Genomic DNA, 285,521 nt, shown 5'->3' on the forward strand with positions numbered 1-285,521 from the left:
TCCCCGGCGGCCAGTGGGTGTGCAGTGGCACCAACTCTGCCCAAGACACCCTCCTGGGAGCACCGTGACGCGGGGAAGGCCTTCGACGCCCTCACACCTGGGTCCCAGCCGCCGGAGCGCTGATTTTTTCCGCAAGGCTTAGGAGGCGGAAGCCTCCCCGGCAATTGGCTCGGAGATGGACCGGGAGGCCTCCGTGAAGCTTCTAATTGGCTGCCTAATTCTCTTCAGGTGCGATCTCCATGAACCACACCTGCCTCTCCGGGATCCTATTGGCTGACGGGGTGGGCCGGCTTTGGAGTACATCCGGGTAATTGGACATCAGCGGGCCGCCGCACGTCGCTCACGGCAGGCGGCGGAAGGATTGGTTGCAGCGGGGACGATGAGGCAGAGAGCGGGGCGCTGATTGGTGCAGGCGGGCTGCGGGGGTGGGAAGTCGTGACTGAAGCCCCGCCAGCCGGGCTCTAGCCGCGGTGCGTGTGGGAGGAGGCGGTGGCCAGGGTGAGGCGCGAGGCTGAGCGTTCGAGAGCCGACTTGGAGGAGCGGTAAAGGCGGGGCTCGAGAGCGGGAGTGTTGGGAGACGCCGGGCTGTGAACAGCTCTGGCAACTGGAAGGCAGGAATGTGGGGTCGAGGGAAGGGGGGTGTCCCCGCGTCCCGGGCAAGAGGGGGTGTGAGGCCCCGGGGCGAGTGTCAGCCCCGGGCTGTGGGGCGCTGCTTGGCGGCAGCTCTACCTCGGGGACCTCGGATCGGCTCCAGGAGACCTCTCGGGTCCCGCGGACTCGGGCGAGGGTGTGCATTGTCGAGCCGGGTCTCGGTGGGACTGGAAGTGCCGTCGGCGGAGGAGCTGCTTTGGTTCCCCCACCTGTTTCCGAAGTTCTCTCTAATGAGATAACCACTCTTAATTGACACAGTAATGCGCCGGGCTTTTGGTGGGTTTCCCCAATATTCCTCTTTGTTTCTTAACGGAGAATCCTTGTGGGTGTGGCTGACTCGGCTTCATTAACACATCCCTGGAGACAGGAGCTGACAGCACAGTGAACACATTCATTTGTAATCTCCGAAGAGGGGTTGGTGAGATTTAGCTTTTGGTTCAAATAGAAGTCCACCGACAAGTTTATCGTTGTCGTGGATATTCATTTTCTTGTGACACAGACTCCGCCACCGAATCAATAGTCTCTATTTCCAACACGATCAAATGGCAGGTGTGCCATCCAAAACCTGATGGCCAGCTCCTTGGCTCTCCCCTCTGCCTTTCCATAAATCAGTGGCTAGGTCTCGAGTGTTCTACTTACTAAAACTATCTCTGCTGATGAAAGCGATGCATGCCTGTAAGCCCAGCAACTTGGGAGTCTCAGGTAGGAGGACTACAAGTTCCAGGCCAGCCTGGGCAACTTAGGAAGACTTGTCTCAAAATTTTAAAAGGTCGGGGGAAGCAGTTCAGTAGTAGAGCATTTGACAAGCATGCATGAAACTTTAGGTTCAATTCCAGTATCACAAAAAAATTATCCACTACTATCTCTTCTCTCTCCATCATTGACACCTGGAGTAGTCTGGTCTCCCTGAACCTACTTTTGCTGCTTTCAGTTCATTCTTACAACAGACGTAGCCATTAATCAAAAATTACAAGCAAGGTGTATGTTATGAAGGGATGTTTGGGATTCTGTGAAAGTTCCCATCAATGAAGCCCAACCTCGAATAGGTGGTCATGATTGAGGGAGTTTGGCTACTGAGCCAGCCAAATATCAGATATCCTTGGTCTTGATTTTGGTAGTTTCAGAACTGAAAAACTATAGTGCTTCTGGCTTCCATACAGAGGTAGGATTATAATTAGCCTTCAAAACAGAATTATTTCCCTCAACCTTGTATTGTATAGAAATGACTAATCAGCCTTGTAACCTCAGTGAAATCCTTTTATATCCCTGAGCCTCAGTTGCCCCAGTTGTAACATCGTTAATGAAGAAAATAGTCTCTGCGGTCCCCCAGTTCTGAAATTCTGATTTCTGTGCCCCATAAGCATGAATTATGGCCAGAAAGGTGGTGTTAAAGGCCGAGAGCATTCAAGAGCACAGGGGTAGGTTTATTTTTGGTTTTCCAAAACCTTTTAACACCTTCATACTCCTGTCAAGACCTCTGCCAGACGAGAAGCTCCATGGAAGCAGCTCTTGACTGTTGTATCTCCCAAGCCAAACTCATATTGGATACTCGGTTTTCGTTGGTTTGAATAAATTGGCAGATGATAAATGACTTCTATTTTAAATGATTTTCAACTGTGTCCCGTCTAAGACAAACCTTTTAGCTCCTCCCTGCTGTTGCATTGGCCAATAATTTATTTTTTTGCACTGTCTAGTAGATGTTTATCTCCTACTAAAGTGTGACTATCTCAGAGCAGGAATTCTTATTCATCCTCTATCCCTAGCATGTTCAACTAGCAGTATAAAACCAACGCACATTAATAACGAAGACAAGCTTTGCACTTTGGAGACCATATGAATAAATATATGAAGTAACTAGGAGAGGGAAAAAAAAGTAAAATCGTTCCTAGAGATAAAGAATAGATTATTTCTGATTTGTGGATGCCAACCCACAACAAGGGAAGGTGGGGAGAGGGAGACTAGAAGTCCATTGGGTTAGACAAAGGGGAATAGGAAAGACAGTAGAATTAATTGGTCAAAACTTTCCTATCCTTGTATTTGTATACACAACCAGGGTAACTCCACATCATGTATGACCACAAGAGTGGGAACCTAAATAGAATAGTTATACTCTGTGTGTGTATATTCTGCTAAAATACATCCTACTATCATGTATAACTAAAAATTTAAAAAAGAATAGATTATTTATTAGTATAGGAAAATATACTTTGAAAGTTATGTATTCAAAAATTAAGCAGAAAAAGATGGGCGTGGTAGCACACACCTGTAATCCCAGCGGTTTGGGAGATTGAGGCAGGAGGATCATAAGTTCAAAGCCAGCCTCAGCAACTTAGTGAGACCCTTTCTCAAAATAAAAAATGGGCTGGGCTGGGGATATGGCTCAGTGGTTGAACCCCTGGGGTTCAATCCCTGCTACCCAAAACAAAACCTTATGAAACCAAATTTGTTTCCTTTCCTCTGGTGTATACAGAGGTGTTTACTTGGTATCATGCAACCTTTCAGGCTGTTTAATAAAAGAGGGAGAAACTGATTTTTATTCAGTGATTTGGGGAAAGTACCTCATAAATGAAAACAGCCCACTTTAAACTCAACCCTTCTATCCTTTCCCTAAAAAAGCAGAGTGAAAGGATCAGTATTCCCTCAGGTTGATGCTCCAGTCTCTAAAAGTGATTTGCTAAACCTATAGAGCAACTGATTGTCCCAAAGAGACAAGATACTTGATAAAATTTTTTCACCAAGACAATAAAAGAAGGTTTTGATTTTTTTTTCTTCAGGCTATGAGTCTAGGCATGAGGGTAGATTAAATTAAAACTACTGCCTAGAAAATTAATGGCAAACTTCTGATACCTCTGAAGAATTTTATTCTGTTCTAGTTGGTAAAGCAGCCTGACTTAGATGCAGATGGGGTGGGGCAAGTTCTGGGGCTTGAGCTCTGAGCTTTGTGCATGCTAACAGGAGCTCTACCGTTGAGCTACATCCCCAACACACCAGATGCAAATTCTGGTGGTCTGTTTGAGTGGTAATGAGAAAACCACCTCAAATCTCCTTACCTGGATTTGTTCCTAGAAGTGATCTTTTCATGCTGGGTCTCCTTCCCTCTTGGCTCCTCCTCACAGGCTTTCAGGGAATGCACTTTTAGAACTAGTTTTATTCCAGAGTCCTGAATTAGAGTATTTTTAGGACTAGATATCAAAAGGAGATGTTATTAATAGGCAGTTGGATATACAAACCCTGGATCATAGGAGAAAGGTCCTAAACTAGATCATGAATTTGGGAATTGGCAGCATATAGATGGGATTTAAAGCCAGACCATGAATGAGACTTGATGAGACCACTCAGGAAGTGAAACAGAACAGAGAACAAAGGACAGACCCATGGGATATCTAGTGTTTGGAAGTTACAAGGAATGAGAAGGAACCAGCAACTGAAACAAATCAGTCAAAAAAGGAAGAGAGGCTGGGGTGTGGTGGTACATGCCTGTAATCCCATTGATTTGGGAGACTGAGGCAGGAGGATCAAAAGTTCAAAATAGCCTCAGCAATTTAGTGAAGTCCTAAGCAATTTAGCAAGACCCTGTCTCAAAATAAAAAATAAAAAGGACTGGGAATGTGACTCAGTGGTTGATACCCTTGGGTTCAATCCCTGGTATAAAATAAAGGAAGAGGGAAATAAAGGCAGGAAGATGTGCTGCTGGGGAGGCCAGGCAAAGGTATTTTAGAGAAGAGGATATCACAGGCTATGCCAGATACTGTGGCAAAGTCATGTAAATTGAGAACTAAGAATTGATCTTTAGATTTAGAAATGCAAAATCAATGGTGACCTTGACAAGTAGGTAGAATAGATGAAGAAAATTTGAGGACTGTGTATTTGGCATTCTAGAGTCTTCATGTGAAAGTAAGCAGGGAAATGGGATGTAGTTGGAGAAATAAGCAGAATAAAGATAGATTTTCTTTAAGAAGAGAGGATGTTTGTCTGATGGAAAAATCCAATAGAGGGAAGGACATTAACAACAAAGGAAGAAGACCTGGTGGAGCAACACGAATATGACAGAATTTAGCTATAGGAATAAGACAGTTCATTCATGGTCACAGGTGAAAAGGTCAAGTATTCAGGCACAAGTGAAGGTGGAGGGCTAGGGACGTAGCTCAGTTGGTAGAGTGCTTGCCTTGCATGCACAAGGCCCTGGGTTCAATCCCCCACACCTCACGCACACACACACACACACACACACCCACACACACACAAAAGCAAGCGAAGGTGGAGACAGGTAAATGTGGGGAAGCTTGTGGATATTTTCTCTGAAGGCTCTGCCTTCTCAGATAGGGAGCAAGAACATCATTTGAAAGAATGGAGGAGATGCTAGAGGTTTGAGAAGAGAAGGTGCAAAATCATTGGGAGAACCTAAATGTATGTAACAATACGGAATTATAGCAAGGGAAATGTTAAGATTTGCTTGACAGCAAAACGAATAAACAGTGTCAGATTAATAGCAACAAGGCCAGTGAGTCTCAATGAGATTTGATGTGCTTCTGAATCAGGCCAGTGCTATGTTGCTGGAAACATTAGCATACAGGTAGTAATGGAAGCTGCAGGTGTGGGTGAAATTGCCCAAAGAGCAGAGTGCCATTAGCAATGGATAGAAGGCACAGGAAGAGAAGTCCCCAGACTCTGAAGGATCTGACAGGGAAAACAGGAGGAGAAACCAAGAGAAAGAGGACACAGAAACCAAAGAAAGATTTTTGTCGGGGGGAATGGCTGCTTTCCTCCTGCTGCAGTAGGGTAAGACAAGGCTGCATACATGTTCTCTAGGTTGATGACCTGGGAAGTTAGGTCTGGTGAAGGAGTAGAGCAGAACTCCCTTTCACTGTTTTTTGAGGATTAAATAGAAACCGGAAGCAGAGATGGTAAACCAAGTCTATATTTACAAGATTGTACTAAGTCTGGAATGGCACTCCTTGTAGAGATAACATCTTCTGTAAAAGGTCCAGGACATAGATAAGGAGTTTTAAATAGTTTGATATGAAATTTAAGTATTTTTTAAAAATATTTTATTTGATCATTTGGCTTCTAAAACTAATTAATATAATTTTCTCCTTGGGGGAAAAAAGTGAAACAGTTATATATATCCCCCTTTGCTAACTTTTTTAAAAATATTTTTTAGTTATCAATGGCCCTTTATTTTATTTATTTATATGTGGTGCTGAGAATCACACATGCTAGGCAAGCGCTCTACCGCTGAATCACAACCCTGGCCCCTCTTCACTAACTTTTTTAATACCCTGAGATCTTTTTCATGAAATAGATTTTGAGATTTCTGAAGCTCTTGAAATGGGAAATTAGTAAAATTGTTTTCAATAACAGTGTGTTCTCATGTCCCTATGCCAGCCATCCTAGCAAACTGATGAAAGCTTTTTCCTTGGTTTGCTTATTTCAGGATGTAAGTCAGAGTATAGCAGAAAATGTCCACTGAACGGACTTCTTGGACAAGCATGTCCACTATTCAGAAAATAGCCCTGGGCCTTGGGATTCCAGCCAGTGCAACAGTTGCCTATATCCTATACCGCAGATACAGGGAAAGCAGAGGTATGTGAACCCTACAATTGTGCCTGTGAAAATACTCCAACCATGTTCCTGCCTTGTTAAGTTGAAATGAAACTATCTCCTTGCCATACCATGTATTGTTTGGTGAGATATAATTGACTTTCTGTGAGGAGTTTGAAAATATTTGATTTCTTCTGTTCTATGTTCTTAATGTGAAGCTAGTCTGTGAAATAACTTATAACTCCATTGATCCTTTCACAAAATCAATGTGACATGGGGGTTTTTAAAAATATTTCTATGTTCCTTTTAATTAGTTATTAGAAGAAGGTAGATTTGTCACAGGCTAGACCTAGAGAAATAACTAATGTACAAATAAGTCGGGAGAAGTTTTGAGTCTTAGATGGCTTAGACAACTTCTGGCCTTCATTGTTCTCCAGGAGTCTTGTCCTAGAAGTAGTTTGCCCAAAACCTAGAACACCTTTTCATAGTCTGCTTTTCCCATGTTGGCATCCCCATATTAGCATTTCCTGGTGTTAGCCTGGTATCCAAGAGAAAGGGCCATGTGGGGTGGGGTTGCTGGGGGTTGAACTCAGCCTCACGAATACTAAGCATGTACTCTACCACTGAACAACACCCTAAGCCCCATCTCTGTTCTTTTAGGAACTTCTAATTCTCACTCAAATGCTGCTTTTGTTTGTCATTATGGTTGACATTCACAGTTTTACCTCTTGATCAATGTCTCTGACAACCAGATTGAGAAGGGATGGTGGTAGTTTCTTGTGTATTTAAGTCTGATCTAATGAGCCATGATCTGTGCAGAAGAGCGGCTGACATTTGTTGGGGAGGACGACATCGAGATAGAGATGCGAGTTCCCCAAGAGGCTGTGAAGCTCATCATTGGTCGGCAAGGAGCCAATATTAAACAGGCAAGTGTTTGAGCAGGCAAACAGCTTTCCCAGATATTGTGTCTATTTATTGACTTCTCATTCCTTCCTCTCACCCTATATCACAAATCGCACACTTACTTTCTGTAAGAAAGTAAAGCTCTGGATAAATTACAGAAAAATTTTAACTATGCTGTTTTCCTTCCTAGAGAATAGATGATTTAGCTTGAAATAGAAGTTTTTAATTGGATGATTCTCAGCTTGGTATAGGTTGAACCAGTCTTTTCTGTTATGGAATTAATGAACTTGCTCATTAATTGGCAGTAAATATAGAATTGCCTGGTTTTTCTTATCATCCTCCATTGTTCAGTTAAAATGTCAAGAAAACAAAATCTTTAATTCTCTAATCAAGATAAAACTGGTGAGGGATGGATTATAAACATAGAAATGGTTTTGAATTAACTGCTATTTGTAATTACCTTGGTCATTAATCTCCTTCCTTAAGCAGAAGTAAATGAAGACTGATTATAGCATTTCTGAATAACTGATGGTTTTATCAACTCTATCTACCTCCAGGGTTTGTTTAGAGTATCATTAGCTGGGCCCCACTGGGGGCTCTTCCAGAATACACTGCCATGTCTCCTTTCCTTTGCAGCTGCGGAAACAGACAGGTGCACGGATTGATGTGGACACAGAGGATGTAGGCGATGAGCGAGTGCTGCTTATCAGTGGTTTTCCTGTTCAGGTGTGCAAGGCCAAAGCAGCAATCCACCAGATCCTGACAGAGAATACCCCAGTGTCTGAACAGCTCTCAGTCCCCCAGAGATCTGTGGGCAGAATCATAGGTACCACTAGACAGCTTCCTGTGCTGTTTCCTTTATTCTTTACTTTTGCCTTTCTTTTACATCTTCCCAAGGATTCTCCTGGCCTACTCCCCCTTCACCTTACTGTGGGGGTGGGGGGGAATGGAAATTGAATCCAGAGCTTTACTTTCTTACAGAAACAAAACCCATTACTTTAAGAAGTGATATGATCAGAATATGTCTATAGGTTCCAGAACATTCTGGTAAATGCAGTCATCTCATGATAAAACCTTTAGTTATCACATTATCCCAAGTCATTCCGAACCGTGCTGTATCTGGCACCTTTTATGCTTCCCCTGGATCATTCCTTAATGCTGCTGTTTGAGAAAGAAGTTCTTGCCCTCATTTCAGGGTTCTTATACCATGTAGTGTGTATCTTAGGAGATGGGAATGTAAAGTTTGTATAGCCTTGCTGAGTAGCCAAAAAATGAAAATGACATGAAGTTAGCCTACCCAAAGTATGGAGTTTAAGTAAAATGGGTAAATCAGAGTCCTGTATACTCTTTCCTACAGTAATGTCTTGAATAGCTCATGATTGCTGTGCAACGCCTTGCATTCTGTTCAGTTTGGAAATGAGAATTGACTCCCTTCTGATAGTATGTATAAAATGTTGATTTCTCTAATAGTTAAGGTCAGACACATTTTTGTGTATTGTTCAATGTAGGGAGAGGCGGCGAGACAATTCGTTCTATCTGTAAGGCATCTGGAGCCAAAATTACCTGTGACAAAGAATCAGAGGGCACATTACTATTATCAAGACTTATAAAAATCTCAGGAACACAGAAGGAAGTGGCAGCAGCCAAGGCAAGTAGTTGACAGACTTGGATCATTCCTAAGAGTGTGAAGAACCCATTATAAATTCCTTTCTGGATCAACATCTGGCTGCATAGATACTATCCCTTCTTTTATTTTCCACAGCATTTGATACTGGAAAAAGTTTCAGAAGATGAAGAACTTCGGAAGAGAATTGCCAATTCTGCAGAAACCAGAGTCCCACGCAAGCAGCCAATCAGTGTGAGAAGAGAGGAAGTGACAGAGCCAGGTGGAGCTGGAGAACCAACTTTATGGAAAAACAGCGGTTCTAGCATGGGGCAAGCTGCACCCCTGGCAGCTTCTCCCCGCAAAGGAAGTGGTGACATGGCTATTATAGGCCCAAAAAATGGTTCCAAGGAGAAACCTAATGGTGACAGCTTTCAGAAGTCTGGAGACCAGACCAGTCCTGAGATGTCCATGTTTGAAAGTATGTAACAAAGAGGGAACATATGAAGGATGGGAATACTGGCTTAACTGACCCAAAATAGGAAGCAATTAAAAAAAACTATTTTTGTGACTGTATTTATAAGTCTGTCATCATAGATTAATGTACTATTTTACTTAATACTAAACATTAATAATATTTTTTCTGAATATGAGCCAGCTGGTGAAGGCAAATGAGATAGGAATATGCTAACACAGCAAACTAGTCTGTGAACAGTACATCAAATAATTGAATTTACATTATAGTCTTTCACCAGACATACTTTTTAAATGAGTATAAGTCCTCAACCTGATTTTTCTTTTTATTGCATGTCTCATTGATGGTTCTAAAAACCATCACTCTTCAAGAAGAAAAAGGCTATGAGCTTTCTCTTCTATGCAAAGGTGCTGACATGGGCAAGAAAGACGAGGACCCTCAAGAGGCTCCTTGGAGGGCTTGGGGATGTGGCTCAAGCAGTAGCGCGCTCTCCTGGCATGCGTGTGGCCCGATCCTCAGCACCACATACAAAGAAAGATGTTGTGTCCGCCGAAAACTAAAAAATAAAAATATATATAAAAAAATTCTCTTTCTCTCCCTCCCTCCCTCCCTCCATCTCTCTCTCTCTTAAAAAAAAAAAAAAAAAAAAAAGAGGCTCCTTGGAGCTGGGTGTGGTGGCGCACACCTGTAATCCCAGTGACTCAGGAGGCTGAGGCAGGAGGATTGCAAGTCCAAAGCCAGCCTCAGCAATTTAGCAAGGCCCTAAGCAACTCAGCGAGATCCCATCTCTAAATAACATACAAAAAAGGGCTAGGAATGTGACTTGGTGGTTAAGCACCCCTGAGTTCAATCCCCAGTACCCCCCCCCCCCCAAAAAAAGAGGCTCCTTGGCTTGTCCAAGGCCACAATGATAATCCAGAATGGGATCTGGAACTAGCAGAATAGCTGTCCATGTACCTGATCCTCCTGCAGCTAGCAGATAGAAGAGTTACCTCTATTATAATTGGTGACTGATTTGAATGTGTGACAAAGAATGTAAACTTATTTACTTACATAAAAAGTTACAGAAAACAGCTAAGTACTTAAGACATTCTCGGTTGAGTCATCCATCGTTCCTCCAACCATTTTTAAAATGGTTAACAGCCTTTTGGAATTGGTATATCTCATTCTCCTGATACATTCCCCTCTTTGAACCAGAGATGATTCTGATATATTCACAGTCCTTATCACTGTGTTTAGTCCCCAGTCCCGACTTCAGTTTTCATGCTGATGAGTACCTGGAAGTCTACGTCTCTGCTTCCGAACATCCTAACCACTTCTGGATCCAAATTATTGGCTCCCGCAGCCTGCAACTAGATAAGCTTGTGAGTGAGATGACCCAGCACTATGAGAATAGTCTGGTAAGTTTCCATAGGAACAGGACAGTACTGGGGTATGACTTTTTCATTGTCTCATATTCTCTTTCTCTGGGGCAACATTGTTCTTTCTGGTATTCCGTTTATTATCTACCACTTTTTAACTCTCCCTCCTGCTAACTCTTCATCCCCATATGTAGCCTGAAGACTTGACTGTGCATGTAGGAGATATTGTAGCAGCACCTTTATCTACAAATGGTTCCTGGTATCGAGCCAGGATCCTTGGCACCTTGGAGAATGGGAACTTGGACCTCTACTTTGTTGACTTTGGAGATAATGGAGATTGCCCATTGAAGGACCTCAGGGCTCTCAGGTCAGTGTGGAGGCCAGGGTGGAGTCAGCTATGGTCATCGAGTGGTGAGTTGTTGGCACTCATCACCAGGGCAGTTCAGAAGGGAACCTGTTTATAGAGAACAAGTGAGTAACTTCTGGCTCTAGATTAGTTGGTTTTGTGTAAAAAGCAAGGAATATGAGGTGTCCTTTCTAGCCTTTGCATTCTAAGTTGGATTTCTTTCATTTTAGGAGTGACTTCCTAAGCCTTCCATTTCAAGCAATAGAATGTAGTCTGGCACGGATTGCCCCCTCAGGTAAATCAGTCACGCCACCTATTGACCTTGCCTTCAAGTTGAATAACATTCATATAGAACACAGGAGGTGCCTTTTCCCTACTAACTCAAGAAAACAACAGCCAGAAACTTGCTCAGCTATCAGACCTGAACTCCCCAGAGAACATAAATGCCTTCCTGGATAGAGAGGGGTGGTTTCAACTTCCCTCCAGGGTATAATCCCCACCCTGACAGCACTGACCCCTCCCAAGGCACCCCTATTTAAAATTTCCTACCAGGTGAAGAGTGGGAAGAGGAAGCTTTGGATGAGTTTGACAGACTGACTCACTGTGCTGATTGGAAACCCCTGGTGGCCAAAATCTCTAGCTATGTCCAGACTGGGATCTCAACTTGGCCAAAGATCTATTTATATGACACAAGCAATGGGAAGGTAAGACTGGAATTCATGTAATATTTACATTTTCTTGTGGGTTTTCATAACGTCATTTATTCTTTCTTTCCCAGAAACCCTTACCTGATATTACTCCTACTTTGTTAGATCTTATTCACCATCCCATCAAAAGAAGATCTAAAGTATCAATCCCAGCTCTTCTGTCCTGTTTCCTCAGATTTGCCCTTTCTTACAGAAAGGTCATTATTCTTTTTCACTTTTTCTCTTAGAAACTTGATATCGGGCTAGAATTAGTTCGTAAAGGATATGCAGTTGAGCTTCCTGAAGATGTGGAAGAAAACAGAGCTGTCCCTGACATGTTAAAGGATGGGGTAAGTAAGCCATTGTAGTCATTTAGGGTGCTCTTCTGGAAAAACATTCTAGTTATGACATTTTGTAAACTTTCAGTGAACTGAAGCTTGTGCTGCCCCTGGGAACCTTTAGATTACTTCATTTTCCAAACTACTTGGAAAATGTTGATCAAAGGAGGCATTGTATTCCTCTTGGAAGCCAAACTCAACTGTCTTAACCAGATTTTATGAACAAAATGATAAGATAGTCTCTCCTTTCCCACCCACCAAGATGTTCTTCCTTCTCTTGTTTTCATGTCCTCAGGCCACAGAAACAGATGCCTCTCTTGCCAGCATGCTCACTGAATCCAAAAAAAGCCCTGGAGAGATGGCACATACCCTGTCCTGCCTCAGCTTATCAGGTACAAACAGCATTGCCCACCTGGAGCACCTTTGGCTCTCCAGACTAGTGAGGTTAAATTAAAGCTAGGTTCTTAGGTCATTGAGCACCAAGAACCCATTTTTCTCCTGGGCCTGGAGTGCCTATTAGAGTAGCGCAAGGTCTAACTTTCTCATTTCTGCTCATTAGAAGCTGCCTCTATGTCTGGTGATGATAACCTTGAAGATGACTACTTACTCTGAAGTCTGGGCTTCCAGTGGCTCAGCCATCTGCTTTGCTGTGTGAGTGGAGCTATCATCTATCTATAGCAACAGGGAAGTAATGAGGTGACAGTAGGGGCCTTGCTTTATTCCCGCTTCCTTATGCCCTACCTTTATATATTTCTCCTCAGTTGCTTTCCTGCAGCTCAATTTGCTCTCAGGTTGAGCCCTTTCAAGCTTTTTGTCTGTGTGTTTGTGTCTTTGGCAGGATTAGGCACATGATTTGGTGCCTGGAGAGAAGAGTCTAAGAGATCCATACAGTCCTTTATTACACAGTGTGGCTTGCTGTGGACCAGATCCATTTTCTCCTTCCATTGAATTACCAGAAAGAGTGTGGAGGAGAGGAAGACATCACCCACCTCACCTCCTTCTCCATCCCTCCCCTATCTTTCAGTGTTTGGATGTTGTGTCCTCTGCCAGTCGTAATGCACATCACTGCTAGACTGTGTTCTTTTTCAGCTGGGAAACAGCCAGAGTTTGGTCATTAGAAATGATTCTGGAGACTTATGACTCGCCTCAAAAGGTGACTGGTTAAGGGAAGTGTTTGAACAGGGAACTCGAAGACTGTAGTTGAAATCAGAAGGCAAAGGCAAAAATCAGCCTAAATGTATTAAAAAAATCTTCAGGAGGTGGGAAGAGAATGCCACCTCTCAGACTCAATTGCTGAGTGTTGTTGGAGACAGGTTTTGGGAACAAGCTCCAGCTATTTCTTTGTGAACTTTAGTTAAAATACAAGTAGAAAAGGAGAAATGTGACTCAGGAAATACTCTAAATTGCTAGTATAGTACTTGTATGTGTATATACACACCTTGAGAGAAAACACACATGTATAGTTCTGTTTAAATCATTTGGAGGGAGTCTTTGCTTAATAAAGTTCTCAAAAAAATTATCCAGAAGCCAAATGCTCATTAAATCACAAAGTGGAAGCAGACCTGTAGGTAAAATATCTTCTGAGTCTAAATCTGGTGAGAATTTTCAACCACTTCACATCAAGGGGACCATCTATGGAAAAAAGTGCTCCTTTTTTCTGCGACTGTGTTATTTTTCAGCCTGGGAAACACCCTCCCATATATAATTCATATTCTTTCCCTAATGTTACTTCAGAACTAACCAATCATTCATTAAAAACCAGACCAATTTAGGTTTAGGCTATGTAAGTAAGAACCCCTCCTAAACTATTGGAACTAGAATCCTGGATTCCAAGAATAGGTCTCCATTATAAACTTTAGACTTTAGGTATCCTTTTTCCTCATTAGCACATATCCGTTTCTGACGGTACTGTGAGGTTTCAGTGAGAACCGTGAAGATACTTAAAAATGTAAATGTAGCCGAGTGTGATGGCACATGTCTGTAATCCCAGTGATTTGGAAGGCTAAGGCAAGAGGATTGCAGGTTCAGCCTCAGCAACTTAGACCCTGAGCAACTTGCTTCAAACAAGGCTTGGGATGTAGCTCAGTAGTAAAGCACCCCAGGGATGTAGCTCAGTGGTAAAGCACCCCAGGGTTTAACCCCCAGTACCAAATTTGTGTGGGGGTGAGTGTGGAGAGTGTGTGTGTGTAATCTGGGTAACAAAATAATGGGCAATGAAATGAACCTGTTTTCTTTGAGGACAAGGCAAACTGGAAAAAAAAAAAATGGTATATAAGAATGCCTTAGGCAGGCCCTTTTTAAAATATAGGAATGTTAGATTTGTCTGCATGCTGCTTGGCAACTATATTCTCACAACCATAATTTTCAATTTTTTTTTTTTTAGAAAACTCAGTAGCAATTAGCAGAAAGGCTCCAGTAAAGGAACAGCTTTGAATAGATCTTAGTCTTGGAGGAATCCAGGAAGGTTTCTGTTGATTGGATATTTCAGCGCTGATTGCAGTGAACTCTGAAGTGTGCTCAGCTCTAGAATTGGAGCTACCTTTTTGTTGGGGGTGGGGGGCAGAGGGGCAGGGGGGGTAGCAGAGATTGAACTCGGGAGCCCTAAACCACTAAGCCATATCCCCAGACCTATTTTCTATTTAGAAACAGGGTCTCACTGTAGAGCCTCACTGTTGCTGAGGCTGGCTTTTAACTCCCAGCCTCCTTCCTCCTGCCTCAGCCTTCTGAGCTGCTAGGATTACAGGCGTGTGCCACCGTGCCCTTGCTGGAGCTACCTTTTAAGGGGATCATGAGGCCAGTGAGTCCAGTTTCCTCACTTCCTGAGGGTCTTTCATGAATAGAGGTCCCTAACAAATTATTCATAAGACTTTCTGCTTTGGGAAATCAGTAGTCTCCAAATCAGTAGTCTTTTTATCTGCAGTTCATTACTGTGTATAAAAATCTGTTCCTTTAATGAGGCCTTTATGTCTTGTTAGTTTACATCCCCCTTCCTCTGGGTTCCTTATCACCCCTGCAGTATAACCCAGTATGTGCTGTCTGGAGGGCCCTCTTCTCTGCTGCCTCTTACCTTATTATCCATCTTCCCCTGGGACAAAGCCATTCTGGGTTAACCCTTTGATCTTCAGTTTTGAAAATCTTAGAATCTCCTTCACAGAATTTAAAATTAATAAAGTGGGCCAAAGCCAGGAGGGTCCATGTACCTTTTCAATTTCCCCCACAATTGGTTTCTCTAATTTGAACTGAAATTTGTGGATGAAAGCATCCTAACAATCCCTTTGTCGATTGGTCCTTGTCCTTTCCATTTGTTCAGTAAATAGAATAAATGAGAAAGTGTTTTTGGGTTAGGGGAAGATAAAAGGAACCTAAAATTTTTGAGTCCCTTCTCGCTTGGGTCCCTCGGTCCAGCCACCCAAATAGTGAATTCAACTCTGTCAGGCTCATGTTCTACTCCAGCCATCCCTACACCCAAGAAAAAGCAAACACACACTTGATGATTGCACTACCCTTTATTCCTAGAATGGAGGTGCCCTGAATCACCTGGGCTCAAGTCCCATGGTTAAGGCTTCCAGCCCCTCAGAGTTGGAAAAGCATGTTTAGGGAGGCTCACTGGGCAGATGGCCAAGGTCCCTTTCAAGGGGGTACACCATAAAGATGACATTGCCCCAGGGAGGGAGGGCAGGATGATCTGGTCTGACCACTTCAAAGCCCATGTAGCTGAAGGCCCGCAGCAGAGCACCTGTGAATGACAAAACAAATGGTTAGAACACTGAAGCTCAAGCCACAGGTTGCCCCGGAGATTTGGTTTCTTCAGCTAAGAAGTGGCCTCTGGCTGGGAGGCTATGTAGTGCAGAAATTAGGGTGTTTGGACTGAAACAGACCTAAGCTCCAGCCCTGGATTTAACACTTGCTTGTAACATTCTGGGTTAACCCTTTGATTCTTTCAGTTTTCTCATTTGTGAAGTGAGAATCCCAGAACCTCCTTCATGGAATTTAAATGTGCTTAAGTGTTTAGCACAGTAAACTCTGAAATTGTATCTGTTTTTGAAGAATGGCCCTGAATAGTTGTGTAATTTCACCAATGCTTCCTTAGTCTGGCCTCTGACACACCTGCAGGGGCTTCCTAATAGTCCAGTTTTAACTTGACTACAGAATGTTTAGTGCCTTCGTTTGTTGGAGGGAAAAAAAAAATCCCTGTAATGCCACAGGATTTTTTTTTTTTTAAGAGTGGGGGGAAGAGGGACTCCTACAAAGGAAAAGGAGTTCTCAGGCTGCCTGAATATAAAGGATGAAGGACAGCAGCTCCCCACCTCTGTCCTTCCGATCATTTTGGAAGTTCACAAACACGGAGTCCACATTGGTTTTCTCCTCCACATACTCCAGTGTTGCTGTCAAACTAGAGGCCAGAGAAAAACAGTTAATGACATGCTCAGCCAAGCTCAATCTAGAAAGACACCCTAGTTGAAGCAGAAGAAATATTGGTCAGTTTCTTCTCTCCAGCCACCCAACACTAGATTTAGTAGCTTTTTCCTCTGAAGCCAAGGGATTGCACACAAGCCATAAAGCAGGTCTAGGAAGAAGGGACTAGCTCAAAAGTACTTCCTGTTCAATGATTTCTGGATCCCCACTAAGTCCAGCAGTTTCCCATGAATTGTTACCCTCGTTCCCCAGATCCTGGCTCAACTCAAAGACTCATCTCCATGCCTCTTGAGTGTTTTGTATCCAGGCCCACTTACTGATTGTGACATGATAGAAGGGTGACATTCTCCACCCCTTCCTCCCCAACTCATCTGAATTTAGTCACCTTTCCCGGTTGCCCTGATCCAAGGCCCGAAATGGGATATCCAGGAAGAGCTGGTGGTCACTAAGAAGGCCGTGCCAGTGGGTGGAGGTCTTGGGGGTGAGGCGGAAGTGGAAGTCTAATTGTACTGGATTCTGGTGGAGCAGGGAGTCAGTAGTGAGCACTGTCAGGTTCCCAGCCTGGAAGAGGAATAAAAATGAGTGTAATAGTCCCCTGCTTCTGTGTTCATAGTCCTCAAATCAATTATCAGATTTGGGTACATCTATGAAACCAAGGAGGGGGAAGATAGAGGAGCCTCTGAGAAGTGGAGCCAATGTTTTAAGGATTCAAAACTATCCTTTAATCCTAGGAACTAAAACCACCCCGTTACTGAACTCTAAACAATCTGGCTAAGTTCAAACTGAGCTTCATTATCTAGATCCTTTCCCACTCACTATTCTTCCCCTTTTGTCATTATGGAGATTCTCTCAATTCCCCCCTTTTCTCATTTAAAATGCAGAGGTTATGAGTAGGCATATTACTGCCATACAATACCAGAGCAAGGGCAGGAGTTCTGGATTGTAGACCAGCTTAGCATCTAAATAGCTTTATGTTCCAGAAATCCTAATATAGTCCAGTGTACTTTGGTTCCCACTTTTTTCCTCATCTCTCTTCACTACCAATTGTATGACCTTAAGATCTCTGGGCCGGAACCCTTCTCTATAAATTAAATAGCTTTTACACATGAGGTCTGAGGTCCCATCTGCTAAATTTGCTGACTCATTTTCCAAATTGTTAACGCCCCTCTGAGAGGTATTACAGGGGCTGCCCTGCCACAGCACTAGCTCACAGTCCACTTACCGAGTACAGTTCTTTAAGCTGGTCGTGGTCTTTTCCCTGCTCAGCACTTCTGCCCACCCGGAGGCCTACTGGGGACTCAGGAGCACTGGAGGCAGCAGCGGGGCCTAAGGGTCAAATCCTCGCGTTCCTTGTAAGTGTAACTGGTTGGGAGGGAGAGACGAATTAGTTCACATTGAAATCTGAGATGAGAGTCATACCTGGTACCCAGGGCCAGGCAGTCTTCTGTACTGTCCACATTACCAGTCTGTTTTCATTTTCCCAGGTCAGCCACATGGAAAAGTTAGTTTCCATGCCATCTTTCTATTCCCATTTTGCTATTATTTCCTGCCACTTGGGGAAATTCTTTGAAATTTTCATTTTCCCTTACAGTTTATAGAAATAACCACAAATAAAAATGAAAAGTTACCTTTTATAAGGATAACACCAAGGCAGCATCTTCTCCTGGAGGCTCATCCGGTATTTGTAGGAGTAAAGATAGTAGGCGTATGGTGACCAGGTGGGATAGCAGGGATAGCAGCAGTTCCGTGATCTTCCCCTCCTGAGACAACAGAGGGAGTAAAGGGAGGGGCGGGACCTGTTACAAGGCAGTTTCTCTGTTCAGTGCCTCCCTGCGGCAAAGTGAGCTCCACAGCTCCAGTCCCCTTTTTCAAGCATCCTGTTCATTGTGACCTGGCAGGCATTATGACATAGATGAGGGGTCAGCCCATATGTCATTTCAGGGCCCCACCCTATCACCAAGGTTCATATTTAAATACTATGTGCTTCATGGCAAACTTCTGTACTGGTTGGCAAATAGTTCTGTCTGAACACTAGTGCCCACCCTCCCAGGCCCTTCCTCTGAGATGCCTCCTCCCCCTAAAATCCACCAACTAAAGAGTTGGTGTCTGATACTTCCAAGGCCCCCATCCTGCATTGTCATCATTAGTTCTCAGTTCAGTTTTTTATTATCTCTTCCCTTAACCCAGGGGTACTACAAATTGTTGAACTTTCTCCATTGCCTTATAGGGTAGGAATACAAACTACATGCTTCCAGGGACCCAGACAGCTAGTGGAGCTGCAGGGTAGGGCTGTTAAAAAAAAAAAATGGGGGGGGGGGGCTGGGGATGTGGCTCAAGTGGTAGCACCCTCATCTGATATGCGTGAGGCACTGTGTTCGATTCTTGGCACCACATAAAAATGAAGATATTGGGTCCACCTAAAACTAAAAAATAAATATTTTAAAAAAATGGGATGCTTATACCCCATCTCAAAGAAGTCCACACAACTCAGCTGCATCTGGTTGTCATGTGGAAAATGCAGAATTGTGGTGCCAGATCTTATAATTTTTTTTTTAACAAAAACTAGAAAGACAGGATTTGTGGTAGACTTCAGTATTTAAAAATATACTGGCTACTGATGATAAAAAATTAACACTGTGCTGGGTACACTGTAATCCCAGTGACTTGGGTGGCTGAGGCAGTAGGATCACAAGTTCAAGGCCAGCCTCAATAATTTATCAAGATCCTCAGCAACTTAGACCCTGTCTCAAAATAAAAAGGACTGGGGATGTAGCTCAGTGATAAAGCACCCCTAGGTTCAATTTCCAGGACCAATTTTTTTTTTTAATTAACACTTTGAGCAAAGTTTGGTTAGGGGGCCACTAGTCGAAGACCTCTCTGCATATTCATTTAACCATCCATTCAACAAATATTTGAGAGCCTACTATGAGCCAGGTACTATTCTAAGTGCTTGGGGCATATCACTGACCAATACAAAGATCCTTCTCTCCTAAAATGAGAAAACAAACCTAGAAAATAAACAATGTTAGAAAATAACTGCTATGGAGCAGAGGACAGGATAAAGGGAAATTAAGAGTGTGAAAGGGATAGAGGAGGGTCATAGTAACCAATTATTCAAATGGACCCCACTGGAAAGGTAACATTTAATAAAAAATTTGGGGAGTTATGGTTGTTAACCAAGCAGTGTCTGAGGATAAATCGAGCATTACATTCAGAAGCAACAGCCAAGGCTGCAGGAAATGTGCCTAGGGTTTTCAAGAAACTGCAAAGTGGCCACTGTGAGTGGGACAGTATGAGCTGTAGAGCTAATGAGACCAGATTATATAGTACTTTCTAGATCACTGTATGGATTCCCCCCTCTAGGTAAAGGGTAAGTCATTACAAAGTATTGGGTGGAGGAGTGCACGATCTGAATTAAGTTTTTAGAGACAGTCTTCTGAAGGCTATAGTACAAATAAGCTGTGGAGATCTGTTGGGAGAGTATTACAATAATCCAAGAGAAAGATAGTGTCTTATTCCAGAGCAGAGCACTGGAGGTGATGGCAGTTGGATTCTTGAAATAGTTTAAAGGTAGAACCTACAGAATTTCCTGATGAACTATGAGAGGAGTTAAGGTGAGTCCAATATCTGAGTTTCCTTCAACTGAAATGGGAAAGGCTTTAGGTGGGGCAGTTTGGGGGAAGAACAAAAATCACTTTGGGGACATGTTAGCTTTGAGATGTCTGAGTCATATAAGAAGATGATGAGGAGCTGGGGTTGTGGCTCAGTGGTAGAGCACTTGCCTGGCATGTGTGAGGCACTGGGTTCCATCCTCAGCACCGTGTATAAATAAATGAACAAAATAAAGGCCCACTTTTTATTTATTTATTTTTTAAAATAAAGGAATGTCTTCAAAAAAAAAAAAAAAGAGCTTGGCGCCATGGCGTGCGCCTGTACTTGCAGCAGCTCCGGAGGCTGAGACAGGAGGATCGGGAGTTCAAAGCCAGCCTCAGCTGGCTCTAAATACAATTCAAAACAGGGCTGGGGATGTGGCTCCGTGGTCGTCCTCGGAAAGGGGGAGAAGAGAGCCGGCCAAGGGCGGTGTGCGGAGGGCTGGTGTCCAGGAAGCCTGAGTGCCGAGGAGGGGCGGCTGCGGCCTGCGGAAAGGCCCCGCGGGAGGAAGCACCGAGCGCCCTTCCACGGCCTCCGCCAGACAGGCCCTCCGCTGTCGGGGCTGAGCCCGGCCGCCGGGGCCCCTGGCCTCCCCGGCCCGGCCCGGCCCTCGTCCCTCGGGGTTCGGAAGCCTCCAGTACTAGCAGCCATGAGGGGCAGCTCCTGGGGGGCAGCTTTCCGGAGGATTCCGGCCCGTTGCCGTCTTCAGAGCGCTCTGAAGGAAAAGTGAGAGTGGCCTCTTCTCCAGGGTCCGGCCGTCACTCAAGGTCGGGTGACTCCAGAGAGTGGGCCCAACCGAAGCCGCCTGGCACCGCACGCCTCGGTTGGCACGCGCCGCGGAGGGGAGCCCAGCGCCGCCGCAGCGCCCGCCCGAGCCCGGCGAGGGAGGCTGTCTTCACGGAGCGCCTCCACGCCGGCCCCGAACTGAAAACGCCGAGAGGAAGCGGGGCCGCCGGCCAGCGCCCGCCCCCCGCCGGCTCAGGCGCGCCGCGGGCAGCCCGCGGGGCCTCCCTGCGCCTGCGCCGGCGTCGGGCCTTCGGGTGCCGCGAGCCGGGCCATGGCGGCCGCCGCGCTCGCCGCTCCCCGCGGCTCTCCGCTGCTAGCGGCTGGTGCGCGGCTACTGCTAGGACGAGGACGGCAGCCGCTCTGGCCGCGACCTGCCGGCGCCCCCCCGGCCCTGGAGCGCGACCTCAGCCTCTCCCACCGTCGCGTGAGCGGGGCGCGGGGCGCGGGGCGCGGGGCGCGGGGCGCGGGGCGCGGGGCGCGGGGCGCGGGGCGCGGGGCGCGGGGCGCGGGCGGCTCGCTCACTGCGTCTGCTCGGCCGCCAGGGCACGGTGGTCGTGGAGCGCTGGTGGAAGGTGCCGCTGGCCGGGGAGGGCCGCAAGCCGCGTCTGCACCGGCGACACCGCGTCTACAAGCTGGTGGAGGACACGAAACACCGGCCAAAGGAGAACCTGGAGCTCATCCTCACGCAGTCTGTGGAGAGTAAGGCCCGGGCTCCCCCCGGCTCCCCCGTGCTGGGCACGGCCTCCAGGACGGGCCAGCGCTCCTGTGGGGGCCAGACCGTTGTCACCGACGGCCTCTGTTTCCCATGGCAGAACTTGGAGTCCGCGGTGACCTGGTTTCTGTCAGCAAGTCTTTGGGTCGCAATCGGCTCCTTCCCCAAGGACTCGCCGTGTACGCATCCCCTGAAAACCGAAAGCTGTACGAAGAAGAGAAATTGGTGAGCTCAAAGGAAAGACAGAGGGACAGTGAGGATTAAATTTTAAGGTTTCCTCTGGCAAGTGCCTTCCTTTTACTGCTTAATTTGAAAATGAAGTCGGAACGGAGATGCAGAAGCCCGGCCTGTGTCCAGCATAGTAAGAGTCTGGCGTTGTTTAACGTGGGCTCATTTTTCTTTTACTTATTTTCACTTTTAACTTGCTTTTCTAGCTGAGACAAGAAGGAAAATTAGAGAGGATCCAGACCAAGGCAGGCGAGGCGGTGAGTAGAAACATAGGAAGCCTTTATTGGCCATTTACAGGAGTCACCAACCTCTTTCTAAGAGTTTCCCTGATTCTCTTGACGTTTTCTGATCACCCCACATAACTGGTATGGAGACATCTTGGTAGTCCTGACCTGTTGGGAGAAGTGCCCTAATTATTGAGGGAGTTCCCAATCTGGAAACTAGGAGATCTATAGAAAAATGTGAGCTGAGGACAGACAAGTTGGGAAGAACTAGACACATCAGAAGGTAATGGGTAAACTCAAGGTGGTAAATTATAAGAGTCATATAGACCATAATGAGTTCCAGAGTAATTGAGGAGGGCTTTTTTTTTTTTTTTTCCTCCCAGTTGGGACTAAACTAGACCTTTTGGGATTAGTTAGCTTTGAATAGGCCAGGAAGATGGGGAAAGTGTTTTTAAGGGAGAAAAAAAGTAGAAAATTAAGGCATGTTTTAACCTAGAGTAGACCAGTTTAACTAAAGTAGAGGATTTGTATAGTGTAATATTAAGAAACATGACTGAAAAGGGGATTGGGACAAGATATACAAAACATCTTGAGTCTTCAATTAATGAATTTATACTTTATTCTGTAATCAGGAAAGAGCCATTAATGGGATATGGGTGGATTTCAAGGGTCAGAAATTTGGGGTTAAAATTAAGTCTCTGAAGGTTACTCCATCCTGAGATATACTGGGGGCCTCCATTGGCGTTTGTGACTTTAACATGTCTGTTTCTCCTTGCTTAAGAATAGCAAGGTATAGGTAACACACACACTCCACCCACCCACAAAGTATTGCTAAAATATCTATCACAGCAGCCTTAAGACAGTAAGAATGTTTTGTCATTCTTACTCCTTTCTCACCTGTCTTGGCTGTGAGGTAGAAATAATGACCTTTACCTGAAACTCTCAATCATTGTAACTCCTTCTAACATGTTTCCTCTTCTTGGACTACAGTTCAGACCCCATCCTATTTATAATTCCTTTCAGACAGTGAAATTTCTGAGAAACTGTCACTTGGAGGTAGGAATGAAGAACAATGTCAAATGGGAGCTGAATTCTGAAATAGTTGCCCGCCACTTCCTTAAGAATGTGAGTGTTTGCAAATATCACCATACTCCTGAGGGGGGAAGCTACTTCTGGGAAGGAGGCCCAGCCTTGAACCCTTTGTCAGGAAAGGATCTGATCATCTAACTGGAGAAGGAAGGTTTCTCAGATTTTTGAAGGGTGTGGGAAGGAAATGGCTAAGAACTAAAGATAGGCAGAGACTTTAAAGATTTGATAGGAAAAGGTTATGGTTTCCATTTATTTTCTCTCTAGCTAGGGAGAACCTGGGGATTTATGATTCACTAGAGAATTGTTACTTTGTAGATGAAGTAATTTTGGTCTCAAGCCCTGTTTTCTTTTGTGAATTTACCTCAGTTTCTCTGCTACTTTCTGGGGAGTCTGTGCCTTCCCAGGGGATCAGCTCTAGTGAGCTCCCCAGTTTTAGTCATCCCTCTATAGGAAGTTGTAGAACCTGCTTTATGAGGTTGCCTAGAGTGGAAGCCATGAGTTCATTTGGCTGATTTTTTTTTTGCAGCTTGGTGTCGTGGTTGCCCCTCATGCATTGAAACTACCAGAGGAGCCTATCACACGGTGGGGCGAGTACTGGTGTGAGGTGACGGTGAGTGTTTCATGTAATTTTTCCTTTTTCTTACTGGGTGAGAAATCAGTATGAAGAGCTGGGATTGTGTGGTGTTAGTCATTACCTGCCTGACTGATCCTTAAGGATTCCTCTTGTTATGTGTTCAGGTCAATGGGCTTGACACCGTGAGAGTTCCTATGTCTGTGGTAAACTTTGAAAAGCCCAGGACCAAAAGATATAAGTTCTGGTTGGCCCAACAAGCTGCCAAGGGCCTGACCTCCACCAGTTCCCAGACTCTCTGAACCTACTCTCCCTGCAAGACTGAAAAGCAGAATCAGTAGCAGTGGAACAAAAAGGGGCCAGTACCCTGATCGCACTCCCATACCTGACCAAATATGGAATTTTAGAGAACATTTGGACTCATCGGACTGAACGGTATATACATGTTGAATTCTCCATGTTCGCCATCTTCATCATATCCAGCTCTATCAGAGCACTTTTGCCAAAGAAGTACTAGGCTGTTGATTTGATAAACTGGATACCAGTGGATTGAAACAGTTTAGATTCTATTTAGTCTTTTCTTTTCTTGGAGTTGATTGAAACAAATGGAAGAGTTAGCCATTGTCTTTAATTTCATCATCCAAACTGAATATTTGTATCTCAAACAGAAATAAAATGTGCATTCTTGATAGGTATAATGGCACACACCTGTAATCCCAATGATTTGGGAGACTGAGGCAAGAGGATCAGAAGTTCAAGACCAGCTTGTGCATCCTTGTTTCAAAAAATAAAAAGATCTGAGGTTGTAGCTCAATGGGAGAGTGCCGCTGGGTTCAATTCCCAATATCACACACTTGAATAAAAGAGGTGTGCTTTTTTTGTTTGTTTGTTTGTTTTAACTGAACTTGAGTACACTGGGGTTAAGACATCCAAGTGGAATATGTTCTTGAGCACTGAGGTTTGCTGCCCCCTGCCCCAAAAGGAGAGAATATATCAGCTTGCGATATTCTATAGTTGCTCTGAGCAAATTACTCTGAATAAGCTGATATGTCTTTAGTCTTAAAGCTTACTGTCATTAAATATAGTGATATAGTCATTAATAAGAATAACGTGATTCTGCTTCTCTAAGGAGATCTGAATAAGGCCTAGAGGTAATTGATGGAAAATGAAGCTGGGATGAAAGAAGCTTTAAAAAGGAATGTATATGTGTATATTATTTCTTGAATGAGCTTCTGGAATTCTGAAAATTGTTTTTTGAACTACCTCCTGAAATTCTTGAGCACAATGAAGATAAGGAACTCACTAAGTTGTACGGATAGATGTCTTGATGGGAGATGAAGTAAATAGTTCTGCATAAGTTTATATTGACAGGTAGATTGTGCCAGGTTCACTCATATATAATTGAGTTCATGCAATTGAGGGGAGGTAAAGATAAGACTCCTGTCAAACCCACCAGAAGCCCAGAGATCTGTTTCTGTCATCCTATTTGAGCTGACTTGTCACTCTGAGCCAGTTAAGCATTTTCATCCCAAATAAGGTCTATCAATACTTGCACTGATAACTACACCCACCCTCACACGTGCCAGAACGCTCTAAATCAGATGGAGGACTAGTACTGTTTGAAATTTGCCGTTCCTACTTTTCTTGAAATGGAAGACTTATATAATAGCATCTTTCAATTGATCACCATTCTGATGTTCTCTGAAATTGAGCAACAGGCACATTTCACACAGCTTATTTCAAAAAATGTTAAATACTTCTAGGTTAATTTCCTGGCAAGAACAGTTGGAGATTTGTATGGAGAAAGTTTATTGGGAGGGAGTCCTCTGAATCAATGCTTGTTGGGGAGAAACAGAAACAGGGTTGGGTAGAGGAAAAAGTTGAGCTGATGCCATCTTACAAAAGGACTCTGGATTGTACTAGAAGCTCAAACTAGGATGCTCCAATAAGCAGGTGGGTTAAGCCTACATATCTTTCTATCTGGCCCAGAAAAGGGCATGACCTGGGTGAGGTAGAGAGCTTCAGCCAAAGGTTGTTCCCAAAGGGGGCTCGGGTAAGAACTACCAGCTGTCAGCTTTTTCAGCAATTTGGGGACTGAATGCTTCAGTCCTATAGTAGTCAGTCCACTTTTTGAACTGCTCAGAACCATTTGCTTTATAAATTCTGGAATAGATCCTTCTAGTGCATCTCTTTTCATGGTAAATTTTTTAAAAATCTGGGGCAGACTAGTCCCTTCCTGCTTTAGCTTGATTTGAATGTACAACTGATATTCATCTTCCTCCTGCTCAACCCATTCTAGATTTTTTAGCTGACCTACCCCCTTAGACTTAGACTTCTGCTGGTCCAAGTGGGTTACCTGATTAGGTGCCTAACCATCATATTCTTCTTAGGCCATGATTGTACTTGTCCTTTATCTTCAAAATAGGGCAAGAGAAAGAAAGATACTCATGAATGGCCTGAGTGCCTATACATTGTTTCTTGTCCCCATTGTGTAACAGCAGCCCCATCTGCTGATGATCAAGGTCAGTTACTCCTGTTAGATAGTGTCTCTTTGCCTTACCTTCTTGTCTCTTGGCATTGATCTGAAGCTTAGAGTGTGAGCTATGTGTTCGTCTACTGATAGAAATATTTTTTTTTGGGTGCGGGGGACCGGGGGACCAGGACTTCTAAACCCTCAGAGCCCAGAGTTAGAAGTTCAACGATGGCAAGTGACAGTCTGGTCACTGCTATATGCAGCTTGCCTTTGCTTTCTCTCCTTGCCTGTGCCAAATTCTGTACCTATCACTTCCATCTTATGAAGGATTGCTGCTGGGCCACCCCTCCCCCACGATATGAGTTGTGGGTCTGACAAAACCCAGAGTATAATAATTATTTCTGGCAACATGGCCACTTGATGTCCCATGGGCATCAACTAGAACTCAGTAGCAGGCCAGGAGCAAACTTTTGAAAGTTTGAATAATTCTCATTTTCCAAAGGCATGGCCTTGCTCCAGAGCTGTGAGATCTGTGTGCCTCTTCCTACTAGGGCTTGCGATAAACATTGTGTGGTCTTTTCCTACCACTGACACCTCTAATATAACATGGTGTTTTTTAGATGAAGCAGTAGGACCATTGGGGCCACAGTCCAGACCTGCTGCACAGCTTTTTCCTGCTCTGCATCCCACCCACACTGGGCAGTTTTTATTGTCACCTGATATTTGTGTCAAAGCAGTAGTCCTGTTGTAGGGACAAACGAGGCAAGACACCGAAGACAGCAGGAAACAGTTTTATTTGGCTGCAGCCAGGTTCAGAGGGTACAGCTTTTGCTGTAATCAATCAATCCCCTGAACCCCGAGTTCAGGGAGTTTCAGAGTTTTATACCCAGCGTGTAAGGGGAGGGGCTCAGAAGTTCACATAAAAGCAGCTTTTTCTCTCACTGTTCTGGGCAAGTTAACTCTTCAAGGACCACACCTGAGAAGGGGAGAGCTTCTTCTCCCCTTTCTTTCCTCCCCTGCCAGCTGTTACCATGGAGCCCAGTTGTAACTTATCTTAAAAATGCAGACATCTCTGTGAAGCCCAGCTCAAGGCCAGAGGCCTTGTTTGCACATTACTTCAAAGTACTATACTGGATACGTTTATGAAAAACTAGTAAGGGGTGTCCAGCACCTGGAGTGCTGTATCCTCTCAGCCGGTGGCCAAGTAAACAGGGCGACATGAAAATAGGAAGTTTACCTACATTGGACTCTTTTGCTGACAGTCCTAAAATCAGCCATGGTGAAGAGGGCTTTTCTGTGGAGAAAGGGGGTGCCACTTCAGTCCCGCGGGTGGAATATACTATCTGTAAACCTCAGCACTGAGCTCCCTTCTGAATAGAAGTGTAAAATGCAGATCTCCTTCACTTACGAGGGAATACCCTTTTGTGCTCCAGGTCACTGGACTTCCAGGAACTTTGCTGACGGGCAGGATTCTGGAAACCTGCTTGTACTCAGTTTGTGTACCACCATTTGAAGGACTTTTATTCTGCCAAGGCCCCATTTCTTGCCATTTCTTGCTCATCCTGTACAATTACCAATAAAGTACTAGGGTGTATGGAATGTCCAGATGGGCCACATTCCTTCATACTATGTTTTAACAGAGGGTTGGGCATGGTCCAGGGACGAGCTATAACTGTGTATTATTATTTCTCAATAGTGAAAGCAAGTACCAGGGATTGAACCCAGGGGCGCTTAACCACTGAGCCACATCCCCAGCACTTGTGTAGGGCATGATGTAATGTGGGGCATGTTGCATCAGAAAAGAGGAAACTTAACTTGCTGGCTGCTACCCGCTTCCCAGTCCTGGGGCCACTTGTGGCTAAGACAGCACCTGGCGATTAGCCAGAAGGCATTGCTGTGGGTTGTGATGAAGAATCGGACCACCTCTAGGATAGGCTCAGAACCCTTCTGCCCTCACGGACAGCTCGTGTCTCCCATTACTGCCTGTAGGATGGTTGTAGATGTAAATTCTCTCCACCCTGCTGACCTTTACCCTGTTTGGCTCCTGTACATTATATTAGCTGTGTGTGTTTTCTCAATAAAGGAGATCCTGCTTTGACTCTTCTCCCTGGAGCCTCTGATTGTCCTCAGACTGTCCTGATTGTCCTGAGAGCCAGACCTGAACCTGAATTTTATCATTCTGCACTGCCACTGTAATAGAGGTCCACAATGGTAGGATATCCGATCCTGGGATGCGAATGTCAAATAAAACTGTATCCAACAGTTCTCAAAAGATTTAGGTATTCCTCTTTCTCTGATTTGTATTATGTACATAAAAGGTCACAAGTCTTTGTGGGATAGGACTGGGGTAATTATTATACACTTGTCTTGGTGTTTCAGAGTCCTTTCTCTTAGGAGTGTAGCTTCCAGTCGTTTCTAGCTGAAAAACTGGCTCAAGATGACTCCTACTTCCACTCATGAAGGAATCACAGCTACAAATTGCCTTCCCACTATAAATTACAAAAACAGAAACAAAGTATTTTAAAATGTTTACAGATACAGGATAGCAGGTGGTGTAGAACTTTTTGAGAAAAGGGAAATAAAGGCCCTATGATTGTCTCAGCTTACTGCCTAGAAGTGCTTTCCTGAACTACGTGGGTAAGGATCACTGCTTAGAAGGGAGCACAATAGAGCCCTCAGGCTTGAGTATAGAAGGAAGAGATTGGAATTTTTGGAGGAGTTGGCCAGAAATGGAAAGGCAGAACACTGGAGATGAGGAAATGACAGAGGAGTTTGGATATCTATAGAATGTCCCCCTCAGTGTTGGGCTGGCACCTGGGAGGTAGCTCAGTGACGGGGTGTGTGCTTAGCGTGTGAGAATCTGGGATCAAGACACAGTACCACCCAAAGAAGGAAAAAATCTGAATGCTGACATGTACACGCAAAGGTAAAATTCTACTAAGCTGGGAGTTAAAACATACAAGCGTGCACAATCAATTGGTAGGCCAATCAGTTCCCAGAGCTCACACAGAATTGGAGAATATTTCATTTGTGTTTCTGTCTGCCAGAATGAATAGATCTTATAATACATGGGGCATGAGATACCAATTTAAAAGGACTCACTAGGGCCTGGGGCTGAGGCTCAGTGGTAGAGCACCTGCCTTGCATGTGTGAGGCACTGGGTTTGATGCTCAACACCACATAAAAAGTAAATAAATAAATAGATTGTGTCCATCTAGAACTAAAAAATCTTTTTAAAAGGGATTCACTGGGGGCTGGAGATGTGGTTCAAGCCGAAGCGCGCTCGCCTGGCATGTGTGCGGCCTGGGTACGATCCTCAGCACCACATATAAACAAAGATGTTGTGTCCGCCAAAAACTAAAAATAAATAAATATTTTTTTTAAAAAAAAAGTACTCACTGGGCGGCTGGGACTGTGGCTCAGCCGTAGAGTGCTTGCCTAGTGTAGGTGGGACCCGGGTTCGATGCTCAGCACCACATAAAAAATAAAGGCATTGTATTGTGTCCATCTACACTTAAAAAATAAATATTAAAAAAATTAAAAAAGAGCCCTATTATTGCCAGCCAAAGGAAAGGGACAATTTAGCCAGACAGAAAACTTTCACCATTATTCTGGGTGTGTCTATGAAGTGTCTCCACAGGAGACTGCATTTGAACCAGTTTACACAGTAACTTACTGTCCCAAGTGTGGGCCAGCGTCCTCCAAATGTTGAGAGACTGTTGAATAGAACAAAAATGTGAGGGAAGGAGAAATGTTTTTCCTTGGCCTCCTGCCTTCCGCTTGCTCTGGGACGTCTGTCTTGTTGCCCTTGGCTCCCTGATGTCCAACTCAGACTAGATTTCACCACTGACTTTCCTGGGTCTCCAGCTTGCAGATGGCAGGTTATGAGACTGCACAGCCTCCATAATCACGCAAGCCAGTTCCTGTAGAGTTGGCCCTTCGTATCTGCATTCCTGGACCCAACCAACTATAGATCAAAAACATTTGGAAATTTTTTTTCCAGAAAATTTCCAAAAAGCAAAATTTGAATTTACCATGCACCAATACTATACTGAATCTACATGAATGAAGTGAAGTGTAGGCACCCTGCTGTGGTCTCCCACTGCTTGACAGATCCTCACTCTTCTCAAGCACTCATGGCTTGGGCATTATTTGCCTTGTATCTCTTCCGTGTACTTGTAGTTAGTCCTATTATGATGGTTGATCTGTACTAAACATGGACACTTTTTTACTGTTATTATTCCTATACAACACAGTCTAATATTTATATAGCATTTACATTGTATTAGGTGTTATAAGAATCAATCTTGAAAATGACACCTTCCCTAAAAGGGAAAAAAAAAAAGCCAGTGACAGTGGATTTCTCATCAGAAACCATGGAGAACAGAAAGAAATAGTGCAGTCTTTTTCAAGTGCTGAAAGCAAAGAACTATCAATGTAAAATTCTGTACCCAGAAAAGATTTCCTCCAGGAAGGAAGAGAAAATTAAGATATTATTGGAGGGGCTGGAGATGTGGCTCAAGCGGTAGCGCGCTCGCCTGGCCTGCGTGCGGCCCGGGTTCGATCCTCAGCACCACATACAAACAAAGATGTCGTGTCCGCCGAAAACTAAAAAATAAATATTAAAAAATTCTCTCTCTCTCTCTCTCTGTCTCTAAAAAAAAAAAAAAAAAAGATATTATTGGACAAAGAAAAACTACAAGAAGTTGTCACCCATAAACCTATTCTAAAAGAAGAATGAGAAGTTTTCTAAAGAGAAATGAACAATAGCTTCAGAAGTCTGAGAACACCAGGAAGGAAGGAAAAGCAGTGAGAAACGAATACGGCTAAGGCAGTAGGCTTTCCTTCGCTCGAGTTTTCTAAATTGACAATTGAAACAAAAATTATGATGCTATCGATTTGTTTCTAAAAATATGTAAAGGAAATGTATTTTTTTTAATTAGACGACAAGTGGGAGATGAGACAAGAAATTAAAAGAGGGATAGGTTTCCTGGGCTGGGGCTTGCCTAACATGTGTGAGGCCCTGGGTTCAATTCTCAGCACCACATGTAAGTAAATTAAAAAAAGGTCAATCGACAACTAAAATAATTTAAAAACAAAAAGAGGGATAGGTTTCCATACTACATGTTTCCAAACTGGTAAAATAATGACAATGGTAGGTTATAATAGGATATAGGTATGTCTGTTACATTATGTATTGTTTTTACATTGTATATTTTATTGGTTGTTCTATAATATAATGCCTAGAACAACCAATTAGAAAGCTACACAAAGAGATATTCATAAACATGACAGATGGGGCAGGGGAGGTGGTAGTTCAGTGGTAGTTCAGTGGTAGAACACTTGCCTAGCATATGTGAGGCTCTGGGTTCAATCCCCAGTATAACAAAAACACAACAAAACTACAGATAAGTCACAAAAGAGCTATTAAAAAAAAGTTCACGGGCTGGGTTTGTGGCCAAGTGGTAGAGCACTCGCCTAGCAATGTGAGGCAGTGAGTTCAATCCTCAGTACCACCTGAAAATAAATAAATAAAGCTATTAAAAAAAGAGTTTTGTTTTTTTTTAAAGTTCACATAATTCTCAGGAAGGTAAGAAAAAGAAAAATTTTAAAAAACAATAAACAATAAAATCAGAAAATAAAATGGTTGACTTGAGGTCTAATATACCAGTAAGAACTAAGATGGGCAATGTGTGGGCTGAGGATATAGCTCAGTTGGTAGAGTGTTTGCCCTGCATGCATAAGGCCCTGGGTTCAATCCCCAGCACCACCTTGGCAATGTGAACTGGAAAACATGACCCAACTGTCCCTTCTCTACAGGAAACTCCAAAAGGATAGGGAAAGTTATACCATGCAAACAATGATTAAATAAAGTCAGAAAGGGCTATATTAATATCAGATAAAGTAGACTCTGAATCAAAGAAAATTACAGAGACAGGGAAAGTCTATGTAATGATAGAAAGGTCAGTCCACCAAGAAGAGATAGCAGTTCTGCTGGGCACCATGGCACACACCTGTAACCCCAGAAACTCTGTAAAGCAGAAAGGGCGTGCAGGATCAGGAACCACAGAACAAGAATGAGGCACCAAAAGAAGATTTACTGGGGGGCCCTCCCGGGCGGGCAAGGTTCACCATCTGCAAAAGGGCGAGGGCCGGGGAAGGAAGGCCTAGGCCATCTAAATTGCAGCTACTGACAGCAGGTTGGCCAAGCCGAGTTTAGGGGCATAGTGTCTGTCACTGGCTGGTCAAGGACTAGGTGAGTTGACAGGGCTGTTGCTTCAGCTGGCGGAAGCGTGTTGGTTGGGGTCCATTGCCATGACAGCTTCTGATTGGCCATTTAGGGTCTCCTCAGCTAGGTGGAAAGTCCCCGCCCACATCCACCATGAAAGGGGATGGGGAAGGGAAGCCTGCCAACCCAACACTCAGGAAGCTGAGACTGGAGGCTCTCAAGTTCAAGGTCTCAAAAATTTAAAAACAGAGCTGGGCAACATCATTCTAAATGGAGAAAAATTGAAAGCATTCCCTCTAAAAACCGCAGCAAGACAGGGATGCTCTCTTTCACCACTTGTATTTTACATAGTCCTTGAAACCCTAGCCAGAGCAATTGGACAATAGAAAGAAATTAAAGGGATACAAATAGAAGAGCTCAAACTATTCATATTTGCTGATGACTTGATTCCATATTTAGAAGACCCAAAAAACTCCACCAGAAAACGTCTAGAACTCATAAATGAATTCAGCAAAGTAGCAGGATATAAAATTAACATCCATAAGTCAGTTGCATTCCTATACACCAATGACAAATCAGCTGAGAGAGAAATCAGGAAAACTCTCCCATTCACAATAGCCTCTAAAAAATAAAATATTTGGGAATCAATCTAACAAAAGAGGTGAAAGATCTCCACAAGGAAAACTTTAGAACACGAAAGAAAGAAATTGAAGAAGACTTAGAAGATGGAAAGATCCCCCACGTTCTTGGATAGGCAGAATAGTGTCAAAATGTCCATACTACCAAAAGCACTATACAGATTTAATGCAATTCCTATTAAAATGCCAATGACATTCTTCATAGAAATAGAAAAGGCAGTCATGAAATTCATTTGGAAAAATAAGAGGCCCAGAATAACCAAAGTAATCCTTAGTGAGAAGACTGAAGTAGGAGGCATCACAATGCAGATCGTAACTTATACTACAGAGCTATAGGAACAAAAACAGCCTGGTATTGGTGCCAAAGCAGACATGAAGACCAATAGTACACACAGACCCACATCAAAGGCACCATAAACATACAATGGGATAAAGAGAGCCTCTTCAACAAATGGTGCTAGGGAAAATGGAAATCTGTATGTCATAGAATGAAATCAAATCCCTGTCTCTTACCCTGCATGAAACTCACAGTGGATCAAGGACTAGACATTAGACCAAAAACCCTGTGCCTAATATAAGAAAAAGTAGGCCAAACACTTTACCATGTTGGCATAGGAACCAACTTCCTCAATAAGACTCCTGAAATGCAAGAAGTAAAATCAAGAATCAATAAATGGGATAGCATCAAACTAAGAAGCTTCTTCACATCAAAGGAAACAATCAAGAACATGAACAGAGAGCCTATAAAATGGGAGAAAATCTTTACCATCTGCACCTCAGAGAATTAATCTCCAGGATATACAAAGAACTCAAAATTAACTTAACACCAAAACAAACAAACAAATAACCACTGTAAACAAATTACAGTGGTGCACGCCCGTAATCCCAGCACCTTAGGAGGCTGAGACAAGAGGATTGTGAGTTCAAAGCAGCCTCAGTAAAAGTAAGGTGCTAAGCAACTCAGTGAGTCCCTGTCTCTAAATAAAATACAAACAAGGGTTGGGGATGTGGCTCAATGGTTGAGTGCCCCTCAGGTTAATCCCTGGTACCAAAAAATAATAATAACCCAATCAGTTAATGGGCTAAGGAACTGAAGAGGCATTTCACAGAAGAAGAAATAAAAATGATCAAATATATATGAAAAAATGTTCAACATCTCTAACAATTAGAGAAATGCAAATTAAAACTACACTGAGATTTCATCTCACTCCGGTCAGAATGGTAATTATCAAGAATACAAGCAATAGCAAATGTTGGTGAGGATGTGGGGGGAAATGTTCACTCATACATTGTTGGTGGGACTGCAAATTGGTGCAACCACTCTGGAAAGCAGTATGGAGATTCCTCAGAAAACTTGGAATGGAACCACTATCTGATCCTGTTATCCCATTCCTCGGTATATACCTAAAGGACTTTAAATCAGCATTCTGTAGTGACTCTGCCACATCAATGTTTATAGCAGCTCAGTTCACAATAGCCAAGCTATGGAACCAACCTAGGTGCCCACCAACACATGAATGGATAAAGAAAATGTGATATATATATATATATATATATATATATATATATATATATACATACACACACACACACACACACACATATACATACAATGGAATATTACTCAGCCATAGAGAAGAATGAAATGATGGCATTTGCTGGTAATGGAGGGAACTGGAGAGAACCATGTTGAATGAAATAAGCCAGTCCCAAAAGACTAAAGGCCAAATATTTTCTCTTATATGTAGATGCTAACCCACAACAAGGGAGGGCAGGGAAGAGAAGAATAAAAGTTCATTGGGTTAGACAAAGGGAGTGAAGGGAAGGGAGGAACCATGGGAATAGGAAAGACCATAGAATGAATCAGACATAACTTTCCTATATTTGTATGTGAACACACGACCAGTGTACCGCCACATCATGTGCAACCACAAGAAGGGGTCTAATTAAATAAGGTAGACTCCATGTATGTATAATATTTCAAAACACACTCTACTTTCATGGATATCTAAAAAGAACAAGTAAAACCTAAAAAAGAAAAAGGGTTAGGGATGTGGCTCAGTGGTAAAGCACCCTTGGGTTAGACCCCCCTGTCGGGTTTCTCACGACTAGAACACTCAGGGTCACTCCAGGTGAACTGGGCTGCACAAAATAACCGCACAAGAGACAGTGGGTCCTGTGACGGCTCCTCTGACCTTAGGGTCTGCAGAAAGAGAGAGCGAGAGCACGTGCTGAGGAGAAGCCATTCAAATGAGGCAGGGGTCAGGTTTCAGGGGGCTGATGTCTGCTGTCAGCAGGAGGACTAGGAAGGCCACACCCAAAGGCAGAGCAAGAGAAGGGGACACACAAAGGGCATTTCCATGAAACATTCTACCCCAAACAGGGCAAAAGGGTAGGATTACAAAGGAACAGATGAGTGACACGCCTTCACCTGAAGACATGCCCCCAACTTCCTGAACAGGGACAACACCCAAGTCACTATGAAAAAACGTGATCAGTCAGAGCCTCTCCCTTCAGGATAGAAGGCGTGGGTCATTCACAGTGGCTCCCCACAACCCCCAGTACCAAAAATAATAATAATAAATAAAAGATGTACAGTGCTAAATGCATAAGCACCAAACAAAAGAGTTGAAAACACATGAAGCAAAGAAGCAAAACTAATAGAAATCTACAAATCCTCAGGTACATTTGGAAATGTCAGCACCCCTCTCAATAATTGATAGAATAACTAGTCAGAAAATCAGCAAGGATACAGAAGAACTCAACACTGCCATCAACCACAGGACTTGATTTACATTTGTAGAACATGACCCAACCACAGAGTACACTGTGTGTGTGTGTGTGTGCGCGTGTGCGCACGCTCACTGTCGTAGAACACATACCTACATAAACTATAAAACCCGTCTCAACAGACAAAAAAGAACTGAGGGCTGGGGATGCAGCTCAGTGGGTAGAGGGCTTGCCTCGCGTGCACACGGCCTGGGTTCAGTCCCAGCACACACACAAGAAAGGGCTGAATCATAGAGTGCATTCTCTGACCACCATGGAATCAAACTAAAAATTAATAATGGAAAGATAGGAGGAATATCTCCAAATACTTAGAAACCAAACAACACTGAATGATACATAGGTCAAAGAAAAACTCTAAAAATACTTGGAAATTAATAAAAATGAAACAACATATTCAACTTCCTATCACATAACTAAAGCAGAGCTGAGGGAAAATTGTAGCACTAAATGTGCACACCAGGGGGGAAAAAATCTAAAATCAATAATCTAGGGCTGGGGCTATAGCTCAGTTGGTACAGTGCTTGCCTCGCAATCCCCAGCACCACCCACCCACCCACACACACACACACACACACATACAAAAAAAAAACCAACCACCAAAAATAAATAAATAAAATCAATAATCTAAATTTTCACCTCATGAACCTAGAAAAAAAGAAGACAAAAATAAGCCAAAAAAAAAATGAAGCAATGAAACTTATACAAAGAAAAAGAATAGGTGAAAATCAAAGAAACAGAGCTTGTTCTTTGGGGGAAAAAAATCAATAAAATTGACAAACCACTAGCAAAACTGACAAAGGTGGAAAAAAGACACAAATCATCATATCAGGAATGAAACATGCCATACCATTGATGTTTACTTTGTAAACATCAAAAGGAAAGAGAATACTATGAACTCTGTACCCACAAATTGACGACTTATGGGCCAAGTCCATAAAAGGCACAAACACCATATATAACCCAATATGAGATAGATCATTTGAATAGTAACTGTCATTTATGCCGCAGTCTGGCTGGGCACAATCAGGAGCCACTTGTCAAAAGAAACTAACTTTATTTTTAGAACCACACAGGCCAAACAAAACAGCCTCTCAGGAAAAACCCTCAGAGCCTCAACTGCCACCACCGGCTTTCCACAAGCCTCTCTCTCCCACACAAGCTTCTCTCCACCTCCCACAATCCTCCTGCTCTTGAGGCCGATTGGCTGGGTCATGTGGGCGGAGCCAAAAAAGTCCCCCAATGAGCAGCTCCGTGGTCTGAAAGGGCAGGGAAACAGCCCAATGAGTATCACCACAGAGGAGCCAATCAGCTAGATGTTGCTGGGGCCGCTGTGAGCCAATCATCAGCCGGCAGCTGGAAGTTTGCTGGGGCCCCTTCGGCTGTGGCTCTCAACAATTTAAATACTAACTTTTAAGAAAATTGAATGTATAATTTAAAACTCCTGGGCTGGGCCCAGTGGCACATGACTGTAATCCCAGCGGCTTGGGAGGCAGAAGCAGGAAGATAGCACGTTCAAAGCCAGCCCCAGCAATTTAGCGAGGCGCCAAGCAACTCAGTGAGACCCTGAGGATGTGGCTCAGTGGTCGAGTGCCCCTGAGTTCAATCCCTGGTACCAGGAAAAAAAAAAAAAAAAACAACCCTCCCTCCAATCTGCCCAAACAGGAAATTTCCAGGTCTACATGATTTTGCTAGATAGTTTAACCCAATTTTTTTTTAAAAAATAGCTACATTATCTCTTCCACAAAATAAAAAAGGAAAAAAATTATTTTTATGAAACTGGTTGCTCTAAAGAAAACAAAATAGACAAATAGTGCAAAAATGTATAGATCAATATTTTTCATAAATAGAGATGCAAAAATTATTTTTAAAGTATTACTAAATCAGGCATGGTAGTACAAATCTGGGTAATCCCAGCAGCTTGGGAGGTGGAGGCAGGAGGATTCTAAGTACAAGGCTAGCCTTAAGAACTTAGTGAGAACCTCAGCAACTTAGCCAGACTCTGTCTTATAATAAAAAATAGAAAAGACTGGGGATGTATCTCAGTGGTAAATTGCCCCAGGTACAATCACCAGTACCAATAATAAAAAGAGGAAGAAGTATCAGTAAATAGGTAAATGCAAGGTATTTAAAACAATACACACTATGCACTAGTGGGATTTATTCCAGGGATGCAAGGCTGGTTTGATTTTAAAAAATAAATCAGTGTAAAACACCATATTAGTACTCTACAGAAAAAAAAAATCCCAATATCATATCAATTGATATAAAAGAATCATGTGACAAAAGTTCCATAGTAGTTCATGATTTAAAAAACAAAACTCTGAAACATGAGTACAGGAAAACTTCCTCAGTTTGACAAAGAACATCTACAGAGGCCTTTAGTTAGCACACTTAATGGTGAAAGTCTGAATTATTTTCCTCTAAGATCAGGAAAAAGGCAAGTATGTCTGCTCTCACCCTCACATTCAACAGAATGCTGGCAGTTCTAGCAGTGCATAAGGCAAGGAAGTGAAATAGAAGGTAGGAATCAGAAAACAAGAAATAGAACTGTCTCCATTTGCAAATAACAGGATTATCTATGTAGAAAATATCAAGAACGCTACCAAAAAAAACCTAGAAATACACACACACACGTACACACCATTCAAACACCAAAATTTAAAAGATGATACTGTTTATAATTGTTCGTTTAAAATATCTAGATTCTGTATGATGAAAACTATATGCAACGTGGATGAAAGAAATCAGTTTAGATAAATGGAGAGAAATACTGTGCTCAGGGAACATTCAACAATAGTGAAGATGTCAATTTGCACAGTGTGAATACCTCTGACGTTGCTGACTTCAAACAACCAGTGTGACATCACTGAACACAGTGCTGATAAGTTGGCCGCAGCGCACCACGGGCACAAAGACCTGGGGGGATGATAGATAGTTCCGTATCCTGTGGTGATGGACACTGTGCAATAGTGTCCATCATGGATACTGACATGTATGTATAGAGCTCATTTGCAAAACTCATCAAAATCTTTAAATTGGTTAATTTAATTTGATTTAATTTTTTAAATATTTATTATTTTTTTTTAGTTGTAGGTGAACACAATATCTTTACTTCATTTTTATGTGGTGCTGAGGATCAAACCCAGGGCCTCAGGCAAGCATTCTACCACTGAGCCACAATCCCAGCTCTAAATTGGTTAATTTTAATGCAGGTAAATCATATCTCAATAAAGATGAATTTTTTAAGCTGGCTCACGGGCAAAAAGCAAAGCATTGAAAATTTTTATCAGAGAAGCTGCCCTGAGCCATCCTTGATTTTGTTTCATTGTACAGATTAAACAATATCCTTGTTGAATGCCATCCATCGTGTCCCCAAGAAAGCTCTCTGCTGGTCAGACCCTGGCTACCTCTCCAACCTTTGTGCTTGGGACAGTAATTCTACCACTTGGATTCCAGTAACTGAGCACCCCCCACCCGGTTCAGTACCCTCCTCCCCACTGTGTCCGTGAGCCAGTCCTCCACAGTTCCCTCTGCCTGTCCACGCCTATGGAGTGTGGCCGTTCTTAAGCTGCTCAGTGAAGGTGGCACCCGTCCTGCCAGGACACTCTTTATCACATCTGTGGATGGGGTGGGCTTTGGCTCTAATGGACCCTGATCATTCAGTGAGTTTTCTGACTTTACATAGCATTCACCCAGCATGACCCCTTTTTTTGAGCCTTTTATCCCTTCTTCTACTATATGCCACAACAGTCCTGGCATTCAACTTCATTTAATATGGCCATGGCATTCTCTAAGCTTCCCAGAGCCATCCTACTAGAACGTTAACATCACCAAGAGCCCTTGTCAGAGTATTAAATCCTGTATATAGAAAAGTGCTGCCTCTCTCTCTCTCTCTCTCTCTTTTTTTTTTTTTTTTTTTTTTGGTACCAGGGATTGAACTGAGGGGGCACTTGACCACTGAGCCACATCCCAGCCCTTTTTTTGTATTTTATTTAGAGACAGGATCCCACTGAGTTGCTTAGCATCTTGTTTTTGCTGAGGCTGGCTTTGAACTTGAGATCCTCCTGCCTCAGCCTCCTGAGTTGCTGGGATCACAGGCGTGTGCCACCAGGCCGGCTCTCTTTTTATTTTGATACAGGATCTCACTAAGTTGCTTAGAGCCTCAGGCTGGCTTTGAACTTGTGATCCATCTGCCACAACCTCCCAGGTCACTGGGATTACAGGTGTGTGCTACTGCACCCAAGTGTCTCCTCACTTTTGATTTGCTCATTTTCTTTTCAACTTTTTTTTGGGGTACCAGGGATTGAATCTAGAGCCACTAAACCACATCCCCAGCCTTTTTTTATTTTGAGACAGAGTCTTGCTAAGTTGCTTAGGGCCTCACTAAGTTGCTAAGGCTGGCCTTGAACTCACCATCTTCCAGCCTCAGTCTCAAGAGCCACTGGAATCACAGGCATGTGCCACCACAACCAGCTCAACTTCTTATTTAAATGTTTGATTCGTTTTCAGAGGTCTCGGTCCATGGTCAGCTGCCTTTATCACCCTGGGCTTGAGGTGAGGCAGACATCACAGCAGGAGGTCGTGGCGGAGGAAAGCTGCTGGGCTCATGGCCTCCACTATGGAACCTTTAAACGTGACAGTGGGACACATTTGGTTTTTCATACTTCTCCCCAGGACAGCTCTAGCCAGCTCCCCACTCCCTAGTTGGTATGGTGTGTGGTGGCTCACCATGTTACTTCAACAGGTCACCAGTTGAAGGGGGAAATCAGAGAGTGGTATACTCCAAAGCCAAACCGACATTTGCCTTTTTTTTTAATATTTATTTTATAGTTGGACACAAAACCTTTATTTCACTCATTTATTTTTTACGTGGTGTTGATGATCAAACCCAGGGTCCGGCGCGGGCGAGACGCGCGCTCTACTGCTGAGCCACAACCCCAGCTCCTGTGTTTGCCTTTAATTATGGACTAGGGCAGTTGTAGTCCCAGCAACTCAAGGGGCTGAAGCAGGAGGATCCCTAGTTCAAAGTCAGCTGCAGGAACTTAGCCAGACACTAGGCGACTTAGAGAGACCCTGTCTCAAAATAAAACAAGAAAAGGGCTGGGGATGTGGCTCAGTGGTAAGGAACCCTGAGTTCAATCCCCAGTGCCCAAAAGAACCATCTGAGGTGCTCACTGAAGCGGCACTGCCCAGATCTGAGGCCCTGGGTTCTGTAACTGCTGAAGGGACTTTCTACTCCAGGAACCTACAAGCATGTGCACTTCTCACTCTCTGCCGGTTCCTCTTTGCTCCACTCTCTGGCTCTCCCAGGTCCTAGGGCAGACTTTCTCTGGGTGGTGTGCAGTGTCCACGAGAGGGCAGTAGAGGCCAGCCCAGCCAGACGCAGTGCCCTGCTTCCTAGCTGCCACGGGCCTTCTCACCCTGAGAACCAGGTGATCCACCCTCCAAGCCCACGAGAGAGCTCCTGCCCCTATTTGGGGGCAAGTGTTAGACCAGGACGCAAGAAAAGACCACTGACTCCAATTAAAATCAAATTAAAGCAAGCTTATTATTTTGACCGGCCGGGCTGCCTCTCCCAACAAAAACTGCGAGAGCCAAAGACAGCCCCGAAGCTTTCTTGTAGCCCAGCTAAGCGCAGGAAGTTACACAAAGGGGGGTTACAGGTAACAGAACTCTGCCGAGCATCACACTAATGCTAGTGTTACATTTTTGTAGTTTACATTTTTGCTGGCCCCGACATCTGAATTTATAAAGGTCATTAAAGCCTCAGAGAGGGTCGTTATCTGACAGGGAAGGCCAAGATTGATGAGGCCTCACTAAAGTTTGAGAGAGGGCTGCTATCTGGTCAGAGAGCCAGGCATGGGTGAGTTCCAGGCACGGGCAGGCATTCCAAGCAGGTTCAGAATTTGCAGTAATTTATAGTAAAGCCGAAATTAGCTTTTCATGGCTTTGTGGCGAGATGGCTCCCAATTTTAAGAAAAGATCAGGTTGGGTCTATCACAAGGCCCTGACATAGCTTGGTGGAAAAAGCTGGGCCTACCTGGAGCCCCCAATAATCTCTCAGAGCTCTGGGTTTCAGATCCCATCTGAGCAACAACTCCAAGAAAATCCTAACTTTTAAAACCTAAAAGTAAAATAGATCAGATGATGACATCAGATCACTGGAGACTCCAGCATCTCCCCTTACAAGAGCCCACCCTTGACCTGCTTCCCCTCAGCGACTGCTGCCCCTCCATCTTGCCCTCACAGCCGTGCTCCCATAAAGCTGTCCGCATGGCAACGCGTCCACTTCCACATCCTCCTGTTACAATTGCTACTGAGCCCACCGCGTCCTCCGCCTTCCTGCCAGAGCCATGAGTATTAACATCACCCGTGGGCAGCTGCACACGCAGTGGAGACCCTTTGGTCTGAATTCATTCCCTCATTTCCCATGTTCCTACCTCCTTCCCTTCTGTATTAATGAATGGTCCCATCATCACTTGCCCAAACAAGAAACCTCTCGGAAGTCATTCTAGAATCTCTACCTTCCTTATTCAAATCACAGGTTCCCTCAGTTCCTCCTAACCATGTCTAGAGTATGCATCCTGTTTCCACACCACTGCATAGATCAAGAAGTCAGTCTTCCAACTGCCTGTTCGCCCACCCATCTAGCCACGTAGTTATTCAGCAAACACAAGCTGACAGCTGCAGATGCCAGAGGCTTGTAGGTACCAGCCCACAACAGGACTGATGAGGCCTGCTCACCGGGGTCCACATGCTTGGCGCCCACACAGTGAAAATAAAATAAACGAGATAATGGAAAATGGCTGGGGGGAACAAATCTTTTAATTAAAAATTTAAAATTGTCTGGGAGAGGGCTGTGGAATTGGCTCAGTGGTAGAGAGCTTGCTTAGCATGCTCGATGCCCTGGATTTGATCCCCAGCACCACAAATTAAATCACGATAATGTTGGGGAGGCTGCTTCAGTCAGGCCCTAGGAGAGGACTCTCAGACGGTGATGGGCAGCCATGTGGAGCCCTGAGGCTGCCTGAATACTCAGTTTCTCAGCCTTGTTTTCAGAGGGGCAGGTACATAGTTCTGGCCAAAGAGATGTCGACTGGGATGAGAGTCGACTGGGATGCCGTGTGTGCCGGGGAAGCTGTCACTTCCTGAGAGGGAGGACACATCATCAAGTAGCCCCTTCCTGGTCCCACTGGTCCTTCTCTGGGGAAAGAGGAGATTCGGGAGATGCAGGCCCTGGACCAGCATCTGCAGCTGCCACCTCCAGACGCACCGTGGAAAAAGCCAGCCCTGGGTGATTCAGCCACTCTCGCAGAATATGGCCACTTGGGTCACTAGCCGTGTGAAGGTCTGGGAAAGGGAAACGAGACAAGAGTTCAAAGCCTCTGAAGTGGGAACTTGACCAGCTTGAGGAAGAGGCAAGACCCGCGTGGTTGGAGCACTGTGAGAATGGAGGAGAGCAGGATGGAGGGAGTTGCAAAGCTTTATGGCTGTGGAGAGCTAACAGGGTTTCATCTTTTATTTTTATTTTGGAGGTGCTGGGAATTGAACACAGGGCCTTGTGCATGCAAGACAAGCTCTCTACCAACTGAGCTGCGTCCCAGCCTGAGAGCTAACTGGTTTTTAAGTTCATGGGAGGCCAGTGAAGGGTTGGAGGAAAGTGACATAGCCTGACTTAGGTTTCTTAAAAGACCCTAAAGACACTAGTCCCAAGTTCATTGGATTAGACAAAGGGGAACGCAGGGAAGGGAGGGAGGATGAGAATAGGAAAGACAGTAGAAAGATCTGGACCTAACTTTTCTATGTGTTTATATATGAATACACCACTAGTGAAACTCCATATCATGTACAACCACAAAAATGGTATGCTGGGCTGGGGCTGTAGCTCAGTGGCAAAGCGCTTGCCTAGCATGCATGAGGCACTGGGTTTGATCCCCAGCACCACATTAAAAAAATACTAAACAAAGATGTTGTGTCCATTTACTACTAAAAAAAAAAAAGTTAAGACAAAAAGAATGGTATCCTAATTATAATAAGTTATACTACATGTATGTATAATATGTCAAAATACACACTATTGTCATGTATATCTAAAAAGAACAACAAAAAAATCAAAATAAATAAGAACACTAGCACCCAGGAGTAGTGAGTGGCACACACCTATAATCGCAGCAGCTCAGGAGGCTGAGGCAGGAGGATTGCAAATTCAAAGCCAACCTCAGCAACTTAGTGAGGCTCTAAGCAACTTGGCAAGACTCTGTCTCAAAATAAAAAAGACTATAGAGATGTGTCCCTGTGGTTAAGCACCCCTGAGTTTAATCGCTGGTACTCCCCCTACCCTCCCCCCCCACCCCCCAAAAGAAAACAAAAAAAAAAACCCTCTAGCTATAACAGAATGAGTTGGGGAGTGCAGTGGGGCACATCCTGCTTTGGGGCTGACCACTCCTGACCCCCTTTTTCTCTCTTCCCTGGTCTCTGTTGAACTCAGAGTGAGCCACTTAACTCTGGTCTGACCCAAGAGACACTGTGGGGAGGACTTTCAAGAAAGTTGGTCTGGCTCTGTTCCCTTCTCCTGTCTGCAATGTGGAAGTGACTCCTGGGAATGCAGAGGCCTTACTGCAACCAAAAGGTGGAAGCGATGACTGGCAGAGTCAAAGAGAACAGGCCTACTCTTGGTGACACTTCTAAACTTTGACCCTGCCTGCTGCCAGATTTCTCATTAGGTGAGCAAAATAAGTCCCTATTTGCTTAAGGCACAATGAACTGGTTTTCTGTTACTTGCAGCTTAATACATTCTCAACTGCTGTAGCGGACAGGAGAGTCGGGAGGGGGTAAGAAGTGCTGAAGGGGTATGGGTGAGACAACAGTGACAGATTGTTGAGACTGTCTCCCCATCGGCTTTCCGTTTCTGTCTTCACTCCCTCTAATTTGTCTTCCACGTGAGCACACTTCCTAAATGCACGTCCCCTCATGAGTTCCTCGGGACTTAGAATTCTTGGCTGGGTTAACGGTCGTGTGTTTTCTCTCCTATGTGGGAGCTAGAGAGGAAAAAGGAAAAGAAAGGTGGGGACAGAGATCTCACGAAAACCAAAGGGAGATCAGTAGAGTCTGGGGACTGGGGTGGCAAGTAGCGAGTGACACTGGCCAAATTACTACGTCATGTGTAGAGAGGGATGTGTAACAGATTCCATTATTAAATACAACTATGATGCACCAATAAAAAATGTGGGGAAAGTTATTGGCTGGCTCTCCATTTCCTACAAGATAAAAATGTAACCTCCTTAGCTTAGCACACAGTACCCTCTGTGACTCACTCACCTCATCTGCCATCTCCTCTCACTACTCCCACCCTTGCAATTTACACACCTCCCACAAGGCTGGCCCACCAGTGAACACCTCCCACGTGACAGGCAATGTATCCATTCATGTCTAATCCAAGCAACCTCAGAGGTGGGTATTGCAAGTCTTGTTTATAGATGAGAACCTCAAGTGTTGGCCAAGGCCACACCTCTAGCAGGTGGGGGTCAGGATGTAAACTCTGGTCTGATTTCAAAACAGAATTAAAATTCACCATTCTTACCAAGAAGTCTGAAGGTAGGGATCGCTCTGCTGTTCAGGTACTCAAAGGTACCACCAGGACCCCAGGATTCTCTAATCTTTCAGATGTTTTAGAGGACTGGATTTCTTTCTTTTTTTTGGGGGGGGGGGTGGTGTAGATGGACACAACACAATGCCTTTATTTTTATGTGGTGCTGAGGATCGAACCCTGGTCCCGCCCGTGCTAGGTCACTTCCTGGTCTTAAGATGGCTGCTCAGTTCTAGACATCACATTCAGGTCCAGATCAAAAAGGAGAGCTACACCAGCTCAATCAGTTGTACTCACTCCCCCTTTTTTAAGAAAGCTAAGGCTTTCCTAAAACCTCCCCCACCCCCAGTGCCCTTCTACCTGTATTCATGGGCACAGGGGAGCCGCTAGCTGCAAGGGAGGCTGGGAAATCAGAAAGTCAAGAGTTACGGTTGGCCCAGATCAAATATGACCCACCACTTGAGGTTGAGCCCTGCTGCCCTTGACAAATCTGGAGTTCTGTTAGCAAGGAAGAATAGGGCAGTGAGGGTAACCAGGCCACAAACAGGGTCTGTTCCCACCTCCTACTTAGAAGGATGAGAGGCGCTGTGGTGCTCTGATCATCCCCTTCCTCCTTAGGTCTGCCGGGAAAACCTTTCTTGCACATCACATATCGGTGTCTACAAGACTCCCTCACTCCCCCACCCAAACCTGACGCTCACTCCTTTGCTTTCTTCTGTATTATTACCGGCTTCTCTCTATAGAACTGCATTACAGCAGTTAGTGCACTGTAAGGTGACCGCTCATTCCTTATGCAGTATTCGTTCTCTCCATAAATGCTGAGCACTTGCTCTTTGCCAGAACCTACTAGGAACCAGGAATTCAGCAGAGAACCAGTTAAATCTTTAGGTTTGGTTCTTGCCCTCATAAAGCTTTTAGTCTGATAAAGTCATGGGAGGAAGAAACTCCTCTCCTCGGACCATAAACAACTATATGGCAGGACAGTCATGTCTCACCCCCAGGACCTAGCAAGAGCATCTGACACCAAGTAGAAGCACTACGTCCATGTGTTAAATTCATTCTTCCCTCAGGAAGGCTTTGAATCCATCCATCCATCCATCCTTCCATCCATCCTTCCTTCCTTCCTTCCTCCCTCCCTTCCTTCCTTTTAAACCAGGGGCACTGTACCACATATTCTTGATATGATCTTGCTAAATTGACCAGACTGTCCTTGAACTTGTGATCCTCCTACCTTAGCCTCCCAAGTAGTTGGATTACGGGCCTGTCCCACCATGCCTGGCTGAAATGTATTTTATGTTTTTTAAATATTTATTTTTTAGTTGTAGTTGGACACAATACATATTTTTATGTGGTGTTGAGGATTGAGCCCAGGCCCTCACACATGCCAGGAGAGTCACAACCCTAGCCCAGAAATGGATTTTAAATGTAAACATTTTAAGAAATGTAGTCCTTGTTTCTAACAGGAAACCCCCAAAGAATGAGCCATCTACCCCAGTGTCCCACTGTGACTCAGGCACCTTCCCACCACTGCAGGCCTCTTCTCCCAGGAAAGGGTCCAAGAGCATTCACGTGACCCTTCACACCAGAGGCCCTTGGTGGGAGTATGCTTTTGCTGAAGGCTTTGTTGGGTTTTCTAAACAAGGATATCTCATTGTCAGTGCGACAGCTGCTTGGGTGTGCTCCTTAGCTCCGCAGGCCCCCATCCCACAGCTTATTGTGTGAAGTTTTAATAGTCCCCTAAACACCCTGTTTTGCCCCTTCTCTTCCTCAGGTGATGGCCGTTGGGAACAAGGCAGGCAGAGGCAAGGGAAATAACAACCACTGCTTTGGTCTGTGCTTCTGTTGCCATAGTGACGTTGACAGGTGACACACAGGTGAGCGGTTCTTCCTACAATGGAGCCAATGGACAGTGGAGGCCAGAGAGGGATGACATAAACGTAAAAGACCCCATGCCTCCTAGCTTCGTGAGCCTCTGGGACTTCATGAGACCATCTGGTCCATTCCCTGCCTCTTAGCCAAAAATCAAATGGATGGACATTATTCCTAAAGACCCTCAAGAACAAAGTCCACCACATCCTAAGGCACCTGTTAGGCTCATATTTCACAAGATTCATGACCTTGAGTGGGTTTTAATGTCTGATATCGTTTTCTCTCCATGTCCTTCCAGCCCAATTCCTCCTCCACCGAAGACACTCAAATCTGGACTCACTTGTTCCTGTCCCACCGCAGCCAGCTGTGGTCCTCTCAGGGTCCCCAGCCCTGTTCTCTGCTCTGGAGTGGGAATGTGCCCTGCCATAGCAAGAAGCCCCTGACCACCAGAAACAGACACAGACACAGACCTGCTGCCTAACAGCTCAGAGTGGGGCAGGGCAGCCCTCCCAAGCAGGAGGTTGTCCTCCTTCCCAGTGAAACCAAGCAGAGAGAAAAGGAAGGTCTGGTTTTAATGAGGATCTTTAAAAGCCTTTGCAATAGCAGAGAGAGCCCAAGGCAGCTTGGAGACCCGCACTGATGGCAACAGGGCTCTTGTAATTCCAGCGGACCCTGCAAAACAGAAGTGGCTCTGCTAGGTTAGGAGTGTGGCCTTCCTCCCCCGCCCCCCATTAAAACAAAGAAACAAACCAAAAAGCAGCTTTTAAAATTGGCTCAGGAATTATCTTGCTTAAAAACTGTGTTGGCCTTGTGGGTGGGGCTAGGGGAGAATGGAGGACTATGGATTAGACCAGGGGAGTAGGGGGGGGGACGGGTGGGAATGACAGTAGAGCCAATCGGACATTCCTAGCCAGTGTGATGGACGTTCCGAGGCCCGTGTAACCTACAACCAGAAGATTAGAAGTTACACTCCACTTAGGTCTGGTGCGTCAAAGGCAAGCGCTCTCGGTAAGACTAATTAGAACAACAACAAACACCACGTTGGCCTTAGTGGCCCAGCCCGGGTTAGAGAGGTAGAAAGCAGCTGATCCCAGGAGCACCTGCCGGGGAACTGCTTCTGTTCACTGCAGGAGCACGACTGGGTGCTACATCCCACCCCATCTCCACCTCTCTCCACCTCTCCCTGCTCCATTCTCTTGATCCACTTCACTCAGTAGGAAGAGCCCTGTCACTGACAGGTTGGACCAGTCTAGCCCTCTCTTCACTGTCCCTAATTCCCCAGAACACTGTCAGGATTTGAGACACTGGCACTGGACTTCTCTGGTTTCTCCACTTGATCTCTTCCACCCTGGACCAATAAGCCACTGCTTCTTTTCCAAGACTGAGGCCGCCTTGAGGGTGAGGCTGACACGCACCCCAAGGCTGACTCCATCTGGTGTCTCCCAACAGCTGAGCATCGTGTGATTTTGCTAATTAAGCCGCTTTCTTGTCTTCAATTAGCTGCATGTGAATCTTGTTGGGAAGTCTTGGATCCGTGAAATAGTCTGGGATAAAAATCAAAAAGAAGAAATCCTCTCGACTCAGGGAAAAAGACTGGGAGACAGCTTCCTCTGCTAAAAAGCTAGGATGGCAGGGTCCTAGCCACTGCTGGTGGCCCACTTTCCAACATAATGGGTGGTCATAGCAAATCCCCATGGTCACTGCCCTCACCAGAGCAGCTAAGTGTGCAGGCTCAAATGGCCCTAAGGGGTTGGGGATTTAGCTCAGTGGCAGAGCACACGTCTAGCACGTGCAAGGCCCTGGGTTCGGTCCTCAGCCCAGGATTTAAAAAAAAAAAAAAGGATCAAATGGCCCTGGGTAGGGCTGACACAGGGTGGCTCCTGCTCCTGCCACACCATGCTGTTTGTCCTTTGCTGACGCACAAGGATCCATCATCAAAGGGCTCAGGGATTCTCTGGGTTTTCTGCTCCCAGCCCATCTTGGGGCCCAAATAAATGCCAAGAAGTATTCTTGTCTCCACTCAGCTAGCCAGCTCCCATCTCTGAAACGTACGCCTTCTCTGAGAATACCCTCCCAGAGGAAAGCCAGGCTCTGCTGTCTGACGACAGAAGAGGGTTTTATACACCCGCAGAATGTGAGTCAGGCAGCATCTGCCGCGGCAGCAAAGCGTACTTAGATTCCCTTAGACACAGTTGGAGGACACAGCCAACTCCCAGGGTTAACTGCACCCAAAAACAGCCCTCTAGATACCGCTGACCTTAAGCCATCTCGCAGCCAAGGGCATGACAAGCACCTGGGGAGCCTTTGAAACTCTGGACGCTGGGCCTACCCCAGGCTAGCTAATTAAATAAAACTCTCCAGGGGTGGGGCCTGAGCATCCGTGTTCTTTTAAAAAGCTCCCCAGGTGATTGTAATGCACAGCCAGGGTCAGAACTGCTTTCAGAGTCTCACGGCAAGGGCTGCCCATAAGTTCCTTTGGGAATCTGGGAATTCTGAACAATCCCCACCAAGAGGAAGTTCTGCCTCATTTCTCATCTGGCCTCATTTTGAGGAGATGACAGTAGAGCTAGCTAGAAGCCTTCTGAAAACAGCTCCCTTGAGGGACATCAGGTGAAGGAGGACCCCAGACTCTGCAGAGAGAATCCTGGGCCGTCGGGAGTCTAAACTCCCAGGCATATTCCTTGCACAGGCTTTAGGACAACGACCCACCCCGCCCCGGGGCAAACTGACCTGCCCTACTCACCTGCCGCAAACTCTAGGATGTTGTCTGGTCTTTTCAGAAACATTTCTCTGGAAAACATTAAGGGACAGGGAAGGAGATAGCACAGGTTTAAGAAGGCTGTGGCCACTGCTTCCACCCCAGGCTCTCTCATAGCAGATTGTCACACCCATTCCAGAAGTCAGTAAGCCAGGGGACCAAAGACAAGGACCTTTCCATTTGTGATTTTTCTTCAACTTGGATCTAGGCAAGGAGTAAAACATCCTAAGTGGGAACACGGGCTACTGCTCAGTTCACAGAAGAGCTGTACTGCTATATACATCTGGTCATCCATTCAACAAACATTTTCACAAAACCAGGACCAAGCCAGGGACAGAGAGCAAATTTGAGAGTGTGCTGCAGGTTCCTCAAGGGACACCAGTGTGATGGGACAGACATGCAGACCCACAGTGTCCCAAGGAAGTCTAACTATGAATTTCCATGGGGGAGCAGGAAGGTATACAGCAAGTCCAGCTGTATACGTATATTCCCAGTGGGAGCACTGGAATATAGAGGCTCTGGGTTTGATTTCCAGCATCACAACAAGCGAAACAAGGAGAATAGGTAAATAGCATATGGTACAGTCATACAATCAGAAGAATGGAAGATCTACTAGATACTGAGCAAAGAAGGCAGGCACAAAGGAACACATATTACAGAATTCCATTTATGTAAGATTCCAAAAAGACAAAACAAATTGGGGCTCTTAGAAGTCAGCCAGCGGCCTGGGAGGCTGAGGCAGGAGGATTGAGAGTTCAAAGCCAGCCTCAGCAACTTAGTGAGGCCCTAAGCAACTGAGCAAGACCCTGTCTCAAAATAAAAAATATAAAAAGGGGCTGGGGATGTGGCTCAGTGGTTAAGTGTCCCTGGGTTCAATCCCTCATACCAAAAAAAAAAAAAAAAAAAAAGAATACTGGTTATCATTTGAGGGGAGTTGTGGGAGACCAACTTTACACGTGACTGAGTCACATCCCCCGGCTGGGTGCTGAGGCGCTCAGTGGCAGAAACGTGGCAGAGCTTTCCCCACCCTTCTTGGGTGCGAGGGTGGAGGGTCGGTGTCTCGTGCATGGGTGTGTCTTGCGACAGTCCCATGGGTGAAGCTATGCTCACCTGTTCCTGTGTAATCTAACCCCTTGCCCTGTTTAGGATAGAATCTTCCATGGAAGTGCCTTGTGTGTGTCCCCTCCTCTTACTGTGCCCTTGGGTGTGGCCTACCCAGGTGTCAGCCAACCTGCTGACAGTGGACATCATGAAGATACTCTGCCCCCTGAAACCTGACCCCTTGCCTCATTTGAATAGCTTCTCCTCAATAAAAGGGGTCAGCGCTTGCTCTCGCTCTCCGTTCCTGCGGACCCTTAAGGTCAGAGGAGCCGTCACAGCAACCCCAAAGAAAAAGGTATTTGTGTCTCTTGTGGGGTTATTGTGCACAGCCCAGTCAGCCCAGTTCAACTGGAGTGACCCCTGAGCCAGCAGGGAGTGTCTAGAAGGGGCCACAAAAGGTCTTAGGTGCTGCTAACATTTAATCTATTCACCTGGACACTAGTAGCATGTGTGAGGACAAGTTCATCCAGCTTAGAATATGTCATTTCTCTATATATTTTGATAAAATGTTTGGAAACAAAAAAGATAAGGTAGAGTCACTGAAGATTTTTCCAACCAAGGAGTAATATGACCAGTACTACAATTTGGAAGTTTCATCTGCCTAGGTTTTTACCAAAACATCTAATAAAGCTTTCTACAGTTTCACATATGACTATCATATCTCTGGCCCCAAACCTTTAGTTTCTGGGTGCCTAAAATAAATTTGACCTCTACTCTTTTCATTATTCAGGTCCAAAATTGGAAGAATTAAGGTAAGGATTCTGTACAGCATATTTCTGTTATAGACTGGAGAGGTGTGGCTGAATGACCATCAATCACTAGATTCCAGAAAATTCAAGGGGCAAGTTCACAAAAATGGTTCTGAGCTTCTCTTGGCTTGGGGCAAGTAGAGAGCAGAGACCTGCAAGATGGGCAGAGACAGGCAAGCTGACCTCTCCACACCCTTCCTCTTCTCACAGGAAGGACCCTGTGAAATATCAGGTACAAAGACGGGGCTGATTCTGGCTCACCCTGCTATCACTCAAAGGAAATCATAGTAACCCCCACACAAAGCAAACCCTGCAGCTTGTAACATTGCCCTCTTCCACCCTAGAAAAAGGCCTAAAAAGGGCCAGGAGGAGTTCATGAAGGGGAGCTTCAGGAACAGCAAAAGGAAGAGCCTGGTGGCCAACCTGGTCTTGGGAAGGGGGGTGATGGTAAGGAAGGAATGGGAGGGCGCCTGGGGCTGTCCCTGCAGCAGCCAGGCCCAGACACCAGGCCTCCTCCTGGAAACTCTTCTGTACAGAGAAGCAGGGCATCCCCAACATGTGACTGAAACAACAGCCCCCTCTTCACTCACCACCCCCAAGTGTTCTAACCCTGTTGTTTGTGAACAATGAAATGGTGATTTAATTCAGGCTTTTACCGTTTATACCCAATCTCCCTGCTGGAACCATTCCTAACTTGGATTGCACACTCCCTAGCATAAGAAACCATGTCCCTCTTTGTTCCCTTAAGAGGAAAAGATGCAAAAGGGGGTGGCCTGATCCCAGGTCTGGTACTGACAGATGACTCCTGTGCCTTTATCCCTGACCCCAGGAGCCCACTTTCACCAGGAACTGAACAGGTTTCAGCTTTCCCTGCTGCTTCCCTGCCGTGTGAGGCTGCTGCTGGGAGAAATGGCTAAAATATGAAGGATAGCGAGACCCAAGAAAACAAAAAGGGGCCTCCAGGTCTGCGTGCCTGTGTGTGTGTGTGTGTGTGTGTGTGAGTGTGTGTGTGTGTGAGAGAGAGAGACTCAGAGCCTCACTAGCCACTGAGCTCCACTCCAGCCCTGAGGCCCACTGAGCAGCCCCTTGGCTGTAAGCTGGCTCTCCTGTGGACCTGTGCTTACAGCACAATACAGTGGAAGAACCAAGGGTTCGAATCCTAGGTCAGCAACTTGAGGAAGGTACTTTATACTTCTCTGAGCTTGACTGTCTCACCTGTAAAACAGAAATGATAATAAGCTATTTTTTGTAGTGTGGCTGGGGGGATCAGCAAAATGGAACCAAAATGCCAAACACTGTGTAGGGGTCAACACTGGAAACACACACACACACACACGGCTCCTCCAGCTTGGAGCTCTGGACCAGAAACAGAAGATTGGCAACGCAATTACAACAGAGTGTGATGACTGCCCAAGTAGTGAAACAACACAGTGCCTGGAAATGGAAGCCATTATTATTTAAACCTTGCCGCTCTGTCTGTAGCCAAACAGTATCTGAGATTCTCTTGTCTGTTGTTTTCATCCTGATTGCTGCTCCGTAAAATTTTTTTTTCTTGCCTCAGTTTTTGCCTTTCCATTCAAGCAATGCCAGGCAGAAGGGGAAGGATACACTGGAAGATGGTCTTCTTTGGCCCAAGGAATTAGTGGCTTCTGACTCTTGCGGTTTTTCTACAACAATGTTCTCAGGTAGAGAAGGGCAGACATTTGACTTTTTTTTTTTTTTTTGAGTTCTACTGTTCATCTTGTTCAGTCCTTCTGATTAAGAATAGTGTTTACCCCAGTGGATGCCTGCTGGATTTCTCAATGCCAGATTCCCTCTTGATTCTAGTGTATACGGCATACATTTACCTTTACAGCTGAATGAAACTTAATATTTTTAAGAATGTAGAGATAACTGGAGGAAATCTCTAAGAAATACCTGAAGAAAACCCTTGGTGTGACAAATTCCAGAGTTAGAAAAACAAAATTAAATCTTGGGATATTTTCCGACTTTGAAGAAATTAGAAGAGGGGGAATGACTACAGAGGTCATCCGTACTCCTCTGTCCCGTAGACCTGTGGGCTTTCCACGGTGCTGGGCCATCTGGAGAAGCGCCTACCTGAAGAAGCCACTGAGGAGCAGCTCCACCTCTTTGTGAGTCCTCAGGTACCTTTCGTTGGCGATCCGGGTCTGGATCTGAGGGCAAGAGCAGAGGTCACGTCCCATCCGCAGATCAGGCTCCGCCCGCGGGGGTGAAGGCGGGGAGCCGCGGAAGCTCACGGGCTCCTCTCGGGGTGCGCCAAGGTCCAGGCCGCCCACCTTCGCACGGGCCTGACCTCGGCGCTGCCTCCTGCTCGGGCGAGCGGCCGCCGCGAGCCCCCGAGTCAGGCTCCGCCTGCCGCCACGTCCGCACCCTAACCCGAGGCTGGACCTCGGACCCACTGCTCGGCGCCACCCCCGCTGTGGCTCTCGCACTTGCAGACCTGGGCGGACTCGGTCCGGGGACCCAGCAGCCCGGAGAGCCGCCGTCCCCTGAGCCCTGCGCCCTCCTCTGGGGCAGCCCCGCTCTCCTCTCAGGGACCCTCCTCCCGGCCGGGGCGCCTGTCTCGCCAGCTACGACTCGATGGGCGTGGGCGCGGGGGCGCGCCGCTCGCACCTTGAAGTTTCGCAGCTGCTCCAGCTGCGCGGGGCTCAGCGCGCCGGGGTCCGGCCCCAGCAGCCCGCCCTGCAGCGTCGCCATCTTGGGGCGGTCGTCCAGGCGACGGGTCGCGGCCGCGAGGCCCCGCCCCGCCCTGCCCTCGCCCCGCCCCTACGGGGGCGGGGCTGAGGGAAGCGCAGTGGGGTCCCCTCTGCCGCCGAGGAGCGAGCGTGGGAGGTGCCCCGGCTCTGGGGCCGGTTCTTGAACTTAGTTTCTGTGAAATGAGCCTTCCTCTGGCCCCACCCAAGCGCCGTGCTTAGTTCTAGAGCAAAACAGGAATAAAGGTCCCTAGGGCAGGGTCCCCCGGAATCCGGTCCTGGCGGAGGCAGAAGCCGCAGGACGCCTGGTCACGGGGCGGGGAATCCACCACCCCGAGGCCGACCTGCTGTCCGTCCCCAGACGCGGACGTTGAATCTCGCGTCTCCCCGCCCTCGTCCCTGCCCCCGTCCCTGCCCCTTGACACTGGCTTTCGAACCCGGGGCCTCTCGGCGTGGGTCACTCTACCACTCAAGTACCTCCCCAGCACCCAGACTTGCTCAGACTTGTGATCCTCCTGCCTCAGCCTCCCGAGCAGGGCGAATCACGGGCACCGCCTCCACGCTCTCTGCAGCCTTGGACTCCTAAAACAGGGGAGCGCCCCGGAGCTGGAGTGAGGGGCTCTGCAAAGGAAGGGGCCTTCCCAGAGAAGGTGCTGGAAAGGACCGAGAGGGCACCCTGGCAGAATTTCCCCTCTTATATGTAGATTAATATTCTCTTCACCCTGGGTTCCCCCAAAATTCCGAATTATTTCTCTCACTCCCTAGGGGATAAGGGAGGAGAAGGGGAATGGGCCTTCTAGTATCTGATTAAGGAGGGTTAGGGAGCTGAGAGTGGCCGCCTGGAAAGGGCAGGAGCCTGTCAACACGCACACGCTGAGCTTCCACACCCACGGGGTCTCGCGCAGCAGCAGCCTTCAGAGGCTGAGAGAAGCCGACAGGGATTGTGAACCACTGCCCCAAGGAACAGGGAAACAGCACGGGAAACCAGCTCAGCATTAGATGGGCCCTCAGTGGTCTGCAAAGACTCGGAGAGGCCGTTCCCAGCCAGGGAAAGAGGTACGCTAGCTACTGGGCTGCAGACCTCTTCCCGGAGCCTCCTGTGGGTTAGTGATCATTTTGGTTGTTTGCTTTTTAGGAGAGAAGGTTAAGAGAGTGAGAGGGAGATAAGCTGCCATCTGTCAGAACAGTTAGTTTTCCTGCGGGAGCAGAGGTTAAGCAGACTCGATGGGTCCTGTTGGCTAAGATCTATTTCTCCACCTCACACTGCCCAGAAAAGCTAACGGTGACCCCTGCAGATCTGCACTAGCCAGTGTGGTCTCTTAGAACCACCCATGGCTCTGACACTTGAAATGTGGCTGTAGGTGTTAGATGTGCTGGAAATGTAAAAGACACTCTGGATCTTGAAGACTTAGTGTGAAAATAATGTAAAGTATTTTGCTAATAACTTTTTTTTGATTACCTGTTGAAATAGAATTTGGATATAGCAGGTTAAATATATATATATATATATATATATATATATATATATATATATATACATATACTATTGGGCCAGAGTTGTGGCTCAGTGGTAGAGCGCTTGCTAGCATGCATGAGGCACTGGGTTCGATCCTCAGCACCACATAAATAAATAAATAAATAAAATCTATTTAAGAATTAAAAAATAAAGACAGGGTCTCGCTGAGTTGCTGAGGCTAACTTTGTACTAGTGATCCTCCTGTCTCAGCCTCCAGAGACACAGGGATTAAAGGTGTGCACCACCACACCCAGCATTCCTAGCCCTGTTTATGTATTTATTAAATATTTTTGAGTTGTAGATGGACACAGTTGCTTTATTTTATTTATTTATATTTGTGTGGTGCTGAGGATCAAACCCAGTGCCTCACGGGTGCTAGGCAAGCGCTCTACCACTGAGCCACATCCCCAGCCCCTCTTTTTATGTTTTATTTTGATACAGGATCTCACTAAATTGCCAAGGCACCACCATGCCTGGCACTTTATCCTTTCTTGACTGATCACTCCCTATTGTCCAGATGCCCGTATGTGAGAGAGGCTACTTTGGCTTTCTTAACAGCATCTCCGTTCTCACTATTACAGATTGTGTTTTTCTGTCTCACTTCCCCACTTGGGGTACAAGCCACTTGAAGGCAGGAAGGTTCCATAATCTGTCCTTTGTACTTTCATAATTCTGCTGCAGACGTTTTCGTTGGGTTCAGTGAAGCAGTAAGTACTGGATGATCAGCTGCTCTGCCCACATAGGCCATCACATTTTACCTTTTCTAAAAAATATCCCAGTTATCTGGCATTTCTCACTTCCTCAGAATCTAAAACCAGGAACAGGACTCTTCCTTTATAAAGTCAATGATCTTTTTACATAGGGCAGGTAGCTTTGACTGCAACGGAATGAGAAAGAGGGATGGTAGGCAGAGAAAGTATCTTGGAAGAATCAGGGCGTGAGGCCTCATTTCCTCCTCGAGAAAAATTCCCCAGAATACTACCCTGAGTCATAGGGTTCCACCCCCCAATCCTTACCTCACAGGGCTTCCATCCCCCTGTCCTGAAAGAACATGAGAGATGTGCCAGGAGGGTCTGATGAGAGCTCCCCCCCCTAAATCCAGCTTCTTTTCTCAGACTGACACCTCCCATCTGGGGCCACAAATAAAGTGAAGGCTCAGAGGCGTTTTGTTGGCTGCCGCTGTCTCCCCAATTACTGACTGGGAGGAGGACTGAGAGAAGTTCATTGAAATTCATTTTTGTGAATGTTTAATATTTCAATTAATATGATTAGGTCCAAGCCTGAGTGAGCCTCAGGGCGGCAGATCTGCTGAGAAGACACAGAGTAATGAGATCAGTGGGCTGTGGGGTCTTCCCTTCTGCATCCTCAGAGGGCGTGATCTATTTAGCATCTCCATAAATACCAAGATCAGATTAGAAGGCAGGAAAGCAGCATCGGGGGTGGGCAACTACTACCTGACTCAAAGCCACTTTGGAGATAGGATCTGAGGGAACCTGGCCCCTGAGTTCCTACTACTACTACTACTGCCCTCACCCCATCTCCATCTCAGGGTCCCCTACTGAGGGCCTGGGCATCCACAGGATGAAGTGTACACAAATCTTCACACACACACACACACACACACACACACACACACACTTCCACTCAAATATACGCACCTGTCAGAATGTAGCTTCAGGACACAAAAACCCAGGTTAAGGAAGGATGGCAGGTGGTCAGTATGGAATCAAGCAGTAGAAAGAAGGACTGTCTCACCCAGGGCTTAAATGAAGACAGAAGAGGAAGAAAGGTCAGGGTTAACCACTGGCCCCACTCCCAAGAGGAATGTTTGATGTGGGAGTTAAGTGCGAAGACTCGGGCCAGACTGCCCAGGCTCCAATCTCAGCAAGACCTCTTTCTAGCTGCATGGCCTGAGGCAAGTTATTTAATCGCTCTGTACCTTGGATTCTTCATCTCTGTTTGGAGATAATGATAGAATCCACCTCGCAGGGCGCAGGGCGGTGGTGAGGTTTTAATGAGTTAGAAAGTAAAACACACTTGGAACAATGCCTGGGACAATGTAAGTGCCATATAAGTGCTGTTACTATTATTTCGCTTCCAGAAGAGGAGACTGTCAGTCTCTGGGATTGGGCTGGGACACATTTCAAAGACACCAGCACCACTGTGAAGACATCAGCCCCACCCTGGGGTGAGGAAGGGAATGACAGGGAGGGCGGGTGTGAGTCAAAAGCTGTGAGTCCTGGTAGGAGAGCCTCTGACAGCCACCACTGTCGCTGAGTGGGCCCAGTGAACGCAGGAGCAGGTTCCCTCAGATCCTGGAGCATGCCAATCATGCATACAGGTATAATTGTTTTCAGGGAATAATGGCTCCCAGAGGTGCTTCCGGACTCCTTTTGCTACCTGACTCAATCAGAGCGAGTCCCATCCAAGGAACTCACTTGAAGGAAGAAGCAAAGGAAGGAGTAATTTGGCTTTGCTTCCCTGACGGGGACTTGGCAGCTGTGTTTCTTCCCACCGAGAGAATCAGGAGTCCACTCTTGTCACGAAGTGTTTGTTAAGCACCTACTACGCTTGAAAAAGACACGGTGCTAGACACCGGGAACAGTAGAACCCTGGATTGAACGCTGTCTTGGTCTTGAAGGCGCTTCCAAGTGCGACCTCCCGCTGCGCCTCCCTGCCCACACACTTACACACCCGAACCCCGAGAGAGACAAGGGGGTGTCGGCAAAGGCCAGCAAGTGACCTCCCGCTGCGCCTCCCTGCCCACACACTTACACACCCGAACCCCGAGAGAGACAAGGGGGTGTCGGCAAAGGCCAGCAAGCGACAGTGCTTCTTGGTTCCTTTTCTGGAAAACACACAGTTCTCCTTCTGCCCTCATCCCTCAACCTGCTCTTCCTCTTCCCACCTCCCTTTCCTTTTTCCTCCCCGGGTCCCTTCTGCTCGGTCCCCAGACTCTGCGACCTGTGTCCCTCCCTGTCCATGCCTCCCTCTCTCTCAACCCGCCCAACTGTTGTATCCGTGATTTCCTTCCCGTGGTTTCTTTCCTTGGATCTCCACTCTCAGGCTCCCCCCATGCCGACTCCCTCTCCTCCCCGCCCCCAGCTCCCATCTCCTGGGTCTTCTTTCCAGCACCGGGGACAGCTCCAGCCCCCGGAACAATGGACCCCACCTTAGGGCTCCTCTATAAATTCTCCATCTTAGTGCCTGGCCCAACTCCTGGCTGGGGCTAAGATGGGGGAAGGGTTGTCATCAACAGGACCAGCTGCTCTTCTGGGGGCGGGAAGGGAGTCCGGGAGGACCGAGACGGAAAGAGGGCGTGGCTCTCGCCTGGGTTGTGCGTCCCTCTCCAGGGTAGAGAATTTGCATTCTGCCCCTGAGACTGACATCACCGCTGCCGGGGGAGAGGGGGTGGGAGTGGGGAGGGGGTGTGGAGGGGGAGGTTTTTGTTGAGGAGAGCGCGGCCGGAGAGCAGAGCTCCGGGACCCAGGTGACCGGGAGAGCAGGCGGCCCGCGGCGGGAGCAGCCGGCAGCAGCCCAGGCCCGGGGCCGGGGTGGGGTGGGGGGGCGAGGGAGGACCTGAGGGGGCGGCAGGGCCACAGGGACCCCCGGAGCCCTGCCGCCGTCCGAGACCCAGCGTCTGGCCTCTTTCGGACCCCGCAGAAGGACCGGCCACAGGGAGGTGTCCTCCCTGGGGAAGCCAGCGAGAGATCCACCTGCCCCACATCAGGAGGGCCCCCTCTGACGCCTGGCAGCCCTGTCAGTCTCCGCCCAGCGCCCGGGCCAGGCCCGGTCCCCCACCTCCAGCTCCCTCGCCGCGGCCCCAGCCCTCCAAGTCCAGCGCCCCGGCTGCGCCCCAGCCCTCGGGTCTTGGCCACACTGACCCCCATCCTGGGATCTCTGCCAGGTCTCCGGGAGGGAGACCGTGTGTGGGGCTATGCCCCCTGGTGGCGCGACAGTGTCTGCCTAGACCCCTGACCCCTCGGCCCGGCTCCCTGGGCCTCCTTTGTGTGAAGAGCTGCTCCTCGGCTCAGAGTGTTTGGGGGCCAAAGGGAAAGCCAGCCCAGGCGGGGCCCCCGGCCCCCACCACTTGCCTCCTGGTTGGGCAGCTCCCCTGGCTTTGGGGCCTCTCCCTGCTCCCCTCGGCCCCTCCTCGTGGGCCGCCCCAATGAAGGAGCCGGATGCCATCAAGCTGTTTGTGGGGCAGATCCCGAGGCATCTGGAGGAAAAGGACCTGAAACCCATCTTCGAGCAGTTTGGTCGGATCTTCGAGCTGACTGTCATCAAGGACAAGTACACCGGGCTGCACAAGGGTGAGGGGTCAGGCTAGGCTGGAGGGGTGGCCGTGGGTGGACTGGGAGGTTGGGACGAAGGGAGAGGCCAGGCTGGAGAAATGGAGTGACTGGGAAGGGCTGATCTGGGGGAGAAGTGCTCAGGCTCAGGGGACTCCGGACGGATGGAGGAGGTGGACGAGAACTCAGGTAGAGTGACCAGGGGACTGAGGATGGAGGACTTAGGGGTGCGCTTTGGGGTGAAGAGTTTTCAAGAGGCTGCAAAAATGTGGATCCCAGAGATGAAAGGAGGTGTTGATGCTGTGGGTGGACTCCAGGAAGAATGAAGAGACAGGAGAGCTGGTCTGGAAGACAGGGAGCTGGAGGGGTGTGTGTGTGTGTGTGTGTGTGTGTGTGTGTGTGTGTGTCTTGGGCAGAACTGAGGCTCTGAGTAGCCTCAGATAGTGTTGGGACATGGGTCAGGGCACAGAGTCAGGTGCCCAGCCTGTGGAAATGACCTGGGCACGGCAGCCCCAAGACTGAAGAGGGGGACCTGAGAAGTAGGGCATGAAGGATAGATTGGTGAGGGTCTGAAGTTAAAAGGGAGGATGCCCCTGAGGTCTCTCCAAGGACTGTGTGGCTAAGCAGGGTTGACCCAGGGTCAGGGCTTGAAGAGCTCCAATCGCTGGGGAAAGGAGGGCCACACTCCCCCCCTCCCACCACTGGGCTCCGAGAAAAAGCACTTCCGGCTAACTGCTCTCTCCTCTCCTTCTCCGATCCACTCTCCAGCCTGTACCTGCCTCCCCTGTCATCAGGGAGACATGAGAAAGCAGGCAAAACTGGAGAGCAGAGGGGTGGCCAAGATGGAGGGGAAGGAAAGGCAAGGGAGGAAGAGGAAGGAGAGCGGATGAGGAAGAGAGAACCAGGCCATGAGCTCTCACCTGGGCCATCTCCTAAGAGCCCAGCACCCTCCCTGGTCCACCTCACCAGCAGGCCCACTTCTGAGACGGAGCGTCCACCCCTCAGAGCTCCCCAGCCCAGCAGGCAGGAGATGGCAAGATGGGAAAAGCCCCCCCAGTCCTCCGTCTCCTGGGGGAGCCCGTCAGGGAGGGAGGCCAGGACTCACCCCCACCCTGTCTCTCTGCCCCTGCCCTCCTCAGGATGTGCCTTCCTGACATACTGTGCCCGCGATTCAGCCCTGAAGGCCCAGAGTGCCCTGCACGAACAGAAGACGCTTCCAGGGGTGAGTGCCGTCCTGTTCAGGGCCAGGAGGCCAGAAGGTCTTAGAGGTGGCAGGGGACTCCCCCCCTGTCATCACCAGGAAGTCCCTCTCTTCTCAGCATCCACCTTTCTTCCTGCAGATGCATGCATTTTCCTCTTCTTACCTGGAGAGGAGGAACAAGAACCTTTAGTGGCGTAAACTGACCTTTCCTTTCTGAGGCGCAGATGCAGCCCCTCCCCCACTTCCCCACCTGCCCTCAGGACCGCGCTGGAGGGATGACTTAGTGGGGAGTGTGGGGAGAAGACCCTGGACCAGGAGCCACGGGTCGGGGTTGACAGAGGCACCCAAGCACTCTTTTGTGGCTCTGGAGAAGCAGCCTGGGGGGCTGTGAGATGGGGGAGGGGTGCTGCCACCCTGGGACTAGGCAGCTGGGCCTGCTGGTTGGCATCCTAGTGCTGGTTTCTGAACTCAGCCATGCTCCCCTCGGGTCTCCAAGGAAGAGCCCTGGGAACAGAGGCACAGGCCTAGGGCTGGAGCGAGGCCTGGACATGATTACGAGGTAGCCAGGACAGGGCTTGCAACACTGTGGAGAAGCAGGCCTGCCCCTGCCCCTGCCCAGTGCGCCCAGGGAGGCTGGGATGGCCCTGATGTGGTCCCCCCCCCCCCCGCAGTAAGGTCACATCTCTTTGTTTCTTTTCTCAGTTGGCCTTGCAAGACTTGGGCTGACAACTGAGGTTAGGAATAAAGAATCTCAGACTGCCCCCCACCCAACTCATGGAACTGAAGGGAGAGGAGACCCCATTCCCTTTTGCTCTGTCTGCTTCTGTTTTCCCCAGACTGTGAATCCCAGGAAGTACTTCCTGAGATCTAACTCCACCCCTGCTCTCAGCAAACATTTGCTCAGCACAGTCTGGGTGCTGGAGACACATCTGGCCTCTATTCCTTCCCCACGTGGGAAGCAGAGAATGGTGCTGATCATCCATCTCTTCCTGGGAGGGAAACAGACAGAACAGATGGGGGCGGGGAGGACAGGATCCAAGAAAATCAGAACTGTTCGAACCTCTCCCAACCTCAAACCCTTCCAGGTCCTCCCTGGCCTCTGCCCTCAGCTGGGAAGGTAACCCCGCTGCCCCTCCCCATCACCTTGTCCCACTCAGTAGCTAGAACAGCGTCCCTGCACAGCGGAGGACCGTGCCTGTGTGCGAGAGGCTCTGGGATCCAGGGCGAGCATGTGTTCATGCACGCACGCACGCATGTGAGCACCCAGCAGGCCAGATGTGGGGGGGGCACACATGAGCCTGGTCCCCACTGAGTCCCATCTTTCTTTCCCTCCCTTCTCTCTCTGGAGGTCCCTAACAAATCAAAGAGTTTTCACATCCATTGCCATTAGTCTTTCCCTGTTGTCTCCCTATTTCAGAGTCTCTGCAGAAACCAGAGGGGATCAGGGGAAAAGAGAGAGAGAGAAGGGAGACCAAAGTGGGGACTTGGAGACAGGCAGGGGTGGGTGTGAGTCCCAAGTGTGGGTCCTGCCACTGGGGGTATCTACCCTGTGTCCAGGACACAGAGACACTGCCTACCCTTCTTAAGGCCCCAGGGAGGGGGAGGGAGAAGGGAGCCCAGGTTAATGATTGTCTAGCCCTTCTCCAAAGCTTCCAGGTGACACAGAGTTCCCACGTTGGCCCTTGCCCCAGGGGACAGAATCTAGAGAGATCTGACAGCTTCCAATAAGAAATGAGGGGTCCCACTCTCCCACGGGGTGCCTCTGGCCGGGGGCTTGGGGAGCAGACCCAAGGAGTTCAAGGCAAGCAGGTGTCTGCAAGCAAGTCCTCCCTGGCCCTTTTTACCCTCCCGGTTCTTTGCCACTTGCCTTTTCCCTTAGATAGTGTGTGTGTGTGTGTTGTGTGTGTGTGTGTGTGTGTGTGTACAGTGTGTCAGCTGCTGCATGATTCTGTTGGGAAGTTCTTCCTACTCTGTAATCTCCAAGCCCTCCTACTGCAGGTCCCCTTCTGCCCACTACGGTGGATTGACCCAGGGGTGCTCAACCACTAAGCTACAACCTCAGCCCTTTTTATTTTTTATTTGGAGACAGGGTCTCACTAAGATGCTGAGGCTGGCCTCAAACTTGCCATCCTCCTACCTCAACCTTCCAAGTATCTGGTATTATAAGTACGCACCACCATGCCTGGTGCAGGTTCTTTTTTAAATAAGGGCATTTAACCCTCTTTCCTTGCTCCCCATCTTTTTTATGCCCAAATCTAGAAGGTGCTACCATATTAGAGTAGTGTTTGGGGCTGCATAAAGAAAGAATGGGGGTTGCATCTATGCCCATTAAGCCCCACTTCCTCTTCTCTCCACTAATAGCTCCCAGGGGCTGCTTTGCTACAGGTTCCTGAGGGGTCCTGTGAGCCAGGTGGGGTCTCCTGGAGGATGCATCTGTTTGTCCTCGTCTTTTTCCTTTACTCTGTGAAATCCCACTCTGTGGACAGGGAGAGGTGGGCTCTGGCCCCACCTGTGAGTGGTCCCGGGCACAGAGAAGAGTTGTGGAGTCAGGAGTGGAAGACCTGCACCCTGGAGACAATCAGACTTTGTGGGAACAATGAGCTCTTCTCGAAAAGGGGGCTTTGCTCTTGGTGGGAAGAATGGGGACTTAAAAGTGATCCTGTCCGAGGCAGCTCAGCGATTCTTGGTTGGGGTATAAGTTGCCCCTTCCTCTTTGGGAGGCCCTGGGGAGGGCTTATCACCTGGCGGGTGGTAGCTAGGGAAGAGGCGCCTGCCGGGTTGCCAGGTAAACAGGCACAGCTGGACTCAGGGGAGGGGGCAGGTGTGCCAGAGCTGAGCTAACAAAGCCTCAGCTTCTCACAGGAAGTGCTGGGCCAGGAGGAAGGAGGCTGGCAGTGGGCACCGGGGGCCTGGAGGGAGTGGCGGTCTCCCTCGCCATGGTGCCCGTTGTGGCTAGGCACAGGAGTCTCTGAGAATCCACCTCAGCCGTGCTGTTTACTGTGAGCTATTTTCGTACCTGCAAGTCTGTGCAGGGAGGGAACCACATCCTTTCTCTCTGGGTCCCAGGTTCCCGTCTCCAACCAGAACAGCAAATCCCCAAGAGCCTGTTGGGAAGGGGTTGGTGCCACGCATAAGAGTCCCCTGTGCTGAGCCCCTGGTGGGGCGAGCTGGTTCTGCCAAGGTGTCTGTGAGGAAATCTCCTGATTGTTTTGGCTGCGGTACAGGAGAGGAGGTGAAGGACCATGAAGCCCCTGGCTTCTGACCCCAGACCTACACACACACACACACACACACACACACACTCCTAAGGAGATTGAGCCCCAGATGGGATAATCCCAGATTGGTGGGAGATAAAGCTGGGGGCTGTTGGCTGGAGGATTTGTGGACTGTGACCTCGCTCCCCCACCAGCTGCTCTCAGATCCAGAGATCTGGGGGTGGGGCCTGGCCTGGCGCAGGAGTGTCCTTTGAGGTGGGTTAGGGTTGGTCCGAGGCTGTGAATGCCTTGCAGAGTGCCAGGCATGACTTGGCACATGGGTCCAGCATAAGGAGGTGCAGGGGCAGCTGTCATTTCTGCATTTTGTGTTGAGTGATGCCACACAGAGTCTCCAAACGCTGGGACACCAGCGTGGAAGGGAACCTGACTGGAGACCACCTGGTCCGCCCCCTTGGTTTTCAGATGAGGAAGTTGAAGGGCAGAGCAGAGATTGACTAACCCAAGGTCACACAACTAGTGGAAGGCTGGGCTGGTTGGTCCCATGCCCAGGTCTCCTAACTCACAGCCCCACCCCCAGAAGGCAAAGGAACAGTTTGTCTACTTTTTAAAAAAACATTTTAGTTGTAGATGAGCACACAGCATCTTTATTTATTTTCATGAGGTGCTGAGGATCGAACCCGGAGCCTCACACGCGCAAAGCGGGCGCTTTACCACTGAGCCCAGCCCTGGCCCCGACTCTTACTCTTATTTATTCACAGGCACTGGAATAGGACTGCCCCACCATCAGGTGAATGAGGGGGACAGGTGTGGTCCCAGTGGTCAAAGTCCTCAGACATTGCAGCTGAGTCCTTCTCCATTTCCGGTTCCTACCAAGCTCCCCACCCTGCTAAGGAAACCAACCTGTGGGAGTCATTTCCAAGTCCTCTCACCAAACAAGACATGGAGAGTGGAACTAGCGATTCCCCATCCCCACTGAAGACTGAGCAAAGGGGGACACTGCAGGGGTCAGGGAGAGGGGGGAGCTCTGGGGGACTTGTGAGCCAGGGAGAATTGCGAAGGAGCTGGGGACATCCTCTGTTCCTTCAGCGCTGTCTCTGCAGACAGCGGGATGTGCTCTGGAGGAGGGAGGCAGAGAAGGGGCAGTGTGGCCCCCACGGGCTGGCTCTGCACACCTCCCTCCAGGACCAGGACGTTTTCCTGGCCCCTCCCCCACCTCCCAGCCCCCACCCAATCCTCCACCCCAGCAAACCCTGTTCCCACCCCCCTCCCCACTCCTGCTCCGGGTGTGTGGAGCAGCCGAAGTGATGACGTCACCACGGTCGCCAGGGCGACGGGGACGGATAAATCAGGCTGAGTGGGCGGTTGCCATGGTGCGCATTCTCCCGTTGCCACGGAGACTGGGCATCTGCTCCCTTTGTGCTGCCCGAGTGCCTTCCCCCTGGGGTCAAGGGGTGTAGGGGGGCAGAAAGAGAAGCAGACACACCTCCAGGGGTCAGAAGGAACTCTGGGCCTCTGTGGGATCTCCCTCAGTCTAGAGTCCTTGGGGGCTTCTCCATGGGGTGGCCTGTGTTGCTCCGACTTTGTAGAAGGAAGGCAGTTCTTGAATAGTCCCTTGGCTGGGTTTTGTCTCAGGACCTGGGTCCTATGGGCAGGACCCCTTCTTCCCTAGGAAGAGTAGCACTCGTCCCTGGCCCAGGCACTGGGGCCAAGCTGAGCCCATGTGCCCATGAGCATCTTCCTCACATCCTCTCTCTCCTGCCTCTGATCCCCTCGGGTCCTAATCCTAGGCCCTTGCTGCCCATCGGGAAACTTAGTGGCTAGGGAAACTGCCTGGGCCTGGGGCTTGCTCTCCCAGCCTCTGCAGGCCAGCGGGGAGGCTCCTGGGAGTTCTGGGAGGCCCTAGATCTGCCTTCTCTTCTCTCCTTCAGATGAACAGGCCGATCCAGGTCAAGCCCGCCGACAGCGAGAGCCGAGGAGGTAGGTCCGCACCCGAGACTCCATGCCTCTCTTCCCACCCCAGGCCCAGGGCTTGGGGAGGTGAGGGGCAGTCTTCCTCCAGGAAGAAATTCTGATCATTCTGAAGAGTTCCCAGGCCAGATGGAGCCGCCAGCACCCTACTCCCAGTCGGCACCCACTTCACACCCTGGCGTTGGTCCCCAGGGCGGGAAGTAGTGGCAGACTCCAGGGAAGAGAGGCGGGGAAGAGGCTGGGACAGTAGCTGGAGGCCTGAGCATGTCCTTCCTCCTGTGCCCTACCCCCCAGAAGACCGGAAGCTCTTTGTGGGGATGCTAGGGAAGCAGCAGACAGATGAGGACGTCCGGAAGATGTTCGAGCCCTTCGGGACCATAGATGAGTGCACTGTGCTCCGGGGGCCAGATGGCACCAGCAAAGGTAGTTACCCGCCCCTCTCCCGGCTGGCCTTCCTGTCCCTCCCTGCTGGCCCCTTATCAGTAGGTCTCCCGTGGCCTTGAGGTGGGGCTCACCCCTCTCTTTATCCCCACCTCTCTAGGCTGCGCCTTCGTGAAGTTCCAGACCCATGCTGAGGCCCAGGCCGCCATCAACACCCTCCACAGCAGCCGGACCCTGCCTGTGAGCCCAGCCCCCTCCCCAGCCTCCCCTCCCCAGGCCCTGGCGCAGAGGGGCAGTCCACTCAGGATAGGATTCTTCACTCATTGGTGGTGCTGGGGATGGAACCCAGGGCCTCGTGACGCGAGGCAGGCACTCTACCAACTGAGCCAGTTCCCAGCCCTCTTCAATTATTTGAAAGGAATGTCTTGGCAGAAAAACAGCCCTCTAGGGCCATATGTCAAAGAGCATCTCCCCACCTCTCTTCTCCTGTACCCACCTCACCCTCAGGCCCAGTCCCTCACCTCCTCTTCCGCCTCCTTTCCTCAGCCCTTCCAACCTCCTACATGGCTTTCAGACCTGCCATATCCCCACCCCACTTGCTGGGGTGCCAGACTCTTGCTTAGAAGCCCCATGCATGTTGACATTGGTGTTGGTCACCTGAGTGCCTCTGGGAACTCCCAGCAGAGCAAACCTCTGAACGACTCCCGAGCTCTGAGGGGCGGCAGTTGTCTTCAGCAGAGCTGGGCAGCCTTGAGCGGGGCGCGGAGGGGAGGAGACAGCATGGGGTGGAGAACCCTGTTAGGTGACCCCAGGCCCCTGCCACTCTAGAGCCTAAGATTCTATGACAGTCCTTGAAAATGTCCCAGTGTGTGTTTAACTCAGCTCAGGCTGGTGTTAGAGCCTGAGGCTGCATCCACTGAGCACACCATGAGGACCAGGCTGTGGGGCAGGAGCCCTATAGGGAGGTGGGGGCAGCTCTGGGGCAGGAGTAGACTTCTGCTGTGGCTCTTCCACCAAGGGGAGGACTTCCAGGTGTGGATCCTCTGGAGGAGCGGTGACGCCCTTTCACGGTCCCCGACTCTTTCTAGCCTTTTGCACATCCTGGCACAGGGAGCGGGTAGAGCAGAATCTCCCCATGTGGCGTGGACCAAACGGTGGCTTCTGATCCAAAGACACCAGTGCAGGAGGCTGGACGAGGCCAGGGGCTGGCCCCTGGGGAGGAGAGGTGCTGACTGTCTCTCTCTCTGACCTGCATGTGGGGCCCGTGCCCAGGGTGCCTCATCCAGCCTGGTGGTGAAGTTCGCTGACACCGAGAAGGAGCGAGGTCTGCGACGCATGCAGCAGGTGGCCACCCAGCTGGGCATGTTCAGCCCCATCGCCCTCCAGTTTGGAGCCTACAGCGCCTACACCCAGGCCGTAAGCACTCGCCCTGGCTGAGCCTGGCCCGTCCCTGTCTCTCCTGGCCGCTGTGTCCTGCCCCATCTTCCTGACACATTGGGCCTAGCCCACCTTGTGTCCCTCTTTCCAGCTGATGCAGCAGCAGGCGGCCCTGGTAGCGGCCCACAGTGCCTACCTCAGCCCCATGGCCACCATGGCTGCCGTGCAGATGCAGCACATGGCCGCCATCAATGCCAATGGCCTCATCGCCACCCCCATCACCCCCTCCTCAGGTGAGGCCTGTGCAGGGCAGGGCGGGGCTGGGCATCACGGGGGGCCAGGGCACTACGGCCTGGTGGGGCCCAGGGGGGCTCGTCGCTCCGCTGCCCTCAGACTCGCTGACTGGGCCTCCGCCTCTGTGTCCCCTTCTCCGCTGTCTCTGTGGCTCTCTCCTCCCAGGAACCAGCACCCCTCCTGCCATCGCTGCCACGCCCGTCTCTGCCATCCCTGCTGCCCTGGGCGTCAACGGCTACAGCCCGGTGCCCACCCAGCCCACTGGGCAGCCTGCCCCCGACGCTCTGTATCCCAACGGGGTTCACCCCTACCCAGGTGGGCCCTCCGCCTGTCACCCTGCCTGGTCCTCCTCCAAGCCACCTGGCCCGTCCTGGCAGTCACGCCACACTGCCCCATCTAGCCCCAGGGTTCCAGTGAGGCTCCTCCATCCTGGGCAGGGGTACTCTCTATTTCTGACCAGGGAAGCTGGGGCTCAGAGCTGGGACCACACCTCCAGGGTAGCACGACAGCCAGACCCCAGTCCTTCCTGCCTTATGGCCCCGCACCCCGTGCCCAGCGGAGGCTCTCCTCCCCTGCCCGTCTCTGCTTGGAGCTGGTGGCTCCTGCTGGGTGCCAGCCACTCAGGGTCCCTGCTCTCCTCAGCCCAGAGCCCCGCGGCCCCCGTGGACCCCCTGCAGCAGGCCTACGCAGGGATGCAGCACTATACAGGTGAGGCTCCTCGCACAGGCCCTGCCCAAGTGGGGGGACCACAAGAGGAAGGAGGCCAGGCGTGGATCTGGGCTTCTCGGCTCTGCCAGTGCCTCCTTGCACTTTCCGGACAAGCCTTATCCACAGGATGGGTCTGGGGGGCTGAGGGGCTTTTCCTGACAGACCCTTAGCTCTGGGGATCCCACTGGCCTGGGTGAGGGGAGGGAGATCTGTCCGTTAGCGTTCTCTGTCCCCACCAGCAGCCTGCCCTCGGCTCTCTGTCCCCCCAGCAGCCTACCCTTAGCGCTCTCTGTCCCCCCCAGCAGCCTACCCTCGGCTCTCTCTGTCCCCCCAGCAGCCTACCCGGCAGCCTACAGCCTGGTTGCGCCCGCGTTCCCGCAGCCTCCCGCCCTAGTGGCCCAGCAGCCTCCACCTCCGCCTCAACAGCAGCAGCAGCAACAGCAGCAGCAGCAGCAGCAGCAGCGAGAAGGTGCCAGGCCTGGGCAGGGTCCTCATAGCCACAAGCCTTCAGGGATAGGAAGGTCCTCCTTGTGGTCTCAGGGACTTCCGATTGCCCTGTGCCAAACCTAGCTCCTGCCCGTGTGTGGGGATGAAAACAAATGGGGACTGGGTGGCCGGAGCCCTGGCCGCAGGCTGGGCTAGGAGTGGAGGGTCCTGCGGGGTCTGCTTCCTGGCACCCTGTTGCTCACGACCTCGGTCTCTGCCGCCACCCAGGCCCTGATGGCTGTAACATCTTCATCTACCACCTGCCCCAGGAGTTCACGGACTCAGAGATCCTCCAGATGTTTGTCCCCTTTGGCCATGTCATCTCAGCCAAAGTCTTTGTTGACCGGGCCACCAATCAGAGCAAATGTTTTGGTAAGAATACGATGATCCAAAAGACCAAGTGTAGACATGTTGTTGTTGTTGTTGTTGCCAAACTCCACGTTAGAACACGGTCTGATACCACTGAAAGCGCTGTGGTCACGATGGGCCCTGTACCTGAGATCCTGAGTGTCCGAGGGCAGGACAGGACCATCTCTGACACACCCTGCATCCCATACTTGTTGCACCTGAGCTCTTCTCTTCCTGTAGAAAACCACAGCTTCGTCCTTGTTAGGACCAACGTTGGCCAGAACATGGCTGGCTGGTAGAGCGGGTGCTTAGCTCGCCTGAGGCCCTGGGTTCGATTCTGGGCGTGTACATCCACAAAAGTTTGCCCGCCAAATCCATGCTTGATGGAGTCAAGTAGGCTCAGTCTGGGGAGTTTGGTTTTCCAAAGGGGGTAGGTCTTAGTCGCTTCACATCTTTGAAAGGCTGCTCCAGGGACTCCAGGGACTTTGTTTCAAAGCCATGTAAGGTCTGGCGATGACAGTTCTCAAAAGGCCGATTCAGACATAACCAGGCGGAGGAAGAGGCCGCCCTGCAGAGAGTGCTGGAAAGCGTGTCCTCGTTCTGTAAGTGGCTGCGCTGGGATCGCGCGTTCAGCCCATCCGCCAACACGCACTTCCTGATGCCCACGGTGTGCAGGCAGTATTCTAGGCATTAGCGAGACCTAGAAGAAGTAGGTCTGGAAAGCCGGAGCGGCAGCCCTAGGCCCACGGCAGGAGAGGGAGGTGGGCCGGCTGGCCTTATGCCCCTCTCACCCCAGGCTTTGTGAGTTTCGACAATCCGGCCAGTGCCCAGGCGGCCATCCAGGCCATGAATGGTTTCCAGATCGGCATGAAGCGCCTCAAAGTCCAGCTAAAGCGGCCTAAGGATGCCAACCGGCCCTACTGAGGGCTCCAGGTGGGTGCTGCTCCGGTGTTGTGCCCCCCTCTCCGACCCCCACACTGCAGCCAGGGCCCTCGAGTGCGCCACCCACCCTTCCCACCATCCTCAGGGGCCACCCCACCTACCCGGCTCTGGGCATGGGAAACGGACCTGGGGAACTGCCTCAGCTGTTGTTCAGTCACCTCTCTCTCTCTCTCTCTCACACACACACACACACACACTCACACACTCACTCACACTCACTCACACTCACTCCATGTGAGCCAGGAGGAACCGAGTCTGTCTGTGTCTGCCCCAGAGCTTCACACTACCTGTTCTGTCTGTCCGGTCAGTGTGTCCATGTCTGTGTCTCTCTCACTCTCTGGTTCTCCTTTGGGTGGATGAAATTAGGAGAGCAGGTTTGGGGGAGCAAGGTTTGGTTTAGGGTACTTGAGGGTCCTAGAGTCACTGGCTTCTGGAATCTCTGTCCTCCCAGTGGTGGAAACACCAGGTCCTCACTGCCCTGATGTCCAGGTGACTTCCACTCAGAGCAGTGCACCCTGGCCCCTCCAGGGCCGACTGGGGCAGCCTGAGCTGCAGGCCTCGTGGGAGTCACTTTGGTTTAGGTGGCGGAGGTTGGAATGTTGCATTGCCTGATGAAGTTCGCTTAGCAGCCCCTCACCCCACTGTGGGCCAGCGTCCCAACCTCAGGGCCACAGATCTGTGCGCCTTGGTTATTTTTGTGTTAATCTCCTTTGGACTAAACCCCTGGAAAAAAAAAAAAAGCACACAACCCAAGAACAATACCCACGTTTTCTGTTTCTCCCCTTTCCCCCCAATCCTGGCTGCTTAACTCCCCCCACCCCGGGGGCCCCCAGCCCAGGGCCCGTGTCCATTGTCGGCTGAAGCCCCCATCCCCGGACCCCTGCTCCGGGCCCCTGTAAGTTGCATGGAACGAGCGTGTTGTCTTTGGAGCCAATTGTTTGTTATTTGGGGAGGGGCCGTGGAGGGAAGCTTCCCCCCAGCCCAGGGACAGGGCCGGGGGCAGCTCGCGGGATGTGCTTGGTCAACAGTGGTTGGTGACTGTGGTCTGTGTTCTGTGCATTTCTCTTGCTTTTTCTGTTCCTTTCCAAAAAGGAATGAGAGCTCTGCTTAGAGGCGGGGCGGTCTCACCCCGAGACTCGTCCCTAAGCCCAGTCCGGGTGGCCCTGGCCTTGCGGAGGCTCCTCTCCAGGTGTCTGTCTGTCTCTCACTCCTCCCTTCTCCTGGTCCCCCTGCCTGCCTGTTGCTCCTCATCTCTTGCCTCCCCTCTGGCTCTGCAGCCCTCACTCTTCCCTTGGGCTGTCCGACTGCTTCCTTCCTAATGGCCTTTGGCTTCTGTCTCCTCCAACGCCCCCCATCCCCTCTGTTCCTGGCCTTTGCTCTTGTGGCTGGGGGGCCGGATGGTTCCGTTTGGAATGAGGCCTTTTTGATGACCTGCCTTCTCGGGCAGCCCCATCTTGATGCTACCACCCACCCCAGCCCCCTCCCTCTGCCCAGAGCCTGCGGCCAGCACTGCCCCCATCTTCCCCAAGCTTCACCCGTGTTTCCTTCCTTCACAGGTCTGGAGATGCCAGAGGCAGGGGTGCCTCACACCCTCCTCCCACAACTGGCTCCGGCCCTCTCTGCACATCTGCCCTGGGCCTCGATTGGGCTCTGGGGCCAAAGCTGCTTCACGGCCCCGGGGGCACAGGACACTGGCCTGCTCCTGCTACGCACCTGCCTCTCTGACGGCCGTGGCTTGGCTTCCCTGGCTCCGCGGGCCTATTCCTCCCAGGTGCCCTTTTGGCCTTTGCGAGGGAGCAAGGAATAGGCTGGAAGTTTCCAGGGTATCTGCCTTCTGCTCGGGCTCCTGTGGTGGGCCCTCTGTGCCCAGTGCTCACACCTGCCTCCCGACCAGTGGGCCTGCTCTAGTCGTGAAGCCCAGGGTGGGCGGCGGGGCTCCCACACTCCCCAGCCCACCCTCACCCCAGCCTCTTCCCCGCAGTAGGGGCTCCTCAGAAGCTGGTCTCGCACTCCCCTCCACCCAGCTAGAGGTAGGATATCCCTGAATCCTGGGCTCCCAGCCCTAAAACTCACTGCCTCCCCCAAGGGCCCCCTCCAAGGAGGGTGTGGGGGAGCCCTGAGGGCTGCCTCTCCGCCAGTCAGCCACAGAGACCCTCCTCCTTTCTCGAGGAAAAGACCTCCCCCTGAACCCCTAAAAATGTTTACAGTCTCTGCTGGCCCCCTCCGTGTAAATACCACGACCACCCGTGCGTCACCCAGCCCGCCCGGCCCGGCCCGGTCGCTGCCATCTCTCTTTCTGGGAGTTTAGACAATTTTGCCCTTGGATTTTTTTCTCTCTTGATTTCTCCCTTTGCTTTTGGGGGGTAACTGGGTATTTGGGAGGAAGGGAGTGGGGAGGGCTAAAGGGGTTTATTACCTGATCATTTTCTTTAGGAAAAGGTTTTAGGGAAAAGAAAATGGGGTGGGGGTGGGAGTGGGAAGGGGAGACTGGGGAGTCAGTTTCAGACAGTTCTCTATGCTTAACTTATTTATTTATTGCATTTTACTTTTAAAGAGTTGGTCTTTTCTGTCTAAATAAAGAAAAAAGTTTAAAAGCATCCAATGAGAGTCTTGGAAAGTTGAGGGCAGGGACCGGAGGGGAAGGAGGGAGGTTAAGAGAAGGAAGCTGGGGAGCAGCTGGGCGGGCGGCTCAGCCCTCCTTCAGCAAGTCCACGCCTGTTCGCGGCTCTGTGACTCTATTCTTCACCCCTCTTTGGGGCTTAATTCCGGAATGTTCTGTAGAATTGGGCACAGGGAGCAGACTCTCGGGAGCCCTGTCCCCAGGCATGTTCCATTCTGGACCTCTATTTCGTCGACCACGTTCTGTGTGTCCTCCTGTTCTAGACCCTTCGTGGATATTCCTTCATTCCACCTCCAACAACCCCACGAGGTGGGACATAACTTTGCAGACAGGGAAAGGGAGGCTTTGAGGGCAGCTGACTTCCCCGGAGTCACAAGGCCAATAAGGGAAGGCTGTGGGCCGTCTCCAGGCCCCATGATGCTGTTCTCACCTGTCCTCTGAGGCAGAGTCCCAACAAGTAGGGAGCAGATTGCTGCAGTGAGCTCCATCAGGTAGAGGGTGGACTCTCTGAGCGCTAAGGTCCCTCCAATTCCTAGACCTTTTCTGGGCCCCTCTTTAGGGCTGGCTCAGGAGGAGCCCACAGGTGTGGCCTCTGACTTCATGGTACATGGGTCACTTGCTTTCTTATAAACTGCTCACCTTCCCACTTTGATCTGGCCATTACCCTGGACAGGAGTAAATCCCCATCCCTACCTCACTTCTGCCTCCTCTTCCAAGTGCCCCAGACTAAGACTATTTAAAAAGAGAAGCAAAAGGGGAAGTTCTAGGAGACAGCTCTGTGGATGTGGTTTCAGGGGAAAACGACTCTTGGGTGGTAGAGGCCAAGAATGGGACACTTCAGTAGGACCAGGCGGGATTTTTAGCCTAGTTCATAAAAAAGTCTCAGTTCCACAGAGACGGAGGTGTGTGTGGTCAGGGACGGGAAGGAGCCCAGAAAAGGACCAACAGGAGTTGGTATCTCCTATTATGAATTTTCCCTTGAGCCGTCTCAGCTTCGGGGGTTTGAGAGAACAGAAAGATGGAGAGGTAGGTGCTGGACCAAGAGCACCTGCCTCCCGGGATGCGGTGTGCGGTAGGCGACCACACTCCTCCTTCCTCCCTCTCCTTTGAGCTCAGGAGCTGAGGTGTGGCCGCCCCTCGCCCAAGCGCAGCGCCGGCCTCTACTGCTCTCTTCTTCTGTGATAATCAAGCTGTGTCCACTGTTAACAGCAGCATAAAAAGAAGGCAGATAACTTCTTGAGGCAGAAGAGTGGACTGGCTGTCACCAGCAGGGACGGGGAAACTTTCAGGCGTAGAATGAAAACAGACATTTAGAAAAAGGCCCTCTGTTAGGGAGACGGAGGTGATCAGAACATGGCGGGGCTCAGGGAGAGAAGCCCTGACGATTTCTTCAATGTGTTCTCATCCCCTTTCTGTATTTTTAGAGCTTTGAACTGTACCCACGGACCCAAGGCATCTCCTTTCCTTTGGGGTCGGACCCTGCTGGCTTGAGAGCCATGGCCTCTCTTTCAGGGTTTCCTTCGTCTTTCAATTCTCTTGCCAAAATTCCAAAGCCCTCCACAGCTTTAGCTTCCAGGGTTTGTGACTGAAGGAAGCCCTTCCACAGCCAGGCCCCTTCTCCTCCAAACCGGAGAACTTCCACGGCCCTGACCCACACTCTTGTTTCTAACAAACCCCTTGCCCTCTGCCCTGTTTTTTCTCCATGCCCTGCGGCCTTCACCACCTGATAGGAAGCAGGCGCAGCCAGGTGCTCCCAAGCTGGATTGCCTCCTGAACTGAGTTTCGTTATTACCTTTTCTCTTAGTCTTCATTGGTAAACAGCTCTCGATGTACCCATGAGAGCCTGAATCTGGGGTACCCTTTCTCCCACTTCGCGTATCCAATCCAGCTGCAAAGCCCCAGCGGGTCCACCTCCAAGTCCCTCGTCTAGTGCGGCCTCGCCATCTCCCGTGCACATCCACCCAGAGGCTGCAGTGTGTCTCCTCCTGCTCTCCTGTGGTCTCAGTTCTCCAAAGGAGCCGGAGTTGATGTGAAAAGCCAATTCAGGGACATTTCTTGAGGACCTGCCCTGTCTTGTTCACCACTGTATCGCCATTACCCTGGACAGCGTCCAGACACTACGAGGTGCTTGGGGAACAATTGATTAATAATGACTGCTGACATCTGGGCTGGCTTCCCACCCATGCCTAAATAGTCCAAGGCTAAAACTGTTTCTCTCCCAAAAGTCTCAACTCTTAAATATTTTTATATTCCAGTCATACAGACGTAAAGCCTTGGGAGTCTTTTTACTTCTCACATAAATTCAGTGTTATTAAATCATGAAAGATTTTACTTTCCCATTTTTTTCTCATATTTCCTTCCAATTATCCACTGCTTCTACTTATTAATTCAAACTGATAAGTTTTTTCTTCTTCTTCTTTCTTCTTTTCCTCTTCCCTGACCCCTCTTCTTCCTCACACCTCCCTGGCACCAAAAGCTCTTCAAGGTCTTACTTTCACTTCATTCTACATCCTAAGCCCTGCTCCAGAAGGACTCTTGCATTTCTCTGGACAAGGCCGATTCTTTTTACCCCCTTCTCTTTTCTTTTGGTACCAGGGATTGAATCTAGGGCTGCTTTAACCACTGAGCCATATCCTCAGCCCTTTTTTGAAGACCTCCTTTTTGCCCTCTTCCCCAGGTCTCTCTGTTCTAGTCCCTCCTTCTCTAGTCCTTATAGCAATCTGAAACCTGCCACTGTGCATTATGGCCATTTGTGTTTCATTCTCTGTGAGGCTATAAGCGAGCAGAAAGTTTTTCTTTGCTTTTTTATCTGTTGTAGTTTCTTAATACAATGCCCAATACATGGTAGATAGATTATTCTAATTTTGTAATCCTACTTTCTACTTCTCCATGTATTCTTGTTAAAAAAAAAAAAACAAACTTTTTCCCATTTACATAGTAATATTTATCAGATTCCAAATATTCAACTCCAGTGGCTGGTGCATAAGACCCTGAATGACAAAGAAAATGTCAAACTGGAAGCCAGGTACAGTGGCACAGGCCTGTAATTCCAGTGATTTGGGAGGCTGAAGCAGGAATATCACAAGTTGAAGGCCAGCCTCAGCAACTTAGTGAGGCCCCAAACAATTCTGATCCTGCCTCAAAAAAAAAAAAAGGCTCAGTAGTAAAGCACCAGGTTCAATTTCCAGGACACCTCCCCCGAAAAACAACAACAACAACAAATAACCAAACATCAAACTGCTCCTTGCTCTTATATCAATTAAGTACCAAAAGTACATAGTCAGGGATTATAAAAACAATAAGCAAGATTTATAAAAACAACAAAAATGTCTGATCCACTACAAATGCTTTTCAGAGCTGGTTCAGTCCATAAAAGAGCAGGTGATCTTGAGCAGGTAAGTGGAGCCACATCCTCAGAGATGTGGGCAGAAGAAGGGATACAACCACCCCGAGTGCCTAGTATTTCCTAGGCATTCATTAGGGGTAATGTGTACTTTTCAGTTCAGATCCCCGTAAGAGAAAGCTTCCCGAGTTCCTTGAAAAATGAATGTGTGGCTGGGCTGGGCTGGGCTGGGGGGGTCCAGTGCCAAACGCTGTCCCAAGGGCTCTGGGGCCTTAACTGTTCTCAGCTGGGAAGGAATGCCTCGAATGACCAGCAGACAGGAGGGCCAAGCTCAGTCACCTCTGAGAACTGAGAGAGAAAAGGAATTTTCAAAGGAGCTACTGGGCACAGAACTGCAAACCAGGGACCTCCCTGGCTTCTCTCTGCTACACTCTCCTTCATGCCCTGCCTTCCAAAGACTGCCCCACTAGTTATCCGGTTAGATAAAAACTGGTTAAATGTTCCTTCTCACTTTCAGATTGACCACTCTAAACTCAAATCTCAAAGGTCCCTCTTCCCTTCTTCCCACACAACCCAAAGGATTTGTAGTCTAGGAAACCAAAGAATTGTTTCATCAATAAATCAATTTATTTAAAAGAATATGTTACAATTAATTACACTAAGTGACATTACCAAACAATTTTAGAGTGGTTAGCTCTAGAACAAGGAATGAAAGAAACACTGTTAGCCATTATGTGTCTGTGTATTTTCTCTTCACATTTCTTAAATCACAAATAAAAAATACAAGATACTGCAGTGAAAATACAATTAGAGTTTCTCTCAAATAAATTAAAAGTATGCATGGCCTGGGAAAAACTGAAGCCCAGCTCACCAGCTGAATAGGGGCATGAAATAAAACTGGTGTCCAAGTTTAGCAGTTGGCCAAGTGCCCCCAGCCCACGGCACTCCCCTGTTTAGGTCTGTCCCTCCCCAAACCCTAAGCTTCCCCCACACCCTAGATTATTGCTGAGGAGTGAGCTGCTGCCATCCTGCAGTGAAGGAGGCCTGGCAGGATGCAGCAGGAGGGGAGAGCTACAGAAGCACCCCCCCCCCCCCCGCCTGTGCTCAGCCACCTCAGCCCCCATCAGAGGAAGCCAGTGTGGTCCAGCAGGGCTGGAGAAGGAGCAGCAGTGTGCTGAAGTCTACTGCTGAGCCAGTCCAGCCGGACAGCGCGATGTGGACAGGGAGACTTCAGGTCAACTAGCATACGGTTCCCTTTAAGAAAACTGCTAGGCTTACAAGTTGGCAAATTCTGAGATGAGAGAGAAAAGTGCCACCTCCTGTAAGTGCCCTATTTTGCTGTTCCAAGCACAGGGTTTGGAGCTTCAAAAGGGGATAACCCAAAGCTACTGGCCCAGGTAACTAGAGAACTAACTGGGCCAGGAATGAGGATGCTGGAATATTTATCTAATTCCTCCCTGAGGGCTCTGTCCAGGCCTAGGAGCTGCCGGAGCACACACTTATCTGTACCTGTGCTGAGCTTAGGCCTAGGGCAAGGGGAGGGCAGAGAAATGGAGAATAGAATGAAAATACACAGAGCAGAGCACTCAAAGCGTGGCCCAAGGGAACCTTTCCACAGGGACAGGTTTCTCAGGGCCTACATTTTCTGCTGCTCCATAAAAAGCTGAGCTTTTGCCCCAGAGGACAGAAGGCCAGTATGGAGGGAACAACAGAGAGAGGCCAGGAAGACCCTGTGGTTCTGCTCGGGTGAAGCTGGGGGACGGGGAGCCCCATTTCCCAGAGACAAACTGCAAAAGAAGACTGGGTAGACACCTCCCTGGGCAGAAGCCAGGACCAAGAGAAAGAGCAGGAATTAGAGAAAGGAAGTGCAGGGGAGGAGGGGAAAGTAGAGTCACACCTGACACTGCTTCATGCAAAGAAGGGCTCGATCCTGTGGACCTCCACAGCCACAGCGACCTCTGCCTCCATCACTGGAGGCCTGGAGTACGTGAACGACAAGATGCCACCCTTTAGGGTCTCCCTCCTTCCCACCTGCTTGCTGCAGCTGGGTGCTTTGTCTTGGGATACCCCTAAGTACAGGCTGTTCCCCAACAGATTCTGCCAGCAGGCTAACTACCTATGAGGCCCTTCACCCAGACTCCAAAGAACCAAGTCAATGCTAGTCAGAAAGGGAGCGCGCACCATCTGCCCACTCTCAGGGGCCTTCAAATCTCTGGGCGGCCTGTGTGTGGGAGGTCGGCATTTGGGCTGTGCACAGACTCACGGGTGTGTTCATCCCTCTCCCTCTAGCGGAAGGAGGGGTGCACTGCTGCTATTTTTACAGTTTAAACAAAGCTGGTGCCAAAAGCCTCTGTATCTGTAGCATCTTGAAATGGAAATAAACATATCTTCTTTTTAGGGTCCTTTGGCTCATTATTAAATTCATTTAAGCCAAAAGGAGTCAATCCTGTATTAAAGCCTTCAAACCATGAGTACCCTCGGCAACTTTAAACATTAACATTCTTATGTTTTATATGCTGATTCCACTTGGGTTTGGAGAAAGGTCCCCAGGGCAAGTGGCTGCCAGGATAACAGGGTGACAGAGAAGGAAAAGTGACCTCACAATAATCTGTAAAAACAAGTTATAAAAAAGAGAAACTTCAAATCACCCCACACTGCTCAGTGGAGCCAACTACAATCAATTCTGATCGATTTCCTGGCACACAAAGCAGACCATGCCATCCTGTGGAGGTTTTTATTTCAAAGGTGAAGAGGGGAAAAAAGAAGGTTCAAAGGTGTGTTTCAGTTGCATCTGAGCCTGACTTCGTGCTTCTTACTCAATCGTATAGAGCTCAGGATACAGTACAGAGCCGGGAATGTGACTCTACTTATCAGACCTGGCTTTAGCTGCAAAATCAGATGAGGAACTTGGAGGGACAAAAAGGTTTTCCTTCCAAGGTGGAAGTAAAAGGTGGAGATCCAACCCAAATCTACCATAATCCCACGCCTTCCTGGGTTCTTAGCTGGTTTAGGCAGGCCATGGTTTGATTAGACCACTTTCCCTTAAGGCCCTGAAGACACTGTCAGATCCCTCCCCAACGCTCTGCAGAAGGAAGTCACAGGGAGTTAACAGTTCTGGGGGTTCTCGGCAGGAATGGAGCAGGTAAGACCTGTCACACAGTACCCCTCCCTCCCTTTCCCTCTGTAAGTCCCACCTTCATGCCTAAGGTGTCTGTGTGACCTCTGGTCATGGATACTCTCCCTGCGGAACAGGCAGGGAGCTGGAAAATGACTACCGGGAGGTGCTTCGGGTTCCTGTGGCATCAGTGTCCTGAGCCCATGCTCAACTTGGCTCTGGGCCAGTTAAGGGAAAGCACATGAGGTGCCCTAGAGAAGCAGGAAGGAGATGCACAGTGGGCTAGAAAGCCATGAATGGGAGCGTGGGCCAGGAACACTGCCCTGGAATCAGATCACACCAAGTCTACAGACTCTCCTGCAGATCTGCAGCCTTGCTATCCCAGAAACACACCTCCTTCTCCTCCCCAGCACCTTCTTGGAAGACAGACACTCTATGCTCCTTGCTCCTCAGACTCTATGGCAACCCATGAGCCAGAAACTGCACTCGATACAAAAAAGGGGGGAAAAAACCCAAGCAGGTTGTAAACTTTTCGAGTCCTTCATGAGGAGAGGTATTTTCCCTGTAATTTTTTTTTTTCCTTTTTAAAGTTTGTTTCAAAATAAAGAGAGCAAGAGAGAGGTCATGAATTCTAGTGAAAGGTGTGTAAAAACACAAGCTAAAAAAGGTACTGCCATCAATATGAAATTTAAAAAGAAATATATATATGTATATACGTGCAGTTAATTTGTGTATATATAATTTTTTACATACATACATATATATGTCTGAACAGTGCAAATGGATGAAGTTCATAGTTCCAGTTTTAAAAATATAGTACAAGGAGAGTCTGTCGATGTGAGGCCCAGGAGAAAGGACAGACACCTTTGGCGAGTTGGCTGGGCTTACTTCTTTTCCTGTCTTAACTCAGTGGACTTCTGGTACTGACCATCTATTGTTCTCTACCAGCTCAATTCCAGATACATGAAATTCAGAGGGAGTTATTAAGAATATTTAGATTAGGGCTTTTGAATATAATGACTTTTTTCCTTTTCTCTTCTTTTGTGTTAATGGTTACTCTGTCTGACATGGGAGACAAGAAGGATAAGAGGAAGAGGACGAAGGGAAGGGGAAAAGGGAAGGCTAGGTGGCCACATCCCTCTGCTGTGACCTTGCCATCTGGAAAATGTTCTGAAAGGAAAAAAAGAAAAGAGTTACTGGGAAGCTACATCTCCTCCAATCTCGAGACAATCCCCAACAGAAACTAAAACGGTGTACAGCTGGATGATTCAATCTCTTTGGCCTCTTCCCCTAATACATCTCCCATCTAGAATCACAGACTTTTAGAACTAAAAGGGTCCTATTTTATAGAAGAGGAAACTCAGATCTAAGGAGGTTACTCAAAATTACAGAAAAAGAAAGCCAGGAGAAAACCTAGATATGAGTCCCAGAATCTAATGTTCTTTTTGCTATATGAATACAAACTTTCATATTCTGATTTAACCTCCTGATCCTGATTTTCTTTTGAGTACAGCAGCTAATTTTTAAAAAATATTTATTTTTTAAGTTGTAGTTGGACACAATACCTTTATTCCATTCATTTAGTTTTATGTGGTGCTGAGGATCAAACCCAGTGCCCCGCGAGTGTTAGGTGAGTGCTCTACTGCTGAGCCATAATCCCAGCCCCACAGCAGCTGATTTTTAAGTTTGTTTTTGTATTTCAGTTTTTTTGGTTTTTTTTTTTTTGGTGATGGTGCTGAGGCTCGAAACCCAGAGCTTTGCATATGTAAGGCAAGGGCTCTACCATTGAGCTGCATCTCCAGCCCCTACCTAATTATTCAGAATATTCTAAATTCTGCTCTAGCACTGACACCTACAGATGGCAGTAGCAAAAACTTCCCCCTGCATACACATTCTTTGTTAATTTAGAGACTGTCATGACTCATCGAGTCAGACAGCTAAATCTGAGGACAGCTGCCCTTCTGGGTCAGGGAGAACATGGAGGGTGATTTGATTCAAAATAAAACGAAACAGGAAGAAGAGAGTCCATGAAGTCATGAGAGATGGAAGAGCCTGTAGCAACCGTCCACCCTCTAGACAAGGGAAGAAGCAGGGCCTTTTTCACAGCCCATTCACCATCCAGAAGCCAGCCTTGCTGGAAGAATGTCCTGGCTCACATGAGATAACCAGGCTCTAACTAATATTCCTAGAAAGACAGAAATGGAGGTGAGGGTCCCAGGTATTTGGCCATGGGCCTACAAATTTTAAATAAACAAAAAAAAAAAAAAAGAAGAATTCAAGGATTTTTCAAAATTACCTCTTTTCTCCACTTGAGCTCGCAGAACACTCTCTCGAAGCATTCATGCATGTAATTGAACTGGGGGAAAAAAAACAGTAACACTCACTACTTCTCAGAGCCAGGTCACCCATTCTTCCAAACCCACTCAGTACAGAGAAAACCCTGGCCGACTCCAGGCCTGGCCATCTTCTGTTCTCTAGCTCCCCCTAGTGGTAACTCTGTGAGCCAAGTGGGATGGGAAACTGTTGATCCTGGTGGGGCTAAAGGAAAAAACAGGCTGAACCAGGGGCTCTAGGATTCAGAAAGGTTTCCATCTCAAGAAAACTCTGTGTCTGTCTGTCTCGGTCTCTCCATTTATGTATGCAGCCTGAAGGAAACCTAAAGCCCAATCTACTTTCCCTAAGTATGCTCCCCATCTCCCACTCACATATGGTGTGAAGATTTTAACCCATCGGGGCTTCTTCTCTGCTCGCGCATATTCAAAACAGAACGCCATGCCTTCTTCATCTGTGTCCCATCGCTGCATCTCCTCCCATTCAAACGCTATGACCTGGTTCTGGACAACCAAGAACGAGAGAGTAAGGCCTACAGTTTGAGTTTGAGAGTGCGGGGAGTGAGGGAAGGGAGTTCTGAGCCGGGAAGCAGAAGATAAATGAGTGGAGATGGCTGCAGCATTTCAGGGCTCAGACAGTGACAAGAGAATAAAGCGGGGGGGGGGGGGGAGCAGCCAGTGAAGTGAAGGGTCAGTGTGGATCCCATCAAATCACCCCAATCAAAACACAGTTCGGATCTCATTTTCCTCACAAGGAAGCACTAGCACAGCAAGCGAGCGAGCCCGTCTGCAGTGCTGCAGCCCGGTCCATGGGAGACTCACTTCCGGCTGTCCTTCTTCAGTGCAGGCATGCAGCTTAAAGTGCGTGATGCTGATGGCTGTGATAACATGCCCCTTCCTCCTGGAGTCACAGGCACAGTGGGGGAAAATGATTTCATTGTAGCCCTCACAAGTCCTTAGCATGTTGAGGTACTAGGTGGAAAGGAAGGGAAACAGTGTTACCATGACACTGAAGCACAGAGGAGAGTTGCTGAGAAAACCAAGGGGAACCCAAAGACCTGCCCTGGGGCTCAATCCCTTCCTTGACTGGAAAGAATTCCAGGGCAGCCTTTACCCACTCCCAGCTTCTGCCTCCACACTGCCAATCCTCTTTTCTCTATCTAAAGACATGTAAGTAAGAGACAGAAGAGACACTGTAATCAAGACCTCAGAGCTAGAAAGCACCACCGCACCATTCAGTGTGACCCTCTCTTTCCCTGAGGGGTGGGATCTAATCTGACCCCATGACTTCCTAACAGTGCAACTCTAGGCAGGTTACTTAAACTCAGGCAAATTCATCCCAGGAGGCTCAGTTTTCTCTTCTAGAAGGTGGGAAATAGTAATAGCACCTATAATGTTACTGCATTCAATTTAAATTATTTAGTATAGTATTTGGTACATAATTATGTATTTAAGAAATGATAATTAAAAAATTTTAAAGCTCTATTATCATTAGTCAACCATTTTCTCTCTCAAGAACACCCTAGAAAATTAAATACTTGGGGGGACTGGGGATGTGGCTCAGTGGTGGAGCGCTTGCCTACCATGTGTGAGGCACTGGATTCCATCCTCAGCACCACATAAAAATAAACAAAATAAAAAATATTTAATTTTTTTTAATACTTGGAAATTATATTTATGGATTCTAGGGACTTAATCCAGGGCCTCATGCATGCTGGGCAAGCATTCTTATCACCGAGCCACATCCCTTGTCCTGGAAATTACTTTTAAAAACTCCAGGAAAAGGGCTGGACATGCAGCTCAGTGGCAGAGCACTTGCCTACCAGGTATGAGGCTCTGGGTTCAATGCCAGCAGAGAAGACAAAGGAGAAAACTCTAGGGGAAAATAAGCCTATGACTGAAATAGATGAAACATGAGTGGAGAGCTGAAGGCTGCTGAAGCTGGAAATGGGTGCATAAGGGCTGACTGGGCTATTTATTAAACCTAAGTCCAAAATCAGGAAAGGTGAGCTCCTGCCAGGTATGGGGGTGCATACCTGTAATCCTGGCTACCAGGGAGCTGAAAGCAATAATAGCTTACTGTACTAGTGTATTTGAAAACTCTTTACAATAAAATGTTAATGGAAAAAGAAGTTCCCTGCAACCAGACCTTCAGCATACAGTCCAAGCCATGACCCCCTCAGAGTTATCAGAAACCCTGACATGCTTAGTAAGCAGCATTTCTGCTCAATGATATTAAGACTTCTGTAAATGCCAGTGGATATCATGGAGCCTTAAGATTGGCCCTGCTCATCATGAAATTCATTTGGAAAAATGAGAGACCCAGAATAGCCAAAGAAATCCTTAGAAAAAGTGAAGCAGGAGGTATCACAATACAAGATTTTAAATTTTACTGCAGAGCTATAGTAACAAAAACAGTATGGTATTGGCACAAAAATAGCCATGAAGATCAATGGGATGGAACAGTACACACAGAGTTATCTCATACTAGACAAAGGCACCATAAACATACAATGAAGAAAAGATACCCTCTTCAACAAATGGTGCTAGGAAAAATAGAAATCCATATGTGGTAGAATGAAACTAAACCCCTCTCTCTCACACTGCACAAAACTCAACTCAAAGTGGATCAGGATCTAGACATGAGACCAGAGACCCTGCACCTAATAGAAGAAAAAGTAGGCCCAAATCTACATCATGTCAGTTTAGGAACCGACTTTGTTATCAAGACTCATAAAGTGCTAGAAGTAAAATAAAGAATCTATAAACAGGGGCTGGGATTGTGGCTCAGTGGTAGAGAGCTTGCCCAGAATGTGTGAGGAACTGGGTTTGATCCCCAGCAACATAAAAAACAAATTAATAAAATAAAGGTCCATTGACAACTAAAAAAAAAAAAAAAACTTTAAAAAAAGAATCAACAAATGGGATGGTATCAAACTAAAAAGCTATTTCACATTAAAGGAAACAATCAAGAATGAGAAAAGCCTATAGAAGAGGAGAAAATCTTTGACATCTGTACCTCAGATACAGCATTAATCTTCAGGACATATAAAGAACTCAAAATATACTAAAATGTATTTAGTATAGTAAGGGACATTATGTAAATGTTCAATATTCAGCAAGACAGGTAAATACATAAATAGGACAGTTATTAATACTTAACACCAAAAAAAACTCAAAATAAGGGGCTGGGGTTGTGGCTCAGCAGTAGAGTGCTCGCTGAGCACATGCGAGGCCCTGGGTTCAATCCTCAGCACCACATAAAAATAAATAAATAAGATAAATGTATTGTGTCCAATGACAACTGAAAAATAAATATTTAAAAGAAAAACCCAAATGACCCAATCAATAAATGGGCAAAGAAACTGAATAGGCACTTTAGAGAAAAAATACAGTTAACAAATATATGAAAAAATGTTCAACATCTCTAGCAATTAGAGAAATACAAAGCAAAACTACACTGAGATTTCATCTCACTACAGTCAGAACAACAATTATCAAGAATACAAGTAACAATAAGTGTTGGTGAGGATGTGGGGGACATATTTATAACACATTTAAAACACAAAATTATCCTGCCAATTCTTCTTTCATATTAAGTTTTGAGTAGCTAAATATGACCCTGAATTACCTTCCTTGATTCATATACCACTTACATAGTGGCCCATTTATGCCAGAGAAGAGGCTCAGTGGTAGAGAGCTTGCCCAGAATGTGTGAGGAACTGGGTTTGATCCCCAGCAACATAAAAAACAAATTAATAAAATAAAGGTCCATTGACAACTAAAAAAAAAAAACTTTAAAAAAAGAATCAACAAATGGGATGGTATCAAACTAAAAAGCTATTTCACATTAAAGGAAACAATCAAGAATGAGAAAAGCCTATAGAAGAGGAGAAAATCTTTGACTTCTTACTATACTTTTAGTATAGTAAGGGACATTTTATAAATGTTCACTATTCAGCAAGACAGGTAAATACATAAATAGGACATTTATTAATACAGAGATTCAGTATTTAACAGAACACTTTGGGAGAATGAGTCAAGGTCCATTCTGAAGAACTCTCTGTGCTCCTCAACCTCCAAGGGTCAAAACTGGTCTAAAATTGAAACAAAGGCTTCAGAGGACTCTTGAGTACCAACTCTTCCTAAGCCCTATAGAGTGATACTGGAGTATCTAAGGTTTCAGAATTACCAGTGTGCTTTATGAAAAAAAGATCCCTAGGTCCTACCCCCAGAAGCTCTGGCTTAGTAGATATGAGGTAGGGTTAAAATCTGCATTTTAAGGGGCTTCCAAAGCGATTTCCGTGGAAGTGGGCTGGGGACCACACTTTGAGAAACGCTGACTTTCATACATACTGCCTTGTGTGAAATCATTACAAATTGTTCTGAGAAACATTAATAATATAAAAACTCTGTTTAACAATGGTAAACAGGCCACCTCAACATAAGCAAAGCATAACTTATACATGTCTATCATTTGTATGAGCCGAAAAAGAAAGAAGAGAGCATAAGCAAGAGTAAGGAAGGAGGCAGGGAAGGAAAACAGACTTGTACATTATATTCTCAACCAGCCAAATTTGAGATTCATTCTAACTTGGTAATAAGAAGATTAAAAAAATGTTTTTGATGACACTGGGTATTATAAACCATGGCAAGGATATGAGCTGTCCTCTATATTGAAGGACACGGGGAACGTACACAAATCTTATTAACTGACTAAGAATCCTGAAGTATTTTGTCAAGATTCTATTTGATAGCTGACAAACTGAATATTGGCAATTTGTGGGAAAGGAACTAAAACTGAGAATCTTATTGAGTTGCTGCAGATCTCATGGTAATTTAGCAACTAAATGTAGTGATTTGGCCTAAGTGCAGTCCTATCAAACCACGCTAAGTTATTGTAGTTAGTGTACCAGGACCTGAAGGGCATGTCTGAGATGATATTAGCTAGGCTGTCTTTGAACACAGATACTTGAATACATAAAAATTCAAACTTTGGTGAGATTGCCTTCCCAACATACTTACATGTTGGCTAAGTTTCCAACACAACAGAATTCCATAAATGTTTAAGCATATTTTATAGTCCTTGCCTAAAATGACTCATAGGAAAACATCTGTGTATCAACTAAACTCTAGTTCTTAACTGGGTGACTATGAAATTACAAAACTGAGTCTAAAAATGACTTGATAATAGATTTCTGTGCTTTAATTAAATTCAGATTTCCTATATTTTGCTAAAGAACAATCCAAACCTATTTACTTCTCTAGTACCTTGTACTGTGTCTGGTACATACTTGGTGCTCAAGAAGTATTTTTTTGTTGAACATATAAATAGAAGGATAGTGTTTGGAGTCTTGTTTATACAAAGAAACAATATGTATTGTGAAACTACTTTGATTTCTATTATCTTTTTAGGAACAGGAAGACTTCGTTGGCTTTGGCAAAATCAAAGAACTACTGCAGAGGTTTAGGCCCTTTAGTATTTAGCCCTCATCACCAAAAAGATGTAAATGTATTAGTTATAATGATCTATTAACATACAGAAGAAAATGTCATTATCTTAAAACAAAACAGGTGGAAGTTGCATTTTAAAATCCTGTCTCAAACACTGAAAAATTTCCTTCCCCAAAATTCTGCCAAGATTTAATTATATTTAAAAGATTTTTGCATTTTCTATTTCAGCCTCTTGATATGTACAAGAGGTAAGACAGCTCCCCAATCTTTGGTAATTTTCTGGGCCAAAAAGAGACTTATTACTTTCCATCAGATACATGATAAAATAACTATCCTACCTAGATATGAGATTATAGACTAAGGTCAATGGTTGACTTCTTTGTAGTCTTATCCAATTAATTTAAATAGATGAACATTCCCTCATAAAAAGCATACAGAAGGTACAAAATAATTCAAGTGAGCTATCAGAATCATTACAAATGCAAGTACTACCCCATGTGAAATCATGAAAAATAAACGGAAAAATTTCAACTACATGTGAATCAGCCAAAAGAGAAATTCTAAGATATGAGTGAAAATTTTTGTATGTTTTCTTTACTAATTTTTGACAATTCCCATTCCAGTATTTGTAGCAGATGCAAATTGAAAACTAACTTTAAAACATTTAAGGAACATCTTAAGCAACACTGTCCAACAGAATTTTCTGTGGTAATGAAAATATTCTACATTTGTGTTTCTAATATGACAGCTACTAGCCACATATAGCTACTTAGCCCTTGAAATGTGGCTACTGCAACCAAAGAACTGAATTTTAAACTTTATTCAAATGAATTTAAATCTAGATTTAAATACTCACATGAGAAATAGTAGCTGCCAAATCAAACACCACAACTCTAGGATATCAGACAAACCAAAGCACAACTAAGCATAAATGTCCAATCAATGCGGAAATGCAAGTTGTAAAAACAAATTATTTTGCTACTGCTAAATCACAATTAAAAAAACTTGTAATGTTAAAAATCTATCTATGGGACTGGGGATGTGGCTCAAGTGGTAGCGCGCTCGCCTGGCATGCGTGCGGCCCGGGTTCGATCCTCAGCACCACATACCAACAAAGATGTTGTGTCTGCCGAAAACTAAAAAATAAATATTAAAAAATTTAGGGGCTGGGGATGTGGCTCAAGCGGTAGCGCGCTGGCCTGGCATGCGTGCGGCCCGGGTTCGATCCTCAGCACCACATACAAACAAAAGATGTTGTGTCCGCCGAAAACTAAAAAAAAAAAAAAAATATATATATATATATATATATATATGTCTGTGCTCAGTGGCACACACCTGTAATCCCAGCAGTTTGGGAGGCTGAGGCAGAAGGATTTCGAGTTCAAACCCAGCCTCAGCGACTTAATGATGCCCTAAGTACAATATAAAAAAGGGCTGGGGATGTGGCTCAGTGGTTAAGCACGCATGGGTTCAATCCTGGGTTACAAAACAAAACAAAACAAAAAAAGAAAGTCTAAATGTCATTATTGGGGGCTAGGGATGTGGCTCAAGCGGTAGCGCGCTCGCCTGACATGCTTGCAGCCTGGGTTCTATCCTTAGCACCACATACAAACAAAGATGTTGTGTTTGCCAAAAACTGGGAAAAAAAAAAAATTAAAAAATTCTTTTTTTTTTTTTTTTTTTTTTTTAAAGAAAGAGAGAGAGAGAGAGAGAGAGAGAATCTTTAATATTTATTTTTTAGTTTTCGGCAGACACAACATCTTGTTTGTATGTGGTGCTGAGGATCGAACCCGGGCTGCATGCATGCCAGGTGATCGTGCTACCGCTTGAGCCACATCCCCAGCCCTTAAAAAAATTCTTAAAAAAATAAAAATAAACAAATAAATGTCGTTATTATACAATTTTATCTTCAGCATATCATAATGTTTTGTGTATCTCTGTTTTAGCACTTCTTTTATAAAAAATGTTTAGTTATTATTAATAATAAAAATTATATGCCTAGGTATAGATGTACAGTAATCCAAGCTTTCTGGGTGCTAAATGGAGGAATTACAACTGCCTGCATCAACACCTACATATCCCTTCTTCTTCCTTTTTTTTTGAATTAGTTAAGTCACTTATCAGGCTACAGGACCTTTCAAAAATGACTGGAACAACAGGTTTAAGAGGTAAAAGGGGGCATTTTATAAAAGTATTATGGGGACATTAACTTACCATGACCATTTTCCTTTGTTCATATAGTTTTTGTAATTGGTAAGACTTTTCCTCTGCTTTGATGTAACCTTTCTTCACATCATCGACAGCCTATCACCAAGACAAAGGCAGGGAAGAAGGAAATGTAAAAGTCATTATCAAGTACATTTTTGATCAAACTAAAGAGATAGATGCAATCTCAGAAAAACCTGTATCCATTTGGATCATCATTACCATCACAGTGAACTGCTACATGGGTATATTTATTGGAATAACTAGTATTTAAGGAGTACCTGGTGGGGGAGGAGCATGGGAGTAGGAAAGATGGTGGAGTGAGACCAAGATACATGTATGATTGCACAAATGGTGAGATCCTACTTGGGGTACAATCAGAGAAGTCAAAAACTGTACTCCATTTGTGTACAAAGAGCATTCTGCTGTCATGTATAACTGATTTAGATAAATACATAAGTAAATAAATAAATAAAGAGTACCTGGCATGTGTGTTCAAGGATTGTTCTAGGCATGTAAGGGATTTGATTTCTCTTGTCAAGAGACTTAAATTCTGGCAAATTTATCCATGTGAAAACAATTAGCACTGAAATAATACCACATTAAAAGTAATAATGATACAGAAAAAATATACAGTACAGACTATAAGAGAAATGTGCAGTCAAAACAGAAACACTTAAAGCTAATCATAATTACAAGGAAGGCCTTGGATAGACCTCCAAAGGACAGGCTGAATAAGAGAAAGTACACAGTGAAGACAGGAAGCAGGAATGGGTTTGAGCTTAAAAAACACTTAGAAAAGAGATATGCCTGATTTCAACAAAGGACACATGTGAGGGGAAAATGAAAGACAATGCTGGATAGATAGCTTAGCAATAGATTATTTAAAAATCCCAAAAAGCATACACAGGAATTTCATTTAAGGAAACAGGTTTAAGTAAAGAGCTTTATGAAAAAAAGAAAAAAAAAGCAATAAAAGTTTGTTTGTTTTGTTTGCAGTCCTGGGGATAGGACCCATGGTCCTCTATCACTGAGCTACAGGGTTTAAGTCACCCAAATTGGCTCTAATTTGTATTCCTTCTGCCTCAGCCTACCAAGTAACTGGGATTTTTTTTTTATTGCTCGCTCAAAACATTACAAAGCTCTTGACATATCATATTTCATACATTTGATTCAAGTGGGTTATGAATTCTTATTTTTACCACGTGTACAGATTGCAGGATCACATTGGTTATACATCCACGTTTATACATACTTCCATACTAGAGTCTGTTGTATTCTGCTGCCTTTCCTCTCCCCTTCCTATCCCCCCTCCCCTCCCATCTTCTCTCTCTACCCCATCTACTGTAATTCATTTCTCTTTTTTTCCCCCTTTCCCCTCACATCCTCTTATATGTAATTTTGTATAACAATGAGGGTCTCCTTCCATTTCCATGCAATAAGTAACTGGGATTATAAACATGTGCCACCACACCTGGCAAAAATTTGTGGATTTTGGTTTTTTTTTTTTTTTAAGAAAGACAGATTTTTGTCTGAGTGCCAAATGAATTAAGCTGAGGAGAGAATCAAAGTGAGATCAAAGATGCTGTGGTACTTAAGGTAGGAATTATTTCCCATAGTCTTAAGGGAAAAGAGTTGGACAGTAAAATGAGTTCAGGACCAAATCAAGACACTAGTTCAACCTTTACCTCTGTCAACTACCAATATGTACTTGGGAAAGTCATTTAAACTCTCAATCTGTAAAACATGAATAATGCTCATCTCTTCAAAGACAATAAAATGAAATAATAGATGTTAAGAATGTTTAAAAGTATATAATCAATATTAGTATCAATGGTATTAGTATCTTTTTGCTCTAAGAACCACACAAGGATATGAACATCCTGCCAGGAACTGTTTAGTAGAAAGATTATGCCAGACTCTCCCTAGACTTGGCCATACAAGTGGGGCTCACTTGAGCACAGAAGATCATAAGTACAGAGGGGATGCTGAATAAGAAATGCTATGCAATGTCCTAAAGAACCCGAACATTTGCTATTTATCATCACAAGGTTGTGCTGTTCCTGGCCAAATTTAAATAAAAGCTGGGGCAGAAGTAAAGAGGGCAAATAAACAAATGCTGGTTTATCCAGTTTCCATCCATGTTTTTGGGTTTAGCATGTGCAGATTCAACCAATCACAGATAGAAAATATTCCCCCAAAACCGTGCCTGTACTGAACATGTATAGGTGAGTTTTCTTGGCATTATTCCCTAAACAATACAGATGAGAACTAATACAATTTAATCTTAGCACTTAAATTGTATTAGTTCTCATCTAGAGATGATTTAAAGCATGCAGAAGGACGTGATAGGCTACATGAACATACTATGCTATTTTTCAGAAGGGACTTGAGCATCTCAGATTTTGGAATCCATGGGGGTGAAAAGTGAGTCCTGAAACCAATCCCTGAGAATACCATAGGTAGACTATAACTTAAAGTGTTATTTAGCTAAGGGAAAAGGCTTTCCAACTTTTTCTGATGACCAAATAAAAATACTTGTTTCTATTTTATTCAGATCCCAATACCTAGAGTGGTGTCTGTCTCACAGTAGTACTTATTTGATAAATATTTCCCCAGGGCAGAGGTGGGTCAGAGCAATTATCAATTCCATTTAGCTACACTGAATGAGCTCTATTTCACATGAGGCAGTAAAATGTTCTCTCCTTTTTCATTTCGAATCAAGATTATATTGCTGGACTATCCCTGAGTGGAAAATATAAATAGCACCACACTAGACTCCTTTTCTTCTTAATTAAAAAAAAAAAAATATTTAAGTAAAAGATGCACATAATTTGGGGCTGGAGTTGTGGCTCAGTGGTAAAGCTCTAGCCTAGCATGTGTGAGACCCTGGGTTCGATTCTTAGGACCACATAATTAATAAAATAAATGTTCATCAACATCTAAAAAAAATTTTTTTAATACACATAATTTAAAACTATTACTAAAAGGCTCCTAATAAAAAGAGCAGTCTCCTGATCCAGAGCTTCATTCCATAATGGCAGCTACTTTTAAGCACCTTAAGCAGTTTTTATGATCATCCTTCAATAATTCTAAATGTCATGCTTACACTAATAATTTCTGACTTACTGATTTTAGACACTGTTGATTTGCTGTGTCATACACATTGAGCTCTAGCTCTCATATAACACCCAAATACTCCCTCCTCTTCCCTCAACCTCTCAATAAAAATTTAATCAATTCTCTACATTACTGTGAGCGTGTGAACAGCACTCAAGCTAAGGCACTGCTGTACTCTGCCTTCCTTTCTTGTGTGTGTGTATTTGTTTTGCTTTCTCTGACATTAAACTGCTTCATGTTTTTGTTTGTAACTTTCTATTTACAAACAATATCCAGTTCTTGTCAACCACTTACAAACAGTAACCAGTTCTGCAACCCCTATAACCAACACCAAACACCAAAACTTCTCTAGAGTCATTCAAATATTTCCTACAAATTGTAGACAGTTATCATCTGCTATGGTGTCCTCTCCTGTTCTCTTTGTCCTTGCAGGTTTATGACCTTTGACAATCCCATTACTGTTCTTTTAGTAAATTTCAGGAAGGAACAGCTTAAATGTGTATATGATCTACCAGGTTTATCTAGAATTTGTGTCAATTTAATTGGCAGCTTTTTTCTTTCTTAGCAATACATAAAATATTGGTGTATCTTATAATCTATAACACTTTAGAAACACATTAGATATTCATTCCTATCATCAAAATAATAACACAAAGGCCAGGCACAGTGGTACACGCCTGTAATCAGCAGCTCAGGAGGCTGAGGCAGGAAGACCTGGAGTTCAAAGCCAGCCTCAGCAAAAGCGAGGCACTAAGCAACTCAGTGAGACCCTGTCTGTAAAACAAAAAAAAATAAATAAGGCAGGGCTGGGGATGTGGCTCAGTGGTTGAGTGTCCCGGAGTTCAATTGCTGGTACCCCCCCGCAAAAAAAATATAATTCAAAAATAACTAAAACTTATTAAGGGAAAGTGAATATTACTTTCTAAAAGATACAATCAAAATATCATTTGAGCCCTGTACAATGTCAGCAGAAATATGAAATGAAGCAATCACTATGGAAAACAGTACAGTAATTCCTCAAAAATTAAAAATAGAATTACTATATAATTCAGTAAAGCCACTTCTAGGTATTTTATTTTATTTTATTTAGTTGTAGTTGGACAAAATACCTTCAATTTATTTATTTATTTATTTATTTATTATGTGGTGCTGAGGATTGAACCCAGGGCCCCACAGGTGCTAGGCGAGCGCTCTACCACTGAGCCACAACTCCAGCCCCACTTCTAGGTATTTTAAAAAAAGGTATCTCAAAGGGATATATCTGAACCTCATGTTCAAACAGCATTATCCACACCTACCAAGAGGTGTGGAAGTAAATTGCATGTCCATCTACAAATGAACGAAAAAATAAAATGCAGTGTATACATACCATATATTATTAGTGAGCCTTAAAAAAGGAAAGAAAATCTGTCATATATGTACCTTAAGTATATTTTGCTAAGTGAAATAACCCAGTCCTCAAAAAAGACAAAAACTCTCATTCCACTTACATGAGTGAGGTATCTAAAGTAGTCTAATTCATTGAGATAGAAGAAAGGTAGTTATCAAGGGTGGCAGAGAAAAGGAAATGAGAAATTGTTATCTAATGGGCAGATAGTGTCACTTTTGCAAGATGAAAAGGTTCTGGAGATCTGTTGTACAACAATATTAATATACTTAACACCACTGAACTACATGCTTAAAAATGGTTAAGAGGAACTGGGAATGTGGCTCAGTGGTAGAATACTTGTCTAGCATGTGCAAGGCCACAGGTGTGAACTCCAGCACTATGAGCACACACACAGACATAAGCAAATAAATAAATAAATAAAATTACATATATTTACATATATATTTAATAAAGTTAAATAAAATCAAACTGTGTATCTTAAATATGCATAGCCTACTGTATATCAATTACTTCAATAAAGCTGTGAAATAATTTGGGGCAATAAGAAGAGTTCTAAAAAGCTGCTGGTATGAGATACTGCTACAACAGCAATAGCTTTTTTATATCCCTAAATTATACTTTTATCTTACAGGTTTATAATTCATAAAGCAATTTCATATGCTCGGCCTCATCTAAATTCTAAATACTCACTTAATAAAAACAGCTGTGAAACACTATTATTCCTCTCTAATACACCAGAAAACAGACTTCATCAAGGCTCTGCTAGGGATTTACTCAATGTAAAGCTTACATTGAAACAAATATTCTGACTCCAAGCTAATGACTTTTTCACTCCAACAATGAAAAAAATTCCACTCATAATAGCAAAAAAAATGTAAAAATTTGGAGAATTAGTTTAAATCACATGTGAAACAAAACTATAGAACTTTATTTGAGGAAAGAGGAGTTGAATAAAATAGAAATCTTATGTATTTAGTTGGGAGTATTGCATTTAATAAAAACAGTAATTATTTTGGGAAACTATAAATTTAACAAAATTCCAACTGGAATAGTTACAGGGTATCTTATAAGGTATTACAAAATGGGATAAAAATCATTTGGTAAATCACAAGTAAAATGGGCAAGACTACTGAGTGTTTTAAAAGAGGAGGGTGCTATATGTAGATGGATGTTGAATGTTCCCCAAAGGCCTGTGCTAAAGGCTTGGTCCCCTGGGTGGCACTATTAGGAGACGGAGGAACCTTTGGGAGATGGGGCATAGGTCATTGAGGACTTGCTCTCAAATGGTACTTTAGGACCGCAGTCTCTTCCTTTCTCTAAATGCTTCATGGTTCATGACAAGCAATTTGTTCCATCATGCACTCCTGCTATGAGATGCTGTCCTGGCCAGAAGCCCACAGCAATGAGGCTATCCAATCTTGGACTGAAACCTCCAGAATTGTAATCCAAAATGAATCTCTTCTCTTTAAATTAATTACCTCAGGTATTCTGTTATAGTAACATGAAGCTGATTAATACAGAAGGCTTAGCTTTATGAAATATTATCACACAATAGTATCATAGTATCACACAAATAAATAATAACCAAAATGGGGAGCTTTTGGTGCTAAGAGTGCTCCTGCAAACATGGTAGACATTTCTAAAACCCCTCTAGACTTCCTTTCAGAAGTGTGTCAAGCACCAACCTCAAAAACTGACCTAGGATGGGTGCAGTGGCACATGCCTGTAATCCCAGTGGCTCAGGATGCTGAGGCAGGAGGATTGAAAGTTCAAGGCCAGCCTCAGCAATTTAATGAGGCACTCAGCAACTTAGCAAGACCCTGACTCAAAATTAAAAATTATTTTAAAAAAGGGCTAGGGGGCTGGGGATGTGGCTCAAGCGGTAGCACACTCGCCTGGCATGCGTGCGGCCCGGGTTCGATCCTCAGCACCACATACAAACAAAGATGTTGTGTCTGCCGAGAACTAAAATAAATAAATAAATAAATATTTTAAAAAAAAAAAAAAAAAAAAGGGCTAGGGACGTGGCTCAATGGTTAAGTGCCCCTGGGTTCAATCCCTGGTACAAAAAAAAAAAAAAAAAAACTTGGGAAAAAAAATAGGGGATGTTGAGTCAAAAATAAAAGCAGAAATCAACAGAAAATCCAAAATATATACTATCTGTGTATGCAGCATCTCTTAATTTTTCACACTAGCTTTTTCCTCTTTCATTCCCACCACACACCTGTATCCTTTTCATCTTTCTCATCCCCATAGTAGAGTCAAATTTTAATATCTGTTAGATAATATTCAGTGTTTATGATTATTGCTCTAATAATTATGAAATTTATAGCAAAGTCACATAATAGATACTATTTTTAGTTTTCATCTCTTTTATAACATTTTGCTTTTCCTCAGCTAATTTTATCCTCCTTCTTCATTTGCTTAATTTTCTGTGTTCTTGTAATTAATTGGTGGTAGAGTGAGTGCATGCCGAGCATGTGTGAAGTCCAGTACTGAGAGCCGGCGGCGGGCTAGAGGTGGGGATGTTCTTATTACTGTACCATTTTGTGTGGCTTTTTTTTCTTTTCAGTCCTAGGGACTGAATCCTGGGCTTTGCATAAGACAAGCACTCTGCCACTGACTACTGTACCCTGGTCATTATGTGACTTTTTCTTTTCTTTTCAGAAGCCTATATAATTTTTTTTTTTTTTTTTTTTGTCTCCATCAGTCTTGCTGGGCACAGTGGCACCGGCCTGTAATTCCAGCAGCTCAGGAGGCTGAGTCAGGAGGATCTCAAGTTCAAAGCCAGCCTCAGCAAATGGCAAGGTGCTAAGCAACTCAGTGAGACCCTGTCTTAAATAAAATACAAAAATAGGGCTGGGGATGTGGCTCAGTGGCTGGGTGCCCCTGGGTTCAATCCCTGGTACCAAAAAAATAAAATTTAATTTAAAAAAATCCAAAATCCATTAGTCTTAAATTTCACAAACACAAGGCTTGCTGTGGATTTATTTTCATTTATTATGTTGAGTGCTGTGGATTTATTTTCATTTATTATGTTGAGTCCTGTATGGGAAATTTGTGTCTTTTCTGATCTGGTTTTTTGAATTGTTATATTGATAATATCTAATTTTTATTTTTTTGTCTCTCCTTTTGGAACTCTTAATATTCTGATAAGGGACTTCTTGTTCTGACCCATTGTTTCAATATCTTATCTCTCACATTTTTAATTTGTTTTCTTGTTCTATTTTTTCCAGAACTTTCTCAGATTTATCTTCTAGTCATATGGGTATGTAATGAGAATGGAAATGGGGGAGGAAGAAAACAAGTATCTCATCTTTGATGGTAGAAAATTAAGATATACTGCATGATCTGAAAAATTGAGTAGAAGTAATATAATTCCTTGGTTTTTCTGTGTCAGAGTTGGCCATAAGGAAATTCTCAAGCCAGGAGCAGTGATACATACCTACAATCCTATCATCCCACCAGCTTAGGAGGGTGAAGAAAGAGGATTCCAAGTTCAAGGCCAGCCTCAGCGACTTAGTGAGACCCTGTCCCAAAATTCAAAAATTAAAAAAAAAAAAATTCTCTGATAATAAGATCCCCATTTCAGATGGAGTCCATCAGGAAGGAATGCTGCACAGAGAGGCCAAGAAGAATCTGAACAAACAAGCCTTGCCGGGTATTCCCTCTTGGTCTATTAGCATTAGATTGTAGTATTTTTGTCTAATTCCATTTTGACATGGTTGTCTATACTTCAATTATGCCCATGTAATAAAAGTCACCACAAAAGCCCAAAGGAGAGGGTTCTGGGAGCTTCTGGACTACTGAATACATGGAGATTCATAGGGAGGTAAACAGAACATATCCATGTGCCAGGAGGGGGCAGGAAGATGGAAGCTTCTGCACTCCACACCTTTCCAGACCTTGCCCTGTATGTCTCTATATGTCTCTCATTTTATGCTTACTTGTAGCCTTTAAAATTTCTTTATAATAAGCCAGTAAATGTTAAGTAAAGTGTTTCCCTGAGTTCTGTGAGCTGCTCTAGCAAATTAATCAAACTTGAGAAGGTGGATGACCACCTACTTGTAGTTGGTTCAGAGGCCAGGATTTGTAACTGGGTCAAAAGTGAGGGCAGACCTGGAACTGAGGCCATGACCTTTGGGATCCTGATATTATCTCCAGGTAGACAGCCTTAGAACTGAGTTAAATTTAACAATGCCCAGCTGGTATCCACTGTAAAATTGCTTGCTTGCTAGAGGGAAGCAATCCCTATTCCTATACTGACTATGGGATGAGAGAAGAGGGGAAACAAGTAGTTTATTTTTCCCACACAGTATATATAATATTGATGAAAAAAGTTCTGAACAGGGCTGGGGATGTGGCTCAAGCGGTAACACGCTCGCCTGGCATGCGCAGGGCACTGGGTTTGATCCTCAGCACCACATAAAAATAAAATAAAGATGTTGTGTCCACCGAAAACTGAAAAATAAATATTAAAAAATTCTCTCTCTTCTATCTTAAAAAAAAAAAAAAAGAATTCTGAACAGACACCCAGCCATAATGCTCATTTCCTGTTGTTTAAAAATTATTTTACCTCTAAAACTTATGACATCTTTTGTAAAATAGGATAGAAATTTTATAAATATAACTCAGACCCAGGAACAAAGTGGCTTACCCAAGGATTCACAATGAATTGGCAAATTACCAACTATAACAAACAGAAAAAGAAACCAGGATTTTCAGGAAGATCAATTCACCCACCTGATGAAAGAAATAGGTAACAGCAAGGTCATTGTCATTTAAGAGGATTTCTTCTTCTGTTGTAAAAAGCCACTTTCGAATAGTCAGGCAGGTGCCTGGCACAGCGGATGTATAATTTTGGACGTAGAGTTTATGAGGAAACTCATTGGGAGCCAGCTTACGTACTGAAGAAAAGACAAAACAAAGAAAGCTGATATAAGGAATTTTCCTAGTATGAACTATGCCAGGCAGATCAAGAATGGTATGTTATCACTGACCAAAGCATCAGCTCAATTTCACCAAGGAGCTCTGCCATGGGAACACAAAATAACCATGTATTTAGCTAAACATATCCCTGCTAACTGTAACTATGACCAATCAAGCCTCAAACTGACTGAAATTTATCACTTGAATGGAGGCTCCTTCAGTTAACATGATGACTCTGTGGACAGCATGAACTCCAAACTGAGTTAAAATACCTGATCCATTATCTGAACATCTTCAGAGCAAGCCTCTCCTCTTACCCAACTATGGGCACTCACAAACTCTCCTGTGGCCATTCTCAACGAACTTTTTATTAAGACCTGAAAAGCTCTTCCCATCCCACCCCATCCCTGAAACCCTAAGGCTTCCATCACAGAAAAAAGTGTGTTCTGTATAATATTACTTCTCCCTAACACTGCACAGCAGGATAAAACACCACCACTTGGGGCTGGGGTTGTTGCTCAGTGGTAGAGCAGTTGCCTGGCATGTGTGAGGCCCTGGGTTCAATCTTCAGTACCACATATAAATAAACAAACAAATAAATAAATAGATGTTTTAAAGCCAAATAGACATATTCTTGATGTCTATTTGGCTTTAAAACATTGTGAAAGACAGATTTAATATTTCTCATTTTATACAAAGTGAAACCTCAAGCTAACAAAGGGATAAGATTAGAATCCAAGTATTTTGGTACTCTAGCATCCTAGATATCCTAGTATTATTTTGTAACATAATTTACAACTTCCTAGTTAGGCTGTTGAGAGTTGGGAAGACAAGTAATAATAGGGACACGACTGCTTTGGAGGAACCAAAGTTGTTCTACCTTGACCAGGGATGGCAAGGCTCCCCATATTTATCACCCCTTCTCCTGGGATGAGGAAGGCCTGATATTTCTAGTCTTAACCCTGTGTAGGATGTGGAAAAGATCCATGAAGTGTAAAAAAATCCATGTCTTTCAGAGCAAGTCCTCAGACACCCTCTTCTGTGTAGTCTTGATGCAATCCCATGTGACCACCATCCCAACTTTTATAAAATAAAAAATTCCTGCCATTATGCAATATAACTTTCTAGGAAGAGGAAATTTATTCACACAGAAACTTAAACATAAGCATTAAAACAAAGGCTTTTAATCAATGAATCTCTAACTTCTGAAAACAAAAAACTATTCTTAAAAATCTTTACAAAAAACATAAAGTATATTGAAACCACATGTGGTTAAAGAGAACTTCCCCTTTTTAAGGCTATTTCATTAGAATATATGAATTTTGAACCTCTGATTTACAAGAACCTCATGAAAGTGTAAAAACCTTTTTGTACTGACAACAGAGGCAGAAGAATCAACAGCAATCATGCATCTTTATGACCAGAACTAACAAGATTGGCCTGGTCTGGTTATTGTAGATAGTTCTGATGAGTGGGATCTCGCTTGTCTTCAAGCTATTTTCTATCCAATGGTATTAGACTAAAATACCCAAATAAAACAATATCAGCCACTAGCACTTACCAAAGGAATGATTGATCACTTCAAATAAGGCAAAGTAATTCACTGTCGTACTGTCCATGCCAACCTTTGCTGCAATAGCCTGAAGTTTAAGCAGGAGAGAATAGTTTCAGGAAAACTAAATCAGACAATGAACTCATGTGAAGAGGGGAGTGGGGAGAGGGCAGCCCATTTTGGTTTCATAAAAACTATCTGGTTCAGAGTTATCTTTTTATTTTGTACTATTTTTTATTTTGTACTTATTTTACACTAAGCTATATCCCTAGCCCCCCCCCCATTTATTTATTTATTCATTTATTTATTTAGAAATAGCATCCCATTAAGTTGCTGAGAATCTCACTAAGTTGCTGAGGCTGGTCTTGAACTTGAGATCCTCCTGCCTCAGCCTCCTGAGTTGCTGGGAGTATAGTGTATGCCTGTACCACCATGCCCAGGCAGAGCTATCCTCTGTAAGTGTACATGCACACATGTATACAGATATATCAAGAAAAGGAAAAAAAATTCCTTTATTTAACCCAGTTGTGATCTGAGTTTCTCCTTTCCAATATAAGCTAGTAACAGGTTTTTTTTTTTGTTATATCAGTTTTCCTATGAAATATTACACAAAGATCTTCTTAAATATCTTATAAGAGATGTACTTGGTAAGTACATACAAATAAAAAATATTGTGACAAGAGGCATATTAAACAACGATCAGTCCTTCTCTCCAGGAACTAAGGTCTTAACATGACAAAAAATAAATCGAAAGATTCCATGTGCAATAAATGAAAATTGAAATTACATACAAACAACAAAGCAAAAAATAAATAGTAACAAAATCCCTTTTTAAGATCAATCCTGATATAAATAAGATATTAACGTAACAAGATAAAACTGCTGACTATTAGTACCCCAGTAAAGCAAAGATAATTATATCCCTTCTTCTCCTATCTGTTTGAATATCAAGCCTAAGTTCATCACTGATGTGTTATGGGAACTGGGAATTAAAATACCATTTTGTACTGAACTGAATAGAAACCGAAATGCACTCAAGGTTTAGAAAATATCTTCTAGCTAAAAGTCTCAGTACTAGCACAGGAGAAAAAGTATTTAAAAAAAAAAACCAAAAAACCTAGGCCTAAATATTTTCTGATATGTGGACACTAATCCACAATGGGGGTTGGGGGGGTGGGTGGGACAGAGGTAATTTGGGCTAAACAAAGGGGAGTGAAGGGACAGGAGGGGAGTGAAGGGACAGGAGGGGGCATGGGGGTAGAAATGATAATAGAACGAATCAGACATTATTAGCCTATGTGTATACATGATTACATTACCTGTGTAACTCTACATCATGTACAACCAGACAAATGAGTAGTTATACTCCATTTATGTATGATGTATCATAATGCATTCTACTGTCATGCATAACAAATATATCAAATTAAGAAAATATATATATATATAAAACCTAGGCTTAAAAAATTGAGAAACGCAAAGAAAGAAAACAAAGAAGCATTTTCTTGGCAATTACTCCATCATTGTATAATTTTCAAAATTGCCTATTTTTATTTTTATATATTCTACATTTGTCCTTTGTCATGATATACAGTAGATGAATAAATGTATGAGAAAAATATATTTTTGTTTGGTATAAAGGAGAAATAAGCACAGATACCCAGAAACCTGCTTGTCTCACTGAAAATCCTGATAGTTAGGTCTAAAGGCATACAAAAGGCCTACAAGCAAGGATTATACCCAGCATATGATCTTTAAATACCATTTCTCACTAAAAAGAACCAAGATTCCTTAGAGAAATGACTTATTATAGATCTAGGGTAAGAAATGTACGAAGATGAGCACAGAATATCTTGTTATACCAAAAAAAGGAAGAATGACATCATAAATTAATGGACTGCATCAAGAATAAACAGTTGCAGGTATGAAGGAACATCCACTGGCCAAAAATGGACTCGTTTGCCAGGCACGGTGCCTGAGCCTGTAATCCCAGCAGCTTGGGAGACTGAGGCAGGAGTATCCAAAGTTCAAAGCTATATTTACTAGCAAGGATCTCAGCAATTTAGTGAGACCCTGTCTCTAAATAAAATACAAAAAAGGACTGGGATTGTGACTCAGTGGTTAAGCACCCCTGAATTCAATCCCTGGTACCAAAACAAACAACAACAACAACAAAAACAACCCAGAGGAGCATCAAAAAAATAATACATGATTAAATCACAGCTAATTTAAAAACCTACATGACATTAAAAAATAAAATGTGGGGCTAGGCTGTGTCTCAGTGATAGAGTGCTGGCCTGGCACACATGAGGCACTGGGTTTGATACTCAGAACCACATAAAAATAACATAAAGGTATTGTGTTGTGTCCATCTACAACTAAAAATATTTTAAAAAATTAAATGCAAAAATGCGGATGCTAATTCACAATAAAGAGGAAGCTAGGGAAGAATAGAGTTACTTTAGATTAAGTAGAGGGGAATAAAGAGGGGGAGGGGGTATAGGAGTAGGAAGCATAGTAGAAAGAATGAGACATTACTACCCTATGTACATTGATGTATCCATCAAAGTGCATTCTACTGTCATGTATAACTAATTAGAACAAATAAAATAATCATAATAATAAAATAATAAAATAAAATGTAACAATCATCTCATTGGACATCATTGGAATCAAGTAGGGTCCCAATTCTTTACACTGAAAATTGTCAATAAAAGAAAAGAATTAAATATTTATCCCTTCCCACAAACTGCATTTAGGATAACTAAACAACCTTAGTTGCTAATAAAAAGATATGTACAAAGAACTTTGGTGACCTAGAGTGGTGGTGCACACCTGCAATTCCAGGGGCTCCAGAGGCTGAGACAGGAGGATCGTGAGTTCAAAGCCAGCCTTAGCAAAATCGAGGCTACTAAGCAACTCAGTGAGACCTGCCGCTAAATAAAATACAAAATAGGGCTAGGAATACGGCTTAGTAGTGGAATGCCCCTGAGTTCAATCCCTGGTACCAAAAACCAAAAACCAACCAAACACAAAAAGAACTTTGGCTATATAAAGAAATGAGATAATTAGAAAACCAGAACTATGCAACCTTTATGAAATCATTGGTTAAGGCAATAATTCTGGACTCACTCATTTGATAAAAGAACAACGGGCAATTTTACAATGGAAAAATCAGATTACCACTAAACCTACTGATTATTCTTGTTACTACTAAAAGTGGAATAACCACATATTGTGTACTGCCTGTTGTGAAGTAATGATAATATATTACACTAATTATGGTATTTGTACCAAAAATACAGAACCTGAAACTAATCAAGCCACTAGAACAAAACTCATTTATAGAAAATATAGGCAGAAAGAAGGACATATTAAATGACACCACTAGGAAACAAACAGATGAATTCAGAATGTGGAACATTCCACAGGACACTGACCCAATTTCTGCAATAAAATAATGGTGTGAAAAAGGTTGGGGAGGCCAAGGGGACTGCTCTATATTAGAAAACCAAACAAACATGTATATCAAATGTGATATAAGAACCTTGTTTAGATCCAGATTTTTAACAAACGAACTGTAAATATTCACTTCAGATAAATAGAAAAATCTGACTTTGGAAAGAAAATGGTGCTAATTTTTTAGGTCTGATAATGTTGTGCTTATGTAAGAAGAATGTTCATATTTTTTAGATGTATACTGAAGTACACATAGGTCTAATAATATGGATTTTGCTAGGAACCCTTAAATGTAAAGGAAAAAAGGATATATGGTAAAAAAGTGGCAAAATCTTGATAATTATTAAACGTAAGTGGTGAGAACTGGGAATGTAGCTCAGTGGTAGAGCACTTGCCTAGTATACACAAGCCTTGGGGTCAAACCATAGGACTGCAAAAAAAGAAAGGAAGGAGGATTTTTAAAAAGAGTATAGGGATGCTAAGTCCAGTGGCACATGCCTATAATACCACAGACAGGGGAAGCCGAGGTAGGAAGATCACAAGTTCAAGGCCAGCCTCAGTAACTTAGCAAGACTTGTCTCCAAATTAAAAAAATTAAAATCCTAAAAAGATAGGGATGTAACTCGGTGGTAAAGCACTCACGGATCCAATCCCCAGCACCTAAATAAATAAACAAATAAATAATATAGTATATGGAGAATTTTTACAATTCTATTTTAATATAAGTAAAAAGAATAGTAAAATCAAAAAGAGGAGGGGCATTAGCTCCTATTCCTTGGGATATTTACATACTATTTTTTCAAGGAGGGCAAAATTCTTTTACATTAATAACAATAATTTAATAAACTGATTATGTGCCTGATACTCTATTCACTTCATATGTATTAATTCATTTAATTTATGTTTCTTAGTTTCACACTATCCAATGTCAGATCAATGTGTTCAAGTATGACTTACCTGATATACTTGGTCTGTAGTACTGTTCTTTTTAACTCTGACGGTAACTGTTGTTCCATCTGGTAATGCTACTCTCAGCTCTACATCAGACACACCATTGTAGTTCTGGAGAAAAAGACACAGAGAAAGAATTTATGACCCAGTATAAATCCTCACTCTCCCTGTAACATGTTAGCTAAACAATAGACATGTGATGGAGAGGAAGTGAGTTCCAATAAAAAGGGGAAAATGACATCTTAAAAGTCAATATATTTACAAGTCGTAAAACTGACTTCAGACTGCAGCAGAAGTTAACCTTTAAGATGAAAAGGGAAAAAAGAAGCATATTGAAGCCAATGTGTTCACATTTCAAAACAGACAATCGTGTGAAGCAGTCTAGGTCAAACACAGATGAGATTTTTGGTTCACTTCTGTCACCCATTCAGAATTCACAAATGAGAAAGAAAACAACTGAAGGCAGTAATTCCAGCAAATATTCTCTGGTCTTAAGGGTTAAGAATATAGTCTGGCTCAAAGGGTATCTATCCTAAGTTCCTTTCTGAACTCTGAAATAATCGGGACAATTTTAAAAATTTTTTTAAAAATATTTTTATGTATATTTTTCATTGTAGATGAACACAGTATATTTATTTATTTTTATGTGGTGCTGAGGTTTGAACTCAGTGCCTCACACATGTGAGGTGAGCGCTTTACCACTGAGCTATAGCTTCAGCCCCATTTTTAAATTTTTTAGTTGTAGTTGAACACAATATCTTTATTTTATTTATTTATGTTTATGTGGTGCTGAGGATCGAACCCAGGGCCTCTCACGTGCAAGGCAAACGCTCTACCGCTGAGCCACACACCAGCCCCTAATCGGGACATTTTTAAAAGGAAAAATGGGACTTGGTTTTGAACTAGTTTAATGCCCAATTTTCTTCTAGCAAAGAGTAAACAATTCTTATTCTCTTTAATTCAAAAGAAATACTTACGGGGGGTGTGTGTATAGCTCAGTGGCAGAGTCCTTGCCTAGTATGTGTGAAACCTTGGGTTTGATCCCCAGCACCAAAAATTTAAGAAATAATAATAAAATAAAATAAAATAAAATCACCTCATAGTGATTTTAATGACTAATCTGTTTCTTTTAACAAATGTTTGACCTTGTAATTTTTAAAAAAGTAGTTTTATTAGATTTTGATGGACCTTTATTGTATTTACTTATTTATATTTGGTGCTGAGAATCAAACCCAGTGCTTCATGCATGCTAGGGCAAGCACTCTACCACTGAGCCACAATCCCAGTCCTGACCTTGTAATTTTTATTAGAGATAAATAACTATTTAGCAATCAGTCCATCTTCATTCACCACTTTTTAAAAAATTACTATTCATTGCCTAACACATCCCAAGAATTACAGTAGTCTCCGTTACTCCCAGTGGATGACAGAAGGATAATACTAAATCCTATAATGCCTTTTCCTTCTTCATTATTCATTTATCATGCATTGTGCTCATACCTTTTGCAGTTTGAATTGCCACCTCAAAACTAGCATGAATTTTCCTTCTTCTTCCCTTTTTTCTGCTACCAGGGATTGAATCCAGGAGTGTATAACCACTGAGCCAAAGGGCTGAGGATGTGGCTTGGTGGTAGAGTGCTTGCCCAGCATGCACAAGGCCCTTGGTTCAATCCTCAGCACCACCAAAAAATTAAAAAATAAAATAAAATAAAATAAAAAAAATAACCACTGAGCCACATCCCCAGCCCTTTTTATTTTTTTATTTTGATACAGGGTCTCCCTAAGTTGTTGAGGCTGGGCTGAAACTTGTGATCCTCCTGCCTCCACCTCCAAAGTTGCTGGGATTAAAAGCATGAACCACCATGCCCAGGTTAGCATAAATTTCCTTTTCCTTCTTCATAATAGATATCTTTGATAGATGATTCATTCTTACCCTAGACCTTAGCAACCTCAGGATATGATTTTTAAAAAATGTTTCTTATTGTGAAGAACTTTTACCTTTCAAACTTAAAGAAAGCACTCTATGACTCCTTTTAGATATATCTGAGTTGCTAGCATCACCACTCCTATAAAATAAGGATTACTTTAAGCACTGTGATATCCGGGCACTCAATCTGATAATTTACCCAGCTCCTAAGTGGCTCATAGACAGGTGGCATATACAGAGTGCATATGCTAGACAAAGGATGATTCAGATCCCAGTGGCACAGGCTTCATCATGCTACTGGGAATAGCACACAATTTAAAACATATGAAATGTTTGTTTCTGGAATTTTATATTTAATATTTTCAGAACATGGGTGACCACATGTAACTGAAACTGTAGAAAGCAAAACCATGGATAAGGGGGACCACTGTACTTAATTATAAGCCCTTATCTAGAAGAAACTCAAGATCTAATTGGAAAAAAACAAGGCATATACATATGAAATAACTAGTTAATGATATATTAGTATTACATATTCATTCTTCTACTCAATTAATATTTATTAGGCACCTACAACATGCTTGATGCTGTGGTAAGGCACTGTAATATAAAGATGATCAAGATTTAGCTCTTACCTACAGGTAGCTCACACTCTTGTAAGCTAAAAATATAAAGTGACAAACTGATTATATGTATAAAAATTAGAGAATGAGATAGCAAGAAGGTAATAACTGAGTGGTACTGACTGCAGAAATTCTTCATGAAATGAAAAATTGATGACCTGAGTCATTAAAAAGGCTTCAACGAGAAGGCAGACCTGACACCAGGTCTTAAAGGGTAGATAAGCAGGATATGTATGGAAAAGAGGTAAAAGAAATAGTCATTTGGAGAGTTTATTGAAATCCAACCCATAATTGATATCGTTGACTTATTTTTCCCCCTAAGGAGCTAAGAGGAGAACAATTATTAAAGGGGGTATTCACCTACCTCATCTGACTCTGACAGGAACTCCTGCATGATGTCACTCTCACCAATGACTCGTATTGAACACACTGGAGAAAACAAAGACAGAATCTAGCAAAAGGCCCCAAAATCAAGAACATAAGATCAAGAACATAGCAAGATTTAAAATCAAATCATTAGTGACAAGCAATGAGAAGGCAGCATGTACCCCGGTGTATGAGATTTTTTAAAAAATATTTTTTTAGTTACAGATGGATGCAATATCTTCATTTTGTTTGTTCATTTTTATGTGGTGCTGAGGATCGAACCCAGTATCTCACATGTGTGAGGCAAGTGCTCTGCCACTGAGCCACAACCCCAGCCCCCTGATGTATGAGATTTTTAAGGCATAACATATATTCATCTAATTATGATCTAGATCAGAAGAATAATAGAAAATACAAAGTTTTGCTAAAAATATTAAACATATCAAAAAAGAAAAGATTAAAGTACAGTAAATGTACTGTGCAGTCTTGTATGACCTATTAATATCCAAAACAACAGAACATGAGGGAACAGAGGCAGTGGAAAAGAAGGGTCAATTAAGAAGGAACCAAATAAAAACCTGAAACACTAGAGAAAAAATATCTATTTGGCCTAGGAACAGGTCAGAGAACAATAAACTTTTAATTGAGTATTAAGCTGAGCACATCATTTCACCTCACTGACGTTAGCTTCAAAACAATAATTAAAAAAAAACACACAAAGGGAGGAAGAGCAAGGGAGGGAGGGAAGAAAAAAGGGTGGGAGAGCAAGGCAGGAAAGGAGGAGAGAAGGCAGGCATGTAGACAGCTGATCGTCTAAATCTAAGGAAGTTAATTTCCTGACACTCTCAAGAGGATGGTAAACTACACTGATGATTTTACTTCATTTGATTAAAAAAAAAAATGCACCCTTTCTCATTTCCCTAGGGCTGTGTTGGAGAGGCCAGTTCATGTTAGGAAAAGCTAAAAACAGATGAGGAGTTCCATTACCTTCTGTGGGGGAAATGATTTTTCTTCGGGGATAAGGATCCCCACCAAAATTTTTAAAAAATTCAAGTAGGTCAATTAGTTCTTACACAAGGACGTAAGGACACAGAATTACTAAACATCACATATGGCCATTATTCTGTTCAACTAATATTTTAAAGCAAGACCTACTGCACAGCTAGAAAGTAAAGTAACTCTATAATGTAGCAAGGCAAGGCCTCTTCTGTTTTGGAGCCACAAGGTGAACTACCTCATTGAGGAGACCTGTGTCATTTCTCTGCCTTTCTAGAGAAACAAATATTTTGACATTCATATCCATAGACTCCCAATGTATCACTTGGAAGTTCTGAGATAAAAACTTGCAATAGTTCTGCTTGCTTAGAAGGGGACTTTTGGATTACTTCAGCAAATCTACCCATGAATACTTGTAAAAGGAATAAGGCATTTTCATGTAAGATATGCTAGTGAAACAAGAATCATTTAAATGAAAACATCTTAATACTGCTCACTTAGTTCCCAATTTCTATGTGTTTGCTGGCAAATAGTATGATCCTATAAATAAGGTCCATTAAGGACCATCAATGCTTCAAAAACAAATTATTTGTTTTTCTGTTGTTAAGGGCTCAATGAGCCATTAAAACAAGCTACTAATCACTGTGCTGGACATTTCAGTTTTCAAAGCTCAGATCATTCAACCCTCATAGTCAGAAACTTGACTCACTTTGACTACTGAGTTTCAAGAAGCAGCCATGCAGTACAGGAGTTGCACTATCTATACTAGAACTTATGTCTATTCAGGATGGTAGAGTTTAATAGGCTAGCTTACCTTTTTCTAGATATTCTTCCAACCCCCGACGTCGAGCATCTAACTGCTGTTCTGATAATGAGAATGGCCACTTTCCTGGAAGTCGAGGGAATGTAAAGTTGGCAAACTCTCTCTTCAGGTTCTGGTGTAGGATGGCAAACTCCCGGTACCGCTTAGAACACAGCTGCCTCCCTGCCATGTAAACATTGTACACCTGGTGAGGCAGAAGAACAAAGAAAAGCCTACTTACTATAAATTAAATCACAGAATCATCTAATATCAGGCTCAATGGATATTGTTTAGGTGGTATTTCTATGCACTTAACAGAGACTATGTTAGAGACCATTTTAAAACAAGACATTTTTTTTTAAATATTTGTTTTTTAGCTGTAGGTGGACACATAACCTTTTATTTTATGTGGTACTGAGGATTGAACCCAGTGCCTCATGCTTGCTAGGCAAGTGCTCTACTGCGGAGCCACAATCCCAGCCAATTAAAACAAAACTTATTTTTAATAAACATGCCAAAAGCTGTATGTACAAAAGAGAGCTACTATCTTCAAGGAGGATATGATCTTATTTTTGAAGATAAAATTACCTCCATTATACTCTTAAACATTTTCAAAGGCAATTATCAATTTTTAAGCATGGATAGTATTTTTAAGCGTGGATAGAAGCTATCATATCAACCATTTTCATCAATCCCTTCCTTTTTTCTCTCCCCCACCCCCGCTTGTTCTGCCCCCTTTCTATTTATTTTTCCTTTGAGACAGGATCTCACTATATTCCCAGGCTCTGGGCTCAGGTGATCTTCCTGCTTCAGCCACCTGAGTAACTGGAACCACAGGCATATGCCACTGGGCCTGACTGCTTTTCTTCTTATGGTTGTTGCTTTGTTTTTGCATTTATATATATTTCGTAAATTTTTATCTTCTATTTTAGCTTTTACAGGTATTTTAATTCTATAAAAACAGAGTATCATGTTGAGAGTTTGGAGATTCTAGCAGGGGAGCACAGTTACTGATGCTGTCTTTTTTTTTTCTTTGTTCTAATTAGTTACACAAGACAGCATAAGGCATTTTGATTTATCATACACAAATGGAGCACAGCTCTTCAGTTCTCTGATTGTACATGATGTAGAGTTCATCATTTGTGCAATCATACATGTACCCAGGGTAATGATGTCCAACTCATTTCACCAACCGATGCAGTCTTGACCAAAGAACAACCCTTCTCTCTCAGGGAAGGTCATCCTCTTCAACTAATTGAAGATAATAAAGTAGCTTCAAGAGGGACACACATGGAATGGTAAGGAGACAAGGGGACAGTTGTCAGCCAGCTCAGTCAAATCAATCCTGGCAACCAACGAGACAGCCAGATCGCCCTTACAACCCAGAGTACCACAATGAATGAGACGTCTAGGGATTTACTCTTAGCACTTAACATTAGTCTACATCCACAGTGTTAATATCTTTGTCATTTCTTCCATCTTCCATCTTCCATGGCATTTTGTTGTATGCATACATCATATTTCTTTCTTTTTAATCGGTTCTCTGAATGATGAGAATTGGGTTGTTTCCGACTCTCTGCTATTCATTGTGAATAATGCTGCCATATGCATTTGTATACATGCTTCCTGTTGTACATACAGAAGAGATATTCCTAAGTACACTACCTGAAAGTGCAACAGCAGGATTAAAATATATATGCATATTCTACTTCAGGATATTAATGTCAAACTGTAAGCTAGAGTGGTTGCACCAATTTATTCCCCTTTCAGTAGTGTATAAAAAGATCCTTTCAATTTTTGCTAATGAAGGGGTGTGAAAAGTTATCTTTGTGTTCCTAACTTACATTTCCTTAGTTATTAAAGATGCCAAACATGTCTTCCTACATTTATTGGCCACACGAGTTTATTTTTTGTAAAATACCAATTCATGTGTTTTACCTGCTACATACTGGATATTTGTGCTTTTCCATGTATTTGTAGTTTTTCTGTTTGTTTGTTTTTTCATTTTGTTTTTCACACAAAGTCTTGCTATGTTGCCCTGGCTGCTCCCAAACTCCTGGGCTCAAGCAATCCTTCTGCTTCAGCCTCCATATAGTGGGGACTAGGCATACATCACCATGTCCAACTCTATATGTTCTTGACATAATCTTTTTCAGTTATGTGTATTGTGAATATTGACTCCAACTTGTCACCAGCACTTTCAGTTTATTTAAAAGAAATTTTGAATTTTAAAGATCTCTTACTTTAATAAATAGTTTAAATTTATCAATCTTTTTTCATAAATAACTGTTGTATCTTAAAAAAACTTTTTTTCTATCACCAAGATCTAAAAGCTACACCAATATTTTCTACTAAGAGCTTTAAATTTTTTATTTTGTCATTTAAGTCCTTAATCCATTTGGAATTAATTTTCCTATAAAATATAAAGTAGTGTTTCATTATTTCTTTTAAAGTCAAGAATATTTAAAAATCATCTTTTTTTAAAAATATTTTTTAGTTGTAGACAGACACAATACCTTTATTTTATTTATTTTTATGTGGTGCTGAGGATCAAACCCAGTGCCTCACACGTGCCAGGCAAGTGCTCTACCACTGAGCCACAAACCCCAGCCCTAAAAAAATCAATTTCGAATTGAATTATCCCTAATATAAAATATTCTATTTTTACAAGAAAATCCCAATCTGGAAACTTCCAGGTGGTCTGTAACTAACCTCTCACCATAAACAAATAGAAAACTAGACGCAAAACAGGAAATAACTATTTTTCAGACACTGGGCAACAGGCATCTAAGAATTGTGGTCCCTGAGAAAATGGAAACAAGCAGAGGCCTACTATATATAATCTTAGCTTTCTGGTTAGAAGTAACTTCTAAAGCATATCTCAGGGAGGATCACCCAAACTGAATTTGGCAACTTCACTAGGTTTAATAGACAGACTGGAGTTCAAGGAGGCCAAAGTAGCTAGAATTAGCAAGACTGAAAATACAAGAAAGAGCTAAAGAAAGGAAGAACTCAAAAAAATCCTCACTGGGTCACCTTGAATTCTGATTGAATCAACAACCTAAGGAAAGAACTATTATGAGGTAAGGGACTGTAAATGAACAACTCTCAGAGTTCCAACAGGATTATGGAACCATTCAACTTTCCTCCAACCAGAATAAAAACACCTCCCTGAATCTACATGGAATTCATAAGGGGAATTCAAATAGGCCATGGTTTAGGGGCTAACTAAATTAATTCTAGAGAAAAACTACTCTAAACTATCCTAAAAGCTTAAAAACGAACACTGAAAGGACCAGAGTAATCTGGTAACTTATTGCATGCCAGGAAAAGAAAAAAAAAAAAAAATCAAACTCTCTTCAAAGGAATATAAAAAATCTAGGGCCAATGTATGATAGCAAACAAAAATTACCAGACTTGTAAAGAAGCAAGAAAATTTGACCTGTAACCAGGAAAAAGAGTAGAAACAGACTCAGAAATGAGAGAAACAAAAAAGTTAGTAGGATTGGAGTTGTAACTCAGTGGTAGGGCATTTATGAGGCCTTGAGTTCAGTCCTCAGAACCAACCCTGACCAAAAAAAAAAAAAAAGGGGGGGGCTAGATGAGGACATTAAACCACTCTCAGTCTGCTTCTGCTTCTGTTTGAGATTTAGAAATCTGAAAGAAGAGCACTTCCACCATAGGCACAAGGATACATCCCACTTTTATGCAAGTCTTTTCCATGGGCTTCTCCTATGCTCACAAGAAAGACTAAATAATACAAAATATTCTGTACTTCTAAGGAGAGACAAGAAACCATTATTAGGTCCTGGTTCCCATACTGATAAGAAGAGGTCAATTATAGCTGGGGAGGAAGTAGCAACTCTTTTCCAAGAGAACCATACATACAAGGATGTGACCGTTTAGCTACAGTAAGGAGAAAGGGCAGAAGAACTAAGAAACAGAGACACAGACTCCACCTTAAACTAAAGCTAGGCCAGACAATATCTACCTCTACTGTGAATCTTGCCAAAATCAAAACCAAGAACATTCTACCAGTGGCAGGGGACGAGAATGTGGAGAGATAATCTGTCTGTGCAGGCAATGCAGAGGTAGCTGAAAGCTTAGGGAGGGGTAGGTTCAGGAACACAGAGAAAAACCCTCTAGAACCCCAGCCTCAACTCTAAATACCAGGTGATAGCAGCCTACAAGAGGAACTTGAAGCATGGTGCAATAAAGACAACAACAGCTCCAAGGAGACCCAAACCCAGCTCAATTAATTGACTCAATTCCCTAACAGAAAAGATCTGCCCTTTTCCAGATTCAAATACTATTTCGTTCTCTACTATTCTACACATGATGTTTAGCAGTCAACTATATATATTACAGGACAAAAAAAAAAAAAAAAAGCAAGAAAACAGAAAACCTACATGAGATACATCAGTCTCAAAGATGATATAGGTATTGCAACTATTAGACTTTAGACAGTGATTAATATGTTAAAGAATCTAATGGAAAAGGTGAAAAACATATGAACAGATTAGCAAATACAAAAATTAGAAGCAAATATCAAATGGAAATATAGAAATAAATGTATGAGAAATGAAGAATTCCTCCAATGATCTCATCAGTAGACTAGACACAGCTAAGGAAAGAATTAGCAAACTTAAAGACAGTCAATAAAAATGAACTAAACAAAACTAAACAGAAACAAAAGAACATCCAAAAGCTCTTGGACAGGGCTGGGGCTGGGGCTCAGTGGTAGCGCGCTCGCCTAGCATGTATGAGGCCCTGGGTTCGATCCTCTGCACCACATAAAGATACTGTGTCCACCTATAACAAAATAAATCAATAAAAAATAAAAGCTCTTGGACAATATAAAATAGTCTAATATATTTGTAACTGAAATCTGAGAAAGAAAAGAGAAGAACAGAGATGAAGAAATATTTGAAGACAGACTGGCTGAAAACCTCCCCAAACTAATATATCAAACTACAGATTCCCAAAATAGAACAAATACCTGTTTATCCTGTTTTATCAAGAAACATCCACTAGACACATTAAAAATCTAACTTATAAAAACCAAAGATAAAGGTGGCAAGAAGGGGTCAAAATATTACATAAAGAAGATCAAAAATTAAAAGGAGCAAGTTTCACACCACAAACTATACAAACCAGAAGACTGAGTGGCATTTTTCAAGTACAAAAAGAAAACAAACAAACAACAACAAAACCTATCAACCCAGAATTCTAAATCCTGTAAAAAAATTAAAAATTAAAAAAAAAAATTTTCAAACATAAAGGTGAAATAAAAACTTTTTCAGACCAACAAATGCTAAAAGGATTCATTGCCTCTAATAGACAATGATGCCAGGTGGAAATTGGATTACACAAAGTAATGAAGTATACTAGAAATGGTAAATATATGATTAAATATAAAGTACTCTTTTTTCAATTTTAATCTCTTTAAAAGGTAAATTATTTGGGTGGGGTACAGCTCAGTGGTAAAGCATTTGCATTGTATACACAAGGACCTGGATTCAATGCTCATTACCACTTCCCCACCCACTCCCACAGAGTAACTACTTGAAGCAAAGAAAACATCATACCATGGGGTTTTAAAGGCGTGAAAGTAAATGTATGACAACGATTGCACAAAGGATGGGGTATAAGAAATACATTCTTTTAAGAGTCTTGCATTACATGTGAAGTAAAAATGGTATTTGAAGGTTCACATTTATAAAGATGTATACAGTAAACCTAGAACAAATACCAAGAAAACAACAGCCAAGTGGGGGTGATGCATGCCTATAATCCCAGTCACTGGTGGGGGACAGCTGGGGACAATGGTGCTGAGGCAGGAGGATCCTGGGTTCAAAGCCATCCTCAGCAAAAGCAAGGCTGCTAAGCAACTCAGAAAGACCCTGTCTCTAAGTAAAATACAAAATAGGGCTGGTGGTGTGGCTCAGTGGTCGAGTGCACCAGTACCCCCCCAGCCAAAAAAGGGGGGGGGGCTGGAGATGTAACTCAGTGGTAGAGTGTGTGCCTAATATGTGCTGGACCCTGGGTTCAATCACTAGTACTGCCAAAACAAAAATTAAAAATAAAAACCTCCAATATAAATCCTGACATCTTTCTGGCTCAAAGAAATAGAGAATAGATATAGGAAGATAGGGAACTATGTGTCACCAGAGTGAGCAAAGAATCCCAAAGGAGAGAGCCAGAGAAGGGCATCTCTTAATTCTGTGAATGAATACTTCATGTATCTCAGACTAAACTCTCCTTGAATGATGTCTTTAGATTCAAAGAAATACAGCAAAGGCTGAAAGAATTAAACTGACAGAATTAAGTTAAAAGAATGACTACAGCTCACAGGTGACACAGCTTAGATCGACAGATAAAACAAAACTATCAGAGGAATACTACAGGACTCAGAGTCTACACCATGTACACTCACAGTATCCAGAATACAATACAAAATTATACAATATACAAAGAACAAGGAGGATATGACCCATTTAGGATAAGACTCTTAAGAGGCCAACCCGAAAATTATGTTGAGATGTTCACATATAGTCAATGGAACAGAAAAAAGTCCAAAAAAAGAACGACACATAACATAGGTCAAATGATTTTCCATGATAATGCCAATGTATTTCAATGGGGGAAAGTATATTATTTTCAAAATAAGTGGCACATAACATTTAACATCCTGTCTCTTGAGATCAACCCTGAACCAAGAGGGATTTTGCTCAGAAGAGAAAAGATAAGCAGTCCACTCATGCCGCAGACACCTGAAGCACTTGCTAGTGGAGAAGAATAGAGCCCCTCATAGGCCCTGAGCCCAGTGTGGGGAGCTGCCAAGTTACCACGTCACTGTTCATCATAGAAAAACCTCAGCCCACATTGTCTCCATCCTTACGCAGGCTCCTACTGCACAGTGCCATAGTGATACTTTGCCCACCAGGACCTCACGGAGCAGCAAAGCAGCTGCCACCAGCAACTTGATGGATTCAGTCCCGCAAACTGGCCTCCTCACCGTCCCCTGGCCCCAGGAGTACGAGGGCGGCCCATACTGAGTGACTTGGCCCACAGAGGCCCTGGGAATAACAATCAGGCAACCTTCTATCCTGGGAAGCAATTAGGCAACCTACCTTGAACAGATTGGCCCCTGGAGGCTCTGCAAAGTCCACCCCACAATCCTTGGATACTACTGATGATCACCCCATCTGGGCCCACTGATGTGGCCTGGCCCTGCTCCCCCAGAGCAGGACATGTACCTTGCTCTGCTACCAAATATGCTACACCTCACCCATTAGGCGGTCCCACGCCTGCATGGCCCTTAGAAAGTAATGATACCACAGCTCTGCTGTTATAACAAGTGCACCCACCTGCAGGCCTGTCAAGAGTGACCCCACCTCCACGTAGCCTGCAGAATTCTAAGCCACTGAGATATCCACACACACCACCAGTATAGATTACAGCTTAAGAAGCTACTCTCCTGGACACTCCACTAAAGCACCCACTATAACCAAAGCCAAGGCTGCCAATCCAACTGACACCCTAGGACACACTGCCAAGAGAAAGTCTTTGACTACGAAAGCCACCCTATTAAACTGGAAGAGGCAAATGATCCGCTAAATGCACAATATCAATGTAGGGACACTAGAAGCATGGAAAAACAAGACAACGTGACATCTCCAAAGGAACAAATAAGTCCCTAACAATGTACCTCAAAGAAAAGGAAATCAACAAACCACCTGAAAAAGAATCCAAAATAATGAATTCTTGCCTCTACTAATTTTAAGGAAATTTAATGGGATACAAAAGAATACACAGGCAATTCAATGAAATTAGGAAGAAAATTCATTAAATGTTTGAGAACTTCAGCATTCATAAAAGAGCCACACAAATCTTAGAGCTTAAGAACTCAATACATAAAATAAGGAATACAGTTAACAACCTCAATAGAGAGTAGAACAAGCAGAAAGAATTCCTGAGTTTGAAGACAGGTCTTTTGAAATAACCCTATCAGACCAACAAATACATTTAAAAAAAAGAGGATAAAGAAAGACAGAATTATGGGACACCCTTCAGCAAGCAAACATTTACATTATGGTATTCAAGAAAGAGAAAAAAGGGAAGAAGGCACAGAAAACCTATTCAGTAAAGCAACTGCTGAAAACTTTGCAAATCTGGGGAAACATATAAGACATTCAGGTCTGAATCTAATACATTTGGCCAAAAAAAGAATTTCTGAGGTATATCATAGTAATACTGTCCTAAGTACAAGGCAAAGAGAGGATTCTAAAAACAAGAAGAAAGCCATGTAAGAGAACCCCCATTACACCAACAGCAGACTTCTCAGCAGAAACCTTGCAGACCAGGAGAGAGAATGGGATAATATAGTCAGTTCTGAAAGAAAAAACTGACAATCAAGATACCTATCCAGCAAAGCTATCCTTCAGAAATGAAGAAATCAAGCTTTCTAAGAACAGCAAAAACAGGGGGCTGGGGGTGTAGCTTGGTGGTAGAGTGCCCGCCCATCACATGTGAGACTCTGGGTTTGATTCTCAGCACCACATATAAATAAATAAAACAAAGGTCTATTGACAAATGAAAAAATAAAATAAAAGTGAGGCTTGGCCTCCTTTCTTGAAAGAAAGAAAGAAAGAAAGAAAGAAAGAAAGAAAGAAAAGCAAAAACAGGGAATTCATCACTACCAGACTGAACCTACAAGAAATGCTTCAGGGAATCCTACACTAGAAGCAAAAGGATAAAAACTAGCATCAAGACCAGGCACAGCAGCTCATGCCTATAATCCTAGCGGCTTGGGAGGCTGAGGCAGGAGGATCATGAGTTCAAAGCCAGCCTCAACAAACTTCGCGAGTCCCTAAGCAACTCAGTGAGACCTTGTCTCTAAATAAAATATAAAAAGGGCTGGGGATGTGGCTCAGTGGTTAAGCATCCCTGGATTCATTCCCAAGAACCACAAGAAGAAGAAAAAAAAAAACTACCATCATGGGCTGTGGCTGTGGCTCAGTGGTAGAACCACAGCCACAGCATATGTGAGGCACTGGGTTCAATCCTCAGCACCACATAAAAATAAATAGATAAAATAAAGGTATTAAGAAAAAAAAAAAAAGAGAACTAAAACTACCATCATAAAAATGTGTGAAAGCACAAAACTCAATGGTAGAACAGTTTCACAGAAAAGAACCAAACCTTATCAATATAGAAAACTACCAAATCACGAAAATAAACAAAAAACAAATATATAAAACAATTAGAAAAAAAAATCAATAAAATGGCAAGAATTTCTCCTTACTTTGAAAGTGAACAGATTGTTTCCTAATTAAAAGATAGAGACTGAATGGATTTTAAAAAACAAAATCCAAAAGTACACTGCCTATAAGAAATTCACTTGACCAGTAAAAACAAATATAGACTGAAAGTGAACAAACGGGAAGAGATATACCAGGCAAATAGAAACTAAAAGTATGCAGGAGTAGTAGCTGTGCTTAACACAAAAGGGACCTTCAATCCAAAAATATAAAATGCTACAAAGATGGTCATTATATAATGATAAAGGGATCAAGAGGAAATAACCACTGTAAATATATATGTATCCAACACTGCAGCACCTCATTATATAAAGCAAACATTATTAGATCTAAAAGGAGAAATACACTCTTAACACAGTAGTTGGAGACTTCAACATCCCACCTTCGATATCCTGATTATCCAGATTAAAAAAAATCCATAGAAAATATCAAGCTATGCTATATACCAAATGGCCTAAAAGACATTCATCGAACATTTCATTCAAGAGCTGTAGAACATACCTACATTCTTCTCATCAGCACATGGAATTCTCCAGGACAGACTACATGTCAGGCCACAAAACAAGTTTAAACAAATTAAAAAGAACTGCATTTATAGCATTTATCTTCTCTGACCACAATGAGATGAGACCGGAAATCCACAAGAACTACTTTAGAAATTATACATTTATAAAAATTACACAAAATTCTCTCGAGTAACCAATGAGTCAATGAAGAAAACAAAAGGGGAAATTTAAACATTTCTTGAAACAAATAAAAATGAAAATACAATATGCCAAAATCTGGGAGATACAGCAAAACAGTACCAGGAGAGAAGTTAACAGCAACAAGTACCTATGTAACAAAAATGTGCAACAAAATAAAGAGGTCATTTGAAAAGATAATAAAATTGACAGACTTTTAGTTAGCCTATCCAGGAAAACAGAGAGAAGACAAAGGTAAATATAATCAGAGATGAAAAAGAACACATTATAGCTGATAATACAGAAATACAAGGATGATTAGAGACTATTATGAATAACTATATACCAACCAATTATAAAAGTCAAGAAGAAATGGATAAATTTCTGAACACATAAAACCTACCAAATTTGATCCATGAGGACATAGAAAAAATAGACCAATAACAAGTAATAAGATTGAATCAGTAATAAAAAGTCCCCTGACAAAGAAAAGCCCAGGACCAGATGGATGGTTTACTGCCGAATTTCAACAAAATTTAAAGAACAAGCAATACCAATTATTCTCAAACTATTCCAAAGTATTAAAAGGAAGGGACCCCTTCCAAACTCACTGTATAAGTCCAGCATTACCCTGATACAAAACTAGACAAAGGTATAACAAGAAAACTACAGAAAGATGTAGTGTTCCTTTCCTGAGAAAGATGCAAAAAAACCTCAATGAAATACAAGCTAGTCAAAGTTAACAGCATATACAAAAGATCAAATCATCATCATTATCAAGTGGAATTTATCCCAGGGATTCAAGGATAGTTCAACACACACAAATCAATAACGTCAATATAATGAAGAATAAAAAATGTATGATTATCTCAACAAATGCATAAAAAGTATTCACTAAAATTCAACATCCCTTCATGATATTAAAAAAGAGAAAATTCAAAATTTAGGAATAAAAGTAATTCACCTCAATACAATAAGGACAAACCCACAGCCTATATCATACTGAAAGAGGAAAAGCTGAAATTGTTTCCTCTAAGATCAGGAACAAGACAAAGATATCTAGTTACCCTTATATGATCATTACATATTATATACACATATTAAAATGGCACAGTGAGTCTGGCATGGTGACACATGCCTATGATCCCAGTTACTCAGGGATCTAAAACAAGAGGATTGCAAGTTCCAGACCAGCCTGCCCAACTTAGCAAAGTCTCAAAAGAATTACAAATAGTTGAGGCAGGAGAATCCCAAGTTCAAGATCAGCTTCATCAACTTAGGGAGACCCTGTCTCAAAATAAAAAGGGCTTGGGATGTAGTTCAGTGGAAAAGTACCCCTGGGTTCAATCCCTAGTACAAATTTTTTTTTTAATTTGTTTAAACTTATACATAAATGATTAAAAGAAGCCAGGTATAGAGACACACACCTGCCATCCTAGCAACTTAAGAGGCTGACTTAGGAGAATCCAAGTTCAAGACCAGCCTCAGCAATTTAGTGAAGCCCTCAACCACTTGGCAAGACCCTGTTTCAAAGAAAAAATAAAAAGGGCTGGGGACAAGGGGTTGGGGATATAGCTCAGTTGGTAGAGTGCTTGCCTAGCATGCACAAGGCCCTGGGTTCAATCCCCAACACCCCCCCCGCCCAAAAAAAAAGGGCTGGAGACATAGGCCACCCCTCGGTTCAATCCCCAGTACCAAACAGAACAAAAACCACTCATTAAGAGTAGTATTCATAATAGCCTCAAAGTGGAAACAACTCAAATGCCCACCATTTGAAGAATGGAGAGATTAAAAGTTGTACATTTGGCAATAAAAATGAAATACTGATACATGCTATAACATGGATAAACTTTGAAAATATTATGCAAAATCAAAGAAATCAGTCACACACAAAAAATCACATGGTTCCATTTATATAAAATGTTTAGTATAGGCCAGCTTACAGGACACAAAGTAGATTAGTGGTCACCTAGGACTGGAGGGGACAGAAGGTTTAAGGATAATGGCTACAGCATATAGTTTCTTTGTGAGGTGATGACAATATTCTAAAATTGATTGTAATGATGTGTATATAATTCTATGAACACATCAAAAACTACTAAATTGTACAATTTATAAAAATGAATATGTAGTAGATAAATCATACCTCTATAGTTATTACAAAAAGAGAAATAACTATTCAACTTTTACAAGAACACATAAAAGACGGGTGTCCTTGTCAGACGCAGTGGCACACACCAGTAATTCCAGCAATTTGGGAAGCTGAAGCAGAAGGATTGCAAGTTCAAAGCCAGCCTTGGCAACTTAGCCAGATCCCATCTTAAAACAAAAAATAAAAAGAGCCAGGGATGTAGCTCTGTGTTAAGTGCCCCTGGGTTCAATCCCTAATACCAAAAAGAAAAAAGAAAAAAAAGCCAGGCATAGAGGCACATGCCTATAATCCCACCTCTAGGGAGGCTGAGGCAGAAGGATTGCAAGTTCGCAATTAGCTTTCTTGGCAACTTAGTGAGACCCTGTCTCAAAATAAAAAATAAGGCGGGGCGGGAGGCTATGGTTGTGGTTCAGTGGTAGGTAGAGCACTTGCATAGCACAACGTGAGGCATAGGGTTTGATCTTCAGCACCACATAAAAATAAATAAATAAAATAAAAGCATTGTGTCCATCTACAACTAAAAAAAAAAAAAAAAAAAAGGCTGGGGATGTAGTCAGTGGATTTAATCCCTAGTACTGAAAAAGAAAGAAAGGCCAAGTCAATCCATGCACCAGAAAAAACATTTATTAAAACGTCTATTTGATAAAGGATTTATATCCAGAATATACAAAAAAATCCTCATAACGAAATAATAAATTCAATTTTTTAAAATGTTCAGAAGGCTTAAACACATACTTCACCAATGAAGACAGATGAATGGCCACTAAGCACAGGAAAATAAGCTCATCATCATGAGTCATTAGGTAACTGTAAACTAAAACCAAAATGAGTTACGATTATACCCATGAGAATGGCTAGAAATAAAAAAACTAGGAGCTGAGGATGCAGCTCAAAGCATGTGCTCAGGTACACAACAACTGTTGAGAGCCACAGCCGAAGGGGCCCCAGCAAACTTCCAGCTGCCAGCAAACTTCCAGCTGCCAGCTGATGATTGGCTCACAGCGGCACCAGCAACATCTAGCTGATTGGCTCCTCGGCCCCAGCAACATCTAGCTGATTGGCTCCTCTGCGGTGATGCTCATTGGGCTGTTTCCCTGCCCTTTCAGACCACGGAGCTGCTCATTGGGGGACTTTTTTGGCTCCGCCCACGTGACCCAGCCAATGGGCCTCAAGAGCAGGAGGATTGTGGGAGGTGGAGAGAAGCTTGTGTGGGAGAGAGAGGCTTGTGGAAAGCCGGTGGTGGCAGTTGAGGCTCTGAGGGTTTTTCCTGAGAGGCTGTTTTGTTTGGCCTGTGTGGTTCTAAAAATAAAGTTAGTTTCTTTTGACAAGTGGCTCCTGATTGTGCCCAGCCAGACTGCGGCAAACAACAAAAAAGACTGACAAGGGGCTGTGCTCAGTGGCAGAGCGCTTGCCTAGCACATGTGAGGCACTGGGTTCGATCCTCAGACCAGAAATACATAAATAGATTTAAAAAAAAAAAAAAAAAACACAAACCAATTAAGACAGAAAATACCAAGAGTTCAAGAAATTTTGGATCAACTGAACTCTCTACAGCAAATGAGAATGAAAACAGTAGTACATCCACATTGTAGAATAGTTTGGCAGATTCTTAGTTTCCTGTAAGTTTTAAACTAAACTCTTATCATAAGAACCTACAATTCTGGGCTGGGGCTGGGGCTCAGTGGTAGAGCACTTGCCTAGCATGTGTGAGGCACTGGGTTCGACCCTCAATGCAACAAAAAAACAAAATAAAGGTATTGTGTCCACCTACAACTAAAAAAAAATTTTTTTTTTAAAAAAGAGAACCTGCAATTTCTCTTCTAGGTATACACTCAAGAGAAAGAAAAACATATCTTCAAGAAGATCCATACATTAATGTTATTTCATGGCAGCTCAGTTGTAATAACTGAAAGCAATTCAACTGTGCATCAATAATGAGTGCATAAACAAATTATAGTAAACTATTTAATGGACTATTACTCAGCAGTTAAAAAGGAAAAGGGCTGGGCTGGGGACATAGCTCAGTTGGTAGAGTGCCTGCCTCGCATGCATAAGGCCCTGGGTTTAATCCCCAGCACCACAAAAAAAAAAAAAAAAAAAAGGAACAGGACTGGGGATAGATAGCTCAGGGGCAGAGTGCTTGTCCAGCAAGCATGAGACCTTAGGTTCAATCCCCAGCATCACCAAAGGGAAAATAAAAAAAGGATGCAGCCCCAAAATGAAAAATCTAACACACATTAACATGTAACAGTGTGTCAATCTTGTGTCAATTTCAAGAGGACTATACTAACTAAAAAAGCCAGACACAGAAAAATACATTTTGTATAATTCCACTTATTTGATATTTAAAAAAAAACAAAACACAGTGACAGAAAGCCAATCAGTGGTTGACAAGGGCAGTACTAGGGAGAGAAGACTGGAAGAGGGCACAGGGAAATTTGTGGGGGGTGCTGAAAATGTTCTATCTTTATTGTGGCAGTGCTGAAGGTTATAAAACTATGTACATTTGTAAAAACTCATAAAATTGGACATTTAACTGGCTGAATGTTAAAATAGGTAAAATGTGCTCAATAAGGTTGATTTTTTAAAAAAGAATAATTAGTGATTTCAATCCTTTTCCCAAGTCCATAGAAGTTCTCAAGATCTTAGGGTTCCCAAAAGGTCTCAGCAACCAATCCGCTCTACTTTGAAAACCTGACACTGACTTCAACTTCTTATCTGCCTTATGATTCAAAGTCTGCACTTCTGAAGCACAAACCTCTAAACTTTGAAGACATTTCTAAAACAGGTATGCAGATATATAATCAGATATATATGCAGATATATAATCTATGTGCTATAATTTCAGCTGATTTAGAGAAGCAAACAGTATTTGATTCCTCGGCAACTTTTCCAGCTTTCTTGCTTTCCCATTTTCCCACGTTAAAAAAAAAAATACTATAAATGTTTAGTGGCTCATTCCTATGGAGGGGACAGATTCTAGTTCCAGAGAACTTAACTTTAATCAGCAGGTCAGGCTTAAACGCTTGCAGTCTGTTTGCCAATATCTAACCCATGACATTATCTACAAAGAATAAAAGAATTCATTAATGAACGCTTTTCATTATATCAACATTCCCAATATAGTCAAAGGCAAATAAAGCCTACTGCAACCAATAGAAAAATATGTAGAGTGGGGTGTTAGTGGCAACTAGGTGCTAAAAAACAAACAGCAGCACTCAGGAAAGGGGCTAGCACATATTACCTTGAATTCAAGGTGGATTTCCTACATATTGCCAACAGCAGCAATTTGGAAATGTGTAAAATAGCTCATGGAAATTGCATTCAGAGTGCTAGGACCTTGGGAAAGACCAGAGTTATTCATGCACAAAAACACCACCAAAGAAATGAAAAAAAAAACTAAATATGAAGAAAGTGTAGGGAGGCCTGGAATCCAAAATACACAAACCTCTGTATTACCCCGATATTTTGAAAGACAGAACCTTTTTAAAATTAATCTTGCTCTATGCTCCAAAGTGTCAACAATAACCAAGCCAGTACTATTAGCAAAGAAACATGACAGCCAATAAAAGAACAAACAGGTAAAACAAGCTCACACTTGTTTACTACGGAGCAGAAAGCAAACATGAAACAGGAAATAAAATGGAATCGTGCTTAAGCAGAAATAGGACTCTTCTTCATTACTGTAGTTCACTCCTGGAGATAAACAGGGTTAGTTTCTTATTTATGTGTGAATCCATCTTCCTGATAGACAAACTGACCTAAGCTGCAGTCTTTTATTCTACTACTCTAATGTATTCATAATGGTAAGACTGCAGGAAAAGAAAGCTAGATGTTTGAGAATCATGTTGGGCTGACACTCACCACAAATTTCTCACCATTCTGCTCCACATGTTTGTATGTGGGGACCGATATGGGCACTGCTTGCTTTTCTGTGTAATCATAAAATGATTGTCCCAACGAGTCGTCACTGGGATCTAGGTTATCCGCCTCATGAGGAGGTACAGATAACACTGTCAAGATCAATTCCTTCTCGCCTGCTCGGATCAGGTCCACCACCTGCTTGTGTGTCGCCCCCTCAACATTCACGCCGTTCCTAAGGGGAAAAAGGGAAAAAGACAATCCCATAAACCAGAAGGGTCCAAACACTTTGTATCTCCACCCTCCTGTCCCCACTCCAGTGTCACACAGTGTGAACCATAAAATCAAAAGATTCATTTGGTTCTTTACAGATTCTACAGTGAAGAGCCGTTTGTGAACTTACAGCAGGGGAAAAAATGGAAACCTGGGAGAGAACTTATCCTTCCTCTGTTCTAGAACCCCCACCCCACACAGCTTCAAGAAAGAGCATGGGAAAGGGGGAAGCCCAGGAGAAAGCAAAGCTTTTTAAGCCAAACACTCCAACTTCCTCATCATAATTAAGCACGTATACAACACAAATGGCTTTTGACAATCTTGCCATTTGAACTATCCTCTTCATCCTTTTAAAACTCGGGGGAATTTTATTAAAAGAAACTTCATAAAATGCATTCCCTTGATTTGTAAATAGGGACTCAAAAAATATGACTCAAAACAGTTCCTTTTCAATTTATATCCAGTTTCTCTCCATATCTTCAAATTAGTCAATTTTCCTTTATTACCTTGGGAGTTAAAGAGTACTAAACTTCATACACGCTAGTTTCTTCTAACACTTGGCTTTTAAAAAGGCAAGGACATTTTTTTCCTAAACTTACATTATCTGACCCAACTTCCTTTGTTCTCCCAATCACTTCAATTAATCCCTCAGGACTTACTTTTTTTAAAAAAAAAAAAAGTATTTTTTTAATCGTAGATGGACACAATATCTTTTTTTTATTTATTTACTTATTTAATGTGGTGCTGAGGATTGAACCCAGTGCCTCATGCATGTGAGGCAGGCACTCAACCACTGAGCTACAACCCCAGGCCAGGACTTGTTTTTTCGACTCTGTGCTATCTCACTTAAAGCCCTGTGTAATCTGTCCAAGGAAACAAAACAACAACAAACAGCTAAGGTTAAACAGTAAATCAACCTATTCATTCTCCTTCCTGTTTCACTGTATACAAAAGGCTGAAATAGGAAAAGTACAAATTTGTAAAAAAAAAAAAAAAAAATGATTTTGCCAAGAAAGATGCTGAGTCTCATAAAACTTGCTCACTCCCCAGAATGCTGACCCAGCCTGTCCATCTCAGCAAAAACACTGGGCGGCTCGCCTGGAGATTCCCTACCACGGCTATCCCAAGAGAGACAGGAAAGACACACCTGGCCTCTAATCAATTTAATATTTAAAACTTATCTACCCTTTTGGAGTTAAATTCTTTTTCAGTTCCGTTCCAAACCATTAGGGTTTTTCCTTCCTGAAGATGACACTAAGTTTAGTAACAAGCCTTCCACAGTCAGTCACTGGAATTGCTTTTGTCAGACAGAGAGAGTCTGGTATCCGAAACATCCACTTATATAAACACAACAGGCAAGAGATCACTCAGCTTGCATTCTTCCTTATTTTAGGTTTAACAATCTAGCCAGTAAATTCAGCACTCTTGACATTTCACAACCTAGACTTATACAAAAACAAACAAACAAACATTAGGTTTTATTTTTAAATAAATACCATAGAAGAACAAAGAGAGTCCCTTTTACTGATGGAAACTTGGACTTTTATTCAGACCAGGTTAGACTAATGATCAAAAACACACACTCAACTCTTATCATACAGCAGAATGGTAAAATGGGAAAAAAAAAAAATATATATATATATATATAGGCTTTGAACCTAGATGTAAGTGAACAAAATTCTGGCCCTGGCTATTAAATACCAAAATTAGTCTTGATAAGAGTTATTTAATGTTTCTTAGCCTTGCTTTTCATATCTGTGAAAAGGGGACAAGAAGTCCCTAACAGGGGCTGGGGATGTGGCTCAAGCGGTAGCGCGCTCGCCTGGCATGCGTGCGGCCCGGGTTCGATCCTCAGCACCACATACAAACAAAGATGTTGTGTCCGCCGAGAACTAAAAAATAAATATTAAAATTCTCTCTCTCTCTCTCTCTCTCTCTCTCTCAAATAAATAAATAAATAAAAATAAAAGAATTTCTGAATTGTTCTATATAGACTAACCATCCTTTAAAAAAAAAGAAGTCCCTAACAGAGTCCTTGTGAGGATTAATGTAATTAATTAACCTGTCTTGAATAATGCCTGCACACTCACATCAGAATATCTAAAAAGAAAAGGAGTACCAGGAAGCTAGAACGTAGCTCAGTGGCAAAGTGCTTGCCTAGCATGCATAAGACCCTGGGTTAGACCCCAGGACCACCAAAACTAACACAGAAAACTCTGTACGAAGCCATTTTAGTTAAAGAAGAAATGGAAACTGAAAGTTAGGGGTTGGCAAAGGATTCCATCTAATTCTTTGGCTTTGGCAGTTCTGAGGAAATATTTTATTGTAGAATAAATAATCAGAAATAATCAGAGAATCTATCCATCCTTAGGAACCTTTGCGTACTCACAAATATCCATGTTAATAGTTTGTTTAACAAAACAGGTGAAACTAGCATCTTAGAGACTGAACAAATTATCTTACATATTAAAACAAAATTTTTGGTTAAACAATTAATTTTATTTAATGAGATGAACATTTGTAAAAAATGTTTAAGGGCTAATTCTCAAATCTTACTTTTCAAACCCTAAATTTTCTTCCTTTAAGGGATTTTAGTCTGGGGATACTCTGGTAATAGTTTTGAGAGATCATCAATCTACAGAATTTGCATATACAACTGAATTCACAGACATGTTATGCATTTTCTTACTGGGAAAAGATTACATTAACTCTCATCATCTTTGAAAAGGAGTACGTGGGGCTAGGTTTGTAGCTCAGTGGTAAAATACCTGCCTAGCATGTGTGAGGCCCTGGGTTCGAGTCTTAGCACCGCATATTAATAAACAAAATAAAGGTCCATGGACAACTAAAAAGATATATTTAAAAAAATATGTTATCTCCAAAAAAATGAAGAACTACTGCTTTCAAAACACACCTCTACCCACTCATTTTTCAAATCAAAATGCACTGCTTCTTGGCTCTCTCACAAAAATAAGCCCTAAAAGTCTTCAGAGAAACTTAAGTGAGGCTTAACTTAAGAGGAGCCAGGGAGTAAGGGAGCTTGCTTAGGTTTTCCTTATTAGTAAGACTAAGCTTCAAATGGCTAACATCCCAAAAGCCTCATTTAAAAAAAAAAAATAGGAAATAACTTGCAGTGCCATATCCTAAATATACTGATAATATTTACCTGGTTCAACTACAGAAGGAATGCTTCGCATTCCACAACTTAATACAAAGAGGGATCTTCATTCTTCAGAGAATGAAGTGAGGTCAGTAAAAACCCTAGGACGTCTGATTTGAAAAAGAGTCCTCCTTCCTCAAGAATTAAGAGATCTTCACAGTCATAAAAATATTTATATAAAAAACACTCCATCCTGGGATGGAGCTATAGCTCAGTGGCAGAGTGCTTGCCTAGCATGTGTGAGGCACTGGGTTCAATCCAGAGCACCTATACAAATAAAATAAAGGCATTCTATCCAAAAAAAAAAGCACACTCCATCCCATAAGAATACTATTAAACCAGGCTCAAATTAGGTGTGGCCCCAAAATTTGTATAATTCTAAAGATATGAGTAAATGCAAAATACAAATTCTGCAATAAAGGAGAACTTTCAGTAAAACAAACTCCTAGTTCAAAGCACAGGTTTTAGAGTCAGACACACTTGGGTTTTAAAACCAATTGTACCATTTACAGGTGGGACCTTAAGTAAATTACTCAATCTCACTAAACCTCAATTTCCTAATCCCCACAAAATGTGGCTAGTAATTTCTGTAGCTAATGGAGATGTTGGAAGAACTACTCACTTAGAGTCTCACTAAATTGCTGAGGCTGGCTTTGAATTTGCTATCCTCCTGCCTCAGCCTTCTGAGTTGCTGGGATTATAGGCATGCACCACCAAACCCAGCTTCCTCTGTTTTTGAAACATAATCTAGTTGGAATTCATTTGAAAATAAATAGTTGAGATCTAAACCAATGATAATCAGGATCAAGAGATAGTCACCAATTTTATATGACTATTTCATCAGAGAACCACTAAGTCCTACATGCCACACAAAAGTACCCACTGCCCAGTAAGATCTACCAATTTATGTTTCTTCCAAAGAAAGGCAGTAGCCTACACTATACAAAAAGTTCAACATGGGCTGGGGTTGTGGCTCTGCGGTGGAGCGTTCACTTAGCACGTGTGAGGCCCTGGGTTTGATCCTTAGCACCACATAAAAATAAATAAAATAAAGGCATCGTGTCCAACTACAACTAAAAAATAAATATTAAAAAAAGTTCAACAGATATGTGATTAAGCAAAATCAGCTAAATGTTAATTACAGAATTGAAGTGGTAAGTATACAGGCACTCACGTACAATTCTGGGGGAGGTGGCTGCCTAAAATTCCAACAATCCACAAATAAGACCAGAATTTTGTTCCCTTAGGCATCCAAATGAGACCTAAAGTACTCTATTTTCAGGAAGATATATACTTGATAGTTATAACAAAATTCTCATTTTTACATAAGACCAACATTTGATTACAAAGGAGAGGTTTTTAGCTAGATAATGGGAGTGACTTCAAATAAGACTTCTATTCAACCAAAGTTAGCCAGTCCAGGAAATTGGAAAGCTAATATAAATACTCCCAGAAGTAGAAGAAGAAACCCTAAATAGGAATTTTATACAGCTTTTGAAGGAAGCTTAATATAATGAAATCTAGGTAGGAATGGAAATAGGACAAAGGCAATAACTACACTGTTTGGGAGCAAGGAGCCATTCTACATAGTAAGCAGAATACTTTTTTGTTTCCTTGTGACATGCAAAAAGTAATTAAATGGTAATTAGTCCCTCAGAAGCAGCCCATTAAAATAGATAATAAATCCCTATAACTGTTAAGCAATAAGACATATTTTTCAAATCTGCAGATAAAACACAATGGCTACACGCCCTTAAGAATGACTAAAGTTGGGGTTGGGGATGTGGCTCAAGCGGAAGCGCGCTCGCCTGGCATGCGTGCGGCCCAGGTTCAATCCTCAGCACCACATACAAACAAAGATGTTGTGTCCGCCGAGAACTAAAAAATAAATATTAAAATTCTCTCTCTCTCTCTCTCTCTTTAAAAAAAAGAATGACTAAAGTTAAAAGGGCAACAATACCAAGTTTTGCCAAGGATGTGGAGTAAATGGAATTCTTGTATAATGCTGATGAGAACATAATACAACAATCTAGCCATTTCTTTTTTATTATTACTAACATTTTTTATTTTTTTCTAATTAATCTAGTCATTTCTTACAGTACATTTCTAGATGACCCAGCAATTCTAGGTGTTTGCCCCCGAAAAACTGAAAATGTGTCCCCACAGACAAATGTAGTTGACCTGTTCATTGCAGTTTTATTCATAATATTCCAAAACTGAATTTCTATCAAAAGGTAAAAAAATAAACTGTGGCATATTCATGCAACAGAGTATATTACACCACTAAAAAAGAAACTACTCATCTCCACAACATGAACGAACACAAAAAACACAGGGAAAAAAAAAAAGAAACAAAAGGGTATGATTGATTTGATTCTACTTATAAAAAGTTCCAACATAAACAAAACTATTCTGTGTGGTAGAAGACAGATCAGTGGTTATCTGGAGAGGAAGGGATGATATTGCATGCAAAGGGACACGAGGAAGCTTTCTGAAGTGAGCAAAGGTGTTCTGCGTCTTATGAGGTGGTGGTTAAACGGGTGAACACTTCTATCAAACTCGGACTCTGTAGAACTAGAGACACAGCTCAGTGGTAGAGCACTCGCCATGGACAAGGTCCAGGTTCAATCCTCAGTGCCATCAAATAGTCAAAAACAAAACCACTCAAACTCTACACTTACTCTATATGCATTTAACTGTATGTAAACTAACTCTTAATAAATTGATTTAAAAACAGAAGTTAGGCCAAGCACAATGGTGCATGCTTATAATCCCAGCTACTAGAAGGCTACACAGGAGGAGCACAAGTTTAAGGCCAGCCTAGGCAACTTAGTGAGACCCTATCTCAAAAAAAAAAAAAAAAAAATTAAAAGAGGGAGGGGCTGGGAATGTAGCTAAGTGGTAGAGCATCCCTGGGTTCAATCCCCAATACCAGTAAATAAATGCAGAAGTTATATAAATATCTCATCTCTAAATGTGAAAAATATTTTTACTCTGGAATTTTTTCCAGTTATTAATAATATTGTCATGAAGATCTTAGTAGATGAATCTATAAATATCTCCAGCACAAAACTGTTTAATGAATAAAATGCATGCTGCTTCCTTCACTTTCCATACCTTTGTGGAAAAATAAGCTAAACTTTGGATCAATTTCCAAGTCTTAGAAGCTTATTTCATGACAAGTAATAAAGATAACATTGAGCCAGAGGTAGTTTTCATCCTACAGACAGATGATAGTATATTGGCACCACGAACCACACCTCTCAAACATTCTTCCCTCACACAACAGTGATCTCCCAGCAAATTATGAGATACTCAAAGAGCATGATGCGGCAAAGCTCCACGGCTCTACTGCATCCCGGGATGATCTCTGCAATAAACATCCCCACCAAGACCTCCCTGCCCGTCCACATGGTCCGGTCCCAGTTCAACAAGCTCTTCATGAACAGGGGTTGCCTGGGCTTCATAGCACTCACCAACTCCAATGAAATCTAGGGACAGGAAGATGGAATCCAGATGTACCAAGAGCCTGAACCTCTGCACTTGTTGTTCAGCATCATTCTAACCATTGATTTTTACCACCAGCTCAGGATAATCTTGCAAGCAATTTCACAGACGATAAAGAATTTTGAGGGCTAGTGCTAATAACCATGTTCTCCACCTTTCACTGCTGGCCCTACCCCTTGACTCTATAATGCCTTTGTGCAATAGTTTATACTCACATCTGTTCACAACAGGATTCAATGCAATGCTCACATTCATGTGGGGAGGAAAATAGGACACATTATTTCAACCTTAGTAAAGAATCTCACTAACAGAATATTATGAAGTGAACCAGACAGCAGCAGCATCTCTCAAATCTGTCAAAGTCATAATTTGAGAAGAGTAAAATTCACCAAATATTGCATTAATATCATATTTCATTATAAATGTAATTCAGACTTCATTTCTTGGGAGATCTAGATTTCACTTGTTAGAACGTTAAGCTTTCGAGACTGTAAAACATCTTCTTCTGACAGAGTACTTGAAAAAGAATTCAGCCAAATATCTAACATGAAACCTTTAAGTACATCAAGCATATGGACTACATATCTCTTTAAAAATGCTCCAGAAAAATTCTTTAGTTAAATGCTAAAAACAAGAGACTATAACTTGTTTTTTACACATTTAAAATTAAAATATTGCCGGGCATGGTGTGGAAATAATCCCAGTGGCTGGGGAGGCAGAGACAGGAGGATCATGGATTCAAAGGCAGCCTCAGCAAAAGTGAGGCACTAAGCAACTCAGTGAGACCCTCTCTCTAAATAAAAGACAAAACAGGGCTTGGGGTGTGACTCAATGGGTTGAACTCAGGTTGAACTCAGGTTGCCCCTGAGTTCAACCCCAGTACCAAAATAATAATAATAATAATAATGCCCATTGTTATTATAAGCATATAAAATATTTTTGCCCCAAAAAAGGGTATAATAAGCAAAATATAACAACAGTTGAGTTAGGGTAGCTGGAAATATGAGTAATTTAAAATCCAACATAGCTGTTATACAATCTTATCAAGTATACAGTTCTTTCAATGCCCTTCCTACCTTTTCCATATATATTCTTTTGGAAACTGAGTGAAAAACCTCACAAGTTGGAGAAAACTAGACTCCTGATACATTGGAAGAGAGACACTTCCTTTGACTTTACACTGGTTCACTTCCTGCTTATTCTAGAAACTAGATTGTTAAAAAAAAAAAAAAAAAAAGTGGGCTGGCAATATGGAAAGCACTATGGAGATTCCTTGGAAAATTGGGAATGAAACCGCTATTTGACCCAGCTGTCCCTATCCTCCGTCTATACCCAAAGGACTTAAAAACAGCAAACTACAAGGACACAGCCACATCAATGTTTATAGCAGCACAACTCACAATAGCTAAACTGTGGAACCAACCTGGATGCCCTTCAGTAGATGAATGAATAAAAAAAAAAAATGTGGCATATATACACAATGGAATATTATTCAGCAATAAAAGAGAATAAAATCATGGCATTTGCAGGTAAATGGATAGAGTTAGAGAAGACAATGCTAAGTGAAGTTAGTCAATCCCAAAAAAACCAAATGCTGAATATTTCCTTTGATATAAGGAGACTGATTCATAGTGGGATAGGGAGTGGGAGCATGGGAGGAACAGACAAACTCTAGATAGGGCAGAGGGGTTGGAGGGGTAGGGAGGGGGCATGGGGTTAGAAATGATGGTGAAATGCGATGATCATTATTATCTAAAGTACATGTATGAAGACATGAATTGATGTGAGTATACTTTGTATACAAACAGAGATATGAAAAATTGTGCTAAGCAACTCAGTGAGACCCTGTCTCTAAATAAAATACAAAATAGGGCTGGGGATGTGGCTCAGTGGTCGGGTGCCCCCGAGTTCAATCCCTAGTACCAAAAACAAAACAAAACACTTAGCCAAAGAAGGTGAAACTTGAACAGCTCTGAACAAAATTACCATTCTGGACCACTAGATGTCAAGAAGTTTTTAGAATACTGTTTTCAGAAATAGTAAAATTGTGCACCGTACATCTGAGAACATCTAATTTTTTAATGGGATAGGAGAAGCACAAGAAAGGAAGTAGATGCCCAAATGTTTCCACAATGTTGAGTTTCTTCTAATAAACAGCAAAATCTGGTCAACAATTTCAAAGATGTAAAATTATCTCAATTATTTTTAACATCAACTTCTATCATCTGGAATATAAAATTATGACTTTGTGAACAGGTAAAAATCCTTGTAGGAAGCCAGGTGCACTGTAATCCCAGAGGCTCGGGAGGCTGAGACAGGAGGATCATGAATTCAAAGCCAGCCTCAGCAAAAGTGAGGCACTAAGCAACACAGTGAGACCCTGTCTCTAAATAAAATAGGGCTGGGGATGTGGTTCAGTAGTCAAATGCCCCTGAGTTCAATCCCTAGTACCAAAGGAAAAAAAAAAAAAAAGAAAAGAAAAATCCTTGTGGGAAACAATTTCACTGGTAAAATGCATCTAAGGTCATAAAAATATTCATATTATTTCAACTCATAATTGCATTACAGGGCTGGGGATGTGGCTCAAGCGGTAGCGCGCTCACCTGGCATGCGTGCGGCCCGGGTTTGATCCTCAGCACCACATACAAAAAAAAAACAAAGATGTTGTGTCTGCCGATAACTAGAAAAATTCTCTCTCTCTCTCTCTCTCTTTAAAAAAAAATAATAATTGCATTACTGAGAATTTGTCCTAAGGAAACTACCAAAATATCAGCTCAATAAAGGCAAGACTTTTCAGTGACAGAATAGTGTAGAACACTCAGTAAATGGGGAAGTATATGGGAAAGTGATAATCTTAAATAGAAAAGTTCAACAGAAACACATTATTATTTAGACTGTTTCTAAGTTTCTTATAAATAGTCAATAGGGGGATGAGTGGTCATGGTAGCACAATAATTTGATAAACAATAGAGCAATCATTTAAAATTATAAATATGAACAATAAAGTAATCTATTTTTGTGCTAATGCTATGTTAAAAAGTGTATTGCATAGCCAGGCGTGGTGGCACAAGCCTATAATCCCAGCAGCTCAGGAAGCTGAGGCACGAGGATCACAAGTTCAAAGCCAGCCTCAGCAACTTAGCGAGGCCCTAACCAACTCAGTGAGACCCTGTCTAAATAAAAAATACAGAAATGGGATGGGGATGTGACTCAGTGGTCAAGCACCCCTGGGTTAAGTGCACTGCAGGGCTGAGGGGGTAGCTCAGTGTTACAGCACTTACCTAACATACCCTAGGCCCAGGGTTCCATCCTCAACAATAAGCTGGAGTGTATTGTAAAAATGAAGATCTATAAAATTTCCAGAATACAGGAAAAAGTCGACATGACTGTTCACAGTTTAGATGTCCCCCAAAAGCTCATGTATGAGACAATGCAAAAAAATTTAGAGGTGAAATGTTTGGGTTTTGAGAGTTTTAACCTAATTAGTGCATCAATACCCTGGTAGGGATTAACTGGGTGGTAATTGTAGGCAGGGGGGTGTGGCTGGAGGAGGTGGGTCACTGGGGGCGAGCCTTTCATTTGTAGTGAGAGGAGTCTCTCTCTGCTTCCTGGTGCCATGTTCCCAGCTGCTTTTCTCTGCCACACTCTTCCACCATGACGTTCTGTCTTACCTTGGGCCTGGAGCAACAGAGTTGGCCATCTGTGGACTAAGACTTCTGAAATCATGAGCCCCAAAGTAAACTTCACCTCAACTGTTTGTGTCAGGTCTTTCAATCACTGACTAAAACAGTAATTTTGAGTATACAATGAGATTTTAGATACCATACCAAAAGCACAGTCCATGAAAATAAAACTGCTAAATTGAACTTTACTAAAATTTAAAACTTCTGCTCTGTAAAACATTAAGAAAACAAAAAAACAAGCCACAGAATAGAAAAATTTGCAAAACACATATCTGATAAAGGACTTGTATCCGAAGCATACATGAACTCTTAAAACTCAAACAATAAGAAAGCAAACAACCCAATTTAAAAATGGGCAAATTATCTGGACAGACACCTTATCAGATACACAGATGGAAAATAAGCACATGCAAATATGTTCAACATCATTTATCACCATGAAATCTCGGATCAAAACAACCAGATAACATTACACACCTATTAGAATGGCTTGGGGCGGGGAAACGAAAAGGATGTTGCTCCACATCCTTACCAGATGCTGCTAAGGATGTGGAGCAACAGTGACCTTCAATCATTGCTGTGGGAATACAAAATGACAGTCACTTCAGAAAAGAGTTTGACAGATTCTTAACCATATGATCCAACAATCATATTTACTTCTAGGTAATTACCTAAGTGAACTGAAAATTTACATACATCCATACAAAAACCTGCACACACATGTTTAGAGCAATTTTATTTATAACTGCTCAAAATCTAGAAGTAACCCAGATGCCCTTCATTAGGTGACATTAGGTGACAAACTGTGAACATCCATACAATGGAGTATTACTCAGCTGAAAAAATAAATAAGCTATATAGTCACAAAAAGTCACATGGTGGCACACACCTGTAATCCCAGCAACCTGAGAGACTGAGGCAGGAGGATCACGAATTCAACTGGACAACTTATTGAGACCCTGTCTCCAAATAAAAAACAAAGAGGCTGAAAAGAAAGCTCAGTGGAAGAGCACCCTCTGGGTTTAATTCCCAGCATCACACAGATAAATAAATAAACAAATGTGAAGAAACTTAAGTGTTTTTTTTTTTTTTTAAGGAAAAGTAATCAATCCCAAAACGCCACATACTGAATGATTCCAAACATCAACATTGAAGAAAAGGCAAAGATCACATCAGGGGAGTGAAGGGACAGAGGGATGAACAGGTAAAGTACAAGGGATATTTCAAGTAGTGACACTATTCCGTATGACACTGTAATGGTGAATACACGACACAATGCATTTGTCAAAACATACAGAACTCGATGTTCACTAGGAGTGAACCTTATTTTACACACATACGTATTTTAATTAGAGGTCAGAGGCATCTTAGACTGTGACAAGACTCACAAGTGCTTTACCTCTGAGCTACATCCTGGCCCCTCCATTTTCTTAATTCCTATTGTTCAGATCCTGGTTTTTAATATCATCCTCCAATAAATGAAACAAGGGCCTCTTGGAAAAATTCTAGGACTGGGGCAGGAAATATATAAGATAAACCTAGAGCTTTTTGTAGTGCCAGAAAGAAAGAAAGGAACTATTGAAAACAAACAAATACATACATTGATGGGGATGTGGCTAAAGGGCACAAGAGCCAAATAAAAGAGCTACCAAAGGCTAAAACTAGAACAATTAGAGCAAAAAGAGGTGGATCATAATATTTAAGTATAAAACCAATAATGATGAACCCATACTGATATAAATGATAGAATAAGTAAGGGGAAGAGACAATCTCCTATTCAAAATAACCCCAAATAAATCATACAGATATTCCAGCCTAAAGAAGGGGGAATGCAGGTGGGTACAGTGGTACACACCTGTAATCCTAGCTACTTGGGAGGCTGAGGCAGGAGGACTGCAAACTCAAGGCCAGCCTGGGCAACTTAATGAGACCCTGTCTCAAAATAAAAATAAAAGGGCCTGGGGATATAGTTCAATGGTAGAGTTCCCCTGGGTTAAATCCCCAGTACTGCCAAAAAAAAAAAAAAATGGGGGGTGGGGGAGGACATAACTCCCTAGTCCTTAAGTGTACACTATGCACAGTGACTCCTTTTCAAAGAGCACAGTATGAAAACCGGGGTGGGAAATGGGGAGGATTTCACAGTGGAGAAACCTGGCAAGCACTACTTTCAAACATCAACAGCTATAAATTATATTGGTATTATACACCTTCAAAATGTAGAGAGGCTAATAGTATTTTCCCTTTGTGATCTTTAGCCCACAAAATTCATAACCCCAGTCTAATCATGAAAAAGAAAATCAAATAAATTCAAGTCAGACACCCTACAATACACCTGACCAGGACCCATATGCCTCAAACTGCCAACGTTATCAAAAACACAGAAAGACTGAGAAACTTTCATAGCCAAGAAATATCTAAGGAGATATGACAACTAACTAAATATAATGTGGTATCCTGAAGAGGATTCTGAAACAACAAAAAATTAGGTAAAAACTAGGGAATGATGAAGAAACTATGGACTTTAGTTAATAATAATACATCAATGTTAGTTCATTAATTTAAAAAAATATGGTACTGTCAAATGTTCATAATAGGGGAAACTGTGTAGCAAAGCCAAGAGGAGGGAAATATTGGAATTCTACACCATTTGTTCGATTTTTCTGTAAATTTAAAACTGTTCTGGTAAATAAAGTCTATTAACATTCAAGAGATTACAATTGAATTGTATACAACAGTATGATTTCAACTTCATAAAAAATGCATAAATACAAAACAGTCAAAACACAATAGCGATTGTGTTACATAAGATTATGGGGTTTTTTTCCCCCTCTTCTATAACATACTTATATTACTTTTCTAATTTAAAAAGGGACAACTCGGGAGGCTGAGGCCCGAGGATCACCAAGTGCAAGGCCGGCCTCGGCAACTTAGCAAGGCCCTCAACAACTAGCAAGACCCTGGCTCAGAAGTAAATGAAAAATAAACAAAAAGGGCTAAGGATGTGCAAATCACCCCTGAGGGTTCAATCCTTAGTACCTCAAGTTTGGGGCCAGTCTCAGCAAACTAGTGAGGCTTTAAGTAATTCAGCGAGACCCCTGAATTCAACACCTACTACCAAAAAATAAAATAAAAAATGAATTTTAAAATTCAAGAATAAAAAGAACCTCAAAAAAAAAAAAATCAAAGTTGATATGAACACCCTTAAACACTAACCCCGCCTGTCAGATGACTAGGACTCCATATAAGTTCATAATGAATAGCTCAATAACAAGACAAAATGAGCTATCCCACTTTCTGTCATGAAAATAAAACCAAGATCTGAAATCTTCAAATCAGAAAGATGTCATATTTCAGGAGTTAAATATTTTATTTTCACTTAGAAAGCTAGATGCACAAAACAATTTCACCAACTATAAACTTATCTGTTTCTTTGTCTACCAATAAAAAAAAATTAAAAAAACAAACAAACAAAAAAAAAACCTATTTTGCCTCTCTCAGTCATAGTTTAGTATAACCACTGTCCAGCCTCAGCATCTGCCTAACACAAAGGAGCTGGCGTGTATCTCAGGGCAGAGTACATGCATAGCAGGCATGAAGCTCTGGATTAAAAAAAAAAAACTACATCAGAGTCATAGGGTCCCCAAATTATAATCAATTTGTTTTCTCAAAAAAGTTGGGGGGTGGGGCTGGGGATGTGGCTCAAGCTGTAGCGCGCTCGCCTGGCATGCGTTTGGCCCAGGTTCGATCCTCAGCACCACATACAAACAAAGATATTGTGTTAGTGGAAAACTAAAAAATAAATATTAAAAAATTCTCTCTCTCTCTCACACACACACACATACACACACACTGTCTTAAAAAAAAAAAAAAAGTTGGGGGGTAAGGGGCTGAGGATTGAACCCTGAAGGGCTTTTCCACTGAAAATATATACCCAGTCCTTTTTATTTATTTAATATTTAATTTTTAGTTGTAGGTAGGAACAATATCTTTATTTTATTATGTTATTTTTATATGATGCTGAGAATCAAACCCAGTGCCTCACACACGCTAGGTAAGTGCTCTACCACTAAGCCACAGCCACAGCCCCTTATTTTTTATTTTTGAGATAGAGTCTCCCTAAATTGCTGAAGATGGTCTTGAACTTGCAATCCTCCTGCCTCAGCCTATCAAATCACTAGATTACAGATGTGTGCCACCAGGCATAAATGCAAGTGTCTTTACACAAATGATAACCAAGTTACATACAATACAAAAACCAATAAATACAAAACAAATATAAAACACCTCATCTTACTCTAATTAGGAGTCATTTTTGGTAAATGAGGGTGCAAATAAATATTAACTGCATATAGATCAAACTGAACAACTTCCAGCATACTTCACAAATCTTTGGTGCCTTTTTTAAGAATCAAAAGCAACATTCAAAACTTATACCATTTTTTTTTTTTAAACAGGATCTTATTAAGTTGCTCAGGTTAGCCTGGAACTCTTTCCCGCCTCAGCCTCCCAAGGAAGGTGCTGTATGCCAATATTTTTAGAGCACTTAAACTTAGAAATTTAACATGGGCAAAAGGGAGTGTTAATAACAGTAAAGTTTGACCCTCACAAAGTTGAGAAACTGAAGTGTGTCAATCAGCATGTGGTGTTCCCAAAATACGAAAAAAGAATAACTAATTTGTCGAGTAAGCAGCTTACCCCATTACAGAGATTTACCTTTGGCTGGATGTTCTACTCAAAAAGAATGCTGCCTAGGGGCTGGGTTGTGGCTCAGTGGTAGAGCACTTGTCTGGCACGTGTGAGGCACTGGGTTCGATTCTCAGCACCACAAATAAATAAATAAAGGTTCATCAATAACTAATAGAAATTTAAAAAAAAAAGAATACTGCCTAATGCAGGAAAAGTACAAATAAAGTTTATCTGTTTTTAACCTTATTATCTCCAGCCAAAAGTAACCAGGCCTTATTACTTGCAAAATAGTAATATGATAGATATTTTGATAGATTCCTCAAAGACTTTAATTCCAAGACAATTGGGCTACAAATATAACCTACTCAGGTAGATTTATTTCTGAATAAATGAATCATATTTGTCATTCAGGAAAAAAAAAGTAAAATGAAGCTTCAGGCTTTAAGATACTTATAAATATAAAAATATAATCAAGCTATTCAGAAAAAAAATTCATTTGATAATTACCTGTGAAGTCAACATAATTACTCGTCATCAAGAATAAAATCAAACTCATTTATTTTTCTCCCAGTAGAATTAAAACTCCAGTCTTCAAATTTTAAAATACCCTATTTAAAATTATTAAGGCTATAAATCTTGTTTCAGGTTGCAGGACACACCTAGTTTACAGCTCTTGTCCTGGCATAATTAACTAGGTTCCTTTAAATTCTCAAAATTATCTTTCTTTGTATGATAAACTACAATATGATCCTCCTAGTTTTAGTAGATTCTGTCTCTGGGAGACTCATGTTAAGATACACATGGGACAGGTGCAGTGGCGGCAAGCCTATAATCCCAGCGGCCTGGGAGGCTGAGGCAGGAGGATTACAGGTTCAAAGCCAGCCTTAGCAACTCAGTGAGGTCCTAAGCAACTTAGCAAGACCCTATCTCAAAATAGAAAATAAAAAGGGCTGCAGATGTGGCTCAGTGGTTAAGTGTTCCTGGGGTCAGTCCCCAGTACCAGCAACAACAAAAAAGATACACATGGTCTTTGGGCACCTAGTTCAGATAACTGATGGCAGAAATATATTTTATAGGAACTTGGAAGAATTGTCCTGGGTTTTCTTGTAGGGCAGGGGCTGGCAAGAGACTTCAAGTCAACTGGATCTTAAAAAAGGCCTGAGACTACTATCCTTACCTTTCCTACCAACCCCTGTCTAGTAAGGACCACCTTCTGTGTTTTCTTGCCTTTCCCAAGTTTACTCCAGGACTACAACTGATCTGCTAGATTCCCCCAGATCCTAAGCTTCCTAATGATAATGACTACACGTTACTCAACTTCTTGTCCCTACTGTCTAATGCCATATTTGTCATATACTAAGCATTCACTAAAATGTTTTTCTGAATAAATGGGAAAAAACTAAGGCAAGCACACAAACACAATGTTTTCCTCTTTACATACTTCTTTACATTTCATTACTTCTTTAGTTTTCCAACTGGTTTCACTATTTAGAGGTATTAAAAATATTGTGCATGCTCAGGCCAAGGACATAGTTCAGTGGTAGAGTATCTGCTTAGCACATGCCAGGCCTGAAATTCAATCCTAGCAACACACACACACACACACACACAAAAAAAAAAAATACTGTGCAGGCTCTACATTTTTCAAACTTTATTATTAATGGTAATTTTGCTTTATACTACGGCAGGCATACAGAAATGATATATAAGATCAGAAAATGACATTCCACTATGTAAACAATTTCAAAATAAGGATGCTTTCCTTTACTGAAATGCAATGAAAACAGTCATTTGTTTTAATTTTAAAATATAAACATCGATACCAAGGACAGCAAAAGCAAATAAGGAGAAGGAATAAGAAATAAACAGTTAATGATATAAGTGAAGCTGTAGCCAGGTGCAGTGTGGCACACCTCTAATACCAGCTACTGCTGAGACTAACACAGGAGAACTGCAAGTTTGAGGCCAGACGGGCAACTCAGTAGAGACTATCTCAAAACTAAACAGGGTTGGGGATGTGGCTCACTTGCCTAGCATGCCAGAGGCCCAGCGTTCAATTCAAAGTGTGTATGGGGGGTGGTGTGACAGACAAGCTTCTTATTTTATGAAAACTATGAGAATGTTATTGTAACTGGGCGTGGTGGTGCACATCTGTAATCCCAGCAGCATGGGAGGCTGAGGCAGGAGGATCATGGTTCAAAGCCAGCTTCAGCAACATCAAGGTGCTAAGCAACTCAGTGAGACCCTGTCTCTAAATAAATCACAAAATAGGGCTGGGGATGTGGCTCAATGGTCAAGTGCCCCTGAGTTAAATCCCTGGTACCAAAAAAAAAAAAAAAAGTTGTAATTACACTTTTTTTTTTTAATATTTATTCTTAAGTTTTAGGTGGACACAATATCTTTATTTTACATTTACATGGAACCCAGTGCCTCATGCATGCCAGGCAAGCACTCTACAACCAAGCCACAATTCCATACTGCTTCACCTCATGAAAACTAAATGCACCACACTTGATATTAAAAAAAAAAAAAAAAGACACGCCTTTACTCACCTGTGAGAGGCTAAATAATTACCACTAATGTTTTAAAGACTGTTCTGATATTGATTTCAAAAATATAACACTGATTTATTTTGTTTAAATAAGACGTTTTGTTTTTTAATTTTCATTAACTTTATCAGCATATAGCAACTCTATGATAGTCTATTAAAAAAGAGAAGGAGGGGAGCTGGGGCTGTGGCTCAGCAGTAGAACACTTGCCTAGCCCGTGAGAGGCCCTGGGTTCGATCCTCAGCACCACATAAAAATAAATAAATAAAGATACTGTGTCCATCTACAACTAAAAAATAAATATTTAAAAAAAAGAGAGAGAGAGAAGGAGGGACTGGGGTTGAGGCTCAGTGGCCCAACACTTTCCCTAGCATGTGTGAGGCACTGGGTCTGAGCCTCAGCACCACATAAAAATAAATAAATAAAACAAAGATTGTGTCCATCTACAACTAAAAATTTAGAGAGAGAGAGAGAAGGAGGCTAGACTTAACAGTAGGTTACTTCTTCACACGTAGAAAAATGAATGTTAGAAATGGAAATGTGGGGCTGGGGCTGGGGCTCAGTGGTTGAGCTCCTGCCAGCATGTGTAAGGCACTAGGTTCGATTCTCAGCACCACATAAAAATAAATAAATAAATAAAAATAAAGGTTCATCCACAACTAATGAAAGAAAGAAAGAAATGGGAAAGTTGCGGGGGGAGGGGGGGGCTAAACATCTCTCTGTTATTCTGTCTTTTTATTTTAATATTTATTCTTTAGTTGTACACAATACCTTTATTTTATTTATTTTTATGTGGTGCTGAGGATCGAACCCAGGGCCTCGCACTTGCTAGACGAGTGCTCTACCGCTAAACCACAACCCCAGCCCTCTCTCAGTTATTCTCTAGCAAAACAAATACAAATCCCAAATCATTTCCTAACACCAACTCAGAGTTTGAGATCTGCTACATTTTGAATAATTGCCTACACATGGCCAATTTAAGCACAATCCCCAAATGTTTTTGATTTGGTAGACTGATTACAGTAAAAATTAAAAGAATAAAACCTACCAGTTTAATCAACAACCTTGGTTTGCAAGTCAGGTAAACTATCAAAGAAGGAATCAACCTTCTGAAATTCAATTTCACTACAATTTCTAAATTACTATACAATGAAATTAAAAATATTATTTCTCATGTGAAGTGATAAATTTATTCTGGGGCTACAGAACCACCAACCACCCATTTCCTAAATATTCAATTCTTCAATTCAACCCAAGAGGCATTGTGCATGGATATGAATAGTAAAGCTATCACTTCTACTACTACTACTACTACTACTACTACTACTACTACTACTACTACTACAGGAGGAAGGAAGGAGCTCAATCTTGGTCCATGAAAGATAACCTTTAAAAATTAATAACAAAAGATTACTTTTGAAGGGATATAAAGCTTTAGCACTCAAATAGCATCTTTTAATAGAAATTAAATTTGGGCAATTTATTTTGGAAGCTGAAGAAAAAAGACTACAGTTTCTGTAAGCCTATAATTAGAAAAAAAAAAAAAGAAAGAAAGGTACAGTAGTAGGGCCTTTCTCAAGTCAGTGATTTGAAAGACAGTTGGATAGACAGGGAAATGCAGAATAATCTATTAGCACATAACTCACAAAGGAAACTTCAGTGTCACATTTCCTTGGACTCAAAATACCAAAGAGACAGAACAAAACTACTTGCTGTTTTGCAGGTTACTTACCTTAGAAAAACAGATTCAAAACATTTTTAACCCTATCAGACTTGAAATGACTATAATATTGGGTAAAAACTAAGCAATCCTCAGAGTACATTCAGTTGACAAACTTTACAAGTGATAAATTTTCTAGATTTTTAAACTGATCAGCAAAAGTAGTAGAAAAAGTTTCCAAAATTTCTAAGAGGTCATCACATTTTCCAAGACATCCAAATACTTAATCCATCTCCCAATTTTTAAAACATACTAAATATAACTAAAACTGGTTAGACACAGAATATAAAAGCACTGCAGTATGGGGAGGGGTGGTTCCTCGGTATTTTCATTGAATAGTTCTGTAAGAATAATCAGCCTCTTGAAAGCAGCTGGAGAGTATCCACATAAGCAGCTGACTCTCTGCAGATGGCTCTGTACTTTTCCAAAGGGAAGTAAGCAAATTACTTGTGTATCAAGTCCATAGAATACACAGATCTGTTGTTCTAGCTCTGAGGTCTGATACAACAATTTAAAAATTTTTCAGATAAGGCTGGAAGTGTGGGAGAGTGAATGCTCAGCTATGTGAAAAGTCCTGGGGTCAACACCAAAAAAAAAAAAAAAATCAGATAGCTTAAGCAAAAATGAATGATTTCTTAAAAGATGTTTTCATAACAGAAGTTCAAAGGAGGAAATACATATAAGGGCACTCAAATACAGCTCCTTACTTAGCAACTCAATACCTAGCCAATAGGTACACTTCCTCAACTAATAATTATTTAGCTGGCAAACAAGTAATGAACAAGACATTAAATAAAAGACTTAAATTAAAGTAGTAATCATCAAATCAGAGGAACAGAGTTGGAAAAAAATTAAACCTAAAACAAAACATCAAGAACAAGTGGGCCTGTAGCCTATAAGCATGAAAATATTGCCAGGCATGATGGAGCACACCTGTAATCCCAGTGAGGCAGAAGGCTAAGGCAAGAGGATCATGAATTAGAGGCCAGCCTCAGAACTCAGCAAGAACCTCAGCTAGCGAGACCTTATTTCAAAATTTAAAAAGAACTGGGGAAATAATTCAGTGGTACAATCAGTGGTTCAATTTCTAGTATCCAGTACCAAAAAAAGGAAGAAAAGAAAATATAATCAACTGTAAACCCAACAATAATCATTGTTATTTAAAACATAAGACGGGCTGGGGATGTGGCTCAGGCGGTAGCGCGTTCGCCTGGCATGCGTGTGACCCGGGTTCGATCCTCAGCACCACATACACACAAAGATGTTGTGTCCGCCGAAAACTAAAAAATAAATATTAAAAAATTTCTCTCTCTCTTTAAAAAATAAATAAATAAATAAAACATAAGACAAAGAAATACGATGTTTCAGAAACTGGATTGTAAAATGTATGCCAACCAGCTTCTCATCAGCTGTTTCTAATGCTGTGTGTTAGAGCTTAGTTGTTCTCAGTTCCCTTCTTTATATAGTATAAGACAGTCCAAGAGACTGGGTGCTCTGAAATTCTTCTAATCTAAGTGACTTTCCTCTTAGGCCTTGGAAAAGCTATTCAACCTATTCTGGTAAATAATAATAAATAAATTCACAGGAAGTCTTGGGTATTAATGCACATACAACTATATTCTAAGCTCATAAACAGAAATCCAAACATCTTAGCATTGCATTCAAACCCCTTTTTGATCTCACTTCAACCTTCCTTTCCAGTTTCTATCACCACATTGACTACAAACAGAAACTTCAGGCCCCTAACTTGCCTAAGAACTTTTCACATCTTCCTCTCTTTGGTCACACAATTTCCTCAGCCTGTGAAATCCTTCCACTTTCTCTGCTACTGGAATTCTACTGTCTTTCAGTTACAGTTGAAAAGCCTCTATGACCTCTCTTCTCCACTAATACTCTAAGCACATTCACTTATTCCTTTAAATTCCCATTGTGCATTTCATTCACCTACGTTCCTTCATTTTGCTTTACATAAAGTAAATTGTTATTTGTACCTTCTCCACTGCAGTGTAAGCTGCTCAAAAGCAGGGACACTGACTCACAAGCCTAGCAGTACTTTCACATAGTTTGTGCTTAATTGTGAAACCAGATTGAACATGAGCTAGTAGTGGGCCAACATCAGGAAAAGTGATGCCTAAATCAATGTTTTTCAGACAGTGAATCACAACCTAACAAGTTGTGAGATTAATGTTATGGGCCACCATTCGCATTCAAAAAACAAAAACTAAACAAAACAACCAAATATTGAACAGACTAAAAAAATACCAGAATGCCTGATACCGTAAATACAGTTTTGGTGAAACTTGTTTGTTTCAGGTGGTTTGTTGTTGTTGCTGCAAATGTACTGGGTTGTAATCTCTTGCTGTGAGATGCAATTTTTGAAAAAATATTTTAAACTGCACAAACATTTTTTCCAAATGTGAGCTAGAATTGTACCACCCATAAATAGTCTCTTACTGAACTGCCTGACTGAAGCACAGAAAGCATCTATATGGCTGACAGCTGAGAAACAGAATAAACTTAACTGGCTCTTACCTAAACCACTACAATATCCTTTGTCAGTAATGCCATCATCTAATGAATGAACTCATCACAGTTCATGCTCAAAAAGCACTTTGCTGTGATCATAAATTATAAAGTGTTTGCTTGTCAATTAAGTCTCTTTGCTTATCTACAAGATCGTAAGAATTATTCCCAATGAGACTTATCTTTAAAAATAATTATCCTTTGAGAGCATGGTAACAAGCTCTAAACTGAAACAAACCAGGAAAGACAACTGTTCACAACAATTTATAAGACCCAGACAAATCTTTATGCTAGTAAAGAAAGATCTTTTCCTGGTTACTGCAATCTGTGGAAGTGATTTCTGAGGAAAGTGTAATGCTGTTTTCAAATCAGTATTATTTGTTTGCAACTTTAACTACACATGAAATTAGAAGTATTTTTGAAGTTACAATTATGATTGTCATGCTCTCTTCACTGACAATCAGTAAAGATACCAACAAATAAGGACAAAGAAGATTGCTTTGGTCCCCCATCTCTTATCCAATAACAACAGGAGATAAAGGGTAAATAAATATATAAGATTATTACATTTCACTATGGTAGAACCAAAGTTCAATTGCTATCCAAGTTTATAAGAATGTAACTGAATTTTAACAATTATAAATTAAGTAATAACAATCAAGAATAGTTGACTATTAATAGTCAATAGCTGAAAAATCAAAGAAATGGAAAATATTTAGAATGCAAAGACCTGCCTTTAATTCTGATTGCTACTCATTAGTGAAAAACTCAGTTTTCCTCCTACAAAGTGGGGTAATTTTACTCATATTCAGTCAGCAAGTATTTATTGGGAAATACCTTCTATATGCCACCAGACATTTGGCTAGAGGGTCAATAAATACAGAATGTTTGATAAAATACCTGCCCTCAAAGGAGTTTATAATTTCCCTCCCAGGGCTGTTGTGAAGTTCAAATGCAAAAACAATGCAAACAGTTAACACACTGTACACACTGCAGAGCAGAATAATGATTATGATTGTTTGTTCTACCTCTTAACAACCCACCTTTATTGCAAGAGCTTAGCAAGATCCAATAAGTAAAGTATACATAATCAGGTAGAATAGTTAGTACTTTTCTGATTTTCTACTTAGGCTGGAATTCAAAAGCCTAAAAAAAAAAAAATTTGTTAGCATATTCTTTCCTCATGACTCTCAACATAACCATAGTGATAAAATGAACTGAGAATGATGGTACCGCTAGTGTTGCTCTGGGCATGTGGCTCTGTATGTGGGTTGCATTCCCTAATCTGGCAAAGGAGTAAAAAATACAGATTTCTAGGTCTCATGCAAGACCTATTTAATCACAATTCTTAAAAGGTAAGCCTGAGAATCTATGCTTTCAACAAGAACACCCAAGTGATTCCTACATGCACAAAAACGAGAACTACTGCCATAAAATTTTCCTCTGATCAATAAAGCATTTCAAACACTATTACCAAAATCTACCTGGAAAATGTGAGCCAAATAAAATTCAGTTACAATTAAGAAAGCAGCTCTTGAGAAGTTACTTAGCAGTCAATGTTACATGAATCACACAACTTGTAAAAATACTTCTTGTGGCACCAATGTCGTATCTTTTTATTCAATGATGTTCAAATTTTCACACAAAACAAAGCAAAAAAGTTGACTCTCAATAAGAAAATTTATATAGGTACCCTAATTTAGCTTATGGTTTAATTTTAACAAGGGAAATCTGATGGGTGTATTATCTGAAAGCTATCGAGTAGGAAAACGTTTATTCTCTGATTAGTGTAAGTATATCATGGGATTTTGAATGCTAGCAAACCAACCATAGGGGTCCATGATTAAAGATCACACTATCCAAATACCAAAGAGACAAAAGAAACAGCCAAGAGACAAATCTAATCCCTCAAAAATCTAGGCAATCCCAAATCCAAATTCACAGCACACTAAAAGCTTCATAAAGGCATTCCTCAAGAAATCAAAAGCCCTTGGAATTACTTTAACCTTAAGAAAATTAACCTGAAGTCAATTACTTCACATACTATGTAATTAGCACAAAGACATTTATTTGGGGTCCATTTATTGAAAGCATCCTTCACACATTAGCCTCCAGGTACACACACATCAAAGGGAAAACACTCAGTGTATGTTACACCTGGAAAAATTACAAGGTGGAGACTAATGTTGCTAGTCAAGAAAACTTTCCATCTGTAGTAAAATTCAGAGCCCAGAGGGCTTCTTCATACTGCACTACCAAGTCCTGCAACATGAATCTCTCTGGAACCAGTTTTGATAGGAAAAAGGACTAAACCAGACTGACTCCAATAATAGTTTAATGATAGTTCCAAGATTCAGTGAAGACAGAACCTTGATAAGCAGATTCTAAAAGGATCACAGAGACTCAGCCTCTTACTTGTATCCAAACTTATATCCCCTTAAATCTCAGTCACTATTCTTTCATGCCTCTGTAAGTGTAATATATGGAAATTGGAATAAAACAAATTTGTACATAGAGGGAAAAGGTTTAAAATAGGCAAGTCTTAAACAGCAAAGTCCACCTACAACCTGACACACAATAATCTACAGAATGATAATCTACCTATCCCTAACTCAGACCCCACCTGGCACTTCATCAACATGGAAAATATTCCTGGGACAACAGAGAGGCTGACTTAAAGAAGAGGCAAATGAAAGTTCTAAAGAGTGTTGTCTAAAGAATGCTTATGGAAACTCAGCATCAATCAAATCCGATCAAAACAAGCTGCAGGTACAGAAAGAACAATGTCTTTTTGGTGGTTTATTTCCTCCTCTCACATGAAAACCTAAGGAAAAGATGCGGACAAAAAAGGAAAGAACAAACAAACAAGAAACCATATAGATGAGGTTTCAGAGATTTAACCCTTTGGTTAGTTTTGTGTTACAACTATCACTACCTCCCACTACAGTATCAGAGAAGTTCCAAATAATTTGGATATCAAAATATAGTGGGAAGGGTGAGAAACCAATTCCAGGAAGATTTCTGATCATCACAACCTTCCAGAGAAGATTGTCCTATCCCCCTGCCCTTTAAAGGAGACAAAGTTCTCCACTCATTACTAGGGATGTGCTAAAAAGCAATGTCTTTTCTCTAGAAGGAAAAGACTTCCTAGGTTCCTAGCTTGGAACCTAGAGCTGAGGCAAGTCCATCTACCTGTCCTACAGGATCATCTGGGGTCTCCCTTACAGCACCTAATTTATACCTGAGCTTTACTGCAGAAAGTATAATAAAGGAAAGAAGCCACCAACTTCGTTTGTGTGTGTGTGGGGGGGGGGGCGTGTTTATAATATATATATATATATATATATATATATATATATATATATGGCAGATCACCTTAGCTGTAATCACCTACAGAATTTTATTTAAGTTTGGTTCCTTTAGATCCTATAAAGAGTAAATAATTTAAAACTTTATAATAGATCTTGCTGGGGGCAGTGGCACACACCTATAATCCCTGTGGCTGAGGCAGGAGGATTGCGAGTTCAAAGCCAGCCTCAGCAAAAGCAAGGTGCTAAACAACTCAGTGAGACCCTGCCTCTAAATAAACTACAAAATAGGGCTGGAACATGGCTCTGTGGTTGAGTGCCCCTTGGTTCAATCCCTGATACCAAAAAAAAAAAAAAAAAAAAACTTTATAATAGATCTATAATTTTAAATACACTGTCTAAAAATAAACAGCTGGATCCAAAGGGAAAGGAAAATGACAATTCCAAGAGCTTCTATCAGAAGAAAACATTAACTACAGATTTTCAGTTATCTTAGAAATCAAAGGTCATTATTATATTCTATATATGAATGTCCTGCCCCTCCAAAAGACTAAGAATATATTTGCAGATTACTAGAAAATAGTATGTAGGACACTAATGAGAAAAGAAAGCATCTATTTATAGAAAGAACAAGAAAGGTATAATGTCTTCAAAGACATATTTTGGTGACCTATTCTTTTTGAGGTAAAAGAGATGAGGAAGAAAAAATGAGTAGATACTCTAGATTAAGACCATCAAGGGTAAGAGCAGAGGCACAAGATGAATAAGAAGGGACTCCTATATAAGACCAGACTCTGGCTGGCTGGCATTGTAGCTCAGCGGTACAGAGCTTGCCTAGCACATGTGAGGCACTGGGTTCAATCCTCAGCACCACATAAAAATGAAATAAAGATACTGTGTCCACCAAGAAAAAAAAAAAAAAAGACCAGACTCTTCAAGATACCATCTCTTTACAAACCTTGGGTAAACCTGCTATTTTAAAAGAGCAAAGACAGATAGTTGTGGAAATTACAATTAAAATGTTTTTTAAAAAATGAGAGACTTGTCAGCATGAAGCAAGACAATAAAAGTAAAAAAAAGAATATATAATATAGAGGCAGTAAGAAGAGAAGTACAGAATTGAAGATTGCTAGAGAGAACGGAGACAATGAGAACATAAACCTCTCCAAGTCAATCAGCAACCACGATATGAATTTTAATACCAAGTACAAAAATATGAATGTAACACCTAGATTAGGGCAGTGGAGGAAGTCTGCATAGAAACTGCAAGACAAGACAGCAATCTCTGAGCTTTAAGGGATGCAGTGGGGAACTAAGGATGAATGATGGGGGAGGGACTGCAGCAGGGGAAGAGGGTGGGTTGCAGCAGCAGAAAGGGCCTTAAAAAGAGAAGAAAGGGAGTACAACCTATAGGAGAGAAATGGGATAAAGTCAAGTATGGGATCCCAAGAGCATGGAATAGAAGAGAAAATGGAACTGGGCATGCACTAAAAACGTGCAGAAGTCAAGGACCCAAAAAGGGGTTGTAGTTTGGGGAAAGTAGAAGCTAGACAGCTCCACCATAAACCGTACTCAAAAGAAGTGTGAGTCTAGGGCAGCAGTGAAGATAGGAGGTCAGTACAGGGATGCACTCAGATGCAGTCAGGGTATAATACCAGAACTACGGAACCCCCAGTTCACCCCCACCAAAAAGCATGCAAGGGTCAGAAAAGAAGGTGTACTGTTGGGGTCATGAATACAAAAAGGAGGGGAAGAAAGGACAAGAGGTAAATGGGAAACACTGGGGGTGCTTAACCGTAAGGGAAAGGGTGACGGGGAAAGAAAAAGGAGTGGAGTAAGAGATGTTTCCGGAGGTGAAGTGGGAGCAGACCGAGAGGTCCTGCTTACTTGGTCTAGAGGGCAGAAGGGACAGTCCACAGGGACTGAGGGGAGTGGCGGGGAACAGGAAACTATGATGCTAAAGACAAGAACTTGAGGAAGACACGATCCTGGCTGGGTCAGAAAAGGGGATGCCGTTAGTAAGGAGCAGAAGACGTTCGTTAGGAAGCAGACCAGGCGCAGTGGGGAGCAAAGACGGCATGCCAAAGGGACGGAAAGCGGCCAAGGCATGGGGGCAGGGGTAGGAGCACTGGGGGCGCAAGGACGTGAACTGGAGGCGACAGACAGGAGTGTGGGAGTCGCAGAACCGGGAGAGGTGGGTCGACTCACACGGAGGGATCGGGCAGCGTAGGCCGGGGGAGGCGGGGGTCCCGAGACCCGGGCAGGGTTGGGAGAGGAGCGGCCCGAGGGTGACAGGGAGGAGGAGACGCGGGGACGGCGCGGGGCCCGGATACTCACACCTCCAGGATGCGGTCCCCCTTTCGCACCCCGGCCCGGTCGGCAGCCCCCCCGGGCAGCACGGCGCTCACATGCTGCAGCGGCGCGTACAGCTCCCCGTTGATGCTCCGCAGCTGCCCGCCCTCGCTCACTTGGCCCCGCACGTTGAAGCCGTAGCCGGACTCGGACTTGACGATGCGCACGACCCGCGGGCCGCCGCCTCCCCCGCTGCCGTTCCCGGCGCAGTGGAGCCCGGACCCGCCGCCGCCGCCGCCGCCGCCGCCGCCGTTCCTGTGAGGGGCTGAGGGGTGAATCCCTTCCCCGTCCTCGTCCGCCATCTTGCGAGCAATCGAGCCGTACCCCCGCCCCCCTACGCCTCCACTCCCTCCCAGCGCGCGCTCGCCCTCCTCAGCAGCCGCGCGACCCTCGGCGCGCGCGCCCGAACCACCGGCCGCGGGACCGAGACGGCCACGGAGCTGCCGGCGGGGTGAAGGGGAGCAGGGGGCGGGGGAAAGCGGAAGGTTGTGCACCGCGAGGCCTCACGGGAAATGTAGTTTCCGGCCGCGGGGGCGGGGCGAGGCTGGGCCCGGCCTGGGCGGAGCTCTAGGGCGCACGCTCGGGAGCAAGGCCTGCTGGGAGTTGTGGTTTCTCCCCTGGGGTCTGTGAGGAGATCCACGTGCTGCCTAGTGAGCCTCCAGCCTAACGCCGAGCCTGGCCAGGTTTTGGTCCGCTGGCTTAGGGCAAGGTTCTGTTTTTGTTTCGTCCTTTCATTTCATAGCCTCCAAAAACATTAATTGGCTAAGGTCGGAGCCCAGAGGAGAGACGTGGAGTTTGTGCGTGGCCTGCACGAGGACTGGAGTGGATCCCCAGCCCCGTGGGGGCGACGGGAGAAGGGACAAAAGGAAGAGAGAAAGAAAGAAACCCAACGGGGTTCGTAGTAGGTGATGTTTGTGATTCAACACGAACCTAACTTGCTTGGTAACTCGTGTTCGTTTTATTCCACGACCCAGAACCACCTTGTGAGACAGCTGGATCTGAATTCGTTTCCCTGTTTCACTCATGAGGAAACTGAAGCTCAGTGTCCAAGGAAACCGGATGTTGAGTAACCGGAAGCAAGGCCTAGCTGTGTTTGCACAACTGTCCGAACAGTGTAAGAGCTGCACCAACTAAACCAAAAACGTGGAAGGAAACAGCTCTAACTGGGTGTTAGAGCGGTCCAGTAATGACTTCAATTGTGCAATGGTTTTGAAGTTACCTTTATTTTAAATTCATTGTGTTTTCCCCAGCAGAACAATAGAATTCTTTACAAATGGTGGCAATTGGTGGCTTTGGCTGCCTACCAAAAGACAAACTTACAGATGTTGTGCAAAGTGCCTGGTGAAGAGAAGTAAAAAGAGTGAGAGTAAAAAATGGTGAAAATAAGCTTATTTAAGCCATTATTACTCCAGTCTGACAATTGATTTCATCCTACTGATAAGGTAAGTCTGTTTACTGTTTCATAGGTGTTGTGGAAGACACAAGATTTCTGGGTCAGAGACACAAGACCGTCTATTACTCAAGACCCAAGAAGCAAGGAGCTTCAGCATGTTTGTGTCAGTTCCTTTTGCCCTTCCCACCTCCTGAGTAACACATGCTTGAAACAAAGGGCCCAAATGAATACTGTGCCCTTAGTGGATTCACAACACAGCTAAGAAACACTGAACTTGAGGAAGCTGCCATTCTATAGGAAGCAGTAAGCCAACCTGTTCTTTGACCTAGAGGGAGATATTACTTTATCCCTCATGGTTGCTCATACAAATACATCCCCGCAACCCTGAAATATAACCCCAGTGAAGAACAGTCAGGACCTTGCATTTTTGGCATACCTAGGAAGATGAAGCATGAAGATTACAGTACTGGGCTGGGGTTGTGGCTCAGTGGTAGAGCACTTGACACGCTCGTGTGAGACACTGGGTTCAATCCTCAGCACCACATAAAAATAAATAAAATACAGGTGTTGTGTCCATCTACAGCTAGAAATATTTTTTAAAAAACAGTGGCTTAGGGATGCAGAGATAAGTAAGATGATATCTACAAACTCCATGAAAGGCACTAGTACGTGGTCAAACTAACAAAACACATATGCCTTGATCTGGCAGTTCCACTTCCAGGAGTTCATGCTAGTATTACACTTTCACAGGTGTAAAATGACTTTGTGTGTGTGTGTGTGTGTGTGTGAAGGGAAGTTGTTGCAGTACTGTTAGTTTCCAATGGTTTGTGAATTCAATCTAACAGTTACTGGTTAAATGATACATCCACAATGGAAAACTGAATCATTGTAAATAAAGAGTAAGGAAACTGTTTATGCACTGATGTGGAAAGATCTCATGGAGACTGTATATGGTTAAGGTAGAACAAGGTGCAGCTCAGACTAGAGCACATAATACCATCCTGTGTGAAAGAGGAAGCATGTATATATGTATATATTTAGAAATATCACAAGAAACTGATAACATTATGCTGCTGGGGAGGGAGACTAGACAGCTAGGGTGAAGACAAAGGTAGAAAGGAGACTTTTCACTTTATTCCTGTTTTGGTTTGGATCTGGAATGTACCCCCAAAACTCATGTATTGAAGTCTTGATTCCACTGCATCAGTATTTAGAGGTAGGGCTTTTAGGAAATCACTGCTCACATCCTGCGCTAGTGATGGGATCAGGGTCACTCCGCAATGAAAAGACCACACAAACACAGAAGTACATTTTGCAGGAATCAGGGATGGCTCTTCGACCTCGAGGGTCAAGCTCCCACGCTGGACAGCACTGGAAAAGGTCACGAGGAGCAAGAGAGAACACACCAGAAACCCTCTATTTATTAGGAAAAAGACACTCCTTAGAATATTCCACTCAAATAAGGAAAGGGATACAATTACAGAAAATGGGGGTGGTGGGGGGAATGCCCAAGCCCAAAGCTAAGGCACTTCCTTGCCCAACAAAGGTAAGACCCACTTGCTTCTCACAGCTTGCAATGCCAGTTCAGTACCCCCACTACTCAAGGTTGAGGGGGTGTGCCTAGCTCGTCTGCAGGGCAGCCCTGGCAGGAAGTGGTTGGATCATGAAAGCTTTAACCTTACCAATGGACTAATCCATTGATGAATTCATAGCTGAATGGACTTTTGGATGGTGGTGGAAGCTGTAGGAGGCGGGGCCTAGTTGAAGGGCATGGATCCCTGGAGTACTGTATCTTTTCTACAACCCCTTCTCTTTCTCTCCTCGCTGCCTCCCTGTGCTTTCTAGCTGCCATGAGGTTAACAGCTTTGCTCTGTCACTCCCTTCCACCACAATGCTCTGCCTCATCCCAGGCTCAGAAACAGTAGAGTCTGCTGACAGTAACCTGAAACTGTGGGCCAAAATAAATCTTTCCTCCTTTAAATTGTTTTTCTCAGGTATTTTGTCACAGCAATGAAAAGCTGATTAACACAATTCCTTTCTGTAACAGTTCTCTAACTTCTGCATTTTTAGTCATATGACTATGTTGCCCATCCAGAAAATAAGTAAAATATTAAGTAAGAATCAGATTGGCAGAAAGGGTGATCAGATCATCAAAAATAGAGAATAAGACACCATAATTATTTTTGAGAACTAACAATCTAGCAGAAGAAGCAGCAAAATACAAAATGATTACAATACAGAGGCATGCACAAGCTGCTAAAAGGGCACATAAGCAGGGACTCTCAAGCATCCAGAGGTTAAGGAGTTAAGGAAGATGTTTCATAAAATGGGAGAGCTTAGCTGAGTGATTAGAGAGGAGAAGAGATAGCAAGAGAGAAGAAGGGTGGTGGAAGGGCATTTTGGAAAGGGGAACAGCATGTTCAAGAGATTTAAAAGAATAATAGTAAGGGATAGGAAAAGCAGCAGAATACAACAGACACTAGTATGGCAGTATGTATAAATGTGGCTGTATATCCAATGTGATCCTGCAATCTGTACACGTGGTAAAAATAATAATTCATACCTCATTTGAATCAAATGTATGATATATGATATGTCAAGATCATTGTAATGTTTTAAGCAACCAATAAAAAAAAAAAAAGAATAATAGTGCAGTGTAAGAACATTCAGTCCAGTAGGATAAGAGCAGAGGCAACAGAGCAGGAAGTACGCTAGGGAGGTACGCAAGAGTTAGATCTGAGAAGGCTTCAGACACTGAATTCCATGCCCAGGAGTTTGAATTTCATGCCTAAGAATTCAGGGCCTCTGAGCCAGGCACAGTGACTCACGCCTGTAATCCCAGCAGCTCGGGAGGCTGAGGCAGGAGGATCATGAGTTCAAACCAGCCTCAGCAATTTAGCGAGGCACTAAGCAACTCAGTGAGACCTGTCTCTAAATAAAATACAAAAAAGGGCTCGGGGTGTGGCTCAGTGGTTGAGCACCCCTGAGTTCAATCCCCTCAGAATGTTTTTTCAGCAAAGCAGAAGTATCATCAGATTTGTGCTTCAGAAAGTTCACTTCAGGATATGAGGAGAATGAATTGAGATAGATCAGTTAAGAAGCAATTGCAAGGGCTGGGGATATAGCTCAGTGGTAGAGCACTTGCTTAGCATGTGCAGGGCTCTGGGTCCAATCCCCAAGGGTCACCAAAAAAAAAAGAAGAAGAAGAAGAAGCAATTGCAAGCTAGGTAGATTGCAAGCCTGTAATCCCATGGCTCAGGAGGCTGAGGCAGGAGGATCACAAGTTCAAAGCCAGCCTCAGCAACTTAGTGAGGCCCTAAAGCAACTCAATGAGACCCTGTCTCTTAAAAAAAAAAAAAAAAAAAAAAGGCTGGAGGATGTGGCTCAGTGGTTAAGCAACAAGGTTCGATCCCCAGTACTGGGGGGGGAAACCCTACAATTGTAGTGATTCAGGTGAAAATTAATAGGATTCCAATTAGGGCAGTGGAAATACAAGGAAGGAGACACCTGGGAGAGAAGGGACTTGGTGACTATTAGGATCTCAGTTGCAAGTGTGGCGGGGAAGGAAGGGTGTATGATTGATTCCCCAAGACAATGTATGAAAAAGAAGAGGTTGAGTGGAAGAAGATAATGAGTTTAGTTTCGGGCCTGGTGGATTTAAAGGCTCTGTGGAGATTCAAGAGGAATCATCCAGTAACTGTGGATGCATGAGTCTGGAGCTAGGGAAAGGAGTATGGGTCATGCACAGATTTGGGAGTCTTTGACTCTGGGTGGTGGCAGATGAGAGTACCAAGATAGGCATTGTAGTAAGATGAGAGGATGGGGCTGGGGATGTGGCTCAAGTGGTAGCGTGCTCGCCTGGCATGCGTGTGGCTCGGGTTCGATCCTCACCACCACATACAAATAAAGATGTTGTGTCCGCTGATAACTAAAAATAAAATAAAATAATTTAAAAAAAAAAAGATGAGAGGAGTGTCATGGCCAGGTTCCAGGGAATCTCCACCAACCTCCTCCCCCTAAGAGGAAGGAGATAGAGTGAAAGACTAAGAAAAACCAGAGAGCTGGGGGACCCAGAGAGAATGAGGTCCTGGATGTCAGCTTCATTGACATCCAGGACCTGGACCATATGCAGAGCACTTTCCAAGCAAGGGCTTGTTTCACCATGCATTAACAAACAGAAGTATTCACATGAAACTAGGCTCAGATAACCATCAGACCCAGTCACATTGCTAGTTAACAGGGTAACTGAACTTTGAACTCAGATGTTCTGACACCAAGGTCGGGGCACTCTTCACTATCTAGCTTCCTTTTGGTTAATTATGAAAAGGTTCCACCTGCCCTTTGTGACCTGCAGAATTAGCAGGTTTCTGTTCCCTTTTGTGTGGGAATTCTTAGGTGAGAATTCCACCTCTGAACTTTTGCTCACATGATCCTTGCATCCTAGATATTCTATCTTTTCTCTCTCTCTTCACTGGTGTGAATTCTACTCATTTTTCAAGCCCTACAGAAGTCCCTCCATTAAGCCTTCCATGAGGACTCCCGTTCACTCTGACATCTCTCTTCTAAATTCCTGAGGAAGATACACCTTCATGTGACCCCCTTTGAGCTCTTGTGTAATTCCCTCCCCTTGAGGGTAAATGGGACCTGTGACCTCTTCTAGGCAATAAAATATGGCAAAGGTGATGATGTGACCCTCCCATGATTATGTTACGGTATTTAACATTCCTCCCTAGCAGGCTAAGTGAGGAGGTTCTCCTGCAGGCCTTGAGAAAGTAGCTGCCCTCCTGAGAAGTGCCTTGGGGACACCACACTGTGGGGAACAGCAGAGACCTCCAGAAGCTGAGGGACAGCAAGAAAATGGGGCCTTCAGTCCTGTACTCTGAGGAAATTCTGCCAACAACCACATGAACTTGGAATAGGATCTTGAGCTCCAAAAAGAAACAGCCCAGCCACCACTTTGATTGCAGTGTGACCTGAGCAGAGGATCCAACAGAGTCCAGATTCCTGACACCGACTGAAACCACGAGACGAGGGATGCAGCTTGGTTTTGTTTGTTTGGAGTTTTTAAATTTTTATTTATTTTATTCATTTTAGTTGTTGAAGGACCTTTATTTTTTATTTATATGTGGTGCTGAGAATCAAACCCAGTGCCTCACACATTTGAGGCAAGTGCTCTACCACTGAGCCACAACCACAGCTCCTGCATCTTGTTTTGTGTTATTGAATAACAATTGTTGCAGGTTGTTACACAGCAATGGATAAATAATATACCTCCCATTGCATTTATGGTCAGCACTATTCAAGTTAGACCAGAATATAATGCCTAGATTTGCTTTACCTTTCCAATCTGAACATAAGCTTCCTGAAAACAAGGAACTGGTTACATATGATTTGTCATGCCCCCATAGTATATGAGAATGAGAGATGTTTATGGGATGTTAGTCCAGGAGCTGGTGCTGTGACACACACCTGTAATCCTAGCAGCTTGGGAAACTGAGGCAGGACAATTGTGGGTTCAAAGCCAACCTCATCAACTTAGGCCCTAAGAAATTCAGTGAGACCGTGTCTCTAAAGAAAATATTTAAAAAGAGCTGGGAATGTGGTTCAGTGATTAAGTGTCCCTAGGTTCAATTGCTGATACCAAAAACAAAGAATGTTAGTCCAGGAAAAGATTCAAAAGTGGCTGACCCCTGCTGCATAGGACCTTGGGGGGGACTCACACGACTAATGTGGAGAACACGGAACAGCATGCTTAGGACATAAGTATCATTAACAACACTGTAAGTCAGGCATGTGGTACACCTGTAATCCCAGTGACTCAGGAGGATGCGGCAAGAGGATCCCAAGTTTGAAGCCAGCCTCAGCAACTCAGCGAGATCCTGTCTGTCTGTAATCCCAGCATCAATCCCAGCGACTCAGAGGCTGAAACTGGAGGATTGTGAGTTCAAAGCCAGCCTCAGCAACTGCGAGGCACTAAGCAACTCAGTGAGACCCTGTCTCTAAATAAAATACAAAAAATAGGGCTGGGGATGTGGCTCAGTGGTCAAGAGCCCCTGAATTAAATCCCTAGTACCAAGTAAATAAAAAGGGCTGAGGATGTACCTTAGTCACAGAGCACCCCTGGCACCCAACACTGAAAAATAATAATAACACTAATGTCACCTCTAACCTCATTCCCTCTTTTTTTTTTCCCTAGTGAAGAAATAGCTTCCCCGATCGACCAACCAAAAAAGACCCAGCAAAGCATAGCAGCTTGTCAAAGGTCACAGAGCAGAACAGTGGTCAGAATTCAGCCCTGAGAAGACAGATGACTTAAAAGAGGCAAGGAAGCATTCCATTACCTGTGGCGTCACCGGGCGAGGAGAACAAAGGACCCTGCCCTCATTCCCTCCTCTTTCTTCACTACTTGTCTATACTTGCTCCACGAAGACCACATGATAAATTATATTTTTGGTAAATGGAGTAACTGACTCTCACAGGAAAACCTAGAGACGAGAAGGTTTACTAGTCAAGAATAGATTAGTTGCAAACGATAGAAATCAACTAAATCCTCAATTCAAACTAACTTAAGCGAAAAAGAGTATGTACATGTTCACAGAGCTAAGGAGGACACAAACCACCCCAAAACCTAACGGCAAAACCATCATTTTATGTTTACAGCCTCTGGGTCAGAAGTTCAGATAGGACTCAGTGGGGATGGTTGTCTCTGCTCTGTGAGCCTCTCTGAAGAACTCAGAGCCTCAGGGTGACCTGGCGACTGGAGTCTGATTTCATTTGGAAACACATATGGTGGCTGAGGCTGGCTGCTGGCTGGAACCTCTTCTCGGCCTGTGGTCTGCCCCCACCCATGGCTTCTCCACATGGCTACTCAGCTTCAAGCGCATGGCGAGGACCCAAGGAAGAAACCAGTAGTGCATGTGGCATCTTTATAACCTGACCTCAGAAGTCATATAGCATATGGTTTTGGCCCAAGTGGTCACAGAACGTGGCCTAGGTGCCAGGGCAGAGGACTTAACACCATCCTCCAGTGGAAGGAGCATTACAGCATGTGAAATGAGATATATCATGAGATGAGATGTATATTTTCCACTTTTGGGAAATAGAATCGTCCACACTGGGGTAATTCATAGCAAGTGCTGCAAGAACCAGGCCTTGGGGTTGGACACAGGGAGCTCAGGGAGACTTCTCTCTTTTCATCTGCCTCTCAGTTTTACTCATCTCTGTTTCTCTTATAGGAAAAAGAGCCACCACCCCCCTTATGTTTCTCAGCATATGTATAGTTTCCCAGAGAAGGACTTTGAATGGCCCTTACTTGATCAATTAAGGCCCTCCACTTGGATCAATTAACGGTACCTGAACAGCTCTGATTATCCACACCTGGATCACATGCTCAGGTCACATACCTACGAAGAAAGCTTATTGGGCAGACTGTAAAGAACAGCTAGTGCAATGAAGTGCACACCTGTAATCCCAGCAGCTCAGGAAGCTGAGGCAGGAGGATCACAAGTTCAAGACCAGTCGAGACATTTACTGAGGTTCTAAGCAACTTAGCAAAACCCTGACTCAAACTAAAAAGGGCTGAGAATGTAACTCAGTGGTAAGCACCCCTAGGTTCAATCCACGGTTACAAAAAAAAAAAAAATAGAATATAATAGAAACGAGCTAGAACAGTCTACCACAGGTTTAACTTCAGTAAGCCTCTCTGTCAGCTTGGGGTGCGACCATAATTAGGCTAGTTCTCTACCACCCTTCTGTTAGCTGTACTGTTTCCGAGTCTTACCTGATGATCATATCATGCACTATCTTCTACGTGGCCACACACCATGACTCTGAGATTTTTGGATTTCCCTTCAGAGGGAAAAGTTCCTGGACCTGACAGCCACCCTGGCCTGCTTTTCTCTACCATTCCCTCTCGCCACACCTGACTACCATGTTTCAAAGAGTCGACATTCCTAAGTAGTCACTTTTCACCATCCTTGTAGGCAGTTGTCACTCTGCTAGCTTCCCAGTAACTCCCCATTTGCCCCCCTCACAATCAAACTCAACTTTTCAAGGGCCCTTTATTCCCTGGAAATTACCTTCCAGAGCCAACAGTTGAGAAATAACACAATACATCAAGAGATCGCATGACCAAAAAAAAAAAAAAAAAAAAAAACAGGGTTTCTGAGTTGTCAGCATCATCCAGTGGAAAAGGGTATGAAATGTTGTGTCATCCACATTGGCTCCTATCTAGCTTTAATCCTTAACATGTCATTAGGATGCTTTGGATTGCAAATACAGAAAATTTAAAAATGGGTTTTTTTAAGATCTTATTCATTTATTTATCTATTTTTTTTTTTGGGGGGGGGGTGTTTTTTGTTTTTGTCTTTTTTGGAACGGGGGTAGAGCCCAGGGCTTTGTGAATCAAGGCAGATGCTTTTGCTACTGAGCTACATCCCAGCCCTCAAAAATGATTTTAAAAGGAAATGTATGGTCTCAAATAAGTAGCAGGACTAAAGGTGGTAAATTCCAGATCAGTTAACTCAACAGTTCATCCATGTAAAGGATTCATTCCTCCCATCTCCCATGTCTGCCACCTTCACTGTATCATCAGGACCGTTTCACTAATGCCTCTCATGGTGGCAAAATGGCTGCTGAGTTCCAGGCATCACCAACACACATGGCTACAATATTGAGAAGCAGGAAAAAGGAAGTTTCTTATTGAAGCTTGCCACAGTCCGGCTGGGCACAAATCACGAGCCACTGAAGCAGGAACAAACTTTATTTCTGAACTCCACCAGCACACTCCACACACACTCCCTGGGAACTCTCCCGAATACCACGAGGCTCCTCCAGGAACCACCAACCAGAAATCCCTCCTCCGGCATTTCCCCAATCAATTCAAACTCTTCAGGAATCCCCGTGAGAGCTCAACCGGAACTCAACGGGAACTCCGCGAGAACTTAAAAGTCATCATCTTAATGGCTTGCTGGCGTCACCTCTCAACCTCTACTTCTGGCAAAAATGCCATGCGTCATCCGGACTCGGCTGTGGCCCTCAACAGAAGCTCCTTTTTTTTTAAGTTGTTGATGGACCTTTATTTTATTTATTTTTATGTGGTGCTGAGGATCCAACCCAGCGCTTGGCACACGCTAGGCCAGCTCTCTACCATTGTGCCACAACCCCAGCCCTCCTTTTTGTTGTTGTTTTTCTAGTCCTGGGGATTGAACCCAGAGGCAGTTTACCACTGAGCTACATCCTCAACCCTTTTTATTTTTTTTTTTAATTTTGGGACAGGGTCTTACTAAATTGCTAAACCTGTCCTTGAACTTGTGTTCCTCCCATCTCAACTTCCTGAGTCGTTGGGATTATGGGCGTGTGCCACCATGCCCAGTGTTCTTGTGTTTGTTTGTAAAAGCAAGAAACTCCTCTCCATATCCTTGCATCAGCTTTCTTTCATGTCTCATGAGCAAAAGTGTATCACATGCTAATCCACTAACTCAGTCACTGGCAAAGGAGCCAAAGTTACTGTGGCTGACTCAAACTAAGAAAGACTTACTCCTGGGGCTAAGAGTCGACTCATCCCTGTGTGCCTCACTCGCCAGTGAATACCAGAACGATAATAAACTAGGGCTTTGCAAAACCAAAGGATGGGAGCTAGGAGGGAGAAGGCAGGATGCTTTTAGATAGGCAGCCAGTTGCATCTAATGCCCTTCCCCTTGGCTTCTCCAACCATGAACTAGAGATGATGGTACCTGCTTCATCTGTACATGGAGATATTTTAAAAAATGGGATTTTTCTGGACACTCATCAAAATAGTTTAGTTAAAAAGTAGTGAGAGAACTAGGTGCAGTGGCACACGCCTGTAATCACAGGGGCTCAGGAGGCTGAGACAGGAGGATCACAAGCTCAAAGCCAGCCTCAGCAATTTAGCAAGACCCTAAGCAACTCAGTGAGACCCTGTCTCAAAATAAAAAAACACTGGGGATAGCTCAGAGATAAAGAACCTCTGGGCTCAATTCCCACTACCAGAAAAGGATGGGCGGCTGGGATTGTAGCTCAGTGATAGAGTGCACCTGGGTTCAATCCCCAGTACCAAAAAATAAATAAATTAAATTAAATATGGGTCTGGGTCTGGGGCTCAGCAGTAGAGTGCTCACCTAGCACGTGTGAGGCCCTGGGTTTGATCCTCAGCACCACATAAAAATAAATAAAATAAAAACAAAGGTATTAAAAAATTAAAATAAAAGGACTGAGGAAGTACCTCAGTGGTTGAGCACCCCTGGGTTCAATACCTATATGAGAAAAAGTAAATGGTGACCATGGTAAATTTCATGGTGGCTCAGTGGTCGAGCGCTTGCCTAGCATGTGTGAGGCACTGGATTTGAATCCCAGCACCACATATAAATAAATAAACTAAAGGTCCATTAACAACTAAAAAAAAATTTTTTAAATGATAAATTTTATGTTATATATTTTTTTTACCACAATAAAAGAGTTTAAGTAAAACAGGGGGGCTCTTTAAGATATACAGCAAAGGAATTATGCTAATCTTGAAAAAATGCGTAAGTTCATGGTATTCTCTAATAACCATAATGTTGACCTTTTACCCGTCTTTATTTGTGAGTGATAACGGGCCTCATCTGTCACTTGTTTCCCAGTCACGTACCATCCTTCCCTCCCATTTTCCCTCAGATCCACAATTGTTTGTTGTTTTGTTTTGAGAGAGCCTCCCTATATTGCCCAGGCTGGCCTCTAACTCCTGGGCACAAGAGATGCTCCTGCCTCAGCTTCCCAAACACTGGAACTATCGGTGTGCACCACTGCACCCACCGCATATCCATGGTAGTTTTTTTTTTTTTTTAGTTGTTGATAGACCTTTATTTTATTTATTTATATACGGTGCTGAGAATCGAACCCAGGGCCTCACACGTGCCAGGCGAGTGTGCTACCACTGAGCCACAGCCCTAGCCTCAATGGTTGTTTTGACTGAGAAATTCCACTCTCAGAAAAATGCCCTGCCAGGGAGTCGGCTGCACAGAATGGAACCGACTGTGGCCCGCGCTTACCTCTCCCCTCGAAGGCCACCTACACCTTTGCACCTTTGTCTTCTAGTCCTCTTCAACCCAGCTCTCCCCGTGTCCATGCAAAGAGCTTTGGGACCAGGAGACACAGCGGACGGACCACCAGCACGAAGCAGCAGCAGGTGTTGGCAGCTGTGGACGACTGTATTTACTGACAACACATCTGGACTGATATTTACCACCCTTCAGATGTTTGCAAGTGAGTCAAAGCTGTGAGGAGCCATGCACAGAAGCGGCAGCATGATCTGACCCCAACACCTATCCCCGGAGGATCAGGACTCTCTGCCTGAAGCTACCAGTGTCCCACCCCGTTTCCAATACCCAGGGCTGGGTGCAAGGCCCATCCAATTAAACTACCTAAACTGGGAGTCAGATGTCATCTATCCATTTAACCAACTCTCTCTAGTTTTTCCCCAAATGTCATAGATGATAAAGACTTTCAACACAGCTCCCACCACCCGCTTCTATACACACCCCAGTGCTTCATCACATTGCCAGAAAGCTGCCCCTTACATGGAACCCTTCTGTAACTACAACAGGTTCCCAACAGCGGCCACCAAATTTTGAATGCTGCACGCCTTCCAGAGCACAAATGGTAACTGATAGCATTAAATCCTCTGCATTTAGCCCCTGATGCCAGGCAGGTGCGCCAGGGCTCCCTCCTCGGTGATTTCTTCAGTGACCTGGTTAGCCACCTAGCAGAACATCTTGCTGGTGATAGGAAAGAGGATCCACTTCTTCTAGTCTTGGTGGAGTCCACACAACCCTCCAGGGACTGGGCCAGGGCTGGGGACATGGAGAGGATCCACCCTGCCCCTGCAGCAATTCTCAGATCTGGGTGGAAGGGCCAGCATGGAAACAAACAAGTACCTGCAGGGTGTTGGGTTTTGCAACAGTTGCTAGGGGAGCACAGAGGAGGCTTGACTGACACTGTCTGGAGAGGGAGATGGGGGCGGGGAGAAGAGGCTTCACAAAACAGTGTCATCTGCGTGGGGTTTTGAAGGATGACTAAAAGCTTCCCAAAAGGATAAGGCAGGAAAAAGAATCCAGGAGGAAGGACTCACATATGGAAAGGCAGAGAGGGAACAAAGGACGCGCTGTGTCTCAGAAACAACTGGCAAAGTAGCAGAGGCCCAGAAAGGAGGCGGGATGAGTAAGGCGCTGGGCAGCGTCCTTCCAAGCAGCGCCGCTCCATGCCCTGACAGCGGGGCAACAGCAAATCGAAGCTCTACTCTGCAGCTGCTAAGGAAATGGTGGAGCACGCCTTAAGTCTGTTCTGTGGTGTGCAGCCCTTGTGCTAGCTCATAATCCACTAATGGGAATTGTCTTCTCAAGGAATCCAACTCTTTCCTACTTGAAAAGACCACTGGGCAGATTATCTGAACCTTTAGGCAACTGTGATAATGTGAAATGTGATGATTACTTGACTATAATTTTGAAGAACCTGACATTTCATGGAAGAGGGATCCAGGGCTCTGGGAGATGAAGGGACCACTCAACCCTATCATGGCAGGATAAGCCGGGTGGCACTCAGCTCTCCTTACCACCCACCCTGAGCTTCCTCCCTTTCTTTTTCCGCTTAAGATGCCCAGGCTGGTGCTCTTCGTTCAGTGGACACATGGTAATCCTGGTTATTTGATCCTTTCCAGAAGGAAAAATAGTGTCTGACTTGGTGGAGCTTTCTGAAAACTTCCAGAACCAATTCTTCTCTGAGTAAGGGCTTATTTAACATGTGAAATGAACTAAAATTTCTCAGGAGACTCTAGGAAAAGTTGGTCTAGCATACAAAGCCTTAGGCATTTTTAAAAATCATGTTTCAAGGGCCCAAATAGAAATGGGGGAAAAAACAGTGGGAAAGGTGAATTCTCTCCCTTTCTTATTGAGCTGAGACATTGATCTTCTCTTGCTGTCAGACATCAGAGCCCCTGGTATGTGGGCCTTTGGAATCTGGACTTTCACCATCAGTCCCTTGTTTCTTAGGCCTTTAATCTCAAAGTTGGAGTTACACTGTCAACGTCCCTGATTCTCAGGCTGTTAAACTTGGACAAAATTGAACCACTGGCTTTCTTTATTTTTCATCTTGAAGATAGCTTATCCAAACTGTATCCAAATCATATCCAAACCATAGCATCCTTTTGGTTCTGTTTTTCTAGAAAATTCTGACTAATGCAGAATTATTGTATATCTTGATTATTGTGATAGTGACATAAATTTACATAATGTAGTAAAATTGCATAGACCTAAATACATATGCACACAGCATCCACAAAAGAGCATCTCTGGGGAAGCTGAAATAAGGTGTGTGGACTAATCAATGTCAGTTTCCTGGTTATGATATTATACTTTGGTTATGCACTAGATTACCATTGAAACTGAATGAAATGTATATGGGTGTCTATTATTTCTCACAACTGCACATGAATCTGTATTTATCATCAAATAAAAACAAACACCAAACAAAAACAAACAAACAAACAAAAATCATCTTTCAGTCTTCCAAAATTTTTACCAGTCTGGAAAATGCTCCTAGAACTCTGCCTTTGATGATGTGAGCTGTAGGCAACCTGAACTAAGTACATTTTCAACTTTTCATAAAATATTTACTGTCTCAAAATCATTTTCTTTTTAAGACTGGTCTTTATCTTTCTAGTGCCAGACCTAATTTGCAGAACTACCCTCTCATCTCACCCTAACCTGGCTGGCTGCTCTTTGCTTAAAAACTGAAATTGGTATTAACAACAAGAAACTCTAAGAGACTCAACTAAAGTCTGAGACAGCTGCTTGGTGGGGGCCCCCATAGTGGCCACCTGCTCAGGTGCTCTGGGACCTGCTGCCCTCTAGTGGTTGCAACCTGGGGATGCAGTAATACTTTCAATTGACAAAAGGGGAAAAAAAATGTGCTCCTCCCTCCTGCCAAACTTCCATGATTTTAGAGCTAAAAGAGATCTTAGTCCGGTCCAAGGATCAGGAAGATTATATCTTTCAGCTAAGGAAAAACCAAAGTTAGAAAAGTAGCCTGGAATGGAACCCCTTATGGAAGGCAGGGAAGAGAGAAGTGGTCATCACTTTTGTGTGTGCGCGCTGGGGATTGAACCCAGGGACACTTAAAAACTGAGCCACATCCCCAGCCCCCCCCTTTTTTTGTAAAAAAAAAAAACAAAAAAAAACTATTTATTTATTTAGATGTGGGTGGACACAATATCTTTATTTTATTTTTATGTGGTGCTAGGGATGGAACCCAGTGCCTCATGCATGCTAGGCAAGTGCTCTAACTCTGAGCCACAACCCCAGCACCCCCAGCCCTTTTTTTTAAAGAAAAAATATTTAATTTTTAGTTGTAGTTGGACACAATACCTTTATTTATTTTTATGTGGTGCTGAGGGATCGAACCCAGGACCTCACATGTACTAGGCGCATCCTCTACTGCTGAACCACAACCACAGCCCCCACCCCAGCCCTCCTTTATGTATGTGTGTGTATAAATATATATATATTTATATATATTTTTTAATTTAGAGACAATGTCTTACTGAATTAGTTAGCATCTCACTAAGTTGCTGTTCAAAGATAAAGCTGTCTTTGAACTCATAATCCTCCTGCCTTAGCCTCCTTTGCTCCACTGGGGTTACAGGCATGCTGCCACCATGTCCAGAATCACTTGAAATTTAGAAAAACACAATTATGATTAAGAATGTGGACTCAGGGGAGCCAGATGAGCTGAGAGGTTCCTGGGTCTGTCCATCAGTCACTCTCTGCCTGCCCCCCCACCCCCAATCTTCTGTTTCCCAAGGAATGCCCTCTGAAAGTGATGCCAGCTGGGATAGGGACAATCTTGGGACTGGCTTTTTTGAACACTTTCCTTAGGCCAAGGACATGGCATTTCAGTTAGATCTAGATTCTTGTCCAAACTTCAACCTAAAGTAACTCATCCCACCTCCACCTTTGAGCCTCGATTGGATTGGATGCTTTCTAAAATTTATTTTAGCAGTAATGGTACATGATTGATTGTTTGCCTCTTGACATAGAGATATCTGGTGGCACTACTAGATTAGTAGCAATTTGAGGACAGTTTCTTTCTTATTTATTTATCCTTCATTACTAGGGATTGAACCCAGGGGGCTCTACCACTGAGCTATACCCCCAGCCCTTCTATTTTTTTTTATTTTTTATTTTGACCACAAGGTCTTACTAAATTGCTGAGGCTGGCCTCAAACTTTCAATCTTCCTGCCTCAGCCTCCCAAGTAGCTGGGATTGCAGGCATGTGCCACCACACCGGCTTTTTTCCTCTTTATTCCTCAAAGCCTAACCCTACATGTTTGACATACTAAATGCTCTAAAATACTTACGGAATAATGACATATTCATTGTACACTGTGTGCCAGACATGTGTCTTATGATCTTTGCATATGGCTTTGTGTGGACCATTGTTGCAGTTGTGAGTGTGTAAAGCACAGAATTACCCACAAGGTTCTAGGACCTGATTATTGCTTGTGATCTGTGCATCCTTAGATGAGGAACTCACTGTCTCAGTTTCCTCATCTGTAAAATGGGAAATACATGACAGCACCTGGCACACTGTAAGCACTCACTGAATGTCTTATTAAGTAGACATTATTATCTTGGCTTTACAGATGCGGAATTAAAGCATGCACAGTAAAGGATAGATCTAACATTATAAGCAAGATCCCAAACCCATGCTAACTTTTTTATTTTTAGGGACTGAACCCAGGGGTGCTTTACCACTCCATCTCCTAACTACATGCCCAGCTCTTTTAACTTTTATTTTGAGACTGGGTCTCACTAAGCTGCCCAGACTGGCCACAAACTTGCAATTCTCCTGTTTCAGCCTCCCAAGTCACTGGGATTACAGGTTTGCACTACCACACCCAGTCTATGCTAACTCTTTAAATTCTATGCTACTCTGTTCCCCCATTATTGAATGACTGAATGAAAAAATGAGGGAATAAATGAGATTCTCTATTGCTGATGGCAATGGTAATAGTTGGTATTTGACTTTTCCAGGAGGAGGATATTGGTACTTAGGATCTATGTCCTGGGACCAACTAAGAGAGTTGAAAACAATTCTAAACAAATAAATAAATAGAACTAAGTGCTATCTTTAGCACAGAGGAGAATCCAGGTTTCTTTTAAGTCAATGAACACTTATTATGCGGCATCTTCTAGGACTGAGCACTGTAAGGATTAGAGATAGCCTTGATTTTTAAAAGCTTGCAATTTAGATCCTTTTTGGTTCATAAGTGTGATGATTGTGTGTTCACACTGTTGTGTGAGATGTGCCTCCCTCTAAACCTTGTTATGATGTCAACACATTAACCATCTTATATGGGGGGGGGAAGCTTGCAATCTAGTTGAGGAAACAAATACAATGCAAAGTCTGAATTATAATCATGAAAATACATTATTGTCTCCTTCAACAGAGTGGTACAGATTGTTTATGTTAACTGAGTTCAGAAAGGAAACACAGCACAGGCTTGGGGATTCTGGAAAAGGCTTCAAGAAAGAGAACTCAGGCAAAGTCTTGAAGAATGAGTCATTTCCTTTAATGTTATCTTTTATTCTTTTCTCTCCTTCATCTCCTGAACCCAGTTGGTTAGTCACCAATGTGCATCAGCTATTTCCAGGTGATCTGTGTACCAGTTCCTTACCTTCAAGGTCAGAGCTGTATTAGCTAGCTTCTTGTTGCTGAGGCCAAAATACCTGACAAGAACAATCTAGAGGAGGAAAAGTTCATTTGGTCTCACAGTTTCAGTTCGGTCCGTGACTGGCCAACTCCATTGCTCTGGGCCCGATGTTAGGTAGAACATCTTGGCAAGGGGCCACAGGGAAGACGAACCCTTCCAGGACACTCCCCAGTGACCCGTCTTCTCCAGCTGTGCTCCACCCATCTACAGTCACTACCTGGTTAGTTCATTAAAAAGAAGACGGACTGAAGAGGTTTGAGCTTTTACAATCCCACCATTTCACCTCTGAATATTCCTGCATTGGCACAGGAGCTTTGGGGGGACACCTCGTATCCAAACCGTAACAGCAGCCATGGTCCCAGTTCAGCCTTCTTATTACTTCAGGTTTGGAGGTGCCCTGACATCTGTGACTCGTCTCCTTGCCACCAGCCTGCACCTTTTCAACTCCTTCTAATCACCTCTTTGGGATCAGCCTTATTTATCACGTCACTGTGCGATTCATTCATTCCACTTTCCCTTTAACTGATATTTTTTGAGTGTCTACCATGTGCCAGAAACTACTCTTCTAGACACCAGAGATTCAGTGCTGAGCAAGATAGGCCGGAAAGATTCCTGGCTCCCTAGGATTCGGATGCTAATGAAAACAAAACGAGATGAAACCCCGAAACCAGACGTTCCCCAGGGGAGACGCTCCATCTCTCTCCCCCACTTCCCCTCCCACCATTTCCCACAGAACACCTCAGCTCACGGTGCCCCACACATGCCGAGCTCTCTCCCTGCCCTTTCTCTGGGATCTACTTGCTTCGATCCTCCAAGGCTTATCTAGCTCTGCAGCCTCCCTACCCTTCTCTTGTATTAGGATTTCTTACAAACACAACCTTATCTAAAATGCTACAAAGTTACAAAACTCAAAAAACAAATTTTATAGTACTGACTGTACAATGAGGAAAAAAAAAAGCAATATACACGTTGCCAAGGTATCCTGCAAGACCCCCACCAATGGCAGTCAGAACAGGGGCTCTGTAATGACCTTGCAGAGCTGGCTCTCAACTTGCTCACCAATTTGAGAGAGTAAGGGATATGTGGGGCAGGGGCGTGGAGAGGAGATGGAAAGACAGAACCATTTACAGCAATTAACAGGTGGGGGGACAACCCTAGAGGGTGGAAGAGAATTCAAGTGTGTGTGGGGGAGGCCAGGCCTAAGAGGAATGGCAGCTTGGTCCCCTGCAGACATAGCACAGCATCAGCAAGGGCACAACCAGGTTTGCCAGACTCGCTCAGGTCATCTGTGAAAAAGCTGGGCCACACTGCCACCTGGAAACTTGCTGGTCCCTGCTGGCTCTGCCACTGAACAGACCTAGGAACAGGAATGGGTGAGCTCTCTAGCCAGAAAACTGCAGGCCCCTGAGTGGGCACAGCCCTGAACCATGAGCACTTCTGCAGTCAGAACCTGCCTGCAGAGGAAAGGCCTCAACTGCTGCCTCTGAAGCCTGCCAAGGGAGGGGTCCGTCCTGCTGACCCTCCTTCAGCTAGCAAAGCGACACGCTGAGCTGGGTGGAATATGAGGTACAGATGAGCTTCGGGAGGAATGTGAACTGGGGCGGCTTCTGTGGGGAGCCGGACCGCCCGCGCATGGGGGACCTGCGTCTTGGAGAGCGTGACCTCCTCCTCATCCGTGGGGGTGACCTACCGCCTGGGGGGTGGCCTAGGCCAGGGGGCCAGCACAGCAGTAGCAGCCATCTCCTGGCCATCAATTTGTCCTCCATCCAGGCGCTTCAGCGCCTTCTCACTTCATCCGGACTCTCGAACTCCACACATGCACAGCCTCTGGATGGATGAGGATGCATCCTTCCCACAGGCGAGCCAGTCATTTCAGTTTTTCCATAGGTAGAAGGTATCTCCGTGATGTGATCCTTGGTCACATTCCTGGTGAGCCTTCCAATATGCACTTTGGTAGGTTTAGGGGAAGGGCTCCGCCTTTTCCTTTCCTTCCCTTCCCTTTAGGTGGCCTGCATTTGGAGCGCCGCGCCGCCTGTTGTGCCTGGGAGATCCGGGAACCGCTGGAGCTGCGGGAGGTCCTGGAGCTTCCCGAGATGCAGAGGAAGGGCTGGAGCCACTGCTGGAGCCTGTGCTGGTCCCGGATCCTGAGCTGGAGGTGGAACTGGACCGAGTCCTGTCCCTGCCCGGTCCTTCGCCTTGACTCCTTGGTGGTCCCTTTGCTTTAGAGCCATCCTTGGCTTCTCATCAGAGCCGTCCTTGCGTTGGTAGGAGAAGGAGCCCTAGTGCTGGACTTTTTATTATTTTCTTTGACTCCTAGCAAGCCCTTCTTTTCCACTCGGATAAATCCATTCTCCCCTTGAGGTGTTCAAAACAGCAGTGGCGGCCTCACTTATCTGAACTCTCACTTCTAACGTGAGTCTGAGAAAGGATCCCTAATCGATTGCAATTTACGCCAAAGAGCAGCATCTTCCGGGCGCCGCCACCTCCTTCTGCTCTCCTCAGCCTTCCATCACTGTTGACCGTTTCAGGGGTGTTGTTCGGGCCCTGTGCAGCTGATAAGATGGTAAGCTCCTTGAGGGTCACAGCCCTGTTCTGATTTTCCATCCTGACCTCCCCAATAGTACAGGACTCCATAGTATGCAAATAATGTGATCTTTTCCTCCAGTCTTTCCCTCCTACAATACAACTAACACCTGTAAAGCACTTTACAAAGTGTTTTCATAAACATATTTTCTTCTCAAAGCTACATGATATCCTTGTATCAATTATCAATAAATATTTAATGGATTCATAGGTCAAAAGGGGAAGGCATACACCAGCAAGAGGACAAAGACCGGGTCACTCAGCACGTGCAGGAGGCAGTGAGAACACAGCCCGCTGGAGAGAGGATGGTGAAACCCTAGAAAATCTGGAAGATGAGAACTGAAGATAACAGACAAAACCTACCTCGCTACTGTGGTTAGCGTTTAGGTGAATTTATTTCTAGACTTTTTAGAAATATTTTTTTTCCTTTGGCAGAGCTGTAATCAGTCTCCATAAAATTCTGTGGCCTACTTTTTTCACTTAGCATTCTGAGCACTGTTCCCTGGTGCGACAGTCTTCATAGCAGCCATTTGTAGTGAATGCATAATACCCAGAGAGGCTGCGTCCTCTTACCCTTTTCCCATAACACTGTAATGAGCACTGCAACAACTTGTTGCATAAGAAGTGGAAAGAAACTGGGTCTTGGGGAGACCCCAGCGGCTTGATGAAGGCTCACCTGGGGCTGACGTCTCTGGACCTTTCCATTCCGTGAGCCAGGAACACTATGCCCTATTGCTTAAGCCCACGGGAGTTACATTTTCTCTGACTTGCCATCATGTCACCCACCTAACGCAAGATCTCCAAGGGCAGCACCCTGTTTGTCCTGCTCACCGCTGTAGTCCCACTTGAATCCTCAGTCAAGGCACGGTGGCCTGCACAAAGTGTAGGAACTAAATAAATATGCAGAAATAAAATAATAGGACCTCTCTTTTGTAGGACTGGGGACTAAACCCAGGGACACTCACTCTACAACTTAGCTACATTCTCAGCCCTTCTTGTTTTAGTTTGAGGCCGGGTCTCACCAAGTTGCCTAGGCTGGCCTTGGATTTGTGATCCTCCTGTCTCAGCCTCCCAAGTTGCTAGGATTACAGGGGTGTGCCACTGTGCCCCCCTTTTAGTTTTTTAATTAAGAAAGTTGACATTTTGGGTTGGGGATATAGCTCAGTTGGTAGAGTTCTTGTTTTGCATGCACAAGGCTCCGGGTTCAATCCCCAGCACCACAAAAAAAAAAAAAAAAAAGGAAGTTGATATTTTATTTTCATGAGCCAACATATCTTCCTTGTCCAAAGTACATATATGAAGACACAAACTGGGGCTGGGGATGTGGCTCAAGCGGTAGCAAGATCGTCCGGCATGCGTGCGGCCCGGGTTCGATCCTCAGTACCACATACAAACAAAGATGTTGTGTCTGCCGAAAACTAAAAAATAAATAAATTAAAAAAAAAAAAAAAGAAGAAGACACAAACTGGGTGTCAACATACTTTATAACATACTTTATATAGAGAGATATGAAAAATTGTGGCACATGTGTAATAAGAATTGTAATGCATTCCACTGTCATTTCTTTTCTTTTTTTTTTTAAACATTTTTTTTTAATTTTAACATTTATTTATTTATTTTTTTTAGTTATCGGCGGACACAACATCTTTGTTTGTATGTGGTGCTGAGGATCGAACCCGGGCCGCACGCATGCCAGGCGAGCGCACTACCGCTTGAGCCACATCCCCAGCCCTGTCATTTCTTTTTTAAAAATCAATAAAATAAAATTGCTAAGTATAGAAAAATTCTAAAATGTATTTCCTTTCAGACTTAATATTCAATGTATTTTCTTCAAGTTTTTCTAAAGTTAAATTTTAATGTTTAATTAATTACCTAGAATTTATCTAGGTGTAGTATTTAAGACCAGTCCTTTTTTTCCCCAATTTTTTAATTAAAAAATGATTTTATGGATTGGGGTTGGGGTTGTGGCTCAGTGGCAGAGCACTTGCCTTGCATGTGTGAGGCACTGGGTTCCATTCTCAGCACTGCATGTAAATAAGTGAATAAAAATAAAGGTCCACAAATACTTTTAAAATGATTTTAATTGATACATAATAATTAAACACATTCATGGATTTCAGTGTGATATTCCAACACATGTATATAACACGCAATGATCAAATCAGGATAATTAACATGTCTTTTTTTCAAAAATTTTAACCAACTGTTCAAATGCGTTTTCCTCTGTTGAGATGCAGTGCTTCTTTTATCCTTTCTAAATGCTTATATAAAATTGGGTCTATTTCTGCCTAACTAATCTGTTAAATTGATGTGTAAGCAATGTAATGTTTTACTATTTGGCAAGGCTTAATACTCCTTCCAATTAAGTTCTGCCTTTAAATTTTTCTTTTGCCCTTTTCTCCTGTTTATTCTTCCGGATGAATTTTAAAATAATTATATTCGATTCTAAAAAGACTCTATTGAATTACAGTGTCATTTTCTGTAATTATTTAAAAAAAAAAACAACAAAATAAATTAAGTCCAGGCTCAGTGGTCCATGCCCAGCTACCTAGGGAGATAGGGCAGGAGGTTTACAAATTTGATGCCAACCTGGCTACTTAGCAAGATCCTGTCTCAAAATAAAAAATAAAGTGGTTCTGGGGATGTAGCTCTGTGGTACATCACTTGCCTAGTATGTGAGGTCCTGGGTTAAATTCCCAGTACCACAAAAAATAAAAAAAATTAAGGAAGAATTAATTTTTCTTCAAGTTTTTCTATCTTTTTATATATACATAGTTTTTAGTTTTAGGTGAACATAATACCTTTTTTTATTTTTATGTGGTGCTGAGGATGGAACCCAGTGCCTCACTCATGCTAGGCCAGTGCTCTACCACTGAGCCACAACCCCAGCCCCAAATCTTTCTTTCTCAAGAAAAGTTGAGGGGCTGGGGATGTGGCTCAAGCGGTGGAGCGCTCACCTGGCATGCGTGCGGCCCGGGTTCAATCCTCAGCACCACATTACAAACAAAGATGTTGTGTCCACCGAAAACTGAAAAATAAATGTTAAAAGGTTCTCTCTCTCTCTCTAAAAAAAAGAAAAGTTGGCAGTTTTCTCACATAGATCATCAACATCTCGAGAGTTATCCTAGGCATTTTTATTTGTCCTTATTATTTCATGCTGTTTGGTAACTGGAAGATGCTGTAAGCAGGGAAACCCGATACAAGAGCCCCCTCCACTCTTCACTGTCAATGCCTCTTTCCTTTCTTAGCCGGCTCCCTACAATGACCACCCACAACTCTGGATGTTGCCCTGTGTAGCTAGAGGGAGTACAACTGTTCCTCCTCTTAAGAGACAGACTTTCATCACTAGAAACTACTGTCAAGTTTTTCCTTTTGTCCTTGATCAATTGCCCCAACTGATGGAATGAAAATAGCATTTGGAAAAGATTCAAATGTCATTGGTAAGAGGGTGGATTTAGGTAGAAGACTAGAGGTGAGGGACAGCAAGGACTGGCTTCCGGGGTAATCCAGGCTTAAAGAGATGACTTACTTGGGCTCTGACCATGAGAAGGGGCCCATGGGAGAGATATCTAGAAGGAGGAGACATTAGAGCTTGTTGACAAACTGGATATAGCTGGATATAGGCATAGAAAGAAAAGTAAAGGTGACTTGAAAATATCTAATCTGACTAGGTGCAGTGATGCATGTCTGTAATTTCAGCAACTCGGGAGGCTGAGACAGGAGGATTGTAGCCTCAGCAACCTACAAGACCCTGTCTTAAAAATAAAAGGGCTGAGGATGCAGCTCAGTGGTAAACTGGGTTCACTTCCTGGAGAAAGAAAAGAAAAGAAAGATCTAGTTGGAATCACTGAAGGTTTATGATTTTTCCAAGAGTAAGTATGAAGAGATTGAAAAGGTTAAACAGTTTGGGAGGGAATCGATTTTGGACCTCTTGACCTGAGATGACAAGATAGGCTAGGAGAGAGTCTGTTTTATACACCAGTGTTCTTCAAATTTTTTTTACCAAGTAAGAAATGTTATTTTACATAGCAAGTCAGTTAAAAGACAAACACATACTGAAAGACACAGAAAGATCGCAAACCTCCCACAGACCTAGACGAGTCTGGACCTGGGAACCCCGTGAGAGGTCGGACAGAGCAGGATTGAGTCATCAGCATTGCATTGATAGATCAAGTCATGAGGATTAATGATTTCCTTTCCCTCAACTGTCAGATCCTGTGGTCTAAGACGTGGCCACCAACACTCTCTCATGAAATTAACTATCCCGTCACCACCTACCCTCAATCCCATATTCCAGAGGGATCCAGGGGAAGAAAGATTCCGGCAGAAAGGTCACACACATTTTAGACTATAAGTAGGTCTCAGTGCCAGCACACACAGCATGCTAATCTAGAAATTACTGCCCTTTAAGAAGCATCTCTTATCCTTAGCCTGAATGAGGATTTTCCCTGGAAGAGAGGGGCAAGAGAATATTTAGGTCTCCAAATTTTGAGTTTCAAGGCCACGGTGCTTAGAACTGGGACAAGACAGACAGGAAACAATTACTCCCTGCAAAGCTAGAGTTCTAAATCAAAGCACGGAAAAGAGGCCAAGGGCCCTCGGCTAACATCTGCAGTTGGGTCAGAGCCTGAACAAGCTCGGGCCCAAGCTCAGCAGCTTGGCTCTGAGGCATGAGGGAGCCCAGAGAATTATTAGAGGCCTCACAGAAAAAGACCCACGTAGTGAATAATTGGCTAGAGAGGGAAGCAAGCTGCTTTTCCAGCCTGAAAGACATTACTTCCCTCGGTCAAACTGAATTTGCTTTAATCTGTTCCATGTCAGAGCATCTTTCCAAAGTGGGAACCCTTCTTAGTGGGGCATTTCACAGTGAAAGGTGCTTTCGAATAGAGCTAAAAGTAAGCCAATCCGTTTTTGGCCTTAGAAACGGTACTTTCGAGTTGCAGAGTGCCACTTGGTTGAAATGCCACATCCCTGTCAGGCTCTTTCCTGTTCAGGGAAGGGAAGGTGTGAAGTGGAAGGCAGGGCAGCTCTAGGGAGGCCAGGAGAGCTCCCGCACGCTGCCGTCCCCAGGTGGGGCCTGCTGGCCAGGTTCACCGGAGGCTGCTGACGGCAGCTACAAGTCTGGGCAGCTCTTAAAACCCAGCTCTGAGAAACAGGCCCTCATGGCAAAGGTCCCAGAGAGGAAGACTCGATCCTGCCTCGACAAAATCTGGAAGCAGCACAGAGGAACTGGCTTTAAAAAATGACAAAACACAGGCAATAAACGGGCCTCAGCAGCCAGGAGCAGCCTACTCACCACTCTCTCAGGCCCTGAGCACCTTCTCCTGAGCCGCCCACCCACCTCCACCTTTAACTGAAAAGATCACCAACGTATCAACTAGCTTTCCATGGCTGCTTCCTCTTCCACAAACCCTCCTCATCCCCTCAGCAAGCCCCCCTTCCTTTTGACAGTGGTGTCTAAACTCTGGGAAACAAACACCAGAGGTACTTTTCTGTCCCAGGACTCTCTTAGAGCACTAGTTCCAGGCTCCAGACCATTTTACTGTCTCTAACCCCAATCCCCGCCCCTCCCACCAAGCCCAGGAGGCCCCTTGGAGAGCCTCCTCTCCTGCAGGGCAGCACACTCGCTCCCCTCCCACTCCTCCAGCCGGGCCAGTCTTCTTGGCACCGTGACCAACCCCTCCCTGCTTCCACCCTGTTAGTATTCTGAGACAAGCACAGTCTAGATAGACCCATGCCAAAAGAAGAGACCCAGCTGTCAGAACACAGATCCAGGTCCGTGGAGGGTTTCTGGTGCATTGTGAAACCTGTAGTGAGAATTAGCAGGGAAGCAGAAGGGGAGGAAAAGTAATAGGAGGAAAAGTCACACTCTCCACCGAAGGATTAGAGGGGACTAGAATGAAATAGGGCAGGAAATGGGGATTGGTGTTTCCGGTTTCTTTGGCCCAGAGAGGGGTCATGTAAATTCAGCTATGTCCCCAATTAGCCCTGCTGTTGACTGCCTTTTTGGCAGAAAGAAAAAAAAAAAAAAAAAAAAACATTGGACTAATTGGATGATGCCCAGAGACAGTCAGAAACTCAATCCTTGAACAGCTGCAGTCAGCATTTCTGTGGGGTGTTTTTCCTTTCTGCCAAGGACGTGGAATTGCTCATTTCCCTCCTGGGCTGACTGGCATATCTCTATGTCATCTCAACACCTCTACCTCCAACCAGCTCTTTTCCAAATGAGGAGGACACAGAGTGGCCAAGCTTAGGAATCCACAGGCTTCTGCCTAAGACAGGGTCAAAACTAAAGGTAGGGGCCACCTTCTGTGATGGGGACTCAACTGCAGAGTTGGTCTGCTTCTAACTCCTCTGGTGGCCACAGCGTCCTCATACCACAGTGCTGGGACATTTGGACCACACCTCTCAGATGTGAACAACAGGCGCCCATCTTTAAGAGGCACTAAAATGATGCTTGAGTCCCCCCGATACTGGGGATTGAGCCCAGGGCCTCATGCGTGCTATTGGGCACTCCGCTGTTAGGCTACATCCCCAGGCCCTAAATTACGCTCTTTCATCTTCCCCCAAAAGTAAAAAGGAAACCAGACCAAGAGGTTAAAGAGACATATTAACATAATTTATTAAGCTCACCATACAAAGCATATGCCACAGGGGAAAAAATATGAGAACTGGAGGGACATGGAGATCACCTGGCCCAGCACTGTCATCTCACAGATGAGGGGACTGCCTGGAGTCCCAGACACCACTAACAAAGCCAGAACATGAACCCAGTCCTGATCTGATTGTGAGCCAAGTAGAACCTAAGACTTAATCCATATTTATTTTAAGTTCTGTTTCCTAATGCATCACACTCTTATGATTATATACTTCTTAGGGCTGCAGGAAAGTCCTAAAGGAAACATGATGAGCTATAGGGTCATTCAGAACCAGGCTTAAAGACAATTATAAAGCAGAGCCCTTCAGAGGGGCCGGGGGAGAACCCACCCCTGCTCTGAAAGAGTCCTGATCCCCCTGTTCCTCCAAGCAACACAGCCGACCCCGAGCCTAGGGAAAGTGCACCTGCCTTCCTGAGTACAGACCAAGCTTGGAGGAAAAAGGGAGAAGAAGCAGGTGGCAGAAGGCAAGTAAGATCCATCACCACCCATTCTGAACTCAGCAAGGCCGAGGGGAACATTCTTTCAAGTTTCAAGTAAATTCAAACACCCCAAAGAGAAGGCCACAGGACTTTGGTATTAAATCAATGATGAGATGTAACCAGAAACACCAATAACTTAGCAAATAAATACAACGAGGGTTTTGCTGGGACTGACATAATTCAGTGAAAACACAGCTATGAGGCGCCGGTCAGAGAGGCTGAGGCGTGCCCTGCAGTGTGCCTCGGGGGAAGACCCGAGAGAGCCCAGGCGCTTGCACAACAGAGAAGCCGAAAATAACTTCCTGCAGTCCTACAGAGTCCTGTTGCTTTAGCTACTCCCTTGTCCCCAGAAAAACAAGGCTGTCCAGTCAAAGTTAGGTTCTCTGACTAACCAGGCCTCAGCAGGTGGCCCAACTGTCTGAAGGACGCCCAGGTCCACATGGGCTGAGGGTGGAGCAAGGAGAAAACAAACAGTTAGTTGCTAAGAACTGAGCTGTTTGCAGAGGAACTTCATTCCTCCAGGACATGCCCCAGTCACTCTGGACATCTGGGCCTCCAACTTTTAGTGTTGAGACAAATCTTATACCTCATCCCGAACCGATGAGGGCCCTGGCTTCTGGTGCTGCTGGACTCCAGTATACAGAGAGAGGCTCTGCTACAGAGAAAATAATGACTAGAGGAATAAGGATATCGCCCTAGCTCCTGCTAGCAAGATAAGTCTTCCAAGGGGCCGCAGGGCCCAGAGGAGGTGCTCATGCTCCGTCTGCCCAGCAAACAGAGGACAAGAGCTTGGGGACAGTGAAGCACACACGCCCCACGTCCTGGGTGTAGCCAGGAAACAGTCATGAATGAAGTCAAAGTCAATGTTAACAGCCTACAGGGAAGGTGGGCTTCTCCGCAGGTGACAGGTGGCAGCAGTGGCAACATCCATCTCCTGGAGCTCAGGTTTCCACCACCCGGATCAGAGGCATGGGCTTAGGGCTGGGGGGCTTGGATATCCTAACACTGAAAACAAAGTTGGAGACAATGAGTGCACATTGCTGCCCTCCCCGCACATGGCCTCCCACCCACATCTGCCTCTGGAATCTTGCACTTCAGTGCTGGAGATCTCCTGAGTTTCAAGTGCTTTGAAACAGTAAGTTTTAGAAACATCTAAGAGAAGATTTAGGGCATGATACATGTGTCTGGTGACATGGGGATGAAAAGACAGGGGCAGCCAGGTGTGGTGGCAAATACCTATAATCTCAAGGACTCAGAAAGCTGAGGTAGGAGAACCCCAAGTTTGAGGTTAGCCTCAGCAACTTAGCAAGATCCTGTCTCAAAATTAAAAAACAAACAAACAAAAAAACAAAAAAACCCAGCACAGTGGTGCATGCCTGTCATCCCGGCAGCTCGGGAGGCTGATGCAGGAGGGTTGTGAGTTCAAAGCCAGCCTCAGCAAAAGTGAGGCGCTAAACAACTCAGTGAGACCCTGTCTCTAAATAAAATACAAACTAGGGCTGGGGATATAGCTCAGTGGTAGAGCACCCCTGGGTTCAATCCCCAATATCTCCCACCCCCCCAAAAGATAAAGACAGTTAAAATCTGAGAAATGGGCTGGGGTTGTGGCTTAGTGGTGGAGTGCTCGCCTGGCATGCACGAGGCACTGAGTTCGATCCTCAGCACCACATAAATATAAAATAAAGATACTGCATCCACTTTAAACTAAAAAATAAGTATTTAAAAAAAAATCCAAGAAATGGATATATCCATGATTCTTGATTTTTTCAGTACTTTGGGCCCTTTTGTGAATCTCTATAAAGACCCTCTCTTAAAATATACCAATATTAACATACATATTTATAATATGCAAATATTACTAATAAACTTTGCATGCAATCTCAGGAGGCTCATTCACCTCTAGAATCCACCCATGGACCTTCCTGGCTTCCTGATATCGGGCTTTATTCTAAATAGGCTAGAAAATGGGTCAGATCAGAGACTGAGAGAGCAAAGTTCAATTTCAAGAGCCTTGTCCTTGCCTTAGTACCAAAGGTTTTGCACAGGCCTGACCCTTCATTCCCCCTCCCGACCTGGGCCCACATAGGCGCTCACCTGCCCAGGTTCTCGGTCTTGGCCCGGGTCTGGGTGCTGAAGTTGCCGTGGCTGATCTGCTTCTCTATCAGGTGTTCCATCCGGTCGTGCATCTCTAAATTCTGCAACACAGGCTCTGGGGTCACAGTGGCCCTTCTCTGGCTTGCCGTGTGTCACAGTTAGCTAGCTCCTTCTGGTCTCTCTACCTCTGTCTCCGCTGCTCTTGCCGCACCCCTACCATGCACCCCACCTCCTTTCTCCCCTCATTCCTGTCACTGCATTCCAACACCTGTTTCTCAGTAACTGTGCAATCATTCCCGTATCTTCTCTGTACATATTTCCTGTGTGTAGCTTCTTGACGCCAGTTGTGATTTCATGGGTCTCTATCTCTATACTATCCTACTAAGTATTCTTTTTTTTTTTTTTTAATGTATTTTTGTCTCTAACTCTATAGACTACAAACTCACTAACGATAACAACCTGTCTCCATTTGTCTCCCCCACTACAAGAATCATTACACAGTGGATGCAAAATGATCTTCAGGTGGTCAGCGGACAGGAAGGGCTCTGTAGCAAAGCAGAAGTCAGACTAGGAAGACAGCCCCTTAGCCAACTGACCTCATGACCTCAGCCATGAGAAGACTCCAACTATGGAAGGCCTCCTCCTCCTTCAAAGCCCGGCTCCACTGCCAGACCTCTGAAGTCCAGACAGTCAGAGGTTTCCCTGGCAGGTGACTTGCACGATAATATTATGTTCCTTGAGGGCAGGGGCTGGTCTTACCATTGCCAGCAAGTCCCTAAAGGTTTTCAAACAATGACCCCAAGCAACCATCACGGATATGGCTCTCTGCTAAGCAGCAGCTAGACAGCAGCAAGACCCCTCCCACCACTGCTCCCTCCGTCGAGAGCCCTGTTTGCAGCTGGAGCTGCCCAGTACACAGACCTCTGCCTCCAGATAGGCGACCTTCTCCTGGAGCTCCTGGATAGTGGCATCCTTAGACTGGATCACAGCCTTTGAATTCTGGAGCTGCAAAGATGTAGGAGACACTGGAGCTCCTTTTGCAATGACTCATTACACCAAACTGCACCCCATCTACTGGGGACGCCAGCAGAGATGAAAGGAGGGCTGTGCAACTCTTTTTTTTTTTTTAATATTTATTTTTTAGTTATAGTTGGACATGATACTTTGATTTTATTTACTTATTTTTATGTGGTGCTGAGGATCGAACCCAGGGCCTCGCACATGCTAGGCGAGCACTCTACCACTGAGCCCCTGCCCCAGCCCAAGCCACAACCCCAGCCCTGTGCAACTCTTGAGTGACTTGGGAAGTATGAGGGGCACATCACTCTGATAATCCAAAATACATTAATATATACTCTATTCCATTTGGCTCTGGAAAATACAAATTATTTATTCATTTGAGAAACATTTATTAGGAAGGTTGTGGTGTATACCTTAATCCCAGATACTTGGGAGGCTGAGGCAAGAGGATTACAAGTTCAAGGCCAGCCTGGGCAACTGCAAGATCCGTCTCAAAATGAAAAAATTAGGGGGTGGGTCGTGGCTCAGTGGTAAAGCACTTGCCTAGCATGTGTGAGACACTGGGTTCGATTCTCAGCACTGCATATAAATAAATAAAGGTCCATCAACAACTAAAAAATATATTTCATGAAAAAATTAAAAAATAAAAAGGGCTGGGGATATAGGCCAGTAGTAGGGTACTTGCCTAGCATGTACAAGGCCCTGGTTCAAACTCCAGTATCACCAAAAAAAAAAAAAAAGGAAAAAAAAATTGAGTGCTTAACTGCATAACAATACCCAATACCTGTTCTAGACAGGGAGACAGCAGAACAAAAGAAGTGACACTGACATGAAGGAAGCAGGACCTCCCGACTAGGGGTGTGTGTGTGTGTGTGTGTGTGTGTGTTTTAGTACTGGGGATTAAACCCAAGGATGGCTTACCACCGAGCTACATCCCTAGCACCTTTATATTTTTATTTTGAGACAGGGTCTCACTGAGTTTCCCAGGCTGGACTTGAACTTCTAATCCTCCTTCCTCAGCTTCCCAAGTGGCTGGGATTATACGTGTGTGCCACCAGCACCCAGCTCAATTCTTAAATTCTCTCAAAACAGTTCTACAAACTGGCACATCTGGAGGTGCTACCCTAAAGCTCAGCACAGTAAGGGACAAAGGCTGATGATCTGCACAGAGACAACTGGGTTTATTATGGCTCAATTACTCATTTTCCAGCACTCTTCAAAGGATAAGGGAGAAAGACCTTTTCCTTCCTTTCCCATTGGATAGCAATATCCAAATGGCCAAAACAAGTAGAAGGAAAGTAAATCCCAACAACTCAAACCCTAGTAATTGGCAGATATAAATTTTTTATGAGAAATACATGAATCTGAGCCAAGCTACCCAGGAGAATAAATAACTAAAAGCACAGACTTAGGGAAAACCCAGGGCAGGTTGAGGTCTAGCTCTGCTCACCTGCTCAATCATTTGCCGGACTTTCCGCTGCTGGCTCTTGAGCATGTCGTCCAAGTGGTGGATCTTCTCCCGCAGCCCAGCCACTTCCTTTTCCAGGGTGGCAACCCTGGGAATAAAGACCAGAAGCCTGAGGCAAGGGGGAAAAGATGCCAGTGACAGAAGAGGAGACTGAACTTGAACTTGGGAGGTTCCCACCAAGTGTGATTCCCTCTGATTTCCCCAGCAGTTTGCCCTAAAGGATAGGTGATTAGACACCTTAGAACATCACATTAGAAGCACAATCAGATCATCTAGTTCAAATAAGGAAAGTGTAGTTCAGACAGGCTAGAAGGGATAAGTCATTCTGGATAGCTCTAGAGGGTAAAATTAGACCCGACAAGTAGACAGACGTTCCTGGGAGGTGGTTTTTATATTAATACAGGAAAAATTCTCAGTATAGAAGCTGTCACGGAGTGAACTGCCTGACGTGTAATAAGTCCCTCATTACTGGGAAGCTTTACATACGAACTGGGATTTCTTTTTCTTTATGCGTCCTGGGGTTTGACCCAGAGGTGCTTTAACACTGAATTTCACCCCAAGCCCTTCTTATTTTATTTCGAGACAGGCTCTCATTAAGTTGCTGAGGCTGGTCTCAAACTCACAATCCTTCTGCCTCAGCTTCCTGAACCACTGAGATCATAGCTGTATACCACTGTGCCCATCTAGAACTGGAATTTCTATATTCAGTGCCATGAAACTGGCAGGAATTTTGTATCAGGAGGGAGACAGGATTTAAGGATACTTTTTCTTTTAAATTTTTTTATTAGCTGCTCAAAACATTACAATGATCTTGACATATCATATATTTGATTCAAATGGGGTGTGAATTCTTATTTTTCCACGTGTACAGATTGCAGGATCACATTGGTTATACAGCCACGTTTATACATACAGCCATACTAGTGTCTGTTGTATCCCGCTGCCTTTCCTATCCCCCCTCCCCTCCCCTCCCCTCCCCTCCCCTCCCATCACCTCTCTCTACCCAATCTACTGTGACACTTTTCTCTCTTTTTTTTTTCTTCCCCCTCACACCATCTTATATGTAATTTTGCACAACAATGAGGGTCTCCTTCCATCTTCCGTGCCATTCCCCTTCTCTTTCCCATTCCCTCCCACCTCTCGTCCCTATTTAGTGGTAATCTTCTTCTCATGCTGTTCCTCCCTGCTCTTTTTTGAGTTGCCCACCCTTATATCAAAGAAGGCATTTGGCATTTGCTCCTTAGGGATTGGCAGGATTTAAGGATACTTAAAAGCCTCTATTCTAAATCTCCTGATTCCTAAACCACTGTTGCTTCCTTTGCATTCTAAGGAAACTGAGCCAAGTTCCCTAATAAGAAATATATATTTGGTCCTTGTCCCCAGTTCTTTATTTTTTTTTTTAATTTTTATACCTTTATTTTATTTACTTATTTTCATGTGGTGCTGAGGCTTGAACCCAGGGCCTTGCGTGTGTTAGGCGAGCACTCTACTGCTGAGCCATAACCCTGACCCTGGCCCCAGTTCTTGACAGAGAATTCCTAAACTCTTCTAATTTCCTAACTAGAGGAATGATAGTAGAGGTGTGTTTTAATATTTGGTTTTTGTTTCTAGTTCCTGAAAAGACGCTTAGGATCTCCAGGAATGATTAAAGTGTCTTTTGTAGGCTAATGAGGTCTACACTGACTCTGGGCAGTCAGTCTCAGGTTGAATTAAGTTCGTAGGGTACTCAGTTTATGTCGACAGAGAAGTGGAGAATTGCTGGTGTGCAAACCTACACATTTGCAGTCAGAAGTGTCATGAGAAGAGAAACAGTTTTCCTTTAGTCAGGTTTAGATCCCTAAAGAGCTGCTCTTACCAGTTACTCCCAGTTCTGCTTGAAAAAACTGACAAGCACATGCTGCTAGACAGTGGGCAGTACTCAGGGTTGGGTGGGGTAGATACAACCTGAGCCATCCCACATCCTTCCTAAACTTCTAATCTCCACCCTCAGCTCTGCAATGCCCTATTTCTCAGTCTCCTTTTATTTAGAAAACCAGCATTTAGAATGCATGGCTATCACCTGTAATCCCATGATTAAACAGGCTCACGCAGGAGAATCGCAAGTTCAAAGCTAGCCTCAATAACAGCAAGACTCTGTCTCAAATAAAAAAATTAAAAAAAAAATACTGGGATATAGCTTGTGGAAGAGTACCCCTGGGTTCAATCAATTTCCAGTACCAAAAAAAAAAAAAAAAAGATGCATAGCTATTTATTGATTACTATTTCCAAGCCTAGATTTGGGATAATCAGTCTTTTTTGTTTCTTATTCCTCCCCTCTCTTGGTCTCTCTATGAATGCCTCAAACACAAAGAAAGAAGGAGTACTGAATACAGTCATTCCCCAGTATCCAAGAGGATTGGTTCCGGGAAGCCCAGGAATACTCAAGTTCCTTAGATCAAATGAGGTATCTACATAACCTCTGCATATTCTTCTGAATACTATAAATCATCTCTAGACCACTTATAACAACATATGTAAATGTTAGCTAATTGGTTGTTATGCTGTACTGTTTTGGTAACAACGACTAGAAAAAAGTTTGCACAGATTTAGTACAGATGCCATTTTTATCCCCCTGAACATTTTTTTTCTACTTTAGTTTTTTTATTATTTTTTTTAGTTGTAGATGAACACAGTATCTTTATTTCATTTGTTTTCATTTTTATGTGGGGCCGGGGATCAAAACTGGTGTCTCAGGCATGCTAGGCAAGGGCTCCGCCACCGAGCCTCAGCCCAGCCCCTCCCCTTGAACGTTTTCAATCCCCAGTTGGTTGAATCTGCACATGTGGATACAGAGGGCCAATTATAATTTAAAAGTCATTCTGATATAAAGTCAAATGAGAAAGGAGGCTACAATAAGTCGCCTACAGTTTCCTTCCAGGAGGGACAAACCTAAGTTGTCCAAGAGAAGAGAAAAGGGAGGCTGGGCTGGGGCTCAGAGGCAGAGCACTCGCCTGGCACGTGGGAGGCCCTGGGTTCCAGCCTCAGCACCGCATAAAATAAATACATAAAATAAAGGTCCATCGACAACTAAAAAATTTTTTTAAAAAAGAGGAAGAGAAAAGGCCTCCTTAAGGCTGAGCGGTTCTGCCTGTGCCGTTAACCCTGAACTCCCTCACAAGGCCCTCTAGGTAATGTCTGCTCAACTACAAAACTGTCCATCTTATACAATGAAGATCATACCCAATATGCTGATGTTAAATCTTATTTATCATTTGAGATCTTATTTATTGTCAATGGCATAAATAATTTCCAAATTCCTGAAGATTTGGAAGGCATATTCTTTTCCCTTTCATCGCTCTGAAGCTTCTTTTCTCCTCTGATCAGAGGGAATTTGCAAAACCCTCTAACCTTGGAGGTGAAAAAGACCTCCGTTGGTGGAATGAGACAGACATCATTACCCTCAGTACCTGTATGAAGACACGAATTGGTGTGAATAGACTTTGTGTACAACCAGAGATACGGAAAACTGTGCTCTATGTGTGCAATGAGAACTGGAATGCATTCCGCTCTCATACTTAACAACAACAACAAAAAGACCTCCATGACTCCCTCCACGCCCCAGTGGACAGGTGGGTCTCAGGTTCTACCTAAATTGCTTCCAGGAACAGAAAATCCTCGTGAAGCTGCTCACCCTGTCTCTCATCAGCATGGCTGAGAAGGAAGTCACTCGGCCCTCAGAGAGCAGTAGTCAGATTCTGCTTTGGGGGTTGGACACCATGGAGTGGTACATCCAGTGGGATCCCCTCTGGAGTGAGAGGCTATGACAGCAGGGCTTTTCCAGCTCTTCCTCGACCTAAGCTATAAAATTGTAACAACTGGGCTGTGGGCACAGCTCAGTGGTAAAACACTTGCCTATCATGCACCAGGCCCTGGGTTCAATCCCCAGCACTGCAAAAACAGACAGGTATCTACATAGATAGATATCTAGATAAAAAGCCTTTCTTCTTAAAAAAATTTTGAAGTTATTGATGGCCCCATGGAAAATGAAATCCCAGCAGACAGCAGCCTTCCAAATAGCATCTCCCGGGGTGGGGCTCCACCTGAGCAAGCACACTGTGAGTCAGGGAGGGACGATCGGACGTCAGCACCAGCTTCCTCCCCAGACCTGGCCACCCTGGGAGCTGCGGGCTCATGGCCCACCCTCCTGTGCTCCCCAACTTCACATGGACAACAGCTCTTACTTTTCTTGTTCTGCTTGGCAGTCAGCGTTCTTGCTCTGAAGTTCCTCTAGGGCCACCTCCCCTTCTCTGACTTTGGCCAGTAAGGCCTGATGCTCCTGGGGGGCCAAAGAAAGAACACCCAGCATGGGCAGATGGCACAGTCTCTGGTCTGGGTAAGCAGGCACCAAGGTTGGGACTCAGCCCCTGCTGGTCCTGGGCCAGCTGCCAGAGAGCAGCAGGCCAAGCTGGTTTGATGGGTGCCCTCCCCAGGCAGGGAGAACCCTTCCCACCCTCAGCACACAGAAACTTCCCAGCCTCACCCAGCCGCCCGGAGGAAGGACCTGGCCCGACACTAGACAAGCCCATTGGCCACTCTGGTGGCCAGTCTCTGCAGAACCAGATCAAGTGACTGCTCAGGAACAGTCTCCAAAAGCCCAAAAGGAGCACCTAGCAGATGCCCATCTAGTAGGGGGCTCTGTGTGAACCCAGCTAAAGTGTAAATGGGTTCAGCTCGAGTGACGGGAACTGAAGGGAGGTGACGAACAACCTTCCTGGGCTACGTGGCCCAACACGCACGAGGCCCTGCTTGCATCTCCAACACCACAGGGAAAAGACCGTCCGATTCCTTAAAGGCCAAAGGGTATTCAAGGGGCTGTCAGAGCTGTGAAATGTGCTTTTTTGGAGCTGCTTGGGAAAAGGAGAGCTCAGCGGCCATCTTGGCCGATCCTTGGCCCCTCCAGCCCACAGGCCAGGCCCTGAGAACAAGACCCAGCCATTACCGTCTCCATGCCCAGCAGGCGCCTCTGCAGCTCCCCGATTTCTGCTTCTTTCTGCTCCACTCTGTCCTCCTCTCTCTGAAGGGCCACATTGCTCTGCTCTGCTTCTCGCTGGTACCGGCTGAGTGTGACCTGACACAGGAAGGGCATGTGTTCAGTGGTGGTGGGGGGGGGGGGAAACAAATGAAAGCACCAGAAACGAACCCAGGAACCTGGGCGGGGCGGGGGCCCTGGAGCTGTGGCGGGAGACAGACATCGATGGGGAGTGCACTGCCCCCCCCCCCAACCTGCTCAGGACCCCCTGGAGGACCTTCAGGGACTGACCCCTCTCTAAGACTCACTAGCACAGTTCACTGAGTGCCACCCAATGTGACTCTTGGCTGGGTGTAGTGGTGCAGGGACTTATACTCAGGAGGCCGAGGCAGGAGGATCACAAATTAAGGCAACTTAGAGAGACCTGTCTTAAAATAAATAAAGCTGGGGATGTAGCCCAGTGGTAAAGTGCCCCTGGATTCGATCCCCAGTATTACAAAATAAAATTAAATAAACATAAAAATAGAATAAAACAAAATGAAGAAATAAAATTACCCAAAAAAAAAAACTTAAAAAAAAAAAGGGGGGCCCTAGGTTCGATCCTCAGCACCACATAAAAATAAATAAAACAAAGGTATTATGTCCAACTACAACTAAAAAATAAATATTAAAAAAAAACTTAAAAAAAAAAAAAGCTGAGCACAGTGGCACACACCTGTAATCCCAGCAACTTGAGAGGCTGAGGCAGGAGGATCACAAGTTTGAGGCCAGCCTCAGCAACTTACCAAAGCCCTAAGCAACTTAATAAGACCCTGTATCAAAATAAAAACTAAAAAGGTATGGGGATGTGCCTCATGGTAAAGTCACTAGGTTCAATCCCCAGTACCCAAATAAATAAAGTGACACAAGTGACACTTTTGAGATGGCTGACTTTAACATCCCCACCAATCCTCCAATGCTAGCCGCGCTTGCTCCAATGTTGTGGCTTTCCTACTAATTCAAAAGCAAATAATCCACGTAAGGATGTGCCCGTGTCCTTCTTTTCTCCCCAACTCTTCCTCATTCCCATGGCAAGCAACATTTCAGAGCCTAGGAACTAGGGCCACCACAGCATTTAGAAGGGCTAGTGCCAGTCTAGAAAGGACAGAGCAGGATTTTAGACTGTTAGAATGAGGAAGAAAGTTCTCCACCTGCATCTCACCAACTCCTACTGATCTCTGAACTCTCCCTTAGACATCCGTTTGGAAGAAGCCCACAGGACACGCTGTTGTCCCATGCACCGAGCAGACTCTGCGCACTCTCCTGTGTGCTCCCGAGAGCCCTGCAGGCTCCGTGCCGGCACAGGCCTCGAGCCGCACAGGTACCCTGCACCTGCAGATGGCTCCATAGGTTGGGAGTAGAATGATGTTCCATTAATCCCATTCTGCCCTTTTCACAAGTGAAGATCAACGGCCCTATTCAAGATTGCCCAGCTAGGGACCGACAGGAGCGATCCTAAAACCCAGGTACCCACATCCACTTCAACTGAGTCCTCATCATTTGGTAAAGAAGAATGGAGGTGACCTCTAGAAGGCCTAGCCCTACCCTGAGAAAACAGTAGCCAGATTGTCCGGCTCCTCCCAGAGTCCGGCTCAGCGAGGAGAAAGTAGGGCACAGGAAGGTGTGAGAGGATGTGCCCACACTACACCCCAGTCCTGTGCACAGCAAGTTCACTGTAAACCTGTCCTCGCAGTGAGAAGCCAGCAGAACAAGAAACTCATGTTTTTCTGTTGTTTTTTGGTACCAGGGATTGAAACAGGGCGCTTAGCCACTAAGCCACATCCCCAGCCCTTTTATTTTTTACTTTGAGACAGGGTCTACTAAATTGCTGAGGGCCTCACTAAGTGCCAAGGCTTTGAATTTGTGATCCTCCTGCCTCAGCCTCCCAAGCTACTGGGATTACAGGCACACACCACTGCGTACAGCAAGGAAACCCATGTTTAATGGCTGTTTATTTTTATGGTAAGTGTAGACCAAGAGGCCAACTCACTAGGAAAGTTGAGAAAGGCCTTCAAGTAATCCATGTGAGCCTGAAACAGGTTGGCTCCATAGGCAGGCACTTAAACACAAACGCCTTTCATGTCAGTAATAAAAATTACACCCAGTCAGGTACTGGCACAGTGGCACACACCTGTAACCCCAGGAACTCAGGAGGCTGAGGCAGGAGGATCACAAGTTTGAGGCCAGCCTCGGCAATTTAGTGAGACCCTGTCTCAAAAAGAAAATAACAATAACAAAGGCAAAACGTCCCCAGGGGATTTAGCAGAGTGGCAGAGTGGCCCTGGGTTTATCCCCAGTGCAGCACAAAAAGAGAAAGAAAGAAAGGAAAACGGCACCCAGCGTGGCATATGCCCAGGTAAGTGTTTACAGGGTCTGGTCCCAACCGCAAACCCCCACCACAGAATCATGAAAGTATCTAAAACATAAAGACTACGGACTTCCTTCTGTATGTGTCCAGTAGCTCCAGCCAGGACCTGTGTGATGTTGTGAGTGTTCCAACTAGCCCCACAGTGGGACAGCCCCAGAAGCGCCTCCCATTACAAGTGGGTACCGTGCACCATGGGGCTGAAGAGTAAGAGTCCCTCCTAGCCAGGCGTGGTGCGTGCAGGCTGTAAGCCTAGCAGCTCAGGAGGCTGAGGCAGGAGGGTCACAAGTCTGAGGCCAGTCATGGACACTGGAGAGACCCGTCTCTAAAAAGTCAGAAGGACTGGGTATGTGACTCCCCTGGTTCAATTCTAGTACTACTAAAGAAAAGAAAAGAAAAAAACAAGCCTCTTCTAAATCTGAGAGCAGCTGGCAGCAGCTGGCAGGGGCCTTGCGGCTTTAGGCTCAGATTCTGGGACTTTTGCTCAGGAGCAGCAGACCCTGCCCGCAGGTTCAAAACCCATACTGTGTTTCTGGAATTTCCACAAGGTCATGGGGCCTCTCAGTGCAGAGGCTTCGTCCCAAAATCCACAATCTGGTCAGAGCTGCAGCCTCAACCTCTCCTTCCTCCGCTTTGTTTTTCCCAGGAAAGGTAGGTAAAAGCAGGTCACCAAACTGATCATAACAACCAAATCACTCAGATTGTGGAAGCTGAAACGCCTTCACCACATGGCTGCCTTTATTTTATTTTATTTTCAGTACTGGGGATTGAACCAGGGCCTCTGGCATGCTGGGCAAGAGGTGTATCCCAGCCTTGGCTGCATGGTTCTGAACCACAAACGACTCTTAGCATTACCCTAAACCAAATCACTTACCATAGAAAAAGCTGAAACCGACCACCAAGAGAGAAAACGTGTTAAATATATGTACACATGTATTCATATGTACACACTTAGAATTGAACCCAGCGCCCCATGCATGCTACGCAAATGCTCTGCCAAGAGCTACATCCTCAGCCCTTTTCACTCTGTTTTATTTTGATCCCTCACCTTAGCCTTCTGAATAGCGAGGATCACAGGTGTGCACCGCTGTGCCAGCTTACCAGAGCTTATATTTCTAAAAACCTTTTAGAATAATAAAGTGTCCTATGTATACACTGCCCAATCACACAATCCTCACACAATCCACATGTGAAGTGTATTTCATGACTCTTTTTGACAAAGTTGAAAAAAACTTTGTTTTTTGACTCTTTGACTCTACAGGATGTTAAAAAACTTGCTCAAATAAGATTTTAACCTTGAGGCAATTTATCATTCTCAGTACCTGTTTTCCTTATCCTCAACTTTAAAAAAAATTTTTTTTAGTTGTAGATGGACACAGTACCCTTATCTATTTGTTTCTTTTTTGAAATATTTATTTTTAGTTGTAGTTGACGCAATTCCTTTCTTTCACTTTTTGTTTTTCTGAGGTGCCGAGGGTCGACCCAGGCCTCACACGTGCTGGCGATGCTCTGCCGCCGAGCCCAGCCCTGCCCTGCCCTCTTGTTTTTACTTTATGAAAAGCAGAGTTCAGGCTGGCGTTCCTCTTTCCACCAGCTCCTGGAACACCCAGGCAGAATCTAGTCCTCACATAACACATTTTGAAATAAAACCACTTTATTTGTAAACGAACAATAGCAGCTGACAGTTGCGAGGAGTAGTTAGAAACCACCCTCTGTGTCTCATTTTGTACTCGAAAGAATTCTCTAAAAAGTGTGGGAGACCTCACATCCCCCTAACCATACCAGGGGCTCTCACTACTCACAGATCCTGGGTTTGCTGCTGCTGTGTGGGGTTAAGCCCAGGTACTCTCCACTGAGCGGCGTCACCAGCAGTTCCTGTGTAGTTTTCATTTTGAGACTAGGCCTCACTAAGTGGCAAAGCCTGTCCTGGAACTTGTGACCCTCCTGCCTCAGCCTCCCGAGTAGCTTTGCCACTGTACCCAGCTAAAATCTGACCTTTGAACTACGGACCATGAACACTGTAAATGTCCAAGAGAAGTAAAAACAGACAGGAAGTGCCCCAGGCCTCAAAGCACCCCCTTTCCAGGTGGTGGCACCAGCCGGAAAAATAATGAAGTCCGTGCCAAGAACGACACTGTCATGTGCGTCCAGTTGCCTACTCCTTGAGGACCTTTCCCCCAACCCCAAACCCTACCTCGAAAGCCGCGCGGTCTGACTGGTGCTGCCGCTCAGCCTCCTGCAGCTTGGCAAGCAGCTCCTGCACGGTCCTCCTCCAGCTGTCCACATCCTCGTTTGCGGAGGTGTCCACCTATAACCAGAGCAGGGAGGGGAAGGTGAAGCCGCGTGCAGAGAAGATCCCCCCCTGACACCCACAAAAGAATCATCATCACACAAGGGGAGAGCCGGTCTTCAACAGCCAAGAGCTCCCAGCCATTCACATGCAAACATCCTCCCTTCATATCCTAAAGGATTCGCTAGCCCCTGGGGGCAGTGGCACAAGCACTCAGTGGATGAGGCAGGGGATGATCTCAAGTTCAAGATCAGCCTCAGCAACTTAGTGAGACCTCATCTCAAAATAAAAAGTAAAAAGACTGGGGATGTTTCTCAATAGTAAAATGCCCCTGGGTTCAATCCCCAGTTCCTAATTAATTAAATAGATTCAATTTTTTAAAAAAGGGCTGGGAACGTAGCTCCGTGGTTCAGTGCCTGCCTAGCCTATGTGGAGCTCTGAGTTCAATCCTCAGTGTCATGAAAAAAGAAAGAAAGAAAGAAAAGTAAAGGCCCAAAGGAGCAAGTAGTCAGGCGGCGACTGACAGGGAAGCTGTTTCTGTCCTTCCACCCGGAACTCTACCCTCTGGGTGAAGGTGTTGCCGCTCCCTGCCCTGCAAGACGGGAGACATTTTCTGTCGGACGCTCAGGAAGCTGGTGGTATCTGAAGCCTGGTGCCTGCGCAGAGATGGGGGCCAGACCCTACATGTCAGCTCAGCCCTAACTACCAGCCCACGTTGGGCGTGTCTGGGAGAGACACTGAGCAGCACCTGGACGAGACACCTTTCTCTGTGTCTAATCAGACTCTGGGGTTCCTTGGGTGCTTTTGCCATAAACCTGTCCATCCCTGGGTGGTGACCTTTAATATGCTGACCTGTGCTGAAGTCAGCAGAAGATGGGCCTTTGGGCTGCTCTCCTTTGGAATGGAGTGAGAGAGTTCCTGTCCTTGAGGAAGTTTAGTCCAAAGGAGAACATGTCCCTGCACCAGAGAGCTCTAGTTTGATGGAGGGAAGTAGGACCTACACACACTCATACCTGTGAAGAGATCGTCCAGGCTGGGCGCAGTGGGCACGCCTGTGATCCCAATGGCTTGGGAGGCTGAGGCAGGAGGATTGCAAGTTCAAAGCCAGCCTCAGCAACAGGGAGGCACTAAACAACTCAGTGAGACCCTGTCTCTAAATAAAATACAAAACAGGGCTGGGGATGTGGTCAGTGGTCGAGGGTCCCTGAGTTCAATCTCCGGTGCCAAAAAATAAAAAAGAGATCATTCAGTTAATTTGTGTATAAAAAATTACTAAACTGGGTGCATTTGTGCACACCTCTCATCCTAGCAGCTTGGGAGGCAGAGGCTGAGGCAGGAGGCTCCTGAGTTCAAAGCCAATTTTGGCAATTTAACAATGCCCTAAACAACTCAGAGAGACCTGGTCTCTCTTTTTTTTTTTTTTTAGAGAGAGAGAGAGAATTTTTTTTAATATTTATTTTTCAGTTCTCGGCGGCCACAACATCTTTGTTTGTATGTGGTGCTGAGGATCGAACCTGGGCCGCACGCATGTCAGGTGAGCGCGCTACCGCTTGAGCCACATCCCCAGCCCGAGACCTTGTCTCTAAATAAAATATTTTTTAAAAGGGGACTGGAGATGTGGCTCAGTAGTTAAGTACCCCTGGGCTCAATCTCTGGGACCAAAAAATAAATAAATAAATAAAAATTTAAAGACTACTGTGTGCCCTAAAATAGCTGGGTGAGTTGTGGCTAGCAAAGTTGTTTTGTTGTTGCTCCTCTGGTACTAGGGGTTGAACCCGGCAGCACTTTAACACTGAGCTACATCCTCAGCCCTATTTATTTTTTGAGCTCACTAAATTTCCCAGGCTGAACTCAAATTTGCAACCCTCCTGCCTCAGCCTCCCCAGTAGCTGGGATCGTAAGTGTGCCTCCATTTCTTTATCTGTGAAACAAGAAGACTCCTTAGCATACCCTGCCGTACAGGCTGCTCAAAAATAGGCTAGCTAATATTCAGCGGGGCTTTGAGCTTATGAGAATTAAGAAGTTGACAGACATTACCATGGCATTATTACAGTCTTTTGCCAGCAATACATGGGCTAAACATAGTGATTCAAAGAAAAATCCAAACTGCAAGTCTAAAGCAAGTGGCTAGAATCACAACCTTTAAAATCTAGACATCAATGAGTTATTTTGTCAATTCCCTATATCCTCACCTAAGCAGCTGGGACATATCCATGATGTATTTATTTCAAATATTGTTCTCATGAGACTAATTAATGCCATGGAAAAACTTTAAGAAAGTACTAATTTATCATACAATATATCACAAAGGGGAAAAACCCCTGAGTTATAAACTTTATTTACATGTAGGAGGGAGAGCCAGGCACAGTGGCACATGCATGTAATCCCAGCAATTTGGGAGGCTGAGGCAGGAGGATCCTGAATTTGAGGTCAGCCTCAGCAACTTAGCAAGACCTTGTCTCAAACTAAAAAAATAATAAAGCAGGCTGGGGTTGCAGCTCAGTAGTAGAGTGCCCCGGGTTGAATCCCCAGTGCCCAGACCAAAAAAAAAAAACCACCAAAAAACTTTTTACTAACAAACTAGATTTAACACAGTAATATAAAATCTTAAAAAACATATTGGGTTAAAAAAATACAGAAAAAAGAAATAACACAAGTCCATAATATAAACTGAAAACATTTTATAGCCACATTTCAAGTCCTACATTGAATACATTAGCATGAATGGGGGAAGAGAGAAAAAAATTGTAAAACCAGAAGCTGGGGTATAGCTCGGTTGGCAGAGTACTCGTCTCAAAAGCAGAAGGCCTTGGGTTCAATCCCCAGCACCAAAAAAAAAAAGTAAAACCAATGAGAGGCTTTGAGGGGACCCATGATGATAATGTGCCATGACTAACAGCAGATATGATTCAACTCTGCATTTGAGAGCTCAAAACATCCAATCCAAAAAAATACCCTTGGGGCTAGGGTGTAGCTCTATGGTAGAGCCCATGCTTGGCACGCAGGAGACCCTGGGTTTAATTCCCAGCACCTAAGTCAATATCCAACCAAAGAAACAAAAGATAAAGAAATGCTACATATGGGGGGCTGGGGCTGTAGCTCAGTGGCTGAGCGCTCGCCTCACATGTGTGAGGCACTGGGTTCGATCCTCAGCACCAGATACAAAAATAAATAAATAAAACAAAGATACTGTGTCCATCTACAACTAAAAAAATTTAAAAAAAAAAAGAAAGAATTGCTACATATGGTACAATCTCAATATTGTAAATATATATTTTTTCACTGAAGAAAAGACAAATTTTCACTAAACTACGTTTTTCCCCCTCTGGGGAGACTAAAATTCACATTTTTTTCCTTCTTTCAGTTTTCTATGTTTCTACACTTTCCAACTTCCTACAATAAGGATGTCTTGTGTAATCACAAAACAATATAACAAACATAATTTCTTAAAAAGTATAGCCATGGAAAGAAATATCATGCAATTATTCAAAAAATGGGGTAGATCTATATGTAACTAACACGGGGAAATGATTACAATATACTACTTATTTGAACAAAAGAAAAACCATGACTGCATCTGCAAAAAGTATGTATGAACAGCACACATATATTTATGTATATAGGACATGCTTCATATATATATATTACAGTATCCAACTACGAGCGTCTGTGCACAGAAAAATACCCCAGAAGACTGGTTCCCAAGGTTGGCTAGAGTGTAGAAACCCCTGAGGAGCCGGTCTTGATGCCTGGCCACATCTCAGAACAATTACTTCACAGGGTCTAGGGATGGGACCTCAACATCATCCCGTTTAAGGCCCCCAAGGCCATTCCAACGGACGGCCAAGAACAAGATGCACTGTGCTAGAAGCATCCACCCACTTCAACCTGTCAACAGAGAAGATTTCTAAGCAGTAGGTTGAGGGAAAGAGAATTTCCACTTTTTTTTCTCTATTTCAGGGGAACTTTTATTACTGAGTTACATCCCCAGCCCTTTAAAAAACTTTTATTTTATTTATTTATTTTTGGGAGTACTGGGGATTGAACTCAGGGGCACTCAACCACTGAGACACTATTTTTTTTTCTTTTTTGTATTTTATGTAGAGAAAAGTGTCACTGAGTTACTTAGTGCCTTGCTAAGGCTGGTTTTTTTTTTTTTTTTTTTTTAAGAGAGAGACGAGAGAGAGACAGAGAATTTTAATATTTATTTTTTACTTTTCGGCGGACACAACATCTTTGTTTGTATGTGGTGCTGAGGATTGAACCCGGGCCGCACGCATGCCAGGCGAGCGTGCTATTGCTTGAGCCACATCCCCAGCCCAAAGGCTGGTTTTGAACATCCTCCTGTCTCAGCCTCCTGAGCCACTGGGATTACAGGCATGTGTCAAGATGTCCAGCTAAAATTTTTTTTTTTTGAGACAGGGTCTCACTAAAGTTGCTGAGGCTGGCCTTGAACTTGCAAGCCTCCTACCTCAGCTTTCCAAGTTGCTGGGATTACAGGCGTGCACCACTGTGCCTGGCTCTTGACTTCAAATTTTACACCAAACATTACTCTTGTATTTAGAGAGAAAGACAGAGACAGAGAAAGCAATGAAAAAGGGGGCCAGGGAGCGGCAGTCACATGGTGGGACCCTCTGCTACTGACCTCAGGTGGGCTGCTATACAGGCTCGTGGTATCTTGACTAAAACCATTTGGCTTTTCTAGCACCATCTGTTTGAAGAAAAACAAAACTGTTACTAAAGACAATTTTTTTTTTTGGGGGGGGGGTCTACTGGGGATTGAACTCAGGGCACTCGACCACTGAGCCACACCCCAGCCCTAGTTTGTATTTCATTTAGAGACAGGGTCTCACTGAGTTTGCTTAGCGCCTCGCCATTGCTGAGGCTGGCTTTGAACTCTCCATCCTCCTGCCTCAGCCTCCCGAGCTGCTGGGTTTGCAGGCGTGCGCCATCGTGCCCGGTTGTAAAGTCAATTGAAGCAACTTTGAAACATCATATTCCTAAGACCTCAGATCTCAGGAGAAGGAAGGAGGGCAGGAAGTGGAAAGGAAAGAGGGAGAAAGAGGCAGGAAAGAAAAGAGTGACGAGGAGAGAGGAAAGGGAAAGGAGGGAAGAAGATAGAAGGAAGGAGGAAGGAAGCACAGAAGGATGAGAGTGAGGAGGGAAGGAGGAGGGAGGATGTAAGGAAAGAACTCCCAGTGTCCCCGGCAAAACAAAACCAGAGGAAGGGTGGAACACGGCCCTGAGAGGGACACTCCCACCCCTGGAGCTCAGACCTCTCAGCTGATTGGAAATATGTGGGCCCCCTCCTCCCAGGAGGACAAGCAGCTGCTTGCCAGCCTCCAGGGCTGCGGATGAGATCTGACAAGTATCCATCACAGGGAAAGCCGCTCTCGCTATAATCCTTTCTGACCCAGAGCTGGATCATTCATCCTAGGGCTGCTAGTTTGTACAGACAAGGGCTGGGCTTTGGGGCCGGTGTCCACCGAAGTTCTTCTGCCACCTGACAAAGCACCTCCTACCAGGCAAGTGTGAGATCAGGCACTGAAAGTCCTACTTTCAGCCAAATCAAAATAAACGAGGGAATGTCCACCCCACAAACCTAGAGCATGCCTAGGACCAAGAGGAACGTTCCTGGCACCAGATTGGACCACTGTTCTTTCAGAGGGACGAGGCAGGGGCAGCTGAAGAAAGACCACCCTGCCCACACCAAATGGCAAACGAAGGAGACACAACTCAGAATCTAAAGAAGGAAGAAAGTCAAGTCAAGAAGACCTAGCTCTGCTCTGCTGAAGACACTGCTATTCTAGAATTTTGGAAAAGTTGAAAAGCAGGGTTCCAGATTATCCAAGCCAAGACAGACTTTCCAGTCTCTTGGGTCTAACATTTACTGACGTCTTTTTTGAATCCCACACCTGGGGCCAGCATCAGGATAAAGGGATAGGATGGTGAACCTCGAACTTCAAGGACTCTCCCACCCAGGAGAGACAGAGCTATACCCACAGACGGGCCACGGGTCAGACCAAGATTTTAGTTTACACAGATAGGTATCACTCAAATTCAATAAAATAAACTTATGAGAAGTCTGGATTTATAGGCGATTGCTTTGTAATTTTCTGTATTGCTGTACAATTGATTACAGAGTCCGTTGATAAAGAGGTTTTGCCAACAACATGATAATTTAATTTACACAAATTCAATTGTATGTAGTGTTTAAGGAGCAGCATGTAGGCTGACAGGTGTGACTGCAGTGCCCACCTGCTGGGCCCCTGCACAGGCTGCACCCTACACCTTCTCCTCCCTGGCTGTGGTGCCGGACTCCACCCCGTTACCTGCGTCTCCTGTCGGTGGAGAGCGTCTTCCGGGTCCCTGTCAAGCTTGCTACTTATGTCCTCCCGGAGCTTCTGCAGGCAGCTTCTGGCCTGGGAGGGGAGGGCGAGAAACCTGAGCTCCAGGGTAGGGAAAGAAAGCAAACCCTGTGCTCCCTCCCCAGCCCACACTGCTGCGAGTGTGGCACGGTTGGAAGCACTGGCTCATGACTCTGGAGCCTTGGTCAAGTGGGGTGACAGCTCGGTCCTTCCTACACAAGCAACAAAATCAAGGACACCTTGCCTTGGTAATGGTGGCATTCTAGCTGGGAAGATGCACGAGAGTATATTTCACAGTGGTGAATGCCAAGGAGAGACAAGCCAGGGGTGCGTTGGGAAATGTTGGGGAAGGTGCTGAGAATGTTAGACAGAATGCAGGGAGACTGCGAGGCACCTGTACTCCATAAGTATCCATTGATTAATGGACTGGATCCAAAGGGCTAAAAGCGATACGGAGGCTGGGGCTGTAGCTCAGTAGTAGCACACTTGCCTACCATGTGTGAGGCACTGGGACGGATCCTCAGCACCACATAAAAATAAATTTAAAAATAAAGGTATTGTGTCCAACTACAACTAAAAAAAAAGTGACACAGGACACATGGGAGAGTGTGGTGGCACTTCAGTGATATAAAGTGAGAAGGGGAAAAAAACAGTCCCCATACAAAAGAAGAGCCCCCCAAATGTAAGGCTTAGCAAAATGGCCTAGGTACTTCCTCAGAGGGAAGGGGTACCCACCTCCTGGATATACTGGACCTCACTCTTCAGCTGGTTAATATTCTTCTCATGGACCATCTTATCTCCAGACCTCCCCTTCAAGTACACCTGAAAGAAGAAAGACAATGCTATTTAGTCAAGAAACCTCAAATTAAGCTGGGTGCAGCGGCACATGCCTGTATTCCCAGGGACTCAGGAGGCTGAGGCAAGAGGATCACAAGTTCAAAGCCTGCCTCAGCAGTTTAGCAAGGCACTGTCTCAAAATAAAAACTAAAAAGAGTTGGGGATATGGCTCAGTGGTTAGGCAACCCTGGGTTCAATCCCTAGTACCAAAAAAGTAAAGGAAAAAAAAAAGAAACCTCAAGTTAAATTAATTCCACATAAGAACACATCCTGATATACTGGTAGAAGGAGGATAAATTATTACCACCAATTTACTGGGTAGCAATTTGGTGATTCAAAACAGAAGAGATGAAAATATGTTTACTTGTGGAACTATTAAAATTACTTCTGGGAATTTATACTAGTGCAAAAAAAATCAATTAAACAACATATAACTATATGGGTTTTTTTTTAATATGGAAAAGGGACTGGAAGAATGAATAGCCAACTATTCACTATGGCTCCTTCTGTGAAAGAGGGGTAAAAAAGAGGATTTAAATACTTTGCATACCATGCTTGAATCTTTTAAAATTGAGACAATATTTCTGTATTACTTGCATTATAAATTACATACACAATTTAGTAACATATGTTCCGCAAAATATTATGCATGGTTATAAAAGAATGGAAAGAGACAAAATGTCCAACAATGGGTGATTAATTAAATTATGGTACGTCTTTAACAGAATATTATATAGTCATTAAAATGTCAGATACGGGACTGTGGCTGTGGCTGTGGCTCAGTGGTAGCGCACTTGCCTGGCATGTGTGAAGCACTGGGTTCAATTCTCAGCACCATATATAAATAAATAAAATAAAGAAGTAAAAGAGAGGTCAATCATTGAAAAAAGAAAAAAGTCAGGTATTGGGCTGGGGCTGAGTGGTAGAGCACTTGTGCAAGGCACTGGGTTTGATCCTCAGCACCACATAAAAATATAATAAAGGTATTTAAAAAAAACCATACAATACTAAAAAAAGTCAGTTATTTACATTTTAGATATAGATGATGTTACAATATATCATTAAAATGTGGGCAGGGGAGATAATAAAACAGTGTAATAATACAATTTCACTAGTTTGAAAAAAAATAGATATGTATGGGAAGATATTTGAGAGAACACACAATAAGATGCTCACAATGGTTACACTGACAGAATGATAAAGTAGTTTTGCTTTCCTCAAGGGGCATGTAATGACTATGAGTAAGAAAAAGAAAGTAATTAAAGATGCTGGCATAGGAAAGGAAGAAGTGAAATTATCTCTATTTGTAGATGACATAACCCATATAGAAAATCCTCAAAGAGAAAAAAACCATAGTATGAATAAGCAAATTAAGCAAGGCTTAAGGATACTAGATCAATATATACAAATTAGTTGGATTTCTATTTTTAAAAAATATTCTTTAGTTATACATGGATACAACATATTTATTTTGTTTATTTATTTTTATGTGGTGTTGAGGATGGAACCCAGGGCCTCACATGTGCGATGCAAGCGCTCTACCACTGAGCCACAACCCCAGCCCTAGTTGTATTTCTATATACTAATAATCAACAAAAATTAATGAAGAACACATTTCCATTTATGATAGTATTAAAAAGGAAAAAAAACCTTACAAATAAATTTAACGAAAGAAGTTCAAAACTTTTTATTCGAAAACTAAGAAACATTGTTGAAAGAAATCAAAGACCTAAAAAAAGAGAGAAAGAAAGAAACATCCCATTCTCATGGACTGTAAAACTCAATATTGTTGGGGCTGGGCTGTGGCTTGGCGGTAGAGCGCTTGCCCGGCATGTGCGGGGCACTGGGTTCAATCCTCAGCACCACACAAAGATAAAATAAAGGTATTGTTTCCAACTACAACCAAAACAAACACAAACAAAAAAAAAAAAACCCTCAATATTGTTAAGACAGCAATACTCTCCAAATTGACCTATGGATGAGCATAATTCCTATTTTTAAAATCCAGTCTCGGGGCTGGGGATGTGGCTCAAGTGGTATCGCGCTCGCCTAGCATGCGTGAGGCACTGGTTTCGATTCTCAGCACCACATAAAAACAAAATAAAGATATGTGTCCGCCTAAAACTAAAAAATAAATATTAAAAAAAAATCCAGTCTGGCTTCTTTGCAGAAACTATAAACTGATCCTCAAATTCATATGGAAATGGAAGTAACCCTAAGTAGCTAAAACAATCTTGAAAAGGAACAAAGCTGAAGGACTCACACACATTCTCCAATGTCAAAATTTACTATACAGCTACAGAAATCAAGACAGGGTACTGGCATAAGAATTGACAAGTAGATCGCTGATATAAAACTGAACACTAGAAACAATAATAATACTGTAATAATACACTCAACTGACATTTTACAAGAATGCCAAGACAATTCAATGGAGTGGGAGATAATCTTTTCAATAAATGGTGCTGGGAAAAGTGGATACCTACTTATCAAAAATGAAGCTTGGCTCCTTCCTCATATTATACATGAAAATTAACCCAAAATGGATCACAGACCTACTCATAGAAATTTCATCATCAAAATTAAAAACCTCTACGTTTAAAAAGATATTATTAAGAAAATTAAATGTTAATCCACAAAATAGGAGAAGATATTTGCAAATCATATCTGATAAGGGCCTAATATCCAGAATAGACAAACAATTCTTAGAACTCAGCAATTAAAAGACAACAGGATTTTTTTAAAATTTTTAATTGTAGATAGATACAATACCTTCATTCTATTTATTTATTTTGTTTATTTATTTATTTATTTTTTAGAGAGAGGGAGAGAATTTTTTTTAGTATTTATTTTTTAGTTTTCGGTGGACACAACATCTTTACTTTATTTTTATGCGGTGCTGAGGATTGAACACAGTGCCTCACACATGCTAGGTAAGCATTCTACCACTGAGCTATAAATCCTAGCCCCAGACAACTGGATTTTTTAAATGAGTGAAGGATTTTAATAAATATTTCTCCAAAGAAGATAATATAAATAGGAAATAAACACATAAAGATGTTCAACATCATTAGTCATGCTGGAAATGCAAATTAAAACCACAACTAGATACCACTTCACACTCACCAGGACGGCTACAATGTGAAAGACAGGTAACAACAAGTGTTGACCACTATGTAGAGAAAGTTGGAAATGTAAAATGCGGCAGCTTCTTTGGAAAAAAGTTTGACAGTTCCTTTTGATTAAATATAGAGTTACCAAATGACCTAGCAATTTCACTCCTTGGGATATACCCAGAGGATTGAAAACAAGTTCACACAAAAATTTGCACATGAGAATGTATACCAGCATTATTCACAAGAGGCAGAAAGTGGAAACAACCCAGGTATTTACCAACTGATGTTCACTGTTTCATAAAAGGAGTAAGTTCCAATACAAGCTACAGCATAGATGAACCTTCAAAGTGTGCTAAGTGAAAGACAGAAGCTTGGGCTGGGGAGGTGGCTCAAGCGGTAGTGCGCTCGCCTGGCATGCGCACAGTGCTGGGTTCGATCCTCAGCACCACATACAAATAAAATAAAGATGTTGTGTCCGCCGAAAACTAAAAAATAAATATTAAAAAACTCTCTCTCTCTCTTTAAAAAAAAAAAAAAGAAAGACAGACAGAAGGCCATCTATTGTATGGTTCCATTTATACAAAATACCCAGGGCTGGGGACATAGCTCAGTTGTTGGTAGAGTGCTTGCCTCACATGCCCAAGGCCTTGGGTTTAATCCCCAACACAACACAAAAAAAAAAAAAAAAAACGGGCAGTGGCCCACGCCTGTAATCCCAGCAGCTCAGGAGGTGGAGGCAGGAGGATCACAAGTTCAAAGCCGGCCTCAGCAATTTACAGAGTTGCTAAGCAACTCAGTGAGACCCTGTATCTAAATAAAATACAAAATAGGGCTGGGGGTGTGGCTCAGTGGTCAAGCGCCCGAGTTCAACCCCTGTACCCCCAACAAAATAAAGAAATACATAAAGAAATATCCAGAATAGGCAAATCCAAGAGACAGAAAGTAGACTATTGGTTGCCAGGAGCTGGGAAAAATAACAAAATACTCTGGAATTAGCGATTTGATGATTGTACGACTCTGTGGACATACTAAACACCACTGAATACTGGGTCAATTGTACGGTGTGTGAGTCATATCACAAAAAACTATTTTCACAAAAGAAATAACAAAAATTGTATTAATTTTGTTTTCTGGTACTGAGAATTAAACCCAGGGGCACCCTACCACTAAGGTACACCCCCAGCCCTTTTTATTTTATTTATTGATTTATTTATTTTGGGGGTACCTGGGATTGAACTCAGGGACACTCGACCACTAAACCACATCCCCCAGCCCTATTTTGTATTTTATTTAGAGACAGGTTCTCACTGAGTTAGTTGCTTAGCATCTCACTATTACTGAGGGTGGCTTTGAACTCATGATCCTCCTACATACACCACCACCCCTGACTCCCTTTTTATTTGTTATTGAGAAAGGGTCTCACTAAATTGCTGAGGCTGATCTTGAACTTACAATCCTCCTGCTTCAGCCTCCTAAGTAGCTGGGATTACACATGTGCACCAATGCACCAGGCAAACTGTTTTATTTTATTTATTTTTGGTACAGAGATTGAACCCACTCTACCACTGAGGTACATCCCAGACCTTTCCATTTGTATTTTGAGACAGCATCCTGATACCTTGGTCAAACTGGCCTTGAACTTGTGATCCTCCTACCTCAGCCCCCAGAGTTGTTGAGATTGTAGACATGTGCCACCATGTCCAGCCAAATCATTTTAATTCTTAAAAGTAAGTACCATGAACACATCTCCCCGCTATCTCCAGAATCTCCAGTAGCAAAACACAGGCAAAGTGGACACGTACCCAGAAAAATCATCCCATCCATCCCCGTACCCTGGGCCAGGCTGTACCAAAGTCATGACAGCAGACTGTGGTTTCCTGGTTAATTAAGATCTGTCCAGGAGACGACCAAGAACTAGCACTCAGGCCTAGTCCTTCCAGTCAGACCACAAGCTCCCTTTGGCAACACTCAGCTGTCCCCTTGCATGTGCCTGTAGGAAAAAGGAGGGAGGGGGAAGGGGGTGTCACGCTTACCTTAATGATCTCCTCATGTCCATCATTGGACTCCACCAGTTCCGAGGCCAGAGAATGACCAGTCGAACGACCAGACACCATGGCATAGGTCTTCCTGCCCACCTGCCGGGAAGAGAGACAGAAGAGCGGCTCACAGACCACGCCACAAGCCCAGAACTCCTGTCCCTTGACCAGTACTTAGACCTGCTCCTCAAAAGACATGAAGCGTTAGTTTGCTTCCCATCCAAAAATTCATTTCAGAACCTCCAAAGGAAGCCACACAGCCTCAAGGACACTCGGTGGGATCATTAGTAGAAACTGCAGGTTAGTTTCACTTCGGTGGTCCCCACCCCCTAGAGCAGTGCGTAATGCTGAGCTCAGCTAGATGTGTGTGAAAGGAGAGGCTCCCAAGCTCACAGCAGCAGGGTGGCTTCAGGCAGCACTGGGGTGAGTGGTCAGTAGCAGGGAAGGAGAAGTGGCTGAGGGGTGAGGCCTTGACCCCCAGGAACCTCAATACCTTCTGGGCTATGTGCTCAAGCTCCTCTCCTGTCAGTTCACTCTGGAGAGTCAGTCTGAGAATGTCCACGCTGCCCTAACAATGACAATGACAGCAACAGTGACTCCTTACCTTTACAGTCTGCAGTACAAGTTCTGCTGGTGCAGGTGCATGTTAGCCAACCCTGTGCAGTAAGCCTTAGGACCAGTCACTGCTCACAGGCGAGAACCGAGGCCCAGAGATGTGGTGTCAGCTGGCCTAAGATCAGTCACTCCTGGGTGCTGGCATGTCCCCAGGGCATCTGAAAGTCCTCTCTCTACCACACCAGACACTCGATGGCACATTGCTCCAAACAGCTCCAATGGAGCCACTGTGGTTCTCACATCACAAGAAACACCGAGAGGACTACTCCCCATCCCCCAGGGAGGTCATCCCTGGAGTGATCACTCCAATCCACAAGGGCCCTGGCAACCAGCCACGACGTCATCGCTGCACTTTACAAGACTAGGGAATTCTTCCTGACCCAGGCTATAAAAAAATACCTGAATCTAAACCCATTTCTCCGAGCCACACAGAAATTATCCAAATGGAAGCAGACAAGATAATAGGTATTATCTAGAGATCATCCTAATTTCAAAAGATAACGTAGATTTTCTTTCATGACTCAAAGGGTAAAAATTTAACTTTCTGGATACAATTTAAAAATGAGAGAGGGTAAAAAGGAGCAAGAGGGAAAAGCAGGGGCCATCTTACCCTAGAAGGTTTGAAGGAACCTTCTTTTCAAATGTTATAGAACTTGGTGGAGAAGAAGTCAGTCTTTGGTCAGACACTCAAATCTCAGTGTGGTCAGACAGTTAACTCAATGTTCTTATCTATAAAATGGAATACTACATCCAAATGAGGTTTTCTCTTTTTGAACCCAGGGACACTCAGCCACTGAGCCACATCTGCAGCCCTATTTTGTATTTTATTGAGAGACACGGTCTCACTGAGTTGCTTAGTGCCTTGCTAAATTGCTGAGGCTGGCTTTGAACTCCCAGTGCTCCCGCCTCAGCTGCTGGGATTATAGGGGTACTCTACCATACCCTGGCAATGAGGGGGTTAACTAAAAATGTCTAGAGGGAGCACACAAATGTTAGCCTATTCCCACTTCTTGGAATGACCCCAAAACTTTCCAATCCCAGAAAAGTAGCTGGTTTTATACTCAATTCCTACCAAATAAAAGCTAGATCCTTAGGCAGATCCACAGGGGCTCTCCAGTCTGGTTACTCTCCTGCTGTGGTCCCTCAAACTGGCCAAGCCGCCCCATGCTTTCCATCTTCAGTGTCCTTGTTCCCGCCCTCCTTCACTTCCTTCCTGTTCTCACCTGGGGTAGGTTCAAGCCCCACAGAGTTCACCTCAAAGGCCACATCTTCCACGAGGCTACCCTGCATTCCGGGCATCCCATTATCTTGTCTCTTCCATTTGAATGATTCCTGTGTGGCTCCCTAAGCACTCCAAGGCCTTCCAGGCATCCATGTCTCAGTTACCTGTGTTCCTTCTGCTACTACATCCTGGAGAACTGCCGCCTGCCACAGCCCTTGGGGAAGTAAAGCATTTTCTGAGTTTACAGTGACCGCTCTGTGACATTCCAGAGAACAATAGAAAAGAAAGAAGAGGAAACAATTTCAAAATAGGCAAAGAGGCTGCCAGTTCTTCCTCCTCAGGACACTGTATCTACCTGGAGGCAGCTGAGAAAAGCCAGGGCAGGGCATCTTTCAGCCAGAACAAAGGAGCTATTAGTTAACGAAAGTCATCAAGCCTGGTTTCTTTCATGAACCCAGGCATTCCAATTGGAAGAGCACAGGGCAGGAGGCTGGCTAGAGTCCCTGAGACACCCATTCATGTCATCAGAGACCAGACAACAGAGACAGGGATAAGTTGAAAAAGTACCCAAAGAGGGCTGGGGATGTGGCTCAAGCGGTAGTGCGCTCGCCTGGCATGCCTGCGGCCTGGGTTCGATCCTCAGCACCACATACAAACAAAGATGTTGTGTCCGCCGAAAACTAAGAAATAAATATTTTTAAAAAAATTCTCTCTCTCTTGCTCTCTCTAAAAAAAAGTACCCAAAGAAACAGGGACAGAGGGCTGGGCTGGGACTCAGTGGCGGAGCGCTCACCTAGCACGTGCAAGGCCCTGGGTTCAATCCTCAGCACCACGTGAAAATAAATGAAAATAAAGGTATTGTGTCCAACTACAACTAAAAAAAAGAAAAGAAAGAAAGAAACGCAAACCCCAAATAGAACAAACCTTAAAAAAATGTCATGATACACCATAATTAGGCTTCTGATAACTAAAAACAAATTTTTGAAAATCTTAAAAGCAGCCAGAAAAAAAAAATAACACATCATCTACAGGGCAAAACAATTATAATAATAGTAGATTTCTCATTACAATGACAGAGATTAGAAGGAAGTGGAATATATTTTTCAAGTATTGAAAGAAAAGAACTGTTAATTCAGAATCCTATCCCCAGGGAAGGCATTTTCAGGAAGGGGAGGTAATCAAGACATCCTCCGATGAAGGGAAATTTAAGAGACTTTCTCATCAGCAGACCTACACTAAAAGAATGGCTTAAAAGGTTCTCTAAGCAGAGGGAATAATAAAAAAAGAAACCTTGGAATACTGGAAAGAAACAAGGATAGAAAAAATATGGTTAAATACAACAGGGTTTCCCCTTCTCAGGTTTCTAAGTTATGTCTGACGATTGAAGCTAAAATTATAACACCATGTAATATGGTTATACAGAGGAAATACTTAAATCAGTATAAATGGGAAGGTAAAGAAATATAAAGGAAAAAAAAGAATTTTTTTTTTGGGGGGAGGGTACCAGGAATTGAACTCAGGGGCACTCAACCACTGAGCCCCATCCCCAGCCCTATTTGTATTTTATTTAGAGACAGCGTCTCACTGAGTTGCTTAGGGCCTCGCTATTGCTGAGGCTGGCTTTGAACTTGACACCCTTCTTCCTGAGCCACTGGGATTACTGGCATGTAGCACCGAGTCCAGCCCCGCCCCGCACCACTCAAACTGGTAAAATGACACCACCAGCAAATTGTGATAAGTTACATATATGAAGCAATACTAGAGCAATCACCAAATCAAAATGGAATCCTAAGAAGTGTTCAAGTAATAGGGAGGCAGGCATAAGAAAAGAGAGATGGAATAAAGAGAGAACAAAATACAAAAAGAAAATGGCAAACTTACCATATCAATAATTACAGTAAATGTAAGTGGTCTAAATACACCAAGTAAAAATGACCCATTCTTAACACAAAAAAAGATAACTCTGTGAAGTGATGCTCATGCTAATTAGCTAGATTCAGTCATTGCACAATGTATACATACTCCAAACAGTACATTGTAAATGGCAAATGCATACAATTTTATCTGTCCATTTAAAAGAAATGAAATAAAGTAAATGACCCAATAAATGCCATCTACAGGAAACACACTTCAAATATAAGGATAAAGGCAGGGTGAGAGTAAAAGGATATGAAAAGATATGTCATGTAAACACTGACCAAAGTGGCTTTACTTTGATAGCTCAGAATAACGAAAATTACAAAAGACAAAGGCAGACACTAGATATGATAAAAGGGTCATTTCGCGAAGACAGCATAGCAGTCCAAAACGGATATGCACTGAACAGAAGAGCTGAAAAAGAAGCAAAGATTGTAGAATGAGTCTGTGTGGTTGTATGCGATGCCTGTAATAATACTCGAAGGCTGAGGGGGAGGATGGCAAGTTTAAAGTCTGTCTGGGCAATTTAGCAAGACCGTCTCAAAATAAAAAATAAAAAGGGCTGGAGATGTAGCTCAGTGGTAGAGAGTGCATGCCTGGGTTCAATCCCCAGTAACTGGGGGGAAAACAAAAGGAAAGGAAGGAAAAAAAAAATCTGAAAACAATTTAGATGCTTTCAATGGGTGAGTAATTAAACCAACTATTATATATCTACTGTCATGGAATATGACCCAACAATAAAAAGAAACAAAACATTGGTAAATGCAATGATTTCCAGAGAATGATGATGGGTGAAAAAACCATCACAAAATGTCCCATACTAATGATTCCATTTATGTAACTTTCTTTAAATGATTAATTTATAAAAATGGAGAACAGATTAATGGTTTTCAGGAGTTAAAGAAAGGATGAGGGCAAGAAGAAACTGGATGTGATTCTAAAAGGGATCAGGATGATCTTGTGGTGAGTGGAAATGTACTCTATCAACAGCAACATTTCGCAACATGTTACCACTGGGGCAAACTGAGCCAAGAGTGCAGGGATTGCATGTGAACGTGGAACCATACTTTTTAAAAAAGCAATTTCCTATCACCTAGAAATAGCCCCATTAGAGTATTCCCTGTGTGTGTGTGTGGGGGGGGGGGCGGCGGCTGTGTGTGTGTTGTTTTTGTTGGTACTGGGACTGAGCCCAGAGGCTCCAGGCACACTAGGCAAGCGCTCAGTCACTGCACTACATTCCCAGGGAATGCATTTTGACAGAACAAAATGATACAAAATGGTACTTAGATCACCTTTCTCTCTCCTCTCCAGAAAAAAGAATAGCATTTAGTGACATGCCCTTCCCTCCCCTTGATGCCTTAGAGAATTCCCACTCAGCTTTCAAGACTCACAGGTGCAGAGCCTGCTAGCTGCACCTACTGTACCCTACATATCCTTTGCCACAACACTGACCCCATTCTTTTATAACTACTTATACATTCATCTGCTCCCCCAAATCACAAACTCCTTGAAGACATGGATAGCTCATATAGCACAGTGACTGGCCCAGAGTAGTTACTCAGAAGACATATGCTGAGCTGGGGATATAGCTCAGTAATAGAGTGCTTGCCTAGCAAGGGTGAGGCCCTGGGTTCAAGTCCCAATACTAGGGGGAATAAAAAAAAAAAAAAAAGATATGCGGTAGGTACATGAATTCCAGGCCATGCAAGTCAGGGATTATCTGGATCCTCTCCCAACCTTATTTTTTTTTTTTTAAAGAAATCCAGACTTTTCAGTTTAGAGAAGCAGAATGCAATAGTGGAACAAGCAGACGCAGAGGTGGGAGGATGGGTCAAGAAAAAATAAGCAAAGGCCAAAAAAGGCAACTCCAGGAAGAAATTCAAATGGTGACTGGATATATGAAAGATGTTCTACCTAACCAGTAATCAGGGAAATGCAAATTAAAATGTTAATGCTTAAATCCCTGGGTTTGATTCCCAGCACAAAAAAAAAAAAAAAAAATTATCAAGGGGGAATTTTACTAAACCTGTAAATGCAACAATAATACATATGCAAGCATGGTTACAGAATTGCCAGCAATAGAAAAATATCACCAAATAAATAAATAAAAATAAAAAGCTGGGCATGGTGGCATACATCTATAATCCCAGCATCTTGGGAAGATAAGGTGGAGGATCACAAGTTCAAGGCCAGCCTCAGCAATTTAGCAAAGCTCTAAGCAATTTAGCAAGACCCTGTGGCAAAATAAAAATAAAAAGAGCTGGGGATGTGACTTAGTGGTAAGGCATCCTAGGGTTCAACTCCCAGTACCCACCCCAAAATTTAAAAATTTAGATAAAAGTACCATAAACAATCCAGGTAGCCCACTGACAAGAAATAAATTAACTCTGGTGTTTTAGTATAATAAATTACTATTCAGCTGTGAAAATAAATGAACTGTAGCAACATGCATCAACAAGAATAAATCTTAATGTTAAGTAAAAAAGCAACCTATAGAATATAAACAATAGGTATATAGAATTCAAAACATGCCAAATTAGACAAGGTATCATTTGAGCATGTCATAAAATTATAACAAAAAGCAAAGAAATAAACACAAAATTCAAGACAGTGATCACTTCTGTGTTGGAAGAAGGTTGCCAGGTGATGTGGCACACACCTGTAATCCCAGCAATTTAGGAGGCTAAAGCAGGATGATCACAAGTTTGGGGCCAGCCTCAGAAATTTAGCAAGACCCTTTCTCAAAATAAAAAATGACTGGGGATGTAGCTCAGTGGTAAAGCACCTTGTGTTCAATTCCAAGTAATGGAAAAATAAAATATGATTTCTCATTTATTTAAGTACATATATACATGTTCATAGTATCAGTAATTGCCAACTCCTAAACATAGCAATTACTATGTATCTGGACCCTGTTCAAAGGGCTCCATAGTTATTAACTCATTTAATCCTCACAAAATATATTATATAGTAGGTATTATTATCAACATAGAGATTAAAAAACTCAGGCACAGAAGTATCTTGTCCAAAGTCACACAACTTTGTTCAAATCCAGAACCTACTGTTTCGGTCTGGGCTCCTAACCACCATGTCACATGGCCTTTCTTTGGGGCAGGGGAACCCACATAGGAAAAGCATAGAATTCATATACACTAAAGAGAGGCAGGTGAGTGAAAGACCTTTTGTTCTACATCCTTCTATTGTATTTTAGACTTTAGAAACAAACAATAAAAATTGTGCAATACTCCTATAATAAAACAAAATAAAGGAAAGAAAAAGTACTAAACTTGGAGTTAAGGGTAGGATGTGCAGTCCCAACTGAAATCCATTAATCCTTGAGCAAAACCCTTCATCTCTCTGGGCTTCGGTTTCTCTGTGTAAAGTGGAGGCGCCCTTCCTGCTGACATTTTAGGCAGGGGAGGTAGATGTGCAGAAACAATGTGAAAGTGCTTTTCAAACCATAAACCACTGCACAGAGGTGAGACAGCAGCAGTTCTGGAGAGCCTGCCGGTCGGGGAGGGTGGTGGTGGGGCAAATTGTCTACATGGAGTTAGTGAAAACTCTAGGGCTCTCTCTGGCACCTCACCCTCCAGAACCAGAGAATGTCTAGTCTACAAGGCCACAGCCCCTCCGGCCCCCAACCCAGAGCCAAGGAGGGAAACCTGGGGCGCTTCTCTTTTTTTTGAGAATTTTTTAATATTTATTTTTCAGTTTTCGGTGGACACAACATCATTATTTTATTTTATGTGGTGCTGAGGATGGAACCCAGCGCCCCGCGCATGCCAGGGGAGTGCGCTACCGCTTGAGCCACGTGCCCGGCCCCCTGGGCTTTCTGGGCTTGGTGCGGTCAGCGGTGTTCTGGAGCTGAGCGACCTCATACCCTGAACAGGCTCCGGGGAGCTTGAGAAATCCCCCAAGCTGTCTGGCAGGGTGGGCCCCACTGGGGACTCTGTGAGAGGCAAGATGGAAGTGGTGGCTTCTTCTCCAGGGAAAAAGCAGCACTGATCACAAGGTAAGCAGCCTCTGACCTCATAAACACTCTGGGGGAGAAGCCCAGCAACCTCCAAATTACAGGCAGCCTCTGCACTCTGTTCAAACAAATCTCCAAGGGTGACTCACTCCTCAAAGCAGGAGGGTAAACACTCGGCTGAGGGTTCAGAGATCAAGACTCAGGGAGAAAAAGAGGAGAGAGGAGATAAGTAGGGAGGCTCCAGAGATCACCAGGAGCCCCAGGGGCTCTCATCCCGCAGGCTCAGGACAGTGGGAAAAGATAACTATTGGGAGAACCTGTTTCCCCAGGCCCCTCTCCAGGGTTCTGTGTGGCCCCTAGGACTGGGCAGTGCAAGGAGGACCCAGGGTAAAGTTTTTTCTAAGGAGAAGTAGAGGAAGTAGAGACTCTCTCTGAGTGGAAACCAGCATTCTGAATCCATCTTCACCCTGTACCCCACTCCTCCATTACTCTGTCCCTCAATTCTGCAGCCTCTCCCGCCCCAACATACAGCTGCTGCAGTAGCAGCCACTCAACTTGCCCACTCTGAGAAAGGGGAATTGTCATCCTCTTGTAACAAGAGGGAAGGATGGGGAAAGCCCCATAAGCCGGGTAGGGGGGAATAAGGGCCAGGCGGGATGGTGGGGTGCCCATCCTGTTCTGGAGCAGACTCCCAACCACGCAGCTTGCAGGCTCAGTGTACGGTCTCGCCTTCTCAGTGCTCTCTCCCAGAAGTGGCCCTTTGTTAAGCACAATGCGAAGACTCACTCCCTTTCTTCCTCCAGACAGATTGGCCAACAAAACCAGTGTTTGCTTTTCATCTGGCTACCTACCCAGAGGCATGGGCTGAACAAACTCTAGGCGTGGGATGACCAGGGAGACTGGGAGATGAAATGAGAAGAGAGATCTGGGATGGTGCCCTAAATGGGACAGTCCTTCTCATGACGGGGAGCCCTGCACTGGGGCCTGGTGTGAGTTGACACACAGAGGGAAGCAGGCTCCTGATCCCCAGCTCTGCAGGAGACGCTCTGTTGCTGAGCCAGTTGCTCCCCAGGATACCTGCCTCCTGCCTAGCCAGCCTGGAATGAACAGGTAAAATCCCAGGGGCTCTTCCCCTCAAAGGGCTAGCAAAAGTGACTTTGCCTCTGTATTCTCTGTCCACTTTACTGTGTGATTTTAGTTTCTGTGCCACAGACCCTGGGAAACCATTTCCTTTTCCTTCCTTCATGTACCCATCCCATCTCCTCTTCTTTTCCTGCCTCTGAAACCAGGCTTAAATTTGGGTTATCAGCATTCTAAGCACACACCTACTCCACCAACTGAACCTGCCCACCTCTAGGAAACAAAGGCATTACACAAGGCTCTGTGCTATGACCCAAAGAGGCATGCACCATAATTACCAGCAGGTGAGGAAGCCAGTCCCACCTGCTCTGAGCACACGTGTCTGGAACCGAAACCCTCCAGGAGCATACCTGCCTCCACCCCAGAGCAATGTTGTCACCAAATGCCAATTGATTAGGTAACCAGGATGGTCTCCCAACAGTTCCCTCCACAGGCAAAAGCCCAGCATTCTCCAGATTCCCAGCAGGCTGGAAGGTATCAGCCACAGCGCTCCTGAAAGTAAGAAAATGCAGGAGCTGGATGGCGTGAGGAGAGATTTATGGGCTGAGTCTGGCAAGTCTCACGACTGGAAGAAACAGCCACCAAACTTGAAAGATTCCTCTACCCAGTTTTTCCCCATCCAGGTATCACAGAGCCGGAATCTCAGCACTTGAGAATTCATTCATTCCTTTAGAGTAAGCACCAAGGATCAGCCCTCTTTTAAACTGCAAATCCTGCAATCCAGCAATTCCACACCCAGGTATTTCTTGTCAAGGGAAATGAAAACATCTGTTCACATAAAAACTTGTACACCAAAGGTTGCAGCAGTATTATTCACAATAGCCAAAAAGTAGAAACAACCAAAATGTAGTTACAATCTGGATGAACCTTAAAAACAGCATGCTCACTGACATGAGCCACAAAGGATCACATACTGCGTGGTTATATTTGCATGAAATGTCCAGAACACTGAATTCATACAGAAAAGAAAGCAGACCGGTAGTTGCCTAGGACTAGGGGGAAATAGGGAATGACTGCTTTGGGGTCAGGATTTCATTTTGAAATTAAAAAAAAAAAAAGTTCTCAAATTGACTTCTTTTTAGAAATTGATTTATTGATCACTGCACAATTCTATGAATATAAGAACCCTAGCCAGGCACCATGGAGCACACCTACAATCCCAGTGGCTTAGGAGGCTGAGGAAGGAGGATTGCAAGTTCAAAGCCAGCCTCAGCAACTTAGTGAGGCCTTAAGCAACTTAGTAAGACCCTGTCTCAAAATAAAAAATAAAAAAGAACTGGGGTTGTAGCTCAGTGGTTAAGTGCTCCTGGGTCCAATCCCTAGTACCAAATAATAAAAGAATAATATTTCAATAAAGCTGTTATAAAACATATATATATGGGGCTGGGGCTTTGCTCAGTGGCAAAGTGCTTGCCTAGCATGTGAGAGGCCCTGGGCTCGATCCTCAGCACCACATAAAAATTAACAAATAAAATAAAGGCATTCTGTCCATCTACAACTACAAGTTTTTTTAAAAAATATATGAAGCTTATGGTAAGCCTTCAATAAACCAGAGTTCTAGGTTTTGAAAAAGTGGGGCTCAGGAAAGATTTGGCATTATTCAATTTTAGCTGAGGTCCTACAGGAATATCACCTACTCCATGGCAAAGACAAGAGTTCACATTACCGATGACGATTTCCAGATCCACCATGCTGTTGAAAGAACCTCTCTGGCCAACATAAATCAAACACAACCCAACACAACACTAGGGAGGATGAAAAAAAATGCAACTGCTCTGAGGAAGGGTGACACCGACAGGTTACTTAAAGGGAATCGCTAATCAGGGGACAACAGTGCCTTGGCTCTGAGGCCAGAAAAAGGAGAAGGGCCAAGAGGGACGCCAATAATGAACCCTAAACACACCCCCATTTAGGACCAGTCCTGGCCGAGTAAGGACTTAGCAAAGGTCACCCACGTCTTTGTTCTGGGTCTGTCCACAGGCCTTCTCTCACCCTTGGGGTCCTCCAAGGACAGAGGGATCTAAATAATCAAGGAAAGGGAAAGGAACAGATAAGAAAAAACGAATGTCAACAGAATGAGGAGCACACCTCGACCAAGCCCAACAGGTCCCCGACTTTTCCCCCATCCTTTGGCCAGGGTGCTCCCAGGAGGTTAAAATAGTGGAGAAATGAATAGAAAATATCAGCTAACACCTGAGCACTTAGCAAGCATGTGGCAGGAAGTGTGCTTAATGTTTTGTATGTATTATCTTACTTAATCCTTACAACAACCTCATGAGAAGGTGTTAATTATTATCCCTATTTTACCCACAAGGAAACTGAGAATGAAGAAATTAATTTACCAAAGTAATTCTGGTCAAAGAAAACATCAGAGCCCTGACTAAAGCCCACCTTAAATTCCCAGAGCCATGCCTTTAACTATAATGCTTTAAACAGAGATCATAATTCAGCTAAAAACTGTGGGATCATGGGAAAGGAGAATGTAAGGGGTGGGAGTATAAGTCCTCCCATAATTCCTACAACAGGAAGTCAACAGATGCCTACGACTGATAAATCAAGAAATATCACGGTAAGCCTACGAGCATGTTAACATGGAGGCAGACAGGAGACAAAATAACTAAAAAAGTTGAAAGCAGCTATTTCCATGATGCAAAGCTTGAAGTTGAGGCCCATTATATTATTTTAAAGCCATTTGGTATTATTCAGATTTTTAAAAAAACCATGCACATATACTCTTTCCATTAAAAATGGGGGGGGAATCATAGTTCATCATGCTAAAGTCAAATGTCACAGACATCTTCTGTTCTCCCACAACTTCTGTTCTCCTCTGGTAACACGGATTTTGTTTTGAAGAATCTCACTTCTTCACTGAGTAATCTTGTGGGCCTGTCAATCAAGGAACCCTCTCCCTGGCACCCTCTCCGTGGAATCTTGGGCAGAATGGCAAAAACAAAATAAATAAATAAATAAAAATACCTAAAACAGTTGGAACCAATTCACCCAAAAGTAGAAAATCTCCCTTAGTTCCTTCCACCTTCTGAGGCCCCAGAACTCACTTCCTCAATTTGGACTTAAGTTTTCCCTTAAATTCTGTGCACTGCCCCGTTGCCTTCTAATAAATTCCTCTTCTGTTTAAGTTAGCTAGAGTTACTCTCTGTTGTTTTATCAAAGAAAGTTAAAGGAAATGTCTAATAAAAATGAGTTTGAGCTGGGCTCAGTGGCTCAAGAGGATGAGGCAAGAGAATCGCAAGTTCAAAGCCAGCCTCAGCAACAGTGAGGCAGTGAGCAACTCAATGAGACCCTGTCTCTAAATAAAATACAAAATAGGGTTGGGGATATGGCTAATGGTTGAGTGCACCTGAGTTCAATCCCTGGTACCCACCGCCCCCGCCAAAAAAATGAGTTTGAGCCTTACTTTGTACTTTTATATGTTGATATAACCTACCAAAATGGCTTACAAACTTTTAAAAAAAATATTTATTTTTTAGTTGTTGGCGAACACATATCTTTATTTCGTTTTTATGTGGCGCCGAGGATTGAACCCAGTGCCTCACGAAGGCTTGGTGAGCACTCTAGTAGCACTGAGCCACAACCCCAGCCCCTTGCAAACTTTTTTGACCTAAAAAATAAATGTTACATCAAGGTTCAGTAAATAAACATGCATATGTTAAAAGTACATATCTAGCTATAACTGAAACAAAGTTTTGCCAAAAAAATCTATCCTTACTAAAACTCAGAGTGTTAACAACGTACTTCTTTTTTGATTCTGGTTTTACCCCACTATGGTGACTTCAGACCCACTAAGTGATTAAGATCTACGGTTTTGAAAAACACTGGCTTCTTGTACATGCTGCATCTGCATCTAACAATAAAAATAATCCAGCCCGGTGGACTGGCACACACCTGTAACCTCAGCAACCTTGGGGGCTAAGGCAGGAGGATCGCAAGTTCCAGGCCAGCCTCAGCAATTTAGCAAGACCCTGTCTCAAAAAATAAAAAGGGCCAAGCACAGTGGCACACGCCTGTCTATAATGAAACAATCCAGAAAGTGTATTAGCTATATTCCCATCTCCATATATGGGGTACTAAGGCACATGATCTGGCTCATGAGCAAACACCAAGATCCAAGATCCTGATTTCCACTAGAACACTCCAATCAACTGCCTACAATGCCAACTCCAGAAAAAACATCTGTTCATTTATTTATTCACTCATTCACTTTTCATATATACTGAGCACTCATTCAATGGTATGATTGTACGACAATTTTCTAGGGACTGTCCAAAGCCACAAATTCTATCTGCAGGCTGGCTCAGAGAAGAAGAATTCAGGACAATGCCTATCTCCTGACTGATTGTTTACCATCTCCTCCTCCTCCTTAAGAGCCCAGGAATGTCTTCAAGATCAAACCCAATGGTTATTACATTCCCAGCTTTGGTGTAAAATAAATCTCAAGTTCAACCTAGAAAAAAGGAATAAAAGGAAATTTCTCTTCCTCTTGTTCTTAGAGATCTCTAGTTATCTATGTCTGAATTCCTTGCTCATTATTTTCCTACCTGTTCTTTCTGCCACACCAAACAAGCAGTAAAAAACATCAAGGGAAAGCAGAGGTGACAATTCATTCTCAGTGCTGCCAATGTCACAGTTTTAGACCTCTTTCTGGATCTCTTTTCTACAGCAACAAAAAGAAGAGGAAACACCCCCCCTATCCTTCATCTCACACCCTTTTCCCTGCCTCAACCATTCCAAAACAGTAAGATGATGGAGTAGGACTTTGGGCTAGACACAACGGGGGATGGATTTTTTTTTTTTTCCTATCTCTTCAGCATCCTACAGCTGGAGAAGACTGAGATGTAGGGGACAGAAGTTGGACAGTAGCAAGATTTGTAAAGCAGCGGAAACATTCATAAGCCTAAACAGAAATAGCAAGGGAACTGCAAATAGAGTTAAAAGATCACCTGTACCCTAAAATTCAAATAAGCATCTATTCTACTAATACTCTACAAAGAAGAGCCACAATCCTGCAGCAGTTGGGAAGCTGAGTTAGCTCTACCTCCAGGGCATGCTGAGACAGGCAGAGGTAAGGAAATCAGATGGGGGAGGGGATCAAACTAGCCATCACCTTGACCTCCATTTCACTCTCACCACAACAGCTTAGAAATTGATGAAATATTACACACTTATGCTAGGTTAGGTTCCCCAGCAGAGCCTAGAAATATTCAGCCACAAATTATCCTCCTTTGCCTGTGAAGGGGAAAAAACATATGGTCAGCCAGAGGGGGTCATGGCACAAATGTGCAAGGACTAAGAGCCAGAAAATGAGAGAAGCAGGGCACACTGGCTTGCACTAGAAAAACGACCTCCATCTCTTCAGCCTTTACCGAGTCCAGAAACCCTCTGGAGGTTCGCTTCCCTTCCTTTCTCAGCCCAAGTTCTGCATCCCTTCATCCACTTGCCCTGGGCTTGGCGGCTGGAGACAGAAGCAAAACCAACAAACCTTCCCAGGAAGCTTATCAGTTGACCGACTGGGGGAGGGGAGCAGGAGAACTGCAAGGGGCAAAAAGGAGAAATTCAAGAAAAAAGGTGAGCACCAGGTAGAATGCTCCATCCTTCTTAGGGGAAAGGTAAAATCCCTAGCCAATCTCGGAGTAATTCCATTCCAAACTCCAGGATTTCACCCTCCACCCCTGTTTCTTGTATCCTGTTACTGATCATCCAGAGCACCATAAAATTCTCTGAAAGGCCTCTGAGGTCACCAGGACCCACAGAAAAGCCTACTCCGCCTTGTCGGGACACAGTGTCCAAGGCGGGACAGGAATCCGGTCCCTTGAGTTCTGTCTCCCACAATCCAATCTAGCTGCCCACCGGACGCCTGAGTAATGTGCACTGGGACCCGCGGCCCAAGCAAGGGCTCACGCGCGCCCAGTCCCGGGCAGAAGCCGCAGGGTTCTCCCAAAAGAAAGGGGCACCTCCGGCCCCCGAGACTCCGACGTCTTCCTCCCGCGCCACCGCCCCAAGGCAGGTCAAAGGAAAAGAGAGAAAAGCTCCGCGAAGGGCTGACCGCACGAGTCCAGCACCAGGTGATGTCAGCGAACTCGGAGCCGGGCACGGGAGGGGCGGAACTAGAAACCGAGGATACTAAGTGGGGAGAGCGTTTGGGAGCTTTTTCTTACCGCAGTCTGGCCCTCCGGGTCCACGTCCACCAGGGTACACCAGTTTCGCGTCCCGTTCATCGTTTTCCCGCAGGGACAGCCACGAGGGATCACCCCTCCTCGGTGCCGTCCAGCGTTTTCCCGGCAGGCGGGCGCGCGCGGAATCACCCCCTTATATAGACGCGTCAGGGGCGGGCTGAAGATAGGCCACGCCCCAGAACACTGCTCGCCAATAGGCGAGCGAGAGAGCGAGGTGGGCGGTCCCAGGACACGCCCTCCGGCGCTCGCTCAGATTTACATATAGGCGGGGCTTGGAAGTGACCTCAGGCTGCTCAACTGCCCAGTTCTGTCTAGGATGTGTGGTTTTACCTCCACATTCTTCTTCGGTCTCCTTTCAATTCCCCAGATCAGGGTCGGCCAGAGGAAACCACCCTATGTGCCCCTCTATAGGGAATGAGGACGTGGAACCTGCACACAACCGCCTTCTCCTCTCCCTGGATATTCCAGCCTGTAGGCTTGGGAGAGCTGAGTAAACCTTTCCAGAGGTGGAAGGGTAGGCACCGCCCAGCAATGTGGCGCACGCCTGGAATCCCAGCGACTCGGGACGCTAAGGCCGGAGGATGGAAAGTTTTTAGGCCAGCCTCTGCAATTTAGGAAGACCCTGACTCAAAATAAAAATAAAAAGAACTGAGGATGTAGCTCAGTGGTAAAGCGCCCCTGGGTTCAATACCCAGTATCTCCCCGTCTCAAAAAAAAAAAAAAAAAAAAAAAAGGCGGGGCAGGCACCAAAGGCCAGCTCACCCAGACTAGCCTAAGCCAGTCTGGCAGGTGCCCTTCCCTGGCAAGATGCCCAGGCCAAAGTCAAAGCCAGCCAGGCTCTGGGTGGGGCTTGTTTTGCAGAAGCTATTAAACCAAAACCACCCTTATATGGTGGGGAGAGGCGGGACACATTGCCTTAAAAGGAATTTGTATTCTAGAAGAAGAATGAGCCTCACCTTCTTCAATAGCATTTGCTACCTAGGCCTAGGCTGGGATCTTGAAGGCTTTTAGAAGACAGGGGGTTGGCCCAGCAGGACCCTGGAGTTTCTTCCCAGCCCAGCTATTCTCAGCAGATGGCTGGTCTACTTGCCTCCCGTCCACATGGGCAGTAGGCAGAATCATTCAGGAGATCTGACCCACTCTTAAACTTGAGAAGTTCCCCATCTGGCAATAGGCTCTGGTGAATGGCCAGCTCCTTCTTCAAACCAACACAAAGGCAGGGATGGCAGAAACTTCTCCACCTCCCAGGTAAGTTCCCATGCCAGTTAGTAATGAATGAGGATCTTTTTGCCTGGGAGGTGAATGCTAGGGATACCCCTGGGAACCAATGGAATAAAACCTCAAAGAAAACATTTTCTGGCCTTGCTATTCTGAGAAGATTGTACAGGAGAGAATATGAATGCTGCTATAAACACTGCCAGGTTTTCTAGGTACATATGACCATTGGTAAAAGACAACATGGCCGCTAAGCTGTAGAGTTAAAACAACTTCTTTGTAAAACTTAGACCTCTAAATAAGCCACAAAAAAAAAGAAGACAAGGATTTCAATATAGCTATATAATCTTAATATTTAATTTAAAAATAAAAACAAGGCTGGATTGGATTAGGAGAAAATGTCTGATTTGCAGAATATAGGAATTTTTTTTAATCATGAAATTACAAGTCATTGGTGAGAACAGCCTTCTTCCACAGGCTCACAAGGCTCCCTACAGAACCTGCTTTGGAAATAAGAGGTGAATCATCCCCCTTACGGCCTCCCCACCAGGGACTGGCTCTCCCCAAAATCCAAAAGAGGAATATAAAACCCATCACATCTTCTGATCTGTACCAAGAGTCAGCTTCTAAATCCAGGGGAAACCCTAAATAAGGGCCCAGTTCTTGAATAAATAAGGATCCCTTGGTTCCCCACTGAGGTTGGACATCCCTAGTCAGAGAAACCACAAGGAAGGCCACAGGAACTGAGACCTTTGCTTTTAAACTTGTACACACAGTTGTTAGGGCTCCCAGGTTCAACCACTTTCTAACCACCATAGTCTCAGAGGAGGGAGACAAAGGAGGATGGAAACCCTGAGCAGAACCAGGCCTCCACCACCTTATTATGGCCCTACCAAAGTCCCTTACCCAGGGCTCACCAGTAGAGCAGCCAGTAGCTTTTGACCAGTCACTGAGGAAGCAGGGCAGGATGAGGGTCCCAGATGGGAAAAGGATGGTTTTGGGAGAGGTCTGAGTGTACAGGAATAAAAGGCAAGAAGAGCATACTTATCTCCTCACCATGGCTAAGGCACTGAGAGGAAAGAAACAAGGTAAGAAGGGTGAAGATGGAAGGGGAGAGGCTGAAGGGTCCCCTGGACCCATTGGCTTGAAGACAAAAAAATATAGGAATTGGAAATGGATGGGACAACCACATGGGCCCCACGACTGTGCAAAGAGAAGCATTTGAGAAGTGGGTAGAGTCACGCCTGCGTGCTCATTACCCATAATGTTCCCCTCACCCTGCTCCAGAGTGGGAGAAAACTAGGTTGCAGAATAGCATAGGGTATTTCCCTGAGCCATAGGGCTAATGGCTAAAGAAACAAAGCTTCATACATGGCAATTTCTACCCTTTCCTTCCCTTCTCAGTCTCTCTCAGTCTGTATGCTGACTATCCTTCCACTATAGAGAGATGAAGGAAGAGTCAGCATCTAAGAGAAGGACTTTACAGGCCTAAAATATCCACTTCTCCAATGGAAAGGCCAAGTTCATCCATCAGCTCATTCTGATGTCTTTTTTTATCACCATCACTTGGACCCATCCCTGTCTTAGGTCTGAGTAAGTGGGTCACCCACAGGAAAGATGAATCCAAGGCCGGCAGGGCAGAGCAGGGCAGAGCAGGGCAGAGCGGGGCTGGCTGGGGTAGGCCTTGAGCCTGTTTCTGGACCCTTGAAGACCACGAGTTAACAGGAGCTGGTTTGCAGGTTGCTCTCCGTGAGCAGTGATGCAATGGATGAGGGGTCGTAGACACCGTCAAATTCCTCATCTGAGCTCAGTCCCTCGTGTTTGAGGGTCGACTCAGCCGCTGAACGGGAAGTTTTGCGCCTGAGTCAGAAAGAATACCGGTAAGGAAGGGGAGGAGGCTGAATCCCCCATTTTGGAGATTCTGTGCTGCCCCCATGGAGCTAGGAGCAGAAGGGCAGCTCATACCAGGCGTCTTTCTCCAGGGATTTGATCCGGGCCTGGAGCTGTTCATTGACCTCATGCTGTTCCTCTAGCTCACGCTGTGCTTTCTTCCTCAGGCCATCCAGTCGCTCAATCTCTTCTTCTGCTTCATCCACCTGCCTCTTCAGAGCCTTCACCCTCAGGCTTAACTGGACAGGATACCAAGTCCCACATTAGAAAGGCACCTGCTACCATGGCCTAGAATCTCCTCTGTAACAATCTTTTTTTTTAGATACTGATGAACCTTTATTTTATTCATTTATTTATATGTAGTGCTAAGAATCGAACCCAGAGACTCCCACATGCTAAGCAAGTGCTCTACCACTGAGCCACAACTCCAGCCCCTAGAACAATCTTTTTTTAAATATGTTTTTAGTTGTAGATGGACACAATACCTTTATTTATTTATTTATTTTTATGTGGCGCTGAGGATTGAACCCAGTACCTTATATATAGGAGGCAAGTGCTCTACCACTGAGCCACAATCCCAGCCCCCCTGTAACAATCTTGACAAGGGATAATTGCCTCTGAAAAAGTGCAATCATAGGCAAATTCTCTAGCCTCAGAAGTTGCCCTGGGATTAAATGAATTAATGCATGCATAATACTTAGCAAGAGAAACCAGCATTCAATACACATGCTAACTATGACTGCTCTACTCTCTCCTTTCAATGTAATCTCTCTGTCCTTACACAAGGAAAGTTTAGGTTCGAAAACCTTACAGGAGATGGAGGCCCCCTTTATCCTTCAAGCAAACACATAACATATTTGCCGATGGTTTGGCCTCAGGGTCCATGTCCTTACCTGGTCTTTCTGGTCATTGACATGCTGCCGCTCATCATCAATTTGGATAGACAACTCTTTAACTCTCCTTTCCAGTTTCCGGTTGGTAGACTGCAGAACAGTCTTCTCCCTGGGAGAGGAAGGTAGAGGGGTATCTACAGCTATCACCATTTCTAAGAGAACCTTGCTTGGTTCTTTTCTTCCTCCAAGGACTTCTCTCCATCATGAGCCCCATCAACAGAACAAGGAGGGCTTAGGGAAGATCCAAAGAACTGGGGGAATAGAGGACACTGACATCTCAGAATTTCTGCAACTCCTTCTGCTCTGTATCAGGAGAAAAGTTGGCCAGGCCTGAGGTGGAAGATGGGGGAGTCCCAGACAGAGGGAGGAAGGAAGGAGCAAGAAGGACAGGCTGGTGTTACCTCTCTTCAGCTTGGAGCCGCTCCTGCAACATCTGATTTTGGGACTCAAGCTGAGAGAAACTGGCACTGGGCTTCTGGAAGCCTTCTAAGTTGGTCAATCGGGTCTTCAAGTCCTTGTTCTGAGGACAGGAAGCCCCCCTGGGTCAGTCTGTACTCCACTTGGTCATTCTACCCACCCCCAGGTCTATCTCCCAAACCCTCCCTCCTTTACCTGTCTCTCCAGGGAGATCTTGTCGCACTCCAAGTCCTGCCGAGCAGACCTCTCCTGCATGAGCTCTGCCCTCAGCTGATCCACCTGGGGGATGGGAGACAGGGACTAGCACTGGGGAGGGCAGAGAAGGAGGCAGTAAGCTGAGCCAAGTAGGACAGAGCCCTGGTGGGGCACACCCCTGGAGGATGGCCTGTGAACCCCAAAATTCCCAAGCAACTAAGTCATCACAGTCTATCCCAATGAGAGGAGCCAGAGACTGAGGCAGAGCTTCGTTAGTCCCAGCAGGAACTAGCAGCCCTTCCTAACTGCAGCAGCCCTGAGTCAGGTCGGAGTAGCCCAGGCCAGCAGGACTCTCCTCCACTCAAATTCCTGGCTTCCTTCCACTTGAGGAAACCTGCCGACTCCTCCTAAAGTAGAAGAGACCCTGAAGTAGACCTAGCCACACTCAAGCCTGCAGCCAGAAGTCTCCGGATCACAGAAGACGTAGGGTAGAATGGTTGCTGAGAAGGCCCAGAGGTCACATAGTCGGGAGCAGACACAGTGGGAATCACCTGGTCCCGGCCACGGTTCACGCGGTCTGACAGCAGCTCCACAGTGTTCTTCTCCTCGTCTAACTCGGCTTCCAGGCGAGAGGCTTTCTCCTAAGGCAGAAGGGCAAAAGGTCAGTTCTTCCCCGAATGCTGGACACGGAATGCCAAGCTCAGACCAGGGCCCTGTCAAACTCCAGCCTCCACTGCCTTTCCCTTTGCCTATGCCCAGGAGCCTTCAGATCCTTGCCCCTGCCCAGAGCCATCGTGGACCTAGCGCCCTCTTCTGACCACACGTGGCATGGGCAGCAGACTGTGGTCATGGCAGGAAGGCAAACCCCAGAATCCATTCCTCATGGGAGACCCCTTTTTCCCTTATGGGAAAACTGAGATAGAAACCCAAGTACCAAGGCCAACAGAGACTCAGAAACCAAAGCACCAGAGTACATATTGGGGGAGCAAATTTAAGCCAGGCAGGCTAAGAACACGGACTTGGGACTAGTCTGTCGGGTTTGAAGATCATACTGGGTCTCAGTATTCCTCATCTGTAAAACGGAGAAAGCGAGACTATCTAGCTCAGGGTTATCCTGAAAATGAAATGAGGCTTAAGTGCCTGGCACACGGCACAATGTATGTTTGCTGCGGCTGCTACTGCTGTTATTACTGTTCTCAAGTATAGCAGATTGGAGACCACTCTTCACCCTAAAGGGGGGATGCACTGCTCAGATCCAGTCAACTGTGCTTTGCAAAACTCAGGTCTAGAAGCTCAGTGTTACATTTTTTAAAGAAGCCAGAAATCTAAATTCTTATACGACACCTATAAATTTCTAAGCATTGGAATTTAGTTGAAGACTGCTTAAAATCCTGCAGCCCAACAAAACCCATCCACTTGGGGTGCCAGTACAGAAAGAGGCTTAGAGTACCCTGGTTCCTTTCCCCACAGAAGGCCACCTGTGCCAGGGCCCAGAACCCCCTCCTTGCACTCTCCCCCAAAGGACAACCCCCCGAGGTCCTCACCTCAAGGTTTTTCAGTTGCCTGATCCTGTCATCCTGGGAGCGTTTCTTGTTCTCTGCCTCTTGCTCCAGGCCCTGCAGCCGCTGGACCAGAAGTTCTTTATCCAGTAGCGCAGTATCCCGCTCAGCCTGGGAGGCCTGCAGGGCCTGCCGCAGCCTCTGGATCTGCCAAAGGGGAAGATGGAAGAGTTCAGTGTAACATGGAGGTGGGAACTGAGGGGTGAGATCAGTCTGCCCTTGAGGGAAGAAATCAGTGACATTCTTTTATTTATTTTTTTTTTACTATTTTTTAAGTTGTAGATGGACACAGTATCTTTATTTATTTTTATGTGGTGCTGAGGATCGAACCCAGGGCCTCCCCCATGCAAGGCAGGCGCTCTACCACTGAGCCAGAGCCCCAGCCCCTCAGTGACATTCTTTAGAATTGCCAGCACAACATGATGATAAAAAGCAGACTGAATTTTAGTTCATTTTCATTGTTGTTTCAAAATTCTGTATACAAATTAGAATCACTTGAGGTCTTTGAAGGTAGGGGTGTAGGGATGTGTGTGTGTGTGTGTGTGTGTGTGTGTGTTTGTGTTACAGTCTAGGTTGGTCTCAAACTTCTGGGATCAAGGGATTTTCCTACCTCGACTCCCAAGTAGCTGGATCTATAGGTAAATGCCATTGCACCTGGCAGCCTAAGGAGTTTTTAAAAATACTGATCCTGATTTAAGTAGTATGGGATACAGTTTGAGCATTGAGATTTTTAAAAATCTCCCCAGGTGACCAATGTGCAGCATAGCTTAAAAACCACTGCTCTTGAGACCATGCATTCCCTGCCTGCCGTCTGTACCTAGGACAGGAAACTCCCTCTACCATCCCCCACTTTCATGTGTCATTCATTGCAAGTGTTTACAGCTGAACCTCAGCCCCAGGAACCCAGGCCACAGGGTCATTTCAGAGGCGGTGACCTTCAAACCTAAGGACATCAGACCGACATTCCCATCTGCCTGCCATTCAGGCTCCCACCTCATCCTGGAGCCGGCTCAGCCCCCCAGAGGTCTTCTCAGCCTCACTGGCCCAGTCCTTCGCCTGGCGCTGGGCATCTGCCACTTCCCGGCGGGCCTTTTCCTTGTAGTCCTCCAACTGGGCCTGGAGCTGCTTCAGGGCTTGCTTGGAGTCATCCCCAATCTGTTCCAGCTAAAATGTACCGAAAAGAGTTTTCAGCCCTGCACCTTGTCAGGAGAGACTCTGTCCCCTCCCCAGGCCCCGCTCACAAGACTCTGCCTAGAGCCTTGTTCCTGCCAAGGCGGCCCTCTCTTGCTCTTTCCAGGCCTCGGGCCCGAGCATGGATAGTGGTTGTATACACAGGTTTGGGGTTTAAGCTCTGGCTCTACCACTAGTGACCAGTGGCATGGTACCTATCCTTTCTGGCTCTGTTCCTATCTATAAAAGAGGATAACAATAGTACCTACATTGCAGAGTTGTCAGAGAATGATACTAATTACACAAAGAACTTTCCTCAGTGTGTGAAACAAAGTGAACCTCCAGTGACCACGTTTCAGCAAACCCAAGGTGACAATACTCGTAAGGTGTGACACTAAGAAAGAATCTGCCAACTGAACTGTAACATACCTATTCCAATTATAAGACACAGTCCAATTTCAGAAAGGGTACAACGTGTACTTTAGAACTGATACATGAGGTGTTGGTCTTGTATTGTAAAGCAAGAAATTGCGAGAAGAACCTTATCAGCAAAAAGCAATTCATTTCCCTGCCTCCCTCTCTCCTTTCCCTCCGTCAGTTTAAAACTCTATTCAGGAAGATTCTTGAGTTTGGGTCTTATAGACTTCTAAAGCAGAATTCCAGGAAACAGCCCCCAAGAATGAAGACTATGAAGAGCAGGTTGTTGGGGGGCAGGAGAAAACAGAGGGGGAGCCAGCGACACCTGAGGTATCTCTGAAGCAGGCAGATGCCCCACATTCTGCCTCACCCCAGCCCACCCCTAGGCAAGCTTCTGTATAAGCTGGGCCTCTTTCTGAGGGCCCAGAACACCCAGGGCCCACCTCCTTGTTGAGTCTGTCCACAGTTCTGTCCAGCAAACGCTTTTGCTCCTCCAGTTCTGCCTTGCTCCTCCGCAGTACCTCCCGCTGCTTCCCCTCCTCCTCCAGGGCCCGGCTCAGGGCTTGCTGCTCCTGCCCCAGGCGGGCCAGCCCTCTCTGGGCCTCCTCCAGCCGGACCTCCAAAGCCCGCTTGGCTGCTACCAAGCTCCCCTCCTCCTCCTGAACTTCATTCAGAGCCTCCTGGAGCCGGAGTTTCTCTGCCTGGAAGAGGGGACAGTGACTGGTTTGGGCTGGGAAGGGGCAGAGCTTGGGTTCAGGTCATCTGGATGTGGGCGGATGGGAGGGAGGGGAGGCAGGTGGTTATGACAATGGTGGGCCATAAAAACTGGCTTCCAAGAACCGGCAAAGAAATCAAGACACAGAGAGCAGGCAAAGGGGGGAGATCAGAGGTGAAAATACCGGAGCCCGGCCTGAAACATTCCCAAAGTACATGTCAGGACACGAACCAGGCAACCAGAAGATTCGGGAAGGCAAAACAGAATGGCACCACAAGTAAAACTGCTCTATGAAATAACCAGAAGAGGCCACACCAGACGGCTGGGGGCAAGCGAGGGTTATCCAGATCTGAGGGACAGGTCGGGAGGAGCCACTAACCTCCAGGCGCTGCACCCGGTCCCTGAGCCGCGCCTCCACCGCCTCCCCACCCTCGGCCAGGCCGTGGGCTTCCTTCAGCTGCTGCTCCAGACCCAGGATGCGCCTGCGGAATTCGTCGTTCTGCTCCTGGGTCTCCCGCAGCGAGGTCTCCACGGCTGCCCGCCGCTGCCCCAGCACCGCGGTCTCGGCCTCCGCCGCCACCTTGGCCTGCGGGCAGGGGGAGCAGCGGCTCAGACCTCGGGGCTCGGCCAGGAGCCCGCACACCCAGGGGACCCAGGAGCACGGAGGCGGGGTCCCAGGCAGGGCTCCCTGGGAATCCGAGCCCTGCCCAGACGCGGTGGGTCCTCAGGTCCAGGGTCCCGCAGAGCAGGGCACTCTGCAGCCCTCCAGACCCTCAGCTCCACCTCCAAGCCCGGCGCCCACTCCCCTTGCCTTGGAAGCCTCTTCACAGTCCCGTGTCAGTTGCTGCACGGTCTTCTGCAGCTGGACGTTCTGCTGTTCCAGCTCTCGGACTCGGTCGGCCTCGACCCTCAGGACCGCCAGCTGCTTCGCCAGCTCCTGGTCGTGGTGCCGCCCAGCCGCCTCCTGGTTCTGCCGCTGCGCTCGCAGCTCCTGGAGCTCATCCTGGGCCCAGCGAAGCTCCTAGAAGGGAAGGGGATTTTTGAAGGAACGAAGAGCCAGACTAAGGTTCTAGAAGATGGAAAAATAGAGAAACTCTCACACATTTTACAGGAAAGAATATTTTTTAAAAAAATGATGTGGCCACTTTGGAAAGCAGTTAGGCAGTTTTGCAAAAAGTTGAATATCCTCAGGTGCAGTAGCGCACGCCTGTAATCTCAGCTCCTCGGGAGGCTGAGGCAGGGGGATCACAAATTCAAGGCCAGCGTGGGCAACTTATTGAGACTCTGTTTCGAAATAAAAGAAAAGGAATGGGGATGTAGCTCAGTGGTAGAGCACCTCCCTCGCATGAATAAGGCCTTGGGTTCAACCCCTAGTACCACACACACAAAAAAAAAAACACACACTGACTATAAGGCCCAGAAACCCCACTCTTCAGTATATACCCAAAAGAACTGAAAAATGTATAGTTTGCATAAAAGCTGGTACATGATGTTCATAGCAGCATTAGTCATTATACATACATAGGTCAAACAGAAACGACCCAAGTGTCCATCAGTTGATCAATGGACAAAATATGGCATATTCCTAGAGTAGAATCTTCTTCATCCATAAAAAAGGGATGAAGACATTTGCTACCACATGGAAGAATTTTGAAAACATGTCAGTGAAAGAAACAAAAGGCCACGTTGTAGGATTGTGCTTATATGAAATAACCAGAATAGGCAAAACCAGACGGACAGCGGCTCAGTGGCGGCCAGGGGGTGGAGAGAATGACTACTAAGGAACAGAGGGCCTTGTGCTGTACCTAGACAGTGGTGGCGGTCTCACAACTCTGTGATCACAGTAAAAGTCACTGTACACTTTAAAAGGAGGAACTTCACGGTATGTAAAATATAACTCCATTTAAAAAATTATGCAGGGGGAGAGTGGGTTAGCTGATGGACAAAACAAGATTGGTCATCTATAAAATAGTGAAAACCAAAAATGTTATGCTATAAATATTAGGACATCTCTAATTTCTTTTTAAAGGAAGATTAAAATATGAATTCTTTAGCTATTAGTTACTCATACAATTCAAAAATAACCATAATTAGGCTGAAGGACCACGTAACGTGGTGAATCTTCAAGGTAAGACACTAAAGGACTAATTATGAAGAAAAAGAAAAACAGCACACTGAAAGTTCTGTTAGACTTGTTTAGTCTGTTTTCCCAATGTATGTTTTGTTTATTTACTAAATATTTGATAAAATACACTTACTATATGAGATAATTAAACACTAGTTATTGCTTTTTCGGTTTTACCCAAATAAAAAATTGACTAAGATTGTTGAGAGGTGGCCAGGCATGGCGGTCACACTTGTAATTCCAGCAACTTGGGAGGCTAAGACAGGAGGATCTCGAGTTCAAGGCCAGCCTCAGCAACTTAATGAGACCCTGTCTCAAAATAAAAAAATAAAAAGTGCTGGGGATGTGGATTAGTGGTGAAGTACCCCCAGGTTCAATCCCTGATATAAAGAAAGAAAAAAAAAAGATTGTTGAGAAAACTGTCCAGGTTCACTGTCAGCTAATGTAGTGAAGAGATTTCAGACTATCCTTGATAGTTGTTAACTTCAAAACAAGTAATAAGTATTTAAGAGTATTTCTAACTTCACCATTCTTTGGGAAGCTTTTGTGAGAAAAAAATAAAATTTCTCTTCTTTTTGTTACTAGAGAGTGAACCCAGGGGCTTTCTACCTCTGACTACACCCACAGCCCTTTTGATTTTTTTATTTTGAGACAAGGTCTCCCTAACTTTCCAGGCTGGCAATTACGTAAGTAAACTTACTTAATTTTTAAATTGCTTGCTTACTTAAATCCTCCTTCCTCAGCCTCCTGAGTACCAGGATTACAGGTGCGCACCACCACACCCAGCTACCTGGGAAAACAATTTTAAATTACATAACGACATAATACTCATCAAGGTATTTTTGGCTAACATTTTTTATGGATTCTATTTTTGGGGGGTGGTACTAGGGATTGGATCTAGGGGAGCACCCTGCCATTAAATCACATCTCACATCCTAGCCTGTTCTATCTTTTATTTTCAGATAGGATCTGGTAAGTTGCTGAGGCTGGCCTCAAACTTGTGACCCTCCTGCCTCAGCCTCCTAAGTCACTTAGTTTGCAGGCATGTGCTGCCATGCCCAACTAGCATTTTTTTTTAATGTTTTTCTCCACCAAATATTTTGCATAATCTTAGGTTCTTATTCTTGCAAAATAATAATTTATAGCAATTTCTTTCTTCATTTAAAAATATAGTTGTTTTAATTCTACCTAGGCAGTTTTTTAGTAGAGTTGTAATAAACAAGCATGGATTAACTAATACTTGTTAACTGAGCATCTACTACATATCCAGGACTGTGGATCAATGAAGCACAAGAGCTAAAAGAATCTTTAGGAGGCCATAAATGGAAGAAAGTATTTTCTTTTTAATATTTATTTTTTAGTTTTTGGCAGACACAACATCTTTGTTTGTATGTGGTACTGAGGATCGAACCCGGGCCGCACGCATGCCAGGCGAGCGCGCTACCGCTTGAGCCACATCCCCAGCCCAGAAGAAAGTATTTTCATTAATTATAGGAAACTAAGTTATCTAAGTCATCCAAAAATAATTATTGCCTCCTTATAAATGAAACACCAAGAATATGAAGAAATTATTTGTGTTCACTTCAGTTTTATGACCTTATTATTTGTGACTCTTCTATGAAATATTATCCATGCATGATTTAAAAAAAAAAAGGATTAACTTTAAAAAAATACAGGACAAAGAGGAAACTTTACCATGAACTTTTAAGTGTTACTGCCTCACCAGCAAGGCTGTGCCTTGGAGACTGGAGAGATGGAGACCTTGAACACCAGTACCCCTTAGCTCCCCACGACCTGACTGTGTACTCTCTGAACAGCCTTCAGATTACAATTTGGCTTCCCCTGTAGGTCAGCTGCCCACGCCAATGAACGCACTCAACCATGGGATGATATTTCTCATTAGGAATTAATAAACGGCCTTCTAACTGTAAACATTTGTTTCATCACGTAGTTAATGAATCCCCCCTGAAAGACAGCGACTTTTGCTATGCTGACCAAATCACGTTTTTGAGCCTGTAAAAAGGGCCCTGGAGTTTTCCAAATCCACCTGAATGCTGCTGACCATGAAGTCTCTTGGGGGGCAGCCAGCAGCCTCTGGCTACACCCCGACCTGGCTGCTGCGAGCCCTTTCTCTACACAGTGAGGACACAATCTGGCAGGAGGAGGCCTGAAGACAAGCACAGGAGAGGGAGCCCTGCAGGAAGTCCTGTGGATAGCCGAGGTGTCCAACGGCTCTTCTGCACCCCAGCTCCCACATACCTTCTTGAGCTCCTCAAGTTGGAGATTATCTCTGGTACTGGCTCGAGCATGCTCCACTTCCCTCTGCAAGACCTCCACCTTCTCCCCAAGCTCCTCTTCCATCTCCTCCTTCTCCATCCGCAGCTGCAGGAGTCTGAGCCCAGCCAAGGTAAAATAAAGGGGAAAGGGAACAGGGTCAGACCTCACGTCTGGGAGAGGTGTGTTGGACAGTGGAACCCCCTTCCTGGAGGCCACTACACCGAGTACCCACTCTCGAGAGAGAGAGGAAGGTGGACATGGTGGACATGCATTTGGGAGATGGCAGAGTCAAGTGCAGCCCGGGGAGAAAGGCAGTGGGGACAAGAGTCACAGAAAAGTATTCCTGGAACAAGGGCAAGGTTCTCACTCCTGCTTGGTGGCTCTAAGCTCCTCCTTGTTCTTCTGGAACATGCTCTGCCAGTGTTCGGTCTCCTCTGAGGTCTCCTCCAGTTCCCTCTGCAGACCCCGTACCAGGGCTGACATCTTCTGCCTCTCGGCCTCCAACACTGCGTGGTCCTAGGTAAGGGGAAAGGTGGGTGCCAGGAGGCTGACTTCAAGGCAAAATGCAGTGTAGAGGGGGAAGCTGAGACCCAGAGGGCACCAAGCCAGCTGCACCCCAACATCCCGGTGGTACCTAGCACAATGCTAGCAGAAGGTTCTCTCCCCCCAGGTCACCTCCTCTTCTCTGTCATCTACAGGAAGCCTCCCCCGTTACTTCCCGGCGGCCCTCTGGCCACACATCCTCACGGTGAGTCAGACCTGCTCCCCCTCCCCATGTCTCTCTAGGTTTCCTGGCCCGGGTTCTGACCACATCTCACACATGTCCTTTAGGGAGAGGCCCTGTTTAAACCATGAAGAGTCCAAAAATGCAAGACCCCCAAACAGACCCACTCCCGGGCGGTGTCCTGCCTCCCAGCCCCTGCCCTGGTCACGTGCCTGGGTGGCATCTTGCATGCTCCTGCGAAGCTGCTCCGTGTCTCGCTGGTACTGCTGGCGGACCTGCTCCACCTCCTGGTCACGCGAGGCCACCTCTTCCTTCAGGGCCCCCTTCAGGGCCGTCAGCTCCCGTTCCCGCAGCCTCAGCTGCTCCTCCACCCGCTGTTTCCCCTCTAAGACCTCTTCCAGAAGCTCCCGGGTCTCTAACAATTCCTGGGGAAAGGGAAGAGAAGAGCACAGGGGTGACGCGTTAGGATCCTCTGTTTACGAATTCGTTCATTCAGTCAAGAGGCATTTATTGAGGGCTGTGGCTCAGCGGCAGAGCACTTGCCTAGCAAATGTGAGGCCCTGGGTTCGATCCTCAGCACCACACAAAAATAAATAAGTAAAGGTATTGTGTCCATCTACGACTTAAAAATATTAAAAAAAGAAAAACCATTTATTGAGCACCTTGTACTAGATATGTACCCAGGTTTTCCCTGCCCACCAAGATGCCTCGTTAGGATAAAGGGAACCTGTTATTCTGGGCTGAGGGCCAGTCCCACCTCTGAGTCTGCCTGCACGCACACTCAGGAGTACCTGAAACAAGCCATCTACTCCGCACTTTGGGAAAACCATGACTGGGCAGACTGGAGCCTGCTCCAGGTAAGAGGAACCACATTGGGCACATAATCCCACTCCCTACCTTCAGCAGCACCTCCTTGGCAGGTTCAGAATCCTGACCCTGCTTCAGCTTGTTCTGCAGCTCCATCACCTGGGTCTCCAGTCCGTGCCGTAACCTGTCACCCTGGTCCAGGAGCAGCTTCATGTTCTGGAGCCTAATAATAGATGACACCATTGAACACCAGGTGTCAGGCAGTTTTCTAAATACTGCATATTCATTCATTCATTCACCCACCCCCCTTTTTTAAATATTTATTTTTCAGTTGTACAAAATACCTTTATTTTGTTCATTTATTTTTATGTAGCTCTGAGGATCAAACCCAGGGCCTCGCACGTGCTAGGCGAGCGCTCTACCGCTCAGCCACAACCCCAGCCCCTTAAACCCCCTTTAAGTATGTATTCAAATCTTTTGTTTGTTTGGGTTCTATTTTGTTTTATTTATTTACTTATTTTTGACACTGGGGATTGAACTCGGGGGCACTCGACCACTGGGCCACATCCACAGCCCTATTTGGTATTTCATTTACAGACAGGGTCTCACTGAGTTGCTTAGTGCCTCCCCTTTGTTGCTGAGGCTGGCTTTGAACTTGCGATCCTCCTGTCTCGGCCTCCTGAGCCACTAGGACTATAGGCGTGCGCCACCGCGCCCAGCATCTATTTTGTTTTTTTCAGTGCTGGGGATTGAACCCAGGAGTGCCCTACCACTGAGCTGTATCCCCAACCCTTTTATTTTTTTCCCACTTTTTAAAATTGGCGCATTATAGTATACATAATGGGTTTTACTGTTACATATTCATACTTGCACATAATTTAACAATGTATTTTGGCCAGTATCACTCCCCAGTGATACTGGGGATACTCCCCATTCCCTCCCTGCCTCCCTCCCCCGGTCCCCTTCACTTTTCTTTCCCTTTTTCCTCTTTAGCTCTCACATATGAAAGAAAACATATGGCCCTCGACTTTCTGAGTTTGGCTTATTGGGTTCTCAAGTTCCACCATTTTTCTGAGAATGACATAATCTCATCTTTCTTTATGGCTAAATAGAACTCCATTGAGTATGTATACCGCATTTTTCTTTATTCATTCATCCACTTAAGGACATCTAGGCCAGTTCCATAGTTTGGCTGTTGTGAATTATGCTGCAGTAAACACAGGTCTGCACATACCACTGCAGTATGACTGATTCTTTAAGACAAATACCAAGGAGCGGGAGAGCTGGGTCCTATGGTGATTCCATCCGGGTCTTGAGGAACCTCCTACTGATTTCTGTATTGGTTGTCTAATTTACAGTGCCAACAATAGTGTAAAAGTGTTCCTTTTTCTACACATTCTCTCTAGCATTTTATTATTGTTTATATTCCTTACTTTTTTTTTTCTTTTTTTTGGTACCAGGGATGCAGGGGCACTTAACCACTGAGCTACATCCCAGCCCTTTTTATCTTTTATTTTGAGATGGGGTCTCACCAAGTTGCTAAGACTGGCCTCAAATGTGCAATCCTCATGCCTCAGCCTCCTTAGTTGCAGGGATTACAGGCATGCACCACCCCACCTGGCTACTGTTTCTATTCTTTTTTTTTTTAATATTTATTTTTTAGTTGTAGTTGGACACAATACCTTTATTTTACTTATTTATTTTTATGTGGTGCTGAGGGTCGAACCCAGGGCCTCACACATACCAGGCGAGCACTCTACCACTGAGCCACAACCCCAGCCCTGTTTGTATTCTTGACAGCTGCCCAACTAACTGGAGTGAGATGAAATCTCAGCGAAGTTTTGCTTTTCATTTCCCTAACTGCTAACAACGTTGAACTTTTTTCATATATTTATTGGCCTTTTGCATTTCTTCCTTTGAGCAGTGTCTGTTTACTTCATCTGCTCATTTACTAATTGGGTTATTCGGTTTTTTGAGTTCTTTATATATTCTGGATATTAATCTTCTGTCAGGGGAATAGCTGGCAAAGGCTTTCTCCCATTCTGCAGGTTCTCTCTTCACATTCTTTTTTTTTTAAAATTTTATCTTATATGGTGCTGAGGATAGAACCCAGGGCCTCACGCGTGGGAGGCGGACACTCTACCACTGAGCTACATTCTTTTTTTTTTTTTTTTAATATTTATTTTTTAGTTCTCGGTGGACACAACATCTTTGTTGGTATGTGGTGCTGAGGATCGAACCCGAGCCGCACGCATGCCAGGCGAGCGCGCTACCGCTTGAGCCACATCCCCAGCCCCGAGCTACATTCTTAATTCCTTTGCTGTGTATATTCCCACCCCTTTTTATTTATTTCGAGACAGGGTGTCCTAAATTATCCAGATTGACCTCAAAACTGCAATTCTCTTGCCCAGCCCCCCAGGTAGCTGGGATTATAGGTGTGGGCCACCATGGCTGGTTCCCTGTTCAAGTCTTAACCAAGGCTCTCCCGACCACCTTACTCAATACAGCAGTCTGCCCCCCGAACACCTGACCTTCCTGATCTGCTGAGCCTGCTCTACTCATCTTCTCGTGTGTTACCAATTTAGTTCCAGACGATGCTGGTTTCCTGTCGGTTCCCTTTCTCGAGAAACTAAGCTTCTGAAGAAGAGGGTGCTTCTCTGCATGGCTGACTGACATACCCCGGGAGCTAAGACAGTGCCTGTCCCGCAACGTCGCTGGGAGAACACCTGAATCAACCCCGTGAGGCAGGCACGACAGGGAAGCTCAGTTTGCAGATTAAGCACCTGAGGCACAGAGGCCACCAGGTGGCCTGAGTCTGAGTCCACACTAACTCCATTACTAGAGAAAGTGAAGAGAAGGTCCTGGGTGAACCGCCCCCCTTCAGCTTCTGAAGATCCTCTCTGTTCCCTTGGACCTGGGAGGGGGGCCTCTAACGCCCCCCACGTGCCATCGCCGCACTCACTCCTTGGTGCTCTGCTGGGCGTCCCCCTTCTTCCTCTCCAGCAGGTCCTGCAGCCGGTCACACTCCTCCGCCTTCTCCTCCAGCTGCCGCTCCAGTCTAACCCGGGACGGCTCCAGCTTCTGTCGCTTCTGGGAAAGGGATGAAGACTCTCAGAAAGACCCAGAACGATGGGAATGACTATCATGCACCGGACACTCACTGCACGACAGGCACGGAACCAGGGGCCTTCCGTGTCACCTGCACTGAGTTCTCATGACAAGCCTGGGGACCAGGGACGGTGTAGAACACATCCAGAGATTGTGATGTTCTGTTCAAAACGTGAAGCCTAATTCTGCTCCCCTTGAGGATGGGCTGCGTTTAGTGGCTCCCTTCTTGTGAATAGGAAAATGAGGAAGTGGTGTGTAAGTTTGAGATTGGGTCATAAAAAGGCATGGGGGCTTCCTCCTTGGATCACTCATTCTGAGGGAAGGTGGCTGCCATATTGTGAGAGCACCCAAGCAATTTTATAAAGCCATAGAGCCAAAAATTGAGGTCCCAACCCACAGCCATTTGAGAAAGTCATTTTAGAAGCGGATCCTTCAGCCTTACTCAAGTCTGCTAACGACAACGGCCACAGTTAAAAGCTCCACTGGGAGACCCCGAGTGAGAATGACTCAGTCCAGCAGGTCCTAGATTTTTGGTCATCAGACCCTGAGAAATTCTTGTTTTAAGCTGTTAAGTCTGAGGATAATTTGTTATAAGGCAACAAATAACTAAATGATAAATAATAGTACTATTATTATTCCCATTTTACATTTAAGGAAACAGAGGCTTAGAGCACATAAAGAATTCATCCAAGAGGCTGAGGGGATAGCTCAGTGGTTGAATGCATCCCTGGGTTCAATCCCCAACCCCACAAAAAGGAAAAAAAAGGACTGGTCCAAGGTCAGTTTCAACAAGACAATGGTACCAAAATTAGAACCGATTGACTTCGACGCTACAGTCCACTGCGTTGCTTTCTAGAAAACAAGGAGATCACAGTCCAACACCCACTGAGCACAAACAAGGCAATACTATGAAAGATGGAAGCAGTATTATAAAAAGGGGCAGAAACGGAAACCTGGATGCAGTGGCACATGCCTGTAATCCTAGCTACCGAGGAGGCTGAGATGGGAGGATCTCGAGTTCCAGGCTATCCTAATCCTAGGCAACTTAAGTGAGGTCCTAGGCAACTTAGAGAGACCCTGTCTCAAAATAAGAAACAACAAGGGTTGGGATGTGGCTCAGTGGTTAAGCACCCCTTGGTTAAATCCCCACAAAAAAATTTTTTTAAAAAAATTTTAAATGTAGCTCAGAGGTAGACCACCTCTGGGTTCAATCTTTTTTTTTTTTTTTTAAAGAGAGAGAGGAGGGCGGGAATTTTTTAATATTTATTTTTAGTTTTTGGTGGACACAACATCTTTATTTTATTTTTATGTGGTGCTGAGGATCGAACCCAGTGTCCCACGCATGCCGGGCGAGCGCATTACCGCTTGAGCCACATCCCCAGCCCCTGGGTTCAATCTTTAGTACTACAAAATTAAAAAGGATACATAGTTTTTTTTAGAATGAGACTTGAATTTTTTGTTTCTTCTCTGCAACTTCTATCACAGATAACTTACTTAACCTCTCTGATCTTAAGTTTTCTCATCAGAAAAGGGTCTAGATGGGCTGGAACTATGGCTCAGTGGTAAAGTGCTTGCCTCAGAAAGGCTTTCTTTAATTAACTTTGCAAGGTTTCTATGATGACTATATATTACCCAGGGCAGCACCTGCTACAAAAATTGTACTCAAAAGCTGGGCATGGGGGTGCATGCCTGTAATCCCAGCAACTCTGGAGGCTGAGGCAGGAGGATCTCTAGTTTGAGACCAGCTTCAGCAAGTTAGTGAGGCCTTGTCTCAAAATAAAAAGGGATGGAGATGTATCTCAGTGGTAAAGAGCCACTGGCTTCAATTCTTAGTATAAAAAAAAATATATGTTCAATCAGTGACAGCTACTAGTATGGCCGTCATTATTACATGATGAAAAGAACAGAGGCAAAGAATTTTAGTAATTTTTTCAAGCTATATACAGCCAGTAAATAGCAGAGCCAGGATGAGAACTCCCAAAGAAAATGCAATGGGAAGTAGTTGGATCCTAATGTACTCGGCCTCCTGAGTCCAGGGAACCCGAGTCCTTGCTGGTTCTAGTGCACACTCTTGTCTCGCCTCACGGGACACCTGAGCGCTCATCTCACTCTTCAAGAGCCGCCCAGTCCACCTTCAGGCCCCGGCTTTCCCCCTGCCTCCCTCTGCATCTCCAACCCCCCTCACCTTCACCTCTTCCTCCAGTTTTTTCTGCAGCTCCTCCACTTTCCGGGTGACTTCACTCTGCCCTGCTATGGTCTTAGTCGAATCAGGAGGAACCATCTGCTGGAGGTAAGCAAGGAGGAGAGAGCGGAGTTGATCCAGACCCCGATCCCTGGAAACCTCCCAGCCCTCACCCGGACCCTTGCTCCCGCCTGAGGAAGGCCACTCACCGCCAGAGGCGCCATCTGCTCCAGAACCAAACTAACCTTCCTCCTAACAGAGGCTTCACTCTCTGAGCTTCTGGAAGGCAAAGGGATAGAAGCAAGAGTGAGCAGAGGAAAGAGGGAATGAAGAAGGAGAAGGGAAAAGAAGGGAAGGGTATGTCTCCGGTGTCGGTGGGCCCTGCCTACCCCTCCTTGAGGATGCCATAGATGGTGGCCTTCACGTGGTCTACACTCCCTGGTGGGGCCGTCTCCTGCTGGTCTCGGAGAAGGTCCGGAGTCGATTTGAACTGAAAAAAGAGAGAGAGAGAGAGAGAGAAAGAAGAAAAAAAATAGGAAGATTAGGCCAGAGGTGTGTATGGAGCCACCATGAAGTGGAGGGGGCAGCTTCAAGCATGATAAGGCCGAGCAATAGACCCGGGGTAGTGCAGGCAGGACACCCCCCAACACACACACTGTCATTACATTGTTATTTCCTCAGTAAGCAGATCTCAAGAAGCCACGAGCTATGTCACCAGTAATTTGTCACTAGCGGTGGTTGATGTATTAGAGCTTCTGAATGATTTACTTTTAGAGTGAACATAACTTTGTCTCAAAGTAAAGTTGTTCCCCCACTTCCTTAATTTTTTTTTTTTTTTTGGTACCAGGGATTGAACCCACGGGCACTTAACCACCAAGCCACATCCCCAGCCCTTTTTTATATTTTATTAGAGACAGGATCTCACTGAGTTGCTTAGGGCCTCTCTAAGTTGCTGAGGCTGGGCTTGAACTCACGATCCTTACCTCAGTCTCCTCAGCTGCTGGGATTACAGGTGTACGCCACCCTGCCCGGCTCGGCATTACATTCTTTTTTTTTTTTTTAACATTTTTTGAGTTGTCGATGGACCTTTATTTTATTTATTTGTATGCTGTGCTGAGAATTGAACCCAGTGCCGCACACATGTGAGGCAAATGCCCTGTCACTGAGCTACATCCCCAGTCCTCGGCATAACATTCTTGGTAAAGAAAGAAGGTGTGGAATTTTGGCAAGAGCACCAGGGAACTGCTCATATTCTCCAAGTCGGTCTTATGAAAACTGTAGACCTAGCCAATCAATATTTGCAGGTAACTGAGGCCTGGTTAATGGCTGGGGCAATGACAAGTAACTCTCCATGCTTGTGAATAGTGATTTCTTTACTTTTTTCTTTAGCAGTACTCAGAATTGAACCAAGGGGTGCTCTGCCACTAAGCTGCATCCCCAGTCCTTTATTTTCTTATTTTGAGACAGGCTATGGCTAAGATATTGAAGATCTCGCTAAGTTGCCCAACCTGGCGTTAAATCTGTGATCCTCCTGCCCAGGATCTGGGATTACAAGTGTGTGCACTACGGCCGGGCACAGTGGCGCACGCCTGTAATCCAAGAGGCTCAAGAGGCTGAGGCAGGGGGATCATGAGTTCAAAGTCAGCCTCAGCAACTCAGCAAGACCCTGTCTCTAAATAAAAAGGGGCTGGGAATATGGCTCAATGGTCAAGCACCCCTGAATTCAATCCCTGGTACAAAAAAAAAAAAACAGTGTGCACACATGCCTGGCTTGTGAATAGTGGTTTCAGAGTTAGTTCCACTTTCTTTAGAATTCTGCCCATAGAATTACCTCATATTTGTGAGTATCACCCACTCGGGATGCAGAGCATAGGACGAGTCCTGGGGCTGGTGAGCCAGGGTGTGTGAGAGGGAGCGGGCAGAGGTGGGGAGGGACTGAGTCTGACCTGCAGCATGGTGGGATCCCGTGCTTTCTCCTGTGGCTCCTCAAAACTCTGAATGACCCAGTCCTGGGCAGGATGGGGATGGCTAAGGCCCCGCACGGGGCTCGGGCTCTGGGAGGGCTGTTTCAGGCTGCCCACATGATTGTCATACTTTGCGCTAGGAGTCCAGTGGTCGGGGGACTGGCGCTCCCGTTCTTCCAGGGGGTCCTGTGGGAGCCGGCTGTCCAGGCTCTGGCTCCGTTTGCGCTGTTCATGGGGCAGTGTCCGAGTACGACGGCCCGTGCGTCCCCGGGTCTGGCCCCCAACTTGACTGTCAAATTTGTTGATGAGGGAGTCCACTGAAGACAAGGGAGCAGTGTCGATGGTGCTGTCTGGGGAAGTCTCTTTGGGTGCCAGTTCCAGCAAGCTGCTGCTCCTGTTGCTCGAGTCCATAGGGATAGGGCCTGCCAGGGAGGCCTGGGACTGGGATCGGGGTAGTCTTCCATTCCAGTAGGACCCAGGCTCCTCATCAGACGTGCTGCCCTGCGAGGAGGCGGGAAACCCCTTCACCTGGGAGTAGGGGTTCTCAGGGAGTTCCGAATCAGAGCTCAGAGTTCCTGGGGCCCCTTGGTTGTCGGACCCCTTGATCTGGACCCCGAAGGAGTCACTTCCTTTCTCTCCACTGTTAAGCACCACAAAGGGCTGCCCAGCAATGCCCTGCACGCGCACGGCAACCCCGTAGGTATTGGCTCTTGCATCCTTAGTAGGGCGTCGCACTCCACGACGAATGGTGTCCATCTCTGCACCCCCCTCTGGCTCTGTGATAAAGCGGATCTGGACTCCATGGTCTACAGGGCCCCGAGGCTCAGCCATGGCAGATGCCTGCTCATGGGTAGGAGGGATCCTAGAAAATGAAGAAAAGAGTTTTAGCTGAATAACTTGCAACAGAAACCCAAACACCTCCACCTGCCCACCTTTAAGGAAACTGGTTGCCTTATCAGTTCCTTGTATACACCACAGTGGTTCTCATACTTTATCTGAGCAGCAGAAACATTGGAATGTGGGTCCCCACCCCCAGTTTCTGATTCAGTAGGTCTGGGGTGAGACTTGAGAATGTGCATTTCTAACTAAATTCTCCCTGGTGATGGCTGATACTGTCTGGTACTATCTGCTGTTCCAGATAGCACACTTTGAAATTCACTGACCTAGAAGAATCTATTTCCTCTGATACAGCCCTGGGGAGCCTGGCTTTGTCAAGAGTTTAAAGATTTTGCTTGATTTTCAAACACACTGTGCACATGTAACACTAAGTGCCTCCGTCCTCCTCTGAGTAAAGGCAGATCCCAGGCCTGCCTACCAGATAACCTCCACCCCCTGGAGGAAAGGGGGCCTCCTCTCCCAGAGCTCATTTAAAATACGGATGACCTCAAAATGTGGCATCCCATTTCTGAAAAGATATTCACACTGATGGCAGTGACGCATCTGCGGTAGGGGAATGAGAACTGGGGACAGGGATGGGAGAAGGGAGTGTTTCTAATCTCTAGAATAGAAAGGCATGGACTCTCTACTCCTTTTGCCTTTGAGACCATGTAGATACATTAACTATTCAAGAAAAGATCTACAGCTGGGGACACAGCTTAGTGCCAGAATGCTTGTCCAGCATGTGTAAGGCCCTGGTTTTGATCCCCAGCAAACAAACACCAAACGAAAAAGAAAAGACTTAAATTAGGTTTTTTAAGTGGGCCAATCCAAACACACACTCCCCACCCCCAATAGGTAGGCTTTTCCCACTCGAGGGCAGAGGCAAGGCTATCGACAGACTAGCTCCCTGGTCCGCATTCCAAGCTTGGAGTCAGCAGATGGAATGTTTCAGGTGTGCTCTGGCTCCAGGAACTTGGGGGAGAGGTTCTACTCCAAGAAAAAAAAAAGAAGAAGAAAGAAAAAAAATCCAGCTTCCCCACCCCTTCTGCTAGTCTGTACCAGAGCCCAGCCCCAACCTCCAGGAGGAGCCTCGAATGTGCCAGACAGAAAAGTAAACATGCCCAACGCAACCTCCTTGTTGAGTTCTGGGCCAAGGAAACTTGGCAAGATCCCTTTTAGGAATTGTAGAAGTGCTAGAAAACCAGCAACCAGGGTAAGATAAGAAGGGAGAGGGAGAGAGGCAGAGGCAGAGCTCCAGGTGAGAAAGGGCTGGTGGGGGTCTCTAGCATTCCCAGCCCCTCTCCTCAGGAGAAAGGAACAGGGAGGGAGGGGTCCTTCTGGGGGAATGGTTCTTCATTTTGGGGGCGTTGGGACTAGATTTGAGAAAACTGTGAAAGCCATGCATTCTCCCCCAGGAGACACCCCACACAAATTTCTGCCGCAAAATCTTAAAAGGTTTGAGAAAGCAGAGAGGTATAGTAGTTCTCCAAACCATTCATCTGGTAGAAAAGACACTGCAGTAGAGTCGAGATCAGGCTTGGAAAATCCTAGTTCTGCTCTTCACTTGATGTATATAACCTTTCGCAAATCACAATTTGTCTGAGCCTCTGTTTCCTCATCAATAAAATGGGTATAATGAAACTTCACAAGGTAATTAGCTGTGAGAATGACAATAAATAATTACACAGTGTATACGATTGCAAAAAGTTGTCAAGTTATGCTCTTAAAATTTTTGCACTTTATTACACTTAATAGATTTCACTTTAACAGAGCGAGCAAATGATAATATATTAAACATGAAGGCCCTGTCACAAATCTGACAGTAAATGCTACTGTTCACATAAATGACCTCCTTTCCACTGTAACTTCTTGGTTTTACTTGGTTCACAGAAGGATGTCACATCCTCAGAGAAGCCTTCCCTGACCACTACCTCCCACAAACCAGATCAGATCCACATTATGTGCTCTACAGTTAACCCTCGGGTGAGTTCATCTCAGTTTACATTGGAGTGATTGTTTTCTAGCTCCCCCCCCCCCACCAGAGTATAAGTTCCTAGAGGGCAAAGACCATCAACATCTGAGCCCAGTGCCTCACGTGGTAGATGTGGACAAATATTTGTTGAAGGTTGTATCCTGAACCAAGGCTGAGTCGCCTAGCAGCAGGAAGATTGTCCAGCGATAGCCCACAGCCATTTCTCTCTTACCCTACTAACAAGACCTCTTCCTGGTCTGAAGTCCTGGCCCTATGCAGTCATGATCTTAGAATCATATGTGCCAGGACTGCTACTCTCAAAAGTCACATGATTTATGCATGACAGAACTCTGTCCTGTCAGTACGTCTACAGATCTTCCAGATCCAGGTCAAAGAGTTCCCACCTAGGCCCGGCAAAGTGCACAGCCCCTTGGGTGAGAACGCCAAGTTGTGCAAAGGTAGTATCGAGTACTCCCCCAGATCCCATGACTCCCCAGTCTCAATCACCTTTAGTCCCAAGGCATGTGGGTCAAGGGCCAGGAGGGCTGAGGGATCTTTGGGGTGGGTCAGACAGCAGGGTTCTAAATGATTCAACGCAGAAAACCAGAAACCTACCCTCCTTCAGTTACAGAGGACAGCAGGGCGGGGCCAAGGGAACAGGGCAGCTCCAAGGCCTTGCGTAAGTCCCAGAGGCAGGTAAACAATGATTGGGCACCAGGCCACATGGAGCCCAGGGCCTGTGCTCTCACCAGATGCCCGACCCTGCTTTCTCCTCCCCCGGCATCTGCCCAGGGCTCTTCTCACCGACTGTACTCTGGGAAGAGACTAGGACACAAGTTAGTTCGGCTTCATCTGTCTGCCTCTGCCATTCCTGCCTGCAGAGAGGAGGACCCGCTGCACCTGGGCCGACAGCCGCTTCTCCTGAGTTACTCATTAGCCTGCCCTGCCCCAGTTCCATCACCTCTGGCCCAGCCATAGGCATCTGGTTCCCAACTAGGAGTGACAGGGTCCCTGGACTTCTAGCAGGAAGTGGGGGTGGGGTGGTTTCGGGGTGTGTGTGTGGCGGGGGCAGGCACACACACACACACACACAGGACAAACTGGTACACAGAGGGCCAGGCGATATGCCAGATGCCAAATAACTGGCATATTTAGAAAATAGGAGAATCAAAAGAGCAGAGATTAGAAGCCCCTGCATGGTAACAAATAAAGTAAATAGTCAAAATAGAAAAGGACAGCTCCCCTTCTCTTATCTCTTTCTTATCTCTATAACAAGGTTCCCCATGGGTCCAAATAGAAGCCTCTCCCCAAGTGGACTCCTGGCTAGGTCCACCGAAAAAGGCAGAAACCTGAGAGCCAGGCTAGAGCTGCTTGGCCAGTGGGGAAAAAAACACAATGAAGAACTGGGCCCCTACAAACTGGCTGGACTGGTTTGAGAGGCAAGGGGAAGGGGAGGGCCAGGGAAACTACATGGGCAGCTGGTGGCAGACCAGAGAAATTCCATACCAGAGGAGGCGGGAGGAAGGGCAAGACCATGGGAAGGGCTCTGTCCAGCTTGGATGCCAAAGCCAAGGCTCCCAAGGAGGAGGCACCCGTTCAGGAGGGAAGAGGCAGGAGAAACAGATGCACAAAGAACCCGGTGAGTGACAGAACAGTGTGTGACAGGAAGACTTTGTCTCCCTTCACCACTCCCTCTCAAGTTCCCAAAGTTGCATTCCTGATCCCACACTTACCTTACCACATCCCCAGCCAAGATCTCCCCTCCCTGGCCTGAAGAGAAGCAGCCCTACCCCCTCCGCACCTCCCACAAGGGTAATGGCATGCAGACCAGCCTGGGAACTGCAGGCAGCGATCTAGGAAGCCAGAATCCTCTTAGAGTCAGACAAATCTCTGGATTAGCAGGCCCCCAGAGCCAGACCCCTACTCCCAAATACCCCCAATAAAAAAAAAAAAAGAGGTGCTGTGGCACGTGCATGCGGACCATCTACAAACAGCAGTTGCTAATTATTTCCCAATTACAACCTTCCTCAGGCAGGGCATCAAAGGGGCCAAGCTGAGGTTGGCTCTGGTTCCATAGCTGCCTCAGGCAAGGAAATCTGCCTTAGAAGTCTTGTCTGGGCCCCAGTGAGCACCTCTCAACTGGCCTGGGGATTTGGAGGTGTAATTCCCCTCCTCTTTTGGTCTCCTGGGGAGTTCTGCCTATTTCCTGCACCACTAGTGCCTACTGCCAATCTGACAGCCATCAAGGATCGGGGATCAGGGATGCCTCAAGGGGTTTCAGGGAGTGACGAGGCTTCCAGGAAAACATCAAGGAAACAGATTTGGCTCCCAGACCTCACTCAGTGGCCCCCATCTAGAATTAAAGAAGAAATTACGTGTGCTTGGAGGAAAGAGTTCTCATGAGAAATAAGGATTTCTAGGTATTTTGTAAACCCATGGATCTATGCTTCTGCATATCCCTCTCTTGGAGAGCACATTCTCTCTCCGGGAGAATAAGGAAAAATGCTCCCTGGCATGAAAGCAAGGAAAGCCTTAGATAGTTTCACACCTAGCCAGGAGAGTGGGGGTGCCCTCTTGTTCTCCCCTCCCATATTTCTGCTGGCAGCTGCCTTCACCTGTAGGTGAATGGTTACAGAAAGATTCCGCACCTCAGAGCCATCTCCAACCCAGAGAGGTGTCTGTGGCCAGCTCAGACTGGCCATCCGGAAAAGGACCCTCAGGAAAACAGCACCTGCTGTTGCCCTCCCCTTAAGTCTCTGAACCTCAGGCAGCAGTTCCCTTCGCCCAGCCGGGACTAATTCTTTCACCCCACAGTCACCCCGGTCTCCAAGAAAAATTCTGCCCCTAGAGCTGGCACCTGACCTCCAGAGATCTCCTGGCCCTGAAATGCTTTCATGCCCTGGGAATAGCCTCAGCTTCAGGTGCCCAACGCTGACACCTTCTCTGGCACCTGCTCTAGCACCTGAGAGCAGGGGTCAACCCTTGATCTGCCACCCGAGCGGACCTCCCCATCTCTCCTCTGCAACTCGGCACCTGTGCGATGCAAGTAGCAATCTCTGCTCGCCTGCACCCCCGCCCCTCGGGGCTCACCTGAGGAGCCGTCTGCCTCCCAGGTACCCTTGCCAGCTCCCAGGTCACTCACCCCGGCCAGGGTCGGCGCTCCCGGGCTGGCGCTCCGCTCGGGCTCCGGCGGAGCTGCACGCGCGGCTCCGGCCCTCCCCCTCCGTGCCTCGCGCTCGCTCCTTCCCCCTCCCACCAACCTGTTACTCCCGTCCAGAGCTCCACCCCCATTGGCCGTCACCGCCCGTCCCGCCCCTCCGCTCCTCCGGTTGGTCCGCGCCTCCCAGGGGGCGGGGCCGCCGCCGTGGGGACCCAGACCCGGGGTCGCGAGCGGGGTAGGCGGGAGGGGCGGGCTGGGTCACGTGGGCCGGCGGGCCGCGAAGCGCCGGGGCGGGGCGGCCAGGGGCACCGGAGGCCATTTTCGGGGCGTAGTGGCTGGCCGCCAGTGGCCGTCCCCCACCTGGGCCTCGGCCGTCTCCCTGCAGAGCATCTCTTTGGCTCTGTTGGAAAAGAGCCTCCTGCCCCCGCTTTCTCCACGGGAATCTCGGTCCTAGCCCTTTTTGTCCTTCATCTGCCTGCGCACAAGCCAGGACACTCTCTTGTCACTTTCTGCAGAAAATATCTCCCTTGTCCTCCGACATCCGAGCTCCCTCCACCCCAGTTCGTCTCGCTTTTCCCCAATCCAGACCTGAGCCCCAGCCTTGGTTCTCCTTTCCTATCTCCTGACCTCCACTATCATTTTCCAGCCTGACAGCCTTCTTTTTTTTTCTGAATATTTATCACCATAAATTTACATAATTCTAAAAAAATCATTTTCATCATTCTGTCGGGCAAGGATCTTCGGTTTTGCTGGCTGCTTCATCCCAAACGCCTGCAACAGAGACGCATTAGGCGCTTGATGAATAGCTGCCGAACGAATGGGTACCAGAAATGTACATTGACACGTATTGGAATGACCTTCGTCCTAAACGCAAGGGGGCTCAACCCCAGGTTGGAATCCACCCTTCTTGAAATCTAGCTTCCAAGAAGTAGGGATATTGGTCTCAATTCGCAGAAAAGAGTGAAGGTTAAGAAATATTAAAGCTGGCCAGTCCCAGTGGACATATGTTTTACACGACTGACTTCGTTTTTGTTGCTGGGCTTTAAATCATTTCTCTCGTTTATTTGTTCAACGAATATTTGTTGTGTACCTATTTAGGTCTGAAGAGGAATCTTCGACGCAGTGAGCAATCCAGAGCGATCTCTGAAGCTTAGTTCCTCCCCTGCCCCCAGCTTTCAGAAGCTAGGTGTGGGCCTGAAGGGGAAAGTCCACCTACAGGATTGTAAAGTCCCGCATTCCAAAGGAAGCTTTTTATTGGGAATGGAGCCATGCCCTGGGGAGGAATAGCCAAAAGGTGCGGTGAGGGGTGGGGATCAGAAGAAGAGGTGTCCCTCCTGGATCAGATTACGTTCATTCCACAGTGATTTTTTGAGGCTATTTTTATTTTTATTAATGCGGGACTGTTGACTTGACCCAGATGGAAAAGTGAAAGTGCATGAACTCTCCTAGAAAACCCCTTAACAATTAGGATACTTAGTGTATTTGTAGTAAATACAAAAAGGTAGTTCCCCAACACTAGAAATGCAAGTTACAAGGAAAACCCGGGAACTCTGAGTCACTGTATCCTTGATCTGTTCCTCAAGGAAGCACTCAGTCTGACATCATCAGGCTCAGGTGGCAAAGGTAAAACCATGATCTTTTTCCGAAGTTCAAAAGAGAATGATCCCTCTCCTTAAGAAATGGTGCAGTTTGGCTAGGCTTGGTGGCAAACTTTTAATCAAAGAGACTCCCTAGGCTAAGGCAGGGGTACCACAAGTTCAAGGCCAGTCTTAGCAACAGCAAGAGGTTCTGCAATTTTGTGAGACTGTCTCAAAATTTAAAAATAATAATAATAATAATAATTAAATTTTTAAAAGGACTGGGGATGTGGCTCAGTGGTAAAGTGCACCTGAGTTCAATCCCCAATACTAAAAAAAAAAAAAAAAAGAAAAAGAAAGAAAGAAATTCTGCAGTTTGAGGCCAATGTAGTTGTTCAAGCCTGTACTGCCAGCAACTCCAGATGCTGAGGCAGGAGGATGGCAAGTTCAAGGACAGCCTCAGCAACTTAGCCAGACCCTGTCTCAAAATTAAAGAAAGATAAGGAGGGCTTCGGATCTGGGAATGTGAATGAACTTAGTGTTTAAGCTCCCCTTAGTTCAATCCTCAGCACAAAAAAAGAAAAAAGAAAGAAAAGAAATAGTACAATATGACAAAATTGTCCAGTTTATAAACATACCAAAAGCAAAACATTAGAACAAATATAACATCCAGGAAAAAAAATTGATATATTCAAGAGAATAATTTTATTTTGTGAAATTGAGATAGGGATTTAGTATAAGGAAAGAGAAATTCAGAATCTTTTTTTAATATTTTTTAGTTGTAGTTGGACACAATACCTTATTTTATTTATTCTTACGTGGTGCTGAGGATCAAACCCAGTGCCTCGCACATGCTAGGCAAGCGCTCTACCACTGAGCCACAACCCAGCCCGAAATTCAGAATCTTAAGGGCAACACCTTCCAGCCATTGAAATGCAGAAAACACAGTTGTAAACTGTGTTTACAATGGCCCAAGCCACTGTAAAATAAGGGAAATACTTGAGGCTCAGGAAAACTGTCGAGAAATTGTGGGGCTCCACCCTAGATCTACCTCAAGTCCAGGCTTGACAGCCCTTCTATAAATATTTGACCCCAACCCAAGGCAAGACTTCTCACCCTTGAGATAGCCCACATTTCCCTTGAGTGTGCATCTACCTTTCTAAATAAACCTCTGTCTATGCCTTTGTCTGGCACCTGCTGAAATTCTTTTCCCTTACATATGCCAAGAACCCCACTGGTTCTGACTTGAGTTCTTCTCCTCTGGGAACTCCTTGGACCTTTCTCTGGATATATCTCTTCTCCCATGATATAATGGGGTAGAAGAGAAAATTCTATATAAATTGGAGAAGGTTTATCAAAGACATGCTCTTGGAGTCAAATTGCTGTTCTATAATTCTTTTCTGAATTCATTCCTGAGTTTTCCAGGACTCATCACTACCACTAACAACTGCACTAAAATTGTTCTCTCAAAGATTACTATTAGAAAAATAATAACTGAAGATGTATGTAGCTCAGCGAAGTATACTTGCCTAGCATGCTTGAGGCCCTAGGTTCCATTCCCAGCACCATTAATAATAATAATAGCTGAAGGACGTGATGCTACTGATTGAGACCCAAAGGACAAAAGATAGAAGGGACTGATTGGGAGAGAATCCAGAAGAGAAAGAATATGGTAAATTAACTTTGGAATTTACCATGACGGAGGAGAAGTATCTGGGACATCTACAAAACAGTGCCTAAACCAGGTGCAGTAATGCACACCTGTAATCCCAGCAGCTCTGGTGGCTGAGGCCAGATGGATTACAAATTCAATGCCAGCCTCAGCAATTTAGTAAGACCTTGTCTCAAAATTAAAAAAAAAAAAAAAAAAAAGGTCTGGGGATGTGGGTCAATGGGAAAGCACCCCTGGGTTCAAGTCCAAATTTTAAAAGAAAAAGTACCTAGCAAACAACTAGAGCTTAAAATAGAAGTCAGGCCTGAAATAGAGCTAAGAATCACTCTCATAGATGGGAAAGTTTGCAACAAGTACCAAAGAAGAAATTGAGAGAAATATAGGTCAGGTGGAAGAAAATGAAGGGGAAACCAGTGGTAGAGAAGGAGGGGAGAAAGCCCTTTGAAGAGAACTGTTCCAGTAGAAGAGACTGCAGTAATGGGTAGTAGAAGTAATGGGTCTTCAGGTTTGGGCATAGTAGGAGGTTCTCAACTCAGAGGGCAATGTGAGCAGGATGTCAGTAACAGGGAAGAGAAGAGGGTACCTTGACTTAGAGAAAAACTGAAATCAAGTGGAAGTTTTGTGTTAGTTCTGTTTTGTTTTTTGTTTTCAAGGAGAGATTGGTTACATTTTGAGAAGAAGCCACCGGAAGAATGGGCGAGATTCAAGAAATAAAAGGGGGGGGGTAGTCTAAGCCTGGACTTAGAGGAGAAGGTGCAGTCTGTTTTAGAACTTAACTTGGAAGAGCAAGTTTGAAGAAGGAGGAGTTGCAGTTGAGTCAGATAACTTTAGTTCACAGATTGCTGGACTGAGCGAAGAGCAGAATAATGTTTTATCTTTGAGGCTGGAGAATTTGTAAAAAAAAAAAAAAAAAGTTTTGGGAGCTGTTGGAATTATCTGTAAGCCCAAGAAAATATATGATAAATGCCAATTGAATGACACAAATGAAATGCTTACTAGAGAAATCTCCCTTTCAACTAAAATAATGTGATATCTAATCTGGCCCTTGGAAAAAAAACAGGCAGATGAAGGGGAAGCGAGAAAAAGAACAAGGAAAATGTCCAAAGACCCCGGGACAGAAAAGCGTGTTTATTGAGGGAACTGCAAGGAGAGAGCCCCTGGACTGAAAAAAGGGACAGGGGAGAGGAAATCAGATGAAAGGTCACTTTTGCAAGACTTTATTGGTAGGTAATCAGAGCTATTGAGGGTTTTTGAGCAAGAAAATGGCAGTACTTCAGAAGGCTAATCTAGGTCTCAGATAAGTGCAATGGTAAGGCTTGATTGAGGTGGTGTCAAAGGTGGGGGGGGGACAGTGACCGTTGACCCCATGCCTTTTTAACACATTATTCATCATTTCTCTCTGGAGCTCATTTACAAATACTTTGCTCTCTTTTTTTTTTTTTCTCTCTCTCTCATACTCAGGGGCACTTTACCACTGAGCTACATCCCCAAACTTTTTATTTTTTATTTTGGGAAAGAGTCCCACTAAGTTACTGAGGAGGATCTCACTAAATGGCTCAGGCTGGCCTGGAACTTACAATGCTCCTGCCTCAGCCTTCCTAGTTGTTGGGATGACAGTCGTGCGCCCCCATGCCTAGCCACCAATGCTTGGCTCTTTAACAGCAGTGGTAACTTACAAGTATACCAACACTTGAGGCTGTTCCTGGTTGAGTAAAATTCCTATTCTGGTTATGGCTAGGGACGATAATAAGAAATGGTCATGTCAGGTGTGTTGGTGCCTGCCTATAATCCAGCAATTGTAAAGCCGAGGCAGGAAGATGGAAAGTTCAGGGCCAACAGGGGCAATTTAAAGAGACCCTGTCTCAAAACAAGAAAAGGGCTGGACGTGATGGCACACTCCTGTCACCCCAGCAGCTCAGGTGGCTGAGGCAGGAGGTTCTTGAGTTCAAAGCCAGCCTCAGCAATGGCGAGGCCCTAAGCAACTCAGTGAGACCCTGTCTCCAAATAAAAAATACAAAATAGGGCTGGGGATGTGCCCCAGTGGTTAAGCACCCCTGGGTTCAATCCCTGGGAAGAAGAAGAAGAAGAAGGAGGAGGAGGAGGAGGAGGAGAAGAAGATTATTGAGGGGGGATAGCTCAGAGGCAGAGTGCTCCTGGGTTCAATCCTCAGTTCCACAAAAAAGAAAAGAAAGGGTCACTGGAGAGTCTTACTTCATATACCCTTCCAACCTTGGGGTTGGACCTCCAAGAGTCCCCAGAAGATACATCATTCTTCTGACTCCTCCTCCACTCTGCAGTTGGACCAGGAAGCAGAGCTGCAGAGATCCTATGACATCACTGAGCAGAGCTCTGATTCAGGAGATCTGGACTCTAATTTTATTTCTGGGAAAGCTGGACTCGGAGCCAGTCTTCTATAGACTGTTTGGGATTCAGTTTCCTCAGAGAATTAAGAAGATATGGGAGGGGGCCACATAAAAAAACTAATCAAAATAAAGGTATAAAAAATATTTTTAAAAAAGAAGAAGAAGAATATGCTCTCAGATGACAGACTTAATTTTTTTTTTCCCCTGCAGTGGAGTGTTTTAGAAGAGGCAGTGTCTGAAGCCTAATTTTACTTTTCTAATTCTGGTAGCTATTACCAGGAATTTTTGAAAGTTTTGTTGAAGTAGTCTAATAGTTTTTTAGGTAAAGAGCATTAAATTTTGCTATGTATAAATTTTTGTAACCTAACAGTGAATCAATATTTTCTATCGTGCCAAGGGCTTCCTGTAGTTCTATTCAAGTGTTACAATAAATACTTGTAGATCATAAAAAAAAGAATATGCCCTCAGAATTCATAATTATATCATTTTCTATGGGCGGCCGATTCTTCTCCTCCTCCTCCTCCTTCTTCTTCTTCTTCTTCTTCTTCTCGGTAGAGTCTCACTAAGTTGCTTAGGGCTGTGCTAACTTGCTGAGGCTGGCTTTGAACTTGCTATCCCCCTGCCTCAGGCTCCTGAACTGCTGGGATTACAGACGTGCACACTGCACCTAGCTTTTCTTTCAGTACTAGGAATTGCACCCAGGAATGCTCTACCACTGAGTGACATTCCCAGTCCCCCACCCTTTCCCCCCAGACTAGCCTCCAACTTGCAATCCTCCTGCCTCAGCGTCCCCTGTAGTTGGGAGTCCAGGAGTGCACCACTGCGCTCAGATCCATGGGCTTCTTCTTTCTTCCTCCCCACAACCCCACCTCCTCCGCCTCCGCCTCCGTTTTTCTTCTTCTTTATCTTTTGTACTGGGAGTGAATGTAGGGACACTTTGCCCCTGGGCTACACCCCCCTAGCCATTTATATTTTGAGAAAGAGTCTCACTAAGTTGCTTAGGACCTCACTAAGTTGCTGAGGCTGGCCTCAAACTTGGGATTCTCCTGCCTCAGCCTCCTGAGTCACTGGGGTTACAGGGGTGTGTTACAGGGGTCACCAGGCTCCTGTGGGCTTCTCGGGGAACAAACAAACAAAAAAGCTGTTATGTTCTGTCTCCCAGCTCCTCCTTTTTGTCATGTGCTGGGTAGTGAATAAGTGTAACCATATCTGGTAACATAAAAGGGTAACTGTTTGGAACAAAGAATTCCAAGCAACTTGTTTTCAGCCTAATCGGAGTCACTCCCTCGGGAAAGACTCTCTGGAAGTTCCTTGAGTTGACTCACCCTCTAAACCCTTAACGTCCCAGCTAAGCACCTCTAATCCTTTGAGCAACTAACTTCCAGTGTGTTCCAAATGTCTAGTATACATTCAAAATAAGAGTATTGTGCCAGGTGTGGTAGCTTATGCCTGTAACCCCAGTGACTCTGGAGGCTGAGGCAGGAGGATTGCAAGTTCAAGGCCAGCATCAGCAATTTAGCGAGAACTTGTCTTAAAATAAAAAAATAAATAAAAAGCCTCCTATTTGTGAAGGGGCTGTGAATCTGTCACACTCGGGTGTTAACTGCTGGTAACCATTTGTTCTATTTCTCCTTTGTCTGTTTTCTTTTTACATCCCCAGTAATTTTACATTTAAACCTAAATACCATATTTGAAAATGGAAAAAAAATAAAATGAAAAATAAAAGGGGCTGGGGTTGTAGCGCAATGGTTAAGTGCGCCTAGGACCAATTCCAACACCCAATATAAGTGACAGTGTGCTCGCCTAGCATGCGCGATGCCCCGGGGTTCCATCCCCAGTCCTACAAAAATGAATGAGTAAGAGTATCATTTAAAAGAAAAAGAAAAGCAAAAGAAGCCCCATATTTCCAATTCCAATGAAATTAAAGGATCAGATTCCTTCTGTGTATACATTTTTTATATTTTTTGAGTTGTTAAAACGCCATTCCGAGGAGAGAGCCAGCTTTCCTTCACACACCCAAACAACAGCTGATTCCACTCCCATCTTTCCTTCCTTCTCTCGTCCGGGAGGGAGACAGAAACTTGGCAGCTTAAACCTGAGCATCCATTGCTGAAGCCCCAGGATTCCTCCAGTTCCCCCTCGGTCCACTGGGGCAATGTTTCAGCAGAATTCCACTAACTTCCTTGTTTGCTTAGGTTCCTTATCTAAATCTTTCTCAAAGTCTATGTCTCATAGTCCAGAGGAAGGCAGTATATAGAAACAGCACTGGACTCAGAGACAAAAGACCTGATACAGCAACTCCCTTTTAGAGTCGCCATTCAGGTCAGGCGTGGTGGCCAGCACACCTGTAATCCCAGTGACTCTGGAGGCTGAGGCAGGAAGGTCACTAGTTGGAGGCCAGCCTGGGCAATTTAGTGAGATCAACATAAAAAAGGACTGGGGATATAGCACAGTGGTAAAACACCTCTGGACTCCATCCTCAGTACCAAATAAATAAATACAAGAATCTGCCTTCAATTGCTAGAATACAGTTAGCTACCACCAGCAGCTGCTTTACCTTGGGAGTCCACTACAGTGTCAGAGCTAGGGCTGCATTCCTCCCGGACAGCCCCTAGCCAATGACGGTGAAGCACAGTGTGAATATTAGGGTCTGGTCATTTCTGCCCACTGTTGGACTCCTCAATAGGACACTCTTTGCTCTGGACCTTCTCATTGGGTAGACTGCAACTTGGGAAGGTCTACATCATAGCTCGAGGTTCTCCTTGCTTAATTTTTTCAAAATCATCTGATACGTATCACTACCCAGAGGCTTTCTTGGCCTATTTCTGCTTCTTTCCCCTTTGTTTTCCCCAGGTATTACCATTTGATACACCTTTGGACTCCTAATTTTTGTTTCCACATCTCCTGTCCAAACACCTGAACTGACTCAGTTGGTGCCAGCAGTGGTCTGAAAGAGCAGAATAAGGTGGGATTTGAGAACTGCGAAACTTACCCCTGACGCATATGTGTAGTCCCCCAGCTACTGGAGAGTCTGAGGCAGGATGACCACTCGAGCCCAGGAGTCCAGGGCCAGCCTGGGCAACATAGCGAGACCTGAGATTCTAGCTCTATAACGTTTTTCTTTTTGTGGTACTGGGGATTGAACCCAGGGGCATTCTATTATGGAATTATATCCCCAAGCCTTTTATTTTTTATTTTGAAGCAGGGTCTCACTAAGATGCCCAGGCTGGCCTCAAACTTGCAATCTTCCTGCCTCAGCCTCCTGAGTAGCTGAAATTATTATATAGGCTAGCACGGCTGCACCCATCAAGACTCTAGCAGAAAGAGAGAGAGAGAGAGAGAGAAGAAAAAGGAGGAGGAGGAGAAAGAGGGAGGGAGGGAGGGGAATAGAAAGAGGGGAGAAAAGAAAAGAACCCCTCCTGGATTTTGTAGGGGTACAGATACTCTTTGGGAGAAGAGGGTGGCTCCAGTTTCTTAAACTTTCACTGATGGTAAAGTGGAAGACTATGGGTTCGGCAGAGGGATAGCCCCAGTGAATACAGGGACAATGGAATTGGCTGCCTGTTATTAAGTTGCATTGAACCCTTGCAGGAGATCATGAAAAACCGAGAGCAGCTAACAAACATTGAAAATTAACTGTGAAGGCCAGAGGGCCTCTTTGATGACTTACAAAGAGGCTTTTATCTACAGCAGTAGGAAAAGAAAAAAAAATCTGAAGACTCAACTCCTGACTCCCACAGGCAGATCTGCACTCAAGGTCAGGGCCCTGGCTGGGAAAACCAGAGACTCTCATACATTGAATGGAAATATCTGGGGTCAGAGGATGGGAGGTGACCTCAGAGATTTTGGTTCCCTCTACTCCCCTGGATTCTCAGAGCCTTCAGAGGGAGCCCCCCTCTACCTGTTAAGAGCTGGCACTCTCTCCTTGTGGTGAGATGCTGCAGGGGCCTCTGCCCCTCAGAATCTCCTGACTGTTGGGGTCTTAATTAGGATTAGGTTGCCCCATAGTCCAGTGAGAACTGGCTGAACCTGATAAAGGAAGAAAAGGAGATACTTGCAGATGTTCCAAAGTATCAAAGAACTAGCCAACGCGTACTGATAAGAGCTGGGGAGTAGCTATGGTATTGCCTTCTGACGAAGCTTAATCCAGGGGTGAAATGCAAGAGTAGATAAAGGAGCATTTCTTGACTTGGGGGTCACTTTCTTGGGGTGGAATTTAAATTCCTGGTAAGGACATGCCCCAGAGGCTTTTAGAAATATGGAGGAAGTTGATAGCTCTTGCTGAGTGAAAGTCCAATGCCTGAATTGCTGTAGTAATTGGGGGGAGAAAGGATAAGATGCCTCAGTGAAGGAGGCTGCTAGAGTCAATTGTGAGAGAGCAGAAGCCCCTCCCAAGAACGTTCCAGAGAAAACAGAGGAACCCTGGTTACCAAAGCCATCAGGAAGTGCCGGTGAGAAAAATACCAACATCACTAAGAAGCTCGGTGGTGGCTTTCTTCTGTAAGCCACCCCTAACAGGAGAAGACACTGTCATTAGCTTGGCCCCTTTGTACCAACAGGGATGCTGGGGTCCTGCAGCAATAGAAGCTGGTGGCCGCACTTAGTCGCCAGAAGCCTGGGGGTCAGAGTTTAATTATCATCCTGACTGGTGAGGTCAAAGTGGTAGCCACGGGGACTTGATAAGAAGAGTGGGTCTCCGTGGTTAATAGAACATGGTATCCCCAGTGACAAGACAGATGGGAAGTCAAAATAAGGATATTGCTGAATATGTGTGATCAAAAGAAAGTGAGAAGGAATGAGCAGGACTCTGAGATCAAGATCCCAGTTTAAAAAAACAAAACAAAAACACTTACGTTCCTTTGTCTATTTCCCTGACCTGAGTCTACTGTCAGACCCCAAACTGATTGACTATAGAGAGGTGGACAGGTCCCCAAGACCGGCAACAGCATTAACGTCTGGAGGACATTGTAACGATTTCCCCAGTCCTTCCAAAGAGACTTGTGGATACTCAGGTGACTATACACAGAAAGAAGTTATCAGGCAATTTGAGGGCTGTTGGAAAGAGAATGGGAATTGACATTGCTACCTGGAGACCCAAGTGTCATCTCGTCCCTCTGTTGGGAGTAGAAGCTTATAAGGGCCAGGTACAAATAAATAGTCCTAGCCAAAGTCCCGCTTATGGTGGATCCTCCCTGCTCGGTCATGAACAACTCTGTCTGGACATCCTACAGAACATCCTGTTGAGCAATGGGACATGCTGATCAGTAGGAGAAGCAAAAGACGCTAGCATTCTAGAAGCCTTGGAAAGACACATAGCCTGTGTGTGCTCACCTTCCTTCCCAGCTACAAGGAAGCCTGTGGAGGGAGGGTCACTGAGCCCAGGAGCTCAGGACTAGCCTGGGCAACATAGTGAGACCCCATCTTAAAAAGGAAAGAGCCGGGCATGGTGGTGCACACCTGTAATCTCAGTGGTTCAGGAGGCTGAAGCAGGAGGATTGCAAGTTCAAAGCCAGCCTCAGCAACTTAGCAAGGCCCTGAACAACTTAGTAGGCCCTATCTCAAAATTAAAAATAAACGGCTAGGGTTGCAGTTCAGTGGTAGAGCGCTTGCCTCGCAAGTGTGAGGCCCTGGGTTTGATCCTCAGCACCATATAAAAAGGAAGGAAGGAAGGAAGGAAGGAAGAATTGTGTCCATCTACAACTAAGAAAATATTTTAAAAAATTAAAAACAAAAAGGTCTGGGATGTTGCTCAGTGGTTAAGCACCCCTGGGTTCAATCCCTGATACCAAAAAAAAAAAAAAGAAAAAGAAAAAAAAAGTAAAGACACACTGCTCTGACCCACACACTTGGTGGAAGAAAAGACTCTGCAGCTCTGAGAGGACCCTGGAGGAGGAAAGGAGCAGCCGACTTCCATTGATCCTGGTGATCCACAGGGGGACTTTGTGCATCCTAGCCTGCCACTCTGGCTCCTCAGGATTAGAGGTTCTGATCCCCAAAGGGCCACAATAAGCATCAACAACAGCTGTGGTTGCCACGTGGGCACTTTGAACTCCCTGCACAGCAATCACCAGGCCAGAAGAGAAATGACCATGTTGTCAGGGGTAAGTGGCCCTGATAGGAGAAGGGTCGGGCTGCTTTTATATAGTTGGGGCAGAGAGAAATGCGTTTGGTGACCCACTTAGGCACCTCTTTTGTACATGTGGTGTGTGTGTGTGTGTGTGTGTGTGTGGCACTGGGGTTTGAACCTAGGGTGCCTTACCACTGAACTACATTCCCAGCCCTTTTTATTTTATTTTGAGACAGGGTCTTGCTAAGTTGCCCAGGTTGGCCTCAAACTTGCAATCCTCCTGCCTCTGCCTCCCAAGTAGCTGGGATTACAAGTATGTGCCACTGTGCCCTCAGTCTGTTGGTACTCTGTTGCATATTTTGACCATGAATGGTTAAGTACAGCAAGCCTGGCCTGAGAAGGGGGCCTTAGAGAGCTCAGAATTAGGGTTTGGGCGATAGCATTAGATAAGCCACTGGAACTAGTAGAGAGAATATTGGTGAGGGGGTGTTATTTGTTTGTTTGTTTGTTTGTTTGTTTATATTGGGAATTGAACCTAGGGATGCTTTACCACTGAGCTATATTCCCAGTTCTTTTTCTTTTTTTTTTTTTATTTTGAGACAAGGTCTCCCTAAATTTCCCAGGCTAGCCTCCAATTTGCAATCCTCCTACCTCAGCCTCCTGAGTTGCTGGGATTATGGGCATTGCACCATCATGATTGGCAGGGAAGGGGAAGTTAGAGTGCGAGAAGGAATCTAACACCAGTGGCAGCCCTGAGACCAATAGCAGCAGTGGGGGCTGAATGTTATTCCAGTAACCTCCCTCATCTGAGTTTCTGCAGGAGAAGAGAAACCCAGGGGCCCTTACCAAATACATATGGAGAAGTGCACCTGCATGGTGCACAGCAGCAGCCATCGCAGTGCCCTACTTGGATTCCCTTCAAGAAAGTACTTTCCATTCAGCTGCCAAGAGGGTCATTGTTTTTCTCCTCCTCCTCCCCCCCCCCTCCTCTTTCTTCTTCTTTGACTGGGGTTTGAGCCCAGGGGTGTTTTCCCACTGAGCCACACCCTCAGTCTTTTTTATTTTTTATTTTGAATCAGGGCCTCACTAAATTGCTGAGGCTTGCCATCCTCCTGCCTCAGCCTCCCCGGTGGTTAGGATTACAGCAGTGCGCCACCATAGCCAGCATTTTTGTTGCTCTTTTAAAATGTCTTTGTAGCATTTCTCAGCCTCTGAAAGAATTCTTTTATCTGAGTGTTATCCATCTCTCCTACCTTAGAACAGAATCTCCTGGAGAGCTCAGATCTTCTCCCTGGTGTTTATTGCCACAATACTGCAAAATATTGTCCTCCCAGAGATGTCCACATCGTGGATGTCCACATCAAAGGTCCCTGAATGTTATTTGACATCACAAAAGGGACTTGGCAGATGTAATTAAGTTAAGGGTCTTGAGATGGGGAGATTATTCTGGATGATCCAGGTGGGCCCAACGTCATCACAAGAGTTCTTACAAGAGGAAGGAAGGAGCATCAGTCAGAGGAGATGTGATTACAGAGGTAGTGATCAGAGAGAGGGAGAAGTATTTGAAGATGCTGATAAAATATTTAGAAAAATTAGGTGGTGCATGCCTGCAATCCCAGTTACTGGGTGAAGGTGGAGGGGTGAGGCAAGAAGATCCTAAGTTCTAGGCTCACCTGGATAGTCTGGTCAGAACTTGTCTCAAAATAAAAACACTGGTGACGTGGCTCAGCGGTAGAGTGCCCCTGGGTTCAATACTCAAAGCACAAAACAGAATTAATTTTAGACAAACTAAATTTACCAGCGTTTGAGCTAAGTAGGATTTGTGAATCAGGAAGTTCTCAGAACCAGAAGAGATTCAGATCAGTGTGAGTAGCAAGCTTTTATAGCTTGTCACAGAAGCAAAGGTGTCTACCTTATGTGAGCCTGGTGTGATAAGTTAGCTGCCTGTGATTGGCTGAAATTGGCTGTTATACTCCTAAGTTAGATTTAGGTTCATTTACATATACTCAGTTTGGTTGGAGTTTTGTTTCCTAGGAACTCAAGGTATGCAGACGGTCTCAGGCTAATGGCCTCCTGCTTATTTAATTTAACCATGCCATGCTGCTAACTTTAAAAATGGAAAAAGGGTCCATGAGCCAAGGAATGCAGAAGCTTCTAGAAGCTAGAAAAGACAGGGAAATAGATTCTCTTCTAGAGCCTCTGGAAGGAACATAGCCTTGTAAAATTTTGAGTTTAGGATTTCTGACTTCCAGAACTGTAAGAAATAAACTTGTGCTGTTTTAAGCTACTGAAGTTCTGATAATTCGTTATAGCACCCATAGAAAATTAATACAAATGGTCAGTGTATAGTAGATGCTCAATAAATATTTGCTGATTGACATCTTCCTTATATCTGGGACATCAGCCAATAATAAAAATATTCACACCTTTCAGTGCTTTGTACAATAGCAAATTCTGTTCATATACTTTTTTTTTGAGGTGGGGTACTGGGGATTTGACCCAAGAGTACTTTACCACTGAGCCGCATCCCTAACCCCTTTTTTTTTTTTTTTTTTGAGACAGAGTCTTGCCAAGTTGCTTAGGGCCTCACTGAATTGCTGAGGCTGGCTTTGAACTTGCGATCCTTCTGCCTCAGCCACTCAAGCCTCTGGGATTACAGGTGTGTGTCACTGCGCCCAGCTCCAGCTTTCTTTCTTTTTTTAATAGCTTTATAGTTATACATAATAGTTGGGTTAATCCCAACAAACTCATACCTGCCTGGAATTCAATTTCAGTTTATGATTCTCCCTTTTCCTTCCCATCCTCCCTCCCCTCCCCATTCTCCTTCTTCTACTAGACTTCCTTTCACTCATCTGTTATATATTTGATTCATTCTTTCTTTTTAAAATTTTTTTTAGTTGTAGATGGACACAATACCTTTATTTAGTCATTCATTCATTCATTCATTTTTATGTGGTGCTGAGGATTAAACCCAGTGCCTCAACGTGCTAGGCAAGTGCCCCACCCCTGAGCCCCAGCCCCAGCCCTCGATTGATTCTTTCTATCATGCATAAAGGTGAAGTTCCCCATGGTATATTTATGTGTGCACATAACATGTTTTTTTAAAGAACTCATTCCGCGTCGCCTCTCCTTGCCCGTCCCTCCCTCTGTCTCTCAGTCACTTTCTTCTCCGTTGCTGATCGTCCCTTTATCTTTATGGTATCCCATGCATTCTTCCCCCTTGGTTTTATTTTACTCTAGCTTTCACATATGAGAGAAAATACTCAACTTTGGAGTTTCTGAGTTTGGCTAATTTCACATAGCACGATATCCTCCATCTCCATCCATTTACCTGCAAATGCCATAAATTCATTATTTTTTTATGGCTAAGTAGAACTCCATTGTGTGCATATACCACAACTTCTTAATCCATTCGTCTGTTGACAGCATCTGTGCTGATCTATAATTTAGCTCTTGTGAACTGTGCTGCTGTAAACACCCAGGTGGTCCTGTTGCTCTAGTGGGCTGGTTTTAGATCTTTGGGGAAAATGCCAAGAAGTGGGATAGCTGGGTCTTTTTTTTTTTTTAATCTGTTTTGCATGACTTTATTACCCAGTGCATCGGTTTGGGTTCTCTAGGAAGCAGATGCTGAGACAAAGTTAGGAATGGAAGAGGTTTATCTTGAGTAATAACAGCTGGGAAAGACAGAGAAGAAATAGGCCTGGACAAGGAGAGCCACAGACATAACAGATCTGACAAAGTCTCAGCCAACCCAGTGGGGAGATCAGGGCACACAGTTCCTGGAGGAGTCCCCTGTTGGTCAGAAACGGCCAGGCTTGGGTACACACACCATGCTCGGTCCCTGTCTGGGGTGTGCCTGGAAAGAGTATGGTCTTAACTTGAATTTAACAGTGAATTGTGAAGATGCATTGAAAGAAGTAAGTTAGCCTGGCACAGTAGTGCACGCCTGTTACCCCAGCAACTGGGGAGGCTGAGGCAGGAAGAGCGCAAGTTCAAGGCCTCTTAGTAGTAGTCCACCCCTGGGTTCAATCCCAAATACAAAAAAAAAAAAAAAAAGAGTAACATGATGGAGGTGGCTTTCGAGCCAGATTCTGAATGATGAGAGGATGATGATAATCACCTGTGGCTCCATTCCTCCTGGACTTCTTAGAAGACTCTTTGGTAAATTTGAAGACAGTTAGTTCAGGAAGTTGGTTGACTTTTACCCTCTGCACTCATTAATGGGTTCTATTAAGCAGGCCAGTCTGAGCTTACAAAGCAAATATTGACTTGTTAACCATGTCCCACAGATTTACATCTCGAACCTTTCTGAATTTCAAGTCAATATCAAGAGCCAACCCTGTCTGTGCAGGATTAAGAAAAGCATCCAGGACTGTTTTATATTGTCTGCTATAAAAGACCTTAAATTGCAATGGTGGCTACCGAATTGGGAGTAATTTAAATCCTCACCTATTTAACTTTAATTCCTTTGGAAATAATTCCAAAACACCTTCAGCAAAGTTGATAATAGTAGGTCTTCTTCAGCAAGGGTCTGTTCCTTGCTGAGTACCAGGAGCAGGAAAGCAGGCCCTGGATCCTTCTAGTAGGTGGGTTGCCCTGGCATCTCTCAAATTCTGTAGCACATCAGGATGACTAAGAAGTGGGGCCCTGGGGACCTGAAGAATAGCAGAACAACTCGCTTCCCCTGGAGAAAGCCATCTTCCTCTCTGGTCTAGGAAAGGGAGGATTTTCTGGAGGTTGACAGGGACAAGGAAAGGCTGGTCTCAAGGAGTGACTCAACCTGTTAAAAAGTTATAGGGGCTGGGGATCTAGCTCAGTTGGCAGAGGGCTTGTCTCACGTGCACAACACCCTGGGTTCAATCCCCAGTACCACACACACACACACACACACAAAAAAAAAAGTTATAGGGGTTGGAGTGTAGCCCAGTGTCGGGGTTAGCATGCTCACGTAGTGCACTTGGTGCCCTGGGTATGATTCCAGCACCAAAAAGAAAGAAAGAAAGAAAGTTCACAAAGAATACAACATTCTTACCCAAGGTTACCAAGCCAAGGACTATTTACTCTTCAATTCTCCCCTCCACCCCCAGGAGAGGGAGTGACTCCTTTATATGGCTAGAAATCCTACAATGACACTCTTTGTATTAGTATCCTGTCTCCCTGGGCTGTCCTTTGTTTTTCACAAAGTGATTTTTTTATTTTAGAGCTAGAGGTCTAGTTCAGTGGTAGAGCACTTGCCTATGTGAGCAAGACCCTGGCCCAGCAAAAAAAAAAAAAAAGTATGAATATATATGATGATATATACATATGTATATGATTATATATGTATAAAATATATGATTTTATTTCAAAATGTCTTTCTCTTTGACTATAAAGATGAATTAGATAAATGTATATATGTAAAATAAGCACATACAAATTAAGTATACCATCTCCGATTATAAAAATTTTATACATAAGATTCTCCCCCCCCCACTCTCTCTCTTTTGAAAATAGCTTTATTGAATATAATTGAGTCAGGTGTTGTGACACACACCTGTAATCCCTGTGGCTCAGAAGGCCGAGGTAGGGGGAATGCAAATTTGATTTATTGGGGGCCCCTAAGCAACTTAGTGAGACTCTGTCTCAAAATAAAAAAATAAAATAAAATAAAAAGGGCCGGGGATGTGACTCACTGGTAAAGCAACCCTGGGTTAAATCTCCAGTACCAAAGAAGAAAAAAGAAATATAAATGATGATACATAGTAAACTGCATAAATGTAAGTGAACAACTGTCCAGATCTGACATACCTTTACACCCATGAAGTCCTTCCCACAGTTAAGATAATGAGCATGTCCTTCCCCCAGAAACTGGAGATGGGAGAGGGGACAGACATGTTCCCCTGGGCTTTGACCTCTTCTCAGCTCACTGATTTGTACTCTGGGTAATGAGACCAGATGACTCATTTACAAAACATTTTTTTTCCTACAAAAGTGGGCAGGGAAAAAAAACAACAACTTCCTACCCACTTGGCAGGTGATCAGTAGCTCATTAACCTAAATCATGTCACCACACTGTCACTTGTGTTTTATCATTGTACACAGGCTCAGCTGAATTGCAAAAGACGGAAAAAAACACCCAGTTGGTGTCCAGGCCGGCTCTTGGCTGCCCTGTGTGGAAGCAGGTGGAACTTTTGTGCCCTGGGTTCCTAAGATGCCCTCTCTCGCGCAGTCTGTCTTCAGGACCTCCTGTCATTCATCCCAGGGCTACTAGCTCAGTCTTCCCTGGGGTCTGAGACAAAGAGATAATGAGTCCCTCTTCTTACTCTCTAGACTTAATTCCCGCTTGTCTCCCTGCTTTCCAACATTCAAGGAGCACCTACCAGATCCCAGACACTTTTCTAGGCTCTGGAAAATATAGTACAAGTCAAAATAGAGAGCGATTCCTGCTTTCCTGAGCTTAATCGGTGGGTTTCCCTTTGTGGGGAAATTAAAAGCTTGAATTTAAATCCCACTTTTAGAAAGTAACTTCTGGGTTATTTTCTTCTGCCCACAGAAATGTGTAAGAAAATCTTCTCGTGGCTTTGCAATGTGTAGGTGCGCTCCTATTTCTCCTGATGGGCCGTCTCTGAGCAGGTCATACCTGAGGGTCCCAGTCCTCTGCCCTCCCCTGGCGAAGCTCAGGAATGAGAACCCTCCTCGGTCTCCTTTGTCCCTGCGGCCCACTTGTCACACTCCCTCCTCCTCGGCTTCCCGCCCCCTGTCCTGTCTCCTCCACGGGGTGTTCCTGCCCCCGTCGCCTAACCCTGGGAAAGGCCCTTCCTCCCGCGCCCTCCCTTTGTCCTCCTGTGGCTCTTTCCACCTCTGCTTCCCGAAGCAGGCAGCTCTCGAATTCCTGAGCACCGACCTCCTACCCATGTACTTCCAACTTTCTCCAGGTCTTCTGTCCTTGTCCCACACTGTTTGCTCTTTAGCCCAGAGCTATGGGGCAGGAGGACTCTGAGTGATGAAATCAGATGAATCATCTACAAAAAAAGAAAAAAAGCGCATTTCACCTTTACCAAGATGCATATAATGAGGCGCACAAACTTCCCCAGTAGACCAGGTCTCCCTCCCAACCTCCTACCTCTACTGCTTTCCTTTTTAGTTGTAGATGGATGCAATACCTTGTTTGATTCATTTTTATGTGGTGCTGAGGATAGAACCCAGCACCTCACACGCACCAGGCATGAGCTCTACCACTGGCCACAACCCCAGCCCCCTCCCTCCACTTTTCAGAGCCCTCAATCTCCCCAATATTACAACAAGCAACTCTTTACTTAGAATTAGACTAGAGAGCAAGGCGCAGTGGCACACCTGTGACTCATCCCAGCCACCTGGGGGGGCTCAGGCAGGAGCATCACAAGTTCAAAGCCAGCCTCAGCCAATTAGTGAGACCCCGAGAAACTTAGTGAGACCCTGTCTCAAAACAAAAAAATAAATAAATAAAAAATAAAAAGGACAAGGAATATTCCTCAGTGGTTAAGCGCCCCTGGGTTCAATCCCCAGTATCAAAAAAAAAAAAAAAGAATTGTACTAGAGACCAGCTACTAATAAAATCTGTCAGATACTCTGAATGTGGGAAACGTTAAAATAAATACATTAAATAATAAAATTAAAATAATAGAATAATAATAAATAAAATAAAAACATTAAATAAACAAATATAAGGCAAGTTAAGGGATCTACTTGGTGAAGAAGGCTAGTAAGTTGTATTTGACTTAAAGGAAGGCTTGTCACTTGGCTCCAGTTGCGCGGTGGGTGGGCAGTAAGTGAGGCGAGATGCTGCAGAATCTGCGGGGTCTCGTCAGGGTGCCCAAAGGACCATCAGCTCTGCTTCACGCAGACATCATGAAAATAAAGTTCCAGACAACCAAAAGCTGATTCGGGAGGATAAGGGAATTCCAGTGCATCCGAGGGGTGGGGTAGCCGAGGCCCTCTGTGCAGAGTCACTGTGGTTCCTACAGCTGTGGGACAGCTTGTGCCATGTATCAGTTGGCCATGGCTTCGTCTCCCAAGAAGCAGGATGGACTGTAGTCATCTCAGCAATCATTTGGTTTAGTTTAATTCAGCTCTCTATGGACCAGTACTCTGATAAATAACTGAGCTCTTCTTTGGGGATCAACATTTATTGACTCGTACTAACTGCCACCCATAAAGCAGTCTTTACCATAAAAAAAGGAAGACTTGTCATTTTTTAAAAAATATATTTTTAGTTATACATAGACCCAATACCTTTATTTTACTTATTTATTTTTATGTGGTGCTGAGGATCAAATCCAGTGCCTCACATGTGCAAGGCAAGTGCTCTACCACTGAGCCACAGCCCCCAGCCCAAGGATTATTATTCTTACCAGGAGTCCTAGGCCTGAGACCGGAGTGAAGGGAAGGGAAAAAGAAAACAAGCAGAAAAGGAATGGTAAAAAGCAGCAAAGGAAACTCTAATTGCTCTGGCCATATTGTAGAGGAAGTATTGGAGTAGGGGCCCCAGGTATGCATGATTAAGCAGTCTTGATTGAACTGATCTGGTTGCTCTTGCTCTCAGTTCTGGTTCTGCAAAGTGGCTCCAGAGAAGTCCTTATCACTTTGGGGGCCATTTTCACCTGCTGTTTACCCATCAGACCTGTGATTCTGCAAGAGGGCAATTCTGTTTCTGTGAGATGATTGACTCTGCTCTTCCTGGAGGGTGCCGGACAACTACTGAGAGCTTGCAGGCTGCCCTCCAGGGGTCTGAAGCAGGATGCTGCCCCGCTCCCAGCAAATCTGGCCCCAGTCTTGAAGGAGGAGGAGATGGGTCAGGCAAATTTTTTTAGGGCTAATAAGCCTTGTATCACCACTTTTTAGATGAACACTCCTTAAATGATTAACATGCTAATGTGCAAAACTGAGCAGGGACCTGACCCAAAACTTAATGTAAGTAAGGAGACAGATGCAAAATGAAGGCAGAGAGACCTTCATTTTGCTTTCAGTTACCCACAGGGCATCAGCAGGTCTAGCTGCAGAGTCCCAGCTTTTAGCAAAAGCCGCCTCTCTAAGTCCCTATAAGTCCTTGGGAAGTTGAAGTCAGAGGGTAAAGAAGGAATGCACAGGGCACTTGGTGGATATGGGGGAAGAGGAAGGTGCCTGAGAGTTTCAGAGAAGCAGGTGGGAGGATGGGAACAGAGAGCTGGGCTCCGCTTGCTGAGTCTGTAATCTGGGCCTGGTTATCTCAGATGGGTTTTTCTCCCCTTAGTCAGAACTGATGTGGAATGACGATAAAAAGCAGAAACTCAACTGTCGGCACCAAGAGGAGCCTAAGAAGTTATGAAAATATATATATACATGATGTGGTCGCCTGGGTGGGATCTTAGTACAGAAAAGGGATATGAGATTAAAAAGGGAATCTAATAAAGTTTGGACCTCAGTTAATAGTCAATATCAATATGGGTTCAATAATTGTGACAAAGGTACCATATTAAGGGAAAATGTTAGTGATTGGGGAAATTGGATATGGGTTTATGGGAATCCTCTGGAGTATCTTTGTAACCTTTCTGTAAATTAGAAACCACCCTCCCCACATTACAGAGATTAAAACCCAGGGGCACTCCACCACTGTACTGTATCCCCAGCCTTTATTTATTTATTTATTGAATTGCTTACTTACTTTAAGACAGGCTCTTGCTAAATTGCCCAGGCTGGCCTTGAACTTGTTTGTGGTCCCCCTCCTCAGCCCCTGAGTAACTGAGAAGACTGTGTGTGCCCTGCCTCTGGCTCAACGTAATTCCTAAAAGCAAAAAATTCATAAACAAATGCCTATCAATAAAAGACTCAATAGATACATTATGATACATCTATACCTTGGATGTTAGAAGGAAGTAGATTTGTTGTGTCAATAGAAAAAGATCTCCAAAGATAGAATATTGATTTTTAATTTTTTTAAAAAAGGAAGAAAGAAGCAGAATGCCATATAGTATTTATGATCTCATTTATAAAATTAAATACACACTCACACATGCATATAGGACCAGCTACATAAAATGTAGTCCAATGCAAAAATGAAAATGATAAAGGGCCTGTTGTTCACAAGTTAAAAATTTCAAAACAGCAGAGCATTCAAGCAAGCCTGAGACCCTTCCAATGTGACACTTGTACACATTATGTGCTATTTTATTTTATTTTGGTCCCAGGGATTGAACTCAGGGGCACTCGACCACTGAGCCACATCCTCAGCCCTACCTTGTATTTTATTTAGAGTCAGGGTCTCACTGAGCTGCTCAGAGCTTCACCATTGCTGAGGCTGGCTTTAAACTTGTGATCCTCCTGCCTCAGCCTCCTGAGTCACTCGGATTACAGGCATGCGCCACACTGCCCGGCTCTCACCCCTTCTTTGTGTTTTATTCACAGAAAGAGTCTCACTGAGTTGCTTAGGGCTTCGCTAAGTTGCTGAAGCTGGCTTTGAACCATGATAATTCTGCTTCAACCTGCCGAGCTGCTGGGATTACAGGTGCTCTTGAAGCCTGCCTTCTCTCCATATACAGTTGATCCTAATTATTTGATGCCATATTTACCAATTCGCCTACTTGCTAAAATTTATTTGTAACCCTCAAATTAGCACTCATAGTGTTTTCATGATCCACATGGACATGCACAGAAAGGCAAAAAAAAATTTGAGTCACTGGACAGTCATGTCAGCAGCTTGTCAGATAAGGTGACATTCCATCTTCTTGTTTCAGCTCTTACACTGTAAACAGTGTTCCTTTTGTGGTTTTATAAGTGGTATATTTTTTTATGCTTCTGGAGAGGTGATTCCATTATTTTAAATGTCCCCCAAGCCAGGTGCATTGGTACACACCTGTCATCCCAGCAATGGGGAAGACTGAGGCAGGAGGATCGAAAGTTCAGGGCCAACCTGGGTAACTTAGAGAAATCCTGTCTCAAAATAAAAAAATAAAAAGTCCTGGGGGTTTGACTCAATGGTAAAGCACCCCTGGGTTTGACTCCTGTACTGCAGAACAACAAAAACAGACAAAATGCCCCCAAATGTGCTCAAGTTCTGCCTCCTGTACCAGAGCCCAAGAAGGCTGTGCTATGCCTTATAGAGAAAATACTTGTGCTTGATAAACTTTGTTCAGCACACGAGCTATAGTGATGTTGGTTGTGAATTTAACATCAGTGAATCGACAATACATATTAAACAGGTACCTTTATTTTTTTATTTTTTTAAATTTTTTTAGTTATACATTGACCCAATATCTTTATTTTGTTTATTTATTTTTATGTGGTGCTGAGGATCGAACCCAGGGTCTCTCACATGCAAGGCAAGTGCTCTATCACTGAACCACAACCCCAGCACTTTATTTTTTTTTTTTAAATATTTATTTTATTTTTTAATTTTCAGTGGACACAACATCTTTGTTTGTATGTGGTGCTGAGGATCGAACCCGGGCCGCACGCATGCCAGGCCAGCGTGCTACCGCTTGAGCCACATCCCCAGCCCCAAACCCCAGCACTTTAAATAGGTATCTTTAAATGGAAACATGGCGTAGGTATTGATCAGTTGCACATATTGTAACCACAAGCTTGCAAGAACTTAACCTTGAATTTCCCCCAATGCAAATATTTGGTAATTCAGTGTTTGTGACAACTGTATAGAACACAAATACCAACAATAAAAAGAGTCAACTTGCTGGACTCAGTGGCACGCACCTGTAATCCCAGCTACTTAGGAGGCTGAGGCAAGAGGATCACAGTTCAGAACCAGTCTTGGCAATTTAGTGAGATTTTATCTCACAATAAAAAATTTAAAAAGGCTGGGAATGTAGCTCAGTGGCAGAGTGTCCTGGATTCCATCCCTAGTGCCACACGTGCACACACACAGAAGTCAACTCTGTGTGTGTATTAGACTTTTTTTTGTTGTTGTTGTTGTTGTTTTAATACCAGGGATTGAACCCACTGAGCCACATCCCCAACCCTTTTCTGCATTTTGCGCCAAGGTCTTTCTGAGTTGCTTAGGGCCTTGCTAAATTGCTGAAGCTGGCTTTGAACTTACCATCCTCCTTCCTCAGCCTCTGGAGCTGCTGGGATTACAGGTGTGTGCCACTGTGCCCAGCTAGACTGGGGGTCTTGAAGAGAAGGGAGACTTGTATTTGATTTAAAACATCTATGTGTCATTTCGTTTTTTACTCCAAGTATAATCTTATCTTGATTTTCTAAAAAATAAATGCAGAAGCATATATCTCTCAAATCCTTCTGATCTCCTCCATGTCTTAAGCAACACTGAATTAGCTCCTAACCACCTCAAGGCCAGAAATTACCGCAACTACCTCTTTACCTTCTACTCTTTTCTAGTCTTTCTGGAAAACTATTGCCCGATGAATCTTCCCTAAAACACCACTTTCATCATTTCCCTCTGAAAAGTCTCAACACCTCCCCACTGCCTATTACAGCAAATCTAGTTTGCAGTCAATCAGGTCTCAAACTTAGGGCTCCCTGCTCCCCAGTCCTAATGCCTCTACCACGTCTTCTCACTCTCCGTTTCACCTGCGCCCCATCCAGTGCCAGTTTCCGCCTTCATGTCTTTGTCTGTCCATCTCCAGATCCCGCTGCACCACTCCTTCACTGAAACCAACCAACCCTTTCCTCCTCCTCCTCTTCCTCCTCCTCCTCCTCCTCCTGGACTGGGAATTTAACACAGGAGCCTCCTGAGCTGCTGGGATTACAGGTGTGTCCCAAGGCACCTGGCTTCTTTCCTCCTCTTCCTCTTCCTCCCCCACCCCTCCTCCTCCTCCTCTGTCTGTCTTTCTGTCTTTCATGCTGGGGATTGACACAGGGCCTAGCCCACCTACCACTGAAATACATTACCAGCCCCACTTTCCCTATTTCTGAATTCTTACTGAGCTAAACCACATGATGACTATTTCACTTATGTTATTTTGAAATCTCTAATTATTCAGTGTATGTTTATTTATTTAAAAACACTTAAGCACTTGCTTAATTACTATTCTAATTACTTGACAAATGTTACCTCATTTAATTTTCATAATGACCTTACAGGGAAGTAGTACTATTTCCCTCTCTGTAAGTCATGAAGGTGAAGTTTGCAGAAAGTTAAATACCTTGCCCCAGGGCATACAGAGAGCGGCAGGCACACAACCGGGGTGCCTCTCAATCACTCTCTTAACTCCATGCAAATCTGTCTGTGGTTATAGAAAGGGTTAATTATATGATGAGTTCTTTGGGGGAAGGGACTTTATCCCCTGTTTCTTCTCTTGAGAGCCCCACATCATGCTTGCAAGAAAGTGTTATCAACTGCTTGTAGTCTTTTGGGGCCTCATTTTTATGGGAGGCTGTCACTCCTGGCCCTGGGAATGGATTTGGGACTCAGAAGCTGAGCACTGAAGGCAAGGGGCATGGCTCAGTGGTACTGTGGGTGCTTAGTATGTGTGAAGCCCTGGGTACACACACACACACACACACACATACACAAAGCTGAGCACTGAACTAAGCAAAATTCTCTTGATCTTGCTAGTTGCCTTCCTTCTCTTTCTCTCTCTTTTTAAAATATTTTTAGTTGTAGATAGGCACAATACCTTTATTTTGTTTATTTAGTTATTTTAATGTGGTGCTGGGGAATGAACCCCATGCCTCCTTCATGCAAGGCAAGTGCTCTGCCCCTGAGCCACAACCCAGCCTCTCATTTTTTTTTTTTTATTAGCACATATTGACCACACAGAATAAAAGGTTTCAAGCCAGGTGCAGGGGCACATGCCTGTAATCCCAGCAGCTGGGTGCTGAGGCAGGAAGGTCACAAATTCAAGGCCAGCCTTGGCAATTTATTGAGGCCTTGTCTCAAAATAAAAAATAGAAAGGGCTGGGCACCATGGCACAAGCCTGTAATCCCAGCGACTCTGAAAGATCCCGAGTTCAAAGCCAGCCTCAGCAATTTAGCCAGGCCCTAAGCAACTCTGTGAGACCCTGTCTCTAAATAAAATATAAAAAGGGGCTGCGATGTGGTTAAGCTGGCTTCACACATACTAAGCACCCACCTCTGAGTTCAACCCCCAGTACCAAAAATAAAAATAAAAATAAAATAGAAAGGTGTGGGATGTGACTCAGTGGTAAAGTGCTCCTGGGTTCAATCCCCAAAACCAAAGGGGAAAAAAAGAAAAGAAGAATGCGTTTCATTGCGGCGGATTTGTGCATATAACATATTGACTTCCCCCCTCCCCCATTACCTTCCCATACCCTCTCCTCCCCTTCCCTGGTCCTTTTCGTCTTCTCTAATATTCTTTTTCTATTTCATATTGTCTCCCCTGCCCGTATTCCACAGATGAGAGAAAACATGGAATACTTGTCCTTCCGAGTCTGGATTATATCACTTAACGTGATGTCCTCCAGTTCCATTAATTTTCCTGCAAATGACATGATTTCCCTCTTCTTTCATTGTGTAAAAATACCACGTTTTATTTATCCACTCATCTGTGGATGGGTACCTCGGCTGATTCCATACCTTGGTAATTGTGAATCCTGCGATGATAAACGTGCATATGTAGGTGTCCTGATAGTATGCTGACTTTAATTCCTTCAGATATATTCCAAGGGGTGGTATAGCTGGATCATTTGGTAGTTGTATTTTTTACTGCTGTTCTTCTCCACCCCAGTACTGGAGGCTGAACCCAGGGGCACTCTTCTACTGAGCTACAGTCCCAGCATCTTTAAAATGTTTTATCTTAGACAGGGTCACACTAAATGGTCAAGGCTGGCATCCAATTTGCAATCCTCCTATTTGCAGTCCTCCTGAATAGCTGGGATTACAGGGGCATATTGCCACACTGGGCTACTTTTAGGTTTTTGAGGAACCACCATCTCGATTTCCATAGTGGCTATACTAATTTACATTCCCACCAACAATGTATAAGAGCCCTGCCCAACCTTGCCAGCGTTTATTGTTATATTATTGATGATTGCTATTCTGACTGGGGTAAGATGGAATCTCAATGTAGTTTTTTGTTTATTTTGGAGATTGGGGATTGAACCCAGAGGTACTTAACCCATTGATCCATGCTTCAAAGTAGGATTTGGGGTTTTTGTTGTTGTTGTTGTTGTTTTGTTTGTTTGTTTGGTACTGGAGATTGAACTCGGGGGCACTTAACCACTGAGCCACATCCCCAACTCTATTTTGTATTTTATTTAGAGACAGGGTCTCACTCAGCACCTTGCTTTTACTGAGGCTGGCTTTGAACTTGTGGTCCTCCTGCCTCAGACTCCCAATCCGTTGGGATTACAGGCATGCGCCACTGCACCTGGCTCAAAATAGTTTTGATTTGTATTTTCCTAATGGTTGAAAATGTTAAACACTTTTTCATATAATTATTGGCCATTTGTATATCTTCTTTTGAGGAGTACCTGTTCAGTTAATCTGCCCATTTAAAAAAAAATCTATTTTGCAGTATTGGGGATTGAACCCAAGAACTCCTACATGCTCTACCACTGAGCTGCATCCCCAGTCTTTTTTGTTTTATTTTTAGTCAGGGTCTTAATAAGTTTCCTAGCTGGCCTCTAACTTATGATCCTCCTGCCCCAGCCTCCCAAGTTACTAGGATTACAGATATTTTGCCACTGTGCCCAGCCATCTGCCCATTTATTGATTGGGTTTTTGGCTTTCTTGGTGTTGAATTTTTTGAGTCTTTTATATATTATGTATATTAATCTGCTGTCAGAAGAGTAGCTGCAAAGACTTTTCTCCCATCCTGTAGGCTCTAGCCTCACCTACAATTTTCTTTGCTGAGCTTCCATAGAATCCAAGCCAAGCCTGTTTCGGACTTTAGCCTTCCCTTTCTGGCCTCTCCCTCTATTGCCAAGAGTGCACATCGAGTCCTACAGCCACAAGAGGGCGAAAGGGACTCAGCTACTCCATTGGGAAGACTCACCCAGTTACACAGGGGTGAAAGGCAGGATTTCATTCATGCATCTGGGCTCCAGCACCACCCCCCATTCTATTAACTTTGGGTCCTTTCTAAATGCAGTGAGGAAATGCAGTTTTAAAAGTTACACAGGCCTGGGTTTGAATCTTGGCTCTCCCATTTACTGTGCCACCTTAAACAAGTGACTGTGACTTTCTGAGAAACAATCGGGTCTCTGATGACTGTATTATTGCTAAAACCATATGTCTAACACTGAGCACTTACTCTAAGTCAAGCATAGTTCCAGTACTTCATGGTTAGGACTATGTGTGGTCTTCATAGCTCTATGAGAAGGTGCTATCATTATCCTCATTTTATAAATGAGGAAATTGAGGCACATAGAGGTGAAGTAGGTTACCCATGGCCAGCAAATGACAATCTGGTCAATTTTGGTAGCACTTTAATGAAGATAAAAAAAGACAATGTGAGCCAGGTGAAGTGAGGCATACCAGAGACTTGGGAGGTTGAGGGAGGAGGATCACAGGTTTGAGGCCAGCCTTAGCAACTTAACAAGACCCTGTCTCAAAATAAAAAAAAATAAAAAGGGCTGGAGATGCAGCTCAGTGGTAGAGCACCCTGGATTAAATCCCCAGTACTACAAACACTTTTTAAAAAACACTTGTTTTTGTTTTGTTTTGTTTTAGGTGGACACAATATCTTTATTTTACATCTATGTGGTCCTGGGGATCAAACCCAGTGCCTCACACATGCTAGGCAAGCACCCTACCACTGAGCCACAACCCCAGCCCCAACAAACACTTTTTTAAAAAGAGGTTATGTGTATAAAATACCTGACATAGGGGCTGGGGATGTGGCTCAAGCGGTAGCGCGCTTGCCTGGCATGCGTGCGGCCCGGGTTCGATCCTCAGCACTACATACAAACAAAGATGTTGTGTCCGCCAAATACTAAAAAATAAATATTAAAATTCTCTGCCTCTCTCTCTCCCTCTTTCACTTTCTCTTTAAAAAAAAAATACCTGACATAGGAAGGCACTCTATAAATGCCCGTTATATTAGTTAGGATTAGATTTGGCTGCATAAACCAGACAGTTTAACTAAGAAAGAGTGGTTTAAAGAAATTAAAAGTCTATTTCCCTCTTATGTGGAAAAAGGTAGAGCTCAAGTTCAACTTTTAAGAACGGTCGAATCACCCCATCTCCTGGGGTCTCGGTCCCCGCTAGCTCTCTGCTCTGCTGTCCCGAGCCCCCGATTCCATTCCCGGGGTTGCCTCCTGAGAGGGAGCACTAGCTGCGTCTCTAGATTCCACATCCCAGTTCTGCACGCGAGGAATGAGGATGAGGCAAGGTCAAAGGGCGACCTCTGAGTGTAGCCAGCCTGCTGGAAGGACTTTCCACCCGCGTCCCACTGCCACCCTTCTACAGTGGAGCCTGAAGATAGCTTTCAGCTGGCATTGTGTGGCCCTCAATCGTACGTTAGTTTCCGTTACTACAGAAGTGTGAACGAGTCGATGGTAAGGAGGAAAGCCTTCCTTCCCCCTCTAGGTACCCAGATGTCGAGATGTCGCAGCCCATCCTAGATGCCTGCACTTGAGTCTTCTCATTTGACAGTCTTTCTGAGGGAAGCTTTGGGTTTTTTAATTGTCTCCACTTGTTCTCTCTTCTTCAAACCCTGGACTCTTAGGAGACAAACAAGAAAGAGCCTCTACTCTCCACTCTCTCGATGGTGCAAACGTTGAAAAGTCTTCATTCGCTTGTCAGCTCTTCACTAAGCATCAGCTAGTGGCCAGAAGCCACAGGCAGCAGGGCACAGTGGAACCCATCTCCAGTCCAGCGACTTGAGAGGCCGAGGCAGAGCGATCACGAATTCAAGGCCAACCTGGGCAATTTAGCAAGACCTTGTCTCAAAATTTAATAAAATAAAATTAAAAGGATGCGGGTTGTAACTCAGTGGTAGAATAGCCCTGGGTTCAATCCCCAGTTCCTCAAATAAATAAGAAAGAAAACGAAAAAGAAAAAGGTTCCTGAGATAGACCAGTGAAAAAAGTATGCTCTCAACCCTCGATTAGCTCCTAGTCTAAGGGGAAGAAGTGCATTCTTTGAGAAGATGGCCAGCTATTCATTACCAAACAGTTGTGGTTCCAATGAAAGAAAGGGGTTCCATCGAGCACCGGAGAGTCAAGGAGGTTTCAGAGGTGAAGTACCATTAAACTAAGAGCGGAAGGAGGGAAGCCTAGTGGGCGTACACAGGGACAAGGCAAGAATGTGTGAGAGTGCCTGCAGGCCACGGAAGATCTAGGACACAGGACACAGCTGGAAGAGGAGGCCAAGGAAGCAGGAAGGCACTGAACTGTGAATGACTTCATAGGCTTTTTTTTTTTTTTTTTTTTTTTTTTTTTGGTACTGGGGATTGAACTCAGGGGCACTTAACCACTGAGCCACACCCCCAGCCCCTATTTTGTGTTTCATTTAGAGGCAGGTCTCACTGAGTTGTTTAGCACCTCACTTTTGCTGAGGCTGGCTTTGAACTCATGATCCTCCTGTCTTAGCCTCCCAAACCACTGGGATTACAGGCGTGCACCACCATGCCCGGCTTCATAGGCTTTTTATGATCAAAGTTTAACTTAAGTCTGTTAAGTGCTAGGAAATTATTGAAGAGTAACATGGTGAGATTCTCATGGTAGATGGTGGTAAAGAAGTTTAAGATTTTAGAAGTAGTGGCTTCTGTTGGGAGGCTATTTGGCAATTTAAGTAAGAAATGAGGGCTGGGGATGTAGCTCAGTGGTAATGCACTTGCCTACTAGGAGTGGCGACTAATCCCCATAGAAGTGCAATGGTATTAGATTGGAAGGATCCTGAAGGATGTGAAGGAACTATACAGCCATATGTATTGGATCATCTTCCCGTAAATTTATGGGGACGAGATGTCCTAGATCAATTAGGTTTGACATTAACAAATAACATCAACCAAAATGCACCCACTATTATGACTAGACAAGGTTTTAGGAAAGGAAAAAGATTAGAAAAACAAGAACAAGGTATAGCAGCACCAATACAAATAGATCAAGGGAGAGACAGACATGGGTTGGATTTTCAGAAAGGGCCACTGAGACAATAAAAATTACTTGGAAATCAGAAAGACCAGTATGGGTTCCTCAGTGGCCCCTAACTAAAGAAAAGATACAAGCAGCCCATGACCTGGTCAAACAACAATTAGCAGAAGGACATATACAACCTTCTGTATCTCCCCATAATACTCCCATTTTTGTCATCAAAAAGAAATCTGGTAAATGGAGATTATTGCAAGATTTAAGAGCCATTAATAATGAGATGGTTATTATGGGACCTGCTCAATCAGGGATTCCTCAGTTGTCTGCTTTGCCAAAAACCTGGTATGTTTTAGTTGTAGATATTAAAGATTGTTTTTTTTTCAATTCCAATTCATCCTGAGGATAGTCCACGTTTTGCATTTACTATCCCTGCACTGAATCATGAAGGTCCTGATCAGAGATATGAATGGAAAGTACTCCCTCAAGGGATGGCTAACAGCCCAACTATGTGTCAAATTTATGTTAACAAAGTAATCCAGCCACTTAGAAATCAAAATCCTGAACTACAAATATTTCACTATATGGATGATGTATTATTAGCACACAAAGATAAAAACACATTGCTAGAATGTTATGCCACACTTACAAACTTATTAAAAAATTATAATCTAGAGATAGCAATAGATAAAGTACAATTAAATTTTCCAATTAATTATTTAGGAGTTCTATTATCCTCAACCATGGTCCGTCCACCAAAAATTCAAATACGAGTAGATCAACTCAAATCACTTAATGACTTTCAAAAGTTATTAGGAGACATAAATTGGATAAGGCCTTATTTAGGTATACCAACAGGAGAGTTGGGACCTTTATTTGATATCCTAAAAGGTCCATCAGATCCAAATTCACCCCGAATGTTAACGCCTGAAGCAAGAAAGGCATTAAAAATCATTGAAACATATATGGAAAATATGCATTTGGATAGAATTGATATAAGTTTGCCTTTATTATTTATTGTACTACCAACAAAAAATATTCCTACAGGAGTATTTTGGCAAGAAGGTCCATTATTATGGATACATTTATCTTATTCTCCTAACACTATTCTTACTAGGTATCCTGAGGCTGTAGGACAATTAATACTCAAAGGAATAAAAGCAGCAAAGGGAGTGTTTGGAATTTCTCCCAATAAAATTATTACTCCATATACTATGAATCAAATTGATGAGTTAGCTAATGAGTTAAATACTTGGGCAATAATCATGTGCAAATCTAATGTTTCATTTGATAACCACTTACCATCTAATCCTTTATTGTCTTTTTGGTCATTGCATCCTGTAATTTTTCCAAAAATGACAAGAAAAACACCTATCATGAATGCTCCAAATATATTTACTGATGGGTCAAATAATGGTACAGCAGCAGTAGTTACCCCTGATCAAACTTTTACATTTTTAGTACCCAAACAATCAGCTCAAAAGGTAGAGCTTAATGCAGTTTTACAAGCTTTTGTGATGTTTAAAGATTCTGTATTTAATTTATTTTCTGATAGTCAGTATGTAGTTAATGCTATAGTATCTCTTGAAGATGCTGGTAGGATTTCCCCTTCTTCTACTGTTTTCTCTTTGCTTTCCACTATACAAAGTCTAATCTGGGACAGAAAAGATCCATTCTTTATAGGACATATCAGGGCACATACAGGATTGCCTGGAGCCCTTAGTTTGGGCAATGATTTAGCAGATAAAACTACACATGACATACATATTTTCTCTACACTAGAAGAAGCTATAAATTTTCATAAAAAGTTCCATGTCAATGCTAATACTTTACAAAAGCGTTTTAAAATAACTAAGGAACAAGCTAGACAAATAATAAAACAATGTCAAAATTGTGTGACCTTTTTACCACAAGTTAATCTTGGAGTCAATCCTAGAGGATTGATACCTAACCATATTTGGCAGATGGATGTCACACACTTGCCAGAATTTGGAAAATTAAAATATTTGCATGTTACAGTTGATACTTCTTCTGGATTTTTGATGGGCTCCCTTCATGCCGGAGAAAAAACTAAAGATGTTATAGCTCATTGCTTACAAAATTTTGCCACTGTGGGTGTTCCAAAACAGTTAAAAACAGATAATGCCCCTGGTTATACTTCTACCTCTTTTAAACAATTTTGCTCAACATTTGGCATTACTCATATAACAGGAATCCCATACAATCCACAGGGACAAGGCATAGTTGAAAGAGCTCATCAAACTATTAAAATGTACTTATTAAAGCAAAAAGAAGGAATTGGGAAGGGGTATATATTCCCCAAAGATAAACTTAAAATAACCCTTTTTACTCTAAACTTTTTAAATTTGGATTCATCAGGACTTAGTGCTGCGGAAAGGCATATGTGTCCAAAAAATGTACATAAGCCCAAGGTACTTTGGAAGGATATTCTAACAGGACAATGGAAAGGTCCTGACCCAGTAATTGTCTGGAGTCGAGGGTCTGTTTGTGTGTTTCCACAGGGAGAACAGCAGCCGATTTGGATTCCAGAGAGATTAACCAAGGTCCTGACCCAGTGATTGTCTGGAGTCGGGGGTCTGTTTATGTGTTTCCACAGGGAGAACAGCAGCCGATTTGGATTCCAGAAAGATTAACTAAAGCGATTTCTACAGACCAAAAAGAAGATGATTTGGCTCAAATCCATAACAACTGATATCCAAAACTCCAGTTTGGCTATTCTTACATCTGCAACAGAACCAGGATGCTTTTTTCAATATCTATTTTATTATTGCCCTTTGCCATATCATGAAGTTCTATTTTGTTTTTTGAGCTCATACAGACCTAGGTTAATGTTTTGCTGATCAGTTCTATTTTTTGACTATAGAGTTTTTAAACATTGCAATGGAGATTTCACCTGTAAAAAGTTATAAGGCCTTTACTATAATGTTATGTGTTGTATGTATTATATTATGTGTGCACACTTGTGTTTTGTGTTATATGTTTGAATGTACGTATGTCCATATATCATATATGATGAGCGCTCATGATAAAATGGATCCAAATATTTTTTTTTTCACGTGATTTATATGGTTTAATTTAAATTGGGTAAACAACTGTTGAGGATTGTTTTAATATGTAAACAAAAAAGAAGGTTAACAGATCTGTTTGTTTACTTTCACCTTTCCTTTTCATTATATTTAATAATTCTCTTAAAGACAATGTAAATTGTTAAGAAAATTGTTTTCTTTTAGTGCCTTCTGGAATGTTACATAATTTTTTCTTTAGCCATTATTGCCAGAATTCCTATCTTCATCCCAGTGCTGGTGAAGTGAAAGATAAAACCAATCTACAGCTTCTACAATAGCCATCACTGAACTGCTTGCAGAACTTGCCTGGACACATTGTGAGCTCACCTGTATGCATTGTGAACTATCTGTTGGTGCAGCGACTTGTGGTAGT

General features: G+C 44.2%; 8 protein-coding genes, 3 long non-coding RNA genes, 1 other non-coding gene and 1 pseudogene across 30 annotated transcripts; 6 read left to right on the forward strand and 7 right to left on the reverse strand.

Moving 5' to 3' along the window:
• The first annotated feature begins 426 nt into the window (after positions 1-426).
• On the forward strand, positions 427-12,909 carry Tdrkh (tudor and KH domain containing). Of its 2 annotated transcripts, none has more exons than XM_046421489.2 (14): positions 427-542; positions 6,086-6,234; positions 7,012-7,118; positions 7,732-7,921; positions 8,604-8,743; positions 8,858-9,179; positions 10,413-10,573; positions 10,729-10,901; positions 11,111-11,175; positions 11,433-11,584; positions 11,815-11,916; positions 12,200-12,296; positions 12,464-12,555; positions 12,743-12,909. In XM_046421489.2, the coding sequence occupies exons 2-13, from the start codon at positions 6,111-6,113 to the stop codon at positions 12,514-12,516; spliced, it is 1,686 nt and encodes a 561-aa protein (XP_046277445.1). In that variant the 5' UTR covers positions 427-542; positions 6,086-6,110; the 3' UTR covers positions 12,517-12,555; positions 12,743-12,909. The 2 variants fall into 2 exon arrangements, with proteins under 2 accessions (XP_046277445.1, XP_058427953.1); XM_058571970.1 differs by having other exon boundaries at positions 12,467-12,555.
• Positions 12,910-15,423: 2,514 nt separating this feature from the next.
• On the reverse strand, positions 15,424-21,030 carry Oaz3 (ornithine decarboxylase antizyme 3). The gene is given in 8 exon segments (XM_046421478.2): positions 15,424-15,640; positions 16,212-16,297; positions 16,706-16,881; positions 17,543-17,620; positions 17,622-17,682; positions 17,949-18,135; positions 20,784-20,895; positions 20,989-21,030. Coding segments are annotated over 8 exon segments (885 nt in total). The 3' UTR covers positions 15,424-15,497.
• On the forward strand, positions 21,007-28,328 carry Mrpl9 (mitochondrial ribosomal protein L9). 2 transcript variants are annotated; one of them, XM_046421543.2, is made up of 7 exons: positions 21,007-21,181; positions 21,300-21,456; positions 21,570-21,694; positions 21,904-21,954; positions 22,945-23,046; positions 23,537-23,620; positions 28,138-28,328. In XM_046421543.2, the coding sequence occupies exons 1-7, from the start codon at positions 21,029-21,031 to the stop codon at positions 28,150-28,152; spliced, it is 687 nt and encodes a 228-aa protein (XP_046277499.1). In that variant the 5' UTR covers positions 21,007-21,028; the 3' UTR covers positions 28,153-28,328. The 2 variants fall into 2 exon arrangements, with proteins under 2 accessions (XP_046277499.1, XP_046277498.1); XM_046421542.2 differs by lacking the exon at positions 28,138-28,328 and adding an exon at positions 23,749-24,458 and having other exon boundaries at positions 21,009-21,181.
• Positions 28,329-46,778: 18,450 nt separating this feature from the next.
• Positions 46,779-47,892, forward strand: LOC131423305 (uncharacterized). The gene is made up of 2 exons (XR_009224666.1): positions 46,779-47,171; positions 47,465-47,892. It is a non-coding gene; the product is annotated as an uncharacterized LOC131423305 (long non-coding RNA).
• On the reverse strand, positions 47,720-54,543 carry Riiad1 (regulatory subunit of type II PKA R-subunit domain containing 1). Of its 3 annotated transcripts, none has more exons than XM_046421546.2 (5): positions 54,409-54,542; positions 53,872-53,948; positions 49,910-49,956; positions 48,582-48,710; positions 47,720-47,838 (listed from the first exon to the last, which is right to left on the reverse strand). In XM_046421546.2, the coding sequence occupies exons 1-4, from the start codon at positions 54,490-54,492 to the stop codon at positions 48,640-48,642; spliced, it is 279 nt and encodes a 92-aa protein (XP_046277502.1). In that variant the 5' UTR covers positions 54,493-54,542; the 3' UTR covers positions 47,720-47,838; positions 48,582-48,639. The 3 variants fall into 3 exon arrangements, with proteins under 3 accessions (XP_046277502.1, XP_046277500.1, XP_046277503.1); XM_046421547.2 differs by lacking the exon at positions 47,720-47,838 and adding an exon at positions 47,941-48,109; XM_046421544.2 differs by lacking the exon at positions 48,582-48,710 and having other exon boundaries at positions 54,409-54,543.
• Positions 54,544-57,244: 2,701 nt separating this feature from the next.
• LOC124077309 (uncharacterized) lies at positions 57,245-64,698 on the reverse strand. The gene is made up of 4 exons (XR_006846583.2): positions 64,514-64,698; positions 61,456-61,660; positions 57,663-57,765; positions 57,245-57,309 (listed from the first exon to the last, which is right to left on the reverse strand). It is a non-coding gene; the product is annotated as an uncharacterized LOC124077309 (long non-coding RNA).
• Celf3 (CUGBP Elav-like family member 3) lies at positions 59,453-73,612 on the forward strand. 4 transcript variants are annotated; one of them, XM_058571971.1, is made up of 14 exons: positions 59,453-59,494; positions 60,212-60,317; positions 61,436-61,518; positions 66,641-66,689; positions 66,975-67,103; positions 67,222-67,301; positions 68,334-68,477; positions 68,590-68,731; positions 68,898-69,047; positions 69,375-69,440; positions 69,775-69,909; positions 70,155-70,298; positions 71,071-71,207; positions 72,773-73,611. In XM_058571971.1, exons 4-13 carry the CDS (start codon positions 66,641-66,643, stop codon positions 71,196-71,198), a joined length of 1,167 nt encoding a protein of 388 aa, XP_058427954.1. In that variant the 5' UTR covers positions 59,453-59,494; positions 60,212-60,317; positions 61,436-61,518; the 3' UTR covers positions 71,199-71,207; positions 72,773-73,611. The 4 variants fall into 4 exon arrangements, with proteins under 4 accessions (XP_058427954.1, XP_046277506.1, XP_046277504.1 ...); XM_046421550.2 differs by lacking the exon at positions 59,453-59,494 and having other exon boundaries at positions 59,576-60,317; positions 66,978-67,103; positions 72,773-73,612; XM_046421548.2 differs by lacking the exon at positions 59,453-59,494 and having other exon boundaries at positions 59,576-60,317.
• Positions 73,613-77,784: 4,172 nt separating this feature from the next.
• On the reverse strand, positions 77,785-154,480 carry Snx27 (sorting nexin 27). 2 transcript variants are annotated; one of them, XM_046421773.2, is made up of 12 exons: positions 154,164-154,480; positions 126,421-126,652; positions 110,411-110,603; positions 108,599-108,663; positions 105,691-105,795; positions 101,284-101,362; positions 99,537-99,700; positions 90,293-90,382; positions 83,447-83,596; positions 83,000-83,128; positions 82,591-82,650; positions 77,785-81,464 (listed from the first exon to the last, which is right to left on the reverse strand). In XM_046421773.2, exons 1-12 carry the CDS (start codon positions 154,478-154,480, stop codon positions 81,417-81,419), a joined length of 1,632 nt encoding a protein of 543 aa, XP_046277729.1. In that variant the 3' UTR covers positions 77,785-81,416. The 2 variants fall into 2 exon arrangements, with proteins under 2 accessions (XP_046277729.1, XP_046277730.1); XM_046421774.2 differs by lacking the exon at positions 77,785-81,464 and adding an exon at positions 81,812-82,479.
• On the forward strand, positions 153,770-163,729 carry LOC131423306 (uncharacterized). The gene is made up of 3 exons (XR_009224667.1): positions 153,770-154,020; positions 154,277-155,620; positions 161,768-163,729. It is a non-coding gene; the product is annotated as an uncharacterized LOC131423306 (long non-coding RNA).
• Positions 163,730-171,332: 7,603 nt separating this feature from the next.
• Positions 171,333-174,941, reverse strand: LOC124077265 (RNA-binding protein with serine-rich domain 1-like; annotated as a pseudogene).
• LOC124077569 (small nucleolar RNA U13) lies at positions 171,876-171,979 on the forward strand. Its single transcript, XR_006846656.1, has one exon. It is a non-coding gene; the product is annotated as a small nucleolar RNA U13 (small nucleolar RNA).
• A 6,576-nt stretch (positions 174,942-181,517) lies between the features above and the next one.
• On the reverse strand, positions 181,518-223,881 carry Tuft1 (tuftelin 1). Of its 4 annotated transcripts, none has more exons than XM_046421946.2 (13): positions 223,737-223,876; positions 209,193-209,267; positions 208,697-208,798; positions 203,446-203,532; positions 202,675-202,764; positions 200,988-201,053; positions 196,247-196,360; positions 191,619-191,747; positions 190,861-190,955; positions 186,623-186,728; positions 185,074-185,157; positions 184,153-184,253; positions 181,518-183,063 (listed from the first exon to the last, which is right to left on the reverse strand). In XM_046421946.2, exons 1-13 carry the CDS (start codon positions 223,794-223,796, stop codon positions 183,000-183,002), a joined length of 1,173 nt encoding a protein of 390 aa, XP_046277902.1. In that variant the 5' UTR covers positions 223,797-223,876; the 3' UTR covers positions 181,518-182,999. The 4 variants fall into 4 exon arrangements, with proteins under 4 accessions (XP_046277902.1, XP_058427955.1, XP_046277904.1 ...); XM_058571972.1 differs by lacking the exon at positions 209,193-209,267 and adding an exon at positions 222,945-223,110 and having other exon boundaries at positions 223,737-223,856; XM_046421948.2 differs by lacking the exon at positions 209,193-209,267 and having other exon boundaries at positions 223,737-223,881.
• A 1,423-nt stretch (positions 223,882-225,304) lies between these two features.
• Positions 225,305-251,511, reverse strand: Cgn (cingulin). 8 transcript variants are annotated; one of them, XM_046421876.1, is made up of 21 exons: positions 251,406-251,511; positions 245,395-246,274; positions 243,838-243,938; positions 243,658-243,727; positions 243,452-243,550; positions 241,121-241,248; positions 238,249-238,381; positions 237,564-237,776; positions 236,995-237,143; positions 236,610-236,742; positions 233,037-233,246; positions 232,605-232,811; positions 231,954-232,211; positions 230,917-231,087; positions 229,909-230,070; positions 228,916-229,005; positions 228,365-228,448; positions 228,154-228,272; positions 227,753-227,861; positions 226,935-227,098; positions 225,305-226,829 (listed from the first exon to the last, which is right to left on the reverse strand). In XM_046421876.1, the coding sequence occupies exons 2-21, from the start codon at positions 246,241-246,243 to the stop codon at positions 226,688-226,690; spliced, it is 3,591 nt and encodes a 1,196-aa protein (XP_046277832.1). In that variant the 5' UTR covers positions 246,244-246,274; positions 251,406-251,511; the 3' UTR covers positions 225,305-226,687. The 8 variants fall into 8 exon arrangements, with proteins under 8 accessions (XP_046277832.1, XP_046277835.1, XP_046277834.1 ...); XM_046421879.2 differs by having other exon boundaries at positions 251,354-251,451; XM_046421878.2 differs by lacking the exon at positions 251,406-251,511 and adding an exon at positions 249,068-249,193.
• Positions 251,512-285,521: the final 34,010 nt, after the last annotated feature.

This window comes from Marmota monax, unplaced genomic scaffold (assembly GCF_021218885.2).
Source record: "Marmota monax isolate L192 unplaced genomic scaffold, Marmota_monax_Labrador192_F-V1.1 WCK01_AAM20220418_F8-fsc00108, whole genome shotgun sequence".
In the NCBI taxonomy this organism is placed as follows: Eukaryota; Metazoa; Chordata; class Mammalia; order Rodentia; family Sciuridae; genus Marmota; species Marmota monax.

Excerpts from the sequence above, each read along its gene's own strand:
- Tdrkh (XM_046421489.2), top strand. The coding sequence starts at position 6,111 with ATGTCCACTGAACGGACTTCTTGGACAAGCATGTCCACTATTCAGAAA. Across the intron at positions 9,180-10,412 it reads TGAGATGTCCATGTTTGAAA|TCCCCAGTCCCGACTTCAGT; the intron begins GTATGTAACAAA and ends CACTGTGTTTAG. Across the intron at positions 12,297-12,463 it reads GTCCTGCCTCAGCTTATCAG|AAGCTGCCTCTATGTCTGGT; the intron begins GTACAAACAGCA and ends TCTGCTCATTAG.
- Mrpl9 (XM_046421542.2), top strand. The coding sequence starts at position 21,029 with ATGGCGGCCGCCGCGCTCGCCGCTCCCCGCGGCTCTCCGCTGCTAGCG. Across the intron at positions 21,695-21,903 it reads TGTACGAAGAAGAGAAATTG|CTGAGACAAGAAGGAAAATT; the intron begins GTGAGCTCAAAG and ends TTGCTTTTCTAG. Across the intron at positions 23,621-23,748 it reads AGTACTGGTGTGAGGTGACG|GTCAATGGGCTTGACACCGT; the intron begins GTGAGTGTTTCA and ends TTATGTGTTCAG.
- Riiad1 (XM_046421544.2), bottom strand. The coding sequence starts at position 54,492 with ATGGCGACGCTGCAGGGCGGGCTGCTGGGGCCGGACCCCGGCGCGCTG. Across the intron at positions 53,949-54,408 it reads AGCAGCTGCGAAACTTCAAG|ATCCAGACCCGGATCGCCAA; the intron begins GTGCGAGCGGCG and ends TCTTGCCCTCAG. Across the intron at positions 49,957-53,871 it reads CTCCTCAGTGGCTTCTTCAG|AGAAATGTTTCTGAAAAGAC; the intron begins GTAGGCGCTTCT and ends AATGTTTTCCAG.
- Celf3 (XM_046421548.2), top strand. The coding sequence starts at position 60,173 with ATGAAGGAGCCGGATGCCATCAAGCTGTTTGTGGGGCAGATCCCGAGG. Across the intron at positions 61,519-66,640 it reads AACAGAAGACGCTTCCAGGG|ATGAACAGGCCGATCCAGGT; the intron begins GTGAGTGCCGTC and ends TCTCTCCTTCAG. Across the intron at positions 68,732-68,897 it reads CCCCATCACCCCCTCCTCAG|GAACCAGCACCCCTCCTGCC; the intron begins GTGAGGCCTGTG and ends CTCTCCTCCCAG.
- Snx27 (XM_046421773.2), bottom strand. The coding sequence starts at position 154,480 with ATGGCGGACGAGGACGGGGAAGGGATTCACCCCTCAGCCCCTCACAGG. Across the intron at positions 101,363-105,690 it reads CTACAGACCAAGTATATCAG|GCTATTGCAGCAAAGGTTGG; the intron begins GTAAGTCATACT and ends CTTAAACTTCAG. Across the intron at positions 83,129-83,446 it reads CTGAAGAAGGACAGCCGGAA|AACCAGGTCATAGCGTTTGA; the intron begins GTGAGTCTCCCA and ends TTGGTTGTCCAG.
- Tuft1 (XM_046421946.2), bottom strand. The coding sequence starts at position 223,796 with ATGAACGGGACGCGAAACTGGTGTACCCTGGTGGACGTGGACCCGGAG. Across the intron at positions 209,268-223,736 it reads ACCCGGAGGGCCAGACTGCG|GGCAGCGTGGACATTCTCAG; the intron begins GTAAGAAAAAGC and ends TGTCATTGTTAG. Across the intron at positions 208,799-209,192 it reads TTGAGCACATAGCCCAGAAG|GTGGGCAGGAAGACCTATGC; the intron begins GTATTGAGGTTC and ends TCTTCCCGGCAG.
- Cgn (XM_046421872.2), bottom strand. The coding sequence starts at position 248,988 with ATGTGGCCTGGTGCCCAATCATTGTTTACCTGCCTCTGGGACTTACGC. Across the intron at positions 238,382-241,120 it reads GCCCAGCAGAGCACCAAGGA|GCTCCAGAACATGAAGCTGC; the intron begins GTGAGTGCGGCG and ends ATCTATTATTAG. Across the intron at positions 229,006-229,908 it reads GGCAACTGAAAAACCTTGAG|GAGAAAGCCTCTCGCCTGGA; the intron begins GTGAGGACCTCG and ends CTTCTGCCTTAG.